Source organism: Plecotus auritus, assembly GCF_963455305.1.
Source record: "Plecotus auritus genome assembly, chromosome: 11".
In the NCBI taxonomy this organism is placed as follows: domain Eukaryota; kingdom Metazoa; phylum Chordata; class Mammalia; order Chiroptera; family Vespertilionidae; genus Plecotus; species Plecotus auritus.
Window position 1 is genome coordinate 31,942,388 of NC_137777.1, and position 288,358 is coordinate 32,230,745.

General features: G+C 41.6%; 1 protein-coding gene across 4 annotated transcripts; it reads left to right on the top strand.

The window, feature by feature from the left end:
• Nucleotides 1–23,462: 23,462 nt before the first annotated feature.
• FAM110B (family with sequence similarity 110 member B) lies at nt 23,463–149,177 on the top strand. Of its 4 annotated transcripts, XM_080646451.1 has the most exons (5): nt 23,463–23,828; nt 44,640–44,738; nt 69,441–69,490; nt 93,372–93,457; nt 145,505–148,417. In XM_080646451.1, exon 5 carries the CDS (start codon nt 145,850–145,852, stop codon nt 146,960–146,962), a length of 1,113 nt encoding a protein of 370 aa, XP_080502577.1. In that variant the 5' UTR covers nt 23,463–23,828; nt 44,640–44,738; nt 69,441–69,490; nt 93,372–93,457; nt 145,505–145,849; the 3' UTR covers nt 146,963–148,417. The 4 variants fall into 4 exon arrangements, with proteins under 4 accessions (XP_080502577.1, XP_080502580.1, XP_080502579.1 ...); XM_080646453.1 differs by lacking the exon at nt 69,441–69,490 and having other exon boundaries at nt 23,530–23,828; XM_080646454.1 differs by lacking the exons at nt 44,640–44,738; nt 69,441–69,490 and having other exon boundaries at nt 23,495–23,828; nt 145,505–149,177.
• The last annotated feature ends 139,181 nt before the right edge of the window (nt 149,178–288,358 follow it).

The window sequence follows — 288,358 nt, forward strand, 5'->3', positions numbered from 1 at the left end:
GGAAGAACATTTCAGGATTTATAACAAATATTCTGACCTCAAATTTTATGGTATTATTCCCTTCTGCATGCGTGTTAGGAATATGGATGGAATTCTCAGAGCCCTGTGGTTGGTGTGGGGTCAGAAGCAAGTTTTCCAGAGCCGGGTTGCCCTGTGCCTTCTGCCCTGTGGAGCTCTGTAAACACACTCTCCCGGCTCTTTTGCCCTTAAGTTCATTTGCTCCTTTTAGGTAAGTACAGATTGTCCCAAAGACATGTATACCACTTCAACAGCTGATAGCTCAATTTTGAAAAAGAAATATATTTTAATAAGCACTGCCTTTATAATTATTCGAAGTGTATGTATACATTTTTGGGGACATCCCCTAGAAGGCATTTACAGAAGTATGGTATAAATCTTAGGCAAGATTCCCCCAACAATTCTAAATTCAAATAAGAATATTCTTTTACAGCAAGGGTCAAATGATAAATCCTGGAACTTCCAGAAAAAAAGTTAAGCCCCTAAATGCAAATTATCCCAAGAGCAAGTGATTTCTTCCATGACTTTTCTCCCAACCCCTTAGCCTTTCTGACCATAACTTACCTTCCCAATTAGCATCTGTCATTGGAGGTCAGCAACTTGGAAAAAGCACCTGAGAAGCCAACATGGGGGAGCCCTCTGAGTCACATTTGGGGGTGCTTTCAGTAGGCTTTTTATTGCTCAGATGTGTTCTCTTTGTTCCAGCACTTCCTCAAATCATATTCTTCGTCTGCACTCTGCTCTATGATCTTTTGGTAACAGGACCAATTTTACACAGTCAGCAGATCTTGTTAGCAGCCCCATTAGGGGATGGTGGGCTGGCTGTCTGTATAGAAATGTCTCTTCTTTATCCCCTTACAATAACTGACATTTTAACATCAAATAAATCTTCACACCTTTGTGTTTCCATAACAGAGAAACACCAGTGGAAGGCTAACTGTCTCCAGACTTACTAGTCTGATGGACACAGGGAATAATTTGTATGTTTAGAAGACTGAGTTCCCAGGCTTCCCATTTTAACAAGGAAGAGGGCAAGCATCATTTGGTTCAACTTTCATAAAATTCCCATTAGTATCCGGAGACAATACACACAAAAAATAGATAAAAACACATTTATATCTGCATGGTAAATGAGAAAGGACAGAAAATGATATGCCAGGAGTCAAGGGCAAATTTTTACTAATTGCTGCAATGAGAGGGCTCAACTGAGAAAAAAAAAAAAAATCATGGCTCACCCCATACTCAAACCAGTACAGTATGGTTAGGAAGAGGAACTAGGAAAAATACTTTGATTTCTGTAACTTATTCATTTGAACTGTCCATCCCTACTACCCAACAGGGACTGAAACATCCAGTCAAAAACATAGCCCACTGCCCTAACCGGTTTGGCTCAGTGGATAGAGCGTCGGCCTGCGGACTGAAAGGTCCCAGGTTCGATTCCGGTCAAGGGCATGTACCTTGGTTGCGGGCACCTCCCTGGTGGGAGGTGTGCAGGAGGCAGCTGATCCATGTTTCTCTCTCATCGATGTTTCTAACTCTCTATCCCTCTCCTTTCCTCTCTGTAAAAAATCAATAAAATATATTTTTTAAATTAAAAAAAAAAACAAAACATAGCCCACATCCTAAAAGGCAAAGAAACTTTAAGAAAAAACAACAACATTCCATTCAAGAGAAGAGAGAAAAGTCCTCAAGGAAATGCATGCTAAGGGATCTTGTCTTTTATGTATCTAACCTGGACCAAAAAGAACTACTTCCTAAGCAATGAGAATGCAGCAGGTCAAAGAGAATAATACAAGTCTCACCTCTCTCCGCAGTCTAAAAGAAAGTACTAAATAAATATTGTACCAGTCAAGACTCTGTCTATTGGAAATGACAGAAACCTAAATCATCTTAAGCCAAAGAGGGAAGTTTAGTGGCTCAGATATCTGCACTGCAGGTAGGGCAGAGGTGAAGCTGGCTGCAGGGGCAATATCTCTTTCCTCTCTCCCTTCCTCCCTTCCTCTCTTCCTTCCTCTTTCCCCCATCTTTCCTTCCTCTCTCCTTCTTTTTCTGCATCTCTCCTTTTCTCCATACCTTCTTCCCTCTGACCCTCCCTTCATCTTACATTTCTTCATGTTAGCTTTATTCTAAGTGCAGTAGGGGAACAAGGCTTCCAGCAGCCCCGTAGTCACATCCAAAGGCTCTAAATGCAGAAAGAAAAGGTGACAGAGAAGACAGCTCCATTTTAATCTTGACTGTGAGAGACTTGTCTTGGGTTACATGCCCGTCTCCGTGGCAGGGGACAGAGTAATATGACCAGCACGGTCTGTATCCTATGTCCCTGTCACCAGGGTTGGAGTAAAAGGAAAGGCGCCTCCCTAAGAAAGGTGGAACTGCTTTAGAAGAAAGGGTGGAAACATAACGTGTTTTCTGCAAATGCCTGCAAAGCATCCAAACTTTTACTAAGTCAGCATTAACTTTCCCTTCAGGTAGAGATTATTTTGTACAACATATACAGTAGTATATATAGTGGGAATCTCTAAGGCTGTTTCCCTGTTTTCGTTGTGTTTAATGTTGGAGCTTGAAGACACGGGCAGGCAATTCTGAACGTAAGGTAGATGTAAAGTGAAGAAGAGCAAAGGCAAGCTGGAATCCATGAGCATAAACTGGGACTTATGAGCATGAGCGGCCCGGAACTCATGAGGACATGCCGGACTCTGTCCTGCCATCACCACGATGAAGTGCATGCCCCGTAGGAGAAGCTGACACCCTGAACTGTGGAAATAAGCACACCCCTGGCTCAGCAGTAGAAGCTGAAGGAGAGGATTCAAGGAGGGGAACCCTTTCCCCTCATGTAGAAGCAAAGACCTTTCTTTGTTTAAAGTTGAGGTTCACTCTTCTTTCAGATGACTCACACTCTCCTGATCTGATAGCGTGTTACTAAATACCAAGATATACCTAAGTTACGATTAACGCATCTTCTGTAAGATAGGAGGATTTGGGGAAAGGGGAAGAAAACACAATATTGGCTAATACAAACATGCATATCAAAAAAAGAAGAAATGCTCTTATAGTACTATTACAGTACTAGGTTCTCTAAATGGTCACATGTCATAGCAGGTATCTTGAACTAAATACTTCCACTGCCCATTCAAAATTCCCTTCGCCTTCAGGAAATGCCTCAGGTGGTGCTGGTTGGGCACTCTTGGGTGACCCAGACCTTCATTCCTAACTGGTGTGGTCATTAGCAGTACTGCCTGAATTGAAGTTTTGTAGTTTTCATTTACTTTAATCTCAGGACATGAAAGTGCTAAGAAGTGACCCAGGGGAACTCCTGCATTCCAGACATACTGCTCCCTACACCCACTGTGGAGAAGCAACTCAATTGTTCCTTAATGGGCATGATCAATCATCCCAGGCAGTATACTAACGACCTTCTTGTCTGCTGGTTCACTGGCGAGGATCCCAAAGTGGCCAGGTGACAGTCTCAACTTCCATCTTAATGGTCATTGTTGTTTCCCCTGGTGAAAAGATTCCTCCCTTTGGAGTTAAGATCTCCAGATAAACAAAGACTAAAGTTGCAGAGACAGAAAGCACAATTTTTTCTCATGGATCAACAGAAGTCAGAGGAAGACCTTTCCCGCTCCCGATTCCTGGGTGTGGGAGAAATTGATTTAGAGTGTATGCTGCACCTGGAGAAAGCAGCCAGCTCCCCAACGTGCTGCCACCTAACTGATGCTATGAGTCTTCAAAAGGTCCCTCTACCAGTTGGCTCAGGATAGTGGGGAACATGGGGAGATCAGTAAATTCCATGAGCCTGGGCCCATTTGTGTGTGTTTGTATGTGTGTGTGTGTGTGTGTGTGTGTGTGTATATATATATACTAGGTATAGCCTAGCAGAGACAAACTTTTATTTCTAATTTATCACTTTGCTTAGATCAACCTATAGACCTACTTAGATCACCCTAAATGTTATTAGGTTTACTAACAGTTTAACAGAAAGGCTGAGGCTTAACTAGTTAAACTTTCTTCCATACCTATGCCATCCTTGACTTTGACAATTGCCAGACCTGTCTTTTCAAGGAAAAGCCTGAGATGATGTGTAGAACCAGGGGATTAATCCAACTCATACCAGCCAGGGCTGCATGAAGTGGCCTGGAGGCCCCTCTACAGACCTCCCCATGAACATTCTCATTATACCCTCAATATAGAACTAAAATCGCCACCCACAGGTAGACTTTTCTACCATTTTTGAACATGCAATGTATGTGTAGGCGTGTTTGGTAACTGTGCAGGCATGGGGATGTCCCCCCCTATACATGTGATGATGAAGCTCACCTGGAAGTTTCTGCATGATCTCCCTTTGTTCGGAGATGCACTGCTCTGAGAGAGATCCCCAGTGTGTTCCTTGCTTGCTGGCTTGCAGTAAAGTTCCTTCTCATAAAATCTCCTTGGAGTTACTGTTAGGCTGGCAACTAGTGAGTAATTGGACCCAGTTCCATCTGGTAACAGTTGCTACCCTGCATTTTCTAGGGAGTGAGTCCCTTGTTCAAAAGCAATGATGTATGGAATACCATGATGGTGAATAAGACATTCTATAGGTCCATGGATCATGGTTTTGACAGAAGCACTGTGTACAGGGAAGACCAATCCATATCCAGAGTAATAAACTGTTGATGTGAAAACAAAACCCTACCCCTTCCATGTTAGAAGTAGTTCAAAGTAGTCACCCTGCCACCAGGTAACTGACTGATCACTTTGGAGAATGGTGCCATAGCCAGTCGTGCGGTTTAGAAACCCTTACCTTTCATATCACTAGTCACGCAGTTTAGACCCTCTTACCTTTCCTTCCTAAAGCTAACATCCAGGCCTTGATAGCATGTCAGCTCCAGGCTCAGAAAAGCATCAAAGCAGGATGAGTGATGCCAGGCCAGCTGCAGGAACTAATGACCTCCTCCCCTCTTGCTGACCAATCAGTGGAGACCACAACCCTGAAAGGCCCCACCTAGAAAGCTGATGAATATTCTATTAAAATCCTCCCCTGGGACCACCAGCTAAGGTCTCCACCCTTAAAAGCCCATAGGACTGAGGACCCCCTAGCCTTTCCCCGCCTCTCCCCCTTCTTTTCCTCCTGGGTGCATTTTCCTTACCTCTCTTTCACCTAATCTCCAAGGGCCCTTCTTTTGCCTCTGTAACCTGTTTCCTGAGCCCATTTCTTCTACCACTCACTTCTTCCACCTCTGTGATTTTCTAAATAAATGTTCTCTTATAGTTTGAGTCTTGGCTCTGAATTTTTTCCTACCAGAACTCAAGTACCGAGGTTGCTGAACCAAAGGTCTGACCCCAAAGGTCTAACACGCGGTGCGGTTCTCCCCGCCATCAGCAAAGCTTAGAAGGAAAGAGGTAGTGATCATTGTTCTCAAACTAGCCTAGCTGGGGCTTGGGAAAGGGGTATTATTGGAGTGGGGCCAAAAGAAAAGTTTTAAAAATGAGATGAGAAAGAGTCTTAGAAAAATGTGTAGAGAATTAAGAGATGAGAAAATGGGGGATGCACATTCTAGACAAGGAGCAACAGGATGATAGGTATCTAGTTTAAGAAATATTAGAGTATGTACGATGGCTGAAACCATCAGCGTGGTGAATAAGGCCCAGGACAAGGTCATCTCAGGAAAGCTCAGCCCCTACAGAAGAAATAGCTTTTTTCATCAAACCCTGGGAGATTCTAGTGCATGCAGCGGGGCTCACGTATGCAAGCAGCCTCTGCTCTTTGAAAGTTTGCTTTTATGAAAGACCTACATTACTTGGTACCTCACCTAACTTTGTACTCCTCCTAACCAGCGGCAAGTGTTTGCTAACCAAAATAAATCTGAAGAGAATATTCACTTAAAAAAAAAAAGCAAAATGGGAAAATAACGTTGTGTTTCTTTTGCAGCAAGCAAAAGAGGCAGCATCCACCTGGACAGCGAGAGGCCCACCAGGCCCCTTCCTGAAAACCCCGCTCAGCATCTCAGCACTGAGCCGCCAGGGCTTGGAACTGTAGCTGTGAGCATCTGTGCTTTATCTTGATTTAGTTTGTGCAGCTGTTAGCAAGATGTGTCCTAAGGTAATCGCTTCTTCTCTTTACATTGCTGCTTAAGAAGGGTTTCGAAGGAAAGCTCTACTTTCAGATAAGGAGAGAAACCTATATTCTGGTACTAACTATTCTATAGTTCCTAGTTGTTGTCCTCAGACAATTAATTCATTTCACTCTCTCAGCCCAAGTTCCTCCTATGAACAGCACTTTCAAGGTTGTTTAGAGGACTATGTAAAATTGAATTCCATGCCCTCTTATATTAATAACTCACAAATGGCAGTTATTATTATAATAATTATTCCATAATAGCAACTGGAAGAATTGTATAGTTATGTAAATTTGTGAATCACTTCCCCAAAACGGGTACTTAATGAATATTACCCGGAATTAGGATTTTGAGTAGATTCTACTTTGAGCTTATTCTTGTTTTGCTTGGTGTTATTCAAAATATTAGCAATAGCTTCCATGAAAAATAGAATATATTTTTATTAGATTTACAAATGACATCAAGCTGAGAGCAAAAGTATATTTGAAGCAAATTAAAATCCAAAAAGAAAGCAAATGGTGGCAGGTTAGGCCATCAGGCACAATTAGCAAATTAGGGGGGGAAAGTCAATGAATAACTTCCATGAACTTTCTTCCTGTTCTTCAAAGATGCCAAGTTAATTCTCGCATTAAGGCCATTGCACTAGTTTCTTCCTTGCCAGGAATGTTCCACTCACTTGGCTGGCTCCACTGTGTCCTGCAGATCTCAACTCAAGAATCACCTTTTTCTGCCGAAACCGGTTTGGCTCAGTGGATAGAGCGTAGGCCTGCGGACTGAAAGGTCCCGGGTTCGATTCCGGTCAAGGGCATGTACCTTGGCTGCGGGCACATCCCCAGTGGGAGGTGTGCAGGAGGCAGCTGATCGATGTTTCTAGCTTTCTATCCCTCTCCCTTCCTCTCTGTAAAAATATCAATAAAATATATTAAAAAAAAAAAAAAAAAAGAATCACCTTTTTCTAAAGGCTTCCTTGCGTACCCCATCTTAGCATCATCCTCCTAACCAGCAGCAAGTGTCATTGCCTTCAGAGTCTAACAAGTTTCCATTTTCCTGATTATGAATAAGGATGAACATATTTTTATATGCTTAATGCTTCCTGTGCATTTTATTATCTTCTTTTGTGAATCCTGTTCAAGTTTTTTCTTTGTTGTCTGTGAATTCTTTACATATTTCACATAGGCGCTTTTTGTCAGTCATATGTGTTGGAAAGTATTCCCCTTTGTGGTTTTTCTTTTAATGAACAGAATTTCCTAATTTCATGTAGTCCATTTTGTCAATCGTTTACTTTGTGTTTTAATTACTGTAGCTTTATAACAAGCCCTGTCATAACACAGTAGTAAAATTCCTCCAACTTTATTCTTATTTTTCAAGGTAGTTGAATAAAATTGTTGAAATGTTATTTGTTTCCTTTATGCATATTTTATCCAATAGTTTATAAGTGACTGTTGACCTTGAATAAATAGCCAGATATTTCTCCAGCAAAATGGGTCTATGCAGGTAGAACAAATAATTCAAATTTGAGACATGCAGTCCAGTGGCAAACCACCTGCCAAGTCCGGAGAAACAAAGGAAAGGTACACCCTTTTATAGATTTAGGATGTAAACAAAGAGGCCATTGGAGGAAACTGGAAGTTCGAAGTGTAGTAACTTTTCATTGGCTGAGTCATGACAGTCTCCCATGGGCTGAGCTATTACTGAGCAAGGAGGAATCTTTTCTTCCTCTGCTTAGGAGGTGACGTAGTGTCACATCCTGTAAGATATGCAATGTTCTATCTCTTCTTTTTGGGGTCAGCAGTGTGTTGAGTGCCAGGTGTATGAGTTCTCTCTTCTAGCCTCCAGACTCCATTTTAAATGAGGTATCTGCTTTTTAATTCTCACAGTACTAAAAGAAAGGATCAACATATTTTTTACTAGGAAAATGATATACAAATTTTGAAAATTTCACTTCTTCCTCTGTTCTCTTCTGTTAACTAAATTGAAATCTTTGCTGACCCCAAAATAGGATCAACAGTATTTCTGTTATACTTTGGCCTATAATCAATTACATCAGGCATTTGAGAGTTTTAATTCACTTAATAGACATATCACACTGTTTTAACATTAGAGAATATTATGGCCCTCTGCTTTTAATAGATGGTCTTAATTACCCAGAACTAATTGTTTTCTAACTTGGTTTTGAAGTATTTTCTTCTTAAATCCATGAACTTCTTCCTGATAGTAAAATAGAATATTTTCTATTTCTAATTGATGATATTTTTATGCCTAGTCCTTTACAGAAATGCAGAACAACCAATCAGCCTGCTGTCTGCTCCACCAAAAAACTCTCATAAACTTTAAGAGTTTTATCTTTTCTCAGTTCTCCCATGACTTATTTCCAACTCCCTTAAAAATCATCTTTGCTTTCTTGAAAATGTCTTCCTTCTAATATTGACTTCCTTTTATAAAAGCAAAGTTACACGGAACTTAGAACTTATGCTTATAGTTGGTTGAGTAAATAACTTCTAATGTTTCAACTTGCATTGTGAATTCTGAGTCTATTTACATACAGTCACACAAATGTTATCTTCGGCATACAGATGTTTTAGATTCTCTGATCCATCACATGGTTTGTAAATGACTGGAAGGCTTTGGCTGTTATTTGGTGAAGCATCAATGATACTCCATACTATTGCTGCCATCCAAGCAACCTTATAAATACCTGGAAATTCTCTTATAGAAAATATTTTTCCTGGATTCTCTTTTGAGAGTTTTGAAACTTTTCTTATCACTGCAGAATAAAGAAATCCAACTAAATTCAAAGGAATAGAAGCTGGAAACTTGCAGGCATATTTGTGGCTGGAGTGATTCCACTACTTGTACATTATGTGGTTGGCCTCAATGATGGAAAAATACAGTAAGTCCTTCATCATACAGGGTGTAGTTATAGTATTGTGTAACTTACATGGTTGATTTTTTTGCAAATATTTTATCATAAATACACAATATGCTGAAATATTTCCTGAATAATTAATGTCTATCTGCTTAAAGAGGTTTTTATTTATAAAAGCTCTCTTAAAGAACTTATACTTCTACCTTCTACTAAAAACGTTCCAACCCAACAAATGTGGAAAATGCCTTTAAGTTTATTGAAGTCATTTATTTATGGGATTATATGGAATAAGTCAGACCTGCCAATCAGGAAAGACAAAGAGGAGGAATTCTGATTTATTAGTGTATCAGATTTGCTTATGACAAAAATATTTACAACTTTTCTACATGGCACAGTTCTTCTACTCTTATTGAGGGTGGGTTAAATTAATATGTGCACTGCATCAGAGTTTATGCCCCACACATTACATTTTTCCAAAATGAAGTACCTTTTTAACAAGTATTTCCCAGAAATCATTAAACTACACTGAGTGGCCAGATTATTATGATCTCTGAAAGCATAATAATCTGGCCACTCAGTATATTTATTTATTTATTTATTTATTTTAGAGGCCCGGTACATGAATTTGTGCATGGTTGGGGTCTGGCCAGCCTGGCCAGGGGGAGGGGACATGGGCGGTTGGCCAGCCTGCCTGCTGGTCAAACCCCTGGTGGAGGGGACAATTTTCATATTAGCCTTTTATTATATAGGGCATACACTGAGTGGCCAGATTATTATGTGTTCAGAGATCATAATAATCTGGCCACTCAGTGTATTTGATTTTGTTTATGTTGCTTTTGTTGGTGGTCTCATCAATTTCATTAAGAAAAAGAAACACTTCTTTTTGTATTTAGTTTTGAGGGTCGTAAGTACCTGCTGCTTTATTTTTCTTTGGAATCTTGAGAATTCATAGGGAGACATTATTTTGCTATATCTGTAATATTCAGAAATTAAGATGATTTCAAAAATATAATCACGTTTATGTACAATTTCAAACATCTGTTTTATCTAAAAATATGTTGAACATTAAGTCATATAATTATGCTTTATATTACTGTATACCTCAATTATCCCCATCCTTATTTGTATATTAAAGTCTTATTTTATTATTTGATTATGCCCATCAACACTATTCAACAATAGTATTCTATATTAGAGTTAGAGATAAATGACCAGTGACTCTCTTAGTACCATCTAGAATTTTTGAAACACTGTTTAGATGCAATCATCCATCAGGCTGGTTTGCTATTGGCCATTCATTGATGTTTCTTACTTTTGTCATTTCTGAACTTCCCTTCCTCTCTAAAATATTTGTCTGCCATTTACTCTTACAAGTAGTTATATTTTTCTGATGTTGGCCTTATTTTATTTACAATTGTAATTTCTCAATCAGAAAAACCCTACCCTCTCCTGTTTAATCTTCCCATTACATAAGGTCCTATTAAAACTTAATTTCCTTAAGGAAACTTTCATAATCATTTTCCATCTGACGTCTCTATATGGCATCTGTTTGCTACTTATTTGAAATTGATTTTGCATTATATTTATTTGACCTTGTTCATCTGTTCAGTTTTTTTCATGGGTGTATTCTGTTTCTAAAATAAATAGAAAATCACTCATAGATAGAAATCACGTTTGTCATTTATTTATGACTTCGCCCAGCCCTTCTGCATCCTATGCAGAATGAATGTTCTACAATTTAGTGAGTGGATCACTAGAAAAATCTCTCATTATGACAGGACACATTTTTGAGCAGGGTGCATTGCCATAAATTATATAATTGCTTTATTTTGTTGTGACAATAAGGGCAGAAGATTGCAACCTACATGTACCAATCTATTATTCATAAACGATTTATCAAAATGTCCTTTTAAAATATAATAAGCTTCAGCATTTAAATAGATTTGCCTTGCTTAAAACATTCTATCTTAAGGATAATAAAGGCTTTCTCAATGAAATTATTAATACGTGTATATATAAAGATAGGCAGATAGATGCTAGTCTATACTTAGAAACTTATAAATAATAGAGTTATTTACTAATCCTATATAATAAAGAGATAATATGCAAATTGACCGTCATGCCCTCACAAGATGGCTGTCTATGACAAGGCTGGTAGGGGAGTTAGTGAGGGCCAACCAAACGACTGAACAGCAGGCTGTGTGGGCAACCAGGCCGGCAGAGGGGGACAGTTGGGGGCTACCAGGCCAGCAGGGGGCAATAAGGGGTGACCAGGCCAGCAGGTGGGGGGAGCAGTTAGGAACGACCAGGCCGGTAGAGAGGGAGCAGTTGGGGGTAACCTGGCTGGCAGCAGGGGGCAGTTAGGGGCAATCAGGCCAGCAGGGGGGTCAGTTAGGGGTGATCAGGCTGGCACGCAGAGGCAGTGAGGGGTGATCAGGCTGACAGGGGGGCCAGTTAGGGGCGACCAGGCAGGCAGGCAGGTGAGCAATTAGGAGCCAGCGGTCCAGGATTGTATGGGCCTAAACCAGCAGTCAGACATCCCCTGAGGGGTCCCGGATTGGAGAGGGTACAGGCTGGGCAGATGGGACCCGCCTCCCCCGTGCACGAATTTCGTGCACTGGGCCTCTAGTGTCACTGTAAGTCAGAAAACATTTAGCAAAATGTTTCACAGTATACTTACAGTTACAGCATTAGGTCTATTGTATGAGACAGGAAATCAGAGTGTGTGGGGTGAAAAGACAGAAAACTTCAAGAAAAAATTGTTTAGCATCAGGGTTGGTGTGTGCACTCCCACAGGGGGCACCATCTGCAGCATGGGCTGTGGAGTCTGGCAGTGGAGGCTGTGTGGTTTTGTATGGCAGCCAAGCAGAAACCAGAGTGCAGAGAAGATTATGATAAAATTTTAAGCTTCAGTTCCACTCCTTTCTTAAGTAGCCTTGAAACTCTTACGTTTTTCGAATCAATCCATTATGACCCATGATGTCCAAATGTACATGGTCCTTACCAATCACTTCATTTAGTAAACAAGGAAGCTAAGATAAAACAGTAAAAAGTAAACTGTCTATTGAAGATACATGTGAATAAAATAGAATTAAAAGGTAAAAACAAAATGTGATATAACTGGCATCTAAAATTAAGTACTTTTCACAGTCTACACTGTCTGCAAGCATTAAAAATGTGTATTGCTTTTAAATAAGTATTATGTTTCAAAATAGGGAAAGATTTTGTGGTGACATTTCTATTTCCAAAAAAAAGCCATCATTTAGGAAAGCAAAAATTGATTACTTTATGCCAAATTAATAATATAAGAGCTTTCATAATAGCATATAACTATATATTCTGGATTATTTCTCAGTCACATTACAGTATCTTTTAGACATTATTAACCACATGAAACAATGAAAATCAAAATTAGTTACCTAACATATCACAAATATACATACAGGGTGGAGCAAAAGTAGGTTTATAGTTGTGAGTATGTGAAACACAGTTTATTCTTGAATTATTATTTATTAATTTTTATATTATTTTCCATATGAACAACTGCATATATAGAAAAAAATATATATATACTTTCTAAAAAAAATTTTTTTAGAAATTGAGGCACAGGAAAACAAACATAATATCTGTTTTATCAACATATTGCTCAGTTAAATGCATGTTAAGGAGTAGGTTGTATGTCTATAAGATGACTTTTCTATTTTTATAAACCCACATGGAAATGCAACATGTCAGTTGGGCTATAGACTGGTGGGGAAAAATGTGTGTATGGGTGCATATGCACTTTAATTAGCCCAATTTAATTAACTAAGAAGATAAAATATATACTGTGTGTATAACCACCTAGATCAGTGGTCAGCAAACTCGTTAGTCAACAGAGCCAAATATCAACAGTACAACGATTGAAATTTCTTTTGAGAGCCAAATTTTTTAAATTTAAACTTCTTCTAACACCACTTCTTTAAAATAGACTCGCCCAGGCCATGGTATTTTGTGGAAGAGCCACACTCAAGGGGCCAAAGAGCCGCATGTGGCTCGCGAGCCGCAGTTTGCCGACCACGGACCTAGATGAAGCTACAGATAGCCTAGGGCACAGGAAAACATCTCTCAGGATTTTAAAAGACAGTACTTCTTCTACCTATGCTCTATTATATTTGGGGCTTACATCTTCATTCTGAAAGAAATAAAATCATGATTTAAGAATATATTGAAGAAACTATTTTTTATCAAGTGACTATTCTTGGATCCCTTGTTGAATATTAGTGGATCATATCAGCATGAGTTTATTTCTGTACTCTCAATTCTGCTCCCTTATCTACATGACTGTTTGGATTACTATAGCTTTTTAATATAATTTAAAATAAGAAAGCATGGTGTCTCTAGCTTTGCTTTTCTTTCTTAGGATTGCTTTGGTTATTCAGAGTATTTTGTGGTTCCAAATGAACTTTAAGATACTGTAGAAAACACTGTCTCTTCAATAAATGGTGCTTGGAATATTACATATTCACACACACACACACACACACACACACACACACAATCCCCACTCACTCAAAATGAACAAAAAACTTAAATGCAAGGCCTAAAACCATAAACTCCTAGAAGAAAACATAAGAAAAAGTTCCTTGACATTGGTCTTGGCAATTATTTTTTTGGATATGTCACCTAAAACACAAGCAATAAGATAAAAATAAACAAGTGAAATCACATCAAACTAAAATCTTCTTTAGAGCAAAAGAAATGATCAACAAAATGAAAAGGCAACCTATGCATAGGAGAAAATATTTTCAAACCACATGACAAATAAGAGGTTAATATCCAGAATGTATAAGAAATTCACACAATTCAATAACAACCACAAAACCCCTACAAATAATCCAATTAAAACATGGGCAAGGTATCTGAAAAGACATTTTTAAGTATGTCAGACAGAGAAAGACAAATACTGTATGATCTCACTTACATGTGGAATCTAAAACAAAAACTCATAGTAACAGAGAACAGATTGATGATTGTGGGGGTTAGGTGAATAGGGTCAAAGGTCAGAATTCTAGTTAGAAGATAAATAAGTTATAGGGTACATTATAATGTACAGCATGGTAACTGTAGTTAACAATGTTGTATATTTAAAAGGTATTAGGAGAGGATCTTAAGAGTTCTCATCACAACAAAAAACTATAAGTATAAAGGTGATAATCATTTACAGTCTATACATATATCAAATTGTGTTGTACCCCTTAGATTTATACAATGTTATATATCAACTAGAGGCCTTGTGCATGAAATTCTGCACAGGGGGAGGGGTCCCTCAGCCGCAGGGATCGGGCCTAAACCGGCAGTTGGACATCCCTCTCACAATCCGGGACCATTGGCTCCTAACCCCTCTGCCTGCCTGCCTGATCACCCCTAACCCCTCTGCCTGCCTGCCTGATTGCCCCTAACCGCTCGCCTGCCTGTCTGATCGTCCCTAACTGCCTCTGCCTCGGCCCCCACCACCATGGCTTCATCCAGAAAGACGTTCAGAATGATGTCCAGAAGGTCGTTTGGCTGTCCAGTCTAATTAGCATATTACACTTTTATTATTATAGATTACATTAAAATAAAGTAGTCCTGGGGGAGAAAGGAGAGTCAGCTGTCAGACTTGCCCAAAGAACATCTTTCCCTCTAGGTTTCCAGTATTCTGCAAGGCCCATTTTCCTGTGGTTCCCCCACCTGCTCCACAGCCCTGCCTGAGTGATTCCCATCTTGTTTGGTAAAAGAATTACCATCACAGCGCTATTTTCTCAAATATAATAATTGCTTTTAGAGAAAAATAACACCTTATTCATAGGAGGTTATATGAGTTTATAAATCTTTTTGAATCCAAGAAAAAGTGAGATCCTCCTGTAATCCCCCTTCTCATTCTCTCCTGGATTCTGCTGTGTATTTGCAGGTGGAAAGGTGATTTGGTGGCTGTTGGTAGCTGTGCTCAGATTCGGGGCTTTTTCAGGATGACAGCACTTCCTGGCACTCAGGACTGGGTCACACAGGAAATGCTGCAGTGTGGAGATATTATGCCAGTTGCTAGGGGTGCGAGGTCAGTGAATATAAAGTGACATCATAATGAAGCCTCTAGCACAACTCGTATTTATCTCAGTGAGCATTTGATGAAATTTTGTCAGCTGCTCTGAGTTCGCTAAGTAATGTGGGAAATTTCAAAAGGGTTAGCTACATCCCTTGTTCCCATAGAGCTTACTGTCTAGGGACATTAAGGAGGAACCACCCAAATATCATTAATGGAGCAGGACAATTTATTAGTGCAGTGAGGTTTGCGTTCTGAGAAATATGAGATCCAATCAAATGTAACATGGAAAGACCTTCTAAGAACAGCATAATTAAGATGTTTGCTAAGTGTTTGGGAACCCAGCCAACCCAGAATTCACAAGAGATTATTATGCTTTATGATTATGAGAAAACTGTGCCAGTGTTTAAATGCTCTACTTACTACTTTGGATAAAACTCTCAACTAACAATTAGGAAGTAGAGGCTGTCGGAGGAAGATGTGCATTTGCAAAAACGCCATAATTACACATTGACATTTTTGTAGCCGTGCCGATGATGTATGCAGCCATACTTCTGTTCCATCAGAAACGCCAAAATGGCAACATATGCTGATCTTTTTTCCCCCCAAAGATTTCAGCTGTGAGTTAGTCTTCCTGTATTTTCTCAGCAGAGTTTGAAGGAAGCTTTTTGGATTGGGTAGAATGGTGAGCTGGGGCGTAGCGACACTCTCTCCCTCGCCCCATTCAGTTTTTTCAACCTCCCTCCCTCAGTTTCTCTCACTCATTTGTCTTCTATGACAAACTGGCTGGGATTCTACAAATGTGGATGTTCTCAAAGGATATCTACTGCAAAGTCTTGGCTGTTGGTGGTTAGACTCACTAGTAGAAAATTAAGGCTACGTGTGATTTATCTATATATACAAAAGGCTAATATGCAAAGTGTCCCCTCAGGAGTTCGACTGGGAGACCAGGAGTTTGATCGCTCACTATGATGTGCACTGACCACCAAGGGGCGGCATGGACCGAAGGAAGGCCCTGGCCAGCAGCCGGAAGGTCCCCATCAGCCCTGATCACCAGCCAGGCCTAGAGACCCTACCCATGCAAGAATTTCGTGCACCGGGCCTCTAGTGAGTAAATAAAACAAGTGATAGTCATTAAACTACTGCCTAAAAGTTGTTGTTGGTTTTTTTTACTCATAGGAGAGGTAATAAAGAATACATTTCACTGGCTGTGTGATCACACAACGAACTGGGAAAGCTTTTGTCCTAAGTGCAGGTAGGATGGGAATGACTAGATGCAGGAGTGAAAACACTGAACATGAGAGATTTGGTGACAGAATGGATGAGGGAGGAATGAGTGGGTGAAGGAGCTAAAATTCACATCTATACCAAAATCACTGTGACATTTTGTTAAAATTTCCAATAATCTGCAGGTGATTTCTACAAATGTTAAAAATAACCATTGCTCATCCTTTAGATTAATAACAAGTGACTGACAAAATAGAATGTCTACATGCAATTCTGAATATATCTTTACCATTTAGAAACTGTAATATACACTTGAAAAAAGGGTTCAGAAAAAAAAAACCCCACCTTGAACCCTAAAAGCTCATAAATCTGTGAACCCACCTTAAATGTGCTTTAAATATAGGAAAATGGTTACTATGGACCAGAACCCTCTGTGGCTCAGAGACCCACTATTCTCTGACTCTTCCTCTTATCCTTGTTCTCTCCTGCTTATTATCTATTTTATTCATTATATCTCTAGTCTGTCATGATAGGAAGGAGGACAAAAGTTCAAATTAGTTCACTTTTCTGGCTACTAATGATCTGGCTTAATAGTTGATTAGGAAGAGGTTTGAATGAAATTCGAGATTTCGGTTATTCATGCAACCTCTGATTGTTGAGTCCAGAAAAAAATGAGAATTAGTGAGCTCTGCACAAAATAGATGGATTATATTTCTCTTAGTAAGTAGCTTAGGTTTACCTTGTCATAAATAGTTTAACAAGGCTCCACATATTTCGTACATTATTTCACTGCCTCTGTGAATTCAGAAGGCATATATAGTCACCTAATATTCCAAATACTATGCAAGCAAATTCTGACAACTTAATCCTGAAAGTTCTGAGCCAAAATAAAAGGGAGAGCTCCTGTGTTTATTTTATAACAGCAGACACAGCATCTCAGTTCTGAAGCAGAGATCAGTTTTATAGCTGGCAAGGCCCTGGACAGTTCTTCCCCCCGCTGCACAATTAACCTGTTATAGGCAGTATTTGGCAATGTAGGGCCTCAGGAAGTTTTTCATTGTGTTCAGTGTCAATAACAGAATAGGAAATCAATTCAGGTCGGCTTAGTTCAATTAAACAAATAGCACCTGTGTACCCTCCATGGTCTCAGCTCTTGGGGAGCAGTCCTTGTTATTCCTTGTTATTAGTCAGTTCCCCTCACTGTTTCCAACTCCTTTATCTGTGCTCTATGGTAGCGTTTCCTGCTCCTGCTAAAGTCTGGGTTGACTCACCTTTCTTTGTCCTTTTAGCTTCTCTAGCACGTTTATACAGTTCCCTGTATTCTGGTCCTGTTCCCTGTTCCCTGCCCGGATCCTGACAGATGTGTGAGGGGGGATAGCAATACCGTCAGTTAACCATGGGGTGGTGGTCATGAGAATTAGGGGCCTACGAGATAGCCAAGTAGAGTCAAGTAGATAAAATATTTTTTTGTGTTTTTAATTTCCAATCCCTTGCAGTCTGTTAGTTACATACATACTATACAGTACAACATAATGTCCCAGCAATGTCAAATTGCTATAAAAATGTCTATACGTAGGTTTTCACTTTCTAGACTCATCTTGTCCCAGAGCAGTAACAAATAATTCACAGACCACTGCTGGTCCACAGAGAGGCCTTCAAATAGCACTAGTCTAGTTGAAGGCTAGAAAAAAAAAAAAAAAAAACTTCTCTGCAATCCGAACACAAGGTGGGAGTTAGAGATCCAACTTCTAGAGGCCCTTGCAAATCTGTGGCAATTGGAGACATGGAATTAGAAAAAAGCTCACAGGGAGAGTGCATGGGCAGAAATGGAAGCAGGCTGAGGGCAGAATGTCAGCAAGCACTGTACTGTGGCTAATAGCGAGCAGACAGTCTGAGAGAAACAGTAAGTGAAGGTGGAAAACAGAGAGGCCAGAGGAGGAGAGAGCAGCATAGTCTCCACACTTGTGTCCATTGAGGTGGGCACCTTGCCCTGCATGCCTTAAAGAGGCACTCAGTACACTCTGCTGATGTAGGTAGGCTGCAACTGACTAAATGTTTGAGTGTCCCAAATGCATGCATTGAAATCCTACCCTCAAAGTGATGTTATTAGTAGGTGAGGACTTTGGAGGTGATTAGGTCATGAGGGTGGAGCCCTCATGCATAGGATTAGTGCCCTCATAAAAGGGACTCTCAGGGAGCTCCCTGCTCCCTTCCCCTTTCTGCCATGTAAACACGCAGTGAAAAGATGGCTGTCTATGATCAACTAAGAAGCAGGCTCTCAGCAGACATGGAATCTGCCGGCACCTTGATCTTGGACTTCCAAGCCATCAAATATCTGTTGCTTGTAAGCCACCTGGTCTGTGGTATTTTTATTATCATAGCTCAAACTAAGACACAGGTACATAAATGTATTACATGTTTTAGAAAGAATTATATCAAAACAGTTAACATAAAGGAGTTGGAGTAATTTATTTGAAAACTTTAGTCACAGGGACACTGCCTTCCTTGATAATACAGACAACATTGTGAGGTATGCATGTTATCTAACAGGACTTTCTGCTGTGATGAAAGTGGTTTCATATTTGTGCCATCTAACAGGGATTAGCCATGTGGCTAGGGACTATCTTATTCGATAGATGATTCCTATGACTCACAGGCAAGTTTGGTTTCGCATAAAAGATATATAGCCTTTGGGGTCATATGGATCAGCCTTTAATCCTCTAATTACTAAGTCTATGACCTTAGATTGTCACTCACCTTCCCTGGGCCTGAGCTTCTTGTTCATAAAATGAGCGTCATAATATTTATGTTTAGGGTCATTGTGATGACTAAAAATTGGGCATATAAATTGCCTAACACAGACCAGTAAATGATAGCTATTACTTAATATTATATGATGTAGGTCAGTATTCATGAACATAATTCAATTGTTTTGATTCCTCTGATCATCACCATGAATATGTAATAAATTATGAAATATGCAAGAAGATATAACCCTTGGGGGGCTGTAGCCTCTGGTGCAGTAGCTTTTGGGTGGCTTCCCCTAGTAACTTACAACGTTTTTCTAGTTAGTGATTCTCTTATCTTGGCCTTGCTGTGAGCTGTCCTTTCTCGGTGTAATTGTTTCTGGCAAATCCTCCCCTTCCCCCTAAGGAGCAATCCGCAATGCTTTTCCTATAACCTCGGAAGAAGAGAAGGCTGTTCAGAGAAATGACACATGGTGCTTATTCAATCACTAACTTTAATTTCACGTGCACTTCTAAGTCCAATGGAGTCTGTTCGGAGGGTTTCTCAAGCCTTTTCCTGTGGAATTAAAAGCACAAACTTTGTTCACCTTAACCCTGGTTGATGATCACAATATCTGGGTGAAACTTTAAAAAAATACAAGTCTATCCCTTCTCCCCTCACCCTGGAGACCTGGCGTTAGGAGCACTCCAGGAAATTCCATTTCATGGCTTGAGAACCACTGGTGAATGCCATGTTCCCAGGGTGAGTTCCAGATAGGTGGAGTTGTCTGAGCCCGAGTCAACCGAAAGACTGCTGCTGTACCACGCTTGGGTAAGGCAATGACACAGATATCATGAGGATCCAGCACATGGATGTTGGGGAACTCTGGATATGTGACTAGCATTTTCCCTGGGGAATCATAGGCAGTCATTGGAACAAGTGGCACTCAGAGCTGAGCTTAGATTCCAGAACTAATTTTTATTTTCTTGTCCCCCTAGGCTACCCTGTCATGTTTCTGGAGATGGTTCACCTCCTTATATTATTCTTTGTGAGGCTCAAAATTTTTATGATATATTATTATTCAGCTCATGGTCTTTTTTTATTTTTTTTTAAATATATTTTATTGATTTTTCACAGAGAGGAAGGGAGAGGGACAGAAACATTGATCAGCTGCCTCCTGCACACCTCCCACTGGGGATGTCCCTGCAACCAAGGTACATGCCCTTGACCAGAGCCGAACCCGGGACTCCTCAGTCCACAGGCCGACGCTCCATCCACTGAGCCAAACCGGTTAGGGCGGTCTTTGTTTTTTTTAAAGATATTTTTATTGAATGTTTCAGAGGATGGGAGAAAAACATCAGTGTGAGAGCAAAACATCAATGAGCTGTCAGCTCATGGCCTTTTAAAAAATATCCTCACGGATGATATGTTTCTACCAATTTTCAGAGAGAGAGGAAGGGAGAAAGAGAAAAATATTGATATGAGAAACATCAATCTGTTGCCTCCTGTACACACCCGGAATGGGCATCAAACTCGCAGTTTAGGCATGTGCCCTGACCAGGAATGGAATCCAAAACCTTTTTGATCCTCCAACCAACTGAGCCAGACAACCAGGCTCATGGGCTTTTTTATACATGAAATTTCACTAGTTGTCAACAGATTGCATACCTATCTCTCTATATAAAAGGCTAATATGCAAAGTGTCTCCTTGGGAGTTTGACCAGGAGACCAGGGATTCGATTGCTCGCTATGATGTGCACTGACCACCAGGGGGTGGTGCGGAATGAAGGAAGGCCCTGGCCGGCAGCCCGAAGGCCCCGATCGGCCCTGATCGCTGTCCAGGCCTAGGGACCCTACCCGTGCACAGATTTCTAGCCTGAAATAAGACTAGTGAAAACTGAACTGGTATCCTACTTCCCGATAAGAAACCACACCTGCAATCCAAGGCTCAGAGCAATGCCTTCATGCTCATCTGTCAGGCCCACTTCTGTGACACCAACACTCCCACCGTTCACAGCTTAAGCAACATACTGAATGCTTGTTAGGTAATTAATCAAATATTGTTACACTAGAGGCCTGGTGCGCAAAATTGGGGCACTCAGCGAGGGGGGTCCCTCAGTCAGGCCTGCGCCTTCTTGCAGTCCGGGAGCCCTTGGGGGATGTCCAACTGATGGCTTAAGCCAGCTTAGGCCCGCTCCCTAAGCTGGCAGTCGGACATCCTTAGTGCTGCCGCGGAGAGGGGAGAGGCTCTTGCCACCGCTGCTGTGCTCGCCAGCCGTGAGCCCGCCTTCTGCCTGAGCGGCGCTCCCCCTGTGGGAGTGCACTGACCACCAGGGGGAAGCTCCTGCATTGAGCATCATTGTGACCAGTTGTTCCGCCATTCAGTCGATTTGCATATTAGCTTTTTATTATATAGGATAACTTTAGAGACAAAAATCTCTATGAAACAAAAGAATTTCAAGCATAGGCCAATGGCCTACTTCTGAACAATACTCAACAAAATAAAATTCCAGCATAACAAACCAATTTCAACAATTCCTGTAAGTCTGGCCATAGAATTTTAGTTCAGAGAAGAGGAAATGTCCTGTATCAGCAAATATTGGGGACTAGAGTAATTGATAAGATACAAAAATTACTGGGATGTCCTGGTTTAGGCATTTTGTTGTTCTCTCTCTGGTTCTCTAACCACATCTTTTATTAATTTGGGTTTTTGGCAAAGGCGATGTGAAAATGTTAACTCTACACTGCGTAATAGTAAAACCCTAAATGAGAACTGTAATCCTATTAAAACTTATGGCTTTCTACTAAGTGACCTCCTTTGCACATACTTTATCATGAAGAAGTAATTTAATGATAAAAAAGCTAGAAGTCATTTCTAATTTTCAGAGCATGGCTCATGTGGGAACTTTTCTGGTTTTACAAGGGAGTATTTTGGAAAGAAACCTAACTCAAAATTGCATAAGCTAGAAAGACAATTCATCGGTACATTTCCTCAGAAGTCCAAGGGTTTGATTGGTTTCGGGGATGGCTGCCTGGAGGGGCTCATTCATGTCGTCAGGGCTCTTTCTGTCTCTATTGCTCGGTTGCCTTTCTTGTCTAGTAGGCTACCTCCAGCTGCTGCAGGCTGACATGGCATGGTCTCAGAAGCTGCCTTATCAGTTCGGAAAAAGCAAATTTTCCCTGATTAGGTCAGGTCTCCCCTCACTACCATTGTGCCCAGGACATGAGAGGCACTGTAATTGGCAGGCCTGACCCACATGCCCCTGCAATGGCCCGGGAGGTTTATCTCACCCAATAGGAAGGAGCAGTTCCCAAAAGGAAGACATTGGGGCAAAGGATTTTGAAAATAAATAGCCTACTTTGGAGTAAGAGAAGGTGCTATGGGAGTAAGACGCTATGGGAATGACAGAAAATAATTTCGTTCTACTGTTACAGGACTTTTTGGGGTTAATGGAGACCACAGTATAATCTGTGATCACATGGAATGCATTAGTATGCCAGAGGAAAGTTCCTTTTAAAACCAGTATCTTGTCACTTTCTTAAAATGATTATCTTGTAAGTAGCCAAAAATTTATTAGGAAAGGCTGATTTTATTTCTTTGATAATTTCTGAACCAGAATGAAACAACAGTCAGACAATTTGAATATAGATGAACTTACTGAGAGAATGGGATGAATGCAATTGTATTTCAAAAGTACTAAAGGTATAAAAGAAATCCTTGTTAAATATGTTAGAGGAGTAATTATGTTGTGAGTTCCTCTCATTCAGTCATTCTGATAAATATGGAGTTCATCTTTTAGATAGCAAAAACTATAATAGAATGTGTTTAGTCTTCCTAAAATAACAAAACCAACCACGTTATTAAGCACATCTAAAGAAAAAGCATTTCCAAGCCATACATTAGGAGATGAATAATGATGCACTCCAAACTTTTATTTAATTTTGAAACATCAGCTGGCCCATACTCTAGGGACAGTACATCCATTGTGCTTGAGATTTGTTCCCATATTCTTTACTAGAGTGTTAAAAATGCCGTCAGAAATTAAGTCTACAAATACTGAGATGGCCCATTTTGAGTATATGAAAAGTTAGCAGAAAACGTTGTCAGGCACCAAAGATCTGAATGGGATGGCTGCCTGGTGTGGTTATCACAGCCACAAAACATGCTCTCAGTCTCAGTGCTACGCGGTTTGATCTGGGGCTTCCTGGCAGCTGAGATCCAGGGGATTCTTCAGAGGGTGGAGTGGGGCTGGGGGTACAGAAGGGCTTTGGAAGTGGGGCGGGGTGCGAGTCGGGGGAGGGGGTTGGAAGTGGAAGTGGAAGGGAGGGATTTGGGTATGGGAGTGAGGGGAGGGGATGTAAATGGGGGAAGGCGCAGGGTCAGAAGCCGGAGGCGTGGGGAGTGGGAAGTGGGAGAGGGCGGGGGCGGGATGAAGGATGGGCGGGGCGCTCCAGGGGGGCGTGCACTCTGCACGGGGACACGCGCTTTGGGCCACAGCAACTCGTTTAAGTTCCCTCCCTCGCTCCCTGGCGAAGCCGGCCTGAGTCCTCCCACTCGGTGCAGACCCAACCATCGCGGCCGCCGCTAGCCGGGGCCCTACACGGCCGCGCGTCCTGGGCCCGCTCGGCCGGCCCTGTCCACTCTCTGCCCGTGGCACCGCGGAGGGGGCTGCGAGGACTTGGCGGCCCTTGCAGCCCGCGACCGACCCTCCAGAAGCGCCGGCGGCCCGGATCCCAGCCCTCGCGGGCCCCGACTCTCCCTCCCCGCCATCCCTGGGAACCTGGCTCCCGGCTCGGGCTGCACTGCCCGGGACCGGGGAGCGCGGCCGAGGTAAGGCTGGGCCGGCTGCCTGGTCGGGGGGCCGCGCCGCGCCCCGATTGCGGACAATGCCGAAGCCGCAAGCTTCTGGAGAGTAGCCGGGTCCACCCCTGCAGCCGACCCACCCGGCTTGGGTCTCTGTCCTAGCCGGACTCGGGGCTGTGCTGGCCCTGACGGACCCTGGCCGGCTTTCTGGGCCGAGAGAGGCGCGGTGCCGCTGCTCTCCCTGCGCGCTTCGCTGCGCGTCCCGGGCTCAGTGGGGAGGAGGCCGGGCAGGGGCCCCGGGAACCGCGCCGGGACCAGCTGGCCGCGCCGAGGATCGGGGCCGGGCTTGCGGGGCGGAGCGGTGGGCTCCGAAAGCGCGCCCGCAGATTGCTGCAGGAGTGGGGTCGGCAAGGAATGGGTCTCTGCAGGGCCACGTCTCCTGGGAAGGTCTCTAACCTCAGGCGCTAAGTACTTTGGGGGGGGGGGGGTGTCAGTATCTCCTAATCTGGCTGGGAGTTCTTGCAAGAATGCAGATTCAGAGGCTCTGAAAGTTTGTGTTTGGTTACCCCCACCATCTCCAGCCTTGGTGTCAATTGTCTTACTTTTCTTTGAAAGCATACGGATTTGAAATAGAATTTAATTATTCTTGGCTCGCGCGTGCCCCCATCACCCTGCGGAGCTCACAACTTGGCAACAAAGCGCGCGCAGGCTGGGGGAAGCCCTGCTGCCTGCTGCCCAGCCTAGTGCCCTCGGATTGTCATTAGAACAGGAGCTGCACAGTGCGACTGGCTGTGACAGTTCTCCCTCGTGGGGAGCGGGAGGCGGGGAGAGAACTTCGCCGTGTGCTTAAATTACTCTGGATTCTGGAAAGTGGAAAGAAAACACCTGGTGCCCGACTCTTTAACCCTTTCAAGTTGCTCCTCAGATTTGCAGCCACCAAAATCAGCAGACTTTCTTTCCTGCCTAAGATAAGGCAAACGCGGGAGTTTTTCCTCCCAGCCCTGTCCTGTGCAAAATCTGGCACACATCTGTGACAACATTGCACGGCTGGCGTTGTAAGCACTACACACTGATCTATTTTTGAGAAGGGGAATATGATAGTAGAATAAGCATTTTTGCAATATAAAGTAGTATGGCTTCCATTTTAATTTTCCCCTCTTGGCTTTGAAGATATTTAGTTAGCACTAGCTCCCCTTCCCCCCCCCCCCCCCCGCCCCAAATTTATACTTAAGAGTCATTCTATGGAAAATACCTGCATTCACTTGTACTTATTTTGTGACCCCACAACCCTTGATCTTAAGCATGGTTATTTTACATAAGGGTGAGTTAATGGTAAGCCAAAATTCCTTGTCGATAGGAAACCTCCCATTGATCACCCCATGGTATTTAATCTATGGTGTTACTGTAGATCATACAGCAGTAAAGTCACAATTTGAGCAGAGAAGTGGCCATGCTTTGTCAACCTGATCATCTGTAAAGGGCTTAGAACAGTCCCCAGAATACAGTGCTAGCTGTCAGCTAATTTTATTTTAAATTTTTATTATCAACCTATGTGTGTTTTTCTGTTTGGAAAATGGATGTTTTGGTGTTGTTGTTTTTTGTTTTGAAATCCCGGATCTTTTAAGTCATAGTTTCTTTTAAGCTTGTGGTTTAATTTTAGATCGGAACCGAGGTTGGATTGTTTTTCTTAGGACTGACAAGCTGTTCTGTGTAATCTTATGCATGGTAAGAGCTGGTTCAGTAAATCTTCCCTAGGGATCTGTAAGGGCCAGAACACAGCCCTGAGCCCCGTCTGCAGACACATTTCAATATAAGGAGACCTAATTTTCCTTAGGAGCCTGATTGGCTAAGGAGAAGCCTAGACTTTAGGAACCAACTCTCTGGTTCTCTGAGTTCTGAATAATACTTGCAGTTCTTAGCTGAAAGAACTGTGTTGGCACAGCAGTGAGGTAACTCCCACTGTGCTGACAGGTAATAAAGGATATCTACATCAACCAGAGCATGTAATTCTTATTCATGCTTTAAAATCTTTAGAGCAGGATTTATACCCTAACAAGCTAAGAAAAATTAGAACTACTCACTTGCCATGAGTTTGCTGCCTAGATATTTTAAAAGATTGTCAGGAGTGTACTTTCATTTTGAGACACTTTCCCGCTACCCCCCCCCCCCCCGCGCCCCCCTAGCATTTTACTGTGAAGTGACATCCTTTTCATCCCTAAATAGTTTAGTTAAGCAAAGGCATGGTGCAGACGCAAAGCTGCTGTAGGCACCGTGTGGCAGTAGATGGTGCTGTGGATAATGCTGGAGGAGGCACATGGCTCCTGTGAGCTCAAGAAGAATTGGAGGGATTCATTTAGCAACCCAAATATACTCTCACCCAAAGACACCATCTAACAATCTTTTTAGGAATAAACTTAAAAGTTTGTCCTTTGTGTTTTTCACTTTCTAAGACTCGGCCACATTTTTCTCTCTGAAACCACAGTATTCTAGGTGTTCAGACAAACACTGCTTGTAAAAATATTATTTAGTCAACTGTACCCTTACTCTTATTTTCCCACAATAGTGTGAGAGTAACCATTCTGAGCCTAGAGGATCCCCAAATAATGTAGACTCCCCCCCCCAATAGTTCTAATAGGGAGAAATAAATGATAAGAAACCTACTTGCATCATGACTGATTTAAAGAAAATAACTTTGTAGGGTGAATTCTCATTCATTCTGATTTATATCACTTTTCTGACTCCCAGTATGATGCAGAGAAGATAGATTTTCAGGATGAAGACGGAACCTCTGCAAAGCTATGACTCATCCAAGACAAGTATATTCCTTCTGTTTAATACAGCATTGAGGGTGGAAAGTGAATACACTCAGAACGTGGGTTCTCTGGATTGTAATCAGTTACCCATGGGGGCCAGCGCTGGGACCCACCTAGTCCTGGGCAGTTGACACAGCATTCTCTTTACTCCTCCAACACAGGATGCTTGCTCTTGTCTCCTTTCTGTAGGTGAGGTGAAGTGACACAGGGTGCTTGCTCTTGTCTCCTTTCTGCAGGTGAGGTGAAGTGACATGGCTGAGTCATGTAGCTAATAAGTAGCAAAGCTGCAATTTTAACCCAGATGTGTGTGTTCCCCTGCAGCCCATGGACCTTTCCACCATGTCACGAGGAATAACCTATGGTCTGTGCCTTCAGGAAGGGTTCACTGGATTCTTTTGGAGTTTGATTCCAACAGATCTCTTCTTCATAACTCAGTGACAAGCTTTGAAATTCCTGGGTAGTATTTGGTCATTGAAGAGTTCAAAACATGAGAACTAGAGCTGTTTTTTTTTTTTTAGTTTTCAGAGGAAACCTAAGATTTCACAATACCATGTTAAAGATTGCTTGTTTTAGGAGGGTTGGGAAGGATGGCAGGTTTAACTTCCTTGAACTATGTAAAGGCCAATACAAATGGCTTAGAAGAAGATTATGAAGAAATCGTAATCCATGTAGCTCAGGTACTCTGGTAAGAGTCCTATGGCTCCTGTACCTCCATGAATTTCTTTCCCTTGGCTTAAAGGAGGTTTGTTCATTTTGATCACTTAAAAGTATCAGAGGGGATTATGTTGGTTAAAGAAACATTGACTCAAATCCCCATTCTGTATATTTATTGTTGTTTTTAAACATTTTATACTTTAGCCAGAACCTGATTTATTTTTTTAATGGTGATTTTTTTTTGGTATTAAATGCATTATAGAAATAAAAAATATATATATTTGAGAATTGTTCAGAAGAGAACACAAATTATGCCCAAAACGTTTATCAAAGAAGCAAAAGGTAGCAGTGGTTTGGAATTTTGACAGAAGTTATGGGATAATTTGCACGGAAGATTTTGGAGAGTAGTATTAAAAAATTTAGTTTTTCAATGTTCTTAGATGTCATCATCCAAACAATTAACAAAGATAATTAAGATATCAGGAAGGCTTCAACACTGTTGCAGAATACATTTTCATCTGTTCTTAAACCTGGGTTTTTTTGGATGATCTTTTGGTATGCAAAATTAATAAACTTAAATCATGCATATTCCTATTTTGACACCTTAGGTGTTTTTTCCCCCTTGTGATAAGGGACTGCATATGATTTTTTTTTTTTTTACATTTTTAACATTTTGCAATTTGAGTCTTATAAAGAGAATCACATAAAACACAGCATTCAAAGACATGAGCCTTGTTTTTTTTGTTTTGTTTTGTTTTCAGGAAACTTGAGTAGATGCAGCAAATTACTTTTCTTCTTTCAGCATGTTTGCTGATAAAAATAGTGAACATGTGGATGATTCAACAATTTTAAACTGCTGTTAAAGCTGGGATTTTTAAGAACGTAAAAATTTAGAGAGACATTCAAAAGCGAATCCTAAGCAAAAGGAAGCAATATGTCATTTGGCAGACAGGTTTCTAGAAGAATTATAAGAATTCTGTGGTGTGTTTTGTTTGTCAGAGTGAGATCAATGGGTTTTGAGATTGTCCAGTTCCAGATAGAGCTTTTAAAAATGTAACTCAGAAGCATATGGGAAATTTTTGAGTGGTTATGTTGTAATGCAAAGCATTTTTTTTCCCTCAGAGCCCCGTTAGACGTTTGCTTTATCTCTTTGTCTTTTGTAGGAGGAATCACAGCTAGACTTCAGAATGATCATTCTTGCCAACAAATTTTTTTTTGTCCCATTGACTGGAACTTAATGAAACGAAAGAAATTATGTGTAAGACTGCTGTTTAGTAACTTCTATGATGATTATATTAAACAGATATTTATAGAGGATTCATTGTGTGCCAGGTGAGGATACACAGCAGCCAGGAAAGACAAGGTCCTTGCCTCGTTGAGGATTTGCTATGTAAAGTGGGGGTGTGATAATAAAATAAATAAATAAATTACAAGCTAATTTTTAAAAAATATATTTTTATTAATTTCAGAGAGAAAGGGAGAGGGGGAGAGAGATAGAAACATAAATGATGAGAGAGAATCATTGATTGGCTGCCTCCTGCACACCTGTACTGGGGATCGAGCCCGCAACCCGGGCATGTGCTCTTGACCGGAATCGAACCCTTCAGTCCACAGGCCGGCACTCTAGCCACTGACTGAGCCAAACTGGCTAGGTCAGTGGTCGGCAAACTCATTAGTCAACAGAGCCAAATATCAATAGTACAACAATTGAAATTTCTTTTGAGAGCCAAATTTTTTAAACTTAAACTTCTTCTAATGCCACTTCTTCAAAATAGACTCGCCCAGGCCGTGGTATTTTGTGGAAGAGCCACACTCAACGGGCCAAAGAGCCGCATGTAGAGGCCCAAGATGGGTGGAACCTTCCCCGATGACCAGGAGACAGCAGCACAGGAACCAGGCCAGAAGGGCCTCGTCGGCCATGGGCAGTGTCTCTTTGTTTTAAATGTAGTGGGAGCTGCTGGGGGCTCTGATATAAGGAGGGCAAGGCTCTAATCTTCAGAGCTGGCAGCTCACTCTCTCTGCTTTGTAGAGAATGGATTCCTGGGAAGAGTGGAAGCAGGGACCTGGTTAGGAGGCTGTTGTGGTGACCGGTGCCATGTGGGCTGGAAGGGAAGCAGAGGAGATGGCGGGAATCCAATGTTTGCAGGATTCTGAATTTCTCCTAACCTCTCACAACATTGATCTTAAGCTGGTCACGACCCACAGGTTGAGAACCGCTAGCAGGGTCGCCTAAGACCATCGGAAAACACAGATATTTACATTACAATTCATAACAGTAGCAAAATTACAGTTATGAAGTAGCAACGAAAATAATTTTATGGTTGGGGGTCACCACAACATGAGGAACTGTATTAAAGGGTTGCGGCATTAGGAAGGTTGAGAACCACTGCCCCAAGGCATGGCTTGCATGAGAATCTCCCATTTAGAAATGGGTGCTGGGCTCTGTTTTTAAATTCGAGCCCTGTTAGTCTCCAGGAGCCCTTCTCGGTAGATATCTTCTTTTCTGGAGTCCACAGAAAACATACTGCCAGGTAAGCTCTGACACACCACCCATTGTGATGTGGGTTCTGATTTCAGGTATTAAAACAGGAAAATAGATGTGTCTTAGAATCAGTGAAATATGGTATATTCTGGAGATCAAGCTGAGAGGGCTTGCCGACTTGTACTGCATTTCTGTTTGTATCTGAAGGGTACAAGTTGAATCCCAGTACAGCAGTCTCTCCTTATCCGAGGGGATACGTTCCAAGACCCTCAGTGGATGCCTAAAATTGTGGGTAGTTCTGTGCTCTGTATATACTTTTTTCCTTATGCAGACATACCTATGATGAAGTTTAATTCACATATTGGTTAATTTCATAGATAGAAGATTCATTCTTACTGGGGAGACACTGCCCAAAGAGGTGATTCACATCCTGAGCGGGATGGAGTGGGACACGACGAGATTTTACCATGTTATTCAGAGAGGCGTCCAGTTTAACACTTAGGAATTGCTTATTTCTAGAATTTTCCATGTCATATTTTCAGACCATGTTTGACTGCAGGTAACTGAAACTGCATAAAACGAAACAGACAAGGGGGAACTGCTATATTTGGAAGGACATGGTGGTCACGAGCAGTGGGATCACCTGCCTCTGGATTGCTCCGATGTTAGCAATCTTTCTGATACTTGAACAAAATGGAGAGGAGGCATTTACAGATTATTTGCCAACAAGTGCCCTACAGACTACTGGTCTCAGAGATCAGAAAAATTGGGACAGCCCAGATTTGTCAGGCTCAAGGGAAGTCAGAGACAATGTGCACACCCAGAATGGGTGGCAGGTTGCTTGGGGTTACAAGCTTTGTTTCCCTCTGTTATACTGGAGCAGGGTGAGGCCTTGGTCACAGCCCTGGGGATTCCAGGCCAAACACTTACTAGTAGGCCAGCAAATAGGTAAGTTGGTTACTGAGAGACTGAGAGAGTTTTCTGGCTGAGTCTGGGTGCAAACATTGGCACTGTGTGAAGTTTAGTTACTGAGGCTATAGAACCTCAGTTTCCTGATCTGTAAAATGGGGATTGCAGTGCCTACTCTATAGGGTTGTTTTAAGAGATAAGTAAGATGCTGCTTGCAATTGTATCTCATGGATTTCCTACATTGCTCCACCTGGCTTGTATATTCTCATCATACTGGTCACAGGGTGAAAGTCCCTTTTTCAGAAGACTCACCCTGACCACTGAAGCTTACCGTAGCCCCTTCTCCAGCCACTCTTTTTTCCATTGTCCTATTTAATTTTGTTCAAAGCCCTCCTTCCTAACTGAGATTGTGTAATTTGTCTACATGTTAGAAGTACATTTCTCCAAGTTGAAAGGGACTCTAGGATGTAAACTGCTGTATCCACAGTGTCAGGACAGTGTCAGGCCTCATCCTGGGGCTTAATACGTATTTACTCAGTGGAATGCAGGGGTGACACTGCTGATTAGGAGGACCTTGAAGGCACAGCAAAAGCAAGCAGGGATCTTCTTCCGACTGTGTGTGTGTGTGTGTGTGTGTGTGTGTGTGTACCTGAGGTCCAGTGGGCAGGTTCTGAGCAGTTTTGGTGTGGGGGGTGGGGAGGTGGGGAGGGAAGAGGGGAATGGAGGAGAGGGAGCGTTTATATTTGAAAACATGGGTTTCTTGGGGTGGTTGGACATGCTTATGTTTTACCCTGGCATTTCAGAGGGGTCACTTGCTTTATCTTCAAGCTAAATGTTACCTGAGGCCTACCCAGTGCCCGAGATGCCAGTTTACAGCCACTTACCTCCTTCTCTAAAAGCCACAAGAGTAAACATGGTGGGGCAACATACCCACTGCAAAATGCTTATCAGACTGCCCTGGCACTGCAGAAGCCAGCACTGAAGTCAGGGCGTGTAGCTGGAAGCCTAATAGACCTGCTCACTCAGCACTCTGCACTGCGGGTTAACCATCTGGTTTCCGAGTTGCATTAGGTTACTTGTAATACCACATCTCGTTATAAGGACTTTTGTTGATGCCTTGATTTTGATGCTATTTATATTTTTCAAAAGGAAATCATACCCATTTTAGAAATAATATTTATAGATTCTTCTCCAGCTTTTTAATCTTTAACATTGCTTGCTCGTTGACTACAGTCTTTAGGTGCAGGTTAGTGACACTATCTCTATCTCTATCTCTATCTCTATCTCTATCTCTATCTCTGTCTCTATCTCTATCTCTATCTCTATCTATCTCTATCTCTATCTCTATCTCTATAAAATGTGAAGACTTATTTTCAAATCCTTGTGCAGATACTCCACAATCATAAGTGTGTACATATTTATTTACACACACACACACACACACACACACACGTGTAATCTATTGGTCATCTTCCTTTCCCTGGCTACCATTTCCACTTGTGGTCAAAAAGAGACACTTGGAAACTGGGAACTCAGCAGTGTTGGGAAATACCAGTGAATCCTGACAGCACATCAGTGTTTTGACTACATGGTTCGAACAAGGTGAACTGGGAGGCTCATCGTACACTGGGCTGTGATTTGGGGATTTTTAAAATCCTTTTAATCTATCCTTGGCCTGTGTTCACGTGAATGACCATTCATTGGAATGTTGCGATTTTTAAGAATAAGACGTTTTTCTTCCCAGCACATTTTGTTCTTGTTTAGTGACCATGAGAGAAGAGGAAAAATCATTGTGTTGGTTTTAAATACGATTAGTCATAGGTGCTCTTCATAGCTTCTGTAGGCTTTGTTCTCACCTGCAACATGAACCAGGTATGTGACTGATGCTTTTTATAATGTTTTGGCCAGAGTGGTCACCATCTTTGAAGGAATAGACTAGCTGTCCAGGAACTTAGTTCTTTAATTTAATGAAGATTATATTTTTTTCTAATTCTTGTTAATGGATTTATATTTATAGTTCTTATAGAGGGAGAGTATTACTGTCATAGAAATGTATATTTTGTGGGAAGTTGAAATCATATTTTAGGTAGTGCCAGGGGAGATTTGTGCACTGCCTATATTGTTTGGAAATTGGTTTTAAGTGTATTTTCCTTAGAAGTGATGGGAGTCCCACACATACCATGTAGTTAGTGTGTGTGTGTGTGTGGGTGTGTGTGTGAGTGTGTATGACTTTGTATGTGTATGTGTTAGTGTGAGTGAGTGTATGAGTGAGTGAGTGGGTAAGTGTATGTGTGTAGGGTACACGTGTGTGTATGTGTGACTTTGTGTGAGTGTGGTGTATATGAGTATGTGTGTGAGTTTGTGTGCTTGAGTGTGTGTGTTGTGTGTGAATGAGTTTGTGTGTGTGTGAGTGTGGTGTGTTTGAGTATATGTGTATGTGTTGAGTATGAGCTTCATAGGGGCCATGTTCCCCAGTCAGAAGTGGCTCTGCCCTCACCCCAGGGCAACCAGTTCCAGCTCCTGTGGCCTGATTCACTTGGTTTCTCCTACAGGTATTTTTCCTTTGAAAATTCGCTAGCACAGGACTATCTGCTTTGGTTGGTAATTCTCCATTGCTATTTGCACATGCCGCTGCCAGAGTAATTTCAGAGGGAACCATTCAGCTGTTGAAAAGCTCTGTCCCGTCTTTGGGCCTTTCCCAAAAGGTGTTTAGGCGCTGTGAGTCAGTGATAAAGAGACCAAGGCCTTTAATTCAGCACCAAGGCATTTTCAAATACCTTTATACATTTTGTGTCTGAAATACTTAAATATCTTCACTTTAATTTGGATTTTTTTATTTTACAAGGTTGTATTTATTACTCATATATAGAGAGAAACAGAACCAATGGGATCTCAATCTTAACCTCTCTCTCTCTTCCTCTCTCTCTCTCTCTCTCTCTCTCTCTCTCCTCTATCTCTATCTCTATCTCTATCTCTATCTCTATCTCTATCTCTATCTCTATCTCTATCTCTCTCTATCTCTATCTCTATGTGTATCTCTAACTGTATCTGTATCTGTATCTGTATCTGTATCTCTATCTCTATCTCTATCTCTATCTCTATCTCTATCTTTAGGAAATGTATTATAAGGTAATGACTAATGCAATTAAGGAGGCTGAGCAGTCCCACAATCTGTTATCTGCAAACTGGGGACTCAGGAGAAGCGATGGTATAAGTGTCAGTCTGAGGGCAGGGGAAGACGCATCAGGCAGAGATTGAATTCTCCCTTATTTCACTATTTTGTTATGTGCAGGCCCTCAACAGACTAGACGAGGCCCATGCACATTAGGTAGGGCCATCTGCTTTACTCAGTCTTCCCATTCAATGTTCTCATCCAGAAACATCCTCACACCCCGAATAATGTTCAACTAAATATCTGAGTACCCCTGTGGCCCAGTCAAGTTTATGCATAACATTAACCACCACGCACTTGTAGGATAATCAAAGTGTTTCAGGGATTAGAGAAGCTGTTCTGAAAACATTCTGTAAGAGTACTCTTTCCCAAGCCGGTTGAAATGATCTGACTCCCAGAACAGTGGACCAGGTACCCATCTCTAAGTCCTGCTCTTGTGCCCCAAAGCTTTTCTCAGAAGTGCTAGCAATGTTACACCTTTACCTTCCTGACCAATACTCCTTTCATTGAGTCAGCTGACTGCTGCATTTTATGATGTGTGCTTGGTTTTGTGACTGTCTCTTTAGTGAGCCGCGTGCTACTCAGGGGTGCTGACAGTGCCTGTGATCCTCCACAGAAGTACTCCCTGTGCAAGGAAAACACTGTTGTCTCCTCCCTACTCTGTGGTCTTCGCATAGGGCACATGGAGGCGGCGTTCTTGGCTGTGGCCATGATGGGCTAAGTCTCCACTTCATGGTGTCTCTCCAACACAGTTTACCTTCAAGTTTAAAGTGATAGTAGTTACTTCGTATAATTATGTCTTATTTACAGTCTGTACTCATGTTTGGTCTTCAGATTTCAACCAGGTAAGGAAATGTTTAGTGTCTTAAAAACATACATTTTGATGGTAGATACCACTTATTGCCTATCGTAGTGAATATAGGAAGGAATTGAGTGCTATATTATATTTGAAGAACACTTAGATTACTCACACGTCTGATTTTTCCTCCATTAGCACATTCAATCAATCCTAATACCAGTGATAATGATACTATGTTCCTGGCACTGTGCTCAGCACATTACTGGTATTCTTTGTGTTTTCGTGATGGTGCCCTCATCTTCTAGCTGAAATAGATGTACTTTTGTTTATATCCAATTTTATCTTTGTTTTATGAGACATTTGGCTTCAAGATAGAAAGAACGAATTAGTTGCATGTAATTAAAATGATTAATGTCTCCAAGAGTTCATTTTATACTTACTTGTTTAGAATGCTCTGGTCTTTCCTAAGTCTCCTCTTTGCTTCTGTTTGGGTCAAGAGTTGGTTTCAGACTAGAATCAACCACAGGCAGTAGTTTGGTACAAGGCCCAGATGACTGTGACCGTGGTGGGTGGCCTCCTGACCAGATAATGTGGCCTTCGCAGATTCCAATAGGCTGACTTGTGGTCTTTATTAAACCCCAGGGGAGAGTTTTATCCAAAAACCTGACTTAAGATGACGCTGGTTGGGGCCAAGGGTCTGGTGAGCTAAAACATGGTGCACCATTAGGACATGGATGCCTTGCCTAATTGAACTGTTTTCCAAAACCAGATTTTGGTCAGATGATACAGTGAATGGTGTTTTCCCTAGTCACTGGCAACATTTCCATTTCTTAGTCAGTAAATACTCTAGTGCGGGCTGTGTGCCAGGGACCATGCTGCTGCCTGGATGGGTGGAAGTCGATTCTTCATTCATGCAGAAACTCTGGGGCTCTAAGACCTACAGGACACCTCCCTTAGAACTTCATCTATATCTTCAGCCCTCTCTTAGTTAGAACTTCACTTCTCTATTCTAACCCCAAGTTACTGCCCTCAGGGGTACCTCTGACCTCATCCATCCTCTCAAGTGTGCTGTTGGCCTTGTTGAAATTGTCAGAGTGCCTTGTGAATGGGGTCATGTGCATGCATGTTGCCTACTTGACCTGGGGGGTGCAGTGTCAATGGAGCAAAGATTCATCTTTTTATTATAGGGTAAAAACAAGGCTTTGTCACTTTTTTTTTTTTACTGTCACTTTTGGGTCCCTCTACCTCCCCTTTGAACAAAAAGTAACACAAAGAAATTATTATATCAGAAGGCATTTTTTCTTGCATTTTTGACATGTAAAGTAACAAAACTATAAGAGACTTGCTTCTACCAAAAAAAGGTAAATCCCTCAAACCTAAAATAGCAAACATAGTAACAAGTTTAGTGTGTGCTCATAGATTTTTAATAGATTAGTTGATGCTTGTAGTCTAATGAAGTAACAGCGTAGGCATCATGAACAGCTTACATTTGGAAAGGGGTGAATTCTTTCCCCTGCATCTGAGCTGAGACTAACACCAGGAATGCAGGAGACAGGCCCATATTCTCCAGCGCTCCTGCCAGCAGATGCTTAGCAGCTCCATATCACCATGATACTGAAATTAGGAACCTAATTCCCTTCCATATCTCCACATCCTGGGCCTTCCTCTCTATCTGACCCTGAAATGTGTCTCCTGCCTGGCCCTTCTCCTGGTGCACCTTCCACCTTAGTTCAGGATTTTGTCATCTTTTCCTTCCTGTCTGATCTCTCTGCCTCAACCTTCTTCCCTTTCCTGTCTGCTGTGCTGCCTCCAGAATTAGCCGATTTCAGTTGGTCACGTCGTTCAGCTGCTCCAAGCCCTAACCATGTGTGCAGAACAAAGTCCACGCTGGTCCAGGTCCTCCCTGACTTGGCCTCCATGCACTTTCAGCCCCTTTCCTAGGCATATTCCTGCCCTTGCACCTGCTGCTTCCTCTGCCAAAAGTGCTTGTTTACCTCCTCTCTGCTTCATGCGATCTTGATTGTCCTAAGAGGCTTCTATCTTGTCTCCTCTCAAATTTTCCTTGACCTTCTATGGTCTGAATAAAAAGAACAGAAGAAACAATTACATCTTCTATGATATTCAAGTAACTTGAATGCAAAGGCGTAAAAGTCTATCTCTGCCTTATCATTTCTGTAAGACTTGATAGAGGGGCGTGAATCATATCCCAGCCAGCAGCTGATGAAATCTGCATGAGTCTGAAACCGCTCCGTTGCTCAGAGTCGTTTGCAGCTCCAGATTGAGCAGATGGGATCAAGGTATCACTAATGATCATATCCTGAAAGATTGTGTCAAAGATAAGAGGTGCCAGAATCAAGATAAAGAAGCTTATTTTCAGAAAGCACCAAGAAATCTCAGGCCTGTGCTGGCCCTGGCCATTGTGGTTACGGAGCCAAGGGCATGTAGCAGACCTGAATTGAGATGTCCTGTGAGTGTGAAATATACACCAGATTTTGATTATTTAGTTTGAAAACAGGATATAAAACAATTCACTAATATTCTTATGTTACATGTGGAAATAATAATATTTTGGAAATTTTGGCCTAAATAAAGTATAGGTATTATAACAATTAATTTCACCAAATTTTTCTTAATTTTTAATACAGTTCCAAGAAAATGTGAAATAACGTATTTGGTTCACATTTTGACTTGCATTATATTTCCATGGGAAGATGTTCCAGACTCTTTACAATTCCTTGGTGTTACTCCCTATCCTTGGCAGCATACTAAACCATAGTGGTAAGCAGATGGCTGTGTACTTGTAGAAAAGGAAGGAGTAGTAACTAGAAGCAAGAATAGTCTCACTAGGAACAGATTATGCCTCGTCTCTTTCTTTATAAAGTTACTGGGCGAGAAGATCAGAACAATTCTACAGACTTATATTTGGATTTCTGTAATATAATTGAAACGTCTCCTCTGATAAGCTTCCGGACAATTTAGAGAACACGGAGTTATGGTGGATAGCATGGCTATGTCTGCAACTGGTTGGACTCAGTTCTCAGGATATCTTGTATTGATTGCTGTGTCAAGAGCAGGCTGGGGGACTCTCTTGGCTTCCCATAGAGCTTGTTCCCTCAGTGACGGGAGGGAACATAAACCAAGTCATTGTGAGGCGGTCAAAATGAGAAAGCCTGCCCATCTTCGCATTTCTGTGGGAATCCCGGGTGTCTCAGGAGGCCACAGTCAAGGTGTCCGAGGGATTGCAGTTACCGGAGGCGGCTGGGGCCTGGGAGAGCTTCATCTAAGGTGGCTCCGCCAGGTGGCTGGTGAGCTGGTGCTGGCTATGGGTTGGGTGCGAGGAGCTCATTTAATCCCACCGGGCTCTTTCCTGGTGCTCTTTGAACTGTTTGGTTATAGGTCAAATTCTTGGCCAGGGGAGTTTCCTGAAGGATGATCCTATCTAATAAAAGAGTAATATGCAAATTGACCATCACTCCAAGACACAAGATGGCTGCCCCCATGTGGACACAAGATGGCCGCCACAAGATGGCCTACAGGGGAGGGCAGTTGTGGGCAGTTGGGGGTGACCAGGCCAGCAGAGGAGGGCAGTTGGGGGTGACCAGGCCAGCAGGGGAGGGCAGTTGGGGGTGACCAGGCCTGCAGGGGAGGACAGTTGGGGGGACCCAGGCCTGCAGGGGAGGACAGTTGGGGGGACCCAGGCCTGCAGGGGAGGGCAGTTGTGGGCAATCAGGCCAGCAGGGAGAGCAGTTAGGGGTGACCGAACCAGCAGAGGAGGGCAGTTGTGGGAGACCAGGCCAGCAGGGGAGGGCAGTTGGGGGAGACCAGGACAGCAGGGGAGGGCTGTTGTGTGGGGGGACCAGGCCAGCAGAGGAGGGCAGTTGGGGGAGACCAGGCCAGCAGGGAAGGGTAGTTGGGGGTAGGGGACCAGGCCTGCAGGGGAGGACAGTTGGGAAGGGGCAGGCCTGCAGGGGAGGGCAGTTAGGGGTGACCAGGCCAGCAAGGGAGGGCAGTTAAGGGTTACCGGGCCAGCAGGGGAGGGCAGTTGGGGGTGACCAGGCCTGCAGGGGAGGACAGTTAGGGGCAACCAGACTGGCAGGGGAGGGCAGTTAGGGGTGACCAGGCCAGCAGGGGAGGGCAGTTAGGGGCAATCAGGCCATCCGGGGAGCAGTTAGGCGTCAATCAGGCTGGCAGGGGAGTGGTTAGGGGGTGATCAGGCTGGCAGGCAGAAGCAGTTAGGGGAAATCAGGCAGAGGCAGGTGAGCAGTTTGGAGCCAGCAGTCCTGGATTGTGAGAGGGATGTCCAACTGCCCGTTTAGGCCCGATCCAGTGGGTTCGGGCCTAAACGGGTGGTTGGACATCCGTCAAGGGGTCCCAGATTGGAGAGGGTGCAGGCATGCACGAATTTCGTGCACCGGGCCTCTAGTCTTTAATAATGTTCCAGATTGGCTTGCAACCCAACTCCACATCTTCTAATACCATCACATTGGGGTTTAGGATTTCCACATATTAATTTGGAAGGAGCACAAACATTCAGTCCTTTGCAATAACATCACTATTACTAATGGTTGATATGTAATTGATTATTTACTCTCTTTTAGTTCTAAGCCAATGGTATTAAATATATTGTCATTTATTACAGAACAACCCTGAGTAGAACTGAGATTCAAATTTGGGATTACATATTTGACTGCAAAGCATACACCTATAACTACTAAGCTATAAATAATACCTTGCTTCACCAAATTTTTAAAAAGATTAATCAATTTATTTTTTATTTTATTATTTATTATTTTTTTAAAAATATATTTTATTGATTTTTTACAGAGAGGAAGGGAGAGGGATAGAAAGTTAGAAACATCGATCAGCTGCCTCCTGCACGCCCCCTACTGGGGATGTGCCCGCAACCAAGGTACATGCCCTTGACTGGAATCGAACCCGGGACCCTTCAGTCCACAGGCCGACGCTCTATCCACTGAGCCAAACCGGTTAGGGCCAATTTATTTTTTATGTGTTAGATCAACTAGCAGTAGTCTATCCAATACCTGCTTTTCCGTGGACATCAATTTGGGATGGACATAAAATAATTCAAAGACTGTATTTGTGAAACATAACTTAGTTGGGGAAGTAAGGTTTACATAAAACAGGCAAACAGCCAAAAATTGGTGTAAAAGATTAAATAATAAGTATTATATTTTAAAGTAAGTTGTGTTTTTTTAATCATGCAAGTTAATATCACCATTAAGATAGCAAAATTGCCTTGCATGTAATGGAACCATTAATTTGATGTTTACTCATAGTGTAAATCATTCCTGGCCAGTCATTTATATTGACATTAATTTCCCCGAAGTCCTAAAGATAGCATACAGCAGACATTAACTCTGAAAAGTTCAGTTCTCAGTGAAACCTTATCCTATCTTATCTTACAGACGTGGGGGGTGGGGAGGCCTGGTGCACAGACTCTACTTGCTTACTTGCTGGGGGCTGGCGTTGAAGGTTTCAGGGGTGCTCCTCAGAAAGGAGGGAGCCCTGAGCAGCGCTCTGTGGTGCTGTTGATGCTGGTCCCTCTGGATCCTGCTTTCATAAACACAGTGATTTACATTCAGTCTGTCTATTCAGCAGGCCTCACTGGGGAGACGCCCCTGGCTCTGCATTTCATCCTCCTGTGACATGAGAAGTAACAAGACACATGCTACACATGGATGAACCCTGAGGACATAATGCTGGGTGAAACGAGCCAGTCACAGAAGGACAAATACTATATAATCCCCTTCAAATGATGCACTTAAAGTAGTCAAATTCACAGAGACAGAAAGTAGAATGTTGGTTGCTAGGGGCTGAAGGGAGAAGGGAATAGGGAGGAGGTATGTTTATGGGTCCAGAATTTCAGTTTTGCAAGGTGAAAAGAGTTCTGGATGTGTCTGGTGATGATGGTTGGACAACAATGTGAAAGTGCTTAATGCCACTGAACTGTGCACTTAAAAAATGGCTAAAATGGTCAATTTTATGCTATATGTATTTTACCACAATAAAAAATGCAATAACATGATGTCTTCATAAAGCCTATGTTTACTTGTTTTTTTAAAAAAAGTGCCCAGTAGATTGTATTACATTTTATTAACTTTATGCTTAGGTTTTGTACGATAGCAGAAAATACCAGTGTTGATGTTGGTACACTGGCTTCTAATGAGTTGAATAGTTTTTTAAAGAGAAAGATGAAGTAGAGATTCCTTGGCCTGAAATCATTGCCACCTGCTCTGGAAAGCACTTGAAGGGAACTCCAATTATACTTCTCACCTTGCAGGACAACCCCAAACCTCAGCATTGCTAAACAGATTCATCTTTTGAAAACCAAAAATATAGTGTTGGGAAGCTATGCCCCATGTGCTTGGTGAGCATAAGGACCATGTGTATCTTCAAACAGCTGAAGTGATACTAAGAGTCCTGTAGTCCCATACTGGATGTATCATGGAGGGTAAATACCTAGGAGTGGAATTGCTGGTCACATGGTAGGTGTTTAATCTGGTAAGGAACTGCCAAATTATTTGTCATAGTGCCTGTAACATGAATTTTCCACCAGCGTTGTATAAGAATCCCAGTTGCTCCATATCCGTGTAAACGCTTGGTATATTTGCCTTTTAAATGTAGCCATTCTAGTGAGTGTATCATGATGTCTCATCAAGGTATTATTTTGCATTTCCCTACTGACTAATTATGTTGAAGATCTCTTCTTGTGCTTACTTGACATTTGTTAATTTTCTTTGTTGAAAGTGTGTTTAAAGCTTGTCTACCCCCCTCCCCCCCCAGAGGGGTTGTTTGGCACTGAACTTTAATACCAGTACTCCGTTTATATGAAGAAATATAAAGAAGGTGTTTTGTTGCTGACATATTTTCAAGAAAGGAATCCCTTTCAATGGATATTTTTGTTCTTTGGGGCAGGCATAGAAGGGTTCTTTTGTCATCTGTTGGCCTATTTTAATCTACCTTACCCTGCTTCCCAACATATACTCTTTATTAAGTCTGCCAGTTCTTATTTTCTGGGAAAACCACATGTGAATCCACTCACTACCATTCTAACACACATTTGAACATGTACATTGATGGCTTGCAAACCTTGATTCATGAAAGCCTCCTTAATTATCTTACGTCATCAATCTACAGTAGGCAGGCTAGTGATCACACATTTATTGGTTCCCTTGCAACTAGCACTGTAAAGCAAATAACTGGGGAATAAAAAAATGACTATTGATAACAAGCTGCTAACCTAGGCAACTTAAGTGCTCTTGAATGATTCCAGAGTTGTAGAGGGTAAGAGTTCTGTCTGATCTAATAGTATATTGAAATTCTTACTAAAAACTGCTTATCTAAGCTTTGACTGTAGAATATCTACATTTTACTTGATAGCTATCTATGAAATCTACTTGAAACTGTATTGTAACAAAGCTATGATTATGATTTGACTATGAATAAGAAAGGGAAATTCTATTTTGAGAACAGATGTGTCTAGGTTAGACAACCTAAAGTATTTCAAATTTCATTTCAAATTTTTCATTCATTGTTTAATCTGTCTTTATCAGTAGAATGAAAGGCAGAGTATGTTCTTGGACATTAGTCGTGTTTTGATTAACATAAAGTTAAATTGACTTGTGTTCATGCTGTGTAGAATAATAGATGTATAGACAAATAGATTAAATTATAAGCTCTTAGCTTATTTATGGAAATAAAAAATTTGTTATGATCTAATGGAGCACTGGATTGGCACCTTGGAAATCTGAGTTCTAGGACCACTTTTGCTGTGTGACTTTGGAGAGGTCACTTGACCACTCTGATCTTTCATTTCCTCTGCTGTGAAATGAGTCGACAGGAGTAGATAACTGTGCAATCCCTTAGCTTCACAATTGTTTTTATTAGGATGGTTTTGATGTCATATGGCAACTTTGACGTTCTTCACAGGTGGTATTTTTCCCCATCCCAGTCATACTTGTGTGAGTCTTCTATCCCTGAAACATTAGAGTAGGAGTTCAGCTGATATTTTCTCTCTTCAAAAATGTGAGAAGGAAAAGGCAAAAATAATGATAAATTTGAAAAGGAATTTTTGATACAATATTAGGACAAAACAAACAATATTGGTTGCTAAGTAGTAAAATATAAAATGTTTTTACTTTGTTATTATGGGTCACAATCAATTTAAATTGGACCCAAAGATATTTTCGGTTAAAATTTCTCTTTCTATTAAATGTATAAAACTTTATTCTTTTGAATTCCTGAGATCCCATACATTTCAGCAGACAAAGAAAATAAAATCTTAAATTGTAGGTAGTAAGCAATCAAAAAGAGCCATAAACTTGGAGTCTATATTCTTTTTTAATCCAGTACTCATTTTTACTTTTTGTTCTTGTTGAACATTGCTAGGTAATGGGACAGAGAAAAATAGATTGCTTTGAAAGTTTTAAATGTGAGAGGGGGAAGTATCCATCTTAGTTGTTATTTCAATAGACATTTCCAGGCTTTTATTCATTTATTTATTTTTGAAGCTAAACAAAATCTGGGTCAAGGTTTGCAGGCTTACCAATAAACATCTGGCAAATCGTTCATGACACATCACTCCAGAAATAACAGGAGGTTGGGAAGCTGACGTCCACCTTGATGAAGTGTTCTTCACCATCATCTGTTGAAGTCCCAAGTGCTTCCTTAAAATATTTTACTATGGGTTACTTCTATAATCATACAAAATAGAGTAAATCTCATTTAAAATATATCTATTATACTCAGAGCATTTTCAATCCGTCTGTGAGCCCCCACTTTTATGTAGACAAAGATGTAGATGTTGGACTGATGGCGTACCAAAAGCAGATGCTAGTGGAGGATACGGTTCCGTTTTCCACCACACTATTTTCATTTGAGTGGCCAGATGTACCGATAACAATCGCTTTCATGATTCATTGAAGTATATCCCAATACAGATGAAAATGAAAGGAAAAAAAAAACATTTAGGTGTCAGAAGACCTTAGGGACATGACTTTCCCCCTTTGTAATAAGGAGTCATGTTATTTCTGGGTCTGAGTACATGCCCAGTCCATGTTACTTGTTCCTTTCCTAACAATGGAATACTCTGTACTCAAAAATGGGGTGCAGCGCTGCCTCCAAGGGCTGTCCCCGTTCCAGGAGAAAGAAGTGTGTGTTTGTGAGCTCACCTGGGGACTGGAACTGTGTCTGGAGGACAAGATAAAATGCTGCTTTGTAATATTTTACTCCCTTGCAAACATGAACAAAGTTTCTGAAATATAAGATATCTGTTTTCCTCCCTAGTTTGCAGTTATTTGTGAGAAGGCTAGATCATTTCCTGCAGGATTTTGTGACAAGTTGTGTTAGGGATGTTGTGTCGGGCATGGTGGGAAGTCCCGTGGGGGGTCTCTGGCTAATGGCACTGCACAGCCTCCTTTGGTTTGTTTTCCATTAAAGGCACAGCCTATCCTATAGTTGATTTTTGTTTTTTTTTCTAGAATCAATTTAGAGTTTGCAAGAGCAGCTGTGTTAGAAAGAAGATTTGAACCCAATCTTTTCCCACAATCTTTTCCCAGGTATATGAGGAAATGTACTCTTTGTTATTCAGTGAAAATGTTTCTTTATTTTCTTTTTAAATTCTCACCAAAGGATATGTTCTTACTGATTTTTTAAATAGAAAGGAAGGGAGAGAGAGAGAGAAACATCTATCGGTTCCCTCTGGTGTGTATCCCGACCGAAATCCAAACCCGCAACCTAGGTATATGCCCTGACTGGGAACTGAACTGCAACCTTTTGGGGCATGGGGACAACTCTCCAACCAACTGAGCCACCTGGCCGGGGCAGATCAGTTTCTTTTTAATGATACTTTAAACATTAATCACTGTTATTCTCCAGGGCAGTGGTTGGCAAATTGCGGCTCGTGAGCCGCGGTTTGCCGCTCTGTTGACTAATGAGTTTGCCGACCACTGCTCCAGGGTAACTTGTGTTCCGTATCCTTTTCTTTTAGAAATCCCCAGTTGGACACCTAGAGCCACCTATCCTGTTCATTTCCCGTCTTGAATTGGAAGTTAGCAACACTCTCTGAGGCCTGAAAGGAAAATAAATGGTAATTACATGTTCAAAATATACTGTTAAATTCATGTATAACTCTGATAATCATAGACACAACCTTCTATTTGTTGAGCAGAATTTAGGTGTTCCCTCTCCCACTTCCCCCACCATTTCTTATTTTCCTTCCCTTCCCTCCCTCCTGCCCCTTCTTCTCCTGTCTCCATTCTCCTCCCTCCTCTCTGTCAGCTTACTCTTCTCTCCTCCGCCCTGGCTCCCCTCTCTTCCTTCCTCCCATGTATTCATTCTCAGCCATTTGTGGAGTCTGTCCCGAGCTGGTCACTGTTCCACTGTCCTCTTGACCCTGAGATCCATGCACTTCTCCTGACCCTCTCTGAGGTTGCCTGGGTGTTTGCTGGCAATGGCTTTTCCTTCGAATTCTGTGGATATTTGACCTCCCCAGTTTGGTCCGTTAGAATCGAGATCACTCATGGGGATGAGTAAAGCAGGAGCAGTCTACTGTCCGCTGGCCTGTGAAATTGTCAATATTCTCATGTGGTGTGAGACCTGGTGTATTTTTTTTTCCGATCACTGATACAATACATATGTTGCAAAACAATGAAATGGTACCGATCTGTACCATAGCATGTGACTATTGACATTAAAGCCACTCCCCTGAGGTAAAACTGATTAAATTGGACTACACATGTTAATTATTTTCCTCTCTATGCATATGCTAATGTTGTCAATAAAGGCGTTCAGTCTGTAGTAAGTGCCTTAACTCAATGGGCAAAAATATCTGCGGTAAAGGTGGCTTTGTAATTCCTGCTAACTATTGCACCTTATTTCTTTCTTGTTCTTCTTGGCCATTGCTAACTGAAATGGCCATTTCTGTGAGTTGGGGACCACTGGCATTCTCATATGCCTGGTTCATGTTGCTGGTGTTTGTAGTCACTTTGTAGTTGAGCTGCTGCTTCCCTGCTGTTCAATGAATAGTGCATTTGTCTTTCCAGTATTCCGTAGAGAGCTGGACTCTGATGTTGCCCAGTCTGCCAGCACCTTTATCCTGGTGCTTTGTGGGAGTGGGGAATGTCTCCCTCAGTGGAACCTCTTGTGTAGTGCATCCGCTTCGGATGGCTCTTGAGACATCAGTTTCATGGTTTTGTAGTGTCTTCGTCTCTCCTTAAGTTGACAGCTGTAAGTTGGTGGATAGCTTGCTCAGTTGTCTTCCTCCTAACGGGACAGCTTCTTACCATGGTTGTGGCCTCCCTACTGCCTTTTCCTGTAGCCTTTGTTAACCTCTTCACACATCCTCAGAGTTGACCCCCCTGCCCCCACTTGGTACTCCCCACTCTATCCCAAAACCGGGGGCCATGATTCCAACAGCCCTTATCCCACCATGTACCCAGGTGTTTGTTTCTTCACACTTTCAGCTGCTGAGGCGGACTCTGGCTTGTTTAGCTCAGAACCGAGAGCCTAGTGTCGTCAGTCACATAGTGGGTCAGCGTAACTAAGCGGCGGATGACCTTTGAATGGACTTGGGTCATCTGTCCAGCCAGAGGCTCTTTCTTCTGAGTTGCCTTGTGCTCTGGTCAGTTAGAGACCCTGGCCTTTGGGTCACGTGCTCCTGGGGCCATTGAGCTGGGCCAGCTCTGAGGCAGGACGTTAGTTCCCGTATTGTGAGGTTCTTCAGAGAAAGTTGGGGGGGAGGGTCCCGCCTATATTTATGAGTTGTCTTGTGGATTGTGGGGTGCAGCTCCGGTCAAACCAGACCTGGCTCCTTTCCTGTCTGTTACTGTAGCTCTTCTCACAGGTGGGACCGAGGGCTGGAGAGACGGACTCCTTGGGGGTGGTGGGTAAGAATGTGGCTTTGGTATTAGGAGGACCTGGGGTCAGCGTCGGGACTCTGTCACATATGACATAAGGGACCTTGGGATAGCTGTATGTCCCAGTCTCTTCACCTACCAAATCAGGATAATAATAGTACCCATGGCATAGGACCCCTGTGAGCATTAAATGAGTGAGTTGCTACGTAGACTGGCACTATGGAAATGTTTAATCCATCTTAGTAGCTTTTGTTGCTATGGTCTACAGATGGAGATAATAACATCTACTTCTCCTGGTTACTGTAAACAGTAAATGGGGTGGCAAATATAAAATACACTGTGCCAGGCACACAGTGTACCCAACAAGTGGTAGCCCTCAGTGATAATGGTAAAATGACAATAGCATTATCAGCAAGTGTGTTCAGACTGTGACCCTGAAGGCTGGCTAATGTCAAACAGGCTTTGCCAAGAATGGCTTTGCCTGAATGCTGGCTAATGTCAAACAGGCTTTGCCAAGAATGGCTGCAAGTTTAGCTTGTCAACCAGATAGTACTATTTATTGACAGCTTATGTTACTTAAAAATCTCATCACTGGTTTATTAAATTTTCTACACTTTGGTCACAAAAATTAAATCATAAAAGTTTTTTTAAAATATGTTTTTATTGATTTTTAGAGAGAGAGGAAGGGAGAAGGATTGAGAGATAGAAACATCAATGGGAAAGGCACATCAGTGATCAGCTGCCTCCTGCACAGCCCCCACTGGGGATCCACAACCCAGGCATGTGCCCTGACTGGGAATTGAACCAAGGACCTCTTCGCTCCTGGGTTGACGCTCAACTGCTGAACCTGGCTGGGCTAATTCATAAAAGCATTGGTGTGATTGACTCTTGGAACGAATAGAAGAGTATGTAGTCCTATATAGTTCTTTCATTCTTTTTGGTGTCCACTTTTTAAATAAAAGGGCACTTTTTTCTTGGCTTTTTATGAAATTTTAAAACTAACTTAAGAATAAGGATAATTAACACTAGAATATATTAGCCCTACATGATCACAATATATATGTGTAATTATTTTGGTCTCTCTCATTAGATAATGCCTTTCTTTCATCATTCTTAAATGTGAAGTATACTGAAGTATTATCACCCATGCTATATGGCTATTCTAAAACTATAAAGCTGAAATTTACTAACACTTGATTCTATTATATCTAAATTAAATAAGGCTTACACAAAAACTTTGACATTCTTTTCCCTCTAGTTTGAACCAAAAGCACATTTGAATTTTTGATGCTTTAGAAAATTTCTTACCATTTGTTTTACGCATTTGTTGTTGTTTTATACATTTGAAACAAATGACATTACTTGCTTGAGAAAATCTTTTAAAGAAAAGAGTATATAATTGAAGTGACTGAGTCACCTTAAAAAGTGAATGTCTTTGAGCCCTTCTGGCAATAGAGCCTGTCTTGTTATCTTTGCACCCGTGTCTGGCATTGGGAACGCTCAGTGAAGATGGAAACTAAATTAAAAATGCAGCAAGAGCATTGGAGAACTGAACACGCCTTTGTTAGAATGCTGAGAATATGATGACTTTGCAAATGTGCCTTTAGTATTACTGCAACACAGTTTAAACTATAAATAAAGACATTTGTGTGGGGGTGATCTTTTGTGTGTGTTTGAATGCAGTTCTTGTTCTTTCTATCCTCAGTTTAGGATGCTGATGGCCTGGAGTCTCCCTCTTCTTGCCTCTGTCCCCACTCCCTGTACCCCCCCCCACACACACACCCTCCTTCCCTGTCTACCTTCCCTCCTCCCTGCCACCTCCTGCCTCCTTTTGAGGTGGACCTTGAGCACGTTGTGGTCTGTCCCTGCTCTCAGAGCCTTCCTGTGCAGGGGCTGGACTACTTCTTGGGAGGTCCTGATGAGAATTCGAGCTAACAGCAGCAACCAGCATTGAGCAATAATGCACTACCCCTGCCCTTTCTGCTGCTGTGCTTGTGTTCTGGTAGACCCCATCCATGCATTACCAGTACACACCCCGGGGAGGGAGCCACCAGCCTTCTGTTGGAATCCCTGGTGGTACATCTCCGATCATGACTTAAATCCACCGCTGAGATGGTTTTATCAATGCTCTTTCTACATTGTTTCTCAGCTAATTTGAGGGAAAAAATTTCTGCCTCTATTAACACCATCACTATATTCTGGCCCAGAACGGTATTATTGTTGCATTTCACAGGAAAGATCCAGTCTCAGGCAGTTTTAATATTCTTCCATCTGCCAATGCTCATTCGTCATGGGAGAAATCTAGCGGACTCCTCAACATGCTTGGTGTTCTTCTCAACGGTAGATATTAGCCTCTTTTTTAAAAAAATATATTTTTATTTATTTCAGAGAGGAAGGGAGAGAAAGAAAGAGAGATAGAAACATCAATGATGAGAGAGAACCATTGATTGGCTGTCTCCTGCACACCCCCATTGGGCATGGAGCCCGCAACCCAGACATGTGCCCTTAACTGGAATTGAACCTGGGACCCCTCAGTCTGCGGGCCGACACTCTATCCACTGAGCCAAACCAGCTAGGGCTTAGCCTCTTTTCATTGATGTGTGTGTGTGTGTGTGTGTGTGTGTGTGTGTGTGTGTGTGTGTGTGAAATTTGCATAACTTTAAAATTTTGACTTGTTATGTGGTTGCAATCAATAGGTTATGATGTGTGTTGAGGTCAAACTAAGTAAAAATAATACAGCTACTTCTCAAAATTGGTAGGAGTGCCAAGTGAAAGTTTCTGAAAACTAGTTTAGTTGCTGCTATGAATGGGATAAATGAGTGGTCTCATCCCCTCATTCTCCCCCACATTCCCCCACCAGACGTGACCTTTGATTTACCAGGGGTCCTCAAACTTTTTAAACAGGGGGCCAGTTCACTGTCCCTCAGACCGTTGGAGGGCTGGACTATAGTTTAAAAAAAAAACTATGAACAAATTCCTATGCGCACTGCGGGCCCGGCACGAGTCGGCTGCTAAGCAGGACAGGCAGCGGCACCCGGCGGGCTGGATAAATGTCCTCGGCGGGCCGCATGTGGCCCGTGGGCTGTAGTTTGAGGACGCCTGATTTAAACTCTCACTGAGTTTGCCTCCTTACTTGCTTTTAGTATTGATCTGACCTGAGTACCATCAAAGAGCAAACCATTTAAGCGGGAGTGTGTTTCAATAGGTAGTAATATATAGTTCTTCAAACCCTTCAATGCCCCCAAATTTGAATGTTTCTTCTCTAAGTCATGAATGTCTGTTTTTTAAAATGTATGTAATGTAAACTTAGATTTTTCTAGACTGACTTTCCCTATCGATGTCCGGTCATACTTCTATTTATTTACTTATTTTTACCTTATTTTAATGTTGAAGAAGAAAAACATCTGATGGTATGTTTTCGTTTTTCAAGGCTTTTTGAGACCATTAAGTTATTGATAGACCTTTTGTGTATAAATGACATTAAGGTACAAGTATATTAAGTGGGGTTTTTTTCCAACTTAGTCTATTATCCTAGGCTCTGATTAATCTTCTATAAAGCCTGTTCTAATTGTTACACGTGATTCTTAAAAAAAAAATAATTAGCCCTATTTCGGGATTTTTGTACACAAATGTGTAATTTGGCTTTCCTCCTCTAAAAGGAAATTTGTGTATTTTATTGAATTACAATGTAAGTCACACACTTCAGTCATGAAGGTGAGTTTGTTTTTTAGCAAAGTTTAGTAGCCTTTCTTTTCAGTGAGTCCCGCGCTTGGCCATGTTTTCTGACTTGTTTTCCTAAGTTAATCAGAATTGGAAAATAGACGTTTCTTTTCTCTCTTTCTCATTGTTGTTCAGGCGGCCAAGCCTCATCCTCTTATTTGTTTTTCCTTCTGTCGCTCCACCCACTGCAGGTAGCATTTCATCTCTGAGGCCTTTCTCTGTCTTTGGTCTCTGGCACCTGAACAGATAGGCATCGTCCAGTGGGACACAAGCAGGGACTGTCTGGATCTGAAGTGCTGGGTGAATGGGACCACGTGAATTCTAGATTGTTCTGACCTAGTAACTCTCCCAATTTGTGTTTCTTAATCTTCAAAAGGAGGATAAATGTACCTATTGGAAAGCGTGTCATCTTTGCCTCTCTGAATGACTGCTAATGGCATACAAATGTACTGTAGCCTCTCTTCACTGAAATTCTACATCTGAGGTGTTAGTCACCCTGGATCAGGTGGCAAAGCTGCCACGACTCCCCCTCAACCCCGGGGAGCATTGTTGTTGACTGTTGTCCTTGCTCAGAACTGTGGCGTCTTTTGTGTATGAGAAACATGGAGTGTCTAAGATAGAGATGTAGCAGATTTAACTTTATCTCCTTGATTTGACAGAGGAGAAAATTGAAACGATTTTACAGTTACCTTCATTTCATATATTTATAAGAATGTAGCAAAGCCAAAACCGGTTTGGCTCAGTGGATAGAGCGTCGGCCTGCGGACTGCGGACTGAAGGGTCCCGGGTTCGATTCCGGTCAAGGGCATGTACCTTGGTTGCGGGCACATCCCCAGTGGGAGGTGTGCAGGAGGCAGCTGATCGATGTTTCTCTCTCATCGATGTTTCTAACTATCTACCCCTCTTCCTTCCTCTCTGTAAAAAATCAATAAAATATATTTAAAAAAAAAAGAATGTAGCAAAGATAACTTTTTCTATTGCTATTCTTAATATAGGCATTCTTTGTGTAATGAAAATATTTAAGGAAAGTAGCTAGCACCTTAAATCACATTAAAAGTGATCAGCCTGCAGTACCCACCCCAGCAAGGGACAGATGTGCTTCATCTGAGACCTGTAGGAGCAGAGCTGGCATTCCTAAGCGGCCATGTGTTTGCATTTGCTCATTTAATAGTTCACTTGCCAGATGTGCCCTGGGCATTCTCAGCACCTTCTGAAAAGGCCAGGCTCCTGCCTCGGAGAGTCACAGTCTGGGTTTAGGAAAGGGTGTTTCACACCCCATGCCCTGTGGAGGTAATTCTGCCCTGTGCCCTCTGGTGCCCGGGATTAAGTGACAGTTAACCTGGCTCTGCTGGCAGTCCCAGGGCCCCGCCCCACTGGCCCTGCTTGGGGACAGGAGACAAACCCTGAGTCAGCCTCACTCTGAGAATATGGGGGGATTGGCTCCCTGTGAGAGCCTCCTGTGTGGGCCATGCTAGAAATGCAGAGCGTTTAGGTCACCATTAATTGGGCTGGAAGAGTGAATGCAATGTGTTCTTTGCTGGTTGACAGAGGGGGACCGGCAACCCTGAAGAAGCACAGGCCACATTCCAGGGAGCAGGGCCTTTGTCACCAGCTCCATTTTCTCTTTGTCCCCTTCCACCTGCTAGCCACCCCTGTAGAGTCTCCTTCGCAGGGGATCACATTGAATCGACATGGTCATAGTAATTTCGTAAGTTGTCGCCGTAAAAGGCTGTGTTAGGAGTCTGTCGGTGTGTGGGACAGTGGGACGTGTAGTAGGAAGTTCAGAGTTCAGTGCCCGCTCTGCTAGTGGACTGAGTCACCGAGAGGGAAGTCAGCCTCCTTGCCTGAAGGTCACCTCTTCTTGGACTCACTGTACCCACCTTAGCTCTCTTTGGGTGATCTCCTTTTCCCCCTGCAAAACATTTACCTTTCAATTAGGGCATGAATTGTTCTTTCCAAAAGCGAATTCTGCTGTGTTCAGTGACAGTGTATTTATTGAGCCGAACAAAGTGAAGCAAAAGCAGTTTGCTCTTCTCTGAGCATTTCATTTGACCACACCTGAAATAATGTGCGCAAAGAGACACCGACATTCACTTACGTAGAGATCTTTGAGCTCCTGGATGGTCTTTTCCTTTGTCAGGACCACTTTGTTTATACTTTGCTTTTTTATCCTCGCCTGAGGATATATGTTCATTGATTTTAGGGAGCGGGGGAGAGAGAGAGAGAGAGAGAGAGAGAGAGAGAGAGAGAGAGAGAGAGAGAGAGAGAGAGAGAGAAACGTTGATGTAAGAGAGAAACATCAGTCAGTTGCCTTCCCTATGTTCCCCTCCTGGGGATTGAATCCACAACCTAGGTGTGTGCCCTGACGGGGAATCAAACCAGCAACCTTTTGATGTACAGGTTGATGCTCCAACCAACTGAGACACCCTGTCCAAGGCTGTCCTCGTTTTAATAAGCCCTGAAATTTTCACTTATAGTTTTTCTTTCTCTACTATCATTTCAGCAACCTTGTTGGCATATGACAGTCATTGGTGAAAAAAAATTTAGTAACAAGGACATGTGTGTGTGTGTGTGTGTGTGTGTGTTATTAAGCAGGGGTTTAGAAATGGGAAAATCTTAATTGCTAGGGTGCATCACTGAAACTTAAACATGTGAATAAACATTAAGTGGGAATGTTCATTCTGGCAAGAACTACGCCCACCCTTTTAATTTAAAGCGTGATGTTGTTTACCACTCGTCTAGTTTACTCTTTTTACCAAAACTTAAACCATCCTATCATGATTATATATTTTCATGTACATAAATTATGTGTACTGTACGTCACTTAACTGTATTTGTGGTGGGTCCCTCTCATAATTGGTTGTGATATTTCAGCCAACACATTAGCAGATATTCTTTCATCTTGATTTGTTATTATTCTATAGCTTCTGCATGTTTGGGGGAAGACACAGCCAGAGGGAATCACAGCAGGTGTATCTTAAGCTGGGGGGTCTTGTTGCCAGGTAGGGAAAGTGAGCGCATTACTTTGGAAGGTGAAATTCACCCACCGTAGTGATCACCAACTGTCACAAACATGTGGCACTGAGGTTTTGTGCTACAGTGATTGTTGAAGGAAGAACTTCGGGTCAACAACACTTCCTGGCGTGAACCATCTGGTAAGTGAGGAGTTCCCTGAGGAGTGTGTGTATCACCACTCTCCCACTTTCAGCTCTAGGGCTCGGTAATCCTGGAGCGAATTTTGGCTTTAAGTCAGGAAGCAGAGGAACAGAACTTGTTTCCTATACCCAGGTCTTTTTTGTGTGAAATAAGCAGGGGTCTAGCTTCCGTACCAAGTCAGATTTGGCTTCAGATAAGCTCTATAAACTCTCCAAGCTGTAGTGTCCTCTTGTTTACCACGAAGAGAAATAGCTTCTGATTTTTCTGTTCCATAAGACATACAGTGTTTGGGTTGACTACTACAATCAAGCCATTAAGTTAAAAACAAGTAACATTGGACCAAAAATAATGCTACTCTTTCTTTTTAGACACCATTTTCTATAGTTGATCCAGGATGTTACACTAATTGCATCTATGATGAAGACATTTAGAAATCACAGATGTTAATTGATTTAAAAATAGAACATATGCATTTTCATTAAGCTGTTGAGGAACAAGGTTTGGGTGCTTTTTCCTGATTTTTCTGGTTAAATTCAATAGTAATGAGGATCGTGGGTAAAATGTTCATGTTATTCAGAGATGACATTGTGTGACCCATTGGGTTTTTGGCTGCTTTTTATACAGATTGTATTGCAAAGTATATTCCTAGTTTATTCAGATTTCTAGTTTACCTGGAATTTTTGCAATACAGATTTTAATTTTGTCCTGTCGGATCTCCCCATCTCACATCTCGAGGCAGGGGAACTCGTTAGGCGATGCTAACACAGCCCCTGAAGAACCTGTAAGGGCTCCTCTGGGCTATTCTGGTTCAGCTGGATAAAGTGTGCCCTGTGTGCCAGGGTTTGCTGGGGCAGGGCTGCGTGCTTTTCTCAGACATAAGACAAAGGTGCCAACAGAGGCCTTGTTTCCTGTGTGTATTTTGTTTGCCACTATCTAAAGGCTAGAATCTTTGTGAAAACCAGTTATCAAATCTCCCCTCCCTGGATCCTTGTATGAGAATTGAAATAGATAAAAAGCATGCTCGTTAACATGCCAGGACTGTTTCTGACTTCTAGCTGTCCCACTTCACATTGCAGAAATAGGCCTTGTTCCTTTCTGCCCCGGAGACTTTGCATGACATGTTCATCTTCATCACACGTACTTCTCCCTCGGGCACCAAGAGCCGGCGCTGTTTGTGCTGAAATGAATGAGATGATTTTCCAAGGTGCAGGTGTAATGCACCAGGGGTTGGCTGATATTTAAAGAACATGAAGAAAAGCAGTAGACATCTCACCAGGGCGAGACCCAAGAGACATTGACATTGATTCCCTTCTAGAATTTTGAAGTCTTATTGATGGCCGGTTATGTCAACTAGAGTTGTTTGTCCACGGGGTGTGTGCCTCCCCCAGGAGGAGAGGCAGCTAGTAAATGTCAGCCCAGGTACTGGCCGCACATGGGCTCAGAGTGCCACGTGCATCAACCCAGGTGGCCCGTTAGGGACGGCCTGTGTCAATAGTCAAAGCACTCAGATGCCAGGGTGTTTGCTTTTTAGGAGTATTACTACAAGTCATGGGTTTTACTTCTGCCAGAAAGTGGCCGTGCATAGCAGTATGGCTTCATGAAGACTTTCTTGTAAGTCAAGAACTTTCATTTTCATTCTGAAATGAATCTCTGGCTAATTCTTAAACCCATGAGGAGTTATTTGATCTCTTTGATTTTCTTACCCCAAACACTAATTCCAAATCTGAACACGCCCATGGTGTTTAATGTTGCAGGCACTGGTCTAACTACATTACCTCATTTCATCCTCATGACAGCTCTGGGTTAGGTTCTGCTGTTATCCCCAGTTTATAGATGAAGAAACTGAGATAGATGAAGAAACTGAGGCATAAAGAAGTGAAATAGCTTGTCCAGAGTCACACTAGGATTTGAATAAGATTTGAATCCAATGAGAACAGCTCTAGAATGCCATTCTCTCCCTCTCTCTCTCTCTCTCTCTCTCTCTCTCTCTCTCTCTCTCTAAGAGAGGAAGGGAGAGAGAAAGAGAGATAGAAACATCAGTGATGGTCTTGAGAGAGAATCATTGATTGGCTGCCTCCTGCACACCCCCTACTGGGGTTTGAGCCAGCAACCCTGGCATGTGCCCTCGACCGGAATTGAACCCGGGACTATTCAGTCCTCAGGCCAATGCTCTACCCACTGAGCCAAACCAGCTAGGGCATAGAATGCCATTCTCTTAACTGCTGTGCTGTCCTGCCTCTCTGAGAGATTCATAGCACGTTTCCTGATTCCTTTGTATTTGGTTTGATGTGTGAATGTGCATGGACCCTGTTATGGAAACTGTTTGCATCAGTGGCTCTGGCTTCTGTCTCTCTGGTACTTGCCTGGTTTGGGGAGCCTGCATGAAACACGTGTCAGTGTTATTTGGGCATTACCCGCTGGAGCAGCGTGGGCTCATACCCACACATCTGAATGCTCAGAGGCACCGTGGCCACTCACATAGACCACTGTGGCGACGATAACATCTCCAAGATTGTGTAGTACGCAGTCTGGACAATTGTGTGCCAGGCCCTTCATAAGCTGACGGGCAGCCTTATGTAGAAAACTTTCATGAACATATGGGCAATTCATATACCGTACCTCTGATAACGGTTCATGCTTTCTTTATGAGCTCACCTAGTGCATTAGAGCGACCTTGCAGGAACTTCATGTGCTAAAACTGTCCATTTGAAAGCAGCAGGTACCAGGCACATAAAGAAACTACTAGGGTTCTAACAGGAATCAAAATAAGTACCTGTACCAATTCCCAATTTAGATGGGCATTAGTTGACTAGACTGTGGCTATTGCACTTACAAAAATAATCAGGTTAGCAATTTTGCAAATTATGGACATCACCCAATAAAATAAAAGACAATGTTAAATATTTCACCTGTCACTTAGCTTCAGGCCAACAAAACTCACCCAGCTGATTTTAGGGATGCCTGGATACAGTTGTAATTAAAATCAGGCAGCGCTTGGAAGTTCTCATGAGACAAGGACAAAATACTGTGTGGATGAATTGAAGCAAAGCCCTCAAACTGCTTTATCAATTAAATATGTTCAATACAAAGTAGATTATATAACATTTGTACTACTTAGTTTTAAGAAATAATGAGTTAATTGGCTAAAATAAAAAGCTATTTTTTAAATCAGCTTTAATTATTTAGAAGTGAAGCTTAATAGTCTGTTAAAGAGTTATTTTAAAAATGAGTGAAGTGAAATTCATTGCAATCTGACAGTAAGTGGGTATGAGGAAGGTCTGTGCCATTGGCATGGCCGCTGCAACGTTTGTGATAGGAGCAGGCGGAGCCCTGGGTCCTCACATTGTGGGCCTCAGAGCCTACCAGCATGGCATTGTCTTTACTGCTGCACAGTGATGACGCTGCACAGTGGCGCCCCCTGTCCCAGACAGCTTAATCACTTTCCCTTGCTGCTGTGTTGCTCTTCAGTTGGAAGGTTGACTAGTAGAGGGATGCCGTGGGCTCTATGAGGGCAGGAAGTTGGGTCTGTCTGTCCAGGGCCCGGAGCAGGGTGAGTCCCAGTGTGTGCTCCATAGCCTCTAATTGAAAGAATTGAACTGTTGACTGCTCTGACTGTGCACACTCTTTACTCAGGAGGCATGGGTCCTGCATGTCTCCATGAACAGCTTTAGTTTACGTGGCACCTTGTAATGCATCGGGCCCATTTTGTACTGTGCCGCTCTGCCACTCAGCCCAGGTTCCTTCCATCTGATGGCCATGTCCATTAGGTGATCACAGTCATTCAAGTTTTATCTAGTGATTGAACTTCAGTGACCACCTATGCAAACCATTGCAGAGTGGGGCACAAGCCAAGGAGTATTTTCATCTTAAGATTGTAATATCAAAAGGCAGACATTCCTTTAAGGTGAATTTTTCCTTCTTTTAGGTAAGAGCACTTTATTAACATAAGAAAAATAAAAAGTGATACTCTTATAGCTAGGTAACCAACTTAACATTATCGGGTTAGCTGTAATTGAATTTTCATATTTTATACAATTAATTGTCAGAACTAATCCTTATTGTATATTAATACACAACTATAGGCTTTCAAATAAAATCCTAATAATTCAGTGTTCTGGGACTTCTAGATTCTCAGAAATTATTTTTACATTTTATGGTCATTCTAAAGAGCGCCCATTTCATAGATGAGGAAACTTAGTCACAAAGAGATTACAGGAGCCCAGACATTAACTGTTAGGTATAAACTGAAGCCTTATAATTCCATGTATGGTGTTCTTTCTGTTATACTATACATACCAAGAATCCTAAAAAGCACACATTAACTAATTCGAGATAACCAGAATGCTGTAGTACAATTTCTTCCTTGCTGATTCATCTTTGAGAATCCCCTTAGAGCAGGTTTTCAGAGAAGGAAATCCGTGTGCACATCTTATCATGGATAAACACACAGGTGTGTGTTCCCAACATCTTACCTTCAGCTTGTATCACCGGCCCATATTCACTTTTCTAAGAAGAGTGATTAATGCCAAGTTAGGCATCCATTAGTTGTGCAGTTTTAAATACTATGTCTGTAGTCTTATTCTATATGGTAGCTATTCTGCCAAATGATGGTGTAGGGGGAGGTTCTGATTTATTGATTGATCAAGGTCCAATTAAATATACAAATGCTAGAGAGAAATTAAAATACACAGGATTATAAGTATGATTGATATTTGTGTATGTGTGTGTGTAACAGATTTATAGAGCTGATGTTGTTGACAGCCATAGTGTTAATATACTTGTAAAGCAGAAGTTGGATGGGAGAGTTATGAAGAGAAAATATCAGTGATGGTAGGGAGCATTTACAAACCATACTGAAATGGTATTCCAGGAGTGAACCTAATTAGGTGGAAAATGGAAGCTCAGTAGATTTCTTTCTTATGAAAACAGTGATGACTATACAAGAAGAACGAGATACTCCAGATGTTTTGGAAGCAGTGACAAGAGCAATCAGCAGGACTTTTAAAGGTGAAATGATTCTTACGCCTTAGTCCAAGAGTCCCAGCCTACCTGTAGGGAAGGCGGCTGGCATCACGGCTGTGTTTGGATAGGAAGCCTGGAGTGAGGTTTGAGGACTAGGAGTGTGTTCATAAATTGTAGCTGTATCTGGGTGTCCCTGGAAGCTGTCATTTTTGTTTCCTCTTTCCATGTCCTCTGTGTCACCCCCAAAGGCCACTGAGCCTGGGCTGTGGTTCTGGGCACTGAGGCCCAGCAGTTGACCAGGGGCAAGGTCAACTCATGAGATTATAATCAATCGTTGGCATCTTCCGCTTTCTCTTTCTCTCTTCTGTTTGAACCGATATTAATCAAGCAGTGGTACTTGTAAGTGTTTGAAGGGGTAATTTCCTATCAAACAGTAACAGAGGGATTCTGTCTTTGTACAGTCTATACTGGTTTTGGTAAATGACTGCTCTCTTGTAAAACTTGAGAGGCTATTTAATGTGTATAATGGTTATGGAGATTTTAGTGTATTTAAAAATAGCTTCTTCATGTAAGAGGTTAGTGTGTTTGGTGACCAACTTGAGAATTTTTTGGGGAAATTGTTTAATGTCAAATTAAGACTTAATTTAAACTTTAGTTTTTTTCTTTTAACTCTCAACTTCTCCAGAATGGTTATTAGCATAAAAGCTTAATGGATTCACATTCTCTAGGAATATATATATATATATATATATATATATATATATATAGTTGAAATTCAGTGTTGATTTTAAATACTTGCTTAATAATCCTTAAACCCAGCCTGGAACTCTAGAAGGCGTAAGCATAGTTCATTATTACAGTCACTCAGCAGAGAAGTGCTTAGCAAACATATTTTGCTGTGGTTTTTCTCTACCTTAGTCCCTTTCCGAAGCACCTGCAAGTTCTTTTTAGGAAAATTATCTGTTCATATTTTGAGGATAAAAATAGAGGCATTTGAATGTTCAGGTTTGGTGGGAGATATTTTGGTGCTGCTGCATATTTTTTATTTTAAAAGGAATATTAATATTGATTCACCAATATTGTTCTTCTTACTCGGCTGAGCCCTGACACTCTCGCTCCCCTAGTGGGTTTTTTCCTTCCTTGCCTCCCACCTCCCATGGATGTGTTCTGCTATCCTGTCCGTGGTCATCCTTGTCCTTCCATTCCCCTCTGCCCTCCCTGGGCTCTCTCTCTTTGCTGTACTTTCTCTGGGATCTTGATCCTGGTTTATATATTAGGGACATTTTCATTCCTTCTTCCCTGACCTCAGCACCTTGTGACTTGCTCTGTTTTCTGTTGTCCTCCTAGGTAAGAGTCTGTCATCTCCCCTCCCTTCCTATGAGGTCCGTCTGAGCAACCACTAGTCTCAGGTTTGGCCATTTGGTCATCCTTCACCAGGGAACATTATCCTCGCACCTAGTGCCAGCTGTGCTTCACCATCGATTATCTCAACATTTATGCCGCTTGCTAGGTCCACTTAACTGATATTCCACTCCAAACTCAAACCCACAGTGTCACAAACAGGTCTCTGAATGTTCCTGCTAAAGCAGCCTCTCTCCTGGCCTTGCTCCTGGAGTACCACTGAGCTTCCATTGCTAAGGAACCATCTTTGGAAAGCCTTGGAGAATCACCTGAAGTCCTGGGCATGCACTCATTAAGTATTTTTGTTCTTTGACTCTCATATTTGCCCTTTCCTGCCCTTCCTACATTCCAAGTGACCTCCCCATCTTCTTTCATCACAGTGTTGTGCAAGCCACCTCTGATTGGTTACTCTGTCCCTCGGGTATTCCCTTTTCAGTCCACCCTGAATGTTGCCTATCAGTGACTCTTGATGAAATATTCTCTTCATGCTCCCTTGACTCTTCAAATCATTTTACCTACTCCCGAGATTGGTGGTGGGGCGTAGGTAAAGGGCCCAGATGTGGAAGGTGCTCATCTTCTTCCACAGTCAAGTTCGAATGACCTTTCCAGCCGTTACTGCTCTCCTTGGAACCCCTCTTCTCAGCTATATTGATGATCTACTTGAGATCTTGGATGCCTTCTGAAAACCCCATTCATTTCCTTTGCTCACACCATTACTTAAAGTTCCTACCCCCTTTTCTTCACTTAGCCAAGTAATGGTAATACCTGCCACTGATGAACTGTGTGCTCTGTGCCTGGCAAAATGCTAATGAGCATAGCATATTCCTATCACTTAATCCTCACTCAACCCTATACTGTTCTGTTGGCCTCGTTCTCTTATCATTCTTCTATAGGTGGTCTCCGGTACCTGCTTCATGAGGGTCTAGTGAGAATTAAATGAGATGGTTCCTAACAAGCCTGTAGACCAGTGCCAGCAAAGGGGCTGCTTCGTCTTTAGACTTTTGTTTGTATGTGGGAATAAATGGTTACTCATTAGTTATTAAGTTAATCTTAATAACTAAAAAAAAAGTTAGTAAAATTTGATATTCATGAACTGAAAAGACCCCGTTACTAATTAAAGGGTGTGCTCCACTTGGGTCTCCTGAGTCCCCTGTGCAATGTCCAGCAGCGCAGCCCTGGAGGACCCTGTTGCCAGGTGGACAAAGCCCTCAGCGGGGCATCACCTAGTGGTTGTGTTCAGCTACTGCCCATCTTGTGTTGCTTCATGCCTTTGCAGAAGGGTTGCCGCCGTGCAGGGTTTGCACATTGTGAAGCTCTCCTGGTCTCTGTTCAGTGTGAAGAAGGTAGGCTGTCCTCCTCTCTCTTACAAGTGGACCGTTGCCCATCCAGCGTGGCTCAGTGGTTGAGCGTCGACCTATGAAGCAAGAGGTCACAGTTTGATTCCAGTTTGGGGCACATGCCTAGGTAGCAGGCTCGATCCCCAGAAGGGGGCATGCAGGAGGCAGCTGGTCAATGATTCTCTCTCATCATTGATGTTTCTATCTGTCTCTCCCTCCCCCTTCCTCTCTCTGAAATCAATAAAAGTATATTGGAAAAAAAAAGAAAATGGACCACAGTCGGGAAAACAGAAGTGTCATCTCATGTCTCTTAAAAGACAAGCTCTAACTCCAATATACAGTGTTGTTTTAAGATCTCACAGTTTTAAATTATGAATGAGGATTATTTTTATTGTTTCATTCTTAACAGTGGTAAAAAAAACACAAACCTGTAATATAAAATTTACTATCTTAATAATTTCTAAGTGTACAATTCTCAGTGGTGTTTTGTTATTGTTTTATATTATTGCTTTTTAATTTTTTGTGTTTATGAGCCATATCTCTACAGCTGATCTGTAAACTACTTAAGGGCTTGGGCCAGGTCTTGTTCATTTCACTGCATTCAATCAATACGTTCATTATGTGCCAAGTACTATGTTTTGCATCCCTGACTTCGTCTAGCACACAGCAAATGTCAAACCTTTGATGACTAAGTTTAGGACATTTTTATTAGGAATAATTTTAGTGGTGGAATTTTTAAATGGCTTGTGTGAGAAGCCACAGTTCTTTTAAAATAAATTCCAAATAAGCTTTATCATGGGGAATTTTCTCAATTAAGAAAAAGCCATTGTAGGGTGATGGGGATTAAGATTTGATTTTCACTCCCTCCCAGCAGGACTGGTATGATAGATACTGTGTGTGTGTGTGTGTATGTGTGCACGCACACGCATGCACACACTTAAACTGTAAGATTCGGTATTTTCTATTTTAACCAAGAATCTCCCCAAGAATATAATTATTGTCATTTTATATTGCTGGGTTAGGAATGAAAGGTTTAGTATTTGATTTCGGTCCCAAACTCTCATATACTCTATTCTTTTTGTGGGAATATAGCTGTCTGGTTTTAATATAGCTTTGTATTTGGGGAATTTTAGAAGTTAGGGGACACTATAATGTATTCCTCGATGATCAAATTTTGGTTGTACTGAGGGTATCAGAGATGTTTAAACTTAATTGTGATGGATTAAGATTATCAACCACCTTTCATATTTAAATAGACTATGGATAGAAGTATATCATAAGAAAACTAGTTTTCTTTAATAAAAGAATATAGTTGATCATAGTCCTTAGGGACCCAATAAATGTAAGAACTGCCCTTAATTTGGTCAGATGTTTCTGTTTAACTTGTAATAATCTTGGATGAATGTATGGATGGATGGACAAACAGATGGATGGAGAGAAACACTTTCTTAATTGATCTTCAGCGCCATCACACCAAACATGTTGTAATTCCTAGGCTACACTGCATCTTATTCATTACACATATCACTAATACTGTACTGGTTGAAATTGCTTATTTCAATTCTTAATTGGCTTGTTCCTCTCAATAGCCTGTGGGCTGGGAATCGGGAATGACTTGTGTTTCTGTTTTTAGTACCTAGCAGAGGTCCTGGCAGGAAGTAGAAATGAAACACATGTCTATAAATTGAAATAGTAGCAGGATTGCTTATAAAAGCAAAGTGAGATGCAGAATATTTGTATTTTAGCAATTAATGTCTGCTCTTAAGAAAAGCAGTAGGCAAATATCCTCTAATATTTACTTTCCTTGTAATAATATGTAGATGGCATGTTTTTCTTAGCATCCCCTGGGATTACACAACAAGCAGACAGAAAGGATACTCAATGCAGTAGATAACCAATTACTATTTTGATGAATAAAAGATGAACACTTTTCCTAATACATGTCATAGAAACCTAAATAAATTATAATATTGATGTTGCTGTTATCGATGTCAACATTAGCACACTATCCTAGAAAGGCTGATTCCTATTTTTAACATTTCTGAGAAATTCTGCTTGCTTACACGTGATGGTCTTTAGAATGGTCCCAGTCGTTAAAGATATTTATGTTCTGCATGTTCGCAGAGCTCACGAGTTTATAGGGAGGATAGAGACTTCCTGGGAGGCATCCTGAGCTTTTCTTCCTTTTTTCACTTGTTGGTTACCCACTCATGCAAACGAGTACAGTAGATAATGCCGTAAGGGCCTTTTGGGATAATGTTATTTTTATGTGAATGGACTGAGGCTTGGTTTAGAAGGAAGCATATTGGTTTTCTATTGCTGCATGACAAACTTCCACAGAATTCCACAGCCGTTTCTTAGCTCACAGTCCTGGAGGTGACAGGTGGCCAGGATGCTCTGCTCCAGGTCTCACACTCAAGATGTTGGCCAGACTATGTATCTCCCTTGAGCTTTGGGGAAAATCTGTTTCTAAACTCATTGAGGTTTTTGGCAAGACTGAAGTCCCCGTTTCCTGGCTATGGACCAAGGGCTGGCATCAGTTTCTAGATGTTTCTGGAAGCCCTTGCCCTGGGCCTTCTCACAGGCTTTCTCACAGTATCACAGCAGGATCCCTCACCAAATTCCCCGCACTTCTCATTTCTTTGGTTTCTCTTCTGTGACCAGCCAGAGAAAAGTCTCTGCTTTTAAAGGATTTGGGAGATTAAACCAGGCCCCTCAGGGTAATCTCCCTATTTTAAGATTAATGTGCCATATAACATACTTAATCACACGACTGAAGTCTGTTATATTTACTGTCCTGGGATTAGGAAGGGTGCACAGCAGGGCCGTGGGAATTCCTGGGGACCCTGTTAGAATTCTGTTTCCACAGAGAGCTCATCAAGGTGATGGGGAAATGCCACATCTACCTCCAGGTGTACAGTACTTTGACTCTGAGAAGCTGAAGACCATGCTTTATGGACTTTGTTCTCTCTTAATCATACTGGTTTCTGAGGGAAAGAGAAGCAGTCTGTTCTTCGTGTAGAGATATGTTTTTACAGTCAGTAGGGCTTAAGGTTTGGAGTTTGTGGTTTTCATCCATTGATCTGTATTCTTTCATCCAATCATCCAGGGGCCTGGCCCGATGAGGACTGGAATCAAGTGTGCAGTCTTGCAATTAACAGAGAAACCAAACTGCCCCGCGTCAAGGGCTTAATCCAGGTTACGAACTTGACAGAGGGAGACCTATGAACTTGACAAACCAGGCCATAGGGATCCTCCCTGAGTTCATGACCGGAGGAGTGACTTGCCAGAATCACTGTTTTGGGCAGATTAACCTAGAAACTGTATATTTGGTTAGAGGAGAAGCCAGAGACAGAAACCAGCCAGGCATTCAGAAGTGAATGGTCATTTATTAGAAATTAATTGTGTTCCTTGAATTATATTGATAGTGACGGAGCTAGCAAAATAAATGAGAGAGGGGAAGCTTCAACTGGGTGAAAGAGCAAAACAGGCTGCCTTTAGTGACCTGTGATCACCTGAGTAGCATTCGGTTCCCGTTAGAGGAAACCGTGTACGAGCGGTTTCAGGTTCCGTGCAGGCAAACCAGCCATGTGTTTATAGAACTTGCATTTGCAGTGGGGTTGATGAATATTGCTTGAGGTGCATGTACTGTACATTTTTTTTTTTTATCACCTAAAAACATTGCTACCAGAGGCACATGGGATAAAATGGATACCCAATGTGTGTTTTACATGGAGTTGTATTTCACATTTATAGCATTTGGCCTTGCCTGTTCCACTGCCTCTTGCAAGAAGCAATATTCCTTTAAATGATGTGGATAATGGATCTGTAACATTTATTACTTTAGTGATAGGATGTTCATTGCTTTGAATACCATACTTCTTTCTTTGCTTAAATCACCGACCCACTCACCTATTCTTCGTTTCCTTGGAGTCAGTCTTCAAGGGAGTTTGACTTTTATTTCTTATTTCCTTCACTGTTTTAATAATTTTTAAGATAAAACCAACAATCCAACAGTAGAAGTCTTCTGTGAGCCTGGGAAGTGGACAGTGACCATATCTGTTCTCACGTAAGGGTAAAATGCTGGTTTTACAAATTCTCCATGTGGAGTTCTCACCACACAGTTGGCTGATAAAACTATAAATAAACGAAAACTCTATAGCTTTGTTACCATGGGAAAGAGAGCCTTTAGCTTCCTCTTTTGTGACTAAACAGTTCTGCTGCAACACAGCGACAGAAGAAAGAGGTCACAGGACTGGGGATGTGGAGAGGCTGACGTGCTTGAAGCAAACCTACTTAGTGAGTCGTGTATTCATCCAATAAATATTTATTGGTAAACGGCTCTGAGCCAGGAACTGCTTTTCTACTGGCTGGGGAGAGAGCTGTAAACAAAACCTGAAAAAGTTCTGCTCTGGGGAGGCTTATGTTTCAGTGAGATGAAGCAGAACTACGCAAGATAAACACGGTTGCTGTTTCAAGTGATAACAAATCCTAGGGAGGAAAAGGCAGCAGAGATGGGGGGCAGATATATGTGTGTCTGGAGTGACGTGGTGGCATATAGAGCCGTGGCAGGCAGAGTTCTCCGATGTCCCTGTCCTGGATAAGGGGACACTCAGAGCATGTGCCGGTGATGACATCACTGCTGTGATTATTAGGTTCCTTTACATGAGACGTTTAGCTTCATCTCAGCAGGTCCTCCTGCTGGCCTTGAGGAAGGAGCCATGAGAGGGCCACAGCAGGACTGCCAGCTGCCTCTAGGAGATGACGGTGGCCCCTCTCACAGCCAGCAGGAACCCTGGGACTCAGCCCTGCAGCCTCAAGGGACCGCATTCTGCTTTCAGAGGAGAGCCCCGGGCTTCCTAAAGGAGGCTGCCCAGACAACACCTTGACTGCAGCCTTGAGAGACCTTGAGCCCAGGACCCAGCTAAGCCAGGCCTGGCCCTTGATGGGACCTGAGAGATAGTGATGGGTGTGACTTGAAGCTGCAGTTTGTGGCAGTTTGTTGCACAGCAACAGAACACTGATACAGATGGGGGTGGGGGGGTGGGGGCGCTGTGCAGGGAAGGTGTTACTAGAAGGGGATGTTTGGGTCAAGAACACGGGGGAGAATGGAAACCAGGCAGAGGGAGCAGCCCTGAGGCAGAGGGGACCTGAAGGGGCGGGGGAGGGGCAGTCATGCCCTTGGAAGTGAGGTCAGAGAGTTTGCGTGGAACCAGAGTGGGAAGGGCACTGGCTGTTATTTGGGTTTTGACTTTGGCCTTAAGGGAATGAGAAGTCAGGGTTTTGGATTGGGGAGTGACTTGGTCTGACCTTCATTTCGCAGGGTCTCTGTGGCCGATGAGCTAAGACTGGACAAGACCAGTTAGACAGGTGCAATAATTCAGAGCACAGGTGATAGCGGCTTGGGCCAGGGTCCAGCTGTACAGGTGGAGAGCGATGGTCAGGTTCAGGAACTATTTTGAAAGTTCAGTGTATAGAATTTCGTGACAGCTAGGGTATATGATGTGATAGAAAGTGAAACATAAAGAATGATGCCAGGGTTTCTGGCCAGAGCACCTGGAAAGAAGACGCTGACATTAACTGGCAGAGAAAGGTGTGGTGGGGACAAGTTTGGGAGGGAGTTCAGCAGTTCAGTTTTGGATACTTAAGTTTGAGCTGCTGATGACATGCAACTCTAGAGGTCAGGGGAGAAGGTGGACAGGAGACATACATGTGGAAGTCAGTAGCACATTATGGGATCCAGGACCATGAGGTCCCTAAAAGGGTCACCACAGATAGTCAAGAAAAGGGGTTAAGACTCAAACTTTGGTGCTCCAGTAAAATATTTTCAATTATTTTATTTCAATGACATTTATGTTTTATTACTAGAGGCCCAGTGCATGAAATTCGTGCACGGGGTGAGGGGTGTCCCTCAGCCCAGCCTGCACCCTCTCCAATATGGGACCCCTTTCACAATCCAGGACTGCTGGCTCCCAACTGCTCGCCTGCCTGCCTTCCTGATTGCCCCTAACCGCTTCTGCCTGCCAGCCTGATCACCCCCTAACCACTCCCCTGCCAGTCTGATTAATGGCTAACTGCTCCTCTGTCAGCCTGTTTGCCCCTAACTGCCCTCCCTTGCAGTCCTGGTCCCTCCCAACTGCCCTCCCCTGCTGGCCATCTTGTGGTGGCCATCTTGTGTCCGTGTGGGGGCAGCCATCTTGTGTGTTGGAGTGATGGTCAATTTGCATATTCTTTTATTAGATAGGATTAGATAGGATAGAGGCCTGGTGCACGGGTGGGGGCCGGCTGGTTTGCCCTGAAGGGTGTCCCGGATCAGGATGGGGGTTCCCTTGGGGTGTGGGGCGGCCTGGGCGAGGGGCCTGTGGTGGTTTGCAGGCCGGCCACGCCCCCTAGCGACCCAAGCGGAGGCCCTGGTATCTGGAGTATATTTATCTTCTACAGTTGAAACTTTGTAGCCTGGAGCGGAGGCCAAGGCAGGCCAGAGTGGGCAGAAAGCTTGGCTTCCTCCATTTCCAGGGAAACCCAAGCCTCCTGCTTGCTCCGTGGCTGTAGCCATCTTGGTTGGGTTAATTTGCATACTCACTCCTGCTTGGCTGGTGGGCGTGGCTTGTGGTTGTAGCGGAGGCACGGTCAATTTGCATATTACTCTTTTCTTAGATAGGATATGCTTTTGATTTGGCCTGACTTAAAAAAAATGATTTTCTTCCTGGCCAGTGTGGCACAGTGGTTGAGACACAGTTCGATTTCCAGTTAGGGCACATGTATGAGTTTCGGGCTTGATTCCCAGTGGGGCATGCAGGAGGCAGCCAATCAATTATTCTCTCTCATCATTGATGTTTCTATCTCTCTCTCCCTCTCCCTTCCTCTCGGAGATAAATAAAAAATATATTTTAAAAAATGTTTTTCTTTTCCTCTCCAAAACTTCAGCTCACTTAAAATTTTTTTCAATATACAGAATTATATATTGGACCCTGGTTGGTGGGGGAGCAAATCTGGATATGAACCCCCCCCCCCACCTCCTGATGGGAAGATTAGGAGCAGTCAACACCCAGAAGGCCTTATGTCTTCATCCTGAAGGCAAATAGATGTAGAGCCAGAAAAGTATTTATTTATATACCTCCTCCTTGTCCTCACCTTCATTACTGCAGAATCTGTAAACCATCAAGGTGGCTTTTTCAAAATGGGTTTTACATCGGGCCCATGGCCAGCTGGGTTCAGTTTACTGTATTCCTTCAGTTAAACACAACTAGATGGATACACAAGGAGAGGAAGGTGCCCTCAGGATTCAGCAGACAGGAGAGGATGGAACTGCAAAGAACAGAGCAGTGGAGAGTTGGTGAAAGTCCCGTGTGGACGCTTCTGAAATCTACATTTACCCCAGACCCTGGGACCGGTATATATTTGTAACTAGAGGCTTGTGAGAGTGGAGGGAATCATGTCCCTCAAAAGCAAAAGACTCTGCTGCTGTGGACCCATGTTTTTATGTAAGTACTTGCTTTATATAGTAAACTTCTTCCCCAGACTAGTTACATATTTATTCATGTCTTCAAAATTCACAATTATTTCGTAGCCCTTTGTTAGTCCTTTGTTTTTTTTTGTGTGTGTGTTTTTTTTTTCTGGGATGGGTTCTCCATTTTCTACACTACATGATGAGATGATTTCTTTAATATTGAATGGCTACATTCTCCAGGTAGTACCCTTTTTAAAAAGAATCACAGGGATGGTGATATAACATCTTTGGGAACTGAGACATTGCAGCTTCTCTTTTTCCAGAAAGAACTTGAGTGACCACCAGTGGGTGTTTGGGTTTTGAGTGGTTTGCCCTCTGTAATGAAGATGCCAGCCCAAGGCAGTCCTGCTGGCTTATCGCCCAGGACAGTGAGCAGCGGGGTCAAAGAGCAACAACGCTTTCCCGCACGCACCCTGACTGACAGTGTTAGAAGTCCAGCATAACTGTGCACCCTACTTGCCCCCGACCTGCCAGGAGCATTTGCTCAGACCCAGGGCCGGGGTGCTCTGCTAAGGATCTTGGATCAGCAGCTGGATTTGAATACAGTCATTCTTCTCTCACCGCACTACAGCACCTGTTTGTCTTTTTGTTCCTTTCATTTGGGATTGTATTTCTTTTTGGCATTTTAAATAGTTACCGTTCCTGATCTGAAGATTACACTTTAATTCATTGTCCTTAAACTTGTGGACACACAATTCTTTTGTGTCATTTGAGCAGGCTACACCGGCTTTTCTCTACTCCCCTCAGTGTCTTGTGTGTTTTCAAAGCATGGCATTTTGAGTGCCCTTTTGAAGTTGAGTGAAGCAATTGTGCTCTTAAGTGACAGAAGTGGCTTTTTTCTTTTTGAGGTGCCGTGGGCCTGTTGAGATCCAATCCTGGTCAGATGAAGCCATGCCATGTAAGTAGGACACTCTCCTTAGCCTTCTGGAGTCACACAGGGGACATGCTCGCTCTGTCTGTTTCCAGCTGTGATCAGCATGAACACCTGTTACCGTGCTGTGTGCAAAGAAGGATAAACAGCTTCAAATCTTGTTTCATGATAAAAATTAGCAACTTCAGGAAAGTTAAGAAACATTTGCCACATCTAGCACTGGATACAAGGAGTTGCTTTTTATAGGTTGGTTTGGGTTTTGTTTTGTTTTGTTTTGTTTTTTTTTTTGCGCTCTGAAGTATCAGTTTCCAGTATATATTAAAGATAAGATTCTACACTGTTTTAGTCTAGTCTGCATCAGAAGTTGGAAAACTGTGGCCCACGGGCCAAAACCAGCCCACTATCTGTTTTTGTAAATAAAGTTTTATTGGAACACGGCCATGCTCATCTGCTTATGTGTTTGTTGACTGCCTTGTTTCACACTGCAGTGGCAGAGTTGGGATTCTGGCCTGCAAAGCTTAAAATATCCACTCTGGCCTTTTACAAACAAAGTCTGTCAACCTCTTGTCGCAAATATATAACTTCTGTTAAACTAAAAAGTTTCAGTCATAAAATAATATTAGAATAATTCATATCTCTAGATTTTAAAAGTGGCCAGGGCACGTCCATCAAGAAAATAGGCAATGGTTATTTTAATAAATAAAATTTAAATGTTGTTTAGCTTTTTAGTACCATTTCAATTTCTACCGGTTATCAAAATCTATTTAATTTAAGAAATATAATGTATGGGAATGTAAAGTTAAAAGCCTCAAGTCACTCTAAACGAGAGGACTGACATTTCTATGTAAACCTAAGTATTAGGTTGCATTTTCATAGGGCTTGATAACATTTAAAACTAAAATCTTCATGGAGGCATAATTCATATGTCTCCTGAGGTCTCCCTAATAAATCCCCCAAGATGACATGTTTATAGCCTAAAGTGAAGGGTGAATTTACTTTGACTAACATCAAATGAGAACTTAGTTTGCGTAGATTCCTGTGTGTGCATGCGTTTGTGATATTTCGATGCTTTTCTGATAGGTTAATTAAATTTCCATACTGTGGTATAGTTTATTTGAACTGCTCTTTCATTTCCGTAGGCCTGTGCTTGTAACGTGTGTCCCAATGTGACAAGGATGAATCCCTTCTGTCCCAGCGATCTCTCCTCCCCATTCCTGGGGTAATTGCAGGGTATGGCCATGCCACCCTGACCCTGAGAGAACCTTCTCTCCTTGGCTATTTTGTGCTTTGGGGGTTAAGGCAGAACACAGGGCTCAAAGTGAAGAAGCCTACCTTTTCAGTGGGAGCGGTCTGCCCTTCTTTCCTGTCCAGAGCTGGTAAATGAGGGCAGCAGAGGGGTTGTGTCAAATGCTGCAAAATCTAATTACTGCTTGGTTTATAGCTGCAGGCACACCATGGCTGAGGACTGAGTTCATGGCCATGAACACACACCAGCTTCATGGTTCAAAGGCTGGTCTTGGGCTGCCTGGAGGGCTCTGCTCCCCTTTGCTAGCCTCTGCGGTTGGTTGCTGCTCTCCTTGGGGAGAGCAGAGCCCTGGGCAGCCTGGTGAGGGGTCCTAGAGTGCAGGATGCTGGCATGGCTGAGGAAATCCTGGGCTTGAGTGTAGAGTTCCTGAGAGGAGCTGGAGACATACACACACACACACACAGGCAGCTAAATACACAGTTTCAGCAAGTCTGCTCTTCCGAATTTCCTATAGATTGGGAAGTTAGATTGTAGTTTACTTTCCTAAGCAATAAAGCTGAAGGCCCTGCCCTTTTAATTGTTCTTATTTTTTCTACTGCATGAATCAAGCTTGAGGACCCAAATTCTCCAACACACAGTGTTTTATATGGAGAGTTCTCCATTTCTGACCCTCCCACTCCCTCCTCAATCACCCTTTAAATGCCCTGGGAAGGCTCTGAAGCTCAGGAACAGTAGTGCGACTTCATGCTTCCAAGGCATGTTGGGGTTGCCTGCAGGTGTGTCCCTGATTCCTCCACTCACTGGCTGGTGCCTCCAGGAGGTTATGACCTCTCAGTCCATTTCCTCCACTGTAAAGTGGTGATAATAGTATCTGCATCATGGAAAGCTGCGAGGATTAAATGATGAATGCGTTTTAGTGTGGGACCAGGCACATGGAAAGTATTCAGTCAAGGAATTGTCATAGGTGGTGTCAATGGCTTCCCATTTTGAAGCTATGAAATAGCTGTTGACACAAGTGCTTCATTCAAGAAACTGAGTCTTAATGAAATTAAGTAATTTAATCTAAATTCATATAACTAATAAGGAATAAAACAGATATTCAACCCCCAGACTATCTTAACGCCTTCTATAATTCAATATGCTCATTAGTATCTGGGGTTTTTAATTTGTTTGGGTTTTAAAAAATTTTTGAAAAAAAATTTCAATTACAATTTTATATTAGTTTTGAGTGTTCAGCATAGTGGTTAGACATTTATGTAATTTATGAAGTGATCCCCCAATAAGTCTCGTACCCATCTGACACTATACATACTTATTACAATACTAGAGGCCTGATGCACAAAATTCATCCAAGAGTAGACCTTCCTTCCCCCAGCTGCAGGCACCGGCTTCCCTCAAGCCCCAGCTTCATCCGGAAGGTCGTCTGGAAGGATGTCGGGTCTAATTAGCATATTACACTTTTATTATTATAGATAGATTATTCATTATATTCCCTATGCTATACTTTCTTCCAGAAAACTGCTTTATTATAAACATGAGACAAATAAAAGAAAAATTGGTTAGGTAAAAGCTAAAGAGACAAAAATAACTGAAGAAAAGGTGCTTTAAGTAGGTGTTACCAGTGGTTAACTGTTTGAAATAAGCTTTCCAAGGGTTTACAAACAGAAAAAATATTCTTAGTTCCTGATAAAAGAATCTGAATAAAAAGGGCACACAATCCAATTTTCAAATAAGTAAATTGTAACTGTTGTAAATTCATATAGAATTAAGTCATCATTTTTTCTTTATATGTATATAACATACTACATATAAGAACTCGAAAGGTTCAGAAGAATTTAAAATAAAAATTTATTAGGCTATCAAATTAGTAATAAAATTTTAAAGACTTATAGTAAGACTATATTTATAATACTATTTTTTATATAATATGGGGTGGTTTTTTTAGGTAAAATTAGCAGATCTTAAGCATACACTTTAATAAGTTCTATCAAATACAGGATGTCCCAAAAAACATGTATACACTCTTTAACAGCTGATAACTCAATTGGTGTTTCTTTTCAGCCAGATTAAGCTTTGAACAAAGGAAATTCATCCTAAAATGCTACTGGAAGTTTGAAAACGCAGTTGAAATACAAACACTGCCTTTATAATTATTCAAAGAGAGTGCATGCATTTTGAGGGCACCCTATATGTGCACTCACATAACCACCTCTTAAAGATATAAAGCATTCCATCACTCCAGCAAATTCTCTTTTGCCACTTTCTAGCCACTTCCCCGTTTTACACCCCAGAAGAAAACATTGTTCTGATTTTATCACCATAAAGTAGTTTTGTCTGTTTTTAACTTTACCTCAGTGGACTGTACAGTAGTGAATATGCTTTGTGCTTTTTCCCTTCATTTAGTATCATGTCGCTGAGATTCATCCTTAGTCTCAGTAGCTCCTTCCTGTTGCTGAGTAGCATCCCATGTGTGCACATACCTCAGTTTGTTTATCTGTTCTTCTGTTAATGGATGTTTGGCTTCTTTCCAGGTGGGCAGTTGGAATAAAGTCGCTATAAACATTGTCGAACAAGTCTTTTGGGGACATATATTTCCCTTTACCTTGGGTGGAATTGCTGGGTCACGGGTAAATGTTTGACTGACTTCAGACTTTCCTGTTCGTGGTGTGTGAGAATTCCAGTTGTTCTACAGCCTTGCCAACATTTGGTATTGTCTTTTTATTTTTAGTGATTTGAGTGACTATAAAATAGTGTCGTCTTGTGGTTTTAATTAGTATTTCCTCATGACTAATGACATGAAGTGCCTTTTCTATTTTTATACGTCTTTCGTATATCTTCTTTTGTGAAATGTCCACGTTTTTACCCTTTTTATAATAGTTTGTTCATCTTTTTTATATTGATTTGTAGTTCTTTATTTTTCTGGCTAAAAAACCTTTTTCCAGATGTATGCATTGGATATAGTTTTGTTTTTTTGTTTTTGTTTAGTCTTAACAGTGTCATTTGCTGAGCAGAAGTTTTAAATACTTTTAGAAGACAGTTTGCCATTTTTTTCCTTTATAGTTAGTCTATTTTTTTGATTCTAGGAAATTTATACCTTCTACAAGATTGCAAAATTCTCCTTTGTGTTTTTCTAGCTTTATAGTTTAAGGTTTTACCGTTTAGATCTATGACCTGCCTGCCTCAGGTTGATATTTTTGGTGTGAAATAGTGGTCACGGTTTATGGTTTTTTCCAATGGATATCCAATTGTCCCATCATTATTTGTTGAAAATACTTTTCATTCTCCATTGAATTGTCTGAGTCCCTTTGTCAAAAATTAGTTGTGTGTTTCTGAACTCTCTCTTCTGCTTCGTTGACCTGTTTATTCTTATTCACACACTGTGTTGGAATTTCATTTGTCTTCATGAAAGAGCCTCCATCCTTGTGTGGATGGAGGACACTCTCTTCCCACTGGGAACACAGAGGAGCCACCATCCAGGTTCCCCGCAGTGGCTCACATTTCCACGGAGCGCGAAACATCACTAATACACATCTCTGACGTGGAATTTTGCAAGTGAAATGTGTCTTGCATTTGGGTGACTTCAGTATGTTCGAATCTAAAAAGTTTGGTGTAATTCATGTCATTTCACTCCAATTTAGGTCTAGGAATAATGCTGAAAAGAAAAATGTCATTTCACTGCAATTTAGGTCCCGGAATAATGCTGAAAAGAATTATGTCATTTCACTGCAATTTAGGGCCTGGCATAATGCTGAAAAAAAGTATGTATGAAGGCATGATTGAGCAAAAACCAAGAGCAGCCCCAAACTAGTAAGTCAAAAAGGATAAGTTAACTGAAATTCCCCTGAAGTTCACACAACAGAGACTAACCAGTGTTTAATAGAAATGCTTTAGTGTTGCTTTTTCTTGGCTGCCAGTGGAGTTTTTGTTTCCCCTGCAAAATACTTTCTCCCAAATGGTACACAACACATAGCATATTTGGGGAAGACAGAAATTAAGTTATTTTGTAAAAAGAGAAAAAAAGTCAGGAAAAAAATCTGTCCATTGCTGAAAACAAGGAAACTTTTAGAGAAGTAGTAATTACAAGTCAAGAAAAATTTTCCTTCGCTGTCCTTCCTCCCTTGTCTGTCCCAGGCTGGGGTTTTGAGACAGGAGGCTTGTGCCCATCTATGCCAGGTCCTGCCTCTCTCACCTGGAGCATCTCAGGGAGTTGGAGGGTTAATTCTCATCAACTTGACCACCCATCACTGCCAGTGGAGAGCAAGGCCTGTATGATTTTCTACTTACTTCACCCAGAGAAGGCAGGATCCACTCCTGTGTGTGAATGAGCTGTGCCCATTGTAGACAAAATATAATTAACTAAGACTTACCCCTCCTACACCACCCCGCCCCACGCTCAGGATAAGGGAACACCAGGTATCATCTTTTTAAAGTCTGACACTGACTCATATCCCATATTCAAATTGTGTTTTTGTTCTTGTTTAAGAACAAAATGTGAAAATTGTGTTTACCCTTGGTAGGAAGGGTAAACTGTAAAAGCTTCTTTAGTCTATAAAATAGGCAAATGCCACCAAGAAATCAGGTGGGCAGTTTCTCTTGCTGCCCTCTGGACTCCTGTAGCCCTTTGCCACTAACCTGTCAGGTACCTTACACTATTTATTCCCATTAGAGGACATTCCTGCGATATTAATTCAAAAGCCTTCTATATAATTTAGTGCGCAAACCGCTTATGTGAGCTTGACTCAGACTATATGATAAAAAGCATTCATCATGTGCTATTCCATGTAAGAGGAATTTCAGTCTCCTCTTCATTAAAGGACCTGCCTGCAGTGGAATTAAAATAGCTTCTCCCTGAATGGGAGCATTGACTTGGCAAAGATAGGAGCAGTCATTCAGGAGGAATGTAATTGAACACTTGAAATTTAAATTCCTTTGTAATCTGACTTTGAAAACAAAGTAAAAGAGAAACCCAAGAAAGTTTCCTTTAAGGTGAACTCATGTCCTTCAGATCACTTCCACTTTCAAGGCTAATAACATACACACGATAAAAGTAGTATGTAATGAACCTGATCTTTGCCATGAGCTTTTTCCCCCTGATACTCTGATACTGCTTAGAAAAGGTGCCCTACATAGAGAGAACCCACCTCTGCAGAAACGTCTTTCAAACATCAGATTTACAAACTGGGCCAGTAACGTTTGGAGGAATAGCTTTTTTCTTTATTGTGTCCATAAAACATAAATTGTTAAGCCAAGAAACTACCTTAAATAAGTGACACAGATTTTCTTCTTTATTTAGAAACGATTCAGATGTTCAGATTTACAAAGGATTCTTTCCTTTCTAATAGCTTCTTTCTCGTTCTTGAAGGACCGCAATCCTTTTTCTGTTAAAGTCGGTGAGTGGTACATGTTTCCAGGAGGATGGCACTTGTTAAACAAAGAAGGTCCCATAATTGTCGTCACTGCCTTAAATGGGGTTACATAATGAAAAATCATTTCTTTGTTGTAAAAGAAAACAGGGAAAAGGATCTCTCTCTCTACGTGAAAATAGAAACAGGGAATCAAGTACAGAGCAGTAGTCACCATTTATGAAAGACAGCAGTCAAAAAAGAAAGGGTGTGTGTATGTGATTATTTTCAGTAGGAAAAAACATCTTGGCTTTACCTCAACTGTATAGGTAGACTTGAGCACAGTTCGCTTCAAGGCAAATTTCTAACAATCATTTGCATATTAATTTCTGTTGTGGAACTTAAAAATTGATCCCTAGATATATCATAAAATTACCTTTAAAATCTACCCATAGAAATGGAAATATCTTTGTGACAAAACCATCAAATCATTATCTGTTAATGATACGAAGCTAGCATTAAAGGTTTTTTAAACGGTGAAAGTAAAAATAGAGCTCATATAGGCAGACACGGTGAAAGGTGATGGCTTTACTTTATTTCAACTCGATTCCCGCTATAGTAGTAACAATCTATAAAGCTTCAGAAACTTGCCAAGGTTCCAGGCAATGTTGAATCATGCTAATGTTTCTAACTTCATATCCAAAGAAATTATTTTCCATTTTCTCCATCACTTAAACTCCCTGGCTTCTTTCCAGGCATTTGAACCTGGCCATATCGTCCACGTGTACAAGAATGCCTTTAGATAAAAGGAGAAAATTATCCAAATAACTATGGGAAAGAATATCTAAGCCGTACTTAGCAGTGCGGACTTGCCCCAGTGCCAACAGAGGCTTGCTCTGATGTTTAATAATAATCAGCAAATTGACTGATAATCCAGGTTCCCACCCTAATGGTTTGATTTATGGCCGGGAACGATTAGCACATCAGCGTCGTGTTTGCTGATGGTGCACATACTAGCAAGTTAACAAAGCTAAGCTGTAACATGTAGACTGACTGTAGGACAGATCCGATGACCAGGGCATGTCAGGCAGCCTGAACCTCCAAGCCGGAGACTTTAGAGGGCCTACTCATGAAAAACTTACCACCCATAGTTTTTCCCATGGGTGGGGAAAATACAGAGTTTTAACAAGCAATTTATGTTCAATGTGAGGAGAAAAATTAAACAATTCAGACAAGTCAACCATGCAGAGACAAGAACTATTCACCTTGTGGCCTTGCCCCTAAATATTTTCTCCACATGTATACACAGAGATGTATGTGTATGTACACAGAGAGATCATTTTAACAGCAATGGCGTCATACATTGATTTATGACTTTCACTTAATAGTCAGCTACATTTCCATTTAATAAATATTCTTTCATGATACATAATATCACTTTTGAAGAACTGCACAACATAACGTTAATTTTTATGTATACAGCATCGTTTATGTAATCATGTTGGCTATTGTTTTGAAAAAGTTTTTCATTTTGTTTTTGCTCTAGAAAGTATGCTGTGATAAGTACCTGGCTTCCATATTTTTTTTTGCGCATATCCTCTACTATTCAGAATTAATATTTGAATGTGATTCCAATTGGTTCCTTAGGATATTCTCCCAAAGCGAATGGCCAGGGTTAAAGGTATACAGACCTGTAAGATTTTCAAGAACGTTTTGCAAATTGCCCCCGCAAGGAAGTTGTGCTTGTTTAAGTCCCAGAATTTCTGGATATTATTAACAAACTCTTTACAGTATAACATGTCCCATCTGGGTTGTGCTCAGGGTACGATGGTTGTGTTTATACTACATCATTTCTTTTTCTGGGTCAGAAGAAGGTCAGAAAAGGGGATCGTTTTTCTAATAGCATGAATATCATTTGGCCGGGATGTTTTAATTTTGTCATCAGCCAAGCAGGAAGAACTTAGATAATGTCTGCAAAATGCTGGGAACTCCCTAAATGCTTTCTTTATATAGTAAATCATTTCTTCATCCTCATGTTACAGATGAGAAAATTCAAGCGAAGAGAAGTTAAGTAATGTACCCAAAGTTAGCAGCTGGAAAGTAGCTAGATTAGGATAAAATATAAAGGGGTAGAAGATGAGAAGTATTGTTCTAGCAACATAATTTCTTCCAAGGACTATCATTCAGGATATAACCTTGGAAGTTTCTGTATGACCTATTTTCAAGACATTGAAAGTGTCAGAAAGGCCCAAGTTGAATTTCATAACAAATTATGTTCTTGTAGTTGCATATTTGTTTAGATAAAAGTCTAATCTTTCAAAGTTTGTAACGTTAAAACACAGTGATGAACGTTCATGCCATGCATACTTGTAGTTCTTCCATGAAGCTTTTGCTTAAAATAGCAGCATGCATTACTCATGGGAGATTATATGCCTTGATGTTGGACAACAGTGTAGAGATGCACTCAAGAACTAGTGCTGATGAGATACAGAACTATTGAAATTATAGGAAAATTTACTTAACTGAAATTTGAAGGCATTCCACTTTGGAAGACAAAGCTGAAATTTAGGACATCCGTCCACTTATTGTAATTTAAAGTTTTGTAGAAATGATCCGATGATCAGCAGAGAGAGGGTCTCATCCTGGGTCCTTTTCATAGTACAGAGATTATTGATGAGGTAAACAGGCTCACATCCTAGAAGATTCCTATCAGTGTCCGAAAAAAACATGGTATGATTTGAGAACAGAAGGGAAGCTAATAAGCTTAGAACTACTTCTGCAACCTAATTCATAGGTCTTATTAATCGTTATATCTAATTATTATTACACCTAATTAATATTAGGTTATTATATCTACACTGAGTGGCCAAATTATTATGATCTCTGAAAGCATAATAATCTGGCCACTCAGTGTGTGTGTGTGTGTGTGTGTGTGTGTGTGTGTGTGTGTGTGAATTCATGCATGGGTGGGGTCTGGCCAGCCTGGCCAGGGGGGGGGGACATGGGCGGTTGGCCGGTCTGCCTGCTGGTCGAACTTCTGGTTGAGGGGACAATTTGCATATTAGCCTTTTATTACATAGGATATACACTGAGTGGCCAGATTATTATGCGTTCAGAGATCATAATAATCTGGCCACTGAGTGTAATTATTACATTATTATAGATAAAATTATTTAATAATAACACAATTAGTATGCTCAAGGGGTAAGTAATATTTTGTTTGTAGATGTTAAAGATGGCTTTTGTTAGCAGCATTAATTTTCTTTTTAATCCTCACCTGAGGATATGTTTTACTGATTTTAGAGAGAGGGGAAGGGAAAGAGAGAGAAACATTGATGTATGAGAGAAACATTGATTGGTTGCCTCGCATTCTCGCCCCCACTGGGAATTGTACCCGCAACCTAGGTATGTGCTTTGACTGGGAATCAAACCTGAGACCACCCCGTATATGGGACAACGCTCCAACCCACTGAGCAAGAGCAGCATTAATTTTTCCAAGGACTATCATTCAGATATAACCTTGCAGAGCAGCAACATTTTTAACTGCCAGAATGCCTGTTCATTTGGACATGTATGTTCTGATACCAACAGGTACTTGTATGAAATGTCCATGTGCATCCTACCTCATCAGCTCATGAATGAACCCATGTTTGACTTATAGATCCATATAAATGTAAATGAAAGGAAGGTGGGAGTTTTTATTTCTAGAGAATGTAAAAGTCATTTTATTATACAATGCTTAAATTTGTGTGCAGTGAGAGATTAAAAAAATTCCCTGTAATTGATTATTTGACTTTGTAATTAAGAAACAGTCACTTAGATAAAAATGAACTGCTCTAGAAGGCAGGTGAATAAAAAAGATGATTTCCTAAGGAGAATGTGTTTGTGAACTAGAACCCTGAAATGCAGACTATAACCATCATACTGAAGACTTTTCTTACTGTGAGTGCTTTTTGCATAAAAATTTTAAAACTTTCTTGTGTTACCCTAACCCTCTAGTTTTCTAAACTTTGTGGGGAAAATGCCTTTTTTGCAGGATTGCCACATTCCAGCTCTTCTCAATCATGTCCACCTGCACAAAAGCCCTCTGTGGGTTCTTCTTAATTGTGGAATGTAGCGGTTACCATTGCTTTAGCAGGTGGGAGAGTGTGTGTGCTTCTTATAAAAAACTAGAGGCCTGGTGTACAAATTCGTGCACAGGTGGAGTCCCTCAGCTTGGCCGGCAATCGGAGCTCGTTGGGGCCAGCCAGCTGCGGGAGGGAACGTGGGAGGTTGGCTGGCCGCAGGAGGTTGGCTGTGGGAGTGCACTGACCACCAGGGGCAACTCCTGCACTGAACGTCTTCCCCCTGGTGGTCAGTGTGCATCATAGCTACTGGCCAGTAGTCTGGTTGTCCGATCGGAACGGTCGCTTAGGCTTTTATATATACAGACTAGCTCAGTATGAGCAGGGGTCATGATTTTGAGGAGGACAGGGGTTGGCTGGGTAGTTTTAGGACGTGAGGAGGTCTGGGGGCTGGGCAGACCCATGTGGCCTGCTACCTTTAAATGCACGTGGTACTTGTGCCCTCTGGGATCAGAATGCTGCATGTTAGGAGGTCTGAAAGGTATGAAACATAGCAGGTGTAAATTTTGTTTGTATAAATCTTTTTTAGGGTCAGTGCCATACCTAAGAAAGTCTTTTTTCTCTTCTATCATGTGACTTCTTCCTTCTAGATCTAAGAAACCAGTTATATCCTTGGCAAGAGAGGCTGAGCTCACATAAGGCCTCATTGGTTTATTATAGAGGATACAGTGGGAAAAATGGCCAAGGAAATGGGGAAAAGGGGTCTCGGGAGACGATCCAGCCAAGTACTGTGGTCAAGAACCAGTGACATGCTGTCCAGCCGTGCAAGGATGGGTGGGTCCTGGGAAGTCCCCCGACCAGGGTGTGTGAGCTGTGCTGGATCGTCAGCCTACACATGGATACAATGTGTGAAGTGGTCAGATAGCCAAGGTGGCCAAAGCTTCTGTTCTTAATTTGGTAGCAACTGTGTGAACCACGTCCCGTGTGGTTCAGGGTTTGGGATCTGGAGAAGGGCCACACACAAATGACAGAGATGAGACAAGAAATAATAATTTGGGAATTGGGGGCCAGGCGGAGAGTCCAACTCTAGGGGAAGGACTTCGCTGGTGCCCAGGCCTTGCCAACCTTTTATTCAATTTTGGATACACAATATTGCCCTTAGGCAGGCAATTCCGGTAACAGACAGACTATCTTAAAGTTCAGTAAATATTAGTAAAGATGTACTCTGAGACTATTTGGTCAGGAAATTGCTTGAGCCACCATTGTCTCAACTAAACAATTGGTGCATAGCTCTGGCCCTTGCCAGGGCTCAAGGTTCACCAGCTTTCCGGGCTCCTTGTTTACACTTCTCTGACAGTGAAGACAATGGGTAGCTTCCAACAAGCATCAGCTAGCCATTGGAAGCAAGCCTCCCCTCGAATTCAAAACCCCTTATTGTCTCATTGTTTCCTACCCTTCCATTGCCCTTCACCAGCACTATAAAATGTAAATCACTAGAAGGGAAAAAAAAGGCTTTGAGGAGACACTACAAGATGCCCAACTGGATTATAAACTGCACCCCAGAGAGGATTCATGCAGCCTACCTATGTATGTAGCCTGGTAAGACACTTGTCCAAACATAAGCATCTTTCTCAGAGGGAGGCTTCACAGGGGGCCTCCAGAGCTGACTGTACAATGTGTCCCACACTGACATACAAAGGAACCTCTGAGGCCCTATTCAGGCAGTGGGGGGGTGGGGAGGGGGGGGGAGGTGGTGTCACTTCATGGTAAACAGGTCGGATGTTAAGAATCTGAAAAGAGGGAGGAGCCAAGGGCCGTGCATGCCCTTTGGAGCCGCTGGAGTAATTTCCAGCAGCCTGATTCAGTTTTTCTCAGCCTAGCCACCTTATAACTGCATTGAGTACCCCAGATGCCACATTCTTTAAAAAAGCCCATGTGTGGGTGTTCTGAACAGAGAAGGAAGGGGCACCAGTTACCCATTTGCTTGCCCCATAGTTGTCCTACAGCTCCTGGTAGCCAGAGGAGGCTTCCACAGCTTGGGCATTCATTCATTTTCCTTGTCGTGGGGGGTGGGTGGTGAGCTAGAGCCCCTCGCGCAGGCTTTGGGGAGCTGCTTGCTAGCGCGTCTGCCCAGTTCCACCAGCAGTGAGTTCGTGTTGGTGGCCTGAAACGCCACCGTGGAAATGCTCCATACAAGTTGTATATTCCATTACTCATTGGCCTGTCATTCTTTATGGGGCCACCCAGGACTGTTGGCCCCTCCCCCCACTCCTGGCAGCGCTGGGGCATAGAGCTGAGCTGGGGGCACCACAGCAAATGGGAGAAATGTCAGCCTTGGTGGCCCAGCTTGTGATCGGACCTCCCCACGCCGGGTCCCTGTTCCTCAGAGCAGAAACCACTGCCCTGGGCCCCTTCCAGCGAGATGGAGTTTTACAGATAACTGAAATTGAGACACTTCTGGTCAGAATATTCTGACCAGTCTAAAGTTGTGTGGGAGCCACGAATCATTTCATTTGCAAGGGGAGAAAGCTGAACGTTCTGTTGGAACTTCTCAATACACAGGCCCTCCTCTCCTCATTCTCCCAGGTTAGAGAATCCAAACAGACCTTGAAGAAACAAACCCCTTCTCTGAGGTCAACCATTTCTCTGGTGACTGCCTGATCCTACTTGCCCAGTGTAGCAAATGTGAAATGTACACACTTTTCTTCTTTGTGCAATGAAGGCTGAGCAAGGGTTTTGACTTGGAAGATAATGGGAACCTATTACTAGAAAGAACTTGGGGGAATGAATCAGCCATCAATTTCCAGATGGCTTTGACCTAACGCTTTTCCTCCTCTTGTGGGAGCTGTTCCCAGCTGTCTGCACTCCGTCCTGTCCTTGGGTCTTGGGCTCTCCAGGACCTTGCCTTTCACACACACTCCAGTCAGAAGCCTCCTTCAGTCACAGATCCCACTCTCTATGCCCACTAACGAGCTTTCAGAGCAGCCTGCATGTCCCAGCAGTTTCCCCACCAGAACCACTCAGGTGTTAATGAGTCACTTAATTTTTATCTTCCTAATGAGAATACGGTCCAGGGGGAATCAGAATACTGTCTCACTGCCTTCAGTATCCCCAATGTCCAGCACCGTCCTTGCACATAGTAGGTGCCTAAAACTATTGAGTCCATGAATGCTTTTTCAGATTTAAGGAAGAGTTGATTGAAGTTCAAAGATAAAAGTGCTATTCCCGAGGTTAAAAAATATATAAGCTCATCTAGTCCAATGGTAGTAAGAAAGTTTACCAATAAGCTAATACTCAGTTCCAGACGAATATTTGTTCTAAATACGCCGAAAGATAAGACCTTAGAAAGGACAGTGACCTTTTCTTAGGATGCATCTGCTTAATGTCTTATACAATACAGGCCTGAGACAAATTAAACAGCTTTTTAAAACAGTGCCCTTTTTTGAGCTCGCAGTCTGTTAAATGAAGAGGAAGGCAGGGCTGTTGGCTGTTTCTTAAATAAATGCCTAGAAGTGTTACTAGTCTGTATCCTGGCAGCCTCCAGGGAGCTGTGCCTTAGGCCAAATCACGGAAGCCAATTCCGCACGGAAGCCAATTCCTCTTGGAGTTGGAGCTCCTGATAATGGTGATTGCGCTTTGATAGTTCACGTGGACGATGCTTCGAGGTGGCACACGCAGCAGTTTCTTTAGGGGCGTGTCTCCATCTTGTTTTGCAAGTTTGTGTTTGTGTCTACATTTGTACACCATTTTTCACTCTTGAATTTATGGACCGTGAGTTTCTTTGCTGTCTTCCCCTTAAAGTTGATGAGCCATGCCATTCCTTTCTCTGGTTTATTTCCCAAACAGCCTATGGTATATAAAGATTGAAAAATGCCTCTGAGGCAGTCTTCCTTTTCCATGGCTACTAATTAATTAATCCCTGGGAATATTTGGTTTCTTAGAGCAGATCATAATGGTTGTTGAGGATGTTAGCATTTTGTAAAGGTTTTCAAGTAAAAATCAAAGCAAAACAAGACTAGAAAAATGAGAAGTTGGCATATTATCACTGGATTGGAGCTTGACTGGCAGAACATACCAATTTCTGGGAATTATGGAAAATAAATTTAAAAAAAAATTTAATCATCACCCACTTTGAATAGTTATAAAAGCAATGTCTATTAAAATACATTTCATTTTCAAAATTGAGCTATACCTGTCAAAGTCTGTATACATTTTTGGGGGGACACCCTGTGTTTTTATTGACTTTTAGAGAGAGAGAGAGAGAGAGAGAGAGAGAGAGAGAGAGAGAGAAACATCAATGTGAGAGAGAAACATCAATTGGCTACCTCCTGTACATGCCTAGACCGGGAATTGAACCCTCAGCCTTTTGGTATACGGGATGACCCTCCAACCTATTGAGCCACCGAGCCAGGGCCAGAAAATAAGTTTAACAATTTAACAGATTTGGTTAACATCACCCCAGGACTATTAAATTTGTAGAACGTAGTTACAAGAAAGGGAGAACCAATAAATATACAGGCTGCAGGGACAGAAGTCGCATTTGTCTGGCTAACTTCTCTCTCCTTTTCACATAAATTTGTCATTTTAAATTTAATCAATCACCTCATTACAAACTTTCTTTGATTTATAGTTCATAGAAAACACTTTTCAAATATACAATAATCATTTAATCTATATTGCAAGTCATTAGTGAAATATAATTGTAAGCCCTTAATTTCCTGAAAATTCCTTTTAAGATTGGTTCATAGAGAATTAAGTGAAATTAGAGAGTGTTACATAGCCAAAAAGAAGTTGGGGAAATAATTTTAGTTACCACAGTGAATCCCCATAACAGCTCTGTATGATTAATCAAGTCTGCCACCAGCTTGTCACTATGAGTTACTTCTAAATGATGTTTCTGACAAAACTGTACAATAGAGAAGTGTTTAGACACTTCTTTTTTTGAGTTGTGTGTTACTGGGAAAGAAGGTAGACAATATGATGTGGTGAAAAGATTGCTGCTATTAATAATAGCTTAATTTAGAGCTCACTCTGTGCCAGGCCCTGTCCGAATCCTAATAGCTCATTATCAATCCTGCAAGAAGTCTCCCATTATTGCCTCTGAGACCCAGAGACATCCAGTCACTAGTCCCAAGTCACACAAGTAGGAAGTAGCTGATCCAGAAGGTACACACAGGTGGTATGGCTGTTAGAATGTATGCTCTTCACCCAGGCTTCAAACTGCCTCTCACAAGATTTGGCTCCTAGAACTAATTTTACCGTTAAATTGTGCAGTGGGCAAACTTTTCTGTTATTGAAAATATATGCTGTAAATATGATATGGAAGGGCTTGTGAAAACTCAAAAGAGGTCAAGGGGCATACAAGCAAGAAGTACACAGATCACCGAAACTGGTTTGGCTCAGTGGATAGAGCGTCGGCCTGCGGGCTGAAGGGTCCCGGGTTCGATTCCGGTCAAGGGCATGTACCTTGGTTGTGGGCACATCCTCAGTGGGAGGTGTGCAGGAGGCAGCTGATCGATGTTTCTCTCTCATCGATGTTTCTAGCTCTCTATATCTCTCTCCCTTCCTCTCTGTGAAATATCAATAAAATATATTTTTTTAAAAAAAAGTACACAGATCAATTCCTTAAGAGATAAATTTTAACATACACGGTGTGGTCGTGTAAGCTTTTCAGTGTGACCCCAATATATTATTAGACTGACTATATCATCAAGTGCTGTTTGATTATTAGAAATCATAGAAGTTAACAGAATTTACTTTGAAAATTGGATATTCATTTTTTTCTTTGTATGAGTTCTACTCAACTTTATTCTCCGAACAGATTCAAAATAAGATATCTTATTTGATAGCTGGTCATCATTTTAGGCTTAATCTAGGCAAAGTATTTAATACTTTATTGAAGATCATCCAAAAACTCCACAATAATTTTAACTCCATAATCATTTTACCTGGATTCAAGAGTAGGCAAATTTCTTTAAAAAAATTTTTTTTACAGTGATTTCTGGTATCCCTTCCATCTCTTGTAGCTCTAAATTATTATTGATTACTGTCCTCGGGAGTATGATTGTTGGCACCTTGATGAGCACTTTTCCACTATGCATGGAAATTACATGGGATTTCAAAGTCCACTGGAGACTAATTAGCACTTTAGGACAAATAAGTGGCAAATTGCTAATCAGGGTAAATAAAGTAAGACTCGGATTTTACAGCACCAGCACTAATACCTTCGCGGTATTGATTTTGTCATTCTTCTCCGTGCCGGAATCTGCAGTGCAAGTCAGCTGGACTGGACGTGAGGGGTAACCACTCTTTGTTTCTCTAGATTGGAGGAAAAACAAAAATACACTTTAAAAATCACTTACAGTTTATAAGGTGGCACATTAATCCTCAGAATGACAGGAAATCAAGATGATTTTGTCTTTGGGGTTTAATTTATTAAAATTTAATTTGCTCATGTGCTTTGCTCCAGTAGCTCTTGTGCTAGCAAACTAGCTATAATTAGATTAGCAGCCTGCTAAACGCTGGTGACAGCCTGCGCCTCAGAGAGCATGTGCTGGATTCTGCCTGAGCCTCTCCTCATTGGCTGCTAGCATCGCTGCTCGCCAGCTTGATAGGTTTCCACTGTACTCCTTATGCATTGGAGACATAGATACAGAGATACTCCACTGTGTTCTGGCAACGGTGGTGGAGGTGCTTAGCTGGTAACGTTACGGGAGGAGGAAGGCACTGAAGAGAAGGCGTTCTTCTTTGTTGTAGAGCATCGGCAGTCAGCGACTGCCAGCTGCCAAAGGAGATCAGTGAGGAAGTTTCAGTTCATGGTAATTACTTTGAGTCTTTATCTCGCAGGAAAAACCCAGGCATGCATGAAATGAAGCGCGTTCATCCTGTCCTCTGTTTAATTTGATCCTGCTTTTTTGTTAATAGCACGCCTAGTCCGGCGTTCCATCCCAAAATATGTTCTCCGGGAGAAAGCTTGGCTGGTGAACAGCTACTCGGTTCATGAAGGAAGATTGTTTTTACCTGGATCCAAGCGTGCATGTGCCGGGGAGTGGTTCTTATTGGTTCTCTTCTGTTTTGGAAAGCCCGAGGTTGCATCGATTGAGGTGTCTTTGGAGGTGCGTTTCAGTAACCGGTTGACTTTGTGTGCACTGAGCCCAGGCTCTCCCGAATAAGGAGCGGTCTGGGAGAGTTCAGGGAAACACACGTGAATTAGGACAGGGCAGCAGTTCTCCTGAGGCCAATGCAGGGTCCTGGGGGAAGTAAGTGCTATTGTTTCTTCAAAGCTGAGTGCAGCCTTCATTTTGGATGGTTTTCTTTGTTTCACCGTTTGTAGTTTGCATTAAGCCTTCAGACCACGAAGGGTGATAGCATATCTCATTCTGCCAAAAATATGTATAGGTGTGTAGTCACCTGTGCCGGAGAGAATTTTGGATTCCGTGCTTTGTTTAACAGGGATGTTGCTTTTGGAGTTGAAATTAATCACAGGAAGGTGGGGTTCTTACCGCTCAGACTAACGTTTGGCAACATTTTAAATCTTCTGTTAATGGTTGCCTGGATTATTTTCCACCTCAAACAATAAGTAATCTTAAAATTCTGCAATAAAGAAGGTACATTCTGAAGGAAACCTGTTTAAATGGCCAAGGCTGAGCTTAAAGAAACCCACACAAGTGCATTGATTTTGCTTCTCTGTGTACCTTCTCCATCGAGTTCTCCTTTATTTCAGACGAGCCCCCTGCTGCCATTTAGTCCTCAAACTTAAACATGGATATGCTCACCGTATCCGATTGTGGAGACCACAGAAACTTGTGTATTGAGTCACCAGTCACACGGCTGGCTGGCTGCCACCATGCGTCTGCTATCCGTGGAGAGCCCAGTGATATCTGAAAGCCGTCAGGAATTATTCCCCTGCTCCTGAAAAGCCAAACGTGGCCATTTAAGTACTTTGTTTAAAAAAAACGGCTTTGATTTAAAACTGTATACAGGTTACAGGGGTTCCGTTCATTGTTTGGTAGAGGAAAACTTCAGATAACTAACTCTACTCCACCACCCCTCCCCACACCCCTCCCTGGTCCATTCTGAAGGTAATAAATCATCCAGTGTAATATTTCATTCCAATGTAAGTCTTAAGGAAAAAACAAGGAATATTATGAAAGTTTGTCATTTATTGTAATACAGTGTCATCTATAATAAGAAAGGTTGACAGTTATCCATTGTGATACAGGCTCTCTATGACTTGAAGCAATCTGCAGTGCTTGGTTTTAAGGTACCGTGTGTGCTGAAATGAACATGAGAAGGGGTGCTCTGCTGAACACTTACTTCTTCTTTGGACTCCCTTGGAACAAACCCCACCTCCTTCTGATTCCAGAAGGTGGCAGAGCAGTGGTGGAAAGCGCAACGATGTTGCCCTTGTTCACGTGTGCAGACCCTGCTCTCCCGGTTCACTCCCTCATTCTCTGTATCCACAATAAGGAAGAATAAATTGATGTCATTCTATAATCGTCTCCCCCTCTTCATCTCCTAAACTGCTTCCTAAATTACCTTGGTCTTCAAGAATCTCTAAGAAGTAGACTGCCTTAAAAATAAACTAGTGTTGCCCTCGCCAATGTGGCTCAGTTTGTTGGGCGCCCTCCTGTGCATGGAAAGGTTGCTGGTTGGATTCCCGGTCAGGGCACATGCCCGGGTGGCAGGCTCGACCCCCAGTTAGGGGCGTGCAGGAGGCAGCTGATGGATGTTTCACTTTCACATCTATCTTTCTCTCTCTCTCTCTAAAAATAATTTTTAAAAATAAATTATTGTCAGGTGTAAACATGGTACCAGTAAACCTCCTTTTATGAGCTTAGCCCTGTGTTAAGCTGTGTGCCACCGAAGCTGTGGAGGGTATTCTAAGTGCTGTTGACTCCCAAGGGCTGGATCTTAAAAGACTCTTGGTGCCTGGAAGGAACTTCATCAAAACGTAACATAAATGATATGTGTATATTGTGTAATGCACTGTCATAGCCCAAAGGGCCTTCCACCATATACTAAAGGGGCATTTTTCTAATAGCACCAAATAAAATGTTATTTACATTTTGGCAAAATCTGCACTTTTAACTTCAGCTGAATCACATCTTACCTTTTTAAAACTACATTAAAAAGAATCTTCATATATTTCTGAGGTAAGAAAGTAAAAAGTAAATTTCCTGGGCACTTTGAAATTTTGTTCTCTCCCCTCCTTGTAATCTCATAGCTCTTTACTGATGAGAGAATGATATTTCTGACCCATAAAATAGTTCTATTAGCATGAACTGGAGTACAAAACATATAATATTTTTAAATTAAAACAGTCTTGGTTATAAGTAAGACTTTTGAAGTTTTTCTCCTAGCAACTTATAATCACAGCCGTAAAAGTGGTCATCAGTTTGAAAATAAAAGGTCACTTCCTGTAGAATATGATGTGCCACAAAGCAGCTGGGATGAACAAGGTCTGAACTGATTGTAACAAGAAAGGAGCACTGGGTAGTACCTGCTATTGGATGGAGGAGTATGGGTGGCTGGCCCCTTGGCCATCTGTGATATGAAAAGAACTGAGGGAGATCTGTCATTAGAAATCAATAAATATTTCAAGGTTGATCCTCCTAAAGTTTCCTGGATTGAAAAAACATTTCAAGAGACATTAGGCCTGTCATCTAAGTGTATTTATTTTTTTTCTTTCATTCAACTAGAGGCCCGGTGCACGAAATTCGCGCATGGGGGCGAAGGGGGGGGGAGAGTCCCTCAGCCCAGCCTGCACCCTGTCCAATCTGGGACCCCTCGAGGGATGTCCAACTGCCTGTTTAGGCCCGATCCCTAAACGGGTAGTCGGATATCCCTCACACAATCCAGGACTGCTGGCTCCCAATCGCTCACCTGCCTACCTGCCTACCTGCCTGATTGTCCCTAACTGCTTCTGCCTGCCAGCCTGATCACCCCTAACCACTTTTCTGCCAGTCTGATCAACGCCCAACTGCTCCCCTGCCGGCCTGATTGCCCCTAACTGCCTTCCCCTGCTGGCCCGGTCACCCCTAACTGTCCTCCCCTGCCAGCCTGATTGCCCCTAACTGCCCTCCCCTGCAGGCCTGGTCACCCCTAACTGTCCTCCCCTGCAGGCCTGGTCGCCCCCAAATGCCCTCCCTTGCAGGCCTGGTCCCTCCAAACTGCCCTCCCCTGCTGGCCTGAGCGCCCACAACTGCTCTCCCCTGCCAGCCATCTTGTGGCAGCCATCTTGTGTCCACATGGGGGCGGCTATCTTGTGTGTTGGAGTGATGGTCAATTTGCATATTACTCTTTTATTAGATAGGATAATTAGAGGCACCTACCCTGTGCTAGGTTCTGTGCTAAGCCTTATCCAGAGAAAGATGGAAGACACAGCCCACCCCACAAGCAACAACCTACTTAGGGGAGACAGCAAACTAATAATAATAGGGAGTGTAAAGAGCAGAACAGGGCACTTAGCTTGGTGAGTGCATGCAGGGTGACCAGTTCTCTAGAAAGGGGACTGGGGGGAGCCAGAGGCTTCAGGAGGAGAGAGCTAGTAGTGCCTGATCCAGAATGAACTGTTTCCCATCCATCTTGTACCACATCCACTACCGTTAATGTTAAGTGGGGGTCGGTGTGGGCCACAGATCTGTTCCTATATATTATATTGACTTTTAGTTTCACCATGTGTCCTATTTGTGACCTGTATTAAATGTAATAAATTGACCCCTGAAAAATGTGGGGGTTAGGAGCACTGAATCCCACACAGTCCAAAATCCACATATAGCTTTTGACTACCCAAAAGCTTAACTACCCTCATTATCTGCAGGGGATTGTCTCCAGGACTCCCCCACAGATACCACTATCCAAGGATGCTCATGTCTCGGATATAAAATGGCCTGGATCAATGCATACAGTTAGCCCTGTGCATCCATGGACTCCCAAGTGAAGATAGAAAACAGTACAGGTATTTATTGAAAAAAAAAATCCATGTGTAAGTGCGGACGGACCTGCACAGTTCAAAACAATGATCAATGGTCAACTGTATAAACTGTAATTTTTTTTCTTCTATCTCTTCTAAGAATACACATTAGATTGTTGCATGGAAGTCTTTTTTTTTTTTTAAATATATTTTATTGATATTTTACAGAGAGGAAGGGAGAGGGATAGAGAGTCAGAAACATCGATGAGAGAGAAACATCGATCAGCTGCCTCCTGCACACCTCCCACTGGGGATGTGCCCGCAACCAAGGTACATGCCCTTGACCAGAATCGAACCCAAGACCCTTCAGTCCACAGGCCGACGCTCTATCCACTGAGCCAAACCGGTTTCGGCACATGGAAGTCTTTTTATTTGTTTTAATAGATTTACATCACATGGGATTTGAAAAAATTTTAAATGTATGTAAAAGTTTAAGAATGCATTTCAAAGGCCTTACAGAATACTTTCATTACTCTTGTACTCTTAAGTAATTTAGTGATAATTTCTGAAACTGTTGGCATTGCCAGGAATTATCATTTGTTGTTGGATGCCTGTTGACTCTTTTATCTATTTAACCAGACTCTTTTATTTATTAAAGTCATTTGTTTTGTACATGCTTATTAAAGACAAGCTTTAAATGTGGGCTTCGGTTATAACACTTGCATTTAATCTTACTATGATTAAGGCCTTTTGCTTTTCTTATACACTTAATTGAATTTATACATATTTTAAATCTTGCCAAATTTGGAAGGCAAGTCCACTATCAGGGTCACAGGCTTACCACCAGTAAAATGTGTACATGAAAACAGATTTTCAGTGCTGCAGGGCATGCAGTCAGAGATCCCTCCTAATTCTGTAGTGTTTTGCCCTGGTCAGGCTTCCACACTTTTCTTTTCACAAGCCGTCCTTCCCCAGCCATTACTCTTTGAGTGGGAAGTGTCCTCAGAGCTGACTGTCAAAGGCAGCAGCTCTCCAGCCCTGATGGCCTTCCTCCTGTGTCCCCCTGTCTCTGACTGCTCCTTCCTAGTCTCCTGTCCTACCCACCTTTTGTGTGTGTGTGTTAATCCTCACCCGAGGATATTTTTCCATTGATTTTCAGAGAGAGTTGAAGGGAAGGGGAGAGACAGAGAGAGAGAGAAACATTGATGTGAGAGAGGCACATCGATTGGTTGCCTCCCACACACGCCCTGACCAGGGCCAGGGATCGAGCCTGCAATCCAGGTACATGCCTTTGACCAGAATCAAACCTGGGACCCTTCAGTCTGCAGGCCGACCCTCTATCCATGAGCCCAGCTGGCTAGGGCTCCTACCCATCTTTTAAGTAGATATTCCCCAAGGTTCTGTCCTTCATTAGCTTCCTGTCACCTGCTTTCCATTGGTTGGTTCATCCATTGCCACAGACTTAGCTGCCATTCTTGTGTCCCCCTTTTGGGCCCTGGCTGCCCTCTTTTGCCAGGAAATTGCTTCCCTCAATAGAATCATGGCTCATGTCCTCACTACCTTCAGGATTTTGCTCAGATGTCTCCACTTTCCAGCCCAGTGGAACATTCTGAGATGGTATCTATTATATTTAGTCTCCTCTTTCTGGAGTATAGACTCAGAGTTCAGAGATTTTGGTCTTAACCCCCAGAGCCTAGAACAGAACTTGGTTCCTGAGTGGGCCTCTGGTTCCTGGTCTGAAGTCGAGGTTGTGTACCACATGAGCTCTAAGGCCCTTTCAAACTCTTAACACCCTATCTATCAACCTCGGGTGGACTGACTCGGTTCCAGAAATGAGATGAAGTCCTGGAAACCTTTATATATGTGATTTCTCACAACTGGATGTTTATATTCTCCTTTCTGTATAATTGCTGTCTAAGGTTGAATGTCTCCTTAAAAAATACAGCTGAGCCCTGGCTGGTGTGCGCAGTGGTTGAGTGTTGTCCTGTGTACTGAAGGGTCTCAGGTTTGATCCCCAGTCGGGGCATGTCCATGATGCAACCAATCAATGTTGCTCTCTCACACTGATGTTTTTTTCTCTCCCTCTCCCTTCCTCTCTCTCTAGAATCGGTGAGAATTTAAAAAAAAAAACACAGTTGAAGGAAGCAAAACACTTGGCTTTAAATGAAGTTTATAAAAACTAACACATTTTGGTTTACCTTCGTGTTTGTTATTTGTATTTTAAAACTTACTGACCGACTTTTAAAAGAATTGTCAATTTCTGTTGCTATATATATTTAATAGACTGCCTATTTCTGTCAAATAAAACAACAATAGCAGTCTTTTCTTTCTCTAATTTCAGATACTTCCTGCTGCAGGGAGTACTTTAAGAAAGGAAGGATTCCCGTGACTTCTGCCTACCATCCGTGAAGTACTCATTCCTTTCAAGTAAGTATATTGCTTTGCTTTGACCCATTCTCAGCAGAAGTTATTGATTTTCTCTGAAAACCTGTGTCATTATTCCATTAAGATGATGAGGCAAGGTTTCAGATAGTTTACTGTCTGGCAAAAAAAAAAAAAAAAGTCCCCTCCTTTGAGGTCCCTGCCAGCACCAAATAGTAGTAATGGTGATTTGCTTTCCCAAGGCTTTCCACGACATCTTCTACATATCTGCCAGCAGTTACAGTTCTCAAAGCTGTGTTATATTTACCAGTAATCAGGTGGGTAGCCATGTATGGATTTGCAGACTCTGTAAAACATGGGTATCTTTACCCTGCAGTGAGCAGTACACTGTCTGTGGCTGCGGAAATGAGGTGGTGTTTTCTGACACGCCAAATAGTGTGGGACCAGCACCAAGTGCCCTGGGAGTTTTGGGAGGGAGATCTTCACAGGATGGCCTCTCAAAGGAGGCCATGTGGAGAGGGTGGGACCTGTGTGCCAGCCGAGGGACAGCCTGAGAGTGGGGCAGGTGCTGGAGGTGTGTGTGCACCATGGAAGACACTGCTGGGTACTTTGCCCCACATCCACGCCACTCCCAGGTGATGGAGAGTCTGGAGGCTTCCTCTGACCAGACTCATGAAAGAGCTGAGGAAGTGGATGAACTTCAAGGTCCCGATGTCCCTCCTCTTCACAGAGGGCCTGAGAGCTCAAAATCACCAAGTGAGGAGGTTGGTGTTTCTGAAATACAGAGACAGCTCTCTGGCTAAGTCATGTCTGCCATGACTTGAAGAGTGGTAAAGAGCAGCCCACACGAGAACACAAAGTCTTATCCTTGATGCCATATTCCCCAGTGACCAAGTGCTCTGACTTGATTAACAGCCTTCCTGGAGTCTCCTCTCCAACCTCTATAGGTCCTGTACCATTGCTTATATAGTGCGCTATGCATTTTATCGTTTGTTATTAGGCAGGACATTGTTAGGTAGATTTTAATACTGTTCAGTAACCTCAGAATCTGACTTAGGCTGACAAGTAAGAATCAGCTTGTACCAGGTGGAATTCTACAATCTCTGGAAAGAGACAATTAAAGAAGAAGCCAACAAGACCTACCCTGAAATCCAAGTCAGATATAGGAAGTTCTGATATGAAAGCCTTGGGTCCTGTTGGCTGGAAGGAACATGGTGCCTCCCACCCCCAGGCCTATATCAAGGGAGTGGGGGGAGGAGTAGAATTGCCCCTGAGCACAGGTGGATTGAATGGGGAATGCTTCTGACTGGTTGTACTCTCCACTCTGCATCAGCCTAGAAGCCCATCCATCTGGCCCCAGGTGAGGGCTTTTCTGGGATGTGGGACTTTCAAGTGCTAAAAGCAGGAAAAGTCCACAGCAAACGGGGGCCTATGAGCCCCTCTCATGGTTCTCAGCACCTCTATTCTCATACCCAGCCATGTGATGTTAATGCTCACCGAGCCAGCTTCTGACAGGTCAGGAAAGGACTGGGGGGGAGAAGGGGTTGAGTAGACATGGCTATAACCTTAGCTTCCTGCTTACCGTGGCTAATGGACTTTTCTACACCTCAGTTTCCCATATGCCAGATAGGAATAACAGCAAGCTGGTAGGGGTTTGGGGAAGGTTACATGGCATAGTTCTGGAAGTGCCCGGCACACATAGACATTGGAGAAGTGGAGGCCCCTCCTTCCTCCCTCCCAGGGGAACTATCTGGAGAAGACAGTCAGCTCCCTTCGCAGGCATAGCCATCTTGAGCTTTGTCAGTATCATTATTTAACTAGGTCCTGCTTCAGGAAGATTAAAAAGGGTTTAACCATGTGATTCATTAACACAATGTCACCTGGGTTGTCTATTGACACTAAATCTAATTCTCAAGTAGATCACTGTGTACAAGTTACTTGAAGTTGGTTTTATATCAGTTTTCCCATAAATAAGATAGGAAAATTTAGTGCTTTAAAAATTATTGTGAAAAGAATGGTTTTTGTCTTATTGGCCAAATGTTTTCAACTATTTCGGGCCATTTTTGCATTTAAAGTTCATTAAAACTGGTTCTTTTCTGGGGTCTTATGAAGACGTGTGTTATATTGTCAACTTTTTTCACTACTCCTCAATTCATGTACTTAAGATTTGTTCTTAGAATACAAAGTGGATCCTTCTTAAAAGTGGTACCGTACCATGTTAAAGAAACTAAAAAGAAAACGAAGGCATAAAATGACCTTGTGATAGTCTTTCAGTCAAACTTTTTGAGTTTTTTCAAATTATAATATAAAACCTTCTGTGTAAGGTATGTATGTGTAAGTCATCTTTAAAGGAATACAGACACCGATTTCTATGCATTATTCATGTGATTGGAATTTCAGGTTATAATGTTCCCTTTGGTTTTAGTTTCTTCTTATCTTCATCAAACTTAAGTAACTGATAGTTCCTCTTGGAAAGTTTCCTTTTTCACAACTTCCCTGGGAGGGCTTTTTGTTCTTTTATAGCATAAGTGGTAGGTACTTGAGAAATTGCTGGGAGCAAAAACAAACCTTTGCAGATTTTTTTTTTTGTGTGTGTGTGTTAAATGGTCCTGACCAAAAATAAGTGCTAGTTTTCCCCAAACACTGTTTTTCTCCATTTCAGTGTTCCCTAAAGTTGGTCCTCTATCAAGAGTGATTTGTTCCCTGTCCATGACTCATCTGTCTTTCACGCCAGCATCTCTCTGACTTTTGCCTTTTCCTAGATCAGCTCTTTGCCAAGTGAATGACTCAGAGCTCAGGTTCCACCAGGACAGTCAGGTGTGGCTCCTCCAAAGCCGGCTCAACTGACCTTGAGCAAGGTGTCCTTGGGAGCCAGGGAGAGCCGGCCACAGTAATGAGACCCATGCAGACAGCCGAACAGAGCCAAGCTCTTGGCTTTGCGTTTGCTGCTTTAAAAAAAAAAAAAAAAAAATGAGGAAGAGGAGGGGACATTCTCTAGAAAAAGTAGCAAGGATTTTAGTTGTTTTATTCTGCTTACTAGTATTTACAAGAATTCAGTAGGCTGCTGAAAGCATAGACATAGGGCTATTCCCCTCTCTAAAGTAAAATACTTTTATATTCACATGGAAAGTATAATTCTGTTTTTGAAGATCTAACATATATTTATTATGAAGTCCAAGAGGCCACTTTTGATTACATTTAAATTGTTAAATTACCAATTTATTTGGCATATTTAAAATGCTAAATTTTTAATCAAGCGAAAGACAAATTCTGTAAATTACTGTGTGCGCCTAATTTTTTAAAAGTTATGAATGACTATTGCAATGTAAATCAGTCCATTGTCAGTGTCGTCATAGCTTTCCTACAAAGATCAGCAGAAACATTATCTGTGGAAAGTCTGTTCTTGGAGAAGGTGCTAGAGGCGCCATGTGCTTCATCACAGTCTTCACTTGCCCGCCAGAGCAGGTATTGGAATCTTCATTGAGTAGATGAGGATACCAGAATTAAAGAGTTAAACCTCATACCAAAAGGGAGCCAATGATAATACATACGCTGGGTATAAAACCCAAGTCTCCCGAGGCTCTTCTATCAAACCCTTACCAGACCTTTCAGACCAGCTTACTTCCGTGTGATGATGGATCACAAATGGAATGGGAAAGTTGGTTGGGGAAGCTGTGCAGTGGAGAAGGTAGAAGGAGAAAATGACAAGGAAACATGGATCTCTGGTGGAATATTCTAGAACCCACAGAAAGTCTTCAACTAATTAAAGAAGGGAAGAGAACAAAAAGTCAAGGAATGAGAGATGGAGACCATAATGGCACACCCGTTAGAGTTACAGAGTGATTGCAGTTATGCCAGGAGAAAAGCTAGACTGTCGAGGCTTCCATACTTTATTCTCCAACCTGTTAAGTGCCTGCTTCTTATTAGGATTGAGAAAGTGTTCCTGTGTTCTGGCTCCTCAGAGAAGTTCAGAGAGATGTGAAGTCCATCAGGTCTGTGTGATTAGTGAGCATTAGAGTATACTCTCTCTCCTCTCCTCACCGGTCTGTCTCTTTATCAGCCTGTGCAATTATAGCACTCTTCCACAGTGCTGTGGGCGGAATATTCGTGTCCCCTGCCAATTCATCTGTTGAAATCCTACTGCTCAATGTGATGGCATTAAGAGGTGGGACCTTTGGGAAGTGGTTAGTGCCTTTATCAGAGAGGCTCAGAGAGGTCCGTAGCCCTGTCTGCCCAATGAGGACACAGAGAGAAGTCAACAACCCAGAAGAAGGCCACCACCAGAACACACCGTGCTGGCACCTTGACCTTGGACTGCCAGCCTCCAGAATTGTGAGAAATAAATGTTCATGTTTATAAGCCGCTCAGTCTGTGGTATTCTGTTATAGCCACCCAAACACATAAAGACACCTAGGTTGAAAGTGGTCTCTATTTTGGGGTAGCGTTTGGACATACCTCCTCTCATAGCTTCACATATCTTTCTTGGTCTATCCTTGTGCTAAAATGTCTGTCTGTCTTGTACTTGAGTATTATGGGTCTAATTCTCAATAGGACACATTTAAAACAGAGCTGCTAAGCATTATCTCTGGTCAAAGAGAGACAGTTTCACCATAATAGTCAGTGAGAAGGCCCTTCCTCTGGAAGGGAGCCCTGTTGAGTAACTCCTGGTGCTGGACCACGTAGGCCCATTCAGGCATCGAGCCTGCTGACTTTTCCTCATGCATCATGCATTTGGATTGCTGTCCCTTAATCAACCACTCATGACTAAGCCTTGTGCTGGTCCACCTGCCTCTAGGATGGCTCAATTGGGTGGAACATTGGCCCATGCACCAAAATGATGTGGTTCAATTCCCGGTCAGGGCTCATACCTGGATTGCAGGTTTGATGCCAGGTTGGGGCCTGTATGAGAGGCAACCGATCAATGTTTCTCTCTCAGATTGATGTTTCTCTCTCTCTATCCTAAACATTAAACTAATCAAAGTAGGGAGTAATCAAGGCATAATTAGCTTTATCAAAGACCCTTTATGTCTGGACTTCTCAACTGCATTTAAAATACGGATTTGTTTACAAAATCCTGCTTAGATACAGTTCTGTTTTTTTTAGCTCAAACTGAGTGTTCCCTAGAGATTCATGCATTCAACATTCAATAACTCAGTTAGTTGTGATTGGCCCAAATTCAGTAATTGCCATATCCTTCAATTTGGGGGAGGTACCATCTCACAGGACCACACATCAGAGCTGATGCAGAATAGGGAGTTAGTGCAGCCATCCGCTGTGCACACTCACAGATGTCATGTTCTACATGTGAACCATTCATTGTTTCCGTAACAAATGTGGATTTGGTGCCTCATGCACCTGGGGTCCAGTGGGGATAAGAAATGTTTCCTGCTCCGGAGTCACATTCTCAGTCATTCCTGTGAAGGGATAACAACTTTAGAGTGACAACTATTTGTCCTGGAATTGGAAGTGAAGAAAATGTGAGGTCCAAGAAAGTGAAGGGTTTTAGGCAGAACTGAAGCCTGATTTTGCAAAAGAGTAGTGTGACTAATTCAGTAATAGTTCATTCTATGACATAGGAAATATTCCACTACTGAACTCTGCAGCCAAAGCTTTGGTCTATTCTAATAGACCATAGGAGGGTCAGTGGATGCCAGGGGTCTGTTCTATGTATTTTGAGAAGTCTGCAGCCTGTTTTTCCTGAGGGTCAAGACTCCTCTGGAGGAGTGCTTGTGACCAAGACCTTGCTGGCTGACCTTCCCGTCTCCTATGGAGGAGAAAAGAAGGTAGTGGAATGTATTGCTGATATGCACCTCACTTAAGAGAGGAAAAAACTGCCCTGGCCGGTTTGGCTCGGTGGATAGAGTGTCGGCCTGCAGACTGAAGGGTCCCAGGTTCAATTCCGGTCAAAGGCACATGCCTGGGTTGTGGGCTCGATCCCCAGTGGGGGACGTGCAGGAGGCAGCCAATCAATGATTCTCTCTCATCATTGATGTTTCTATCTCTCTTCCTCTTCCTCTTCCTCTCTGAAATCAATCAAAATATATATATTTTTAAAAAAGAGATGAAATAACTATTTTGAAGCATCACTGAAATGACAATTAGCCTATAAATAGAGTCAGAGTTTTAAGTGATTTAAGATTCTCATGCTTTCCTTCTATCCAGTTAGAAGGAAAAAATTGAATCTCAATTTTTTTCAATCATGACTTCTTGCTGGTAAGCTTAATGCCCTGAATACCTACCAGTCTCCCTCTCCCAGGTGAAGAGGGGGTAAGGAAGCTCCACTCTTCACCGGTTCGTGTGGATTACTTCCCAAGAGGTTCCTCTCAGGCGCCAGTGGAGTTTTCAGAGCATCATTGCTAGGAGAAATATGGTAAATATTCCCACCCAGTAGCATTAGGTTCTAAGCAGAGCCCATGGAGTAGCGCTCACCTTCTGTTGTCCCAGGACCCCCTCCCAGTGTAAGGACACTGCCTTATAGGGTATGTCAGCATGGTCGTCTTTGGTCATAGGAGGCATGCAGGAGCCGGGCACACGGATACATGACTCTCTTCCCTAGCCCACTGCCATCTCTGCATCTCAGGCCCTGCATCCTTGCTCTAAACCTGGCAGCAGATGGCAAAATGAGGAGAAAAAGCAGGGCTTCGTTTTCTCTGATTCTCCTGGTTTTATTTGTGGCTCAACATTTTATCTTGTACTTGTAAGGAAAAGACAGCCCCCTCTTTCATCTCTTGGTCATGCCCCTCCATTGATTACAAGAAAATGTTGGAAAGCTAATTCCTTTATAGATTTAATTTACACATTTGACCGTTGGCTTGTCGTAAACCAGGATGATGCATACGTTTCTTGAACCCGAGCCTGAAAAAGTTTCACTTTAGGAAACTGGCACCTTTTAGAGAGGATAATGCATTGCCCTGAAGTGTACCTGACACATGAATTTAGAAAGCATTTTCAGACTTTCTCCCCAGAAGTATACACTAGATATATATTTTTTCTCTGCTTTGAACCCGCCAAGGACTTGTCCCTGTTATGTAATTTGCTGCATTCAGCTTTCCTATAGCTGTTACTCCTCACTGCCTGCCTTGAGTGCTGCCTGCCTGCCCATGTGGCATTGCCCGCTGCACTGGTGTCCATCGGCTGTGTGCAGTGATAATTGTCCTAACTGGACCTTCAGCCCTTCTGAGGGGAGGGGTCTCCAGGACCGGGAGGTCTGAGTAAATTACATCATTTGGAGCCTTTGAGAGCATCTCTCTCTCTTACTGTTGGCATCCTTTGCTCACTAAGCAATCGATTAAGAGATTAAGAAAAGTGATATCGTATGTTGTGACTTTAAATTTCCCATTCAGCCCTAACCAGTTTGGCTCAGTGGATAGAGCATCGGCCTGCAGACTGAAGGGTCCCAGGTTCAATTCTGGTCAAGGGCATGTACCTTGGTTGCGGGCACATCTCCGATAGGGAGTGTGCAAGAGGCAGCTGAATCGATGTTTCTAACTCTATCCCTCTCCTTTCCTCTTGTAAAAAATCAATAAAATATATTTTAAAAAAATTTCCCATTCAGAAACAGGAAATTGAGAGATCCCTTTTGAAGACATTTTAAGCCAGATCTGCAGCATTTTAGGTTTTCGCATGGGATTTTGTTAATGGTACTTGACATTGTACATGTTTGCCGTGTACCTCACTAATCTTAAATACAACTGTGTTTCACAGCACCTCATATATTAGACATCTGCACCCAATTGATCTCTTTTAAGACTATTGAGACCTGGTTTTGAAGTGCTCTCTGAAGTGTTCTTATATTTTAAAAGTAATACGCAGTTTTTATTACTTTATTGGCCACTTTGTTGTGTCGCCTCCTTCACAAGTGAGACCGCTGTGTGCTTCTTAAGCTATTTTGTAGGGAGTGCCACGTCTGTTTGACACCTGTGCATTCTTGCTGCAATGTGCAGAATCCTTTACAAACTGCCTTCTTCAGCCTCCAGCCTCCTCACTGGTCAGCAGTGGGTGCTGATGCTCTCGGAGTGCCTTTCAGTCTGGCGTGTTTCCCCGTGGAGACGGGGATGTCAGTGGGCAGGTAGCTCCGGGATGTGATGACTTACATGACAGGTCGCTCGAGCAGAAGACTGGTTGCTGGTGATGTGCTTGGCATTTATTGGGGACCAGTTGTGATGCTGAGTCCTTCATGTGGATCATCTCCCACGGTTCTCAGGACAGGTCATTGTCAGCACGAAGCAGGTAATCCTGGGGCGAGACTCGAGCCCGTGGTTGTCTGGCTGCGGCTCCAGCTCCCTCACACAAGTTGCCAGAGTGTGTCGGGTGTGATGGTTTTGTGTGCCAGGTGTTTCTCAGACTTTGGAGAGAATTGTTTTCTCTTTATTTAGGAACCATAGTCTCTTGGCAGATCAGATGTACAAAAGGTTTCTCAGCATGAAAGAATTTGCTGCAGGCGCCAACCACGGGATCACTTCAGCTGGTTATCATCGTAGCTGCAGAGAGACCAGTGACCAGCGCTGTACATCACCTCGGTCCTCATCGCGGGGCCCTTGGATGGCTCCCCTGGCCATCTGGGACCCAGCTCTCTGTTTTTTTGTGTTTTTTTTTAATATATTTTATTGACTTTTTACAGAGAGGAAGGGAGAGGGAGAGAGAGCTAGAAACATCGATGAGAGAGAAACATCGATCAGCTGCCTCCTGCACACCTCCCACTGGGGATGTGCCCGCAACCAAGGTACATGCCCTTGACCGGAATCGAACCCGGGACCCTTCATTCCGCAGACCGACGCTCTATCCACTGAGCCAAACCGGTTTCGGCCCAGCTCTCTGGTTTGAGGCACTGATACAGCAGCAGCAATTTTCTTTTCTTTCTTTCTTTCTTTCTTTTTTTTTTTTTTTTTTTTAATAGACTAACACATTTTACAAAGAACTTGCACTTCAACAGCCTTGCTGGATAAGAGGAACTATTGTCTGGGTTTTAGAGATGAGGCAACAGAAGCAAAGGAGAAGCATGCCTTCTCACAGTTTCGTGGTTCCCAACTGGAAACGCCAGACCACAAGCCCCTCTGCCTCCTTCCGCATCACAATTCGGAAACGAGACCTCTGCCAGGGACCAGCACCGCACTTGCTCATTAGCAGAAGGAAGGAATTCAGCTTCCGCAGTGGCTTTCAAACTCCCTTCCCTGGGGTACTTGACCAGGGGGTGTCAAGGCTGATGGAGCCTTAATACGTGAGGCCCTGCTCCAGCCAAAACCACTCTGCATCTGTCTATTTTCGGTACTGATGATATTCCACAGTCTTTACTTCGGGGAAGCTTCTGAAGCTAAAAATACTTTGAAGACTACTGAACGTCAAGGTTCTTATTGCATTCTGAGCTCTAGCCTTTAGGGGCCTGTGCCAATTTTAAAAAAAGTCAATGAAATTAATATAAACATGAGTACATCATCAATGAGAAAATACAATTTGGGTTATAAAATTAATTTGCAGCTTCCCAGAAATAGACTTTGGGGAAGGCCAAGAAACTTCCCCAGAAGTAAAAGTCCCTATTCCCTCGCTCAGTACAGATACCTCATTAAGACCCTAGTCCCGCTTTCTCTGGGGTTTGGCCCCTCAGACCTGTTCTGCACACTCCAAAGCCACAAGCAATGGACAGTATCCGGTTGCTCCCTGTTCCCTACCATTTAGTGGCTCCCATCACTTCTGAGGTCAGTTTCAGGCCCCTTCACTTGGATAAAAGATTTCCCACAACAGTCTGTCTACCTCTCCTGTTCCGTCTCCCCCCCCCCCCCCCCACAGGGTTTCCCTCTAGGATGGTGAACGGCCCACAGTCTCTGTGAATACCAGGCCCTCTGTGCCATTGGGCTCGGGCTTGTACTGTTCCTGGGCCTGCCCCGTGGTCACTGCTTCCAGGGTGGCTTCATTGAACCCTTGGGCTCTGTGACATAGCCCCACATGCCGCTCTGTGGTGGTGCCATAGTCCCTCATGTCCCATCACCCCCGCACTGAAACAGGCCCCTTCAATTCAGGTAATATCGCCTGCTCTCTAGTCTGATTCCCAGGGCAGAGCACAGTTCCCAGTCACTGTTGTATCCCTCATGGTGGAATAGCACCAGGCTCATAGTTGGGGCCCAGTAAATGTTGGCTAAAATGAAATTAAATGAAAAAGTACATTTTACTATGCTATCTATTTTAATCAATGCACAAGATATAAACAATGTACTTACTTTATACCTATTATACTGGGATTATAAATAATTTCACAATTTTAAAGGATACATAATCACAACTTTTAGTTTTTTTCATCAAATCTCATTTTGTGACGTGCACACATATATTGAGGGAGTCTGTATAAAACAGTGAATTTTCTCACTTGCCCAGTCTCTCCATAGATGTCATTATTTTACTGACTTGAATTCCCAGTTCCACCAGGGCCCAAATAGTATTTTCAAGTCACGTATCTAGTTTAGAACTCCTACAATAAAATTACATTCCTGACAGAATGGCTCCTCTTTGGTGGTTAAATTCTGAGTTCAGTGAAATACGTCTTTCCATAATACAGTGTCTTTATTCTTGGGAGAGATTTGAGTAAAGGGATTGTATATGCTTCTGTTTATGGGATGTTACGAATATGAACACTCAGTTTAATAAACCAAATAATATTTCTCTCATTGCCCAAACTTTATTTTTTAAATCTTTTTTATTTTTATTTTTTCCCCATCACCAATTATCCCCTCTATGCCCTCATCCACCTCCACCCTCATTTCCCAAACTTCAGAAAGGTCACTTGAATGTGTGCACTAGAATGTGGGTGGAAATTCCAGGAGCACTGAACATCATGTCAGAGTCCCGTCAGAGTCCTTGGTGCAACCCATCCTAGGGGAAGAGGAAGAGGGTGCGGGAGTTATGACAACATTCCCAGGGGAAGCGCTCGTTTGTCCAAAAACCATCAAGGACAGAGGTTTCTGCTTTTTATAACTTTTTGCTCCAGAGGTCTCACAAGGTGAAACCCATGCACATCAACTCGCTGCCTTGTAAATGTCTCCTCTTGTAAATCTGCAGCATTTTTCCTTGTTACAACAGTTTTATGGCCTCATGTACATAAATACTGCCTTGGACAGGATCAGAGCTATGCCATGAATATTCCTTTAATAGTGGTGGAAACTCTGCAATGAAGCTTTCAAGTTTAGGATGAGGATTAAATCGTCCAGCAAAGGACAGGGAGAAGCTAAACTAAAAACCTTCGCAGATGAAAGGTTTTATTTCATATCAACTATGTGACCTTAATACTGCCCATCAGATTCTGCCTTTGTGCATTATTTGCGTCAATGGGTCACCTTCAGTGTACGAGGATCATAAAGTCATCGCTTGAAGGTCATCTGTGGCTAAGCTATGATTTCTACAGTTCTGAGGAAATTAGTGCTGTCAAACGTACCCTTTGCATTCAGGATGTGTTTTGATGTCTAGTGCTTATACTTGACTGTCGCTTTCCTCTGTTGTAGATCTTAAAGCGTCGGGCCTTAGATTCACAGTAGTTTAGTTTTGTGGTTTAATTTACTTCATGTTTTGTTTTATGTTATTGCTTTACACACACAAACATCTAATCTGAGCTTAAAGCCATCACTTCTACTATCCAAAGTACATGTCTTTCCCTGGTAATTGTTTCTGATTGGCGCCCGTGATTTGTTACTTTGAGGTTATTCTACTTGGTGTGATAAATGGATCACGACCAAAATAATTACGACAATTTGAAAAGAAACTCACTGGCAGAAAAAGCATAAACGTCCTAACGTTGTAATGATACGATACAGAAAATTTGAGGGACAGATGTTATATGGAGGCATTGATGAGAAGTTTTACTTCTAAGTTAGAGTTATGCATCGTAGGAGTTCACACAGCCCCTGTTTATTTTCAGGTCACGAGGTCACCTTTTACAAGAAAACATTTCATAGAAATAAAATACTACTGAAACCAATTTTTACCTTAAAAACATTTTTTTGCCATTAATGGCATATTTTAAAAAATGTTATTCATTATACATCTGAAGTATGATTTGTGCCCTCGTCCCCAAACGGGTCCTACATGAGCAAGATTCAGTAGCATATCTCCAGTTCACTAGTTTTATTCAAAATCAAGCTAAAGTATCTGTGCACTCTTGTGAGAGTTTTTTTCAGAATCTCAGTGTTTTTCTCCCATCCTTTATAAAGATTGACTTGAGTTTTATCCCACAAGGCCCACCAGAGGACAGTGCCTAATTTTCAATATTAACAATACTAATAACATGAACCAGAATAATTACAGCAGCTGACATCCATTGGGTGCTTGCGATGCTATGCACTTTTTCCCATTTTGAGCATTTACCTGGCTTTTCTCACTTATTTCTCACTTGCTCTTGGTACAGATGGAGAAACCGAAGCCCCTGAGTCCCAACCCTGTGGGGCTGCTTGCTACTTGGGGTCTGTGTGCACTGCAGGTTTGGCTGGGCCTTCGCCCTCCTATTCAAGGGCCCTCCTGGTAAATCCTGTTCTTTAGTGATCGCTCAGCTCTGGAGTGGCCAAAAGTAAATGCCACTCCAAAAGGTGAACATGCTCATCTCTCCAGCCAGACTTATATTTGAGGCACAGCAGAATGAAAACATTTTCTTAAAAACAAACAAACAAAAAAACCCAGCCCCAAGGATGGCGTCCTAATTCAGGGATTTGCGACTGCCCAGCTTCAGGTTTGGGGCATCGACTGCACTTGTTTCTAGTTGCGGGGTAAGCCTCTCTGCTTCACGCTTTCTGCTTGGCCCTTCTTGTGGTCACTTCGTCAGCTGTCACTACTCGGTTGTCCAGCTGGTGTTCGTGAAGCCCCAGCTGGACAACAGCCACTTGTTGAATTTCATCGACTTGAAGGGTGATGCAGATGTTCAGCCTTTGGCCCAGCCCCTCCTCTCAGGATCCAGAGATTTTATAATTGGGTGTTCTGTGACTCACAGCATGAATTAAAGTGAAAGCTGCGGATGACTTTATCACCGTCATGTGTCCATCAGAGCACATGCCTGATGGTCGTTGACAGCCAAAGAGTAAGGAAAAAATTTAAGGGGGCTGGGTGGAAAAGGTGACAACTACTAGACACAGAGGACCGTATGGTGCTTACCGGAGGGAAGGGGGGTGGGGGAGATAAAAGAGGGGAAAGGGCAGAGAAAGGGTGATGGAAGGAGACTTGATTTGAGGTGGTGAACACACAATGCAACATATAGATGCTATATTATAGAATTGTACCCCTGAAACCTATATAATTTTATTAACCAATATCACCCCAATAAATTCAATATTTTTTTTTAAATTAAGCTTAGGTAACTTCCTAACATTATTGCCATATGCATTCTCATCAAAATAAAAATCCTAGCAAAAATCATAATTGATGGTGACCCTAAAAACCTGAAGTGCAGATCTCTCTTCTCCCCCATGTGGTTGCTGGGTTATAGGATATATATGAAATGATCTCTCCAAGGCAAGGCAGTCTGTTTCCATGGAAACACGCTCACTAGCTTCTAATCCCTCCGGCTAGTTTCAGGAACATTAACTCTGTGCTAGTATTACAAAAATAAATCTGAGATTAATATCTAGTTTTTGAATAGCTAAAATTATTGCAAGGAAATCATTCATTTAAGTTGCAAATAGATTCCTCATCTGAAAAGTGTCACATTTGATATTACTAATAATGATACTTCATATAAGACAAGTAACCACTGCTAGGACACTTAGATTTTCTTGACAAGTTTCACTCCTCAAAATTGTGAAACTTTGTAAGGGGGGGTATGGCAGGAAGTTCATACAGTTGATTCAATTAATGCTATACATAAATTAGGGCGTATATTTCTTTAAGCAAATACCCATATCACTTCCCAGACATCAGCCAACCTTGGTTATAAAGTGTACAGAAACAATGCCCCAGATCCCATCCTTTTCACTACTTGGGCCCCTTCCAGGAAATACAAAGCTACAAAAACGAGTCATAGTAGTTTTATTTGTCCAGCACATCCTGTTTCCTCACCTGGCACCCCATAGGACGTGAATGTGAATCGGGATTCCCATGAACTTCTTGTCCTTCGAAACCCATTTCTAGCATCAGCTCTTCTAGAAAACCCCTCTCTTCACCTCCCACAACCCCACACTGTTCATTTAGTGCCTTTATTCGAAGTGGCCCTAGTGCTCTGATCATGATTCCAACAGATGATATATCACACTTCCCCTATAATTGTCTGGTTGCCTGCGCAGCTGGAGTGCAGTGTGTTAGAAGCTGGAACTGTGCCATTGTTTTGCCTTACTTCTCAGCACCTGCCACTGTGCTTAGGACTCAACCCACTCAGTAATTCATATTTGCAAAATGAATGAATGAAAGACTAAGACAGAGAGGTCTTGACTCTATGTCCAGCTCATGAACCTTTGCTTCTCGGCATACTTGTGTTTCATGCTTTGATGTTTTCCTAAGACTTCAGTTTTAAGCGTTACCTTTCAACCTAAGAAGCACATTGATTAGATAAAATGTTTCTTAAAGTGTAATAGAGAATCACGTGGTCAGAAAGGAACACTTAGTTCCAAGTGTTCTGTTGCCAAGAATTGCAGCCTTCACAGTGTGAAGTGTGTGCAGTGGATTTTAAGTAAGTCTAATAGAAAAGATGACAGACCCCTGAGTTTGAGCTGGGTCCTGGACAAAGTAGAAAATCATCTACTGAAACTGCAAATAAAAAATGAAATGTAAATATGTCTTCTTACATAAGGACGATTTTATTTGTACCCAGGAAGGGGAATGCTAGAGGGTAGAATGAGACTAAATTAAAGAATGACTACAGACATTTTTTATATCGTAGACAATTGACCATACGTGTTAAAATTGAACTGCAATAATTTGCTTGCAGCCTTCTGTGTTGTAAGACAACATTTACCTGCTTTTAAAATAATTACTCCCCACAATTTTTATACTAAAATCCCTTATTTTTATATCATAGTTATGTATTTTCAAAAATTCATCATACTTTATTACTTTTTTAATGCTCTTATAATATTTGAAATTGAGTTTTTATATGCAAATACAACCAATCAAAATAAAATTACATTGTATGAAATAATATTCCAAAAAAGATTCTCAACTGACACGGCTCAGTGATTTTTTTAAAGGGGAAAAAAACACTTTATTAATGGAGAAAACCACAGTCTATCTTCCCCTGGGAATACAGGTTGAGTTTTAACTGAGTAACTTGCATCAGCCACATGATATTATTGGCACATAGTAGGCGGTGGGTTCTATCCCAGCAGTCTCTACAGATGTCTTCCTTTGCCTTTCCTGGGAGATGAGCGGGCCCTCGGGTGGGTAACTATCAAGTGTGCAGAGGAGAGCTGTAACCAGCAGTAGAACCAGGTGCTCTGGGTGGCATTGCCCTTTCTAGAGGGGAGGGACTTGCAAAGATTTTTGCCATTTTCCTAAAATTGCTTTGGGCTCCATGGACCTAAGGTTGGAGGACAAGTTCTGGAGCTCGATACACCTGGGCTTCATCACAGCTCTGCTACTTACTAGTGTGGTGACTCTGGTGAGCTAGTTAACTTCGGAGCCTCAGTTTCCTTGGGGTTGTGTGCATTAACTGAGATGATAGATATAAAGCAGTCAGTATATAATGTTCTTTTGTTGTTGTTTTGATGGTCCAGTTTATATTGCATTAAAAAGGATGGTTAAGCCCTAGCTGTTTTGGCTCAGTGGATAGAGCGTCGGCCCATAGACTGAAGGGTCTCGGGTTCCATTCCTGGTCAAGGGCACATAGTTGGGTTGCAGGCTCCATCCCCCGCCCTGTGAGGGCAGCAACCAATCAATGTGTCTCTCTCACATTTCTCTCTCTCTCTCTCTCTCTCTCTCTCTCTCTCTCTCTCTCTCTCTCTCCCCTCCTCCCTTCCACTCTCTCTAAAAATCAATGGGAAAATATCCTCAGATGAGGATTAACAGCAACGAAAAAAGGATGGCTGAGTTCTTTTTCAGAAGGTCTCATTTTTCCTATATTCAGATGTCTTTTCCAACTCTGAATGTTTGGGTAAAGCTTGGGAATCTGGTTGTTGGCACAGCATGAAAAAAATATGAAATACTCCGTTGCAGCCCACAGAGTTAGAACAAAAGTTTCTGGCAGATTTGAATTCTGCCCAATTATTTCTCTTTGCTTTTACATGGTTCCAGTTGGCATGAATTTTGATTACATGTTGTTAGCTAAATAAAACCAGTTGTCAACACCGCAGTTTAAATTTTAGTTCCCATAGTACATTAACTGTAATTGCATAGAGTGCACACTGCGTCGCTAGCTCTTCCATCCACAGATCACTCCGTAAATAGCAGATGCTTGTCATGATCGACAACCAATCAGGTCACTTCGTTCAGGGTCCATCAGGGATGGGTCACTGCACATCTGTTACTCGGTTCACCCACAGACGGGAAAACATGTAGTCATGTTGCTTCCTTGTTGCAACGTGATAACTTGAGACATTTTATAAAAATGGATACTTCAAAAGGGAATTGGCCAACCAAGGTGGAAGGGCAGCGAAGCAACGAAAGTGATGGTGCAGGAAGTAAAATTCGAATCAAAGGCAGATAGAAGGCTCAGCTCGCTGTGTGAATGCTGGCACTGCCATTACATTGGGAAGACTAGTATGCAGACAGGAGCTGAGGGGAGGGAACTTAGCAGCGTAAAGGAGGAATGTGGTGATGAAAAAAGGAATAAAGTTGTCCCAGAGGAAGTGATGCCATCGAAAGCTCCACAGGAAAGGAATTCTCGGAGATATTTACGACATTGAAAGCACAAAGGATTAAATAGCGGAAGCTAATAAAATAAAATAATAAAATTAAATTAAAAAATAAAATATGGTGGAAACTGATCCAGAGAGGATTGTGACAATTCAGCAAGGCGCCTAGGAAAGGTGCCTGCCTCACTCGTGTGTTACAGGATGAGACGAGGAAGGCAAGCATTGATCACACTGTTCCTGATAAATTTTTACAGAGAAACTCTCAGTGTGTTTATGTTGTCAATTACAGTATTTTAAATGACAGTGTTCATTTCTCTGTACATTTGTAACCGACCATGCAGAGTTTTAACACAGTGTTTTAAAGGTTCCAGAACCTTTGTAATTCTTACCATTGATAATGGAGTACATGGTGCATGGGTTCTGCTTATATGGTTCTTTTCACAGTCAGAACCTTGAAAAGTAAGGGGTTTTCATCTGTAGTGCAAAATAGTCAAACAAATTCTGTTGCTTTTTGGACTTCCTTTTTACTGAAAAAATGTGTTCATACATCTCCTTTAATATTGTGTCTTCAGGTTCTTTCCTAGCTTTTTAAAGGCGATTTATATAGTGACAGATGCCTTGCTGATTATAAAACTTCTCTGACTTTCTAATATTTACTTTTAATTTTCAAAAAGTTCAGACATTAAATATTCAGAGACTCATATTTTTGCAGTGCTTTTCGTGAATTGTTTCTGCAGTATAAACGTTTTCTTTCTGTTTGTTTTCACTGTAAAAGAAGGCAAACAGCCAAGTCCCTGCATTAAACATGGCAAGTTTTAGTGACAGTTCTGTGGCGATTGGAGCATTAGCATTCATATCCGCGGCCTCTTGGGGGTGAGCATGGAGTCAACAAGCTGTGGGTTGCAGTGTGTATTTTGTAGTATGCATGCAGAATGTTTTGATTTTAAAACCTCTGAAATAATTAAAACTGTCTTGTATCATTCAACCTCATAAGAAATACTATAATTTGTTGAATTTGAAACCTCCAAGTTGGTTGGTTTTGAAAGACGTTAGTATGATGACTAATATTAGAGCCTCTGAGTTATTTTTAATGCATTTGGTCCTGTGCTATGGCCTCTGTCAGAGAAAGGAACCTGATGACAGTATTGGAGGATGCCCCCTGTACCCCCAGCATGCCCACAGGGTCCTGCTGTTCCCTGCCCAGCCTCACACTGGCAGCATGCTTGGTTACATACAGTAATGAAAAGCCTTGTGTGGGGAATGTTTGTGCTTTCCAAGGTTGGTTTAATCACGTTCAGGGAATGAAGCTGGTTTAAACATAGCTCGGAGAACCTCCGAGATGGGAAAGATTGGCTTTCCTCCTGCCCTTTCCAACGTTTTACTAAAGTAACCTCTTTAGCCATCATATAGCAAGGAATCCAGTTGATTTTGTTCTTTTTGGGATCTGCCCTCTATTTTATAGTTTTCCATGTGACTTGTTTCATCATACTCATCAGCTTTATAAAGAAAAAAAAATAGCTTTTTGATTCCAAAATATTTTTGCCTGTACCAGAAGTGAAGATTACCATGAGGACCAAGCAGATACCAGAAACAGTAAAGACCGGGGTCAGAAATGGGGACTCTGAACATCCTTCGCTAATTCTCAGATTCTGGTTGTTATTGTTGTTGTTTAACAACATCCATAAACAAGGGCAATTTCAGAAATAAAAATATGGGGGATATAGAACCTGAATCAGCACTGGCTCTGGAAAGACCATCAGAGTCATGTAGGACAGAGGCAGCCCGAGTGTCACTTGGGACAGTCACCTGACATGCATGATCTCAATTCACCCTGCTCAACCCCATTACAGACGCCAACAGATGAGGAAAGAGCTACCTTGCCCAGGATGTCACTAGTACAGAGAGGATCCATAGCATCACCCATCACATGATGGTTGTCTGCCTGCTTCATTTTCATCTTCCCCACTAGACTGCACAGTCCTCTGTCTTACCTGCTTATCACTTCCACCTCTACCCTGAGCATCCAGCCCCACACTTGGCCCACAGCCCCTGTTCCCATAAATAACGTTTATTAGAGGACCAGATGAGCGAGTGAATGGAAGTTTGAATCCATTCCCAAGTAGCTACAGAGTAAAAGACTAAAATCCAATTTTACAAAATTAACATATTTCCTGCTATACACATTTGGCTATGGCGAGAGTCTCTGTAAATAGAATTCTTAAAGACTCCAGGGCGTGATTTACTTGCTGGCCTCAAAGAAAGGCACAGGAGCTGTTTCTGTTAAGAGCTTTGGAAAACGATGATTTCATTTTCTGCAGCACTAATCCTGTGTAGGCATCTCCTTTGGTTACTGGCCGGGCGGGACATGCGGGCAGTTTGGGGAAGAGGGCTTGTTGCTGCCCAGGTGGCTTGTACTCCTCTCCAGCTGTGTGCTCCAGTGCTACAGTTGAAGGACACACAGGGGAACTGGGTCAACAATCCTAGACAGTGGCAAGGTGCCCCACACTGATGGAGGTCCAGAAGGGCCAGCAGGCATTCCCACTGACATCAGAGTGCCCACTTGAGCCAGCGTCATCCCAGCCTGCAGTGGTTGCTAACCCTTAGACCAGCCTTGGGCAAACTACGGCCCGCAGGCCGGATCCGGCTGTTCTATCCGGTGCTCTTGCTCTCCCCTCCGCTCCTTTACTTTGAATTTATATTAGTTCACACAAACACTCCATCCATGCTTTTGTTCCGGCCCTCCGGTCCAGTTTAAGAACCCATTGTGGCCCTCGAGTCCAAAAGTTTGCCCACCCCTGCCTTAGACTAAATACCACGCCGCCACCCTGCAGTCATGGATCTGCCCTTCCATGCACCTAGTTTGTTATGGGTGGGGGGCGGACCTGGAGGAAACAGCCTGTTGTAACTTACTTATTTCCAGATTCAGAGGCTGTAGCGAGAGTCATGGCCAGATTGAACATTCGGAACACTGTGCCTCTATGTTCACTCTGATGAGTCTTCCATTACTATCTGCTAAATAGCATAGGTGCACAGAATTCCCTGAGAAACTGAGATAGGGCCACCAAGGCCTGAAGCTTCCATCCAAAAGAAGTCATCCGTAATTTGGGGCTGGCAAGAATTAAATCTGCTATCTACTTAATATCCACTTTTTTTACATTTAGAGTTATTTATCCAAGAAATTCTTCAAGGCAAATGATTATATTATCAGACTCATTTGTTTGGAGGGGGAAATGTACTTACAAGTCTAATATGCCTCAAACCAGAAAGTGTTACTAAATGCTATGATTAGAAAGAAAGAAATCTGTTTATTTATTTATGAAATTTATGTCATTATTATGCATTTTAATTTGCAGAGGAGAAAAAGGGAAGGCAGTGTTTAGGATGATTAAAATTTAAATTTCTTTAGAGAATGAATAACTCAAAATGGCTCAGAAGGTGAATATAGTTGGAAATGTTACACTGATGCATGTATAATGAAAATTTAATTCAATTTTATGTAAAGGGAACAGTGTTTTAAATACATTTTGCCTGGTAGCATTATTTTTATTTATCATTTCCTTCTTTACCACAAACCAGAACCTCTGACCAAGGATTCTTTTTATTCTGGAAAAATTACTTCAAAAGTTGACTTAGATTGTGTTGTTAGCCAAGTATTACACTTCCTTTTCTCTTTCAAATGCAGACAAACAGGGTAGAAAATGAGATTAAAATAGGGACAGTTCTTTTTAATTTTTTGAGACAATTGCCACAGAAAGTCAATTATATACTAGGTATTCGAATGTGTGGCCCTGGCACACTGCTGTGAAATTGTGCCAAACACTTTAAGGAGTGGCACAGATGCTTATAGGAAAATAGAATCCAAATTATAATAGGCCAAATATAATCTTCTAAATGTCATTTTGGAAGTTCTTTTTTCTGAAGGTAGCATTATTTCTAATTCTATAAAACTGATTTGATTGGATATTACAGCAATTCATAAGTTTTATGTTAGAAAAAATATTGGGTGTTTGAATAATGTGAATTAATCTTTATGAAAATAATTTCATGTTTTATATGTATTTACAATCCTGCATATCTCTTTTTGAAAACATAAGCATTCTAAATATATACATTAATTTTGTACGAGACCCAACCCTCATCTACTTGTTGTTTAAAAAATAATTCTCAGAAAATGGCTCTCTCAATATAATGGCACAAAAATAATGCTCTTCACTCCTAAACTGTTCATTCCATGCCTTTGGGCTTATATTTAACTAGAGGCCTGGTGCACGAAATTCGTGCACGGGGTGGGGGGGGCGGGCGTCCCTCAGCCCAGCCCGCACCCTCTCCAATCTGGAACATCCCTCTCACAATCCAGGACTGCTGGCTCCCAAACACTCGCCTGCCTCTGCCTGATTGCCCCTAACCGCTTCTGCCTGCCAGCCTGATCACCCCCTAACCACTCCCCTGCCAGCCTGATTGATGACTAACTGCTCCCCTGCCAGCCCGATTGCCCCTAACTGCCCTCCCTGCAGGCCTGGTCCCCCCCAACTGCCCTCCCCAGCAGGCCTGGTCCCCCCCAACTGCCCTCCCCTTCAGGCCTGGTCCCCCACAACTGCCCTCCCCTGCAGGCCTGGTCCCCCACAACTGCCCTCCCCTGCAGGCCTGGTCCCCCCCAACTGCCCTCCCCTGCTGGCCATCTTGTGGCGGCCATCTTGTGTCCACATGAGGGCAGCCATCTTTGACCACATGGGGGCAGACATCTTGTGTGTTGGAGTGACGGTCAATTTGCATATTACTCTTTTATTAGATAGGAGTTTTTGGACTTAGTAGATTAGAAGCAAGAATTACAAAGGGATTGGGAGACATTTGGACACAAGAATAACAAGACAATGAGTAACTAACAAAATAGTTCAATGTGGAACACCAGAAATCTAAGAAAAGTAAACATTTGTAGGCAGTGCTTATGTGTTCTGTACTAATGTAATAGCCATGAATTATCCATGAAAGTTGTGCAAGCATGCAAACTACTTTTCAAAGATTCCATCACAAATACTTCTTTAAAAAGCTGTTTTGATTCTTAAGGTTAGTGAGTGAGTGAAGGACATAAGCTTCCATTTCCCATGTCCCCTCCTCTCCCACGTGTGCAAAAGCCCCTTATTCCCTGAAGTAGGAAGTAATTGAGGGATTAATGCCATATTCTTTGAGTGAATATCATTTGTGCCTGGCATTATGGTTGGTACTTTCTGTGTCTTATTTAACTGAGATGAGTAAAATAAATTCACCCATGGTTATTCCTACTTACAGTTTAGGATTAGAATCTTCACATCAGTAGCTTACTTAGTAATTTTCACAAGTAAATTCTAACTTATTTTTGCTTGAAAAATCATGAATATCATCTTGTATGAAGCTAGACTTCCAGTCTGAGTATCTAATCTGTACTATGAGCATTTGTTTGTGGCAGTAGTAATGACTCCCACTCATCCCATAGGTCAATTTCACATGGCTGCGATTTCTCTTTTGCACAGTGCAAGGTGGTGCTGAGAGCCCACTGGGCCCGGTCCCAGGGCTCTCAGCTGGGCGTGTGGCCCTACCTCGTGGGGATAGCCTGGCCTAATCCGGCCTCATTCCAGATGGGCACTGGTTCCCATTAAACCTGGGAGCAGTTTCTAGCAGTGTGTTCCCAAGAACGGATCCGTAGGAAATATCCTCTGGCTTTATGGTTTTAAGGGGTTGTTTAAAGATTCCTGCGAATGAAGGGAACAAATCTCTAGGAGTGATTCATTCATAAAATAGGGCCTCCAGGCACAGATCTTCATGGCATTTCATTGGCATCCATATCTGCAAACTGCTTTGCTTCATGCCTTGGCTACAACTTAGCAAACAAAGAAGATAAATGTCAGAGGAGAGTGTCAGTGACTTCCCCATCATTGTTCAAAAGGTTCATGTCCCTCACAGCGTCCTGTCCCTTTATTTTGATATTTGTGTTTTAAAGTAACTCACACTTGGCCCTGCCGTTAATGTCATCTGCAAACTCAACAAGTTAGCTCTAGCCTGCCCTCTGGGACTTCCATGAGCATGCCCTGTCCCTTCAGAAGGGAAATACTCACTAACAACCCAAGACTGATATTTGCACAGGGAGATTCTACTCCCAGATGATGGCTGTGACAGGAGACAGAATCAGCAGTCCTGACAGAGCCTGTCCATGATGGTCCCCTTTCCAGGAGAAGGGCTTGTGTTGGTCTGAGAGCATTGCTCCTGGAAGCCACAGCTGCAGCTCCTCAGGAGTCCCATAGATTTATAGTGAGTAATTATGTATTCCACCGATGATACAAGAATCCATAGCTCCATGGATTCTCAGGACTCGGAGTGTGTAACACTCAGAAAGCGGTATTGGCATTCTCTCCAAGTGTGCTCATCCCATGGCCGCTGTCCTCACGGCCAGCCTCCCACTGGCCCTGCCAACTCTACATTCTTGATGTGAGACTCCACATTCATCTCTCTCTTCAACCCCAGGCATAGGACGCAAGGCTTTCCCTTCTGAACTCAGACACCAGAAGGAGATTTCCCTCCTCAGTTACCTGGAAAGGTTGGGAGACCTTAGATGAATTTGAGGTGAGAGACCCACACACTGGGTGATGTAACCAGGGCTCAGTAAGGCTTAACTATCAGTATGAGCCCGGCACCATTCTAAATGTTGGGCATGTGTTAATTTACTGCATCCTGACTTCATAATCCTAGGAGATGGATAATAGTTTATCCCTTTTTACAGGTGAGGAGATTGAGACACTGAGAATTTAAGTATCTTGCTGAAGGACAGTTAGCTGGCCAGGGAGGGGCAGTGTCTAAGCCCAGCAGGTTCCTCTCTAGACTTCATGCTGTGTTGATTAAAGGCAGCATGAAAGCCGGTCTCAATGGGCACCAGACCTCTGGAGGAGCCGGGGCTCTGGGGCTACCTGTTGGTAGTGGTTGTTCCAATTAGTAGGTGGATCACTGTAAATGCTGGGAAAATCCACCTTCCTCAGAATCTGTGACTCGTCTGGACTAACACTATTTTCCAAAATATTCCATTGTGCAACACCCCCATCGAGTTTCTTAAAGACCGCTTTCCCAACTCATTTTCCATGTTCTTTAGAACTACAGAAAGGAATTCCCCTTGCGTGCACTTTGTGTGACTGCAGAATGTTACTCATATGGTATCTTTACTAGACAATACATTCTGTACTCACACAGACTGAAGCCAGAGCTGGGCTAGACTTAGGTTTTGTGTAGGAGCTTCTTGGGAATTTCTTGTCTCTGGCCCTTATCTTCCCCATGTCAGCGCTGTTCACAGATCAACAATGATGCAGGGGCTTCATTCAGACGTTGAGAAACACATTACACACTATAACTTAGAGGGCGGGGGGATTTTTATTCTTGATAAATAGTCATGTTAGAAGCAGAATTGCAACGATTATAAACTGGGATTTGAAAGTGAGAAAGGCCTGAATTGGAATCCTGACATAGCCACTGGCTAGGGTTTTGAACTTTGGCAGGTTCATTTACTTATTCAGCAGATATTTGTACACTCGGATGTGCCAGGTACTGCTCTAGGCTCTGGAGCTGCAGAGAAACACACACACACACACACACACACAAACACACGCACACACACACAAACACACACAAAAACAGACCAACGTTGCTCCAGTGGAATTTAATGCTAGTATGGAAGACAGACAGTAAATAAATAAATACATGTTAATTTTGCTGGCTCCACTTTTAATATTTGTCCAGAAAATGCCCCACTACTGTAATCAGTGTACAACCCCCTGGGATCATTGCAATAGCCTGTTAACTGGTTCTTGCTTCCATCCTGGCCCCCTGCTACCTCTTCTCAGCAGAGCATCCAGAGGGGCCCCTTCAACTCATGAGTCCATGCCCTCACTCCTGGGCTCAAAATGCCACTGTGGTGCCCGTTCGCCGTGGAGTTGGTCATGGTCCTTAGAGTGGCCCACAGCATGCACCCGGTATGCTGTTAGCTTGCCTGCCTCCTTCCACCCATGCCAGCCACACGTGTGCCTGCAGCCCTCTGCACTTGTCTTTGTCCATCATCTTTGTGATCACTCCCTCACCTCCTTCAAAACTTGGTTCAGACATTCCAGTGAAGCCCCTTCTGCTTGGCAGACAGAACCATCCTGAATGTAGGAGAGCTCACATATCTATTGAATATACAAAATGCCAACCCTAAAATCCAGACCAGATATGTTCCTTAATATTTTAATAGTTCAGTAACTCAGGAGTGGAGTAAATTAGCCTGTTTTCAAGATTTGGGAGTTCTCTTCCTACCGGACACTGACATTTGGATGTGTCATGATAATAAACCAGATAACATGAATGAATGAACATGTAGCTTCTTAGGAAAAGACAAGCATGTAAATTACCTCACTTGTCACACTTGTCTAGAATTTATTCCACTTCAGGCTTGTAATTCTGGATTCCAGCAACAGGAGGATATAACAGATCGTAGAGTATCAGGAACGGTTTGCTAACCCAAAACCCCTTCAAACTTCTCCTTAACGTGATGCACACAGCATTTGGGGGCCGCCTCCAGGACTCTAATCTGAGCAGCTCCCTCAAGACCTAAAGAAAAGCAGTGAGAAGGCCGGGAAGTACATGACTCAGGACCCCATGGGATGGCTTAGAGCAAAGAGCTTCTTTTGTGGCAGGTTTATTGTATCGCATTTTTATGCAGTTCTGTCCAGAATCCCTTAAGCAGGAAAAAGAAAAATCGATAGTAGGTAAACCAATTAGGGCATCTAAGTGAAGCAGTTTCTCTGAGCCTAATAAAGCAGAAGGCGCGCTGAGCTCCACGGGAAGACTTGACATGATTCTGTGATTCTTTTTCGGTGGCAGCTGGACACGGATATGGGAACAAAGAGTAGTTTGTTCAAGTTTACTCCCCAGTTCAACGATCCATGAACTAACACTCAGGAGAAGAGCCAGAGAAAACTAAGGAAGGGGAAAGGGCAGAGGCCTCAGTGTTTATGTCTGAGCACAGAGCCACAGACCATGCCAAAGCCGGGGTGGCCGTGGGGGCGCCCTTCACCCCTCAACAACTCGGTTTCTTCATTGGCCAAACGGTGGTCAGCAGAGGCCTCTAGCTTGCAGCCGCATTGCCTTGTTTGAATTCTAGCTCCACCTCTTTCTAGCTCTGGTAGAGCCAGCATTTTTGTGGCAAATTATTGACTGTCTTTTTTTTTTTTTTTTTTTAAATATATTTTATTGATTTTTTACAGAGAGGAAGGGAGAGGGATAGAGAGCTAGAAACATTGATGAGAGAGAAACATCGATCAGCTGCCTCCTGCACACCTCCCACTGGAGATGTGCCCGCAACCAAGGTACATGCCCCCGACTGGAATCGAACACGGGACCCTTCAGTCCGCAGGCCGACGCTCTATCCACTGAGCCAAACCGGTTTCGGCTATTGACTGTCTTAACATCTCGGGGTCCTAGTTTCTTCATTTGTAAAATGCAGGAAAGGAGGAATAGCCCCTACTTAAGAGAGTTATTGTAGGAGTTAATATGTTAATATCTGTAAAACACCTTAGAACAGATCTGTCACATAGGAAGCACCATCTAGGACTTCTTGCTATAGTCATTAATATTATGTAGTACATACCTAAAGAGTCTGTACATTAAGAAGCATAGTCTGTCTTTATAACTAAAGGCATTTTTGGAATTCCCTGATTTAATCTACATTAAACTTAATAGAGACTTAGGTTCTCCGTTTTTTAGAAAACAAAGAGATTAAATACAAGACAACATTTTTAAAATTTAAATCAAAATATCTCTTTTTAATAAAAAATTATGTAATGCTATGAAATATCTTGGCCTCCAAAATATGAGTACTATATCAGTATTCTAGAATAAGATTCTTAGCTATGAAAAAGATATATCTAATGTGTACAAATGGCATTCATTATTTTGGTTTTTTAAAAATATATATATATTTTTATTGATTTCAGAGAGGAAGGGAGAGGGAGAATCATTGATCGGCTGCCTCCTGCACACCCCTTACTGGGGATCGAGCCCGAAACTCCCTGGCATATGCCCTGACTGGGAATTGAACCATGACCTCCTGGTTCATAAGTTGACACTAAACCACAGAACCACACTGGCTGGGCAAATGTCATTAAGTTTTTTAAAAGTTTATCCAGTTGTCATCTATCTGTTTATTGATAACAATGCCATTTCCATTATCCCAATGGGCTTAATACAGTGTATTACTTTTCTCTTTCCTCCCCTCCTTGTCCTGTGACATCATTTTTCACACATTTGACGAATGAGAGCGTTCTGTCCTGGAAATGCAGGTCCCTCTAGTAAGGGCTCTGCAGGCAAATACAGCCAAGAAGCATTAGTCGATCCTCAAAAGCCAAAAAACTTTGGAGAGCTACTGACTTTAAGAGGGGAAACTAGCCACATAGTCCAGGGATTTCAGATTTTAAACTCTTCCCATCCTGAAATTGAGTCTTTTTGTGCAGGATTTGAGGGAACCAAAGGGCACGTCAGGGCGTCGTCTTGGCAAAATGGTGGAGGGCAGTTCAGCCAAGTGGCTAGCTTAGTGGGAAGCTTTATCACAGGTCGTTACTTCCAAACAGAGACTCCTCACGAAGCGGGGGTTAGGGGGGCACAGCCATAGCATAAGGAACTGAGATGTTTTTGGAAAGGCTGCACTAAGGCGTATGCTTTTTAGTCAACACATTCGTATTGTCAACAGCAGGCTCTGCAGAAGCTTCCGTGTGGACACCTTCCAGGCCACTTACAGATTAAAAACTCCAAAAGTTCCTTTTTGAACATTGAAAGTATGGGTTGAAAAGCACCTCTCTCTCTTTTTTTTTTTTTTTTTTTTTTCACGGATATAACTTCAGACGTTAGTTTGATGCAGCCTGGGGAAAACTTTCCCTTTGCTGCTCTGAAACAAGAACAACAGTAACAATGACAAATTGTAAAACCTCTCAACCGCATTTGTGCTTCTAGCCGTCCAGTCTCGTTTTTAGATTCTCATTTCAACACTGCCTACAGATAGCATTCCTATATATTACTTTGAACATTCTGAATTAATAGTATTCATGATTTATCTGAACAAGTGGGATCACGGTATGTTTTTAGTAGCCAGAAAACACAGTCTGATACGTGCCCATCCACACGCCCTGTATCTCAGGAAGGCTGCTCTGGAGCCCAAGATGGAGCGAGCAAAAATCAGGCAGCGTTGCTGAAGCAAATCAGTGTGCACGCTCTCCCTTCTCTTAATTTGTTTTCTCTTCATTTGAATTTGGAGAAAATAGGGGTAGAGAAATTTGTCATTGTGAAAGAAGATCTAACACTCCTAATAGCTTGCTTCTCATTGCACGGTTTTGAGAAGTTGGTTGAAATATATTCCTTACTTTTTTCCATGGGTCCTTGCAGTCTTCTTGTAGTTCCCCCCACTGGCCTGAGGGCAGACATTCTTCAGGATCGTCCTGCTTCCCAGGCTGACCTGTACCAAAGGAGAGTAGGTGATGGCTGTGATGGTGCAGCCCTTTGGCGCTCTCTGGGCCTGGCATGATGCCTAGTGCTTTGTTTTAAGTCTGGTTTTAAGTCTGCATCCATCTGGTAAGGTAGGTTATGCATCCTTCCACTGTCAAGAAACCCAAGACTCAGCTGTGGGTAAATAACCTGCTTTGGGACATGCAGCCAGTAAACATTGGAGCCCAAGGTTAAGCCAAGGTCATTCCGCCTTCCAAGTTCATACTTTGAGTCAACTTTTGTACTGTCACTGAACAAGTGAGCAAAACATCCTGCCTCCCAGACTTGTGTCCTTGACTCTGTGACTCCAAAGACAACTTCCACAAGGGCATGTGGTTTCTAACAGAATGTGGACTGAGGAAAGGCACATCCCTTTGGTTATATATAAAGAAAATAACCACACTGCATTTGCACATAAATATTTTATCATTATTTAAGATACCCTGTGCAGCCCTAGCCGTTTTTGCTCAATGGATAGAGCGTCGACCTGCAGACTGGGTCCTGGGTTCGATTTTGGTCAAGGGCACATGCCCACCTTGCAGGCTCAGTCCCCAGTAGGGGGCATGCAGGAAGCAGCCAACCCATGATTCTCTCTCATCATTGATATTTCTATCTCTCCCTCTCCCTTCCTCTCTGATATCAATAAAAATATTTTTTTAAAAAATATACCCTGTGCATAATATGCTGCTTTCTTATTGAGATTGCTTTAGGAAATCTTTATGGCTCACTTTTTCTGGATGCTTCTCTTTTTATTAAGTTATCATTGATATATAACATTATACTAGTTTTCAGGTGTACAACATAATGATTTGATATTTGTATATATTGCAAAATGATGACCACTGTAGTTAAAAAATGTTTTCTTGCGATGAAAGCTTTTAAGATCTCTCAGCAACTTTTTAATATGTAATACAGTATTAACTATGGTCAACATGTACACATTATATCCTCATGACTTATTTATTCCATAACTGGAAGTTTGTACCTTTGGGTGCCTGCCTTTTGATCTTTCTGATCTAGCTTTTCTTGTCTGAATTATCCTGTAAATTGTTGAATAGTGAAAAATGATGGAAAATGTAGAAATAAGAATAACTGCACAGATATACCCATTATCTACCCAAAGAAATTCAGACAGGGCACCTCAAGAACACTGCTGGGATTTCAACAGGTGAACTTCTTTCTCTAAGTAGTTGTTGTGTCAGAATATGCCCTTACATACTGCTGGACTCCATCCCAGAGGTGGCCGCCCCTTCACTGTAGATGAGGATAAGTGCTGAAGAACTCAAAGGGAGGGATACCAGCCCACACTGTTGAGGTTTTGACTTGTCTACCCAAAAGTTGAGTTACAGAGAACCTTGCAATATAGTAAGTACACGACTCTGGGATCCATGAGATATCCAAGGTGAGCAAACAAGACTGGAAGTAACTGGACTCTAAGCATAGGTGATGGTTATTTAAAACCCTGGGGGAGTGACTAGAATCAGAATCAGCTGAGGCGGCTGTTCAGTAGACCCATGCCTTGCCCATCCAGACAACAGCCACATGGGGTGGAGTTTAAAGGATCGTGATGGGGAGTGCCCGCCATGAGAAGTGTAGGGGATGCTCAATGGACACTGCTTTGGAGGCAAATCAGACACCTCTCTCTCCTTTCCACTTACCCATTGTTCACTCAGTCATTTGAATATTAATGGTGCTGGAGATAAAGGGTGAATAACAGACACCACAATGTCTTCATGGAGCTTATATTCTGGTTCAGGAGACAGACAATGAATGAATAAGGTTCAGTTCATGCAGAAAAATAAACTTTGTGATAGGATGGAGCATGATGGGAGTCCAGAGGGGCTATGTGGCTGCTGGTCTGTGGAAGTGACATCTGAGGAGAGGTCAAACGAGGTAAGACAGTCACTGATCTCTGTTGTCCATATGCACACCCCACTGTGTGCAGCTTAAATCCTCTCCCTGACAGGACAGCATAATAAAGCCTTTGGTTAATTCTGATGTGGGTCTGAGAGTTTAGAAGAGTTCATCAAAATTAAGGGAAAGTTATTTGAATTTTAGTCAGTAGGAGGTGCCCAGATTCCAAATAACCACCTGAGAATGCTCTGTATGTAATATTTTGAATTAAAAAGTTTACTTTGTCCTATGTGCAGATAGGATACAGCGATGTGTTAAACCCATGTTGTGTTGTTTTTTCCCCCTGAAATAGCCCAGGGAATGTGCCAAGCAGCAAAAAGTATGTAAAGTTTAGTATCTTTATAACTACTTTATTTTTAAGTTGATTTTATTATGGGTAATATAATACAGCTACACATTCCGCATACTGCAAACACAGCTCCTCTCTTTTAGAAAACTTCCCAGTTGTCATAGAGGTAGTCAAGGCCTATTTCTATCCTTGGCCTTATTGTCTAACATACCCAGAGTCCGTTTCCCCCAAATGTGCCATCATTTCTGCCATGTGCCTCTGGTAATTCCTCACAAATACTCATCCATGCCTGCTTCCCGGAGCTCTTTACCCCCAGGGCCATCTCTGGGCCAGTTGCTCTCTAAGCTGCTCAGCAGCTGCTGGGCTGGGACTTCTGGTCACCAGAACCCTGGAATCGCCCTTGACCGCACCTGGATTTGGGGCGGGGACCTCTTTCCTTGGATTCCTGTATCTTTTCTTTCTAGGTTTATTCTTCCACCTTACGAAACACATCCTCTGTGAGCCACCTACGTGCCTGGGAAGTATATTTTTAAATGCCCCCATGTCTGAAAGGTTTCTTTATTCCATCCTTATGTTTGAGGAAGGATCACCCGGGCATAACACTGTAGGTTAAAAAGCTGTGTTCCCTCAGTTTTGAAGACATTGCACCATAAGTTTTTTGGAATCTAGCGCTGCTTTTAAAAAGAACAATGCCGTCCTGGTTCCTGCCTGTGGCCTGTTTTCCTCCCGAAGCTTTTAAAGATCCTCTTTAACCTGATGTTCTGAAAGTTAACAGGGACATGACTTGGTGTGGAGTTTTTTCATTTGTTTCTTTATTCTTTGGGCTGCTATTTCTGGTTCTGGATGCCTGTATACCTCCACTTGACTGACTTTTTAATATTATTGTTTTAAATAAATTCCCTTCATATTCTGTTCTCTTTGCCTGGAATTTTTATTACTTAAATATTGAAACTTCTGAGGGCGGGGAGCAGGGGGATACCCTCATTTTTTATCATTTCTATTTTTCTAACTTTCGGTTTTTGCTCTATTTTTCAGGCAGTTTTCCTATTTTCCTTCAGACCCTTCAGTGGAATCTTTATTTTTGTTAAGTAGTTAATTTCCAATGCTTATTTTGCCTTTTTCAAAAGGAGCATTTGGTTTTTATTTTAGGGCTACAATGGCTTCATTTATTTCTTTAAATAATTTCATAGGCCTTTTGAAGTTTTCTTCAAATGTCCTTTGAATATTCCGTGGTCCTCCAGGTTCCTTTTTTCCTGTTGGGTGATCTGGGTCTCTGGTTTTTGTGTTAGAGGTATGGCTGCCTATTGACACTTGAAAGACTTCTTGAGGCTCGGCCAGTGTTGCTCAGTGGTTAAGCTATGAACCAGGAGGTCACAGTTCGATTTCTTGTCAGGGCACATGCCCGGATTGCTGGCTCGATCTGCGGTAGGAGACATGTAGGAGGCAGCTGATCAATGATTCTCTCTCATCATTGATGTTTCTGTCTCTCCCTCTCTCTTCCTTTCTCTGAAATCAGTAAAAACGTTTTTCTTTTTTTAAAAATGAAAGAGTTCCTGAGATCAGACAGGGTCTCCATGAGTGAAGGTGGGAGTTGTTGATGGGCGTGCACTTTGTGCTATCATAGCTGAGCCAGCTTTCTGCAAACTGGAGCCCCTAAACTTCACTAGGCCCCCTTCTCCCCCATTTCCCTCCCCTTCCTCCACCCATCACCTACCCAAGGCTGATGACTTTCTTCAGAGGGAGAAAAATTCCTTGTGGGATGTGTCCTACCTCCAGATACTGGTGTAGTGAGAGCTCTGCAGAGGAAGGAGTGGAAGACCCCACTGCTTGGCACCTTCATTATTTGTTATTTTTCTCTTTTTTTAAAAATATATTTTATTGATTTTTTACAGAGAGGGAGGGAGAGGGATAGAGAGTTAGAAACATCGATGAGAGAGAAACATCGATCAGCTGCCTCCTGCACAACCTCCACTGGGGATGTGCCCGCAACCAAAGTAGATGCCCTTGACTGGAATAGAACCTGGGACCCTTCATTCCGCAGGCCGAGGCTCTATCCACTGAGCCAAACCGGTTAGGGCTGTTATTTTTCTTTATTGACTTGAGAGAGAGAGAGAGAGACATTGATTTGTTGTTCCACTTATTTATACATTCATTGGTTGTTTCTTGTGCCATGATTGTACATCGAACCCATAGCCTAGGCATATCTCATGACTCTCTAACACAGTAACTGACCAGGCATGGCACCATCATTTTAACTCAGCCCTGCTTTCGGCCATCCCCGCCGACCCGGGAATCCTGTGGGTGCTGGCTGAGGAGGGGTAATAAGGTGTGGGTCTCAGGCCTACCAGTGCTTTGGAGTGTCACAGGCTCGATATTTTCAGCTTGGTTTCTACCCCCCTTCTCTGGGTCTGTCCTGCTCCTGGGTCCTGCCTCTTTCAGGTGAGGGAAAACCCACTGGCTTTTTCCTGGGATCTTCCAGCAGACTCCCAGAGTCTAACTTCCACAGGCTGTCCCCTTAGGGTAGTCACTGCTCATCTGTCTGCTTTGTGTCTCTCTTGTGCTTTTCTTGCCCCTTTTATGACTTTATTCTTATCTTAACAGGCTTTTTTTTTTTTTTTTTTTTTTTGAGACTGAAAGGAGATAAAAGAAGTCATGCTACCATTCTGAATGAAAAGTAACATTTGGGATTTTTTTTCTTTTTTACTTTCTTTATTTCACTTATTTTCCACTTATAATAGTCAGTACCATTAGCTAGCATTCTCCACATGAAGCTTCCACTTTGGAAACCATTGTGCATAATTTAGAAAATGCTAAATGTGAACATGATATGGTAAAGATTTTATACACTGTTAGTAATTGTAAGTCATTTGATTAACATGACTTGTGTTTTATATGGATTCCTTGAGAAAGAACTTGTCAGTTGCCAGACGTTTTTGTAGCTGTCCTGATTGTTGATTTGGAGATACAGTTTCCTTCTATTCAGACTTCCTTTGGCAGACAGAATAAAAGCAGATTTCTAAGTTAATTAATAGTGTTTGTGACAGGGATTCAATTTTGTTCTATTTATATAGAAAATGTGTTTTGCTGATTCTTTACAAATGAGGAAGATATGATATCCATACAGAAAAAAAGGCCTTTTTAATTTTCTGTTCTCTTTTGCACCTCTGGTAAGTTGGCTCTTCTCTATTTCAAGCTCTTATGCAGGTGGGGGTGTGCCTGGGTACTTAGTAAAAATGTCAACTAGAAAAAGTGATAATGGAAGTAGGGATCATTCATCCTTAAAAGGGAAGATCATCCCGAGTGACATCTTCATGGCCAGTAGGTCTAATAATTAGGATTGGTCTTATTCTGCATACAGATTAGAGACCACATGTCCTGGCAGAACCTTTAGTATTGAACTAATTAGGATACTCAGTCACCCCACAGTAAAATGAATTGGACTGGATGGGTCCTTCTGACTGTAAGATCTGACTGAGATCCTCCACTTCCTGATAGCCAGACACAGTGGACCAATGCTAAGAAAAGCTCTGATGGATTCATCTTGGGATTGCCCTGTCTAGCAGAAAAATTTCATCCTCAAAGCCCAACAGAGATAATAGGCTAGTTAAATAGAGGTTAGGATTTCATATTACACTGCACATGTAACGTTTCTCATTAGACCTTTTTATTATCTTTTCCTTATACTTTTTTTAAGTCCTGGAAAAGCAGTAATAGCCTGCACCCTTGGGACCAGAATAATGTATCCTGAACTGGCCTGGGACTGTTTTAAGAAATGCCCCAGAGGATAGGAAAACCCCCCTTTTTATCACCAATTCTAGAAAAGAGTCCAATAGGAAAATAGGACTTAAATTTGCAAAGTTTATGTTTTTAAAATTTTCCCAATACTTTATGCACATCTCTATTAGTATGGTCACCTAAAATATAGAATTATAAGAAAGACTTAGGAAATTTCAAATATGCTCTTTCTGAATCTTGTTCTAAGTAGATTACAGGGAAACTGGGGAATTTAAAAAGAAAAATCGTTCAATTTTTTAAAGTTGGGAGACCAAGAAGTCAGTTCTGCCCCAAATCCTTTTTCTTGAATGGTGATTTTTAACTTCTCATATCAAAATAAGTTTAAAGCACTTTGTTTTGGAGTAAGAAATCATTGAAGTTTGGAATTGTTCTATATGAATTATATGGAATTTATACATGAAAAATATTTTCGAGAAACAATTTCAAATAACATGATGAATGTCTTAAATTTCTTGTGTTTCTAATCTCATCTCATAGACGCTCAGCTTGGTATCTTCATAGTCGTGAAGGAGGAAGTTCATTTGATAGTGCCATGTTGTCTCCAGCAATATTTAAATAACATTCCAATTCAGGCCATATTCTGAACCATAATAAGGGGAAAAAATTTTTTTTAAAATAAAATTTCATTTTAGAATTTTGGAGCAATTTAGGAAACATAGTTCCATTTCTCATTTTGAGGCTAAAGTTTGAGCCTTAGGTTATTTTCTTAATAATAAGATAAGAGAAATGTTAAAGCCCGTTCCTCCACAAACATGTTCATTGCTATTGTAATGAACTCCTGTGTTATTTTGAAAATCATGAATGTGCATTAATTTGGGTAGCAGATGTCATTCTCCCCAGGCTTTTTTTTTTCTTTTGAAATTAAAAATTCATAGGAATTTAGAAAGATAGCAGAGAGAAACTATGTACCATCACTCAGTATCTCCCCCACCCACAATGGTTATCCTATCTAATAAAGATGGAATATGCAAATTGACTGTCACATCGTCACAAAGATGGCGGCACCCAGTCCACTCAGCCCCACTGGAGTCCCCTAGTCTTTTCAGCCCAGCCAGGGGGGTGGCAGGAGCACAGTGCGGCTGGACCTGCCCTCAGCCCCCCAGCCACCCAGGGCCAGCCCGAGGCACAGGCAAGCCTCGGATGGCGGTTGCCCAGCCACCCAGGGCCGGCCGAGGCTCAGGTAACCAGGGCCAGCCGAGGCTTGCACTGCCGGCAGCAGCAGAGGTGTGATGGGGGCGTCACCTTCCCCTGATTGCCAGGTCACCTCCTGCCCCTGAGGGCTCCTGGACTGTGAGCGGGGGCAGGCCGGGCTGAGGGACCCCCCCTGCTCCCCAGTGCATGAATTTTCATGCACCAGGCCTCTAGCATCTTATATAACACAAGATCAAAGCCAGGAAATTGACACTGGTACAATGTGTGTGTATAGTTTTGTCATTTTATCACACGTAGAGGTTCATGTAACCACCACCACAATCAAGACATTATTCCAAAGTACAACGATCTCCCTTTCCCTGCCCCTTTATATATACACTAGAGGCCCAGTGCACAAATTCGTGCATGGGTGGGGTCCCTCTGGGTGGCCTGCAGGGATCGGGCCAAAACCCTCAGTCTAACGCTGCCTGCAGCTCCTACCTGCTGCTCCCACTTATCCTGGCCCCACTATGCCTGCTGTGGGCTTGCACCCAATCAGTTCTGATCGGGAGAGGCTCGCACTGCCATAGCAACGCTCGCCAGCCATGAGCCCTGCGTCTGGCGCCCGCCCAAGAGGAGTGGCCTGCAGGATCAGGCTGAAACCGGCTCTCCCACATCCCCTGAGGGGTCCCGGGTTGCGAGAGGGTGCAGGCCAGGCTGAGAGACCCCACCGGTGCACGATTGGGCCAGGGAGGGACCATGGGAGGGCTACAGTGCCCATCTCACTCAGTCCTGATTGGCCAGACCCCGGAAGCAGCAAGCTAACCAACCGGTCAGAGCATCTGCCCCCGGTGGTCAGCAAGTTAACCAACCGGTCAAAACATCTGCCCCCGGTGGTCAGTGCACGTCATAGCGACTGGTCGACCGGTCGACTGTCTCCCCTCTGGTGGTCAGTGCATGTCATAGCAAATGGTTGAGCAGCCTTCGCATATCATTAGTATATTACGTTTTGATTGGTTGGTTGGTTGTTCTGCTGTTCAGTCTATTTGCATATTACCCTTTTATTGTATAGGATACACACACCCATCTCTAACCCCTGACAACTATATCTGTTTGCCATCTCTATAATTGTACAATTCAATAATATTATATAACTGGAATCATATAGTATGTATCTTATATATCCAACTTGATGCATGTTTCAGTAGTTTCTTTTTATTGCTGAGTAGCATTCCATGGTATCGATATACCACAGTCTATTTAACCATTCACCTATTGAGGGACATTTTGGCTGTTTCTAGTTGCTTTTACCCATTTACTATCTGGATCATTTGGTCTTTTAAAGTTGTATTTTGAGAGTTATTTTATATATTCTAGACCTTTTTCAGGTATGTGTTTTGCAAATATTTTCTCCCAGTCTATAGCTTGTGTCTTCATCCTTGCAACAGGGGCTTTCACAGAGCAAAAGTGTTTACATTTTGATAAATCAGATTTATCAATGCTTTTCTTTTCTGAATCATGCTTTTGATAGCATATCTAAAAATCTTTCATTAAGCCCCAGCTCCCAAAGATATTTTCTCCCACATTTTCTCATAAAAATTATATAGTACCAGAACGTTTTACAAGTCAGTCTATGACCCTGAGTTAATTTTTGCATAGGTATGAGTTTTGTATTTTTACCTATTGATTTTCAATTGCTCCAGCACTATTTACTGAAAAACTATTCTTCCTCCAATAAATTGCTTTTGTACCTTTGTCAAAATAAATTAACTGTATTGTGTGGGTCTATATTTGGATTCTCTACTCTGTTCCATTGATCTCCACAGTACCACACAGTCTTGATCATTATAGCCATCTAATAAGTCTTGAAATTGAGCAGAGTGATTCCTCACACTTTATTCTTCTTTTTCAAAATTGTTTTAGCTATTATAGTTCCTTTGCCTTTCCACTAAATTTTAAAAATAATCCTGTGTTTGCATATAACTGTTGGGAAGTTTTGCTTGGTGATCAGTCTTCTTTCCTTTCTATTTTTTTTCCCCACTTTGCTCATACCTACTTTTTCTTTGTTGTCTATCTTGTCTGACATGATTGTCTAATTGGAAATATCAAGGGATCTTAAAAAAAAAAAAAGATACAACCCTAGAACTAAAAATGCGATTCAATAAGGTTGTAGGTTACAAGGTCAACGTAAAAAGGTATTGTGTTTCTATATACTACCAATGAGCACATGGAAACCAACATTATAAAAATAATACTATTTACAATGGCTCAAAAAATAAAATAACTATAAGGGTAAAGCTAACAAAACAATATAGCACTTGTATGCTAAAAACTATAAAACTTTGATGAAAAAAATCAGACTTTAAATTAAATGGAGAAATCAATGCTCTGAAAACTCAACCTAGCAAAGATGGCAGCTCTCTCCAAATTTAATGAAATGTCTCTCAAAACCCAAGAAAGAACTTTATAGATCCAGTTCTGTTTTTGATGAATTTATTTTCCACAAGAACATCTAGAATTTCCATGTGCTTTGAAAATGATGAATTGACCAGGGAAATGATTTTCCAACAATACCAAGTACTTTCAGTACTTTTGACTAGAGAAAACCCTTTTTCTGTAAAAATTGAGTGCTGCCTCTGTATGCCAGACCCCATGCTCAGTGCCTTCCATCCAGTGACATGTAAGCTTCACACCTTCCTGTGAGGAAAGTGCTGTTATTATGCTGTTGTTATTCCCATTTCACAGGTGGGAGACTGGAAGCATATTGAGGGAATTTACCTGCCCAACATCACCGAGCTAGAAGATACGGGAGCAGGAAGGAAACATAGACCACCTTGAGCCCTGGGTGCATTCAGTGCCCCCGCCCCTCTAGAGGTCTTGGTATCTTCATTGGTTTCAGTGGAGACTCACACCACGTCCTCCCTCAGATAATGCTGCTTTTTGAAAAATCACTGCAATCCTTATATCACTTCACTACCTAGTTCCCTGCAAGGCTTTGATTTGAGTATTCCCAGACTACCAGAACATTCCAATTCCAGGGAGCGAACTGAATCCATAGGTGATATTAAATTGTCCACTGTGAGGGAACATGTGATAGATACTTTTTCAGAATTTTTTTTGGAATTTTCATTTAAAAGAGCCTTTCCGATCTGTCAGAGAAGGATGATTCTGGAAGTATTCTTTCCTCCCTGCAAGTGGGAAGAATGGGTCTGGAATGACACATCACTTTTCTTAGGTGTCAGGAGAAGTAGGTCACTTTAGAGTGTTTATCATAATGTTTGAAAAAGCTGGCATTGAAAAATGAGAAGTTGAATATTGAGTAGTTCTTTGTTCAAAGGCTAGCAGTGGATTACTGAACTATTTTCTGAGAGGGACAATAGCTTTTTAAATATAGCTTCTTTTTTTCCAATGTCTCCTTAAGATAAATTTTATTTTAATGGTCAATTGTGGCTTGATAAAAGGGGTAATTTAGTCTTCATATATATATTGGCTTCACTTATTGAAATGTTTTTCTAGCTATTCTTGTAAACACAGGAAGGCTCTAACCTCCTTGAGTTTTAGAAACGATTGGAGTGATCCTGGGGTGCTTTAGTAAGTAAAACAGATGAAGGTTTAAAAGCCTCCGTCTATCTTTAAAGCTATTAAACAAAAGAGAAAAATCCAATCTCTTCCCTCTAGAAATCAATAAAGAAAAAAGAATGTCACAGAAGAATTAGAGTCCCTCTAAGCTAATGGAGGAGGAAATTACATGAATCAAAACATTCATTTGGAGATGCAGGCATTGCATCTGAAGTGGCTTCTGGCAACATCTCTCAGTTTGGAGCCAGCAGCCTCCTGTCGTGAGCATATGAGGTCCTGACTGCAGGTTAATAACTATTACTGCACTGCAGTTGTTGGCCAAATGTTTCCTAAAGAATTGGGGCCTTAGCCGGTTTGGCTCAGTGGATAGAGCATCAGCCTGTGGACTGAAGGGTCCTGGGTTTGATTCTGCTCAAGAGCACATTCCCGGGTTGTGGGCTCAATCCCCAGTGGGGGGACGTGCAGGAGGCAGCCAATGAATGATTCTCTCTCATCATTGATGTTTCTGTCTCTCTCTCCCTCTCCCTTCCTCTCTGAAATCAATAAAAATATTTTTTTTAAAAAGAATTGGAGTTGACATGATCTCAAAAAAGGCTGACACATTATATGCAGATATAACACTTAACACATTTACTGTATTAACCATCCAGCTGCCTCTGACCTCTAGGTATCAACCACCCCTTTGTTGCCCCGTAGATCAATGAATGGCTGCTGTGTGATGATTTCCTGAGTCAGCCCTTAAACTCATTGGACAGTTTAAGAGTCTGTGCACTGCTTGAAGAACTCTACAGATTCTATACATAGAAACATGCTGTATAAGAAGCACAAGAATTTCAGGGCAAATAGAATGTAAGGGATCAACCGTGGCACAGACCCAGGACTGCTGGAGCAGTGTGGGAAGGAAGGTGGGCAGCCTACCTGGGTACAGCTGGGTGTCCGTGGTCCTCACTGAGGAGATGTCCTGTTCCCTCTCCTTTCTCTTTCACATCTATCTGGCCCACTTTGCTCATGCTTCCTCTCTGCTGTCTATTTCTTGGGAGACTTGATCCACTTATCAAAAACCTTCTTGCCGCTTTCTTATAATATCCTATGCTTTCTGTACGTAATAGCTTATTACATTTTATCTTCAACTTTCCTGTCTTCACATTCTGTCTTCATGTCTTCCCCGTCCTCGTGTTCCTTTCTTCTTGCTTTGAACCTTGGCAGCGAGAAAAGTTCCAAAGATACACAGAACTTTTTGCAAAGGAACTTGACATTTATCTGCCACACCCTCCCACCCATTAGGAATCCCCGCTAACATTTCTTGGGCAGGTGGTAGGCCTGTGTCTACACAAACCCTTCCTGAGATAAAAAACTCACTCTTGACAAAGGAGTTAATTCCAATAGGGACACTTTCAATTGTTCAAAAATTCTTCCTTAAATCAGTCTGCAATAGTACTTTCTCCAGCTCATTGGAAGGAACAGTGGCTAATATGTATGGTCCCCTGTGCTAAGACAGGTCCCAGTGTCATTCTCATGGCACAGGTAAGGAACCTGAAGGTCAGAGAGACCTTCAAGTAGTAAAAGGTGGAACAAGCCAGGGTGGGGAATCGGACTGTCTGAGCCCACAACCTGGAGGCTGCAGCCACACTAGCCCCATCCTTATGGTCCCTCCTCCAGGGTCTCCAGGACCTAGCTCTCTCCTTTCCATGTTGTTAACTTACCCCACCAGGTCCTCTACAGTCTGTTTCTCTCAGACACCTTGCCCTCTGTCTCTCCATTGAAAAGGTTGTGAGTATGCTCCCACTTCCTACTTGGGTGCTCCTTGCCTTTGTTCCTTAGAATCCAGCCACAGAATCTCACCACCGTCACTCGGAATCTGCTGTCTACTTGATGGAACGTTGTGAATGCCACATTGCGTCTATTTCATTCGCATCCCTTTCTCCAGTGCCCACAACAGGGCCCGGCACATGGGAGGCACTTGACTGCTACTTGTCGAATGATTGAATTCCCTTCCTTAGCTATTATATACTCTACAAATTCCAGGCAGTTTTTCCCTAGGGTCTCTGATTCCCTGTTGGTAAACTTTAAATTCACAGAAGCAATACACTCTTCCTCTGTCTTGTATGAGATAAACTTATAATTCATCAGATGATTTGCTTTTGGCAGAAGGAGAAGGAAATGGAGAGTTGCTGCTTCCTGTCACTGTTAGGTTTTGCCTCAGTGACAGTTTAGAACAGGGGTGGGCAAACATTTTGACTCGAGGGCCACAATGGGTTCTTAAACTGGACTGGAGGGCCGGAACAAAAAGCATGGATGGAGTGTTTGTGTGAACTAATATAAATTCAAAGTAAAGGAGCGGAGGGGAGAGCAAGAGAACCCTCCGCTCTTTCGGCTCCACGGGCCGGATAGAACAGCCGAACGGGCCGGATCCGGCCCGCGGGCTGTAGTTTGCCCACGGCTGGTTTAGAATCTACTAGAAGGTAATTACTGACTCACTGGGTCTAGTACACAATCCCACAACATTCTTTTTCTTTCTTTTATGATTTTTTTAAAATTGATTTTTAGAGAAAGAGAGGAGAGGGAGAGAGAGAGACACTGATGTGTGAGAAGCATTGTCTCTTGCATGACAACCCTCCCCTCCCTCTGGGGATGGAGCTGGCAACCCGGGCATGTGCCCTGACCAGGAATCAAACCAGCAACCTTTTGGTGCACTGGATGCTGCCCAGCCAACTGAGCCACCGTTTTTCTTTCCATCTTTTAGCATCAGCCAGATGCTCTCTGTCCCGTGCCACCCTCAGGCTCCAAGGGGTCCGTACAGGTACTGCCTTGACCCACGGCAGCACTCCCCCTGGACATTCCTGGAGAGCTGGTATCATCTACAAATGTCTCTTCCGATGTCACAAGGCAGTTATGAAAAGTACCATACAATCTTCTGACACCTGAAGCCGTTATTTACCACCCATGTTAAAGCTTTTAGTTCTTGTTTTTATTCCTATTAGTGTGAAGTCTTTCCTGCATCATATGCATTTTTCTCTTTCTAGTGTATTATTCTTAACAACATACACATGTATTGTGATTTCTTCTATCTTAAAAAAAGAAAAGCTCTCTCTCGATCCCGCTCACCCCTCCAGCTATCACCGCATCTTAAAACTCCTGAAATAAGCCGTCAACACTGTCTCCAGTGTCTTCTCCTGTCCTGAACCCTGCCAATCCTTTCACCAAAACTCTTCTTTTTGAAGTCAACAATAAATTCCACCATTCCAAATCCTTGCTCTCCTTTTTCTTTTAGCACCTGTACTTATCATACTAGATATTTTTTTTATTTAACTTATTCATTGCCATATATGTGAGCTCCAAATATAGTTCATTTTGGTCACTGCCTGGTACATAGATGCTCAGTAAACACTAGTGGCGCTTCCTGCATCGAGGTCCTATGTCTGTATAAACATGTTTAAGCGTGTCCCCATAGGGGTCCCTTCCCTTGAGCGTGGGGATTGTAGGAAGTTGTCTGTGTCACATTCAGGGGGTCTTCGTGGTCTGAAGGATTCATACCCTTCTGTAGGCAAGCCCAGAGGTGGGCTCAGGCTTCTTCAAGCCAGTCTGATTTTTATAGAATCGGGTGATGCCTGGGTTGTTACTTTTCTGTAGTCTCAGTTCCTTAGGAAGACATTAGAATAACTGTTTTTCACTAAGGAGGGTGTAGTCAAATGTGGATAGAGCTTTCATTGTCACCAAGTTGGATTTATGGGGCCTTTTATTTTATGTTTCACGAATGCCTGCTTCTCACAGAGTTTTCAGAACATCTTCCTGCCTCTCACTCCCCCTCACCGTTTTATCCTCCGGCACAGCACGTACTGCTAATACAGTTTCTCCAACAGTGGGCACACAGGTTCTGCCCTGGCAGCAGGAAGGAGGTTTTGTTATGAAAGCAGCCTGGGGACCTGGCATCCTATGGGCGAGAGGTGGTGAGGAGGCCATGAGCGGGTGTTCTTTCCTCCCTTCCTTTCTGGCTCATGTCCAAATCGGCCCCCCTTCCCAGCCACAGAGATGTCCATGGCGGTAGCAGCAGTCCAAGGGCACAGCTTTGGGAGGCAGACAGGCCTGAGGTTGACAGCAAGCTCCCTCCACTCACTAGCTGCAGGGAAGTCTCTTAAACCTTTTGAGCCCTAGTTCCCCCCTCTGCTAAGTGGGATAAATGGTACCTGTTGGTGAGGCTGATGGACACACGGTGCCCGTCCCATCTGGCATGAGGTCTGGCAGGGGAAGGCACACGGTAACCGGTGCTGCTGTATTTCTCAGACCTACGAGATTGTGCAAAATATCTACAAGCGAAATTATTCTCTTTTAAGTTTAAAAAAAATGGAAAAAATGCCATTTCTCACTAAACAAACAGAAGAAAAATACTCAAGACTGAGGGGGGTGGGAAACTATTTCTAAAAGCTAAGTCCCTTTTTTCACCTTGGATGAGTCATTTTTCTTTAGTAAACAGGCATGAGAAGCTTAAACATGAATCAAGATGAGCAGATAGTATCATTTTAAAGTGAAAGCACCAGGAATGGAGTAGAAAAGCACATTGTATTAGGATGGATACTTCAGGCAGAGCGTGCAGATCCAATGAAACACTTGTTGTGTCCATCTAGCAATGTCTGTAGTTTTTTTGTTCCAAGCATTTATCAGATTGCTTTTTTACTGTAGATTTTCAGTGGTCATAACCCTTAGAGAGCCTAGGAGGTGACCTACCTTTGTTTGTTTGGGCAGCAAGAGTAGGAAGGGGATGGGGGGGGAGTAAGCACAGCCTTTTGGTATTTTGAACTTTTTATTCTTTTAAGCTGAGGCAAAGATACATCCTGAACTGGACAGATGTCAGACAAGGGTTCCTACAAGAGAGTCTGAACTCTTCTGTCCATCAGCAACCCCTACTGGGCTGGGGTGGGAGAGAGCCAGGAGGGGGCAGGGGTCACCACTGCTCTCATAATAAAGAACATAAGAGAAGTGCCAGGGAGGAAGGCCAGGAAGGAGTGGACATCAACCGAGAAATCAGAAAAAGCATCCAGTGTGTTTGGGGAGTTTCTCCAGCTGTGAAGACTCTGGCCAGGGTCTGGCCCAGGAGGGCAGGGGTTCCAGGACAGGGAGCAGAAGATGGAGGCAGAAAATGGAGAGGACATGTGAATGGAGACCTGGGTGCCTCCCTCGATCACCAGTGTCTCCCTGTCCCTTCTAACCCTCTGCCTGCCACCAGACACAAATGGACACACCACCTGCTGCTTTAAGTTTCAGCGAGCTCACAGGCAACGTGGAGTGCACTTATGAGTCATTCCCAGCTCCTTGTCACTTGGCCCCAAAAATAGTATTTCAGGTGCAAATTGTGGTAAAGCCTTACCTGTACCACTCTCAGCTTGAAAATGATTCATGTCAGATGTGTTAAGTGCTAAAGATTAAAATATGTGCTGCAGACAAAGGTGTCTGTCGACTCCATGTCTTATTTTGAAACTTATTATTTGTCCCACCATTCAGTTTGAGTCCTGAAAAATGAAAATAGACTGTTTGTCTTTTCTGAGCACACTTGAGGCAAAGAACTAATCATTCTAACAATTGATGTGCTAAGAGCTATTCAAGAGATAGAAAATAATTCCAGGTGTTCCTGGCAAATGAGACCAACAGTATTTATTTATATTTTTTTTAGTGAACCTACTGGTTCTGCTTTTAAATTCTATCATGTATTCATTTCTCTTTGCACCAGATTTGTGTTCTAAGTACAATTCAGTGCCGATATGTTCATCAAGTTGAGATTAAGCAGTTGCTGTGCATTCGTTTATACCGTGCTCTCCAATCAACAGGAGAGGCACTTGCAGTGCTATTTCAAATCCAAAGCTTGTTTTCCGGCATCCTTATTAAGCCTTTACAATATAAAATGGTGTGCTAGATCTTCTGAGTGCTTAGCATTTTAGTTAACTCCATGCACATGTTAGTGAGGATCTGTGATGTGCATGGATGGGAGCTTTAGTACATATAGCAATTAAAAAACATGTGAGTCCCTGTTCTCCAAATGCCCTGTGGAGTAAAGACAGATTGAAACCATAGTCTTACGTTGTCTGATTGCTCTTTTTAATAATCATTATTTTCGTCAAAGTTCAGCTAACTTTGGTACATCTGCAGCCAGTAGTATCAAGAAAGAAAACTGAATTAATAGAACCCAATTTGTAAACATCTTCCATGAATGCTTTGCATTTACGCTGTTAGCAAGGAGCATGGTTATTTGCTGTAACAAGCTAAATGAATTCTTTTCCTCCTCTTTCTTATGGGAGAACCTGGTACTAAGCAGTAAATGGCCAAAAGAGTAGATTTTAGGAACTAAAGTATAATTAGTGTGGATTCCTGAGCCATAATACTTAAATATAAAGCCCATTGCATAGGAGCTGAATATCTTAGACAACTTTCTTAGTGTCTTTGGACATCAGTTTCCTCACCTGCAAAGTTTGGATAATAATACCTGCTTTAGAGATATTGGTGGGATTGAATTTAAACATTTCTGACATGCATTAGTATGGTTCTGGGGGCATTATAGATGCTTAATAAGAAATGGTTGTATTAACAGGTAATTTGTAAACAATTTATATAGCAATTTGCCTACTATATTCACAATGAACATGGTTCATTCTCCAAAACAATGCTCTTTACTTTTCCTTCTTGTCAAGTTTAAGTATTTCACAATTCTACTTTAGCATACTATAATATTTATTTTAAGCCTATTTTATTCTTTGCCCCAAGGCTGTCCACTAGAAGTTAAAAATATTTGCAGAACTAAATGTTCTGTCTCTATTGCCATCCTAACCTTTTTTATGGTATGTGCTATGCAGTTGCCGTAGAGTATACATTCACACAGTTAAAGGAGAAAGCAATATGCAAAGTACAGATGCTCAGAATCGGTGTTGATGGGAGAACTGGACGCAGGGTCCCCAGATCTGTACAGCCCCGGGTTCTGGGCAGGGCTGTGCGGGTGCCACTCACAAGTACTTACCCTCTTACTTATATAAGGTGGGTCAGACCACTCCCTAAAGGGGTAATTGTGAGGATGGATGGGCTGGTGTGAGCTCCCAGCACACGTTTCCATAAACTCCATGAATTGCTTCTAGAGTTCATCATCCTTGAGTTCCCTGTGATGTAATTACTGCCACTGGGAAGGTACTCCTGGTCCCTCTAACTGTGGGAACCAGCTAACACTTGGACTCAGGTAACTAGTGAGTCTTCTAAAACCTGTCATTTAGCCCTGATCGGTTTGGCTCAGTGGATAGAACATCGGCCTGCAGACTGAAGGTTCCCAGGTTCGATTCCGGTCAAGGGCATGTACCTTGGTTGCGGGCCACATCCCCATAGTGGGGTATGCAGGAGGCAGCTGATCAATGTTTCCCTCTCATCGATGTTTCTGACTCTCTATCCCTCTCCCTTCCTTCCTTTCTGTAAAAAATCAGTAAAATATATTTTTAAAAAAATAAATAAAACCTGTGATTTAAGTGTATTGGCTTATGACAAAGACAATCGTCTCTTGAACTCCATGTTGATTTAAAGTTTGGCCATGGCCTTATACATTCTCACAACTGAACTTAGCCATGTACAGCTCCCTCTGGGAGGGGCAGAGTGGCCCAAAGTGGGGTCACTTTATGTTTGTTTGGGTAAGGCAGGCAGTCCTATTGGATTTTCATTATGAATTCTAGTGGCCCTGCTCTTTAATTACTTTTAGTTATTTTCATCAAGCAAATCATTCCATTTCCAAATGATTTGGGCACTGGCTATGCACAGCATCCATTTTTGTAATCTCAGGTAAAAGGTAGGACTCCCTCACATTCATTCAAGTCAGCCCTCTCACAGCAACACTTTCTTTACCTTCGGCCAAGGGAAGGTGTTCAACCAGAGCGTGATTTTTTATTTTTATTTTTTGGTCTTATTCTCTACTTCATTTTGAGTGTCTTAAATGGGAGGAAGACATTGTAGGAGAAACCATAACCTTTTTTAAAATAATGGGTTTACTTACAAAGCACGGGAAACGCGTTTTCTTAAATGACTTTAGAGACACCATCGTGGATTGAGATTTGACCTGCTGTTTTTCTCCGAGCAACTTTTAAGTTTGATTTCATTTCCAATAATGGCTTTATTATTTACTGTTACACTCACATAAGTGTTAGCTTTGAAATTTGCAACCGCATATTTTCTTTGTAACTCAAATAAAAATGGGATCACGCGAGTGACCTTTGAGACAGAAACTGCACAGTCAACCCACTTTGACAGAAATAGTGCACACACTGTCACTGGAGAGTAATGGAATCGTTTTAGGACAAAAGATCATTCAGTTACCGTAAAGCTTGAAATCTAATGACGGTGATTATCAGTGCCAACTTGTGGGCACCGGGGACGAAATTTAATAACAGCTTCCCATTCGCTGAGCAAACTCGGTGCCGAGTCCCCACTGAGCACTTGCCACATGGTACCTCGCGGAATTCTCACATCAGCCCCAGGAAATGTAGGGACCATTGCGGCCAACCTTCCATATATGAGGAAACTGGGGTGCAGCGAGCTTGAGTTGCTTGCTCAGGGTCTCAGGGCAGTAAGCGGCCGGGCGCAGAGAAACCCATTTGACCCTGGGACCTGGCTCTGAACTGAGGAGGGGCACTGAGTCAACAGGCAAACAAACAGAAAACCCGAAGGGAATACTACGGGACCCGCTTTATCGTCTGGCCTGGATTCATTAGAGGATAAAGAAGAAGGGAGTATCCTCTTTTTCCAGTGCCCTAGGAATTCACTCTGCTGAGTTCTCCTTTCTACCCTGGGTTGAAATCTCAGACAGAACCCAGAGCCTCTTCAGCTAGTTGTGAATTATTCAAAGTCCTCAGATCAGTTTCAGGCATGCAAAGAGCCCAGTGCAGATCAAAACTCCAACCTCTTCAGTTTAAATGACCTCCTCCCTCTCCCAGCTCAGGCCTGTGTTGGCTTGGAAACCTCTGGAGGAGGGGATAGGGAACTTAATAAAGGTGGTTTTTTCCCTGCTTTCCCTGCTCTCCCTGCTCTAGCTCTTCTCCCACGCATTAGGCATCATTTCTAACCTCTCAGGGCCCCGCGTTGGAGTAGGAACGTGAGGGGCGGGCAGCTTGTTAAGGGAAAGATGGCCTACCTCTCCATACCTCTGACTCCTGTAATCTGGTGTCCCCTGGGCATGGGGGGGTCTTCAGGCAGCTTTCTTTTGGGGAACTTTGGGATTCCCTGGGGGCAACCACGCCTCCCACCGCTAGGGGAAGCTCACTGCCTTTTCCTCGGGGTAGGGCTGTTGGCTTCCACTAGGGGGTGGGAAAATCTTTGGTGTGAGTTCCTTTTAAGATAACCACTGACACCTTCCGCCAGGTACATGAGTGGTCCAGAACACCCTCACCCCGCATTCATGGAAACGTAGCTTCCCCTCGCCTGCATCCTGTGTTTGGAGAGTCCATGGCAGGCTCTGCCTTTGAACCCCTCAGGCCTGAGCTATTAGCCAGTCTCTATGTTCCTCAGCTTTCAGAGGGCCCTGAGTCCAACTTCCGCCTGTTTGAGATGAGGGCAGGCACACTTGGCCACTGCGCTTCATACAGCTCTGAGCGAAGAGCTTAAGACTGCGCTGATACTACTCAGCTGAAGCGAAGTTGTCCCCGGTGCCCATTGCTATCTTTTTTGGCCCACCTGACCTCAGCGAAAACTCGGCGGGGGGGGGGGGGGGGTAAGAACTTGTCCCCCTCCACTCTTCCCTCCAGACTTGTTTAATTCACAGTGCCATCTGGAGGATATTGCCAGTGCTTCATTCCCCTGCAGTGCTCTCCCATTACTCAACATAGAATCCAAGTCCATCTTCCCCTTTCCTCGCCCTCAGTCGGTCTCTCACTGACGTCCCCTAACACTCTATGCCAGCCATTGTCAGTGCCCTTTAACTGTCTTGAATGTACCATGAACTCCATCAAGAGCTGCTCTGATAACAGGTGCCCTGTCTCCCATGCCTTTAACTCCAGTTCTTCCCCTCAGCATTGTTTTTTCATCTAACTACTGAGAAGTTGTTTACAGGAAGTCCTTTGTGACAATCCTGCCACATTTTTCATCAACATTATTTATTTAATAGTCATCAGATGTATTTTGAATCTTCTCCTAAAAATTTTTTTGAGTTCCTTACACATAATTGCTCAGTTAATAAGTACTAGTCAATTAATTGATTGAACACAGTCCATACTTCAGTAAGCAATCTTATATTTTTAGTGCATTTCTATTACATTTATAAAGAATTCAAGTTAACATTGTCCTGGGAAACTGCAGTTTTACTTCAATGGCCAGGCTGTTTCTCTGCTTTTAAAAGGGAGGGGAGGGGGGTGGAACAAGCATGAGAGTGACCCCAGTCAAGCTGGACTCTTAGACTGAAGTCAGTAAGCACAAATACTATTCGCCAAAATCAAAAGGCAGCACGGGACAGTTTTATTCATATTGTAAATGTTTTGTGATTGGACATGTTAGGAAACTGGAAAATCACTTCTTTGAGAAATCTTGAAATTGCTTCTTTGGCTACTTTGCCTCCAAGAATATTTAATCTGAAGACATTTTCAAGTTCACCGATTCAACACATTTCTTTTCACAGCTAAGATCAAGACACTGAGCTGTTAGTTGACTTAGAGCTGAATTAGTCAGACACCCTCTTTCAAACAATATACCACCTTTCCTCTGTCATAACACACATGAGCAATGACCAGTTTTCACTTCTATGAGTGAAGCTGGGGTTGTGTTCAAAATAGGTGTTTCTCAGTCTTGTGAGTTGAGAGTAATGATTGTTATTTAGTGTTCCAAATGGTACCAAAGCCTGCCTTAACATCAGGGCCAGGTGGCAAGTCAGGTCAGGAGTGGTGGACATTTTGGACTTCTGGTCCTAATACGATGGAATTGGAAAACAGGCCATTTTCGCACTTAAATGTCAGTGGATGTTTTATGTTAACTATAGCTCAGCATTCAAAGAACATTTTTCCTAAGAACAGCAAGTGCAGGAACCATACAAAAGTTCAATCCCAGGTGCCATTTTTGAAATTGGAAATAACTCACTTCTTGTTAGCTTCCCAGAACCACATGATTTTAGATGGAGAAGGGATTGGAATCTCATCCAAGCACCTCTTGTCATTCATAGGTGAGGGGACAAGGCTGCAGAAGAAGAGGTCTGAGCTCTGTCTCCTGTTGCCCACTGGGCCTTCTTCCTGCTTGCTGGGGTTTGCTGAGGTCTGTAGGCAAAAAGGTGCTGAGTGCAAATGCCAGTCCTGTCTTTCGCTCTGCCCCTGAGCCTTCTGGTGCTGTCCCTTCCCTGGATGAATTTTGGAAGCTGCAGAGGTAATCAATGAAGATGCAAGAGAAACATGGCCTGTCCTGGGGACAAACCTCTCTCAAGTGCCCTGGGGGTGATCCAGAGGGTTTTGTCTGCGAGCCCAGGCTGTGAACCCCTTAGTGGAGGGGCCCCAGGTCATCTTCCCAGTGAGGCGGGCCCAGGGTGGTGGATGGCAGACCCAGAGGATGTGCAGAGAGATCACGGCTCCTCTTCTGGCATGTCATTCCAAATACGTTCAAAGAAACAATTTCACTTCATCTTCATAAGAGGAGGTGGTTTTTTAAACTAAATTAAAGTATTATAATAGAACCACACAATCAAATAAAATCATTATGTAGGAATTGCCTTGGGGCTTCTCAAATCTTGCACAGGAAAATATTTTTGCTAGAACAAATCCTTTTGCAGATTACAAAACCCGGCTCTAATGAAACATGACAATGGGTGTATTTAGAGATTAATAAGAGTTTCAAAAGATGATAAGGAGAAATATCAGCCACCCTCCCCCTGTTATTAATAGACACTTCATTTTCTTACCATGACAGCAGATGTTTTATATCACTTTGCTTATTTTGTAAATTAGTTTTTTTTGACATATTAGATGAATACATTACTCTCTTTATAGTCCTTATTATAACCAAAGAAGCTAAAAAGGTCTTTAGCCACTTACTTTCAAATGCTGATGCATTCCTAAGTGTTCTCTGCCAGCAGTAGCAGGCAAAGGGAGTTGTTCCCAGAACTGCAGAGGTAAATGCAAGTAGAAAAACTCCCTATAGATACATATTGGTTGGTTTGGGGGGAGGGGGGTGGGAGTGGAGAGCGTGTAGTCAGGTTCAGAAAACCATGAATTAGTTCCAGGAATGCTTAGCTATTATACAAGTTCGCTATACAGTAACATTTTAGGTATGGTTGACATCTTAAGAGCTTGTTCTTCGTTTCCTGGGGGGAGGGGGGATGAGAAAATACATTCCACAAAGAAACTTTTGATTTCTGCTCATTAAGTGTGAAAAAAAATGGAGCATTTAAAATCAAACTACTTCTATAGTTAATCTAGAAGTGTTTCTAGTTTTTATATTATTATTAAAACATGAGCTTGAACTTCATAAGCATTCTTGGTTTCCAGGAGAAAGCATTTTCAAATATATTGATTGGCAAAAATAAGATAACAGAAACATTGATTTCTAAAAGATTTTTCATCTTCACTTCCAATCCCATTTCTGCCCATCGTTTTAGTTTTTGAAGAGTTAAGAAGTGCTTGTTTCAAGTGTTAATTGAAAGATGGGCAGTACGAAGTCAGAAGTTTGGCTTCATTGCTAAGGAGACATTACTCGCCCATGTTGCAGTGTTAACCATATAGGGATTCTTAGGAACCCAGCAGCGTTTAATGAACTGTGAACTGGGCTCTGCTAAACCAGCATTTCTACATTCATCCAGCATTTCCTGGGTTTTGACATAAGTAAAACCAACCCGGCGTGATCAGAGGCGGTTCCCACCAATGGGGAGGCGGCTGGAAGCGTTCACGCGTGGGAAATGTCAGCAGCTTTCTCCCAGACGCAGGCCGCTGCCTGCGGCGCGCGGGGGAGCAGGCTGGCCCCCAGGCTCGCGGTGCGCTCCGCGGACTGGGAATCGCCTCCCCGAACTGGCGGGCGCCAGGGCAGGCGGTGGGCAGGCGGAGGCGGGGCGCCCGCCGCGGGGCTCCTGGTTGCTACAGCCGTGATGTCACTCGCCCATCCTAACCCGCGGTTGGTTGTTTTGTGTTTCAGCTCTGCCTGCAGTTGAACACAAAGACCTGGAGGAAACTCCCACATCCTCGAGGAGAAGAAAGGAGGCGGCGAAGCAGATTAAAGGAACTTGTGGCTCGTGGCCTTTTTGTACCAGGGCTGCCTGGACGGGGGGAAAGTGAGTTGAAAGCCACAGTGGCGGTGAATGGGCTGTGAGATGAGGCGCTGCCGCCGCTGCTGCTGCCGCTGCCGCTGCTGCTGCTGCTGACACTCAGGTTCCAGGGTCCATCCGCTGCCCTTTGTGCTTCGTGTACATGAGTCTGTTCAGCGCACCCGGAGGCGCCCAGAAGAGAATCCAACACGGCCGCCGGGGAGAGACCACCCACCATGCCCACGGAGACCCTACAGACAGGTAGCATGGTGAAGCCGGTCAGCCCCGCGGGCACCTTCACCTCGGCAGTGCCCCTGCGCATCCTCAACAAAGGGCCCGACTACTTCCGCAGGCAGACGGAGCCGAACCCCAAAAGACTTAGCGCCGTGGAGAGGCTGGAGGCCGATAAGGCCAAGTATGTCAAGAGTCAGGAGGTCATCAACGCCAAGCAGGAGCCAGTGAAGCCAGCCGTGCTGGCCAAGCCCCCCGTGTGCCCCGGCGCCAAGCGCGCGCTGGGCAGCCCCACGCTCAAAGTGTTCGGGCCCAACGCCAAGACCGAGAGCGGCGTGCACAGGGAGACCCTGAAGCTCGAGATCCTGAAGAACATCATCAACAGCTCGGAAGGCTCCAGCTCAGGCTCCGGGCACAAGCACAGCTCCCGAAACTGGCCTCCGCACCGGCCCGACGCCACCGACCTGCACCGACACTCCTTTGCCGAGTCCCTGAAGGTCTACCCCACGCAGGGCCGTGGCAGCCCGCAGGAGAGCAGCTCCCACGTGGGCAGGAGGCTGCTGGAGCAGACCGCCGAGTCCTTCCTCCACGTCTCCCACAGCTCCTCGGACATCCGCAAAGTGACCAGTGTGAAGCCCTTGAAAGCGATCCCCTGCAGTAGTTCCGCCCCTCCCCTGCCTCCCAAACCCAAGGTTGCAGCCATCGCCACCATGAAGTCCCCCGAAGCCGACCCTGTGGAACCAGCCTGCGGGGTCAGCCGAAGACCCTCCCTCCAGCGGTCTAAGTCGGACTTGAGTGACAGGTATTTCCGCGTGGACGCGGACGTGGAGAGGTTCTTCAACTACTGCGGACTGGACCCCGAAGAGCTGGAAAACCTTGGAATGGAAAACTTTGCAAGGGCTAATTCTGACATCATATCCCTCAACTTCCGCAGTGCAAGCATGATCAGCTCAGACTGTGAACAGTCTCAGGACAGTAACAGTGACCTTAGAAACGATGACAGTGCCAATGACCGGGTGCCATATGGCATTTCTGCGATCGAAAGAAATGCTAGGATCATCAAGTGGTTATATAGCATCAAACAAGCTAGAGAGTCACAGAAGGTCTCCCACGTGTAAGAGACAGTGCGTGTGCAAAGGAGGGAGGGGTGGGTCTCTTGTCTGTGCATCCGCAGTTGTGAAGGTCGTGAGGTCTCCTTGAAGTGTTGTGAGCTTCTCCACTCTCTTTGTGTTGCTTGTTGTGCAATGTTTTCAAGTTGCATGCCTGTCAACAAGGGGACTGACCTGGCGTCCGGGTCAACCATCGCTGCAGAGCCTGGCTGAACACACGTCACCTGCCAAAAAGTTTCAGGCCAGAATCTGATTTAGGGCTTTGATCTCAAGCAAAACTGTTTACACACGAAAACGGTATACAACTTCTTCAATATTTATGTGGTTCTTGTGTTTTATATCCCGCGCTATTGTGTCTTAATTAAAAGTTTTATCAACTGGCTTTTAAGTTGAGAGGAGCATCTTTTTGAAATAAAAAGCCAATTTGCCTACGTGTGACACCAAAACAAGAGGGAAATAAATGGAACCTGCTAACCAAACTGATAGAGTAACTGACCTAAGATAGAACCAGGCTGGGTTTTCTGAGGAAACAAAGTGGTGAGCCTGATGTTAACTCCTTACATACCGCAATTCTCTTGCCCCTTGCTGAAGTAATGGTTGGGGCAACAATGCTACGTTCTGTGTCCTATTCAGTGTGTAAATAAATATTGGTGGCTCTGTGTAATACTGACCCCAAGAAAAGACAATCAGATACAATGAAGGTGATTATATCTAGGAGGTTGAATGTCCGGGGTTCTGTTGATATTCTTCTGATTTGGGTTGATTCAGAAGTTTCTACTATTAATCTTTTGACAGGAATGGCCACTCTGAAGTTTTACTCAATGTCTTTAAATTTGGGGGGTTTATTTTTGGTCAATAACTAATTCCATGCTGATTCTCTTCCCTCCTTCCTTCCCTTTGTTGTTTTATTTGGGAGAGAGGACTAGGGAGTGGGGCTTGTGCAGGTCTGTGCTGTCTGAAGACGTGAACACACACGGAAATACCAGCCATATTAGTATAGAGCCTCCTATTCAACAGTGAACGCCTTTGGTAGCTGAATCATATCTGAGCAGTGTGATGGTGTTGTCTTGATATGTTATTCCCTCAGGCTCTGGGCCTTTGTTACAGCTCTAGGAAACTAGAAACACGACACTATATAGCTCCCCCCCCCCCACCCCCCCGCCCATGGTCTCTAGTGCTACATATCAACTCGTTCCCTTTCTCTCCCAATAACCTGTCTTCCAGTTAGCTGTCAACCAGCTGACAGTTGTGGTGTGGTAGCAAGAGGTACACATGCAGTGGTCTGCTTCATTGCTCTTATAGTTACGCTCTGAAATTCGGGAGCCCTACCTTAGACGTCGTCAGCTAATAAGAAACTTTTTATGGTGTAAATGCTGTAAGACTTTGTACATACTTCAGTTGTTATGAAAACTTGAAGAAAACGAAGGAAAACTTATGCTAATAAATAGCTCTGGTGCAGGCACTAATGGTGGTGGTTTCTCTTTGTACTTTCCCGGAAGTTTAGCTTTGGCTTGTGAGCCAGAAGCAGATTTTTGATCGTCTTCAAGAAACATTGTTTTATTAAGTTATTTTCCCCATATCACAGTTATTTTGAACATCAGTGTTCTTAATTGTAGCTCCAGCAATGTGCTTTTGCCTAAATAGTTGCATCAAGGCTCCTAAAATATGCGGCCTCTTTGTTACTTAGCTCACACTACAGTTATTTTTATCTTTTCTTAAACAACAAAACCTTTTACATCTTCCACTAGACTCTGGAGTTGTAACTATGTATGAATTCTTACAGTGGAGACACACCTTGGAAATTTATAGCCTTGTTCTTATTTTTATACAGGCCCAACATCATTTAACATGACACGTGTTCATACATTTGTCACTCATTCATTCATTCTTCTTTCAACAGGTCACTTGTCCAGTGAGTCCCTTTTTCAGGCCTCCCAATAGACACATGACTATTGTGGTCAACAACAGAGTCTCTGCCTCAAGGAACTTAGATTTTCACATTTATTTTAAGAGAAATGTTCCTCTTAGTGGAAATGTCTTATTTCCTGTTAGGACATTGAGTATTCAATGAGTATTTATTGAATCAAATTATTTGAAGGTTAGCATTTCTTCAAAATTTCATATAATATGTAAATGTAAAAGAAAGTATTATTTAAAACGTCATTTTCAGAAACAGAAATTATGTGATTTCCAGCTATTACTGTACATAAACATTTTTCCTCTGAAAATCAAATTTGGTTCCTTGACTCTCTCTCTACTGGTTTTGAATTCTTTCTGCTTCTCTGATTAATTTTCAGTTCAACTAGAACTGTACTTCCAAAAGAAACATTTTGGAATTCACCTATGAGTGGTGATTATACAGTGCAATCAAGATAATGGGATGAAAATACACACACACACACACACACACACACACACACACTTCCTTCACCATTGGGGTAGAAATGTGGCCATTTAAAATATTCAAGCCTTATTAGCATTTATATATCCATCTTTTTCTGGGGCTATTGAAATACCAAAAATAGATATTCTTTTTCTAAGAAAACCAGTTTGTTTGGGAGATGAACACCTCTTTGCTAATTTGATATCTATGCCTATGCTGTTTTAGTCATAAATTCTATTGAATCTCTCAACATTTGAAACCACATTAAATTGTATTCCAACGGTGCTATAAATCATTCCACTATAATTCAGTCTAATATTCTGTGGCCTTATTTTTGGTTCCCTTTATGGAAGGCAGGCACTCATTTTCTTTTTGTTCTTGAAATTAGAGTTTCTATAAAGGACTAATTCAAATGCTTAATAGTAAATCCTAAGAGGGAGATGTTTCCTAATGGTGAAGTCTTTTAAGCAAAATGCTCATTCTATTAGTGATGGAAGTAAGTATCGTGTGTGTGTGTGTGTGTGTGTGTGTGTGTGTGTGTGATGATGATGATGATATTGGTATGAATACAGGGTTGTCATACAGTTCAGCACACTTTTCCCCCCTCTACAATGTAGAGCAAAGTGATTGCACTAAATGGCCCTGGAAACTGTGGTTTCTTTCTGAAAAAAAGCAATTTTTAAGACAATTCTCCCATATGCACCTTCTCTGCCATTGTCTTCGTTCTAACTCCCATCTTCTCTTACCTGAACTATTGTCCCTAGAACTTCCTAACTGGAAGCCTCCCTCCCCCTCAGCCAGGCTCTTCACAGCCCATTTTAAGCAGAGATATCAAAATCAACTCCAATTATGTAAAAATGTCCTCTATGTAAAAATATCCTCCAACTTGAGTATTTTGCTGATAAGTATAAATCCTAACTTCTTAACAAAGAATGTTGGGCACTTACCTTTCAGACCTTATCTTCTCTGTCCCCTTCAGCCACCCATCCAAGGTGCCAGGCTCCAAGCAAAGGAAGTTTCCATCGGAAACATGTTACCACTGTGTTAATGACTTATTGCTGTGTAGCAAATTTCCTCAACAACAACATACAACAATAAATGTTTAGTATCTCCGTTTTGGTGGTTCAGGAACCCTGGAGTGGCTTAGCCATATGGTTCTGGTTCATGGTGTCTCATTAGGCTGCAGACAGGACATCAGCCAAGGCTGTATCATCTGAAGGCTCGGCTGGAGCTGGAGAATCTCATTCCAAGATGGTTCACTTGGTGTTGGCAAGAATCCTTACAAGGTGGCATCTGGCTTCCCCCAGAGAGAGTGACCCACAAGGAAGCAAGGAGGAAGTCACGATGCCTGTTGTGATCCAGTATGCTGAAGCACACCCACCCACCACATTCAGTTCATTGAGAAGTGTGTCACCAAATCAGCCTGCACTCGCGGAGGGGAGTTAGACCTCATCTTTTAAAGGAAGAAATATTCAAGAAGGTCTGGACATGTTTTGAAATCGCCACTGCTGCTGAAGTTCAGTAGCTTTTCATTCTGTGAGGAATGCTTTCTCTTCCCTCCTTGACCTTCAGATCCTTGCTCTTTCAAGATCCGACATAACTATCAACCAGTGAGATTATTTTGAGTTTCTGTGTTGCCTCCCTTTAGGCTAGGTAGCCTAAATGGTGCCTTTGTGAGAATTTTTAAATGGTATGCCTTTCTCAAAAAGGTTTATTTTCTTTTTTTATATATATATTTTTTATTGATATTCTACAGAGAGGAAGGGAGAGGGATAGAGAGCTAGAAACATCGATGAGAGAGAAACATCGATCAGCTGCCTCCTGCACACCCCCTACTGGGAATGTGCCCACAACCAAGGTACATGCCCTTGACCGGAATCGAACCCGGGACCCTTCAGTCCGCAGGCCGACGCTCTATCCACTGAGCCAAACCGGTTTCGGCAAGGTTTATTTTCTGCCAAGAAAAAAACACACCTGTTGTCCTAGTAAATTTACAAATATCAGAGAATTATGATGTAAACTATGGCCCCAGGGTTGGGCAGTACATATCATGCAGCCCAGAGTATATGGTCAATACTTAAGTGTTGAGTGATTTTTTTCTAACCTATCACATTCAAGTCCTGGGCTACTTACTCATATGTTATCACAATGATCCTAAGGGGGTAGTTGTTGTCCCATTTTAGAGGTTATGAACTTCAATTTCCAAGGAGATTAAGCCCTTTAACTAAGATTCCAGAGAAAGTAAGTGACAGAAGGGCAATTGAACTAAAGTCTCAGAGTCCACCTCTGCCCTCCTGCAGCCCAGCTCACAAGGAGAGGCAGACTGAGTGTTGTACTTAAGAACAGAAGTGTCCTCAAGTTCATCTTCATCTTCATGCTTTTATCTGCTGCCTGCATATATAAACATGTCTCAGTCAGGCACTAAGAATTTCACTCTTACCAATAAAAGTTAGAAAAAAGACTTCAGCTGTTCTATTAGAAGAAGCATACAGCCCATGGAGTTCAAAGAGACAAGGCTGTTGGAATTGCATTCTTTCAGTTTTGAAAGTGCTATGTTTTGAAGCCACATCCTGCCTATTTTGATCAAGGACTTTTAGAAGGGCAAGTGGTAGAGAAAAATGTCTGGCCACAATTCAATAATCAGGAAACACATTTGGACAATTTGGTGATTCAGCATCACTCCATTCCCCCAACCTTGAGGATTTTCATGGTGTGGTCAGACCAGAAGATGCACCGGGGAAGGAATAAAAAAGGTAAGCGAGCTCCAGAGGAACTGAATAGATTCTTAACCCAGGAAGGACACTACCGTATTGAAAATGTCAAATTTCCCCCTTTGTCCTGTGCAATGACAGAGTTCCATGGGCTTCTGCAGGGCTATCCACGAGCAGAACTGTGAGGACCACAGGCTCAGAGCCTGCACGTTCGGTTCTGAGCGAGAGGGTTTCTCTCATGTGCTTAGCTCATGGCCCCTAGCTTTGGCAGGAACCCAGAAGAAGGAAAAACCAGACAGACAAGGGCCTCCACAGCCTTTTGGAACCCCTTCGTCCAATACCTGAGACCCATCTGCACAAGAGTTTGCCTCCACTCCCTCATGTGTAAAATGGGAGCAAGGCCATTTGCTGCACATGTTCCCTTGGCCTCGGGGCTTTGGGACAGCGCTGAGAGCTGGGTTTTGGAGCATCAGTTTGAGGTGTGAGGATATGAAAATGAGGAGAAGACTGGGTTCACAGTGTCATGGCAGGTGGGATGGCAGGCAAGGCCTGATGGGCCCAAGCAGCTCACTGAATTACGTTTATGTGTCAGCTGCTTGAGAGTGTTAGTTGGGGGAAGAAATGAAGTCTGTCAACGGATTCTTCTCTAAATGGAAGGAATCTCCAAAAACTTTTTTAGGTTGTCAGAAGCAGGCAGAATTGAACGTGTCCAAGTATACACCAATGTACAAAGTTATGCAAATAATAATAATGGTAGAAGCTTTCGCTCATTGAGCATCTCATTCCTTTCACATTCATGAAACAACTACCAGCATGTCTTAGATGTGATGCTAAGTTGTCACATTATCTCATGTTATTCTCATTAGAACCTTAGAAGTAAATTAGAACCCATTTGCCCATGAGGGATCTTAGGATTAAGCAGCTTCTCACAGGCACACATCCAATAAGTGGAAAAGGTAGTAAAGCACCTCTTCGGACTCGTTCCATCATGAAATTTTAGCATCTAGTGTGGTGGGGGCCATGCTTGCTCCTCTGCAGTAAGTTGTATTGCAGACTCTTTCTCAGAAACTTAACACACTAGTGTGTGTACTGTATTGTGATCCTTCTATCCAGTGAGTGACTCTCTATTCATTCTTTTTGATCACATCAGGACTGAAGCTTCCAGGTTCTTCTGAGAAGGGGCATTAGTGATCAACTGTCCCTCTCCATGGAATTGTACAGAGGCGGAAACAGATGCAGGGAAATGAGGTGGTGGGAGCCAGCCAGGGCGGTGGAGCAGGTTGATTGCAGATGGGGCGGGAGCAGAGGAGACGGATGCTCCAAGGCCCTCGCTAAGTACCTGGTCAGGGAACTGTGGAACTGAGTAGCTTAACCTTCTAACACGAGAAGTGGGAGCAACTTGGTCAACATATGCTCTGTTATTCCTATGCAGTGTTCCTTGTCTCATAAACTGTTAGTTATTTAAAGAAACTTCAACTTGGCCCTAGCCGGTTTGGCTCAGTGGATAGAGCGTCGGCCTGGGGACTGAAGGGTCCTGGGTTCAATTCCGGTCAAGGGCATGTACCTTGATTGCACGCACATCCCCAGTAGGAAGTGTGCAGGAGGCAGCTGAATTGATATTTCTCTCTTATCGATGTTTCCATCTCTCTATTCCTCTCCCTTCCTCTCTGTAAAAAATCAATAAAATACATTTTTTTAAAAAAATAAATAAAGAAACTTCAACTTGGAGATTTTCTGTTAATATACATTAATTATTTTTCAATTAACCATAGCAGATAATAAAACACTTAGCAAAGATTAAGAAATTTCTCTAAAGAAGTGTTTGGAAAGTTTGGAAATGATTACCACTATTTTAATAGGATTTTAGTACCTCCACAGTTCAGAGATGCTCAGAACTCCTCAAGAGCTTAGGAACCATGTTTTCTAGGCCTGATTTCTCCCCCTCCTGTGTTCCCTGGAGCAGACGTTGGGGATGGTTCCAGCATCCATTTCCCTCTCCTTCCTGATTCACCAGACGATTGTATTTTCACACCCCATAGCGTTAGGTTGGACAATGAACCATGAATGGAAGTGACTCATGGAACAGCTGGGAGGAGGCACAGCCAATCCCAGATTCTGCATTTCTCCTTCCCTAACACTGCAGCGCTGAGTTTCAGAAGGTAGAGCCACCATTAGGATCCTGACCTAGGACAGCGTGGAACAGAGCCCTCCACCCCCAACCCAGAATGGATAGGTAAACCCCTGGGTGTGAACCCTGTCCTTGTAATCCCCCTAAAATTTGGGGGATGCTTTTTACTGTAGCACCACCTAAGCTATCCTGACATTGCCTCAGTTGAAAAGCAATCTATCCAGGTGTAGAAGCAGGCACATAAAAGAGTGCCATGTTAGTCCAGCAGGAGGCCAGAGGCAGGATCAGCGGCCAGCTTTAACACAGTTTCTCCAACAATGCCCCAAACGCCGTATTTCCATTTCTTGAGGTTCTCCGTACAAAGCAAATTCCTGAACTCCACTGCAGACCACCTGAGACTGAATCTAGGGATGGCCCAGAGGCCTGCCTTTTCAACAAATGCCCTCCAGAAATTCTTAGATATGTTAAAATTTCAGAGTCTCTACTTTCACAGGTAACTTTCAGTGCTACTAACTGGAAAACAGGTAAGAAAAGCTATAGTTGGCCAGATATTTGAACAGACTTTTTATACGTTTCAGAATCAGAATTGCAAGCACTAACTTTTTGGAGTTTTTATTTTCAAAAGTGAAAAATGCATTGGAGACTGCTTGCCAGCTGTGATAAACAGACCAGCCAGTTTGGAATCACAATGAGTGTCTGTCCATGCACCCCACCTCCCGGGCCCTTCATCTGGACCACTCCCATAGATTCGCAGTGGCTGCCCACCGTGTTCTTAATTCCTTCATGTTATTCCCATTTTTTTTACAAAGGTGATCTTTGAAAAATGGATATACTCAGTGTCATTCCACTGCTTAAACTTTTCCAGTGGGTTTCCATTGCAGTTACGACAAACTGAAACATGCTATACCTTGGCCCATAGATGTATCTCCTCCCTACCCTGCCTCCTGACCCTGGGGCTCCCCATTCTCTCTACTCTCACTCAGTGTTGTAGACCATACAAGCTCTTCTCACCCTGCTCCCAGGGTCCAGGATCATGCTGCTCCTTCTTCATAGACCATTTCCCCCTTGTCATTCCACCTTTAAGGGGCTAACTTCTCATCTTAGAGTCTTAAAAGTTCAGTTGTGATTCCTCAGAGGATCCTGCCTGCCACTCTGTAAACTAGGTCCCTTGTGTTAATCTGTCCCCTGCCTATTTCCTTCCTGGCACTTGCCACAGCCCGATGTTCTCTTATTCAGGAAGTTATTGTCTTTCTTGGGCATTCTTCCACCCCCTTTACTAGTTCAGTGCCTGGCACAGGGTTGGTGAATAAAATGTATCTTTGGAAATGAATGAATGAGCGCAAACCAAACTTCGCATCTAATCCCACCTCATGGCAGCGGAAGCTCCCATAAGCTTCTCCTTGTCCCCCTCCTGTCTCCATCAGTGGCTCCATCATTCCATGAATGGACACTGGGGTTGGCAACTAAGAGCTTCTTCCTGGAAACTGAAGAGACAGCCTGTTTAAGGAATGGAGCCCACAGTATGGACCTTTCCTATAACAGGATTTATAAGGAGTATTTTTCACTCACTGTGCATGTGCCTTGGAAGAAAGGGAAGTCTTCTGTTCACCAGGTACTATAGTCCAAGCAGGGAGATGCACAGCTGTGTGTGTGTGTGTGTGTGTGTGTGTGTGTGTGTGTGTGTGTGTGTTTGCACTGGGGGGTGGAGGTAGGGGACAATCCAAGACTGCGGACATGATTTCGATCTTGACTCCCTCATATTTGTCCTAAAAGCCAAGGAGTAACACATGCCTTTTCTTTGCCAAAATGTTTCCCCTTTATGTGAAAATACATACTCAAGGTTACACTACTGGATACTAACCATTGAGACGCCCCCCCTGGCTGACTGTCTCCAAGGGAGATCTGCTTCGGAAACAGCTCCCATCTGAGCCTTTCACTGTGCACACTGACCTCCCAGCCACGGGTTCACCATCCTGTTCTCTGAAAAGTCTGCTAACGAGGGAGGAAAGAGAAAGGCAAGGCGCGTGTGAATGCAATTGCTCCCTCCGCTGAATTAAACTTGGTGGCTCCTAATTGATAACAGATGGAAGCTCGAGTGGGAGGAGGAGACCTGAGGCGGGAGAACTCGCATGGCACCACCTCCCTGAAGGCTGAGGCCGGCATGCTTTGCCTCATGAGTGTAAATAAGTTGGAGCTTTCCAGGATTTCTAGGCGTACGTCATCGCTCCCGGTGGTTGTCCCTTTGTCATAATGAAGGAGGACAGCAGCCAGGTGAGTTATTTTTGTGCATCGCCAGCTCGGCTTCTGCTCAGTCGCATCGCTCTCCTCTGTTGAGCTCTAGACCATGTGAAGGACTTGAGCTACTGAGCTGAGCTTTTTTTTTTTTTTATGGAAAATGGTGAAATATTTCATTTGTAACTTCATGGGCCTGTGGGTATTTCACTAAAGGCTTTTCCTATTTGTCCCAATGAGCTGACAGCTGCACCGGGTTGAGGGAAGTGGGGCCATGTCTGTGGCCACAGGAGAGGACTCCGCTTGGTCTGGACAAAGGCTGGATGTGTTTTGTGCAGGTTTCAAATGTCTCAGAGCATCTCAGTGTTCAGCACCTGACATAAAACGAACCCACCCCCCGGAAGACCCCTTGCTCAGAGTTTGTGTGTTTGCTTCCATCTGCTGAGAATTCTTTGGTTGAAGGAATCCGTGAATTGGGAGCTGCGCCGCATTCCGGGTTCCCAAGGTTTTGTTTTCAGCATTTAATTCACCACCTGATGCCGTTTAAATCCCGTCTAACTGTTGAAATGGCTGTTTGTGCTTTCTGCGCTTCCATGATTATGTGCTCAGATGCATGCACATGTTGGGTTTCTTGAAGAATTTATTCCAGACAAATGTGCTGAGGGTCAAATGACACTCCAGTTATTTTAAAAATTAAGATCCTGGTGATTTTTTTTTTTGGGGGGGGGTCGTTCAGGGGATTTGAATCTATGCTAAGCAGCTGACAATAAGGCTGGTTTGCAGCAGAAAAGGAAACGTAAAAACGTAAAGCATCTTCTTTTCTTTAGCATTTATCTGCTCTGAACCCTCTTCTCCTGGCAATTGAGTGGCTTTTTCGCACATTCATGTTTAGGGGGAAAGAAAACAATGCCGAGCAAACATTTTGCCAAGTGGCAAGGCTGCAGCTGATCCGCGAGGTCCTGCTGCTCCACGCTCCTCTCGCTGCCCCAATACATGTGCCCGCCTGAAGGTACCTCCCTGAAGACAAGACTCTTGCTCCCACCAGTGTCTCGCCGCTGCCCAGTTCACGGCCTAGTGTCCTTGGGTGTCAGTGCTTAATGTTTGTTGAGTGAATGTGGGGCAGAGAGAACCCAAGGTCACTTTAGGGGAGAGACCAGAAAGGCTTAGTGAGAGGCCTCCCATCAGCTGTGTCCTGTCCCTTCCCAGAGCTCCCCATGCACACGGCCTTCTCCATCCATTTCCCTTCCAGGAGTCACCACTCTGTACCGGGCACTGTGCTAGGCCTGGAGATGCAGCAGCGAGTCCACCAGACAGAATGCCCACCCACAAGGAGCTCTGGTCTCCTCTCGAGACAGATAAGAAGTAGCTCACTAAGTCAGATACATAGTATGTTGGGCGAAGACACACGCTGAGGAGTAAGACTAGAAAAGGGGTCAGTGATAAAAGAGGGCTTACTCGGGGTGGCATTTGAGTAAAGACGGAAGTGAGGGTAGATCCTTGCAGATACTGGGAAAAGCAATCTAGGCTGTAGACACAACAAATAAACTGCCATAGGCCAGTAGGGCTGAAGAGGAAAAGGGGGAATCAGGTCGGGCCTGTTAGCTATTTAGTAATAAGTGCCGAAGGGACGAAACAGTTCTATAAATCAAATGCCATCCTGGGGAGACTCCAGGCTAAACAAACGAGCTGGTTCTCTGGTCTTGGTCTGAGCCTTGACTCTCTCAGAGGCAGCGTGAGCACAAACTGATTCCTAAGTGCACTTGAGTCAGGAATCCTTTTTGGGGGAACTCAGTTCTCCAAAGATCGCAGAAGTAAGCTGAGGGGCTGGGAGTGGGGTGAAGGGGAGGATGCTGTGGCCCACCCTCATTGACTGCTGTCCCTAATGCATCCTAACCAAGCCTAGGACAGTCAACTATCTCAGAAGGATATCCAAGCTAAAGTGAACTGCCGTGTTGATGACAAAAGAAACATTATAAAAATATTATGTTTTCCTTACATATATATTTGTTTACCTAGTCCTATTATTAATTACTGCTGTTAGCTATGTACTATACTGTTACAATTGCCACTGTTAGAGAGTCCTAGTTTATTTTGTTTAATTGGCAGTACTTATGAAACAGAAAAGAAAATAATACAGAATAAACACCAATTTTCATATCTTTATAATAAAGTAATAGCACCTGTGTATATTTATATATACATATCTACACTGAGTGGCCAGATTATTATGATCTCTGAATGCATAATAATCTGGCCACTCAGTGTATATCCTATATAATAAAAGGCTAATATGTACATTGTCCCCTCGACCAGGAGTTCGACCAGCAGGCAGGCCGGCCAACCGCTCATGTCCCCTCCCCCTGGCCAGGCTGGCCGGACCCCACCCATGCACAAATTCATGCACCGGGCCTCTAATATATATAGAGGCCTCTAATATATATGAGTGGCCAGATTATTATGCATTCAGAGATCATAATAATCTGGCCACTCAGTGTATATAGTGAGTATACATTTACCTTCTACATATACCATGTATACATATACAATGCACACATACATAAAATAATATATTTAGCATATATTCACATATATAACATACATATATAACTATAGATACACAGATACCATAATACATATCCTATATATATATACATATAAAACATACATAAACCCTATTTTCATATATATGTGGAAAGCTGGCCACCCTACTTGAGCTCAGAGTTCTTTTCCAGTGGTGAGTTGGAGAAAGTGTTCGCTACCAACCCCACTTGGAGAACAGACATCAGACACCAACCAAACAATGAAGACCAGCAAAAGCTTGCAGGGTGGAGTCTGCTAGAGCCAGAAACATCTGGAACCTAGACTGGAGCCAACCACAGAGGCTGAGGCATCTGAGAACTTGAAACTCCAGTCTCTGGCAGTGCAGCCAGTGGCAACATCTGACTCTCCCCTGTTGGCTCCTGCAAAGAGCCAGGCCCCTCCCGTCTCCCCACTCCTGCCAGAAGGCAGCAGAGAGGGTGAAACCCATGTGGGGATCTGAGGTGCCGCTCCCAGTTCCTGCTCTTCCTGCTATGGTCTTCCAGCCACTTATTTTCTGAGCCTCAGTTTCATCATCTGTAAAATGGAGACATTTTGCAGATCTACAGTCCACAGTGGGTACCAGCAATCCTTTTGTGAAGGTTAAATGTGTGTACACAGTAGGCCTTTTGTGAGGGTTACATGTGTGTACATAGTAGCTCACAGTGGGGCCTGGTATCTCCCCTCCTCTTTGCTGTACCCTTCCATGAAAAACAGAAAGTGTTGTCACCAGAATGGGGGCCTGAGCTTTAGGAAATTATTAGCCAATGGAAAACTCCTTTCATTCATTTAAGTAAGAATTACCACTGCTGCAGATTCTGGTGTTGTTGTTTTTTAACACGAAGAGAAGTCAAACAGGTTAGTGGGAGAGAGGACACAAGCCTGGGGCATCCAGCCACCTGCAGCTCCTTGTCCCTGATATCCTCTGGCCCCTTTCCAGCTCTAATCCTCTGAAACCCAAACCAACTACCTCCTTTCCAGTCTTTGTGTTCCTGCCACAAAACCACACCCCAGACCTCACCCCCAGCCTTCCCAGCACAAAACACCTCTCTTTGCATATGTTTATAACACTTATATATTGTAGAAAACATTTGGCGGTAAATCTTGTATGGCCCGGTGTCACGTCTTCCGTTTTTTAAATTGTTCTTTAAACCTGACCTTAGTCTATTAGCTTTTCCCGCTGAGAAGGCCATGGGGAAAGCACCCAGGTAAAGGCTCCCACTGTGGCTTCACTGGGAAAACCCACTTTGGGTGCATGCTGCCGGGCATTAGGGCATTAGGGCATTAACACTAACTCCCATTCACTTCAGAAAACTTGCTGGTTTTTTTCTACCTACAAAACTAACTGTAGTCCTAAAAATCACTTGGGCTCAAATGGCGTGTAGAGACGTGTAGACGTGTGCAGTTAATTAAAACGTAGCTCCACGATCTATACTCTGAATTGAACATTGCGACTCCTTTCATTGTGACCACCTGCAGTCGAATTGCATCACTTGAATCGATTAGGTTTTCCATTGTGCTGCATTCTTACAGTAATAGGCACTTTGTTTTTTAAAATATATTTTTATTGATTTCAGAGAGGAAGGAAGAGGGAGAGAGAGATAGAAACATCCACAATGAGAGAGAATCATGGATTGGCTGCCTTCTGCAAGTCCCCCACTGGGCATCAAGCCCACAACCCAGGCATGTGCCCTTGACTAGAATCGAACCTGGGACCCTTTGGTCCGCAGGCTGACACTCTATCCACTGAGCCAAACCAGCCAGGGCAAAGTAATAGGAACTTAATTTTTTTATTTTTATTTTTTGCCAATTTCTTTTTACTGATTAAGGTATTACATGTGTCCATATCCTTTAGTGACTTGGGGGTGGGGTAAGGAGAGGGAGAGAAGTTTTGCGAAGTACTGTATACTGTTGTGAACTTACTGAAATAAAGCTTTTTGTAGAACTCATCATACGTTACAACTTTCCATCGGTTAGAAATGAGGCTACACCAAATTTATACTGATGCACAGTAACTCAGGTCTCCGTTGTGCAGAACTGTATTGTGGCACCGAACTTGAAACAGAGAGAGGCAGTTTGCTGGAAAACAGACCAAGAGCAGCAACTCAGTGATAACAAGCACATTTGCAGATGTTGCCTGAGATCACGCACGTGTGCATCCCCCGCTGCCAGCCCAGAGAGCCTGAGGAGCTGCAAGACCGCGGAACAGGAGCCAACGGTGCTCAGGTGCTCTTGACAGTGAACACTTTAGAACGCTTTAGAAGTGTAACCACGGGATTTTCTGTGGGGATGCTTTTATACAGATGTGTGTGTGAGCATGTTTATGCGTGTATAATCAGACTTTATTAGAGAAGTGGTGCTCTGTAATTTAGAGCTTTTTGAAAATGTGAATAGAGGGGACAGAACTCTGACATGTGGTTTATGTTTGCTGATTCTTACTCCATCGGAGCCAATATTTTAAGCATGCTGATCTTATTTCCACTGGAGCCCTTGCAGATGAAATCGATGTTCCTGCTGATAATACACAAGTTTGGAATACAGGCCACTTAACAGCCTGGGGCAAATGCAAAGAAGCCCTCACCAGGACTGGTCCCTATACGCCATTCAGTCCCAGACCAACAAAAATGATGTCTCTGTCTTTTCAAACAGCACACAGTGAACAGCACAGCTTCTTAAACTCCAACATGGACTCCTGTGCACTGCAGTGGCATTTCTTGTCAATGACAGTAGTGTGTCATTGGGTAGTAGAGAGTGTATTCCTAAGAATGCACAGCTAATGATGGGACACCAGGGCTCTCCACAGAACAAAGGGGATGGTTCAGGGACATCCACCCAAGAACTTTAGGGGCAGGAATGGGTGCGGGAGGCAAGCCAAGGACACTTCTAGAACTAACAGCCTAACCAGTTCAAGCAGTGACGCTAGCCTAGAGTTTGTTGTTGTTTTGATTTGTAAGTGTTCAGAGTATGTTCTAACCACCATTCTTCTCTTTCAAAATGAATAACTAAATATTTTGTCAAGCAACAATGTCACTGCTTAGACTTGATTGCTACAGTGAGAAAGCACTGAGTGGATTCTCAACAGAACGAGGGCAGCCAGCCTGTAGGGATGACCAGGTTCCCTGGCACCCAGCCCTGGAGCTCTGGCCACATGGCCACTGACAGGGAGGTGTACTCCAGGTCTGCACACTGATGTCCTTCTCTCATGCACTGTTTCTGTTTCATTTACTACTAGAGGCCCGATGCACGAAATTCGTGCAAGAGTAGGCTGTCCTTCCCCCAGCTACCGGCACTGGCTTCCCTCTGGCACCCGGGACCCGGGCTTCCCTCACAACCCCGGCTTCATCTGGAAGGACGTCTGATCTAATTAGCATATTACGCTTTTATTATTATAGATGAGGGAGGTATAAGTGGTCTCTTGTAAACCACATTAGTTTTAGTTACTCCTTTGTGTGCTACCATCCTCAGACATCATGCTGTGGATGTTATTGGTTCTGTCTGTGCAGTCCCACCTTCCCCGAACAACACCCCTAATTTCCTTAAGGTGCCGAGGCTACCCTCCCACCCCCACCACTTCCCTTCACCCCAGCCAGCTCTCTGTCAGCTGAGGGTTTGCCTGCGACCATGCAGGGACAATTCTCAAGTGTCCCATCTCCTGGCCACAAGGCCCACCCAGAGGTCCTCCCTTAGAAATGGAGAGAGGCTCTGCTAGACCAAGCCTGTGGGGAACCTGGAGCTCCTGGTGGCCACACCTAGAGTGAGGACCAACTAAGTCAGCCCATCTGACCTTCAGTTCGTTAGCTGAGAACAGAGCATCCCCCCACCTTTATGCATTAGTTGGAGCTGAACAAATGCCCTATGTATGGTGTCTTTGAGAGTCTGTCAGTTTAAAGACACTGGGTAATCGCATTGGGCTTGAGCCAGTTTCTTAGACTCATGCTGTCCTTGGAAAGTGGTTCACACAAAGAGCACATAGAGTAGAACCAGCAGAAACCATCGGTGGGCTACTGTATTAAGAATGGTCCCTCAGAGCCTGGCTGGCGTGGCTCAGTGATTGAGCATTGACCTTTGAACCTGGTTTGATTCCCAGTCAGGGCACATGCCCAGGTTGCAGGCTTGAGGCAGCCAATCAGTGATTCTCTCTCATCATTGATGTTTCTACCTCTCCCTCCCTCTTCCTCTCTGAAATTAAAAAAAAAAAAAAAAAAAAAGAATGGCCCCTCAGCTTCTACAAATCAGGGCTCCCTCTGAAATTTTGGGCACTTTAAAACATAAACTTGTTTGTTCTCATTATGCAAGCATTCTATATATATATAATAGAGGAATATGCTAATTAACCAGGATGCCCGGACAGGAGGTCGTTGCACGCACAGCATGTGGGGCAGGGTGGCAGAGGCCTCCACGCGCCTGCACTGGGGGAGGGCCTGATCTGCAGCAGCTGCGGCTGCTTCAAGGACTGGAGAGGGAGGCAGAGCTGGACCGGCAACTCAAGGGTGTGCAGTGCCGCGCAATTTCGAATCATGCGCTGGGCTCCTAGTACATAATAATTATAGAAAAACTGGAAAAAAAACTGATCAGATAAAAAGAAAAAATAATCCTTTCTCCATAAGTCTCTCTATTCACACAGATGAAGACGTTGCTAATTCTTGTCTATCCCTCCATTGTACTTTAAGCACACAGACAGCTCCAAGATGCCTGCCTCTTAATAAGCATAATATTAATAAGCATAATAGTCAATGAAAATAGTGAGCAAATGAATGAATGAAATGATGTGCAGCACAATGCAGTTCTTCCAAGCCCCAGTGAGAAATCATATTTGCAAGACACGCAGGGATAAATGAGGCTCTTTGCAGTGAGACAAGAACAAAGGATCCCAAGCCCTGCTGGGCTGCCTGCAGAATAGAATTTGGGGAGCTCAGGTGGGGTTCTGAATAGCCTTTATTTTTGGAGTCAGACCTGCCTGCAGTCTTGGCTCAGAGACTTACTAGGCTTTTGAGTTTCACTCAGTGTTAGATGCAGTGATCGCTGGGTTCTCTTCCCCCAGGATGCCCAACCGAACCATGGTTCTTCTTTCTACGCTAAGGATCAAAGTTCTGCTGCTCAGTGGCTTCCATTAGCCCTCATCCAGGGAAAGGGACTATCCTCCTTGTATGACCTTGGACCACATACCTGAAATAGGATACCTTTCACTTTGCATGGATCAGGCTCACGTTTAGAAATTGGATCCATTTTGGGAGACAACCAAAAGAGAATGATGTGAGTCAGCAAATTTTATTTTTAGTTTAGAATAAGATATAACCATAGAGTAAATGATACATTGATAATTCTTATGCAGTTTTTCAAAATGTATCTTGAGAACCATTCCAAAAACAGCTCCAGAATATTTTAGGAAATGGCACCTCAGTGAGAATGTGTATTTCATCTCCCATAGTAAATACTTTGAAGGGTAAGCCTTATTTAGATGTCTGAGTTCCAGCCAGTTTACTGGAAAGCATATGTCCTTATAGTAATACTAGAGGCCCGGTGCACGAAATTCATGCATGGGTAGGGTCCCTAGGCCTGGCCGGCGATCAGGGCCGATGGGGGGCTTCTGGCTGCTGGCAGGGCCTTCCTTCATTCCATGCCACCCCCTGGTGGTCAGCACATGTCATAGCGAGCGATCTAACTCCTGGTCTCTCAGTCAAACTCCTGAGGGGACAATTTGCATATTAGGCTTTTATATATATAGATCGTACAACTCCAACCTTTTCAGAAATACCCCATCATATTAGCTTGGGAACAGGTAAAGTGTTGTTTGTGTTGGGTCGAGTCCCTCTCACTGTCACACTGACTTATTGTCTGAAAGATCATTGGTGGTACAAAGCCAATAAACATGTGCTTTGTCTTGCCCCTGACCCAAACAGAGCCTAGTGGCCCTGCTCAGCCTCATCTAGTCCCAGGTGTGGAGAAGACTACAAGGAACAATTTTTAAATGTTTGCTTTCAGGAAAATCCTAACTAGAATCATTAGCAATGAGGGGCAAGTTTATTCTTTAATTTTTATATTTGTCACCTGAAATATCATTATCTGAACCTAAATTCAAGCAGCTCTGACTCTTCAAATTTATTTTTGGAAATAAAGCAGAGTTTAAAAACCATGTTAGTTTCCTTTTTAACTGACGTAAAATTATATTAAAAAACTATTTTCATAAGTGCTACATTGAAATAAAATATATTGTGTGATGCCATTAGTGTCACTGTGTATTAACCATCCTATATATATTAATTGTTGGCATGTTATGCCATATTAATAGCAATCACCAACATAGACCCTGTCTCTAAGTGAGGATAATACTAATAATGGCAGGATCCAGTCTTTAGCACATGTGTCTTATTAGTTAGGAGCAGACATTGAGCTAAGGGTTCTCCAGGCATAATCACATTCTAGCCTCACAGCAGCCTTGACAGAGAAGAGTATGATTCACTCCTCTGCATGGCTGAGGACTGAATATTTTGACTTTGTACATTTTCTTTTGGTCCCATTGACCCTATCTGGCACAAAAGATTCTCTTTGGCATTGAATTGATGAAAAAAATAAAACTTATCTATTCCTTACGTCATTGCAACCTGAAAATATTTCTCAAGTACAGGAACAGGCTGGCTCAACACTACTGCGGGAAGCTTTTTACTAACAAATGGCAGTGGCACTTAATGCTGGTTAAGGTAGCTCCTGGGGACCTGTGTCCTTGTATGGATCTTGGGTCCTCAACAAAGAATTTACAGCAATGTATTCTGAGGACCCTCCAGTGAGATCTGGGAGGGCTGTAGTGCCCTCTGAATGTGTAGCTCTGGGGAGGCTACGTGCTGAAACAGGTCAGTGGCTGGCTGATTGGGATGTAATCTGTGCGCTCAAAACTGAGGTGCTGGAGTGAAAGGGAATCTATTGCCACGCCCCACAGATACTGCTCCTATCGTAGAAAAAAAATTCCTCTGGAAGTACATCCTTCCGTTTCTTACAGGAAAGTAAGCTCCATTATAATCTCTCTAGAGGCCTGGTGGATGAAATTTGTGCACGGGGGCGGGGAGGGGTCCCTCAGCCTGGACTGTACCCTCTCCAATCTAGGACCCCTCTGGGGATGTCCGACTGCTGGTTTAGGCCCGATCCCTGGTATCAGGCTAAACCAGTAGTCGGACATCCCTCTTGCAATCCGGGACTGCTGGCTCCTAACCACTCACCTGCCTGCCTGCCTGATCACCCCTAACCACCTCTGCCTGCCTGCCTGATCACCCCTAACCGCCTTTGCCTGCCTGCCTGATGCCCCTAACCATGCACCCCTGCTGGCCTGATCACCCCTAACCACTCTGCCTGCCTGCCTGATCGCCCCTAACCACCTCTGCTCAGCCCCTGCCACCATGGCTTTGTCCGGAAGGACATCTGGAAGATGTCCGATCTATCTGGTCTAATTAGCATATTACCCTTTTATTAGTATAGATAGGACCACCATTGTATATGTGGTCCACCACTGACAGAAACGTTATGTGGCACATGACGGCACTACAGGGTGAAAAATAAATACACCTTCTCACCCACCAGACAAGGTTGGTCACCCCTCCCTTGGATGTTGTCACTACCTTCATAAACACACCTTGTTCTACTCCAAACCTTTCCCATTCCTCCCACCCACTAGTACCCCCTCATCCCCATCACCCACGGTGATGAGGCCCTAGAAATGGGAGGTACAGGATGGGAGGAGGGATAGCAGGGGCACCCACCTGAGCTGTCAAATCTAGACGGGTCAAGGAGCACCCTGCCCCAACTGGTGGAGAATGGGGGTGTTCAGAGAGAGACTAGGGTATTAGAGGGATGAGGAAGGAGAGAGGCTATCCTCCCCCTGGGGCAGAGGACAAGAGGAAGGGGGTGTGACCCTGCCACATACCCTTCCACTAGCTCCTGGAGGTTGTAGGGGGGCCAAACTGCTGTGCCACCCTTCTCCCCCCATATAAGAGCATCTCCAGGCAGCCGGGCCAGGCCTGTGAGAGCCATGGTGATGGACAGCAAGCGAGGTGGAGAAGGGAGGGATGCGGAGACTTGGACACCTGCTGCAGGCTTGGATCCCACCCCAGGCCTACGTTAGTTAGAAAGAGCTGAAGCTAAAGCTGCCTTTGGGAGATCCACTTAGGTTATATGGTGAGCTACTGGAGCATCCAGAAGTAGACAGCAGTGAAACAGCCTATAAATACTTTATGCTCAGGCTGCAGCACTTGTCTGGCTTCTCCGCGAATTTTTATTGACAGTCCGGGAGCTTCTGAGAAAGTGCTAGCATATGCCTGGCACAGGCCACGCTCTTTTCCGGGTGGTGACAGTCCCTCGCTGGAAAGGTGTCAGGGCTTGAAGCATTCTCAGAGGCCCCGGAGCTGCACAATGGAGAATTCGTTGGAGTTGACCCAACACTAGACTCATGTACCTGCATCTGTAGCCGTTTCTGTAGTGATTTTATAAGAAAACCAGGCTGTGCAGAAAAAGCAGGGACAAATGATCTGAGAGAAAACCACTGACAAGGAAAACAATGGCTTTGCCCCGTGGCCCTCAGTGGCTGGAAGGCTCTCAGGAAAGCGCACCTGCTTATCGGCATGCTTTCTTTGGCCAAGATTCTCCATGGGACTCTATACTGAGGAAACTCATAAAAGGTACAGCAGCACTATTCAGAGGGGGGCCTGGGGACTGGTGCTGGTCTTCAGAATGATGGTTACTAGTTCGCAAACAGCTAAGTGTGGAAGTTATGAGGGACGTTTAGAAACATTTATGGCAATTTGACATGGCTGGGACATTCAAGCATATGATCCAGGGATATGTCTCATTGAACAGAGTAAAGACAAAAAAACAACACTGGTCTGCAACAGATTGGAAATGAAAACAACAGCAACACACGAAGATAAGAAAACTGAAGCGATCCCTCACTGCCGGTGGTTCTGACAGCAGCTCTGTGGAGAGCCTACCTTGGTTTACCATCAGCAGGCAGAGTGCCAGCCATGTGCTGGCAGCGGGAGGGAGGAGCGCACAGTGCAGCTGAAAGAGGAGATGGCGGGGGGGGGGGGGGTGCGGGGGGGAGGGTGCGGGGCACGTGCGGGGATGGGATGGGAGATAACTGTAATGCTATCAACAATAAAAATATATTTTTAAAAAAGAGAGAGAAAAGAATGTATCACCACTTCACATGTTTAAAAGTTATTTTAATTACTTTTATTATATTTAAAATTTTTTTAAAAAAGAAGTCATGATTCTAATGACTCTTCCAAAACATTGTGTTAACTGTGAGAGCCCTTTCAAGGAGCTACCCATATGAAGAGATCACATATGAGATTCTAGAAGATCTCACAGCCTCATTTAATTTAAGGCCTAGCTACCGCTAATGGGGGCAGCATTCACATGCACTAGGCCAACTTTGGAGTTCCTCTTAGCTTTCATCAGGCTTACAGAAGGGTATAAAGTCAGAGGACATAGCAAGGGTCTTACGCAAGAACATAATAACGCAGGAGAACAATTTGGATGTAGAAAACAATTCAATTTTAATTTTTTTCTTCCAAAAATATTTTTAGCAATAGAGCTGAAAAGAGTTTGGCTATCATTCAAGCTACAAAATCATTACCTAGCTAATCACACAGTTATATATTTAAGAAGTGTGAGCACTGAGTGGAGGAATTTTTCCTAGGTGTGTATTCTCCAAAGACATTTCTGTAATAAATAAATCTTATCAGTGTACACTCTCTTGAATAGATAGATAAATAGATGATGATGATAGATAAGTAGATATAGGGATAGACACCTTTATATGAAGACATATAACCAATCCCATTTCTATTCCTTTACCCTTTGCCTATTCCCTATGGAATCCAGGAACACAGGGACTGTCAATTTTTTCTTTCTGTGTCCATGGAGTAAATGTTCAATGTTGAGTCCAAGTTGAATCTTTATCCTCTCCAATGTCCAAGTTGAGTCTTTCTCCTCTCCATTGTTAAATTTCAACCCCATACTTGTCACAAACACCTATTCAGGAGAAAGACTACTTTTAGCTGAAGAATTCATAGATGTTCTAATAGGAGCTCAGGCCAACCTTGGGCACCTACTCATTGTTTCCTTATCTAGTAACTCCCCCAGGAGTGTCACTGCTTCACACATTGTTTTGATGAAAGCCTCCTAGAAGCTGCCTATTAAATGCAGCACATATGGAGGCACTTGGCAATACCCCCCACTGAGAGACAGCTGTGTCCGTAAATCAGGCTCCTTCCAATGTAAAGTCCATTTTATGTTGCTTAGGGAAAAATAGCGCTGAAACATTAGTCATCTAGAATACATTTTTCAGCTTGGAAAGCAACAGAATGTATCTCTGAGGAAAATTAATCTGAGTCTGCCTCTGCAAATTAAACCAGAGGTTTCTGAGTCTGGAAATTTGATTTAAGGAATCATTCTTGCATAAATTGATTTATGCTCACTTTTCCAAGTAAATATATGAGCATTTCACCTACTTCATATGTCACCTTCCAGCTAAAAATGGGTTGGCAGGTCGGTTGTTTGAGGATAGGTGAAAATAATTTGAAAATATTTGAAAATAATTTTTCAAATGATACGATAAAAGTTGTAGCCTGGTCTTTTTCTCTCTGATTTCGAAAACGAGGAAGGAAAATTACAAATAGTTTCAGTAATTAACTTGATTTTCATGCAACTGACAGTAGAAGTACGTTTGGCATATTTTTTGATTGATTGAAATATGTTCTTATTTGTTTAACTCTGAGTTACCATTATTTTGATATTAAGTTAATACAGAAAGAAGAGACATACCATCATCTTGTCAAGCTACTCAGAGAACTAGATCTGATTTCCTGCTGGGAAATTATAAACATATCTCTTTCCTGTTGGGATAAAGTCAGAACTGTAGTTCATTTCCTATTGGCCTTATTCTGGCTGCTTCGGTGACACTGTTAATGTAGAAGTATTGAGATTGTTTGTATATCGGAATTATAATCATGAAAAATATCGGTGCTGGAAAAGAATGTAGAGGACAGCCTAATTGTAGGAATATGAGATAATCTAATGCATATGTTGATTCTTAAAACTGTGTTTTGTGACTAAATTCTTGATTGTGAATAATTTGCATGTGCTTTTCTTCAGATGGGTAGGTTTTCTTCTCTGAATATGTCATTTTTTATGTGAGTATTTACAAAAGACTCATTTTATTGGAACTATGGGTTTATGTTTTCTGTTAAATGCAATTACATTTATCAGAAATAGTAGATGAGGAGTATTTTGAATGTCTGCTGTATATCTGTTGAGGTCTGATCTATGGAGGCTTCTTCTGAAGGAAAATCTACCCCCATGAATTAGAAGTTGATAGAAGTTAGTTGTTGCACAGAATCTTACACTGCCTTAATGGATATTTGAGAGGAAAATGCATTCTTGTATAAGTCACAAACTGTTGGCAAGTGTGATGACCACGTAGACCTGGGATAATTAACAAAATTAAATATCTCCTATGGCAGCCAAACATATCCAGAATGGTTCTCTTACTCCTTGATGTTGAGGTCATTTTATTTACTCTTTAACAACTCTTCTTTTCTCGTTCCTAATATAAGTCCTGATCAAATCCTCTGATAATGGGCCTTCATTAGAATATCAAGTCATTCTAAAACTATATTTCAATGTTTTACAGAAAGCAATCATTTCTTCCCCTGTTGATTTTTAGTTTGCAGAAATACATTCTTCCCCTTAGAATGATTTCAAAGACACAGAATCATATATAAACAAGTTTATTTATTTATTTAAAAAAATAGTTACTGTAAGCTTACCACATGTTTGGCACTATTCCTGGCTCCAGGATGCAGTGGTGATTAGACAGTCATTGTCTTGTCTTCATAAAGTTTACACTCTACAGGCAGATCCAGAAAATAAGAAATATGTAATGCCATGGCCCTGGTGATAAATGCTCTAAAAACAAAGTAGGTGGGAGAAGGATGACCTGGCAGAAGATAGATTGGTGGTCAGAGAAGATTTCTCTGAGGAAGCGACACTTGAAAAGAATGTATATGGACAATGATAATAGTAAGCCGCATGAAGAAGTTCCCAGGAGGGGTATCCCAGGCCAAGGGAACAGCAAGTGTAAAAGACTTGAGAGGAAAGAACATTGACATCAAAGGGTTAGTAAAAACACTAACAAGACTAAGATGGAGCAAGCGAGGCCCACTTTAAGATGAAGTCAGAGACACTGACCAAAGTCAGTTCATGAAGGGCTTTCTGTATTATGTGAAGGAGTTTGCATTCTCCTCTCTGCATCGCGGAAAGCCACAAGAAAGTGTGCAGCACAGAAATGATATTCACACATTTATATTTATAATAAAATCCCTCTGCTATGGAAAGAATTGAATGTAGGGGGAGAGGAAGGGAAAAAAGTGGAAGCAAAGAAAGTCAGATAGGAGATGATGGTGGAGACTTAGATAAATTTCAAAGGAAAAGCTGATAAGAATTGCTGATGGACTGGATGATAAGGGAGAGATGAATAGTAGGTCTAGGATATTTGTGGGATTATAACTGGTAGAATAAAGTTATTTATGGAAACAGAGAAGAATGGGGAATAAGCATGGGAGGAGCTTTGCATGGCCTTGTTAAGTCTGAGATGTCTATTAGAGAAGTTGGCATAGAGTTCATAAAAGTGGTCTGGGCTGGAGATAAAAATTTGGTAAGCATCAGAATACAGATGGTATTTGAATCCATGGAATGGGTCAAGACCCTCTAGAAAATGTGTGTAAATAAAGAAGAGGTGTGAGGACTGAGCACGAAACTCTGAGACCTCCCACAATTTAGCAATTGAGGCACAGAGGAGGCAGCAACAATGATGGAGGAGATACAGGGAGAAAGGAAAAACACCAGAAAGTTAGTGCTCTGAAAACCAATGAAAGGAAGTGTTTCAGCCCCGGGGGGTGGGGGGTTGAGGAGGAGAGTAATCCTTATATGTTCCTGAGAGGTTGAGCACAATGAACTTGTGACTTTGTTTTCAGTCTGTGAGGCATGAGCAAAGTTGGAATGGAGTGGATTGAAGGGATATTTCAAGAAGTGTAGACAGAGTCTATAGAGATAATGCTTTCTAGATGGATGGCTACAAGGCAGGGCTGAGGCTGAAGGGAATGGGGATTCTTGGAAGAGCATTTTTTATGGAAATTATTATGTTGTTGATAGTCATGATCTGGTAGAGAAAGAGGAATTGATAAAATGGGAAAGAGAGGATTATTACAGGATGTAAGTCCTTGAGTAGACAAGATTCGACACACATGCCAAGTGGTTACTCTCAGGAGTAGACAGTTTAAGCATTGCGAGAAAGGGGTACACAGAAAAAATGGGCAGAGATGTCAACAGGTTGATAGAATTAGTGGTGGGTAGACAGGGTAGGGCTTTTCTGAATAGTTATTATTTGTTTACTAGTAAGTGAAATGGGAAGTAAAGTCATCTTCTAAGAGAAGAGAAAAAGGGTAGAGTTTTGGAGGGAACAGAAGATGTGAAATAGTAATTTCAGAGAATGGAAGGATTAATTGATGAGAGAACTAAAGTTGAATTTTTGGACAGTGTTGAAGGACTGACTTGAAAATCATGGTCATACATTTAAATGGAGCTTACTCAGCTTAGGTGTGGGTGTTTGTTCAGCTTATTCTGCCGCTCATGAGCAGATTAGGAGTAAATGGAAAATTGGAGTTCTTCCAAGTGAATGTGATGGAGAAAGGGTCTTGGACAGTAAATATTTTAGGCTTGTTTTGTGGGCTGTACAGTTTCTAGCCCAACTTCTTAACTTGGCATTATAGTGCAAAAGTAGTCATATACGATACATAAACTAGTGGGGGTATCTGTATTCCAGTTAAACATTGCTTGTAAAAACAATCAGTGGGTTGATTTTTCCTGAGGGCCTTAGTTTACTGACCCATTGTCTAGGGAACTGAGAGTGTATCCAAGAGACCTATTATAGTGGGAAATGTATGGGTGACTCAAAGCTGGGTAATATATGAAGTAGACACATGAGGATGTGACAGATTGTCAATGGCTTGGAGGTCTTGATGGGGTCCAATAGTGAACTATTGGGATAGAGATACTAATGAAAATGAACTAGAAAGAGAGAAGTTAATACTTAGGGTGTTTGCTGCTTGGCCTCTAGCTGTTAGAGATGATGCCCTCCTTGGATAGGACCCATTGTGAGAACAGGAAGCTGGGAATCCTGCAGCTTTGTGGGATCCTTTAATGTTCTGGGGCTGAGTCTTGGTGAGGGAAGAAAGGTCTTACCAAGGGCAGGTGCTGCTCTTGACTTGAATCTTCTCTTAAATCTGGGGCATCTGGTAATTTGTAAGTCCCTTTTGCAGATTGCCATAAGCATCAAGATGGGCTGACTTTCCAGGACTCAGATCTCTACCAAACCCTGCGAGTGATGGCATGGCCAAATAGAAGTCATTTTTCATGTCACTAAAGTCTCACTTTAATCCATTTATTGATTATTTTGAGGGTATCTAGTACCACATCTCTTCCAGATCATTATCTATAGGCAAAGCAGCAGGGGGGGGGTGTGGGGGAGGAAGTGACAGGGTTATTATTATCCTTTCCAAATCACCTTCCTGGATAATGTTCACAGAGCAACATTCTTGATATACCTTTCTCAAGTAATGCAGTAATTCTATGAGGAAAATGTAATGGTAATTGCAGATGTAAAGAATTATTATTGATAGTCAGTTTCCCAAATTAACTCATCTGTTTCTTTATTCATATGGTTGGCAGATAAAAATATTTAAGGCCTAATCTCTACCCTCAAGATACTTAGACTAGAAGTGGAATGGATTGTGTAAATAAATACTCACAAGACACTGAATTGCTATGACAAAGCAAAGAGAGTAATTTGTTATTCATTACAAGTTTCTTTTTTAGTACTTTTTAGATGTCAAGCAGACAAAAACAAAATATTTTCTTTGCTGTCAAGGTGCTTCGAGGCCAGGAGTGAAGGTGGATATATAAAGGAATAACTGAAAGACACTGCACTTACTGCTATACTACAGAGATACAAACTAGCTACAGTGATAGCACAAAGGAGGTAGAGATCACTTTGCTTGGGAGGTAAGGAAAGGCTTCCCAGAGGAGAAGACTCCTGAGCTGTATCTTACACAGTAATTCGGATATCATCTAGAGCAAACAGACATTCTAAGAGGAGGGAATTGACAAAAATATGTAGAGTCTGAGTATGGCTGAAGAATTGGGACAAGAAAGGTGAGTAACAGGCAATGAGGTTGGAAGGTTAGGAGAGCCAGAGATAGGAAGGAGACCAGGATGGAGGAATTTAGACCTTATCAGTCAAGCTGTAGGAGACTCAGAAGGACTTTGATCTGAAAAACAAACATCAAATTTGCATCTCAGAGAGATGGTGGATAATGGATTGGAGGAAGGTAAGACTGGAAGCAAAAGTTTTCTAGTTTCTTTTTCTTTAATAAAAATGGGGATTGTGATTAATTAAGTTGATATCATGGCTATTACTGGGCTGACTTATGAAACACAAAAAAATCAGAATTGCATGCTTCATCAGGTGCTTTATAATTCTAATCTATGCTGGTTGAGGCCCCATCATCTGCATGCAGTTATCTGAGCTTATATCCAACATTGCACATACCCAATCAGTGCACATACCAGGTTATACAGTAAATATTCATGTATGGGTCTTTCTCTGACACCAGACTGGGAGTTCCTTGAAGATAAGGAGCACAATGTACTTACCTTAGTATACATCTACCTGAGGCCTCATTGTACAATCTCAACAAATATTATTGAACCAAGCAAAAAACTTACTGCTTTATGTTCAGTAGCTATTATAGAATTGGCATTGGGAGTGGAAATAAGTCACATAGAAGTATTCCTGGTAACTTGAAACCATATCTAGCAATGGAAGGAGGCCACATGCTCAAACTTCTAAAACATCGTGTAGCTGATATTGCAAAATTGAATAACCTAAAAGAACAAAGATGGGAGCTCTACTGGATTTACTACAATTTTAACATCTTCAAAGTAAATTTTTAAAAATTTATTTCCCAAGATGCTGCCTCATAACACAATGTATAAACATGACATAAAAGCAATTTCGAGGCAATATTAGAAAACACTGAAGTTAGGGTCTAACTTAAAAGGATTGCCAAAAGCAGAGCTTGAAAATTATGGTGTGCACACATAATCAGCGGTTCGTGTCTCTTGGTCTATGGTGCTTCAGGCATTGTAATCTCTGTAGTTTTATCATAGTCACCTGCTTAAATTGAAGCCATGCTGCTCCATTGTACAAACAGAATAGCTGTTTTGACAGATTTTAATTTTTCATTTCCCCCTATACATTGCTTAACACAACTTGATAGTAGTGGCATTCTTTCAGTAACGGATTAGCCATTGAATAAGTCATAACATAAAAAATGAATTCCACATTGTATTCTTTTTAGTATAATTTAAAATATTGCCATGCCCTTCAGCACTATGGAGTAGATAAAACACTGCTCTGTCTAGAAGTTCTGAGATGAAGGCAGTATCTTGAAAGTTGTGTTTTTTTTTTTAAAGCCCTGACAAATAATTTATTTACATGCCAAAAAAGAAAATGATCCTCAGGTTACCCCCAGGAATGTAACAGGTAATATGCCTAAACATTACTGGTTTAATATCTCTGGTTATGATATTAAGAATGGTTATGTCCTTTCCAAGTTTACAGTACATGACATTTACTCCTACCTTTATGGCCCACATATCTACAAAGGTGAGTTTTTTGAGAGGATTTTTCTTCCTCTGAGCAATGAAGACCCTGACTGTCAGGCTCATAATCTCTTCACAGTGACAATAGTAACACTTAGCACTTGTATAACAGACTCACATACCTTAGAAAGATTTATTGATCATGAATCAGTTAATCACTACCAGGTTTCTATGAATTAGGTCTTATGGCCTTATTTAATTTTTATAGCTCATATAGCACTGATGGTAAACAGGTCGCTCAATTTGCAAGGGAAAGAGGAGAGAGAGTAGAACAAGCAGTCAAACTCAAAGGCTAACACAGGTCAAATAAATGAGGCATGCGGCCCATGGGCCACAAGTTTGACATGCTTGGAGTAGAACAAGGCATTTTTTATTTTATTTTATATTTTAATAAATCTTTATTCAGATTATTACAGTTGTTCCTCTTTTTTCCCCCATAGCTCCCCTCCACCCGGTTCCAACCCCACCCTCTACCCTTACCCCCCCACACACTGTCCTCATCCATAGGTGTATGATTTTTGTCCAGTCTCTTCCCGCACCCCCCACACCCCTTTCCCCCCAAGAATTGTCAGTCCACTCCCTTTCTATGCCCCTGATTCTATTATATTCACCAGTTTATTCTGTTCATCAGATTTTTAATTCATTTGATTTTTAGATTCACTTGTTGATAGATACGTATTTGTTGTTCATAATTTTTATCTTTACCTTTTTCTTCTTCTTCCTCTTCTTAAAGAATACCTTTCAGAATTTCATATAATACTGTTTTGGCGGTGATGAACTCCTTTAGCTTTTTCTTATCTGTGAAGCTCTTTATCTGACCTTCAATTCTGAATTATAGCTTTGCTGGGTAGAGTAATCTTGGTTGTAGGTTCTTGCTATTCATCACTTTGAATATTTCTTGCCACCTCCATCTGGCCTGCATAGTTTCTGTTGAGAAATCAGCTGACAATCGTATGGATGCTCCCTTGTAGGTAACTAACTGTTTTTCTCTTGAGGCTTTTAATATTCTCTCTTTGTTTTTTGCTCTTTGCATTTTAATTATGATGTGTCTTGGTGTGGTCCTCTTTGGATTCCTTTTGTTTGGGGTTCTGTGTGCTTCCTGGAGTTGTAAGTCTATTTCTTTCACCAGGTGGGGGAAGTTTTCTGTTATATTATTTCTTCAAATAGGTTTTCAGTATCTTGCTCTCTCTCTTCTTCTGGCACCCCCATAATTCGGATGTTGGTACGCTTGAGGTTGTCCCAGAGGCTCCTTACACTATCTTCATATTTTTGGATTCTTTATTCTTTTTGCTTTTCTGGTTGGGTGTTTTTTGCTTCTTCGTATTTCAAATCTTTGACTTGATTCTTGCGATCCTCTGTCTGCTGTTGGATCTCTGTATATTATTTTTTATTTCAGTCAGTGTATGCTTAATTTCTAGTTGGTCCTTTTTCATATCCTTGAGGGTCTCACTAAATTTATCGGCCTTTTCTAGAAAATTCTTGAAAAACCTTATAACCGTGGTTTTGGACTCTATATCCAGTCATTTGCTTTCCTCCATTTCTGTCATTTGTGACCTGTTTCTTTGTCTCTGCATTTTGGCTGCTTCCCTGAGTTGATAGAGTGGCTTTGTGTGCTAGGTGTCCTATAGGGCCCAGTGGGTCGGCCTCCCCAGTTACCTGAGGTGGACACTCTTGGTGCACCCCTTTGTGGGCTGTGTGCTCAGTCTTGTAGTTAAGCCTTGATTGTTGTTGGTATCACTGGGAGGAATTGACCTCCAGGCCAATTGGCTGTGAGGATCAGCTGTGTGTACGATGGGAGAACTTCTGTGCTGGAGACACCCTTATGGAGCAAGACTTGCTTCAGTGGGGCTTTGGTGCTCACTGAGTCTGCCCCCTGAGTGTGTCCCTTATGGATCTGAGGAGTTGTAATCTGGATGGTCCCACTCTGACCACTGGGTACACTGGCTCTTGGATCTCCAAGGAGGTGCTAATTTAGCCTTTGCCTGAGGCCACCCAGCAGGAGCTATGGAGAGATCTGCAGATTCCTCTTCTTTGTTTGGGTTTTGGAGGTGCCCAGATGAAGTCCAGCTGTGAAGCAATGCAAGCTGCTGCGGGGCCTTGGACCTTCTTTTGGATGTTCTGGGTCTCACTGACTCAGCAGCAGTCTGTTAGGTAAGTTTAGGTTTCAAAGGACCAGAGCATTCATATGCAAAAGCCTCTGTGCACAGCTTGGATGGGGCGGAGTCTCAGAGCAGAGCAAACAGTAATGGCTGACCCTCAGCCCTGCCCTTAGAGGCCCCTGGGTCTCAGTGTCCCACAGTAATTGCTGCAAGCACCTCTGAGAGAAAGCCGCCCTCAAGTTTTGCCTGCTGCCAGACAGTCCAGTTTCTCCCCATATGAGTCTGGTTTCCCAGAGTCTTGCTCGGAACTGGAGTTCAGAGCAGTCAGGAGCTTTTGTCTCCCTCCCGCTTGAAAAAGACTGCCACATACTCAGTTGCCAGCCCTCTCTGCGTGCGCCTCCATACCTCTGCCTTCCGCAGCTCCTGTGAGTCTCAGTGTGCTTTTCTCTTTCCTTCTAGTTGTAGAATTTCCACTCAGCCAGCCTTCCTGTGGTTCTGGATGATGTTCATTTTGTCTTTTAGTTGTAGTTTTGAAATTGATGTGCGAGGCAGCAGTTTAGGTGTTTACTTATGCCGCCATCTTGGTTTCTCTCAAACAAGGCATTTTTTAGTAAGGAATCTCACCATGTGGTCATGTTAGTTGGAAGTCTGTTTATTATTGAAGTTCATGTAAAAGTTAGTGAATAATCAAGGAATTTCCAGCCCTCCAGAATGTACTGAATCATTCTGAAACTCTCACTTATGCACTGGCCAAAATGTGACTCTGTTTACCTACCAGGAACCTTAGTGGGCCTTTCAACAAGAAGAGTCTATGAAAATTACATAACCACTTTCCTCTGCATAAGGGGCTCCCTTAAGTCTCTTTTTGTTCTTCATGGCAGTACCTTTGCTCTTCCAGACAGTTCTATGCATGTGAAATTTCAAGAAATTTGGGTAAGGAAAAGGAAGAATGATTTGAGGTAAATAAAAAGTGAATTGAAGTGAGTTACTGAGGAAGACTGACAGATCACTTTCACTCTGTGGAACCTGGGCTATTTTGGATTTAATCCTAGAAAGTAGATGTGATGGTTAATTTTCCCCCCACTGGCTGATTTTATATATATATATTTAATTTTAGTTTTCAATTACAGTTTACATTCAATATTTATTTGTATTAGTTTCAGATATTTCAGATATGATGGTTAATTTTAGGTGTAAACTTGGAGGGTGTTTGGGGTGAGGTTAATATTTAAATCAGTGAACTTGGAGAAATCAGATTGCTCTCCATAATATGGATGGGCCTCATCTAATCTGTTGAAGGCCTGAAGAGAACAAAAAGACTAGCCTCCCTGAGTAAGAGGGGTTCTCCAGATGAATGCCTTTGGATTGCATGGGCCCCATGGACTCTCCCAAGTGCCAGGCTGCTGGGCCTACAACTGGAACTTCTCATTAGCTCTCCTGGGTCTGAGCCTACTGGCTCACACTGCGGATTTAGATTTTCCCGTTTCCTTAACTATGTGGTTGAATTCCTTATAAATTGAGAGAGAGAGAGAGAGAGAGAGAGAGAGGGAGGGAGGGAGGGAGGGAGGGAGGGAGGAAGAGAGAGAGAGAGAAAGAGAGAGAGAGAGAGACTGGACTAAGATAGGACATTATTCATCAACAGACCAATTATACCAGTTGTTCATTAAGAGACTTACTGGTCTCTAAGACCACACTAAAGATGACTGTTCTAGAAAATTAGCTCCACAATCGCTTTTTGGCATACTTGCCACCCAGTGAAGGAGCAGGTCTGGATGGCCATGATTATACTCAGTAAGCCAACTCCCAGGGCTACAATTTACTGGAACAGGGGTGGATAATTGACTAGGGATCTGGAGGGTAGCTAATCCATTGACTAGATTGAAACAAATAGGCATTTAAGGATTTGAATCTAAGATCTTACGGATTTGAACTAAGAGACATTGAAATAATCAGAAAATTTGCTGCCATCTTTTAAACCCACAGGAGGCTAACCAAAGAAGGCACGGGAAGGGGAGAGTAAAGCGGTAAGGGAGAGGAGAGCAAAGTGAGAAGGGCTTTAGACTGGGAGAAGGAGAGTCACACATTCACAGGCTAAGAACTAGGAAGGCCGAGAAGCATGCTGTGGACTAAGAACCCTGAGAAAGACCCACGCCTGCCAATAGACTGTTGATTTCACTTCTGGCTCCAGCTACACCGTTATTTGGCCCTGGATAAGTCACTTACCTTCTCTGTGCATTCATATTCTTATCTATAGAATAAAAGGCTTAACTTTACTGTGCAGAGGTCTAGAGAATCCAGCAGTTTTAAGTTGGTCTTTGAAATAAGGATTGTTTAATAGTGGGTTCTCCTTTAATGTTATTAGACTCTGTGGTCTATCAATCTCATCTGTGGCAACAATGGGGTTGTTTTCCTTCGAGAAGTAATTTTCAAATATTTTTTCTTTTGCCAAGGAGCACTTTGTTAAGAAGTGCTACAGGGAGATTTAAGCAAACGAAACAGATAAAAGCTGAGCCAATCTGATCAGCGTGACTGGGGCTTGAAGCTTTGCCCCCATGGCCTTTCCCAGACTCCCCCATCCCCACATCCCAAGTTCAGCAGCCTTCCGTTTGAAAGCCTTTGCCCTTGAGAAAAAAGAAAAAGATGAATCAGACAGAGGGAGAATGAAAATAAAGTTATGAACTGCAGGAGCAGCTGCAGGCCAGCGGGATGTGAGAGGGACACAATCTGGAAGTATTTCCTGCCTTGGCATGGCGAGTTCCCGCAAACAGCTCAGGCAGGGACCTTGAAGGGCAGGGGCTGTGAAGAGACAGCTACAAAAATTGGGTCCAGAGATAAATGGGTATCATGAGAAAAAAAAAAAAAATAACAGGAGGGAGCAAATGTGTATGATGTGATAGTTACTCTGTCCTTGGATTCAATAACATAGGAGAAAATAAAAGAAAGAGTGGGGGAAGGAGAATATTTTCTAAATATGGTTGAGATTTAAAAGGAGTCTTTTTTAAAGGGTACTATAATTTAACTTAAACAAAAGGAAGCAAGGAAGACTTAGGAGAGATTTTTCTTACGCATTTGCTAGGAAAGACCAGATTTAGTGTTGTTTCAATCAGACCAAAGAAGTGGAGGACACCAACAGAAATAGTGGAGTCAAGACGTCTCTCCTCCATAAAAGTAATGAAAACACTGGCAAAGGGGGGGAGGGAGGAAATCAACTTTTTTCTACACCCTGGAAATTAAACAAAGCTTGCAGCAGGCTGAGGAACATTTATTCAAGTAAAAGCTAAATCTTAGAACAGTGAGCTTTGTGGCATTTTCACTTACTCGAACCTCATTCTCTCCTCTTGAGTTCTGTGGGACCCTTAAAAACGAACAGTCAGAAATCGTGGTGAAAGACAGCAACCTGGCAGGGTCTGGAGGCAGAATGAGGCTGGTGAAGTGCCTTCCAGACCTGTTCCCAGAGGGTTGTCATTATTTGAACTGTGTGGCATTTCCTTGTCATATCCTTGTGGTGACGCGCAAGGTTACCTTTATTCGATCTGACCTTGAGTTCACTGGTGCAAACAGCCTTTCCCTAAGGACAACAATGGCTAGTTAAGTAGCATCAACAATCAATCTGTTTGTGCTCTTAGGTTGATTCCTCCTCTTCCAATATGGACATACAGGGACAATTCTAGTTTTTAATTTTTTTTTCAATTAAAGTTTACATTCAATATTATTTTGTACTAGTTTCAGGTGTATAGCACAGTTTTTAAACAATCATATGCGTTACAAAGGGTTCCTCCTGATATCCAGCACCCAATTGGCACATACATAGTTATTATAATATTAATTACTGTACGTCTCATGCTGCACTTTACATTCCCATTGTATTTAAAATTTTTTCGATCATCCCAAATCCTGAAGAATCTAAAGTATTGCTTCTCATAAACAATACTAAAGTATGAAATGCTTAACCACTTACTATTAAAATTTTTCTTAGTATACAGAACATTTTCTATATTACTTTTACAGTTATTGAAAAATTTCTTTCATAACAAGTCATTTTGGGCCATCTTGTTAATAAAATATGATAAATTACCATTTTATATTTAATTATTACAAATGCAGCTCATTATTTTAAACTTTAAGCTCTGTTGAATTTAAGGCAAATATGTATTTGTTTTGGGGATAGTGATTTAATTGACCAGTGATTTTTAACTGATGAAGAAAAGAGAGTATAAAATTTGTAAACAAAAACAGAGACTAGACAATTTCCTCTTTTTATTGAAGCTGGGTATTTTACATGACAGGAAAAATTAAACTGGGATTTAGAGACTCTTATATTGTAGAGTGGAAAGCTTTTACCATTTTACTTTAATTAACTTTAGATTTTTATTTGTTGTCTAAGTCAGTGAAAGTTTTTGACTTCCATTTATTATTATCATATCTCAAGCAAAATTACTTTCTTTGTGTCTGATCAGAGATAGAGCAAGAAAAAAGAATTTTCAGAAATAAAATATTACAATTATATTTTCTAAATGTTCTAGAACATTGATATTCATTAGGTCCCCAATTTAATAATCAACATGTTCAATATTTAAGTGATGAAGAATGCTATATTACAGGGTAACTTATGCTCCCACTTTTTTCATATTTTCCAAATGTCCATCTGCCTCCTCTACTTTGCATACATGCAGATAGGTATTTGGTTAGCACCTTTCAGTAGGAACAAAGGAGCATGTGACACTGCAGATGTATTCGTTTTCCATTTTAACAAATGTGTTGACACGAAGTTTGACGATGTTTCCAACTGTTTTTACTTTACTACCAGGTTTACAAATAGCGACAGCTAATATGTTCTGAGCATGATTCCATCTCCTACATACTGCTCTGAGCTCAGAAAATTTTCATTTTCTTCAGAACATTAACATTTTCTTCACAACAATTTGTATGAATCACATACTGCTATGACCCCTACTTAACAAATGAGGAAAGTGAGCACAGGGAGGTTACAGACCCTGCACCTGAATCTCAGAATGAGGATTTGAACCTCAACAATCAGGACCATTCCCCAGGCTTTAACTACATGCCCTCTAAATGTATTAGTGCTTTACTATTTAGAAGGATGATGAAAGTAATTTTGAGGTTATCATTCATCGTTTTTTAAATTCACCTTTTGGATAGCCTAATACTATCTCTATAGGGAGAGATAATTCAGTCTTTATAAAGTTATTAAGATATATAACTGTGAATTAATGGTGACAGTTCTGAAAGTCTCAAAAATAATTTTTATTTTGCTTTCAAACTTAAAAATATATTTATTAACACTAATATTTCGGAAGGAATTAAAGTGTTACAGCTAGTACACTTGCATGGAATTACTTTAATATGTGCTGCTTTTGAAGTAAGGGCTTATAATTTAATTATTCTAATTTATTTACTGCAATACATTTTATTGCTGCAAAGATTATAAAAGTTCTTTATATCATAATGCTACTAGCATATACCTGGTAAAAACTCCCTTTCTCTAACTCCATTCTTATCACAAGTTGTTTCAGTAGAGGTTGAGAGGAGAGAAGAAAAAGATATGAATAGAGAAATGTCTAGCGTCTTGTCCAAGAGGGCTCACTGATTCCCTAGGTTGTGGGCACAGCTAAAGCCATTCTGGTGAATGTTTAAAATTGGTGCTTTCTCCTGGATCTCCTAGAGCGAGATAAGCAAGAGGAGCAGATCTGCATAGATTAAAGATCTTGGCGCTTACATATGTGAGGCGAGAAACTCTGCAGTCATGTTTCCCAGCTTTCTATGGTTCACGTGAGCAACAGAAACTAAAAGTTGCTCCTGATTCGGGTGTCTTTTCAACTCTATGTATCTCCCAGGCATCTTCAAAAACTGCTGCGAATTTTTCAGACCAGAAGTCCCACTTCACACCTACACTGTAACTATCATTCATTCTAAGACTGTGTTGCCATGTTTCTTGGATGTCAGCATTCTCATAAAATTGTTGTGAATTTATTCATGGGATATGTGCCCTAGTATATTGCAGTGATGAATTTTGCTTCACTGCTTGATTACACACACACACACACACACACACACACACACACACACACACACACCAGGTAAACAGGTAAAAAATGAAGCCATTATAAAGACTCAAATATTCAGAACCAGCTCCAGTAGCGAAAGGCACTTTTTCTTAGGTGGAATTCAAAAGCATCCTACCAAATTCCAAGACAAAAAAGCTCGTCTAGGGGTGTTTTGTGTCCTCAGATTATCTGAGAAGGAAAACGGATAGCAGGACTCCTGGAGCACACATGGAAAGCAGAGTGTGATTATAATGTGCTTCCCAGAGGAAAATATGAGGTCTTTATCATTCCCTAGGAAATAATTAATGAAAGTCATAAAAACATAGAATCAATGCAAACTCCAGGTTGTTTGTGAAAGTCATTTCTGCACCAGTGGCACCATTATCTCACCCTCTCCTGTAATAAAAGGGCAATATATAAGAGAGAGAAATTATCCATTTTGGTATCTTAAAGAATGAATAGCCCGTTTGGCTCAGTGGATAGAGTGTCAGCCTGCAGACTGGTTGGTCCCAGGTTTGATTCCAGTGCAGGTGGCAACCAACCGATGTGTCTCTTTCACATCCATGTTTCTCTCACTCTCTGTCTCCTCCCTTCTTCCACTCTCTCTAAAAACCAATGGAAAAATATCCTCAGGTGAGGATTAACAAACAAAAAAAGGATGACTTATTATATATGGCTTTTCCTATGTAGCAAAGAGAACAGACTTAGAAAGTCACCTAGCAATTTAGTCTTTTGTACTGACCCATGATGGTGGGTCTCTGTTTTTGTTGGTTTGTCATAAGACAGATTTGGTTGCCTCACCACATTACTTCTTGGTAAGGAGCATATAATCTATTTTGTGGAACTTGGAAAATTCATTGCCATTGAGGTCTTGGATTCAGATTCTGTAGCTGAATTTGGAAAAAGATTAAATCATTTGATCAACAACAATAAACAGTACACAAAAAATGCATCATGAGAATAAAGAAACCCGAATTCCTCACACATTAAAAATGATGATTGATCCTTGGCTGGTTTGGCTCAGTGGATAAAGCATTGGCCTGCAGACTAAAGGGTCCCAGGTTTGATTCCAGTCAAGGGCACATGTCTGGGTTGTGGGCTCATCCCCAGCAGGGTGCATGCAGGAGGCAGCTGATCAATGATTCTTTCTTATCATTGATGTTTCTATATCTCTCTCCCTCTCCCTTCCTCTCTGAAATCAATAAAAAAAATATTTTTTAAAAAGTGATGATTGGAAGAGAGGTACATGGCTGGCCTGTATGTGGAGAGCAATGCTTTTTTGGTGTGCCTTATCTGGGGGTGAGGGGGTGTCTTTTTCTCTAAGAATCAGGTTAAAGCTGTCTGAAGACAGAATGTCCAACTCAGAACCTCTGTTGACTGCAATGAAGGGCCATCGGGGAGAGACAGAAAGGGTAGAACACCTGAGGTTGTCATGTGATTTAATATCAGAACCCTGTTTTCAGCCAACACACACAATGATAGTCACCAGAGAAATGCTACTGTGCAATGTATTTAAAAATGTAATATTCTGAATTTCATGCTCCAAAGTTGAGACATGCAGACTTTAAATACTTGCTGTGGTGTCTCCTGTCTTGTTTTGCCTACAATTCAGAAAGGCTTCAGATGACGGTGCATGTTTTTCAAATGAATGAATGGATTACAAAAGACACCTTAAAAGAGAAAAATATTGTAGTAAGGTAACGGACTTTTTCCCATACTCCTGGACTTGGTCTACCAAACAAACAAACAAACAAACAAACAAACTGTGGACACTTGAAGAAAATTAAGGCAAATTAAGAAAGTTACATTAGAAAGTAATTATACTAATGTTTTAAAAGAGGAAAGTTATAAGGAAAAATTATTTTCATCCTTGTCTTATAAATGTATTTATAATTTGTAAATAATATAATTGAATTTGTAAAACTAGACTATCACTCTTCCTTTTATTTTAAATCACAGAATGTTTTCTTTTGTTTGGTTTTGTTTTGTTTTAAAGGTAAGAAAATAATTTCTCGGGTCCAAAATACTGTTTATTTGTAAGAGCGAAGATGCTTCAAAAAGGAATACAGATTAGCACAGCTCTGTCCTTTAGAAAGATGAGAGGCACAGATGGCCTTTAGATTTTTTAAGTAGCCACATTTTAAAAAGAAAAATGTAATATTTAATATTATGTTTTATTTAACCGACTGTATAAAAATATCATTTCGACATCTAATCAATATGCAAAATCATTGGTACATTTTATGTATTTTTATACTCGGTCTTTGAATCCAGTGTGCACAGCACATATGAACTTGAACTAGCCATATTTCTCATTCCAGGTGCTCGGTAGCCATATGTAGCTGTTGGTCATGTAGCTCCCATATCAGACAGCACAGGTCTAGCATAAAGATTAAGAGTTCTGTCTCTCTATCAGATGGAGAGAATAACATCTAACTGCTAGAGTTTTGTGAGAATTAAAATAAATGCTGTATGTAAAACTCTTTTCACTGGGTCTGGCCTGTGGCCGTACATCATACTCTGTAGGTCCTATTCTGAAGTACAGCGGAGTAGATTACTATAGTGCAACTACTATTTTTAAGTCAGTTCACAACAATTATTCTAATGTTGGAGAATCTGCTTTGTTCCAGACATAGCAAAGGTGTGCACAGATCTATGCCAGGCGGTGCCATCCAGCCCTATGGCAAAGTCTGAACATTGAAGCACATCACTTTCTTTGTTTAGGTTTGGAAATGTATATGCATTACTGAGATTGGACTTGTCTGCACTTCATGTTGAGAACTATGAGTGGGAAAACTTTTGACATTGAAGTACACAACCCCCATAATAAGGAGTAGCAAACGATCCTCTCCAGCACTTTAGGACTACTTACATTATTAGTAAGTCACTGAGGACCTAAAGGCAGTGCTTGGCCGTGTGGGGTCAATGAATGCCTAGAGTCTCTGATGTCATACAGTCTATTTCACTGTCACTTAATGTTTTAGAAGGAATTTATTGCCCTTGCTTGGTACCCAAAGAAGGTTAATGGTCTGACGCCTCAGAGGATACTTTGGGTCTCAAGAGTAGGACTTAAGAGCTTGATCATGATGTTGATGATAAAGATGCTTATTGAGCCCCCTGATACACTCCGATTATTACTGACTCTCATTAACCCCAGCCATCTCTGGCCCGAGGAAATTTGCAATCTACATTCCAGAAGTAAATGGTGTGTGTAGTGGGGGTTTTTGTTTATTTATTTACATTGTGAAGTCCTATCTATCAAGATCTCTGCACCCTGATTAATCAGCAATGTTTGCATTATTAAAAAGACAATCAAAGAAAGGCACAACCGTTCGTCTGCAGGTCTAAGCTGGCTATTGACAGACAAGCGTGGTAGTCAGTGACTCCAGGAAAGTTTTGTGAACACTGTCTCTGAAAGCTTATAACATCACAAATGGTGACTGACGTCTCTTCACAAGATATCTCTGTGTGGAGGGAAGCATGGGACAGGACCCCCTGACGGTGAAAGCAGTCATTTTTCTTTTTCTTTTCCCAGCTCTGCAAGGAAAAACTAAAACCTCCACAGTTATCTGAATAGACTTCCAATGACTAAAGGATCCTCTTTGATTTTCACTACTCAGCAGCAAAAGCAACACATTCTGAGCATGTAAAGTAGTTCAGCCGAGTTGAACAGCTGAGTCGATGCTTTCCATAAAAAGCCACTTACAGCCCAAACCTAGGGAATCAATATCTTCAGCCATATTAGCAACACAGCTGAGGATTTTAAGGTTCATTTGAATAAGACTGGGCACAAAAGTGCAAGGCCTCACTTGATGGGCGTGGGGGTGATTGGCATTTACTTGGGACAGGAAATAAGTACTGTTTTGTCATCCTCACACCACAGGGACATGGGTTGTGAAACATCCCAGACTGAACTCTGGTCTGACATAGAGTAGTTAGGCCACAAACTAGAGAGGAGAAATCACTTAGTTCCTTCGGGGTCAGACAGAAGAAATCTTCTTTGCTGTTTGCACATTCTGGGACACTATGCTGAGTACAGAGAGCATAATCCATAAATCCACGATCTTATCTGGAGTAAGAGCTTTCATCACTTCTCCAACTGCATGCAGGGCTAGGTGTTTTCTGCTCTTACAAGACACACTGCCTCCTTATAAATCAGAGTAGCAAAGCTGCCCCACGTACCTAGTTCTTGTTTATCAAGAGACCTGAACCAAAGCATTGTGCAAATTCCAACTGCTGGCGATACACTCAGAACAGCCAGAAACCCCGGGCTCCAGTGAAGATGATATTTAAGCATAAATGTACAATATTGACATTTTCTCTCATCACTGCCTCCCTGATGGATCTGGAGAAGGAGTTTTGAGGTGATCTGTAGGAAAATGCGACACTCTGAGATATCCCTGCATTGTGGAATAAACTTCAAGGAGAAAGCTCAAAGGCACATTTCTATTTTTGGTTCTACATGCCATTTGCACAAGTACAAAATGCATATGATACGTGATTTATCAAATTATTACATATTTGGGGGTTATAAAATAAGCTATAGAAAGTTCTACAAGTTCTAAGAGAATAATACAAAACTATGTTCTTACTATAAAATATAGTGGGTCTCACCCAGCTGGTATGGCTTAGTTGGTTGAGTATTGGCCTATGCACCAGGAGATAGCCAGTTCTATGATTCCTGGTCAGGCCACATGCCGGGTTGTAGGCTTGATCCCCAGTAGGGGGTATGTAGGAGGAAGCCAATCAATGTTTCTCACTCATCAATGTTTTTATATCTCTCTCCCTCTCTCTTCCTCTTTCAGAAATCAATAAAAACATATTTTTAATATCTAATCTAATAAAAGAGTAATATGCAAATTGACCACCACTTCAACACACAAGATCGTCGCCTCCATGTGGTCAAAGATGGCTGCCCCAATGTGGACACAAGATGGCCGGCAGGGAAGGGCAGTTGTGGGTGATCAGGCCAGCAGGGGAGGGCAGTTGGGAGGGACCAGGCCTGCCAGGGAGGGCAGTTTGGGGGGGGGACCAGGCCTGCAGGGGAGGGCAGTTGGGGGCAACCAGGCCTGCAGGGGAGGGGTTTGTGGGGGACCAGGCCTGCAGGGGAGGGCAATTAGGGGTGACCAGGCCTGCAGGGGAGAGCAGTTGGGGGTGACCAGGCCTAACGGGGAGGACAGTTAGGGGCAACCAGGCCTGCAGGGGAGGGCAGTTGGGCACAACCAGGCCTGCAGGGGAGGACAGTTAGGGGGAACCAGGCTGGCAGGGGAGGGCAGTTAGGGGCAATTGGGCCAGCAGGGGAGCAGTTAGGCGTTGATCAGGCTGGCACGGGAGTGGTTAGGGGGTGATCAGGCTGGCAGGCAGAAGCGGTTAGGGGCAATCAGGAAGGCAGGCAGGCGAGTGTTTGGGAGCCAGCAGTCCTGGATTATGAGAGAGATGTCCCAGATTGGAGAGAGTGCAGGCTGGGCTGAGAGACACCACCACCCTCTCCCCCCCCACCCCCCCCCCCCGTGAATGAATTTCGTGCACCGGGCCTCTAGTATATATGTATTAGGTCTCTCAAAAATATATACTTTAATGTTTCATGTAATTTATTATACATCCTAATATTGTCAGACAAAAAAAATTGGGAGGGAGCTTAAAGTATGTGGCTTTAAAAAAATGCAAAAATCATGCCTGGAAAAAAGCTACTGCTCTACAAGACACACAGCTTATAAATGGAAGGTTAAAATATTCCCCTCTACCCAGCCCCTGTCACTGTGAGAGGTATGGAATAAAGGTAGTAGCCAAATTCTCCAGAACCTAGATATTTATTTTGTCTCTAGAATTCGATGAACATCCTGAAAAGAAACTCATGAGCAGGCACAACTTTTCAGAAAGCATTGGGGCCTCTCTTTGACCTTGAAAGGTAGGACTGTGATGTTCTCTGGCTGTGATCCTGCCACAGCTCTGGGCATGCAGGCTCTTTAGTGTCAGAACATTCTGGAAGGATTTGTTCTGCTTTGGATGCTTCATGTGTCAGGGAATCCATTGGGAACATTTGAAGAGAACATGGTTGTGCTATGGACACCAAGAGAAAAAAATGGTCTAGAGTTCAATCATTCTCACCATTTGGGGAAATGGAATTTATTTCTGGGCATGTTCAGAGGTGGGTCAATAATAAGTTTGTGGAAAATTGAAAACTAAATATTCTATGCCATTTGGAATTCATTTGAGCTGTGGCCAAAGGAGGATCTTTCGGTTTTCAGGTGAGATGCGGTTCTTAAGTTATGATTAATGACCCATGAACAATTTTGCAAAAGCAGGTACATTGATATGTTTTGGAGAAAATCCAATTATAGAAATTTTGTCTCCCCCATTTCCCTCTGGAGGTAAATGTGGATATAGTATTTTGGCCATTTCTTTCTCTGGGGAAATCCTGAAGACCTTGGAAACCTTTATTTTGTTAAATTTTCCTAAATTGGCCCATATAAACCATTTCAGGGGGGAAGAGAACTAAATAAATAATTAAATTTTACTATATTTTATTAATTTATATTATGACTAATCTCCATTTCTTTCCATTTACCAACTGGATTCTGGCTGATTTTCTTAATCAAAAGAACTATATATTAATAGCTACATTCCACATTATACCAAGGACAAGTTTAATTAAGGGATTCTTCTTCTTAGAGGTTGTATTAAATAGACAAGCCACCACCTAAATCCCTTCTTATATGGCTTCATGTTATCTTTGAGGACTTAGTAAATGGCTAATCCCTACCTTCATTTTGATTTCATGAGACCTGCAAGGTCACCGTGCAAAATCATTGAACTTGCATCATGGAAAGTGGAGTCTAATAAATCTGGACTTTCTGGTAATTGCAGTATTGCATGTGCCATCTCTCAGAATCTGCTTCTACAGTGTCTGTGAGCAGCAAGTGAATAAAAAAAACATTGCAGTGAAGTCTGGAATTTAAAATTGCCTTTTCCCTACAAATAGTCATAGATAAGACATAAAAAGTGAATTTTACTCTTCACAGGGACAAAGAGGGAGTAAGAGCAGACTATTTAACCCCACCCCCAGCCACAACAGTGGCTAAAACCCTTGGAGAGCTTATGTACCCAAGACGTTTTAAGGTCTTTATATGAATTGCTTATTTATTCTTACAATATCCCTTGAAATTGGAATTATATTTACCACTATATTACAGATGAGGAAACTGAGGCATCAATAGGTTTAGTAACTGGCCCAAGGTCCTGCCATAAGTAAATGACAGAGTCAGGATTGTAATCCAGGAAAATTGGGTAGAAACAATCAAAAGGAAAATAGCATCTAATATATAATTGCTTGATTCAGTATTGGTTTTTTATAAATATCTGGTTAGTGGGAAATTACACTTAAATTTATTAAATTCCCATTGCAAGCATTCTTTAAGCAAGGATCTATGGATACCTGGCAGTCATTGATGAACTTCAATTTCATGTGAATGTGAGTGAGTCTGGGCATTTGTCTATGGCTGAGGTTGAGAACATTTATTACATCTTCAAAGGGAATGGAGACAATATCCCTCACCCCCAGTAACAAACCTCTATTAGGACCCAACCACCCACACCATGTCCTTCCCCTAATTTTTGCAATAGGACTAGCCATCACATTTATCAAGGTAAGGCTGAGAAAGGTACTTGTTTTAGTAATTTACCTGATCTAGTGCACATGAAAAATTGGCTGAAATGTCAGTGAGCTATACAACTGTTCCATGAATGCACTAGTTACATCATTAGCTTGAGCAATTTGCCATTCTTATAACCAAGAAAAATGGTGCTAGGTTTTGAATTATACCAGCCTAATATTTTAATCCAATTTCATTGGCCTCACAGTCAGTAAAATTCCACAACAGGAGTTTGATCATCAATGCTGGGTGTTTTTACTCTTTGTCCCATCTGCACAGTTGTGTGTGTGTGTTTTTTATTGATTTTTAGAAAGGGGGAAGGAAGAGAGGGAGAGAAACATTGATGTGAGAGAGATACATCTATCAGTTGCCTCCCATAAAAACTCACAGCCTAGGTACGTCCCTGACCTGGAATCGAACTGTTGATCTTCTGGTGCACTGGTGATGCTCTAACCAACTGAGCCACATCAACCAGGGCTACACAGTTATTTTAATGGAAGTTTAGAGAGTCCATATTAAGGGCATGATAATCAGGTGCCTTTTAAAATCAAAATCCTCACTAAAGATTTTAAAAACCACTTTCAACATGCTAAATGCCACTGGTGACATCAGCTGTTGCAGGTTAGATTATCCAGAGACAGATGCTGAGATTGAGTTTGGCATGAAGGATACTTACCCAAGATCAATACCTGTGGGCAGGAGGGACGGGAAGCAGAATTGGGCAGATGGAGAAGCCAAGCACGGTGAGGGCACAGCAAAGCCTCAGCTAATCCAGCAAGAAGCTGCACAGAATATACAGACTAGCTGAGTGGTTTGGTTTTAGGAGGAAATGACTGGGCCTTTATCTCCCTGCCTCAGGCAGTCGTTGGATGGGCATGCCTTTGGGAGAGGCGACTCTGCAGCTGAGGCAAACCCTTTAGGAGCTGACATCTGGGGACGGTCTGCGATAACTGGGCACCGTCCTTTCTCCAAGAGTCATCTAGGCAGTGTCCCGGCATGGTCACTGCAGCCCATTCCTTCTGCCACTTAGTCCCACTGCTTCCTGTCAGTCGGGAAGCAGCTCTTTCGGGATTTTAGAGGGCCTTTCTTCTTCGGGGAAGAGGAAGAAGAGGTCAGCTGCATAAACTATAATGCTTGTCACTACTTCTGGTCTCAGGGCTGCAGCTGATTACTCATCTTCCCTCTGTCACTCTCCATTCTAAACTCCCCTTACCTTCAAGTAGCACTTCCGCTGCTCTTGGTGGCTTACTTGATGGCATGACCAAGACTCTCTTCCCCGAGAGGCCAAAGCCCCTGGGAAACCTGCACTTCTCAGGCCATGGCTGCCACACTTGTCCATTTACCATCAAAGTTGAGCAAGGGACCACCTGGACACCATATGTATCCTCTCTCTTCTGTGGTGTGACAGCAGTCCACCTCCTCCTGATGACCAAGGCCCATGACCCCTTCCAGGAAGATGACTCATCTTCTTGGAGCACAAGGAGTCTGAGTGTCCAGGAGGCAGTAGCAGCTTATAATTCAATGGGAAACTTGCTGTATCCTCCAGTGGAAATAGTCTATCTTTCAGAACCGGGCCTTCTAAACAACCATAACGAAGAGTCATGGGAACCGGAAGCACCAGTTCCCTGAGTGGATCACTGGAAGTGATGGACAGCAGGGCCAACTTGAATTCCATCCTTGGTTCCCAGTCTCGTGTAGTCTTTCTGTTGGTGACACAGACCATATTAAGATCTTTAATGCATAGTGCATACTGCACCCATCTCATAAATTGTCACCACTGAGCTGGCACTTCAGCTGTGCCATCCGGCAGTCAGTATGTGAGTACCAGTGATTCCCATGGGCCCTTGTTCTAATGTGACATCACAGGGAAAGCTGTGCTGCCAGACACTCTGCAACTATTGTCCTTATATTCCTACTGGCACAAACAAGTACATCTGATGTATGTTGGGGTATGTACCATCCCAATTCACCTGACAGTCTCTACCTCCTCAAAGCCTTAATTCTTCCAAACCAAAACCCCAGAGAGGAACAAGAACAAACAAAACACTCTATCCTTAATTAGTCCTTCTTTTTCTATTAAATCCTCCAACAAAGTCTAAAAGTCAGTCCTCTGAGCTGTTCTAAAGGAAAATGCTCTATTTAGAAAGAGTGTTACCAAGAAAGACAGTATTGTCGAAGAAGAGTGCTGTTTTTACTCTAATGAAAACTGTAGGCTTTCCCTAACCATTTGGAGGAAAACATTCTTTCTATCCCGGAAGTCCTTCAGATTTCTTTTAATAAGTGCTAGCAGGTTTTGTAGTGCCTCATATTGGACCCCAAACTTCATTCATAATTTTAAATCTGTCATTACAAATACCCATCAGACTACAACTTGAACCCAAGCTGACAGCAAAGAGCAGTGAAGTGATGACTAAGGCCTGTGAATGAGGCAGCTCACAGATGAGAGGGGACAGCCATCAGTCTGCGAGTTCAGGTGAAGGCTCCTCTTATTTCCTGGAGATCCCACATACACTTAATCATCTCTTTCCCAACCGACGCAAGCAGCTGATATTTATTCTTTTAACAAAGGGGTAAACAAAATCTATAATACTGTGTGTTTTTCCTACAACACAATCCTTGCTGATTTGAAAGGATAGTAATTTGAATGTCTCATACTAGGTGATAAATGAACACGGCAATTTAGTAGCTCATTTTTGAGACACTATTAAAATTGAAATGTTTCTTATCTTCGTTTTTATGGTTGTGTGATTGTGATAATTGAAAATAGATAGTAAAATCAGCCCCTAGGCTGGCTCCCTTTACAGGCAAGAAAGAGAATGAATCAAAGGAATATATTACCTGGAAAACAAATCTAGGTAATAACAATAAGACAGTGGTTGTAGTGCTTATCAGAGCCTCATATTTTAATGATACTAATTAGACTCTGAAACCATATCTCTACTAAAGACATGACAATTCCAATTTAAGTTTTTCTTACTCTGCCTAGTTTCAAGAAATATATAATGCTTTTTATGGTACCTCTGATTACATATCTCCACAGAAAATGTTACAGCAGAATGCTGATTAAGTCTGCCACCTCTGAAAGTTTTAGAGAATGAGCTTCACATTATATACACAGGCCAACTCTACAGCCTCTGATAAGTAATATTTGTGTGTTAAGTAAATTCACAAAAAGGGATAATACAGAATTGGACAATTCCATATTTATAGAGTAATTTACTTGTGGTATCTCTAAAGGGAAGAAAATAAGCAATTTTCTTGTGCATCAATACTTAAATAAACCAAAGCAATTCTTTACACAGAATATTAGCTGTAAATTTACCTCTTAAATGTGGTAAAGTATGAGTGTCTTCTTTAGAAAGAATTAACATATTGGCTATTCTGTTTTAACAGTATTCAAAATACCAATTTATTATTATCCAGGTATGCAAATAAAAGCTATTTAGTTGGTTATGCAAAACCCACCAGACTCCTCAAAAAATCATCTAACATTTTTGTAGTTATTGAAAATATTTAACTACTCTTTCAGTTTTCCTATAGAACAATTTTATTTTTTCTAGGAAATATAGGAAATCCCAAGGAATAATAAATATAAAGACCAAAGCTACCATTTTCTTTAGGAACATTATTCCTCTGGAAATGTTATCGGGCTAAATAAACCAGTACTGAAATAGCAAAATAATTTTGTTAGAAAAAGCAAAACAATGGATTCTACATTCCTGTTCCAATAATTTTTGTCTGTTAAACTTTTAAAGAGACAAATTTTAAACAGTTCCAATTTTAATTAGTCAGTCTGGTTTTACAAATAATTCTCAAATTTACATTTAGAGTAATGATTTAAGTAAGATTATTACTTACATCCCTGAAATTTATTAATATAGTATATTACATGAATAAGAGTGGAAGGTTGACTTAGGGTGGTGAACATACAATAGAGTATACAGATGATGTATTATAGAATTGCACACTTGTAACATGTAATTTTTAAAATTTTTATTGATTCTTTAGAGAGGAAGGGGGAGAGAGAGAAACATCAATTGGCTGCCTCTTACATGCAACCCCACCAGGAATCGACCCCAAAACCCGGGTATGTGCCCTGACCAGGAGTTGAACCTACCACCTTTTGGTGTATGGGATGATACTTGAATCAACTGAGCCACACCAGCCAGGGTTGAAACCTATACACTGAGTGGCCAGATTATTATGATCTCTGAATGCATAATAATCTGGCCACTCAATATATATATATAATGCAAATTGTCCCCTCGACCAGGAGTTGGACCAGCAGGCAGGCCGGCCAACTGCCCATGTCCCCTTCCTCTGGCCAGGCTGGCCAGATGCCACCCATGCACGAATTCATGCACCGGGCCTCTAATATATATAGAGAGGCTGTTCTATATATATATTAGAGGCTGTTCTGGTTCCCAGGTAAAGATCACAAAGGCCCGGTGCATGCATTCGTTCATGGGTGGGGTCCGGCCAGCCTTGCCAGGGGAAGGGGACATAGGCCGTTGGCCGGCCTGCCTGCTGGTCCAACTCCTGGTCGAGGGGACAATTTGCATATTAGCTTTTTATTATATAGGATACACACTGAGTGGCCAGATTATTATGTGTTCAGAGATCATAATAATCTGGCCACTCAGTGTATAATTTTATTAACCAATGTCACCCCAATATTCAATAAAAAAAGGAAAAAAGTGCACTGAAATTATCCAAATGGAAAGAAACAGAAATGTGTTGTTCTGGACTCTGCATATTGGCTAAATAAATGATTGCTAAGACTACATGGTTTACAAAGGTTTGAAATGTTTTAAAAAGTAAAAAAGTCAAATGGGAATGAGAGGATGGTATAGAAAAGGAGAAAGAGAGAGAGAGAGAGAGAGAGAGAGAGGTACCTTGGTAAATAGCTATAAATAATGGCACAGGAACAGCTGTTGTAGTATACCCCGCAAATCACACAAGGACGTCTCAAGAAGTCGAATTAAGGAGCCGCATTTATTTCAAAAGCCAGCGGCTATGAGGGGGCAATAGCACTCCAAATCTCACAGCGCCGAATGGCAGTAACATCAGGTTTATAAAGGCAAAAATCACAAAGGTAGCAATTACGTCACTAGTGTTGGAATGAGGAACTGTTTTGCAAAAGCAGTTTTGTACAGAAGCTAAATTAAGCAAGTTAGTTATCTCTAAAGATTAATTATAGTTTTAGTTCTTGGAGCCACTGAGTCAACAGGAAACATTCCTGGAGCCCTTGGAGCCACTGAGTCAACGGAAAACATTCCTGGAGCCATTGAAGCAATTAAAGCAATTTTTTGCTGTTCTGGTTCCCAGGTAAAGATCACAATCAATGGGGTATACAACTGAGTGGGGATCAAAATAACTTCTCTATTTTAGCAAGCAAACAATTACAGAAGCCAGCATAACAGGGTTAAAGTTTAAACAGCAGTTTTTACCCGAGATGAATGCTACTATGCTTCACAGCAACATTTATAGATTTTAAAAATACTGATAAGAGTTTTGTTCCCCCTCACCTGCTCTTCCTCGTTGAAGGTGATAAACTTGCATTGAATACATTTCTCCCCTTTAAGGAGCTTAAAATCTACATCATATAAACCTGCTTTCTTTGTCACATGTCATAACTATCTGCAAACCTCAGATCACTTACATTTAATCAAGGCTAGTTATTCTAATACAGAATAACCAACAGTGTGTTGTAATTTTTTTTTTAAGTTGCTTGCAAACCCACCAAATGTGAGCAAATGGGTCCAAATGCAAAATTGTCCAGTCTACATTGTTGTGTACCTGTAAGCATGGCATGAACCCATTAGTCCCCAAAACCCAAATGTAAGAAACAACAAACAAAGTAAAATGTGTGCCAGACTGGGAAAATGTAGTTGACCTAAAATGATTTGTATTTCACTTTACTCTCATTTAGGATTTTAAAATACAGCCCTCAGAAGAGATGCTAGAGAAAGCAAAGCTGCCTAACAGTCTGAATGAAATCTGAGACTGTTTTTCTGCCTGGAGACTTTGTGGCCCTCATGTGCCCAGTGTTCTCACACTCGGTCTATCCCTCTCTGAATATGAGCACGTAGTGCAATAATCACATGGACGTGTCCCCTAGTTTATCCACACCTTGTTTTAGTCTTATTTGTATCCTATATTCAGGAGAAGCGGGCAGTTTTGTATTTCTCTCAATATATTCATTCAGATACTATTGATTGCACCATATCACTCTGACTTTGGCCCTTGTTAAACTGAAACCGAAGCTAGTTTCTGTCAACAAAGGTATTTCCACTAATGTTACATCCAGTGGAGAGGAGCAGCTTGATTTCTGAGGGTGCATGCAGTGTTGTGATGGGGAAGCCCCCCAGCAGGGGAAAACCGTCTTTAAACAATGAGACAGGAATCCAAGTTTCTGTTCAAGAGGTTATAAAGATTACCTGTGTCCCTGATGAGGCTGTGTTTCAGTTAACGAAGAGCCAGCTGGCCTTGTCTCCACAACGAAAACAAAGGGAACAATCAAGGCCTCGATCTGAGTGATACAGATGGCATTTTAAGAAGCTCTGACAAACAACGGAAATAGAACTAACACCGCTGGCCCACCTCCCAGGGACTCTTGAGATAATAATGTGAAGCCCTTATATCACCTAGTACAGTGGTCGACAAACTGCGGCTCAAGAGCCACATGCGGCTCGCGAGCCGCGGTTTGCTGCTCTGTTGACTAATGAGTTTCCCGACCATTGCTTTAGGTAAAAACACTTAAAAAACATTTTAATAATGTACTAATGTCTTTAACCTGAAATCAAAACTTCTGGGTAAGGGTAATGCCTTGCAGTGGTCTGTAAACTTGTTAGTCCACAGAGCGGCAAACCGCGGCTCGCAAGCTGCATGTGGCTCACGAGTGGCAGTTTGCCGACCACTGACCTAGGACATAGATGGGTGTTTATATGAAGTGCAAGCCCAATTTATTGTGTGTATATATAATCATCCCATTGTTTGCATGATAATTACACCTTAACTCCATTGGACTTGGTAATAACTGTTCTTAATGTCTATTCACAGTGCATTTACTTTGCCCATGTTTTGTGCTATTTCCAATATTCCATACAGCTCGTAGTTCATATACTTTTTTATTTAACAGATATGTGATAAGTACTATTATGCCCCAGGCATTGCACTAGTAAAAGCCAATTCCCTGCCCTCAGGGAGCTTACATTCCAGTGGGGTGTTAGAACAAGAAATAGGGAAACCGTAAGCATATCACATCATGATGAATGCCAAGGAGAAAACTAAAGCAAGGAGAGTGCCTTGGACGTATTGGGAGGGGAGTGAAGATTTCTGACGGTAGAGTCAAGAGGGCCTCATCGGAATGTGATGTTCAAGTGAAGACGTGCAGGAATGGAGAGGAAGCCACGAAGCTGTCTGGGGAGAGGCTTCATGAGGAAGCACCAGAAGCTGAGGGAGGATCATGCCAGGAGGGGCTGCAGTGCTGAGTCCATGTGCAGAGGCAGGCAGAGTGACAGGAGACAAGGTCAGACGAGGTCGTGGAAAGCTGAAGTGAGACAGGAAGTGCTAGAGCCCTTGAGCAGGTAGCTGGCGCACTACACAGGCTGCCAGTAGTGAATAGTGTGAAAAGGGCAGGGGTAGAGCAGGAAGACCGTTGAGGCAGTTACTGCAGTGACCCAGGTGGAAATGGAGGTGCCATGGCCCCGCCTGTTACCAGTAAACTTGGTGGGAAATGATTGGATTCCAAGTGTATTTTGACAGAAGAGCTGACAGGATTGGTTGGTGGGTTGGACATGAAATGTGAAGGGAAGGAGGCAAAGAAGATCCCAAAAGTTTGACAGGAGCAACTGCAAGGTTGGTGGGAGAGGATAGAATTTATATCTACTGGTCCCTGCCCACCGTTTCCTGACACAGAGCTCCTAAGTCCTTGACATGTCCTGGGTCACAGCAGTGTCTTTTGTTCTAATGAGGTGACTCTGGGTGGGGCTCCCAGATGGTCACCAAGACTAAGACATGATTAGACGTTTGGAATTTTCAACCCTGCTTCCCATCCACTTGAAAAGGGTGAAGAGCAAAAAATGTAGTTAATGATCAATCCTTTCTACGAGAGGAAACCTCCATGAAAAATTCCCAAAGTGCGGGATTTGGAGAGCTCCTGGGTGGAAAATGAAGGTGGCAATGGCCCCACGTGTTAGCAATAAAGTTGGTGGGAAACAGATAGGGGTGCTGGGAGCGTGTCAAGCCCAGACTGGGCTGAGGGCTCCACATCCCTTTCCACATACCTTGTCCTATTCATCTCTTCCATCTGGAAGTTCATCTGTATTCTTTTTCATATCCTTTAATAGACTGGTAAGCATATGTGTTTTCCTGGCTTCTGTGACTTACTCCAGCAAATTCAAACTGGAATGGAGATGGGGTTGAGGGGGGGAGTTATGGTAATTTCCAATTTGTAGCCAATCAGGTCAGAAGCACAGATGGACTTGTGATTGGCATCGGAAGGGGAATGGGCACAGCCTTTTGGGACTGAGCCCTTAACCTGTGGGATCTGATGCTGTCTGGAGATAGTGTGAGAATTGAGTTAAACTGAAGGACACCCAGCTGGTGTCACAGATACTGAATTGGTGGGAGAGAAAACATCTGGTGTCATAAGTGTTGTGAGTTGTGAGTAGTGTGAGAGCAAAGGATAAAGACAGGAGGAGGACTGAGGTTTCTCCCTTGTCAGTTGGTAATGGAGTTAAATAAGAAGCAAGCTTGAGGTGAAATTCAGAACAGCTCTGGACATGGTCCTTAGGGATGCCAATGAGCCATTTGAGTGGACAAGTTGAATAAGCAGTTGAATTCCGTAAGTCTGGAATGCAAGGGAGAGATCTGGACCACAGATATAACACTGGGTGTCATTGGAAACAGATGATGTTTAAGCCATTAGACCAGATGAGGTCTCAGAGGGAATAAGTGAAAATAGAGAAAGGCCACGGAGGACTCCGTCCTTAAGAAGAGGAAGTGGAACAAGCACAAAAGACCAAGAAAGAGTAGGTGGAAAATCCAGGCCTGTGCCCTGTCCTGGGGTCAAATGAAGAATATATTTCAGGGAAGGGAGGGATCCACTGAGGCACTGTCGCTTGGGCGGGGGCGGGGGGGGGTGGTCAGGATGATTGACCTTTGCCTTCAGGAATGAAGAAGAAATTGGCAATATTGAGGAGCAATTTCAGTACCATGAGAGATGGAAAATCCTGGTTGGTATAGATTCAAGAGAAAATGAGAAGAGACAAATTAAAGCCTATAAGTACAGATAACTGTCTTGAGGAATGTTACTGTAAAGAAAACGTGGCAGCTGGAGGGGGCCACTTTTTAAGAGAGTTTTTCTGTTTGGTTTGTTTTGTTTGAATGATGGTAGAAATAACAGTAAGTTTAGAAGCTGTGCCCGTCTCCTGTGGCTGCTGTAGCAAAGTCACCACAACCTGGGTGACTTAAAACAAAGAAATGTGTTATGCACTCATTTTATTAACTGGAATCTTGGTCAAGTTGTTCTCTGGCAGCCTCAGTTTCTTTATCTGCACATGGGATAATAAAGGTTTCTCACCCATGGCCTTGTTGGAAGAATTAAGTCAGATAATCTATTTGTGATGATCATCACAGTGCCTGGCAGATAGAAGAGCAAGTAAATATTGACATATGTTTATTATTACTACCCTGACTTAGCCCATGACCAGAATTTGACAGAACCATAAAAACAAGAAAATATGTACAATAGATTATGTATCCAATTGATTTTTTTAGTTGAATCTGTTTAATGGTTATATTACCTTTTGAATATTTCTCACATAAACATGTCAAATAGTAGAACTAAGTTGTAGGTAAGATGGAATGTTCTGAATTTGGCCTGCTTTTGAATTCTGTTTCTCTTAGCTGTATGACAGGAAGCCACACTTTATGTGGCTTAGTTCTCTTACCTGTGAATTGAGAATAATTGTTGTATTTCCCTCCTAGGTTCAGACTAAATGCGATAATCTATGTCCAGCAATTACCCCAGTGCCCAGCGGAAGGTAAGTGTTCAGTATGCAGTAGCCAGAAGCAGTGGAATAGCGCAATAAATAATAGCCAGCCCCTTAGAAATCTCAGCAGGAAAAGTATTACCTTTATTGATATACGGAGGCGTTTTTTTCTATGCGTTTTGTTACTTCTGATTATGAGGCAAGTCAGTATTGATATTCCAATTTGGGGATTAAGGACCAATAAAAAGAATTTAGAGCCCCCATTTTTTTTTTCTAAATGAGAAAAATAGTCAAGTTTCCTAGGAAAGGTAAGAAGGACCTAATTGCAATGCAGAGGTCAGCCTTTCAAACTGAATGAGCTTGGCTTTATGAAAACTCATTTATTTTATTTTTTTTCAAGGACTTGTGTAAACTTTATCTCAAACCAGTGCTGCCTGCAAGCCAGTGATTAGGAAATATGGGACTGTAACAAATTTAATTGTGAGAGGCAAACCACAAGTTAGTAGGCAAACCTTAGGGAGAATTTCATTTCTCCAGCTATGAGCAGGGCGAAGACCCTCCCCATCCCCCTGGTGGGAACACTGGGAGGACGCCCCTGGTAATGACTGTGAGCCTCAGATCAGAGAGTGGGGAGAAAGGAAGGTCCCATGTAAGTCAGGGGCCTGGTTACTTTTACTTAATATCATCATATTTACCTTTGACATTCTTTTTCCCTAGAAAGACTCATCATCTTTGAAGTTTTCTTTATGAATAATCCCAACAGATTATTAGTCATTTTTTATTTACCCTTCTCCCTTTTCATCATCTTTGAAATTTTTAAATCCCTTTAACCTTTTCCTCCAGCCTGATTATATTCTAAAGTCTCCCTGCAGAGAGGAGCATTTAAAAATACGAAGTTCAGGTGCACGCCAGGAACATTCATTGTTTAACGCTTATGGCAGCTTCAGAAAGTTCATGGGAATTGAATGATATGTAATGCTATTTAAAGGAAATCCCTTTTCCTCTTAGGTATATGATTTTTAAAAAATTTCTAATAATAAGCCCTTCAGCGTCAACTTTCTTAGCAATGTGTATAAAAATTAACTTTATTGCCAAAACCGGTTTGGCTCAGTGGGTAGAGCGTCGGCCTGCGGACTGAAAGGTCCCGGGTTCGATTCCGGTCAAGGGCATGTACCTTGGTTGCGGGCACATCCTCAGTGGGAGGTGTGCAGGAGGCAGCTGATTGATGTTTCTCTCTCATCGATGTTTCTAGCTCTCTATCCCTCTCCCTTCCTCTCTGTGAAATATCAATAAAATATATTTAAAAAAAAAATTAACTTTATTACAGCATGTCCCAGTCCACGTTTCTGCCAAGGCTCAGGCAAATTCCACCATAAGCAGTTTTCTTTTGAGCATTTTGTACACGATAACCAGATTCTCTAATGTGGTGTCTGAGAGCTGGGCCAGGCTGAACAGAGAGAGAACGTGGAGAGAGTAGGTATTGTTTATCTGAGATGCGAAATGGGGTGCAGCTTTTAGTGACCCCACATCACATAAAGGAAAGCTGTGTCAGACAGGCTTTTTCCCTGTGCTGTGACATTTCTTTAGACTTTTTATTTTGGAGTGAAAAATTGGGGCTTTTGTGGGAAAGTGGAAACTTCCTCTCACAAAGAAAATGTCATTATGAGAGTGAAGAAAGAGGTTTTGGCTCTCAAAGCAGCACACGCTGTCTTTAACTAGTTCGCTATTCAAGATGTTCCATCCACATGTAAGAGGAAAACGTGTAACAGTGACAGAAGGAGAACTGACAGAGGACCACTGAAAACCACATTCTCTCAACTCCAGGTGGGGTGGGTGATGGGGCCAGCGACAGCAGAGGAGGATTTTTCTTGAAGGGGAATTAGAATCTGAAGGTATAAATGGTGACTTCCTCTCGGTTTGCTTTGGTAATCTATGAACACTAGAAAGAAATCTGGTAAAATGTCAATTTTCTATTTATTTATTTTTAATAGAATTTATTGAGGTGACATTGGTTAATAAAATGACACAAGTTTCAGGTGTACAATTCTATAATACACCAACTGTATTGTACTATGTGTTCACCACCACCTTTCATCACCATTTATCCCCCTCTTTACCCTCTTCTACCTCCACCTACCCCCCTTTTCCTCTGGTAATCACCATACTGTTGTCTCTGCCTATGAGGGTTTTTTTTTTGTTTTTTTGCTTAATCCCTTCACCTTTTTCACAGCCCCCCAACCTCCTCCCCTCTGACAGCTGTCAGTCTGATCTCTGTATTTGAGTTTGTTAGTTTATGTTGTTCAGTAGATTCCACATGTAAGTGAGATCATATGGTGCTTGTCTTTCTCTGACTGGCTTATTTCACTTAGCATAATACTCCCCAGGTCCATCTGTGCCATCAAAAAGGTAAGATTTTCTTCTTTTTTACATTTGAGAAGTATTCCATTGTGTGAAAGTACTACAGCTATTTTATCCATTCATCTACTGATATGCACTTGGGCTGCTTCCAAACGTTAGCTATTGTAAATAATGCTGCAATGAACATAGGGGTGCATATATTCTTTCGAATTAGTGTTTTGGGTTTCTTCTAATATATTACCGGAAGTGGAATCATTGGCAGTTCCATTTTTAATTTTTGAAGTAACTCCATACTGCTTTCCACAGTGGCTGTACCAGTCTGCATTGCCAATAACAGTGCTCCAGTGTTCCCTTCTCTCCACACCCTCCAACACTTGTTGGTTGTTGATTTATTGGTGAAATCCATTCTGACAGGTCTGAGGTGATACCTCATTGTGATTTTAATTAGCATCTCTGGTGATGAGTGATGTTGAACATCTTTTCAAATGCCTATTGGCCAATCTGTATGTCCTCTTTGGAGAAGTGTCTGTCCAGGTCCTTTACCCATTATTTAATTGGATTGTTTGTTTTCTTGGTGTTGACATTTATAAGTTTTTTTAAATAAATTTTGGATATTAACCCCTTATCAGATATATCATTGGCAAATATGTTCTTCCAATCAGTAGTTTGTCTTTTTGTTTTGTTGATGGTTTCCCTTGCTGTGCAAAAGCTTTTTATTTTGATTTAGTCTCATTTGTTTATTTCTGTATGTTTGTTTCCCATGCCTCAGGAGATATAGCAGAAAAAAATATTGCTATGAGAAATGTCCAAGATTTTACTGCCTATGTTTTCTTCTAGGAGTTTTAAGGTTTTGAGGCTAATATTAAAGTCTTTAATCTATTTTGAGTTTATTCTTATGGATGGTGTAAGAAGGTGGTCTAGTTTCTTTTTTTGCACATATCTGTCCAATTTTCCAAACACAATTTATTGAATAGACTACCTTTACCCCATTGTATGTTTTTGCCTCCTTTGTCAAATATTAATTGACCATAAGAATGTGGGTTTACTTCTGGGCTCTTTATTCAATTTCATTGATCTGTATACTGTTTTCATATGAGTGCCATGCTTTATTGATTGCTAGGCCTCGTAGTATAGTTTGATATCAGGTAGCATGATTCCTCCAACTTTGTTCTTCTTTCTTGAGATTGCTGTGGATATTCAGTGTCTTTTGTGGTCATATAAAGTTTTGGAATATTTCTTCTACTTCTGTGAAATATGCCATTGCTATCTTAATAGGAATTGCATTGAATCTATAGATTGTTTTGGGTAGTATGGACATTTTAATGATGTTAAGTCTTCCTATTCATAAACACAAAATATGCTTCCACTTATTGCTTCAATTTCTTTTTTCAGTGCCTTATAATTTTCTGATTACAGGTCTTTTACATCCTTGGTTAAATTTATTCCTAGGTATATTTTTTTGTGCAATTATAAATGGGATTAGTTTCTTTTTCTGATAGTTCATTATTGGTATATAAAATTACAACTGACTTCTAGATATTTGTTTTGTATCCTGCTACTCTACTGAATTCATTTATCAGTTCTTGTAGATTTTGGTGGAATCTTTAGGGCTCTCTATATACAGTAACAAACATTAAGCACAGCCCAACTTGTCCCTAGATTAACATGAAACCTCATGCTAAAGGCCCATTTTACCTCAGCTCTTATTACCTGATAGAGAACATCTGGCTTTCAACGAAAAGTTACAAGACATCCTAGAATGTCTCCCAAAAGCACAGTTTGGCCCTGGCCAGTGAGGCTCGGTTGATTGGAGTATCATCCCATGCAGTCTTATCATCAGAATAAAGAATCATTTCACATTTGAATAGTTTAAAGACACAAATTAAACAATGAATGTTGTAGATTAAAAAACGGAAGGCCAGGGAACAAATATGTGGAAACTATTAAAACTATTTATCTTTTAAGTAACTATAAATCTCTTAAATATTTTTAAAGCAATTTTTATTCTCCTTATTTTAAACAGTATAAAAATCTTATTGTTAATTGTTTCCATTTAACCTGTTTTTGGCATCCTTTTTGAACCCTTTTAGGACTAGGTACAAATCTGAATTTAGTCTTTCACATTTATTAGCTGTTATCTTTTGAAAGAAAGACTTCATCTTTCATAACAACACAGCTCCAGAGTTTCATTGCGTTCAAGAAAAAGTAATGCATAAGTAAAATTTTTATTGAATTTCATAAACATGGATACAGATATGCATTTATCCACTTGTAATTCTCCACTTTCCTTAGAGGGATTTTAAAAATCTCTTTTATGTTTGCTCTTCTATTGCTTTGTCATTCTGTGTCTTTTCTTCTTGCCTGTTTATCTCTCTGACCAAGATGGTTTCAAATCTATACGTTTTCACAACAATGTATTTCAAAATGGTTTATATGCAAAAAGTAAAAGCAACTGCACGGATATGAAAATGTTACATCCCTCAGGATTCTAGACTTAGAATGTGTCTCCAGAATAGCCTTTGCTAATTTGGAAAGAGTCACTGTGTCACTCTATCATGCTTTGACTCTCTTCTCAAATTGCTGTCTACCAACCTGAAATTGTGTGGCTGTGATCAAGCAGACAAGAGTCAACTTTACATTGTTTAAGAAATAGTACTTTAATGACCTAAAGACATAGCACGAGCAATAGTCCCTTGGTGCTCCAAGTCTCTCCATAAGCATTTCTTTTATTTTCTCTAGGGCACATAATAGCACATTCCTCTGTCTCTCTAGGGAATTATTAAAGCAGCCCATGAGACTTTGTGACTGTGAATAGAATTTAACACTCTGCATTGATCAGAGTCCTTAACATACAAGTCTATTTTATATTTTCCTATTTCTTAATTAAAAGATAGTTAAGAGGGAAAATGTTGGAGAGAGAGAGAGAGAAAGATGGAGGGGGTATAGACAAGATAGACAGACGACAGATGATAGATAGATGATAGAGAGATAGATGATAGATAGATAGATAGATAGATAGATAGATAGATAGATAGATAGATACTGAGAGAGGGGAATTTAAAAGAGAAAACCTTGGCTTGCTGATGGTTGAGCTGTACCTTTGCTTTTATGTCTTTGCAAGAGAATTTCAGGGACCTTATTTAGCCCTGCTAATTTACTATTGAAAAATAAATCTCTGTCTATTCAGTTTGCACCAAAATAAAACAAATCCACTCATCTTTCTTAACTTTTTCAGCTTCATAAGAATAGGAATAAGTTATTCAGATTTTTTATTGATATTCATATTTTAGGGTTTTTCCTTTTATTCTTTTCAGTGATTTCCATGGACCATTCTGCAATAGTATGTCTAGAAGTTAAGTACAAAGCAACAGAGACATACTGAACATATTGATTGCCAAGTAAAATGGTTTCCCTGGCAACCATAACCCAATGAAAGCCCTAAGAACTGCCTTCCTTTCACACATGCTTCAAATATGTTGCTGGGAAAATAAAGCTGACTCAGTGAGAGATACTCTGTTCTGTTCTGTGGCTGCCTAATATATTTCTAATTTGTAGTATAATTTTTCAATAATTATGAAATGAATTCATTCCTTTGTGCATTAGAGTATATGAATGCATTAGTTTTCTATTACTGCCATAATAAATCACCACAAATTTAGTGGCTTAAAATAACAAAAATTTATTATCTTACTGTTCTGTAGGTTAGAAGTCTGACAGATCTCACTGGACTAAAATCAAGGTGTCAGCAGGGTGATGTTCCTCTCTGGGGCTGTAAGGGAGAATTTATTTCATTTTCTTTTTCATTTTTTAAAAGACAGCTGCATTCTTTGGCTCATAGCCCCTTCTTTTTCAAAGCTAGCAACATCACATCTCTCTGGTCCTTCCTCCATCATCACCTCACAGCCAGTAAAGATTCTTTCTTTTAAAGGCTATTTTTATTATCTTGGGCTCATCTGGACAATCCAAAATAAACTGTCCATTTTGAGGTCATGTCCTTCATCACATCTGTAAAGTCCTTTTGGCCCTGTAAGGTAACATATTTACCTGTTCCAGGAAATAGGCCATGGACATCTTTAAAGGGCTATTATTCTGCCTACCACAATGAGTCTATTATCTAGCATATTAACAAAATAAGATGATGCTTCTCAAAATATTGATGTCCAATGAAGCATGCAGTTTGAACTGCTTCTTTTATGTACTAATGACTATTTCGCATTGATCTAAAGCAAAGATCAGCAAACTTTTGCTGTAAAGGGCCAGACCCTACATATATTTGGCTTGGCCAACCATACACTTTCTGTTACAAATACTCAATTCTGCCATTGCAGTGTGAAAGCAACCATTGACAATACGTAAATGAAAGGGCTTGGCTGTGTTCCATAAATATTGCTACACAAAAGGAGGCAGTAAGCTAAATTTGGCCTGCAGGCTATAGTTTGCTTACTTGTAAACTAGAGCTATGGAATCTCTAATCCCATTAGTAAAATTTGACATACATTTCAGAACTGAGATCTTTTTGGGGGGATATAAAGATAATAAGACTAAAAGTTTGCACTTGGCATTCTTCATTATCATAAAATCTTAGCTGAGTACCAGTGTCACAGAATCAGATGACAAAGAGCTAGAAGACAGAAAGTCAACCCTCACTGGACTTGTAATATAATGGAATAGGTGAAACATACTCATTAAAAGATAATATAATTTTTATCAATATGTTTAGTTGAATACATTAGATAACCTCCAAAAGTATCATCTTTAAAAATTATATAATGGAAAATCCACTTCTGGTAATGGCAAAGTACTTGTTATTGGGCTGACCTTCCTACAGACAATAATGATAAACTAGAAAAATCTTTTGAAAAGATAAACAAACAACTATATGTAGGTAGTGGATAGTGACCAGAATATGGAGAGAAATCGATCCTTAAAATAAAAGAACTTTGCTGAATAAAAATTTGTATTTCTATGACTTTTTACTTAAGGGAACAGTCTAGAGTAGCCATGGGCAAACTATGGCCTGCGGGCTGGATCAGGCCCGTTAGGCTGTTCTATCTGGCCCGTGGAGCTGAAAGAGCGGAGGGTTCTCTTGTTCTCCGCTCCGCTCCTTTACTTTGAATTTATATTAGTTCACACAAACACTCCATCCATGCTTTTGTTCCGGCCCTCTGGTCCAGTTTAAGAACCCATTGTGGCCCTCGAGTCAAAAAGTTTGCCCACCCCTGGTCTAGAGTGTGTGTCATGAGGCAAAAACACTAAAACAGATAACTTGTCCTACTGGCTGATGGAGTCAGAATATTGAATTGGGAGATGGTAGGAAACATAGGGAATAAATAAGAAATTTCAGAAATTAGGGAACCTCAGAAGGGGAATCTTTAGAACTGCATATAACCTTGGCCCAATTCCTTGGCTATGCACTGGAAAAAATACCAAGATTCCCAGTGAAAAGCAATAGCTGGAAGGTTGGAAGAACTGAACATTTTCAGCTGCTATCCATTCCAGGGAAGATAAAGATTGGGATTTTATTCTAATAAAGTTAGCTTCCTACTAGAACAAAATCTATAGTTATAAGATGAAAGGGTATAAAGCTACTGTCTCTACAAATGAATGTATCATCTAAAATGCCCAATACACAATAAAAAAAATTACTAGACAAGAGAAGGAATGGGAAAATGAGAACAAGAGTTTTAAAAAAGGTAGTATATAATAACAGATTCCATAGCACAAATATTTAAATTGGAAGGCAAGGATTTAGAGTTGGTATAATAAATATATCAATAACATAAAAAAAAAACCATGGTCATTATAAATGCACCGAAAGGAAAAACCTGCAGAGTAATGGAAATTCAATTAAGAGATAACCAAATGGAAACTCTAGAAGATAGGTGTGGGAACCCCTTTTCACATCCCACATGGTTCAGGGTTCCAGTTCAGGGTTCGGGTTCTGGAGAAGGCCGCACACAAATGAAAAAAAGACTAGAAAAGTATTAATTTGGGAATATTGGGGGCCAGGCAAGAGCCCACCTCTAGTGGGAGGACTACCCCCTGCTCTGGCCTTGCAATCCCTTTTATTGAGACTATGGGATACGCCCATAACCTTTAGGCAGGAAATTCCAATAACAGAGATTTACATAGGAGAAACAGAGGTGGAGGCTGCTTCAGCTAACAATGTTTCAACTAAACAGTGAGCGAACTAGCTCTGACCTTTCAGAGCAATGAAGGTTGTTGACAATGATCAGTTTCCAGCAGATAGGAAGTAAGGTGTATAGAATTAAAAATATTGATAGCAGAAGAAAATGTCACTGAATATGAAGAGAAATCAAATGGAAAATAAGGAAGAAGAACAATGGAAAATAATTTGAACGGAGGCTAGTGGTACAATAGCAAATGGATTAACATATGTGTAATTGGAGCCCAGAAAAGGAGGCGGAAAAAAATGAGGCAAAACAAAATTTGAAAAAATAATGATGATTAAATTTTCAGCTATAGTGAAAACAACAAAATGAAGATCCCAAGAAGCTCTGAAAACAGTGAGCATGAAGAAAAAAGGAGGAAGGAAGGGAGGGAGGAAGGAAATATGCAACACATCATGGTTAAACCTCTGAACACTAAAAAATAAATAGAAGATCTAGAAAACAGAGAAAAACGTAATATATAAGGGAGCAATGACATTAATAATGGCCAGTTTCTCTCTCATCCTAAACAATAATGTGGAGAATATTATAACTGGCAAAAATATAAAAAGTTACATTGGAATCAAAGCATTTTCAGAAAAAAAGAAAGAAAATTTTATCAGCAAGCCTGCACTATAAATAAATACTAATAGAAATTCTTTACTTGGAAGGGAAATGCTGCCAGATAGAATTAGTGTTATATAAGTAAATAGACTGTTTGACATACTAATTATTTGGATACAGATAGAAGACTTCCCCCCCCTTTTTGTCGTATGTATGTATGCATGTATAAAGTATGTGTATTTGCTTTTCTTAATATACTAGAGGCCCAGTGCACGAAATGGGTGCATTCGGCGGGGGGAGAGGGGTGTTTCCTCAACCCAGCCTGTGCCCTTTCATAGTCCAGGAGTCCTCAGGGGATGTTTGACTGATGGCTTAGGCCCACTCCCTGCGCTGGACATCCTTAGCACTGCTGCAGAGGCGGGAGAGGCTGCTGCCACTGCTGCTGCACTTGCCAGCCGTGAGCCCAGCTTCTGGCTGAGCAGCAGTCCCCCTGTGGGAGCGCACTGACCACCAGGGAGCAGCTTCTGCGTCGAGCGTCTGCCCCCTGGTGGTCAGTGTGCATCATAGTGACCGGTCGTTCCACTGTTCAGTTGATTTGCATATTAGCCTTTTATTATATAGGATTTTAAAGCCATATGAAGTTTAAAGCAGAATAATAGTGTACCTTATATGTATTGTGAAATTTAAAATGTATTTGATGTAAGATACACAACAACAAAAACACAAAGGATGGGGCAATAAATTCAATGTGTGGTTCTTACATTGACCTAAAGGGGTACAATATTTACACTAAGTACATTATGATATGTAACTATGTTGCGATTCCTAGGGTGTACACACACACACACACACACACACACACACACACACACACTGCAAAGAGGCATAGCTACAAAGCAAATAGAGAAATTACCGTATAATTAAACTCTAAAAGGTATCCAATGAAGCAAAAGAAGGCAGAAAAGGAGGGACACACACACACACACAACTCAACACACGTGTATTTCTTAGCTCTGTCTGCTCGGGTCTATAAACAATCGTAACCCCAAAGCAATAAGCACATCTGACACCTATATCTTGTTTTTTTTTAAATACCATTGTCTACTTAAAGAAGCTAGAAAGGGCTGATTCCAGGATTGACAGAGAAACAAGATGAAATTGGAAGATCATGTGTCAGAAAATATGTATAATGGTCAGTTTCATGTATAAACGTGGCAGGACCCAGTTAATCAAACACTAGTGTTGTGGAGAAGGTATTTTGTGGATGTGATTAACATCTATAATCAATTGACTTTGAGTAAAAGAGATTATCCAGGATACTCTGCATGGGCCTAATCCAATCAGCTAGAAGGCCTTAAGAGGTTGAAATGATATTTCCCAGAAAAGGAAGAAATTTACCAGTAGACTGCAGCTTCAGCTCCTACTTGAGTCTCCAGTCTTCTGGAGTGCCCTCCATGTTTCAGAGTTGCCCTGGCAGCTCCATAATTATATAAGTAAATTATCTGCAATAAACCTCTGTCTGTAATCTATCTATTCATCTGTCTATCCCTCTCGATCTATCATCTATCTCCTACTGGTTCTGTTTCTTTGGTATAACCCTAATTGATATAGTAAGGGAGTCCAGAATGATGATAACCTATGAAATAGATATAGCAGATAGCTTGAAGAGGTTCCAAACGTACCCAATATGGAAATTTGGGGCATCAAAATAAAGAATGAGTGAAAAAAGTAAGAATCTATCTTTCTATACTGACATACATATATATGTAAATAGATAGATGATAGATGATAGATAGATAGAGTGAGAAGATGGGAAAGCTCTTCCTTATAGTAGAATGCCAGTTTATAAATGTAGAAGGAATCGAATAGTTAAAAAGTCATCAATGGAGTCTAAAACTCTATAAAGGTTAGTGAGGACCAGGATATTTACACAGTCCCTAAGTGTTTTCTCACAGATAATTAATTAGAGAGAAAAATAGTAATTTTACAGTGGGGGACCCTGGATCACATCATCTTAATTAAAAGATTAAAGTTAACACCATCAATATTGGGACAAACCAAACTCATAGGCCTCCTGATCTGTGCCACAGCCACATCATCGCTTCTGCGTATGCCTGACAATATACATAACTAGAATCTAATCACTAGGAAATAGCCCAAAGTGAGGAAGATGAGTGCATTTTCTCCTTTAAAATGGCAATGTTCAGGAAGATTTTTTTAAAAGCTGGTATTTGGGGATAAAAGAGACTATATTAGCATGACAACAAAGGATCATTTATAATCCTGGATTAAATTCTGCATGAGAAAATACAATTAGCTGTAAAAACATTATTGGGATAATTTGCATTTTTGTCTATGAATCAGATAATAGTAGTGTATCAGTGTTAAATTCCCCTATTTTGATAATTGTACTGCAATTATATAGAATATCCTTGTTCTTGGGACATACATTCTGATGTTTTCAGGAGCAAAGGGCTCAATGTCTCTACATTACTCTCAAAAGGTTCAGAAAAAATATGCATAATAAAAATATATAGTGAGAAAATGATAATTCAAATGGGACAAAAGTAAACAACTGGTGAATTTGGGTAAAGAGATAGGAAGTTCTTAAGTTTTATTTCCATTGAAAGCAGTTGATAAATAAGACTAGAAATCAAGAGCTGAAACAAAGCTGGTTTTTATATTCTGCCTCGTGGCCTTTGGTTTAGAATGAGACTAGAAGTCTGTTTCCTGACTGAAGAACTTTGTTACTTGCTTTTCAGTTTCTCTTTGCTTTCCAGTTTCTCATGTCTGGAATGCACCAAATCACTGGTTCCAACTGGATTGTTCTCCACAAATTGTTTCAGAGTTAAAGAATTACCTCTTTTTATAAACCTCGACAGCAGGTAATCAAATATTTATCCGGAGCTAAAGAGCAGAACATGGAAAAATGCCTTTTCAGCTGGGTCCCATGTTTTCCTGATATTATAGCCTAAACAATTTTAGAAGGAATTTTCATCTCAAATTAGTAAGTATGTAATAGCAGGCTTATTTCATTTGCAAGGAGACACTATAATTGGACTTTATTGCTATGATGTTGAATTGGAAAGAAAGGGATGGACTTATATGGGTTGAAATTATCCCATGTGTAGAGACCTCTATTGTGGAAATAAATGGGTTGTATGTGGTTTTTGTTCACTTCTCCCCCCAACCCTAGGTTTTCTTATCTCCAATAATTTTCCCCCAAAGCTGCAATTACTGAGATTACAAATAATGTGCAGCATCACAGCTGTCCTGGCAGGTTTCCAGCAAGCAATCACCTGTCGTGTGCACTAATTCCTAATACAATTAAGCCCCTTTATTTGCAGTAGGGTCTGACAGCGCTATTGTTTAAGACAGTGGTCGGCAAACTGCGGCTCACGAGCCACATGCAGCTCTTTGGCCCCTTGAGTGTGGCTCGTCCACAAAATACCACTTGCGGGCGTGCACGTACAGTGCGATTGAAACTTCGTGGCCCATGCGCAGAAGTCGGTTTTCAGCTCTCAAAAGAAATTTCAGTCGTTGTACTGTTGATATTTGGCTCTGTTGACTAATGAGTTTGCCGACCACTGGTTTAAGACATCACCCATTTCTAGAACAGGCATGAGCCTGTCTGTACTCTAACTAGTTTCCTTACATATTTTCTATGTCAGCTCCAGTTAACCTGTTGTATTGTGTATTTGATGAGCGATCACTTTTTCTGGAGCCTGATACTGTCAATAAGAGACTAATAATATGTGAGACCACAGCTTAGTTAGATATAAACATGGATTCAAGAAAAGCCCTATAGAAAACATCACAATAGAATTTAATGGGTTTCAGACTAAAGGAATAGACACAAAATTGTTTAGGTTTTTTTTTTTAAGATGTAATGCCAGGGCTTCGCTATGATAATAATATTTCCCCTTGTTTTGTGAAAATAAGCTTATGACTAAATCTATAAAATGTCACTTAAAATATGTATGTTCAATATATTTTTCAATATATTTCTAATATATTACTAATAATGAATAGTTTCAAGAATTTTTTATTCTTTTTCCAAAACCCAAATCCAAATACTAATTAAATGTGTCAAATCTTATGAAACAGATAGTTGAGATACAGAGCTCACGTCAACTGAAAAAAGAATCCAAATACATTCTATAGGTGATCTTGGATATGGAAAATTACAAGTGCTTATTCTGTTGTTTGAACTGAAAATTTTGTGTGGTCCTAAATAGCTCCATTGAGAAAAATTGGCACAGCCCTAAAGTGACCCAAATGGAGATGCCAGGAAGAATAAGGAAGACTTTGTGTTAATGCTCAAGTTAAATTCTATCTCCCAACTATATTTTCTTCAAAGTCATGCATGCTTTGCTAATATCTTCCACCTGCTACTGCTTGCATGTGTGGTTGCAGCTAGATTTCTCCCATCCCTAATCAAATAGCAGCCTCATTCTGTTTCTGTAACACACAGAGATCATGCAATTACGTCTGCACTCATTTCCATTGTCTAATGTTTGCCTAAAGTTTGGTCACAGACAACAGCAATTTACATGGATTGCACAGAGATCCATCTGAAAATGCCTTTCCCAGGTCCATCAGATCCACCAGCTATGAAGATAGATGGATGGAAAGATAGGTAGGTAGGTAGATTAGATAGATAGATAGATAGATAGATGATAGATAGATAGATAGATAGATAGATAGATAGATAGATAGGATAGATGATAGATAAGATAGATAGACAGAGTCAGAACTCTCAAGTCCAACATTGCCTGCCTCCTACCCACATGTAGGTCCTTCTCATTCTTGCCTCAAGACTTTCACTTGTTTGTTACATTTTATCATCAAGTCCTAACTGTTTTCTTACATACTAGAGGCCTGATGCACAAAATTCGTGCAATAGTAGGCCTTTCTTCCCCCGGCTGCCAGGACCAGCTTCCCTCTGGCACCTGGGATCCGGGCTGGCTTTCCTCTGGCCCTGGCTTTGTCTGGAAGGACATCCGGAAGGATGTCTGGTCTAATTAGCACATTACCCTTTTATTATTATAGACTAGAGGCTCGTGCAAGGGGCTTGGCCCTCGCAGCTGCGGTGGCTGCCTCGGCCCTTGCAGCCCTGACTTTGTCCAGAAGGTCATCTGGAAGGTCATTCGGCTCTCTGGCCTAATTAGCATATTACCCTTTTATTATTATAGATAGTAAAAATTTTTATCCCCAGTGGATCAAAGAACTGAGAGGCCAGTCAAAAGTTACCAACCCAACCAATAAGAAGTAAAAGTTGAACACAAGAAAGTACTGTTCTGGTGTTCTTGAGTCAACCTCTTCCTGACCTATTGGAAGAGATGTTTGAATGGACAGCCTCTGAAAGTCTTACAAAATATATCTGAAATGAATTAATACTTCGAGGGCTAGATTCTTAAGAGTAGAGGATTCTAGCCAAAACCGGTTTGGCTCAGTGGATAGAGCGTCGGCCTGCGGACTGAAGGGTCCCGGGTTTGATTCCAGTCAAGGGCATGTACCTTGGTTGCGGGCACATCCCCAGTGGGTGGTGTGCAGGAGGCAGCTGATCGATGATTCTCTCTCATCGATGTTTCTATCTCTCTATCCCTCTCCCTTCCTCTCTGTAAAATATGAATAAAATATATTTTTTAAAAAAGAGTAGAGGATTCTAAATATGTTTTTAGAATTCTGCCTTTCAATCAATACAATATAAAACTGTTTGACACAATGCGTTTTCATTCCAAAAAGCACATAGACTAAGGGGTGTGGTGAGAACCTGGTTTCAGCCTGTGTAAATTGGCCCCTTTCTCTCCTCCTTCTGCCCTAAATTCTAACCTGCTGCCAAAGGACAGCTCCTGTGAGGACAGGTAAATTTCATCACTTGTAGACATTGGGCAAATAAATATGTAGATAGCAGAACAAATTGGTACTTAGACTCTGCCATGTTTCTAAAAATAACAGTAACAATTACCCCTGATATTGCTTGTTAAAATGTCTAAAACTCTTTAAAAAATAAGTTAGGAATGCTATTGAATTACCCAATTTTTTAAGCCACCAGTTAATTGCCATAAAACCTTCTCTGTTGACACAATTTGTTGCAGAGTTATTCAGTCTGTTACAGGTGAAACAAGTTTTACATAATTTGCGGCGGGGGGAGGGGAAGGCATAGCAATCTAATTTTGTAAATTGCATAACATTTTAAATATGCTTGGAGAACTATCTGGGGGAAAAAAAGACCATACTGAGTCCATATGAAAGCAAGAATATAATATTACAGATAAAACTTGCCTACTTGATCTCAGTATTTTTATCTTACTCTTTTGAATTTCCTTTATATAAAATAGTATAGCCTTACAAAGATGTATGTATATATTGCATTTCATCGTATATAATAAAAGGGTAATATGCAAATTGACCCTAAGGGCTGGGAACGACTGGTCGCTATGACACACACTGACCACTAGAGGCAGACGCTCAATGCAGGAGCTGCCCCCTGATGGTCAGTGCGCTCCCACAGGGGGAGCTCCACTCAGCCACAAGCCGGGCTGAGGGCTGCGAGTGCAGCGGCAGTGGTGGGATCCTCTCCCACCTCCTCGGCAGTGCTAAGGATGTCTGACTGATGGCTTAGGCCTGATCACCTGGGGAGTGGGCCTAAGCCGGCAGGTGGACATCCCCCGAGGGGTCCTGGACTGTGAGAGGGTACAGGCCAGGCTGAAGAACCTCCCCCCACCCCGAGTACACAAATTTTCGTGCACCAAGCCTCTAGTATAATATAAGTCACTTAGAATTCATAAGAAACTACACCAATTTAGATATATTTCAATTTGGGTCATATTTCCCCACACATAGCAATTAAAATGCTGTGTCTGTGGGTTGTAGAAGTGCGATAGAACTTGAAGCAGTATAAAATCTTTAAGAAGATGGGCTCTAGAATCAACTATATTTGATTCCCACCTCATTCAGTAGCCTTGGGAAAGTTGCTTGTGGAATTTAAGACTCCATTAAAAAATTAGGGATATCAATAGTCCCATCCTGAAAGATGTATGGCATATAAAGGCACGTCCCCTAGGGCAAACTGACCAAGACTGGAATGGTACCATATTAGTCAGTTGTTGCTGAGATATGCTGTGTAACAACTTCTAAATCAGAGGTTTATTTGTCACACAGGTTACATATCAGGAACTCTGTGGGTCTGAGGCTCTGCTGTGGGTAGCAGATGGACAATGGGTTGGCTCCACATGTCTGCTTCTGCTGGGAGCCAGGCTAGAGAAGTGGCCTATTAAATACGTTGTTCACATGGTAGGGGTCAGAAACTCAAGGGTAGTGGTGGAAATGCACACCACCTCTTAAATAAGATCATGCTCCAACTGCCACCCTGTTGCTTCTCACACTACATCTGACCCAAGTGGGTCACATGGCCAAGTCCAAAGTCAATGGGACAGGGATCTATACCCCACCCCCCACCACCACCATTAAGAGGAAGGCAGATCACATAGGAAAGGGTATCTATGGGTATATATTTTATTCAAGGGAAGAGTGAAAGGAGCATATTTGTGACAATAGCAAAATTTATTGTAGGTGCCAAATGACAAAAACAGCTTAATGTAGTTTGGCAAAAAAGGGGGAATTTGCTAAAAGAGACCATGTTGGGGTATCCCATATAAACAAATAAAGGGATGAACAAGTAAATCACAGAGTAGACACATAGTTGGGCTTTAAGAATAGTGGGAAACAGTCTTGCACAACTAGAACTCTGTATCTGTTTCACACCTGTAGGTGTTGGCTTCATCTCCCCCCAAAGATGAAATTAATCTCATAGCAGAAAACATACCTGCTTCTGGCTCCTGAGTCTTACATTCTGTGGCTTTCCCCAGCAGGGTGTGACTCCCTCTCTTCCCCACTTCTGGTTATAAAGTCCGAGAGGAGAACCATGATTAGAACAGATTTCTGTGTGAACAACCCAGATCAGATGTCCCATCACTACCAGTCCAAGCCGGAGTCGTTTTTCACGGGAGCACATGATGCAGATGGCTGGTACAGTGTCCACACAAGTGCTTACCATGCCAGGCCATAGTACAAGTACATATTCAAGAGTCAGAAATAATTTCTAGAACTGGTAGTATTTTGCTTTATATATTTAAATGCATTTTTTTACGTCTCACAACAGTTCCACGGGACAATTTTCAGTAATACAAGTTTAAACTTCCATATACAATTTTGAATGGCCCTTGGAGCCTGATGTACCTAGCTGAGAAGCAGCCTGGCTTCCTGGGAAGGATCCCGGATGGACAGTAAGGAAGGAGATTCAGGAGAGAATCTGGCTTGTTGCTAACTTGCTAGGTTACCATGGGTTAGTTACTAAAACTTGCTGGCCTCTCACTTCCTCTAGAATCAAGTCAAAGTTAATTAGCATTCTTGCATCAACTATCTTTGGAGACTCATTCCTCCCCTTGCCTGCAAAGCCCCACCTTCCATCTTGCATCCTGTATTCCAATTCCAACTGTACTTTTTAGCCCTGGACCACAAATATTCCTCTCCCATCAGTCTTTTTTTTTGCTTTGTCTAGACTTTTATACTTGGCCTCATTCCAGAAGGAAGCCTTAGGGGAAGCCGGAATAGGGCCTTGTTTCTGCTGCAGCAAATCTGTTCAGGATTCAGGTCTGTCCTGCTCTTGGCCGTGACCCTTGCCTTGGAAACCCTGTTTTTCCAGGCTCTTGTCTCAGGCTCCAGCACCTTTTTGATGGTCTAGTGCAGGGGTGGGCAAACTTTTTGACTCGAGGGCCACAATGGGTTCTTAAACTGGACCAGAGGGCCGGAACAAAAGCAGGGATGGAGTGTTTGTGTGAACTAATATAAATTCAAAGTAAAGGAGCGGAGGGGAGAGCAAGAGAACCGGATAGAACAGCCGGATCCGGCCCGCGAGCCGTAGTTTGCCCACGGCTGGTCTAGTGCTTCCTATGTTTCTCAGTCTCCTTTCACTCTTATATTCATGTTTGAAAGAAGGTAAGAAAAGAGAGGGAGAAAGTTTCTAAGCTAAAATCCATGTTGAACCTAAGAGTGGTGAAGAGTGAAGGTTTGGAATAAGACAGCCTGGTTTCAAGTTCAGACATAACCAGTTATGATCTATGTGGACTCATCCAAGTTGTTTACATTCTTATCAACCTACATCCTCATCTCTAAAATGGGCATGAAGGTAATACCAGGCCTGTCATATGATTTTGTGAGAATGAAATGAGTTAACACATACAAAGTGCTACAACAGTACTTTGTACATAGCAAATGCTCAGTAAGTATTAACTATTTTGCAATTGGTCTCATGTATAGTTGAAATATGTTTGTATAGCTATACATAAACATACATACATATGTGACATATCCTATCTAATAAAAGAGTAATATGCAAATTGACCTCACTCCAACACACAAGATGGCCACCCCCATGTGGTCAAAGATGGCTGCCCCCATGTGGACACAAGATGGCCACCACAAGATGGCCAGCAGGGGAGGGCAGCTGTGGGCGATCAGGCCAGCAGGGGAGGGCAGTTGGGAGCGACCAGGCTTGCAAGGGAGGGCAGTTGGGGATGATCAGGCCTGCAGGGGAGGGCAGTTGGGGGCAATCAGGCAGGCAGGGGAGAAGTTAGGTGTTGATGGGGCTGGCAGGGGAGTGGTTAGGGGGTGATCAGGCTGGCAGGCAAAAGTGGTTAGGGGCAATCAGGCAGGCAGGCAGGCAGGCAGGCAAGCGGTTGGGAGCCAGCAGTCCTGGATTGTGAGAGGGATGTCCAACTGCCCGTTTAGGCCCAATCAACGGGCAGTCGGACATCCCTCAAGGGGTCCCAGATTGGAGAGGGTGCAGGCTGGGCTGAGGGACACAAACACACACACACACAAACACACACACACCCATGTACGAATTTCGTGCACCAGGCCTCTAGTGTATATATAAAAATACACGCAGATACATACATGCATAGTTCATGCATATTTACATACATGGGGGTAAAGAATTGTCCTCTCACAAAGGAGAAAGTCTATTATGAGATGATTTTGTGCTTGTATTACTACAGTATTTCCCAGGTCACGTTTCATGTTGATGGCTAAGCAGCAGCAAATGGGACCTAAAGGTACATACAGATGGTGGTTGTGCTGTGGGTGCAGATGGCTTCTCTGTATCCTACCTTGGGAGCTTCCGGGTTCACCTTGAAGAGTGTGTAGCAGAGTCCTTCTCTTGGCAGTGCAGCAGCCTGACTGGTCTAGTCTGCAGAGCCACACTCCAGGTTAGCCAGGGGCTTGTTGGTGGGAGACCAGGAGAAGAGTGCAGGATGTAGTGCCTCCCTGCCCTCCACATCCTGGTGCGCCACCCTCAGGTGAATAACTAGATTCCTTCTCATACTTTTCGAACTATTTGACTCCACTGAAATATTTTTGAATTGATTGTTTTTAACTAAGATACACCCACAGAGGGGAAATACAATGAAGTGTCTGAGGTTTTTATAAGAAATGAGTTTTAAATGCCTGACAATTTTTTATTATTTAGAAAGATAAAAATGTCATTTCAGTGGCATTCCCTGGGTGGGGAGGGGATTTTTCAATGTGGAGAACTGCATATGAAAGCAATCCATGAGGCCAGGTATCATCACATTAATGACAATAGTTAGTCTTAGATTGACTATTGATATTTCAAATATGGAAAGAGAAAAATTGTAACAAATAAGACAGAATACACAGGGTAGCTGTATAGCATAGAGGTAAATTGTACAGACTTCAGCAAAATTCAGAAATGAGTATAAATCTTAGATCCATCACTTTTAAAAAATCATCTTTGCTTATTTTTGACACGCAAGTTTTTTCTATTTGATTTTTTTAAAACTTTTGAAAAATGTTAGACATACCTAAAATAGAATGGTACGATGAATGCCTGTGTGCCATATCACAGTAAGCATCTCTTAAACATATGGACATTTTTTCACTCGATCACAATGTCAATACCACCTCTAATAAAAGCAATAATAATTCCTTGCTGTCATTTAATATAGACTCCAGACTTAAGTTTCTCCAGAAATCTCAAAAATGTCTTTTTCCAGTTGGTTTGTTCAAGTCACAATCAAACCAGGGACCACATGTTACATTTGATTGTTACATCTCCTGAATGCCTTTTTTTAAAAAATCATTTAATTTATAGGATTTATAGTAAAATTAACTTTTTGGTGTACAAATTCTATGAGTTTTGATGAATGCATAAATTTGTATAATCACCACCATAAGATACACTAAAAAAAAAAAAATCCCACTTGCCACCCCATTATGGTGACTGTCTCTCTCCAGTAGCTGCTGAGCTATTCTCTGTTTTTGCCTTTCCCAGGATGTCATAGAATTGTGGGTAGTATTCCACTGCCTAGGTATGTCATAATTTGTTTATTGGTGAACCAGCTGAAAGACATTTGGGTTGTTTCCAGTTTGGCGGATTATAAAGAAAGCAGTTATAGCCCTGACTGGTTTGGCTCAGTGGATAACACGTCAGCCCGCGACTGAAGGGTCCTGGGTTCAATTCCAGTCAAGGGCATGTACCTTAGTTGCCGGCTCCATCCCCAGTAAAGGGCGTGCAGGAGGCAGCTGATCAATGTTTCTCTTATCCATGTAACTCTATCCCTCTCTGTAAAAATCAATAGAATATATTTTTAAAAGAAAGAAAAGATTTTCTGATTCTGATCAATTAAAAAACAAACAAAAAAACCACTGTTATGAACTTTTACATGTAGGCTTTTATGTGAATATTTTCATTTCCCTTGGGTAAATACCTAGGAGTAGGTGTGCTGAATCACATGATAATTGCATGTTTGATTGTATAAGAAACAGCCATTCTGTTTTCCCAAGTGGCTGCATCATTCTGCATGTCCAGCAGACGTGTCCGAGCATTCCAGCTCCCCTGTGCACTCGCCAGCATTGTGTGTTGTCACTATTTATTACTGTGGTCATTCTGATGGATGTGAGTGGTGCTCCATCTTTGGGGTTTTAATTTCCATGTTCCCGAGAACTCAAATTATGTTGAGAATATTTTAATGGGCTTATTTACCTACCATATATTTTATGTAGTGAAATGTCTTTTCAAATTGATTGCTCATTTTTTAAATGAACTTGGTGTTTTTTTTCCATATTGGGTGAGTTTTAAAAGTGCTTTATATATTCTAGATACATATACCTTGTCATATTTGTAATTTACATACATTTTTCTCCCAATCCTGGAAGACTTGTCCTTTCATTCTCCTAAGAGCATCTTTCACAGGGTAAAATATTTTCACTTGGATGGTGTCCAGTTTGTCTAGTTTTTCTTCTATGGATCTTGCTTTTGGCATCTTATCTGAGAACACTTTGCCTAACCCAAGGTTACAAAAACTTTCCCCTCTATTGTCTTCTAAAAGTGTTATAGTTTTACATGTTGCATTTAAGTCCATGATCCATTTTAAGTTAATTTTTACGTAAGTGCCAAGGCATAATTGCAGGGTTACTTTTACGAATGTGAATATCCAATTGTCTTGGCACAACTTGTCATTGTGAAATGCCCCTTTAACCGTGTCAGAAATCACATAACCATATTTGTGTGGCTAGATTTCTAGACTCCTTATTTTGTTCTATGTGTCTAGCCTTTCATTGAACCACACTGTTTTGATTCCTGTAGCTTTAGAATAAGTCTTGAAATAAGGTAGAGTGAGCCCTCTGATTTGATTGTTCTTTTTTAAAATTGTTTTGGCTTTTCTAATACTTTTAGCTCTCTGTATAAATTTTAGAATCAACTTGTAATTATGTCCAAGAAATCCTTTTGGGATTTTGACCGGGATTACATTGAACCTATTCTGGAGAGGATTGGCATGCTGACAATAATGTTTCTACCAGGATGTAATCCTGGTAGAAACCCTGTAGGTGTGTCTTGGTTGGTTTTGTTTGCTTGTTTTGTAACCCATTCTGACAATCTCTAACTATCTTTTTTAATGTCACTCTGTTATCATTTAATATAATTATTAATAGTTTGGCTTGGTCTATTTTTTAAACATTCTATTTGTCTCTTCCGATTTTTGTTCTCCTATATCCCCTTTCCTGCTTTTTTGGGATTATTTGAATATTTTAAAAATCATACCTTAATATTTCTGCTGACTCTTTATTGCGCTCTTTGCAATTTTTCAGTATTTGCCCTAAGAATTATAATATACCCCTTTAAATTTTCATTGTCTACTAATAGTAAAAATGTGCTACTTCAGGTAGTAGTTGCTATCTGTGCCACAGCAATATAAATTATAAACTCTACAAGACAAGATTATATATTTTTTTAAGTAGTTCAAGTGTTCACAGAGAAATTTGGAGGAAAGGGGTCAAAGGATATTATTTTGCATCACTCAGATATTCATCATTTTCAATGCTCTTTTTTTTTTTCTTTTTTTGTCCCAAGAATCCAAATTTCCATCTGCCATCATTTTCCTTCAGCCTGAAGAATGCCCTTTAGCATTTATTATAATTCAGATCTTCTGGTGACAAATTATTTTCATTTTCCTTTATCAGAAAATGTCTTTTTTTGTTCTTGTTTTTGAAAAATATTGTGTGTGAGGAATACAGATTAAGTAGACACATTAAATCTTATCTTTCTAAACGTCTTTATGAGGTAGATTGCTTGCCTGAAATTACATTGTATTTTGCATATCCCCCTTTTTTAACAATAAGTCCCTTTTCCTCTACCAACCATTCCTTTGAGTGGAAATTTTATCCTAAATATTTAACATGCCATTCAAATATTATCTCTTCTATGAAGTCTTCCTTTATTACTTTAAGAAGAGCCTGCTGTTCTGCCCACTGTGCTAGCCAGAGAAGTTATATTTTCTTAGTCATTATATTTATAATATACTAGAGGCCTGGTGCACGGATTCATGCACAAGTGGGTCCCTTAGCATAGCCCAGTGGTCGGCAAACTCATTAATCAACAGAGCCAAATATCAACAGTAAAACGATGGACATTTCTTTTGAGAGCCAAATTTTTTAAACTTAAACTTCTTCTAACGCCACTTCTTCAAAATAGACTCGCCCAGGCCGTGGTATTTTGTGGAAGAGCCACACTCAAGGGGCCAAAGAGCCGCATGTGGCTCGCGAGCCGCAGTTTGCCGACCACAGGCATAGCCTGTGGGGATCAGGCCAAAACCAGCAGTCCAATGTCCCCCGAGGGATGTAACAGTGCGTGAAGCATCCTAGGGCGATACCTTCGTGCCCATGACTAAGAAGCTGCCGTAGGCTCATGCCCAGTCAGTCTGGATGCCAGTCCCGATCCTGGTCCCAGTCCTGGTCCTGGTCCAGATGGGGGAGGGGCACACAGGGGGAGTGTCCGCAGGAGAGGCTCGCCCCGCCACAGCTGCGCTCACCAGCTGTGAGCTTGGCATCTAGCGCCCCTCGGTCAGCTGAGTGGTGCTCCCACTGTGGGAGTGCACTGACCACAGGGGGCAGCTCCTGTGTTGAGCGTCTGCCCCCTGGTGGTCAGTGTGTGTCATAACGACCAGTTGTTCTGTCGTTTGGTCCATTTGCATATTACCCTTTTATTATATACGATATTAAATCTTCAATAGGAAAAGAGCAAAACGCAATCACAGATGGTGAGGATGTCTTAAGTGAGAGCATATCTTATCTGAACATATCTTTTTATAATCAATTCCGTTTATTCTCCACATAGAATTTCAGCATTCAACTGGTTATCTTTTGTTTATTGATCCAATTATGTGACCTCCACTAATGAATTTTTCATATGATTTCCCATTGCTGTCACTATAAGGTCTTTGATTGCAGATATGTTGCATTCTTTTACCTTTCTTATATTTATATATATGATTCTACCTCTTTAGTTCTTTTAAATAGTTAGTACTAGATAGTATATTTGCAATGACAATCCCAATGAACAGAATGTCCAATGGAATTGAAAAGTCAGCAAGAGAGTTCCAGAACACGTCCATTAGCCCTGAAACAATGCCTTGCTCTTGTCCTAGGCACAAGGCAAAACAAAGAGGTCTGGGAGAATATACCACTGCTCTGCGCTATTGGCTTCATCCCTAAATGGTACTTCCAATGGACATAGAATTCTGGTTTGATAGTTGTTCTTCTTTCAGTGTTTTCAAAAGGTTATTCCATTAATTTCTGTCTTTCATGGCTTCTGATGAGAAGGTAGCTGTTAATCATCATTGTTTCTCTATATGCACTGTGTCAATTTTCAAGATTTATTCTATACCTTTGGCTTTTAACAATTTACCATAATGAGCCTTAGCCCTGGGTTTTCTTGTTCATTGTAGTTGTTGTTTGTATAGCATCTTATATCTAAACATTTCTTTCATCAAATTTAGAAAACATTCAGCTATTACTTCTTGAAATATTTTTTTTCTGCCCAATTTTCTGTCTTTTCTCCTTCTGATATTCCTACTATAAGTATGTTTGATCATTTTATCCAATCTAACAGGACAGTGTTCATTTTTCAAGTCTATTTTTTTTCTGTTCTTCACCTTTGATCTTTCTAATGCTCTATCTTTAAGTTCGCTTACTCTTTCTTCAGTTATGTCCATTTGATTAGTTTGTTCTAATGTTTTTTTAAAAAAACACAATTCTAATTATCAGTTATGTAACTTCCATTTGCTTCTTATTTTATTGTTTTTATTTCTCTGCCGAGAGTTCCTATTTCTCTGATGAGATTCTCATTCACTGAAAACATGTTCTGTTTGACTTCATTGGCTATTGTTGTAATAACTGCTTTAATGTCTTTATCTGTTAGTTCCAATATCTGGTTCATCTCCAGATCAGACACAATTCATTTTCTTTTCTCTTAAGAATGTGTTCCATATTCTTGGATTTTGGTATGTTGAATAATTTGGGATTGTATCTTAGATGTTATGAATGCTAACAGCTCCTATATACTGTTATTTTCTCTGATTGTGTTGTTCTCTTGGTTTTAGAAGGTAATTTTCTTGGCTGCTTTTGAATTGCAAATTGTTTTTTGGATAGCAGTTCAGTTTCAGTTTAGGTCTTTTGTCTCCAGCTCAGCTGGTTTGAGCCTGTTCCATGCACATATGTACTTAGGGTCAGTCAGAGATATTGTGGACAGAGGTTGGGGATCCCTTTCCTGCCTCTTTCCCTTCCAGGATAATCCCACTCTCTCCAGCATTCAGTTTCCTGGCTTTACTTCGGTTTCTCAGGCCAAAAAAAAGGAGTTTTTTTCATATGTGCTCCTGTCACTGCTATGGGAGTCATGCAGACCACACTTACCCCCAGATGGAAGTGGAAACTTACTTGTAGAGATCCATGTCTCTCCTCCTTCAAGCACGAGGCAGTTTCCATCAGCGTCTGGGCTCTGCAGACATACTCACACATAGGAAATAATACACCAAAAGGACTGTTTTGGAAGAGTGGTTTTCAGTAGCAGGGACAGGCAACACAACACAGTAAACAAAGTGGGGACCCATTACATGATCCCAGGTGCCTCCCCATAATGGAAAACTATGCAGATGGCAATTCTATATACTTGGACTTGGAGCAATCACCTATATGTACAGTTAAAATACATATTGATTTCAGAGAGGAAGAGACAGGGAGAGAGAGATAGAAACATCCACAATGAGAGAGAATCGTTGATTGATTGCCTCCTGCACACACCTTACCAGGGATTGAGCCCACACCCAGGTATGTACCCTGACCAGGACTCAAACTGTGACCTCCTGGTTCATAGGTCGACACTCAACCACTGAGCCACACCACTCAGGCTACAGTACTTTTAGTGAAAGAGGCAAGCTGTAAGAAGTGTGGATAGAACATCACTGTTTGTGTACACATACAGATTACGTGCACGTATGTTTGTATGTGAACAAATATGGCTAGAAGAAACTGGTAAATTGAGACGCCTCTGGGAGAACAGCCTGTGAGGGATGCGAGAAGGGATAAAAGGGACATTTATTTTCACTATATAATCATTTGTTCCTTTTGGATTTTGAGTTATATTCATGTATTAACTATATTTTTTTTAAATTTAAAAGGCAGATCTGGAACTAGTATTTCAGACAGATATACATTGTTTGTCCCACACAGGGTTTTAATTTTTTTTTAATTCACTGTCAATGTTTGAAAATCAATAGCTACACATAAAAATGCTATATTTTTACATTTAAAGAAACAAACACTAGAAAGTCTAGCAGCACCGGGCCAGTGTTCCCATAGAGCACCCTGAGCTGGAGGTGGTGGGCATCCCTGTCCCCTTCAGACAGGGCATGCGGTTCCCATGGCTCACAGGCACCTCCTAAACTAGGGGCTCGTGAGGAAGGAATTTTATGGTGTGTGGGGTTGTTTTTTCCTTTTTGTTAATCCTCACCCAAGAATATTTTTCCCATTGATTTTTAGAGAAAGTGGGAGGGAGTGAGGGAGAGAGAGAAAAAACACACACATACCCATCCATGTGAGAGAGATACATCGATTAGTTGCTTCCCACAAGGGGGTTGAACCTGCAACCCAGGTATGTGCCCTTGACCCTTGACCCTTGACCCTTGACTGGGAATCAAGCCAAAGGCCCCTCAGTGTGTGAGCCAGTGCTCTAACCACTGAGTACATTGGCCAGGGTTATGATGCTTCTTTTTAAATCTCTAGGATAGTATCTAGTAGATAGTAAGTGCTCAATAATTTTTATATTATGAGGTAACCAAGATTCCCATATTAATTATTAACTTGAGCTTACTGGCATGAAAAGGATAAGGGAAATGGGGTAGGAAAGGACTACTGCAATGAAATAATTCTTATTTTATTCTGAAATGACTTCTGTTAACATGCAATGCATATGTATTGTATTTAGAAAGGGTCCCCTTATTCCCATGATTTTATAAGGGCTAACGTTAACCAAAAATATAAAGGTTTTTGAAGAGTAAAAATTAATGTTCCCAAATCATCTGGAAAAAAAAGGATTCTCTTTCAGAAAGACTTTTTAAAAATTTACTATGCATTCCAGAGAAACTAATTTGTAATCTTCTCAGGATGTGCTTATGAGCTAATACATTCATTTTTCTCACCAAAAAAATAAATAAAAATGCCTATCATCGAGTATGCAATGCAGAGAATAGAAACTGGCACAGAAACTAATTACAGCTCACACACAAAAAATCTGCTATTCTGATGAATATGTGTTTTCTTAGTTAGCATTTATATTATTTCTGTTGGTAATTGCAGAAAATAGTTTTAGTGGGGCCAATTGTTATGGTTGTCTATGTATTTCTTTCCTGGGTTATGAATAAGGCAGTGTTCCTGGCAAATATTTGGGGATCCATCTGGAAAGAGGGAATGATGAAAATGCCAGAAGATAAGCTTTTGTTGTTTGAATGCCTCTCCTGTTTTAAACTGTTAAATTAAAAAATATATATGGTAGGGATTATGAGCCTTCCACTTATGCTTCTAGTCTTGAATGAACACAAATTTATAGAGTACTTAAATATTTACTTAGAAGATAGGAGCACAAAAAGGGCAAGAAAATTGTGGACTCCAGGTTTGTGCGATACAGTTTAGGATCAATTCAGAAGGGCTGGTCCACAGCCAGCTGTTTCTCTCTGGAGGACATTAGGGACATTCTTTGGCAGATTGTATTTCGAATTTTTGAAAAATTTGGTTCCAGGGTATCATGTAGTCCCAGGGCCTGCAGTTGCCCTAGCTGTTAGGATAAGGAGCTTGATGGGGTTCAAGGAATGTGAAAATGGAAGAGTTAATATATCAAGGAGCATGCAAGTGCCAGCATTTTATAGATTTATAGGCATGAATTTTCCAATAAATTTCACCCTTTATTCTATAATGAGTTAAAAACCCTGCTTGCTACTGGCATACATTTCAAATTTAAAACATATTTTCCTATTCAAGTAATGTAATAAATGATGTCTGGGACCTCAGGGGAGCCCTAAAACTCTTAACAAATTATAGAGTTGCCAAAATACTGTATATTTTAAACTAAATAAAAAAAGAACAAAACAGAAAAAAAATAAATTTGTATTTAAAATAGATTAATATTTATGTTTAAGGCTTATACTTGAGATAAAAAAATTAATCAGATGTAGTAAAACAGATTAGTAAAGAAATCATAAAGGTCTGTTTAGTCCATTGCAGAGATTTTAAAGTTTTTTTTCTCTTTAATTTTATATAAGATTTCTTATCCCTTGACATAAGCGAATCATTATTAATATCAGCTATAGTTAAGGCAGTGCAAAAGAGATTTTTCCTCAGGTAACTGGACACTAATTGGAAAGGAAGAGGAGAATGAAATGGTATGGAAGAGAAGTAAAATCTTCAGTGAAATAACTTGAATTGAAGACAAAAGAACCAAAAATGGGAGTATGCGTGAGTATGAGTCCCTCATGAGAAGGTCTGGGGAGTGAGGTGCAGTCTGGGGTCTGCCCATTGGCGAAGGGACACAAAGCAAAGATAGGGTATTTGTCGGTGCTTCCTGAACCTAGGACCTAGCTGGTGGTTTTCAGACTGTTTCACCAGGGCTTACCATGGAGCCTGGCATGCATCTGGGGTTCATAAGTATTTGTGGAATAAGTGAGTGAACAAATGAATCCTGACCCCTGGGGGAGTCTTTGTGTCTTCATGTACATGCATGTCTCCATTCCCCAGAGAAGGGCAGAGGTTGGGGAGACAGGGCAGGGCAGGGGGAAAGACCGAGGCGCCCTGGTTTTCCATCAGTCCTTGGGAATATGGCTCAGCCTTGGGCTGCGCACCCTTCCTCAGTCTTGCTTCTCTACCCCTCCAGCCTCTGAGGATACCTTGTACTTGAAGGTGAAATAGAGTCACAGACAGGTCAAGGCAACTTTTCCAAGAGAGTTTGGCAAGAACTGATCTCTGACCCATTTGGGGCTACAAGGGAATGACTGAGTCAATCATGGTTAATATTTTAAAGTATTTTTCTATCATGAAATTTTCCTTTTTAATCTTTAAGTCTCCAAGGTCCCCGGACCCCAAATTTCTGCCAGCCAAGGCGGTTGGCCGGCTGGCCCCACCCTGATCAGGGTGTTGGGGGTGACCGGTGGGATCAGGCTTGTTGGCTGCCGCAGTGTATGTCATAGCCACCAGTCGTTCTGGTCATCCTGGTCGTTCTGGTCATCCTGGTCGTTCTGCTGTAATGGTCACTGGGTTTTTATATTTATAGATTTTAGAATTAACTTTCTATTCAGTTGAAAATAAGGAGGCAGAAGCTTCTCTGTGTTATATTAAATCAATTTCTTAGCTGCCATTTCTGCTTAGCACAATGTTTTTCTGCTATGTTCTTTAAAATGTCATTTATTAGTGTGATTACAGAATGAATTCCCATCCATGTTTAATTCTTTAAAAACCATCTTTTGCTTTTAAAGGGTATAAAAAGCATATGGATGTGCATATTAAGCACGGTTACTATTTCTAAGGCCTGAGTGAAAAGGCGTACTTATGTTAATGGTGGATGTGTCTGAGCATACAAGTCTAGAAATATTTTCAATTGCCAAAATCATCTCTTCTGCTGCAATAAGAATATAACTGAAAGAATAAATTACCCTAGCAGCACACCCCATCCAGGTTACCTTTCAGAGGTTAAATTGTTGCTCTTTGAATTGAGGTTATAGAATATATATTGCCAGTCACAACATTCGGGCCATGATGGAATCAGCCAAAATATTTAGCCTCGTTCTCTGGCTCTGGCTCTGAATTAATTTGGAAAGTCCCAAATGCATCCAGGTGGGCTCCCTGGAGAATAAAACCCTATAAAATTGCTTCTTATTCACTTACAGTAAAAATTCTTGCAATCAGTTTCTTATTGAAAATTGGCACCATGCTATGCATCACATATTTAGGCAACCAAAGCACTGGATACCAAATACTGTTCAGTCACAAATATAAGAAATCATGTCAGAATTAGGCAGGGAAAGCTATTACACAACCTTCAGTGGCTTGGGTCCTTGATGAGCATTTTTTTTTTTTTTTTTTACTCACCAGAGGATATTTTTTCCATTGATTTTTAGAGTGAGTAGAAGTAAAGGAGGGATGGACAGGAGCGGGAGAGAGAGGAGAAGAGAGAAACAGAGAGACATCAATTGTTTGCCTCCTGCATGTGCCCCCAACAGGGCCAGGGATCAAACCTGCAACCCAGGTACCTGCCCTTGACCAACAATCAAACCTGAGACCTTTCTGTATGCAGGCTGAGTATCTAACCACTGAGGACACCAGCCAGGATGCATGATGAGGCTTTTAAAGCCAGAGGTGGGGAAGTCTCGAGAATGATAAACCAATCGGTGTCATGTATCCAACTCACATTAAACAAGATGCGAGTAGCTGTCTCAGATTTCTTGTCTATTTTTCCTTCCTTGAGGTAAGACAAACTCCATGCAAAAAGGACACTCAGCTCAGTATACCATTTGCAGAGATGAAGAATGCTCTGATTATTGCTAACTCTGTATTAAACCATGAAAAAAGTGATTTGTTTTTAGCAAATTTCAAAAATGCTGTGAACAACTAACATTTTTTTCTACTACGTAAAAAAGTAATAGGGCCACTCAGAGCACTTCTTGTTAGTATATGCAGTGTCCATGGTAGAGCAGTTTGAGCCAGACAATGAGGCCAGGGATGGGGGCCAAGCGTGGAGGCCTCATGATGGGGCATCCTGGCATGCATTATGCCCCAATGGGAATGCACCCTGTGGGTCAGAGAGCCAATATGTCTCCTGTACCTCATGAAGGATGCTGCAAATGATGCCCCAATGGAAGGTCTGCCAGTGGGTCAAATGCCTGGGATGATGACGTCTCCTAAGTCTCAGGCTTCCATGCAGCCTGCCTTACCGCCAGGAGTAAGTTATATAGATATAGCAACAGGTACACCACAGGCGCAAGCAACCAAAAGAATAAAATACCTAGGAATAAACTTAACAAAGATGTGGAGGACCAACATACTGAAAACTACAAAGCATTATTAAAAGACATCGAAAAAGACACAATGAAATGGAAAGATATTCCATGTTCATGGATTGGAAGAACCCACATAATTAAAAACGCCATATTACCTAAAGCAATATACAGATTTAATGCAATTCCCATCAAAATTCCAATGCTGTTTTTTTTTTCAAGAAATAGGACAAAATATTGTGAGATTTGTATGGAACTACAAAAGACCCCAAAGAGCCAAAGCAATCCTGAGAAAGAAGAACAACGCCAGAGGTATCACACCGCCTAACTTCAAATTATACCACAGAGCTATGATAATCAAAACAGCCTGGTGCTGGCAGAAGAACAGACACACAGACCAATGGAACAGAATCGAAAGCCCTGAAATAAAACCACAGGTATGTGGGCAAATAATTTTTGACAAAGGAGCCAAAACCACACAATGGGGAAAAGAAAGCCTCTTCAATAAATGATGCTGGGAGAATTGGAAAGCCACATGTAAAAGAATGAAACTAGATTATAGTTTGTCCCCTTGTACAAAAATTAATTCAAAATGGATCGAAGGCCTAGATATAAGGTCTGAAACAATAAAGTACATAGAAGAAAGCATAGGTACTACACCTATGGACCTTGGTCATAGAGAACATTTTGTGAATTTGACCCCAAAGGCAAGGGAAATAAAGGCACCATTATGCTCACTGTGGAGGAGAGGGGCCTGAAGAATGCTGTCCATTACACAGCGTATTTGGAAGGTGAGCTTGGAGCTGAGAGGCAGCGCATTGATAACTGGAACACGCGGCCACTTGTGGAGCCCAGGAGGTTTGTATGTGTGCTGTCCTTTTTGTAGAAAGGAGAAAACTGAGGCTTTGGGAACTTAAATTACTTGCTAAAGACCACAGATATAGCAAGAGGGGGAGCAGGAGTTCCAACCCAAGTCCGTATGATTCCAGAACTCAAGTTCTTAACCACCATGCTGTATGATTATGATTCACCATAAAAGATACTAGAATCCTTCTTAAAGGCGCTGTTCATGACAGGAAACTCTTTTCTAATAAGCTCTGGGGTTTGCTAGCATGCCATCGAAGTAAGCTTTTGTTTGTTTTGTTTTTTGCGGCCTTGAGAAGACATCTTTCTCTTCTCTTCTGCAGGAGTCTGATCTGCCAAGAAGGACAGAGGCAAATGTTTAACCAGATGTGAAGAAAATAAACACGCCTCCTATAAAAGGATCAAAGATGACAAAGGACCAGGGACCAGTGTCCATGAGGAACTGTTCAAGGACCGTGGTCATTCAGACTCAGGGAGAATTGAGAAAGGAGTGATGACTCAATATGGGAAGGTTTTTCTCAACAGAGAGATTCCACAGCTTTTCTCCTTTCCCCTGAGGTCCAAGGATGAGGAAATGAGCTTGCATTGAAACCAGACAGATTTCTGCTGAATGTAAAGAACTGCTTAACCATTATGATGATGAAACACTAGCATAAACTTCCTTGCAAAGCATTAAAGTCTCTACTCCCAGAGACATTAAAAGAAAATCAAAACTACCTATCATAATTGATTTAGACATTCCTCTAAATGAAAATAACAGTTTCTCCAGGTCCCTCTGTGTTCCAGATTTCTACACGCCTTAGTCATCTTTAATCCATCCTTGCCTCAGAAATAAATGCCTTTCAAGGACAATGGGCCAACAAGGGACATTATTAATAAGAGTTCACAGTTCCTGAGTGCTCCCATTCACTAAGTGCATTCATTGTATCTCTCATCTTTGCAATACTACAGGTAAGCAATATTATTTTCAGTTTACAGATTCTGAGGCTCAGAGAAGTCAAGTAATTTATCAGAGGTCACACAGCAAATAGTAGTCAGAAGTCTAGCCCAGGACTGTCTATGTACAGTCTGTATGACCTCATAGATAAACCATGCCTTTTTAGTCTTTCAGCCGGCTGCTCAGCTTACCCTCCCCTTAGCTTACCCTCGACTTCTGAAAGCTCACTGACACTCTTAAAATCTGCCAAGTCTAATGCATACAGCCAATTAAGTACTGCATGCCTGGAAAATTAGCAAATAGGCCACAAATGAAAGATAGCTGATAAAGATGCATAAAGAAAATAGAAGTGAAAAGTTAAAGAACATGCACTAGATCATATCTGTACTACCCAGGCTCTCATGAAATAGCAAAGAATTGACTCGGTTTGCAAAATGAATCTGAAGGGAGAAATAAATGACACAGCCTGAGTCAAGCATGGGAAAGCTGCCCCTGATATTTTTGCAGTGGGAATGTGTGAAAACTGAACAACTGTGGCAATGCATTGTTTTATTCCATGTGCTTTGTAAACCCAGCCCTCTGAAATCCACATCCCATTTGTTTCTCTGAGGAATCGCCTGTGTTTTGATAACTAAAGATTCTTTCTTACTCCCTTGTCGTTAATCATTTGCATTTGAGGTCACAGAAGAAGGGAGTTAATCCTTGTAACTACTTTCCCAAGAAACAGGGCCCAGCAAAACTCCCCCAGCTGCACCACCTGGCCCACTCAGCACCCCTGCTACTCCCTCTGTCCAGATGGCTTCAAGCTGCAAGTTACTTGTGAGAATGCTACATGAAATTTATTCCCCAAAACACTCTTTATTCACCTTGGAAGATTCTTACAAAACACTTCCAAATGCTCAACCAACAAAGCATGTCCCTGCTTTTCACCTCCTTCATTATTAAAATAAACAAATTATGTGCTGTGGACTTTGATACAAAGATGAATAAAAGACTTTCCTTGCTTTCAAGGAGTTCACAGCATAGAATAGAAGATGAAATGACAATAGCCTCAATATGGAAAAAGAATTCCTATTCATTGTATATATGTGTAAATATGTAGATCTGTATATCTACATACATACATAGAGCTATATGATTATAATTTTGTTTTATATATCTTTGGTTTTACCCATCTAGTAAAAATAAATTTAGTTAAATTGAATAATGCCTTTCTATTAATACGTTTTTTGTCCATTTTCCATGCCTTGTCTTTGTTTTATTAATGTTAAAACTATGTTATGTGGCAGATAGGTACTCAAAAATCATCAGATATTTATGATGGACTCCATCTTTTCTCTATTTAAATAACACAAATTTTGTTATTGCGTGCCAGCTTGAGGGACTTTCTATTCTGTTGCCGTGTGTGTGTGTGTGTGTGTGTGTGTGTGTGTGTGTTTTAATCATACTACCACTATTATTATTTCTTAATTACTACAGCTTTATACTAACTCTTTAACTCTGATAGGACAGTCCCCATCCTACCTGACCCTGTCAGTCATTCTTCTTCAAAAGTTTCTTATCTATTTTTCATTCTTTATTCTTCCATATAACTTTCAGGTGCAAATTTTTATGTTTCAAGATAGGCATGTTGGAATTTTTATTAGAATTGCATTGTATCTATGAATAATTTCAGGAGCAAGTGATATCTTTACAATATTAAGTATTGCTGTCTATGGATAAGAATATTTAAACAAGATTCTGGATATAAGTCAATATAGAAAATTAATTGCATTTCTGAATAATGGCAATAAACAGTGAAAAACAAAATATAAAAAGATTCAGCCCTGACCAGTTTGGCTCAGTGGATAGAGCATCAGCCTGCAGACTGAAAGGTCCCAGGTTCAATTCCGGTCAAGGGCATGTACCTTGGTTGCGGGCACATCCCCAGTAGGAGGTATGCAGGAGGTAGCTGATTGATGTTTCTCTCTCATCGATGTTTCTAACTCTCTATCCCTCTTCCTTCCTCTCTGTAAAAAATCAATAAAAAATATTTTTAAAAAACATACAATTTACAGTAACATAAAATATCAAATACGTGGGTGGTAAAACTAACAAAATGGGTGATAAAACTAACAAAATATGTACAAATACTCATGCAGAAATTATATTATTGAGAAAAATGAAAGAATACCTGACTTTTAAAGTATTCCACTAATGTGGAGGACTTAGTATTTAAAGATGTCAATTATTACCAAACTTATCTATGAGTCAAAGCAATTACAATCACAATAACATTATGTGTGTGTATGGCTGTGTGTGTTGCAACTTGATAAGCAGGTTCAAAAATTTTATAAGGAATTTTAAAGGACCAAGAATAGTCTAACCATGGGTAAAGAAGAAGAACAAGGTAGAAAGACATTTTGCTGGAAATCAAGAATTACTACACCACCACAGTAGTTAGAAAGAAGTGTGTAGCATTGGATCAGAGAGAGAACAATAGATCAATGGAACAGAATACAGAGCCTAGAGGTCACTCATACAAAACATGGACATTTGATTCATGGCATGCCTGGAACTGCGTGCACCCTTCATCTCCTGCCTACGAGGAAGGAAGCAGAGTGCCTGATAGGCCTATTGGGGTTACGGACACAGCATATTCCACACCTGGAAAAACTGTTCCAACTCATACTCCGGGGACACAGGGGCTTCCATTTCTGCGTGGGGCCAGAATAAAGGGCTCAGTGTAGGTCCACAATGTGGGACACACAGCTCTGCCACTTGGGCCACATGATCTAGCAGACTTGGCCTATTATAGTAAAGGTTTCAGAGATGGGAAAGGATGCTATGTGGCATTTATGTCAATTCTTTATGAACATCACCGCACAGATACCTTGCCTTCTAGAGCAAGGCCATGCCATATGCAATGAGAATTCTAGACCTTTTGATAAACAGCTTCAGGCATGCTACTGGACCCCTGGTTGAGACAGAGTACTTGACCTTGGACAGCAATTGGCTCTGTTCCCAGCAGCTGACTAAGCAGATAGCCCAGGTCCTATGTCATCAACCATTGCCACACTGAGTGACAGATATAAGCTGAGGGAGAGGAGATAGTGTGACTTTCTTTTTACTTTGTACATTTTCAACATTCATACCATGAACATGTTGATAAGTGTGTTGGTGTAAGAAAAGACCACTTCTCTCAGTGGTAATAACCACAGTTGTTATGGTAACTGCTCTTGGTTCATCTAACTGGAAAAGAACTGAAAAAAAAAAAAAATCACTAAACTGTAGGAGATAAAATTAAACCTTCCATGGGACTAATTTTGTGCAAATCTATACTATTTTTTGCTTTTTAATATAGTTTTTGGATTCTCTCACCAAGTGTACAAAACAAAAATATATTAAGGAAACAAAAATCTGTTATCCAAAATTATGATTTATGTGATGGTGTTAGCACAAATTTAGTTTAATAATAAAAGATTTTTTTAAAGTAACTATTTGATATAAGATAAAATTAAGCACAGGTAATAGATACTAACCTACGGCCTAGGGGCCTTTGTTTACCAATTACACAGAAAATGTAGCCCATTTCTCATAAGAAAGAAAATGAATCATAAAGAAAGTGGAGAATAGTGTGATAGATCACACAACCAAAGACTTTGGACCTTGATATATTCAAGAAAATATTCTCAGGTGTGTTGTACTGATCAGTTTGGAAAGGATAATCTGTATAAAGCTAATGAAACTTAGCATTACAACATACAGGCTTTCACTAAAATTTCATGAACCACCATCTTCAGCTCAGTGTATGAAATTTGCAATGCCCTGTGCTAGGCAAATGCTAATCCCCAAAACATAGAGCCTCAGAATTGAAAATGTTATACCAAAAGAAAAAAAAAATAAACAAACATGGTAATCTTTTTGTTTTGTGAGCAAGAGATAAATCCCCAATAACACTCAGTTATAAAACTCAACCGTGGGCGAGCACTTCTTCCCATTGAGTCCTTCCACAGTGGTGTTCTACTCAGCTCACAGCTAGGCCTTGGTGTCCTTCCTTTGAACATCCAGTTTCACAGAACATCGCTATCAGACAAGGTCACTTCATGACCATGATAAGTAGTCAAGAGATAAGACCACTTCCTAATTTTATCTAAGGACAGACAAAGACAAGGCCACTGTGCAAACCACAAAACTATCAAACACCTCCTCACCCCCCGCCCTGACCGAAATGAGTGACTGATGCTTTATTACTAATTACAGCTTTGCCCTCACTCTAGTCTTCCTGCCCTGTCAATAAGATTTATTAAGATAGCCAGTCATAGCCTTACTCCTGCTTCCAGGCAACTTCCAATGGGAACAAAGATTCTATCCCAACTCCAGCTGGGCTTCTCAGGGCTCATCTCATTCACCAGGCCTCTGCCTCAGCTTCCCAGAAACAGCAACAAATCCTCACCAGGTGAACTTGCAGGGCTTCATGCCTAAAAGCTGCTTTGTACCAAGACTTAATCTAAAAATCTTGAAATAAAACTTGCTAAGCGCAGCTTTTTATTTATTCAACTATGTTAGTTAAAGCACAAGAATTAAAGAATCAAAAAGGTGAGAACTTTGTGAGCTCTTAGATAGCCTTACTGCAAGGTTCTACTGTAAAGGGCCAGATAGAAAATATTTTAGTCTTTTGGGCCACACAGTCTTTGCTTTACTATCTCAGCACTGCCATTTTCTTTCTTATGAGAAATGGGGTGTAGAGAAAAAGCAGCCACAGAATGAGTGTGGTTGTGTTCCAATAAAACTTTATTTACAAAAATATGCACCCGGCTGAATTTGTCCTGTAGGCTATAAATTGCAGGCCCTTGATCTAATCCAACTCAGTCATTTCTACATAAATGTACACCAAGTTATTTGACACAAAGAAGAAACAGGGTGATCCATGTACATATTGACCAGGACAGTCTCAGTATAGGCCTGATGTCTTAGTATAATTATTAATATGTTCCTTTCACTCTCAAAAGCGCCTTGGTTTGGATAATAAATTATACAGCCACCCTTCATAATGCCATGTCCTTCACCTTATTTAAATCCCATATTATTAGTGTATTAACAGTGACCCACAAATAATTTAAAATTGAGTAAATACCAGCACAGATAACATTAATGTCTAAAAATGATTAAAGTTAGTTGAAAAGAACTATAATGTTACTCAAATGTTTAATAGCCCAATAGTAATCCATTTTCTAAAATTCAGTAAGTAATACTAGGTAGTAAAACAAAAGATTCAGCCGAAACCGGTTTGGCTCAGTGGATAGAGCGTCAGCCTGTGGACTGAAAGGGTTCGATTCCGGTCAAGGGCATGTACCTTGGTTGCGGGCACATCCCCAGTAGGGAGTGTGCAGGAGGCAGCTTATCGATGTTTCTCTCTCATCGATGTTTCTAACTCTCTATCCCTCTCCCTTCCTCTCTGTAAAAAATCAATAAAATATATTTTAAAAAAAACACACAAAAGATTCAATATATTATGTTATATAAGTATAATGCAATTATAACTATTGAAGAATAACACTGGATAGTGTTCTTGTATATATAAACAATCTTTCAAAAACACTAATAGCATGGACTATTTAGAAAGGCCCAATATTTGCCAAGTTTTCTTAAATTGTAACTTCAAAGTCTCTCCTTTGACATACTCCAGGAGCTTGCATCATCCTCACTGGACATTTTGCCTTGAGATTCTAACATTATCTCAAAGTCAGGCATCACCATAGACAGAAGTATTTTCTAGTCTTGAATGTTAGAGCAAAGCAGCCAGCTCTGAGCATTAGAGGTAAGTGGGGGCCATGGGGCTGCACTTCTTGTGCCCCTGACCCCTTCTCCAGCCTGAGCCGTGCCTTTATATTGGCTCCAAGTCTCAAAGACACATAGGTAGTGATGTGTACACTCATAACAAGATCGGTCAACCCATTGATATGTACTGAATGTTTGTAGAGCCCAGGATGTATATGTTGGTGCTCTAATAGCCAATGTAATGGGATTTAGAGATGGGATTTGGGGGAGCTAATTAAGTTCAGATGAGGTTGAGAGGGTGGGATGCTCATGATGGAATTAGTGGTCTTATAAAGAGATACCAGAAAACCATCTCTCCCTCTCTTTCTCGTTCTCTCCTCCCCTCTCTCCACCCCCGCCCCATCATGTTCATGTAAGGATTGGCAGCATAAAGGAAGTCATCTGCAAACAAGGCCGAGGGTTCTTGCTGGCACCTTGATCTTGGATTTGCCAGCCTACAAACTGTGAAAAGTAAATGTCTGTCATTCAAGCCCACCAGTCTATGGTATTCTGTTACAACAGCCTGAGCTGACTAAGACATCCAGCATCCCACCAACAGCATCAGTGAATGAGTTGGCCATTACCTGTTCTTTGGCAGAAATTGGGTGAATTTGGTCCTTACTGATGAAGCATAAGGTTTTAGTTGGGACTTTTAGTGATAACATGCCTGTGAGCATTTTTTAATGTTCGAAAGGATTTACAGTTTTAAATAGCTTTGAAAAGTTTTGCCTACTGTTAGATTTATGTTTTGGGGGGAAAAAATTACATTTGGGAAGTAATTTTACACCTAGATAAAATATTTCATTTTCATAACAGAGATATTTGGAATAAGCTTGGGGGACCATTTCAAATGAAATGATAAAAGTTTATTTCACAGTTAAAAATATTGTCAACATTTTTAGCCTATCCTACGAAACTTGAGCCTGAGGCTTACAAATCAGTCAGTTGTCATATCATCTGCCCAAAATAAAATCTTATCTTGTGAGACATCTGTGTAAGTGGCTGAAATGCTGAAGGACATACAATTATTCATCGTTGTTGTTCCCAGTTTGAATAGCAAAGTAGGAGCAAAATAGTTTTATTTAAGATAATCAAGTAGGATCAGATTATAGAATTTATAAAGTATAAAATAGGCTTTTTTTTTTTTTACATTTTCCATAGCTCACTCATTTTAACAAATTTTAATCTGCTTGAGAGAAAGGATTAGGGTTTTGTTTAATAATTTTATTGTAGCCTGGCTGGTGTGCCTCAGTGGATTGAGCATCATCCCATGCATGGGTCACCAGTTTGATTCCAGTCAGGGCACATGCCTGGATTGCAGGCTCGATCCCCAGTAGGGGGCGTGCAGGAGGCAGCTGATGGATGTTTCTATCTCTCCCTCTCCTTTCCTCTCTCTTTAAAATCAGTAAAAACGTATTTTTTTTAAAAAAAGAGTTTTATAGTAATTCCTTGGTTACTCCAAGAATCTTGGCTGGAGTTGACTGCCCAGCACAGCTCTTAAAAAATTCTTAACTACCAAAGGTTTCATCTGAATTATCTATTAGTGCAAATGTTGGAATGCATTAGTAAGTCAATGCACATTTCTCAGGTCTTTCAGGAATTTTAATACCAAACAAATATGTCAACTAAGTGTGAAGGCGCTGGCACAAAGCACTGAACACTCTAGACCACAGGTCTGTGGGTTAAGAAGCAGGAAAACAAGAACGGGCAAGCAGGCCAATCAAATAAAACCTCTCACCTTCTAACTCTGGAAGGTAAAACAGGGCCACGACACAGCAACAGCATCTCCCAGTTTACCTCATCCCCAGCCTCGAGTCAGTGCGGACGCTATCTTAGATCCTGAGGAAGGAAAAGCTTAAAAATACTCTATCATAAATATATCTACTTACATAACTACCTTTCGTTTGACCTTTAGGTTGTTTCCAGGTTGCTTCATTATCATAAATAATGCTGACATAACATCCTGGGACGTGAACTTTTTAATTTCTTCTCCCTACCTCCCCACTCTTGAGCGGGCAGTATTTACTGAAGGGAAATTCAGGAAAGTAAATCAGTGCATTGGGAGGAAGGATGGTATGCAAATTCATGTGATGGAGACAGCTGAGTGCCCACCAAAACCTGTTCTCACTTTGAGCACATGGCTAGACTCTATGGATGAGTCTCCCCCTCAGTCATGTGTGACCATATGACTAAGTTCTCAACAATTCAACCTGAGAAAGTGAGATCTACTATTTCCATAGAGCAGTGGTTCTCAACCTTTCTAATGCCGTGACCCTTTAGTACAGTTCCTCATGTTGTGGTGACCCCCAACCATAAAATTACTTTTGTTGCTACTTCATAACTGTAATTTTGCTACTGTTATGAATCGTAATGTAAATATCTGTGTTTTCCAATGATCTTAGGCTCTACAGCAGCGGTTCTCAATCTGTGGGTCCCGACCCACAGGTTGAGAACCGCTAGCAGGGTCACCTAAGACCATCGGAAAACACAGATATTTACATTACGATTCATAACAGTAGCAAAACTACAGTTATGAAGTAGCAACGAAAATAATTTTATGGTTGGGGGTCACCACAACATGAGGAACTGTATTAAAGGGTCACGGCATTAGAAAGGTTGAGAACCACTGCCATAGAGCCTGAATCTTATGACAGTGCCTTGACTTCCATCACTGTTATTTTCCTTCTTGAAAACTGAAACCTCCGAGAAGGATTCGTGTAAGTAGAAGCGGGAGTCAACCCCCACCTCAGCCCAGAAACTTGAGACCTCTGCTTCTTCATGAGTATTAGAAAGGAAGCATCCACTCTGTGTCTACCGCTCATACGTTCTTTGAATGGAAGGGGGTTGATTTATCTGATCAGGGAAGTTAGGCACAGGAGTCACTCTCCTCACATCTGGCCTGGTCTGGTGGCTCTCATTCTGGGTACCATTCTATCTTCAAGGTGTACATCTTCTTTTTAGTCACTCCTGCACCTAGCTAATAAAAATACCTGGGTCAGAGGTCAGGGCTGGTCTTCCTTGGGCAGATCTGGATTCTGTAAGCGCCCTTACAAAATCCTCTCTTCTCTTCCAGGGGTGGGCAAACTTTTTGACTCGAGGGCCACAATGGGTTCTTAAACTGGACCGGAGGGCCGGAACAAAAGCATGGATGGAGTGTTTGTGTGAACTAATATAAATTCAAAGTAAAGGAGCGGAGGGGAGAGCAAGAGAACCCTCCACTCTTTCGGCTCTGCGGGCCGGATAGAACAGCCGAACGGGCCGGATCCGGCCCGCGGGCCGTAGTTTGCCCACGGCTGCTTTAGACACAACCTTTTATAGCAGCAGGCCTCCAGGCTAGATTGGGAGTGGGGGGATAGTTGAAAGCTCTTTTATCACTTCAGGCCCAACATAGTCTCTATTCAAATCATTGGATTTACTGTATTATGATCTTCACCTGACTTCTGGGTGGATTTCTCAATTTGGTGTGGAACATTCAGAGAAAGAAGGATGTAGTTGTTTGGCACCTTAATAGCTAAATGGGAGGGTAACACCACGAGGAAATATCACAAGACCCAATAAATGTATATTTAATTACATCACCTCTGCTTTGAGAAATACGAATTTGGGCTCATTAGGTATAGTCATTCTGGAGGATTCTTTGACATGGTCCATCAACAATATTCCAGTAGCTGAGACCCTTACCGGTCCTGCACCGGTTCATGCTTCCACTCAAGCAGGGTAGAGTGACTAAGATAGCCGGGGTCATTTCTCCGCTCTCCTGACATCAAAGTGAGGCCATGTGACTCACTCTCACCAGTGGGAGGTGAGCGGCTGGAGGAGCATCATTTCTATGCTATGGAGTTTAAGGGATGTGCTTTCCTCACCCTTTGTTTCCCCTTCCCCCAGCCTGAAGCGAACTGGAATGATGACACCAGAGACCGTATCTTGATTCTTGATGATGGTGGAGCTCAGTATCGCTAGAGAAGCGGTGTTACAGGGCAGTGAAACACTTGCAAAATTCCAGGACAAGAGGAATAGGAAAACTGAGACAGGGAAGTTAAAACAAGGCCAAACAGAGTGGGCAATTTGCAGCTGGCTTGTAAATAACAAGCCATTATCTTCCTCAAACCAAGGACACTTAAGAGCAAGTGGGAAAAAGCCTCCCTGACAAGAGAATACCGGAAAGGAGCGGGGAGGGGAAAGGGAAAAGGGCCGTTTTACTTCCTAAGCAGAGAAGCCAGCAGTCTCAGGCTTGGCAAGATGAAGTTGCCAGGTGCTTCTCATGAATTCTGGGAAGGCAACAACAAAGTAAAAAGGGACCTTGAGAATTAATTTGTACCAAAATATTCAGCAGGGGAATTTTGAAACCTATAGACAGGAGGATATATAATACCTCAAACCCCCCCCCCCCCCCCCCCGCCCACCGAATTCACTCTTCAGATTAGCTGAGAGCCCCTCTGTGCATCATGAGCCAGAGGTATATATTTGCTTGCCTTGCTTCTTTAATACATGTGCATGTTTTACCTTTTAATAAATTACTTTTGTAATAAATTGGCTTTATCACAACACAATCACCTGGTGTTTTCTCATTTAAATTCCTTTATATAAGAAAACAAGAATCCAGATTGATGTTTGTACATCCTTGACAGCACTTGTTATTGTCTGTCTTTTTTTATTATAGCTGTTCTAGCAAATGTGAGCAGCATCTCACTGAGGTTTTGATTTACATTTCCCTAATGGTTAATGATGTTGAACATCTTTTCATGTGCTTTTTGGTTATTGGTATATCTTTTTTGGTGAAAGATCTGTTCTTAGTCCTTTGTCCATTTTTAAATTAGATAATCATTTTATTATAGAGTTGTAAGAATTCTTTATATTGTCTGAATATATTTTCAAATATGACTTGCAAAAAGAGAGAGAGAGAGAGAGACAGAGAGAGAGAGAACCAAGGTTGGGGACAGTCCTCTCCCTCGGAGTCAGGCAGCTGTCCAGAAATCCTCTCTGGTGTCTGAGGTACCTGTAACAGAGGGAATTAGCAACACCCACTCTGAAATCTAAGAAATAAACTTTCTCTGTATCTGAGCCATTATAATTTTTTAGTCTATTTATTACAGCAGTTAGCCCATCCTAATAATAGAAATGTATAGAATTATAACCTTAATTCTATTTACAGGCTTTGGTCCAAGGAAATAATGACAAATTCACAAAAAGGTTTATGTCCCAGGATGTTATGTCAGCATTACTTATGATAGTGAAGCAACCTGAGACAACCTAAAGGTCAAACGAAAGGTAGTTATGTAAGAAACTATATTTATGATAGAATATTTTTAAGTTTTTAAAATACACTTTAATTTTAAATCAAAGGATATAATAATAATTTTACAAGCAGTTAATTAACACTTGTCAACTAGTTACTATTTTCTAGGCATTGTTCTAACCAATTTAATATTCTCAAGAACCCCATTATCTGCATTTTATGGCTAAGAAAACTGAGACACAGATGTTAAATAACTTACCAAAGGTCATACAACCAATAAATGGCAGAGCTAAGAAATGCACATGTAATGATATGTAAATATATATATTAGATATGAATATTAAAAAGAAGAAAGAAATACCCGGCTGGTGTGTCTCAGTGGTTGAGTGTCTACCTATGAACCAGAAGGTCATGGTTTGATTCCCAGTCAGGGCATTGAGTTGTGGGTTCAATCACCAACCAGCAGGGGATGTGCAAGAGGTGGCTGATCAATGATTCTCTCTCATCAGTGATGTTTCTATCTCTCTCTCCCTCTCCATATTGATATATTTTTAAATAAATATACATCCTTATCCCTATTATTTTGTATGAGTGGGTTAGTTCCATTGAGAGTCATTTATGCATTTATTTAATAATTCATCCATCCATTCTAAAATATTTATTGAGTTTTTGCTACACGGCAGGCACTGCTCTTGAAAAGTAAACAAGACTGAACCCATAAGCTTCCTATTTAAGTGAGAGAAACATAAAACACAAGTAAATCTACATATATAAAAGCCTAATATGCTAATTGTCCCTCCAACTGTTTGACCAGTCACTATGATGCACACTGACTACCAGGGGGCAGATGCTCTGACTGGTAGGTTACCTTGCTGCTGGGGCCCAGCCAATGGGGACTGGGAGAGATGGGCAGACATGCCCTGGAGCCCTCCCACGGTCCCTCCCCAGCACTGATCATGCACCAGTGGGACCCCTAGGCCTGGCCTGCACCCTCTCACAATCCGGGACCCCTCAGAGAATGTCAGAGAGTCGGTTTCAGCCCGATCCTATAGGCCAGGCCAAGGGACCCCACTGGTGCACAAATCCATGCACCAGGCCGCTAGTATGTAATAAAATGTTGGCTTGAGAAGTGCTATGAAGTAAAGCCTGGTATGGGGCTAGAAATTGATGGAGGGGAGGGGAGGGCACACACTTCTGAAGGATCATCAGAAAGTCCTTTCTAAATCATCTGGCATATGAACTTATCAGCTCATAGGTTTAACTGATACATATTTTGCCAATTTGAATCTTAAAATATCTCCTCTTGAGAAAGTGGTTTTGAAACTTTTCTGTGCATGGGAATCACCTTGAATGCTTGTTTAAAATGCAGGTCCCAACCCCAAAGACTTGATACAGGTCTGGCAGGGGGTGGCTCAAACACCCAGGATGATTCTGATGGAGGTGGTTGATAAACAATCTTTCCAAAAGGGTATTGGCCATCTAAGGGAGCATTTACCAAAAGCAAAAGGCAATCTTCACTCTAGTCTGGTCAACTGGTTATCCTGGTAACTAGGACAATGATTAGCAATTGTGAATGAATCGGTGGTTGTCCATCACCATAAACAGCCTCTGCCCAATAGAGTTGTATGTCACCCTTCAACATACCCACATGTAAGTTATTCCTCAGTCACAAAGGACTGTAAAGCCAAGTTCATAATGTTAGTGCCAGAAAGTGATTAACTGAAGGAAGTGCCACAGACGAAATCACAGGAAGACAGGTAATCACTTGAACTTATCGCCACACCTGTTACATTGCATAAGAATGCTTTGGTTTCACACCCGAAGTGAAAGAATAACTTAAAATCCCATAAATAATACATTGAAGAGAGAAAAGTTGTTCTAATGCAGTATCTGGAGAGGCCCTGCTAAGATAAAAGGCTCTGTTCAGTGTTTATCTTGCTGGCAGAGAACAAGGCAGGCAGTGAGACACAGCTGTAATTGACCCAAAAGCTCATATAAGACATGAACCAAGGTGGGGGGCGGGGAGGCATCCACTTAAAAGCCTCATAAGAAAAAGAGTGCAGTAAGGTAAAAGCCAAGCAAATCTGCAATTCAAGTGACAGAAAAACATGTTTGATTCAATAAACTGATGCACTGAATTTGTATGAAATTCAACCTTTCGTCCTAGTATATTTGGCAAAGCAGAAAAATAAACTTGAGATGAAAACTTTAACATCCTGTCTCTCTTAGACACACAAAAGGACACAATTAACCAGAACAGCTGGTTACAAAGCTTTATTGAAACCTCTAGGAAACCAGTACATTCCACTACTAAGCCTAGAAGCTGAAATCTACTATAAATATTGAGTTTGTAATCTAAGATTCTTATTAATTCTGGTGAAAGCAAAGTCTGGTCTTCTTAAAGGAGCATACAGTTAGTGTTAGAGCATTCATTTGATGGTTCTCATATGCACAGACATTTAAAACTGCCTTCTGACCAAAACTCTATCATCAAACATAAAAGAGAGAGACTGCCATTTGATCAAAGGCCTGATACAGAAAATTATATTTAGTATTGAAACAATCCATTCTTAATTATCTACAAGAATCAAGAAATAAAACAGAGCAAGATAGTTAATACTTGACTTTGATATTCATAATGTCATAGATTCATCTTGTCAACTGTTTTCTCTTGGAAAATTACCTTTAAGATATTTTTCACTTTTTTTAATAGCACATTTACAATGAATGGGATTGGCCCAGAGAAGGTGTCAGGATAAATCACTGGGATTTAAAGCTCATCCTTGATAATCTAGAATCAGAACATGCAAGTTAAATATAGAACTTCCACTACCATCCTTGATAGGGTACCCAGGAGTCTTGCCCTCCCACCAAAAACAACTATAAAACTAAACAGTATATACGAGGCAATTTGCTTTCAGGCGATGAAAAATAGGCAGCACAGAACTGTGATCCTTGAGAGGAGGAAACTCACAAAGTAAATCCCATAATAACCCCAGTTTTCTGCCTGGGAGCATATTTCTTCAGAGGCCAGGAAGTGGAGTCCAAGGAAAGAGCAGTTTCAATGAACTGAAAAGAACAGAACAGATTTCTAGAATGCTGAGGGAGCAGGAATTTGCAGGGCAGGCTATTCCCTAATAATGAGATTACAGAAGCACAGAGGGTCATCCCACTAATCAGCAAAGGCTTGAGTCCTTAGCCAAGGGTTGTACCAGGCCAACATCTGTAGGACACATCTGCAAGGCAAGACTAGGATGGTGTGAGCAGAGGTTACGGAGAGCTGAGAGACACTGGAGATCCAGTCCAGACAGAGTAGGGTTTGCTCACTAAGCAGCCACACCCTTGAGTAAGAGGCATGCCCCAAGACTAAAATAAAATAGATTCTCCTAATGAAGAATATAAAGAAACTAACAGAACAAAAGGACTCACCTTTAATTTAACTGGCTAACAAAACAAAACTCAATGCCCCTTAAACTCACTGTATGGGTTTAACACAGATGGTAAGCAGCAAAAACAAATGCTTAAATTTAATGACAGATAAATAGAACTTTTACAATATGAGATCAGAGAGAAAGAAAATTGGAAAAAGTAAATGTAGTGTTAATGACCTGTGGGGCAACATCAAACAGTCTAAATATAATTGGAGTTTCAAAAAGAGAGAGAGAGGAAAAATGGGGCAGAAATACACGTGAAGAAATGAGAGTCACATATATTTGGTGAAAAACAAAGACTTACAGACTTAAGAAGCTGGGGAAACCTAAGCTTAGAATAAAGATAAAGAACAACACATCTAGGCTCCTTGTAGTCAAAGTACTGAACAAAATGACAAAGAATAAAAAAATCTAAAAAGTATTCAGAGGAAAAGGGACAGTTTTCTTAGAAAAAAATAAAAATAAGAAGGTACACAGACTTGTCATGAGAAATTATGAAAGTCAGAACTTTGTATCTTTACTAGAGGCCCAGGGCACAAATTTGTGCACCTTGAAAGGAACTGTGGGCCACGAGGTTGTGGTGGGCACAGGGGCAGGTCTCGGCCCATCCTCCGTGCCACCACCTGGCCCCTCCCTCAGCAGCCCCTGTCTCTGTCTGCCAGCAGCCCCGCTCCTGCTGCCGCTCCCATGCGCTGACAGTGCAGGCCCTGCTCACACCTGCTGATGGTGCAGAGCTATTGAGGCCAGCGCCAGCAGCAGGTCCAAGCAGCAGCTGCTGCCCCAATCACCCCTCAGGAGCAGGGGGAGGTGGAGAAGCCCTCAGGAGTGATCGGGGCTGGCAGCCGCAGCTCACACCCACTGATGACACTGAGCAATTAGGGCCTGTGCCGGCAGCAGGTGCAAGCACCCGGCGGGACAGCGGCACGTGGGAGCAAAGAATTTTTAGTAACCACCAGAGGCTCTCCCCTGTGACAGCAACCGGTGCCCCACCTTGGTCTGGCGCCCCTGCTCACCTGCTCCACCATCCCACCGCAGCCGATGCCCGCAATGTTTATGCTTTGCTGCCTGCTGCCGATGCCTCCCATGTTCCACACATGACCCCTGGTGGTCAGCACACGTCATAGCGACCGGTTGTTCAGTTGTTCGGTTATTGGGTTGTTCCGCCATTTGGTCTATTTGCATATTAGTGTTTTATATATTTAGATAGTTCTTAAAGATATGTTTATATCTTTATAGTACTTAAAAAATTGCTATTCTAGAATTCAATGTTCATTAAAAATATCCCTCAAAAATGAAGACAAGATAAAAACATTTTCAGAAAGAAAATAGCTGAAAGAATTAATCAGCAGCAGACCTGCACTGCAAGAATGAAATTGCTACCAAAGGAAATTATGATCTTCACAAGAAAAGAAATGGTAAATATGTGGGTAAATATGAATGAATATTCTTTTCTTTCAACTTCTTTAAAGATAATTAAGTGATTAAAATAATAATAATAATGTGGGACATATAACATGTAGAGTATAATGTGTGATAAAAATAGCAAAAGGGATACAATTGGTAAAATGAAGGTATAATGTACTGTAATATGTTCACTATATTCTGTGATGTGACATATGTGACATCATATACAAAGTTAGATGGTAATGTTGATGCTTATTGTAAGCCTAGAACAATCACTGAAAAAAATAAAATACAACAGAGAGACAGACATAGTTAATATACTAAGAGAATATATAAAATACATTATTACAATTGCACACTTGCTAAATGCTAGTCCCTATGCTAAGTACTTTACATGTGATACTTTATTAGTACTAAAGGAAGAAAAAGCAGCCCATCCCATGTCAGAGCTGAGCCGTGGAGAGGTTTGTTGACTTGACCATGACCATTTGAGCTGGTCCCTGAAATGGAGCCCCAGTAGCACAGAATGCAGAATATCCGCCGTCAGAGCCGGTGCCATCCATAGCTTCATCTCCATGCTTATTTTCCCTCCTACGCCACTTCCCTCTTTGGAAAGGATGTCTATGACTATGGCCTGCCAAAATACATAGCTTGTAAAACTAATCAGTTAGGTTTCAGCAGAAAAGGAGAAGTCTGTCACTTGAAGATGGAAAGCAGGCTAACCATCTGACAATGGAAGCGCCATGTGCTATTCCAACGATGCCTCTTCTGCCCACCTTAGCCACATGTGACCTCCCAAAGCACCTTGGGAAGAAATGAATTGGGGGTGCAGAATATAATCTGCTATACCACAGAATACCCGTTTTGGCAACTCGACCCCTACATGAGCTCTGCGCATCAAAGAAGGGCATTCATTGTAACAGAAGTGTTTTCTGTTGCTTGTGTTCCGGCCAAGAGTCCACCAACCCTGCTTATGGAACAGAATGCGTCTCAGAAGGTCATGAACAAAGTCTCCCTTAATGATTGGGCGCAGATGATTATTACATAAGTACTCATGGCTGGCAGGGGGAATGCTGAAGGCTGGTGTACACTAAATAACCTTAGAGACTGGTCTCAAGTTTATAAATAGAAAATAATACCACATTTGTCCGGTTGAGCAATTGTTTTGTTGCCAACAGAATACAGTTTATCACCAGCAGAATACAGAATATGTTAGGAGAAGACAGGAATTGCATTATCATTTCTTGATGATTCCATCTTAGGGACTCAAACTAATGATAAGGCAACTGTGCTCTGAATTAATACAGGTAGGATATAATCACATTTCCTTCAGCATTACATGAACACTGTGCAGGTAAGTGAAGCATAGATACATGATGTAATTAATTTGTAAACAATTGGGATTCGGGTCTAGAATACTATTCTCAAGAGTTTGAGTTCTCTAAGCAGAAATAATCACTTGCATTACATCATTACACATATCACAAGTCAGAGAGGAAGGACGACATGGTGATTCCTCAGTATTTCAGCAGAGTTGACTGAACTGCTTTTTAAAAATGCGTGGCTGTATAAGAAACGCCAGCTTTGAAACTTCACTTTAGGGAAGAAAAATGCCATTTTGCTATCTATCTGGCTCCATTCTTCCAACTCATTAACCACAGTTACTCAAGATAATTCATTATCTACTTATTCTTGAAGAGATGTAAGGAGAGTCGATGACTAAATAACTTTGGGTTTTTTCCCCTCCCTATTATTTTACAAGCATGGCTTTCCTAAAAGGGTGAACTTTTCCGAAAAGCAGGTGATCTACTTTCTCTATAAGCAGAATTGTCTTCTCTGGAAATTTTATAAAAATGGAATCCACAATATGTAATCATTTAGGTCTAGATTCTTTCACTCAGTAAAATGTTTTTTAGGTCCATCACTGCTGTAGCATGCGTAAGTCATTCTTTCCTTTTTACTGGCAAATAGTATTCCACTGTATAAATATACCACACTTTGTTCTCCTAGTCACCAGTTCATAGACATTAGAATTCTCTACATATAAGATAATGTCGTCTGAAAGTAAAGGAAAAAAAAAAGTTTTACTTCTTCCTTTCAAATCTAGATGCCCTTCCTTCCATCTTCCTTTCCTTCTCCTCCCTTTTTTTCTCCCCTCTTTTCTTTCACTTTTCTCTCTCTTTTTTCCTTCCTTCCTTCCCTCTTTCCTTCATTCTTATTTATTATTACATGTCCTGGAACTCCCAATACCATGCTGAATAATAAGGTGGTAGTAAACATCCACATCTTGTGATGATCTTTAGAGAAAAGCATTCTGTCTTTCATGATGAAATATAATGTTAACTGTAGGTTTTTAATAGGTGCTGTTTACTGGATTAAGGATGTTTACTTCTATTCTTACTGTTTGTTGAACTCTTAGATATATATAATCAAATTTGGAATGTTTTGCTCATTATTTCTTCAAATATTTTTCTGCCTCTTTCTCCTCTCCTTTTGGGACTCCTATAACTCATATATTGATAAACTTGATGTTCTCCTACAGATCTCTGAGTGTCTGTTAATTTTTCTTGTCTTTTCTCTCTGTGTTCTTTAAATTGAATAAATTTAATTGATGAATCTATAAGATCAGTGATTTTTCACTTTGCCATCTTAATTTTGCTGTGGAATCTATTTAGTGTATGTTTTGTTTCAATTAATACCTTTTAGCACTAGAACTTCCACTTGATTCTTTTTTCAAGTTTCTGTTTTTATTGGTATTTACTATTTGAGACACTGCCTAACTTTTTAAATTCCTTAAGCATGGTTTCTTTTAGTTCTGTAACATCTATATAACAGCTGACAACTTGACATCTTGGTCTGCTAAACACAACATCTGAGTCTGCTCAAAGATAATGTATGCGGTTTTCTTCCCTGAGTGTGGGTTACACTTTCCTGTTTCTCTGTGTGACGCTGCATAATATTTTCTTGAATACTGAGCATTTTAGATAATATATTGTAGTAGGTCTGGATTCTGAGTTTTGTCTGTGGGAGTCATTGCTGATTTATTTTTTTCTGGTTTGGTTGGTTTGGTTTGTTTTTACTAATTTTCCCTGGATTAAATCTGCCAGATCTATAAGGCCCATGATGTGCAGCTGCTGATGTCTCTGATTATTGTTTATATTCTTATTTTTACTTTCTAGCCTGACTTTCCAGCATTTGCGTGACTTAGTAGTCAGCCAATAGTTGGTTAAAGGCTGCGCTCAAACATCTTATGCCCATTAGGTTTCCAAGTTGTGCCAATACCTCCAAGTTTGGTTTGGAAACACATTCGAAGTTCAGGCATTTTCATGTCCGCTGGCTTTCACTGTCCACTGGCCCTCTCACATCTTCCCGGAGCACGCAAGCAGCCTTCCAATGAGCTGCATGCATGGGAAGGTTCATAAGGGCAGGTATCATGAGGAGGTTATAGTCAGCCAGGTGGTAAAGAGAGTTTATCTACCACCTTTATGGCTCTTTGAGTTTTAAGATCTCCCTGTTAAATATCTGGAGAATCTCAGTCTGCGGTTCCCCCCAACCAGGACTGCAACCTCAAGTCTGCCCTGCTCATTTCTTACCAAATGTGCTACTTGTACTGGCAATGCCACCGAGTGTGGATTTTTCTCCCTCCGCTCAAAGTCCAATCTGCCCCCACGAGTGGAGCTGCTGGTGTTTGTGGTCAGTCCCATCCCAATAAAACCGCCACACCCACCGAGCTGGAGGAGGGTGGAGAAGGCAGCCTTTTTGGACAAGAATGCTGTAGACTTTCACTGTTCATACATGAAATTCAGAGGTTTTTGTGTGTGTGATATTTAAATCAATAAATGCACCTCAATGTTTTGTTTGCTTCTGGTTTATTTTCTGACAAGAAATGGTTTTGACAATTTAGTCCAATTGTATTATTGATTTTGTGGGAAGGATTTGCCAACCACTTTAGTTGTACCTCTCATGCACAATTTATTTCAATTCACTGTTATCTCCTCATTATACCTGCCCTTATCAGCCCTCCTATTTCTCAGCTTTTGTTTTCTTTCATGTTTTCTAGCCTCTTAGTTTCTATTTTCAGCTTTTTACTGTGTTTCTTTGGAAAAGATGAAATGAAGGGAAGAGCATCATCCATGAATGTTATACTATAATTATAATGAGATAAAATGCATAGTAAGTTAGAGAATGCACAAAAATGTTAATAATAATCATGCTAGGGTATGAGTGTACAGGCAATTTTTCTCCTAATTTTATTTATATTATTATATTGCTATTCTTGATAGATGGGGGCTATCGAGATAGGATCTTCCACTAAGAACTTGAAAATGAGGAGAATCAGGCCACCACTCAGTAATTAACATTACAATCAATTTGTAATGGGTCAAAGCAAAGATATGTAAAGGTAACATAAATGAGAGGTCGGTTCCCAGGCCACCTAATTTGATGGTAACAATGGATGTGTTGACATCTCCAAGGGGCAGCTCATGAGAGGTTGGCACCATGGAGGCATTGAAAAATTACTATCACAGAGGTCATGTCAGCCTTGTCCATCCAAGCACAGTCCAGAAAGAAGGTGTCCTGGGGCAAGGACATATGTCTAGTCTGAGCAGTAAGTAGATTTACCTTCCTTGTGGAGGCCAGTGTATCCAGCTAACTTCTCTTCATACCATTACACAGCCCAATTCTGTAATTAACTCTCCTGTTCTGATGCCATACACACCAATCATCCTTCTGATTATAATTAGATTTCTGTCAGGAAATTTCCCAAGTTGAACTGGAACTGACCTCCAAAGGAGATACCGAAGAAAGAGGCTGACAACTCCAGAAGTAAACAAAGAGTTTATTAAGGAAACTTACGGACAGAAGCAGGGTCTTGGGCAGCAGCTAGCCAGTGGACCTCCTGGATCGCTCACCTGAAAGGGGCTGGGGGATTTTTACACAGGGGTGGGCAAAAGTAGTTTTACAGTTGTAATATAAGTAAATAATACAGTCATTAACAAATAATCATACAATAAACTCACGTCCTCACAACTGTAAACCTACTTTTGCCAACCCCTGTATACAGCCTCTAGGGACACAGCTGGCTTGTAGCCACGTAGCATTCACTTGATAAGAGCTGCATACTCCAAGAAGTAATAAACTTAATGGGCCTACTTATCTAGGTAAGAATATTCCTTTCAGGTGACAGGCCCACCCCTCCCAGGGTGAACGGGAGGTCACTGAGAACAACTTGCTTCTTAAGATGATGTTGGTCACATTAAGCACTAGAAACTATTTTGCTCAACAGCCTGCCATGTACCTTGCCTTTGAGAAGCATATTAGCTGCCTACAACATGCTTGTGTCCCTTGATAGATTGCTTTTTCCTTTTAAATTAGAAAATGGGCATCCTGGGGAAAATGGAGCAGTAGGATAGTGTGGGATAAATCTGAGTCTCCAAAGAGTCCGAAATCAGGGGAATAAGGCAGATAGCTATGGCAGCAGTCATGATGAGAGTAAAAAAGACTTTAACAGTGGCAATGGCAGTAAGATAGAAAGAAAGAGATCTGAGAGATGCTATACAGAGAGAGTTAGCAGGACAGTGTCTGGTTGGATGTAAGATGGAAAAGAGGTAGGAATCAAGGGTGATACTGAGCTTTTAAGCCCAGATGAATGAAGAAATGGTATCATGAATAGAAACCAGAGAGCCAAGAAGGGAAGCCAGTCTGAGGATGCAGTCATTGATGAGTTCATTTCAACAGGCTGAATGTGAGTGATGGTGGAACATACAAACATAGGGGAAATACCCACTAAGCAGGCCAGAAAGGAGAAGTGAAGTCTGGGAAACGAGATGATAACAAAGATTCAGGTTCTGGATACAGAGCAATGATTGGATCATCAAGCAGGGGCCTTAATATCTGGGTGGTCTCCCTGGAGGAGAGCAGGGAAGGAGAGAAGAGCAAGGGCTAGAGAATGTAGCACAGGGAGTGTCCACTTTATGTAAAAGAGACAGATGGGGAAATAGAGTTGTTAAGTCATGTAGCCTGGTGTGAACCAACTTGCCTGACATGATGTGGCTTATTAAAATGATTCCCTGGTTCCATGCCAGATGTATTGTACCAGAAACTCCCAAAGATGGACTCGGGAATTGACATTGTAACAGGTTTCTTCTATTCTGGTGAACAGGCAAGCTTTGTCAAAAAAATATCTAACACTGGATTAGGCAAATTTTTGAAAACCAGTGAAGGAGAAATGAGTGAGCAGATAGAGAGCAGAGGGGGTGGGGTGGGGTGGGGGAGGTAAAAAAATAGGGGAATAGCTAAATGGAGCATCAGGAATAAGCAAGAATATATATATTTTTGAAATATTTTTTAAGGCAGGGAGGGCAGAAGGAGTTAAAAAGGAAGTGGAAATGGAAACAATGGGAGGGTGATGACTGGGAGAATAATCTGCCAAGCAAGGCCAGGAGCTCCATGAGGCTGGGGATCACCCCGCCTTGTGCACATTGGTCCTCTGCTTCCTACCTAATGCCTAGTGTGTCCAAGGCTCTTTATAAATTATTGATAAATATATTTTTTGGAAGATGGCTGCTGATGGGAAGGCAGACTGCAAGATAGTGTGTGAGTGAGAAAACAAAGGGAGAGTGTGTGGTCACACGGGGAGTATTTGTTGGTGAGTTGAGGGACAGCTATACTCCAGGAGACTGTGGGGTCTGCTGGACGGGGCTCCCCTGACCGGGCAGCCCCCACTGCTGCTGGGTTCCCTCCCGGAGCGACCGGCTCAGATGCGGAGACCACGCCATCTTGAAGGGGAAAGTGGATGTTATTGGAAGCATGAAAAGCCTGGGGAATCTACAACTATGGCACCCACCAAACAGCTGCGAACCCGAGAACACCGGTCCCCAAGTGCCGCAAGCACGTGGATTCAGAGGAGCTCTACACTCCCCCATGGAAAGGAGAGAAAACTACATAACCAGACACCCGGAGAAGAGAGATCATGGGGAGACAAAGAAACAGCCTGCATATGAAAGAAAAGCAGGCATCACCAGAAAAGGAAGTAAACAAAATGGAGGCAAGCAACCTGTCAGAGAAAGAATTCAGAGGAATGGTCATAAGGTGGATGAAAAGAATGGAAGACAAATTCGACAATATGTGTAAGAACCAAGAGGAAATGAAGAAGAACCAAGAAGAAATGAAAAATGACATCACTGTTGTAAAGAACTCAATAGAAAGCATCAAGAGTAGGCTAGAGCCGAAACCGGTTTGGCTCAGTGGATAGAGCATCGGCCTGTGGACTGAAGGGTCCTGGGTTCGATTCCGGTCAAGGGCATGTACCTTGGTTGCAGGCACATCCTCAGTGGGAGGTGTGCAGGAGGCAGCTGATCAATGTTTCTCTCTCATCAATATTTCTAACTCTCTATCCCTCTCCCTTCCTTTCTGTAAAATATCAATTTAAAAAAAAAAAGAGTAAAGAGTATACTAGAACAAGCAGAGGACTGCATCAGTGAGCTAGAAGACAAGGTAGAAAAAAATACCCAAATAGAGCAGCTTCTAGAAAAAAAAATTAAAAAGCAGGAGGAGAGCCTAAGGGAACTTTGGGACAACATGAAACAAAACAACATCCGCATAATATGGGTTCCAGAAGGAGAGGAAACTGAGCAAGGAATAGAAAACCTGTTTGAAGAAATAATGACAGAAAACTTCCCTGATATAGGGAAGAAAAAACCCACACAAATCCAAGAAGCTCACATAGTCCCAAGCAAAATGAACCCCAAAAGACGATGCCAAGGCACATTATAATTAAATTGGCAAAACCAATGACAAAGTAAGAATCTTAAAAGCGGCCAGAGAGAGACAGAAAATTACCTACAAAGGATCCCCCATCAGACTAGTGACTGGTTTCTCAACAGAAACACATCAGGCCAGAAGGGAATGGAATGAAATATACAAAGCCATGCAAAGGAAGGGTCTGAATCCAAGAATACTGTACCCAGCAAGGCTATCAATCAAAATTGAAGGTGAAATCAGGAGCTTCACAGACAAAAAAGGACTAAGGGAGTTTATTACCACCAAACCAGCAATGCAAGAAATGCTAAGGGGTTTGCTGTAAAAAAAAAAAAAGAAAAGAAAAAAATAGAAAGCAAAGAAGGAGCACAGGGGTAGAGAATAAAGATGGTGACAAACAAGTACCTATCAATAATAACTTTAAATGTAAATGGATTAAATGCCCCAATCAAAAGACATAGGGTAACGGATTGGATAAGAAAACATGACCCATATATCTGCTGTCTACAAGAAACCTACCTCATAAAAAAAGACACACACAGACTAAGGGTGAAGGGATAGAAAAAGGTTTTTCAGGCAAATGGAAATGAAAAAAAAGCTGGAGTAGCAATACTTATATCTGACAAATTAGATCTCAAAGTGAAGGACATAACAAGAGATAAGGAAGGCCACTTAATAATACTAAAGGGAGCAATCCAACAAGAAGAAATAACTCTGGTAAACATATATGCACCCAATACAGGAGCATCCAAATACATTAAAAAAAAAACTCCTGGAGGATATCAAGGGAGAAATTGACAGCAATACAATCATAGTAGGAGATTTTAATATCCCACTATCACCACTGGACAAATCCTCTAAACAAAAAATCAGCAAAGAAACATCAATCCAGAATGACTCACTAGATCAGATGGAATTAATTGACATCTTTAGAACATTTCATCCCAAAGCCACATAATATACATTCTTCTCAAGTGCAAATGGGTCATTTTCAAAGACAGACCATATATTGGGTCATAGGTAAAGTCTCTTCAAATTCAAGAAGATAGAAATACCAAGCATCTTCTCAGATCACAGTGGCATAAAACTGGAAATCAAGTACAATAAAAACAATCCAAAAAAATCAAACACATGGGGACTAAATAGCATGCTATTAAACAATGCCTGGGTTACCAGAGAGATCAAAGAAGAAATAAAAAACATCGTGGCAACAAACGACAATGAAAACACAACTATCCAAAATCAATGGGACACAGCAAAAGCAGTCTTGAGAGAGAAGTTCATAGCTCTACAAGCCTACTGCAAAAAAAAAAAAAAAACAAGAAACAATGATAATAAATTACCTAACCCTACAACTCAAAGACTTAGAAAGAGAGCAACAAGAAAAGCCCAGTGTAAGCAGAAGGAGGGAAATAATAAATATCAGAGCGGAGATAAACGACATAGAGACCAAAAAAACAATACAAAAGGTCAACAAAACCAAGAGCTGGTTCTCTGAAAGGATAAACAAGATTGATGAACCTCTAGCCAGGCTCACCAAGAAGCAAAGAGAGAGGACCCAAATAAACAAAATCAGAAATGAAAGAGGAGAAATAACAACAGACCCCACCGAAATACAAATGATTGTTAAATATACTACGAACAACTCTATTCCAACAAACTAGACAACCTTGAGGAAATGGACATATTCCTAGAAAAATACAACCTTCCAAAACTCAATCAGGAAGAACCTAAACATCTCAATAGGCCAATAACTATGGAAGAAATTGAAGCAGTCATCAAAAAGCTTCCAGCAAACAAAAGCCCGGGGCCAGACGGCTTCACAGGGGAGTTTTACCAAACATTCAAAGAACTAAAACCTATCCTCCTCAGACTATTCCAAAAAATTCAAGAGGAAGGAACACTTCCAAGCTCATTCTATGAAGCCAGCATCACCCTAATACCAAAATCAGATAGAGACAACACAATGAAAGAGAATTACAGGCCAATATCCCTCATGAACATAGATGCCAAAATCCTCAACAAAATTCTAGCAAATTGGATCCAGCAGTACATCAGAAAGATCATACACCATGACCAAGTAGGATTTATCCCAGGGGTGCAAGGATGGTACAATATCCGCAAATCAATAAACGTGATACATCACATAAACAAATTGAGAGATAAAAATCACATAGTCATATCAATTGATGCAGAAAAAGCATTTGACAAAATCAAACACCCTTTCTTGATAAAAACTCTCAGCAAGGTGGGAATAGAAGGATTATACCTCAACATAATAAAAGCCATATATGAAAAACCCACAGCCAACATCATACTCAATGGGCAAAAACTAAAACCATTTCCCCTAAGAACAGGAACAAGACAGGGATGCCCACTCTCACCACTTCTGTTCGACATAGTACTGGAAGTATTAGCCTTTGCAATTAGACAAGAAGAAAAAATAAAAGGCATCCAAATTGGAAAAGAAGAAGTAAAGCTGTCCTTATTTGCAGATGACATGATATTGTACATAAAAAACCCGAAAGACTCCATCAAAAAACTGTTAGACTTAATAAATGAATTCAGCAAGGTAGCGGAATACAAAATTAATGCCAAGAAATCTATGGCATTTCTATACACCAATAGTGAACTTACAGAAAGGGAGACTAAAAAAGCAATCCCATTTACCATCACACCAAAAAAATTAAGATACCTAGGAATAAACTTAACTAAGAAGGTAAAAGACCTATACACAGAAAACTACAGGACACTGAAAAAAGAGATAGAGGAAGACATAAACAGATGGAAGAACATACCATGTTCATGGATTGGTAGAATCAACATCATTAAAATGTCCATACTACCCAAAGCAATCTATAGATTCAATGCACTCCCAATTAAAATACCAATGGCATATTTCACAGACCTAGAAAGAACTCTCCAAAAATTCATCTGGAATAAAAAAAGACCCCGAATAGCCATAGCAATCCTGAGAAAGAAGAACAAAGTAGGTGGGATCTCAATACCATATTTCAAGTTGTATTACAAGTCCACTGTCCTCAAAACAGCCTGGTACTGGCACAAGAACAGACATATAGACCAATGGAATAGAATAGAGAACCCAGATATCAACCCAAACCACTACGCTCAATTAATATTTGACAAAGGAGGCATGAACATACAACGGAGTCAAGACAGTCTCTTCAATAAATGGTGTTGGGAAAATTGGACAGATACAGGAAAAAAAAATGAAACTAGATCACCAACTTACACCATACACAAAAATAAACTCAAAATGGATAAAGGACTTAAACATAAGACGGGAAACCATAAAAATACTAGAGGAATCCACAGGCAGCAAAATCTCAGACATATGCCAAAGCAATTTCTTCACGGATACTGCTCCTAGGGCAATGGAAACTAAAGAGAAAATTAACAAAAGGGACATCAAAATAAAAAGCTTTGGCACAGCAAAAGAAACCATCAACAAAACAACAAGAAAGCCCACTGTATGGGAGAACATATTTGCAAATGTTATCACTGATAAAGGTTTAATCTCCCACATCTACAGGGAACTTATACAACTTAATAAAAGGAAGATAAATGATCCAATAAAAAAGTGGGCAACGGACCTAAATAGAATCTTTTTGAAAGAAGACAGAAGGAAGGCCAAGAGACATATGAAAAAACATGCTCAAAGTCACTAATTATCCGAGAGATGCAAATCAAAACAACAATTCGGTACCATCTCACACCTGTCAGAATGGCAATCATCAACAAATCAACAGACGACAAGTGCTGGCGAGGATGCGGAGAAAAAGGAACCCTGGTGCACTGCTGGTGGGAGTGCAGACTGGTGCAGCCACTGTGGAGAACAGTATGGAGTTTCCTCAAAAAACTAAAAATGGAACTCCCATTTGACCCAGTAATCCCACTTCTAGGAATATATCCCAATAAACTAGAAACACCAATCAGAAAGGATATATGCACCCCTATGTTCATAGCAGCACAATTCACCATAGCTAAGATTTGGAAACAGCCTAAATGCCCATCAGCAGATGAGTGGATTAGAAAACTATGGTGTATCTACACAATGGAATACTACGCTGCTATAAAAAAGAAGGAACTCTTCCATTTGCAGCAGCATGGATGGACCTGGAGAGCATTATGTTAAGTGAAATAAGCCAGGCAATGAAAGAAAAATACCACATGATCTCACTCATTTATGGAAAATAAAGAACATTATAACCTGGTGATCAAAAAGATAGATACAGAGGCAGTAAAGTATCGAAGAGACTGTCAAATTACAGCGGGAAGGCTGGGGAGTGTTGGGGGCGGGGGAGAAGAGATCAACCAAAGGACTTATATGCATGCATATAAGCACACCAATGGATACAAGACAGAGGGGTGGGATGAGGGCATGTGACAGGGGTTGGGGGAGGCTGGGGGAAGGACAATGGGGGAAAAAAGGGAGATATATGTACTACTATATGTAATACTTTAAACAATAAAAAAAAAATAGATCCAGAGACAGAAAGAAAAAAAGAAAGAAAAAGAATTGTTATTTTAACCAAAAAAAAAGAATTTGATAAATAAATTATTCAGGCATGGGACCCAGGTAGGGGGTTAACCTTAGAAAAGAAGATGGCGATTTCTTACTCTCTTGCTAAGGAAGGGATGAAAGGGTGCATATAAATAGTTTAAGGGACCAGAACAAAACAAAGCTGTTTAATGAAAATGATTTTTTTTTTTCAGTTAACTAAAAAGGAAGGCCAGGCATTATGAGAGACACGGAGGGAAAACATGATAGATGATACAACCATACAGAAATATATACACTTGTATTCCTTTTCAATGTGGCTGCTCTCACTCTCTCATGCACTGTTTATATTTTTAAATGGTCTGAGCATAACTCTTTTGCAAACATAAATGTTGTCCAATCAGGAAAGGATTTCAAAGTCACAAATCAAAGATTGAGACATTCTAAGCCATGACTTCCCTTGAGAGAGGGAAGGAGTAACAGCCCCTTGGCTGAAAGCAAGCATCAGCTGAGTCCTGTGGGAACAGTAAATCCTGGCAGTGATTAGGAGGAAATATTGTGGAGTTGGATCAGGTTCTCCACACTTCCTTTCTCTGACTGAAAAGAACATATCCGGGAGTTCTCCTAGGTCTTGGCCAGTTGTAGGAGGAACTGACGGCAGTATCGACAAGGCTGCTACCCAGTGGTTGGCTGGAGCTGGCACCTCGTTCACCACACAATGCCCACAGGGAGCAGACAGGAGCACCGTGGCATCTCCGGAGGGATCCAGCGAGCCCAGGACAGTCTTGCTGAGCAGCTCGGGCCTCCAGATGCTGAGTGAAAACAGCTGGCGGATACCTACTGTCAGAGCTGGGATGTAGCCGTGGCAGCTGTGGCTCCTCATGTGCACCCGCAGCAGCCAGCGGCTCAGACCCTAGAGTCCCACCCCAGCTGGAACACATCACAAGGGGGGTTTGACCTGGGAGAAGACAGGCGGGAAATCACAACCATTGGGAAATGCATCAGCAACCTGGCCTCGGGGAGACAGGCTGCAGTCGGAGAGGGTGCTCTCTGCACCTGGCTGCATGTTCGTTACCAGTTCAAGTGGGTTATCAATAGGTGATGCATTTTATGTTCACTTACATCGTGATATGTTCCCATGAGATTGTTGTCTCTACTTTTGATTCCACCACAATCCCAATCCTGCAAGGATAAGCAAGTCACCATCGATTCGTCGTCTGAGGAAACAAGGACCCCAGGGTTCCTGAAAACTGAAACAACTCAAAAGAAAACAGGAAGGCATCCTCAGGTGTCACCCCTGAGCACTTTCAGATAATGTCAGAAAACATTACATTTCATTTACATGGTAATTAAGGTTATTATGGTGGAGTAGATACCTCTGAACAATAGTCACCCATCTCACAAGAGTGTAATGTCCAGCACAGGGAATATAGTCAGTAATCCTGAAATAACTTGGTGTAAAGACAGATGTTACTAGACTTACAGTGATGATAACACTGTAAGTATATAAATGTAGAATCACTATGTTGTACACCTGTAGCTAATAACATTGTATGCCAACTACACTTTAATTTAAAAAAAAAATTTAAAGAGTATAATAAATGTAGGCATGTTAGGCAAAAATAAAAATGCATAGATCGATACAAATTTTTCCACTACCACTCTTTAAATCTCAAAGAATATGGCATTTTGATTTCAACTCATCCTTTTACCCAGAAAGACAGTTTATCCCCAAACACACTAAACCACTAGCTATAACCCTCCACTTCATCACAGAATTTTCCATTTTAGATGAGAAAATTCACTTATTCTACCATTTTAAAAAAGCAAACATCCTATTAGTGTAATATAGATGTAATCATGCTATTATGATAAAGCAGATATCATTTATCACTCAACCTAAATAATAATTTTTGAAGGGCATAATAATAGAAACGCAATTTCACACAGTGTATTTCTGAAAACCTTTATATACATTAAATTCTTGTTATTCAAATTATACTTAAAATGATGAGGGAAATTCTATGATGAATTTTTGTAAGTGAAAAAATACTTTTGGATAAGAATAATTATTCCCCAATCTGTCATTTATAAATATGGAAGTCATGTAGATAGTGTATGTAAAGCAGGGAAACATACATTTTACCTGTGTCACCCACTGTTATTCCCTGGGGCCTCATCCTGCAGGGGCACTGCCAGGGGAGGCTGGTTTCCCTTGGCGACCAGAAAGCACTGAAATGTGAAGGTAGGTGTGAGACACAGTTAGATGGGACGGAGGGGCCCCAAGCATCATGTCTAAGGAACAAGTACAGGCTACAACGATGAGAAAAAGCAAAAGATTAGGATGGAAAGAGCTCTGAGATATTTGGGAACAGAAACACAGGCAGGTTAAGCAAACAATTCCACATGTGGAGTGTAACTTACATGAAGGGGTGTGTGTGTGTGTGTACACTTCCTTTATGAAGATAGTATCTATTTATGTACCGACTCTAGACTCCAGGAGCTGAGTGGCTTATAAAGCTCCGGGATGGAACCGAGGTTGAACATTTTGACATATCCCTGGGGGGCTGAGAAGACTTGTTAGAGACAAGGTTGACATGTGTCTCATATGGAGCACCATCAGAACCTGGCGTGCTAAAACATGACAGCCAGAGGTTAGCCCAGTCCTATGGTGTTTGATAAAGCACTGTAATTGTGTCCAGAATATCATTTGTTTGACTTTGTCATCAATAAAAATTGTGGCCATATCCAATTCTTGGAAAACAAGGGAAATAATAGCAAACTTTATTACTAGATAGGACATGTTCAAAATGAAAACGTGGGCTGTGAAATTATAAGGCATTCCTGAGCAGCCATCAGAAAGGGGTCTAAGCAAGAAACAAGCCATGGGATGTAGGCACTGGGGCCCTAAACGTTGAGGAAGAGTGTGGGAGCCTGGCCCGGGAGCTGCTACCGAGCTCCTCCCAAGACCATGTCCTGAAACAGCCTCATCCTCTCCCAGAAAGGCTGATGCTGTGCTAGGGTTCTGTGTCCACCTCAACAACCCCCCCTGCCCCCCCCCACCAGACCAAAAGACAATAGCCTCTTCCTATTTAAGAAAAAGCCATGACAAATATATTTGGATTTTGAGGTCTGTCCTGACCAACCACACTCAAGTTGTCCCCACTCCATTCACTGTCCGTTCCTCCTGATTGTCTTTAGAGCTGTATTACAATCTGAAAAATATGGATTTGTTTTGCAGGTTCTTACACATGTGTCTGAGGTGACATTTATTTAGTTGCAATGTCTTGACTAGTTCCACATTCATCACTTTCATGTAGTCCTCACTGTGGGCTCTGTTTCTGGGGAGCCCCCGCCCACATGGGAAGCCCTGTGAGGGTAGGGACCTAGGACTTGTTCACCACTGGGACCCCCATCCCAGCGTTTACTTGGTGCTCAACAAATGTCTGACAAATGAACAAATTCTATCAACAATCGGGTGGGTTTCTCATAATAGGCTCTGTGTTCTATGCCTTCTTTCAAAAGTTCAAAAGATGTTTTGTTTGTTCTGTGATTTTTTTTTTCAAATAAGAGAAAAAGACCAAGTAGAACAAGAATAAAGCACTCTATTCTAGCAGTGAGGGAATGACATAACAGGAAATGATCAGTAGTCATTTATTTTAATAGGACATACCACACTGTTGACTTTAGATTGAAACAAAGGATCTGGAAGTGGACAGACAAGCCCAGAGCTGGAGGGGATGTTTAAAGTGATATGAAAGAACAAAAGGTTTTCTTGAATCTTGATAGAAAACGGGCTACATTTTGGAATTTTATACCACCAGGAAAAGAGCCAAATATCTTAAATGGTTACTGGAAAGGGACCTGGCCCTGAACAGGTCTGCCTAGGGCTGGCTGGTAGTCTGTGGGTTCTTGACTTTGTGCAGAAAAAATATCGCAACGCAAGTCCAGGTGAATTTCAGAGGACGTTTATTAAAGCTGGGGACAGTGAGACAAGGAAGGGCCTTGGATAACAGGAGAGGGACTAGGTGGGGAAGTGAGCCTAAGCCAGGCTGCTTCAGTTACCTAAGGAGTCAGAGAAAAGGGGACAGTCTTTGGGGACAGGTTCAGGGGGGGTGCCTGGGACCAACCACCACTACCCCTTACTCCCTTGGTTGCAAGCCTAATGGAGCCCTTGGAGCTTAGGAGATGCATGCTTGTGGGGGAGGAAGGGGCAGGGGAAGGCTCCCTGGTACCTTCTTTTTGAGGGGTTTTAAAGGCTGGGTGTTTCGAGGAGGCCTTAGGAGAGGATCCATAGAATATTCATCAGCTTTATGCTGATGTACCAAAATGAGATTTATTCTCTTAACTTCATCTGTTCTTGGGTGTGGTTGGCAAATGGCACTAAATGGATTTCTGCCAACTATCTCCTTGAGTAGGGTGATTTAGCATAGTTACCCTATGGTGGGGGGTGGAGGAGTACAAACCATTGATTCTTCAAGTGCCCTTGGTGTAGGGAAGATAGGATTTACTCGATGGCTGCAAACAGCTGTTAAACTGTCTGTTTCCCTATCCGCTTGTCCTGGCTTACCAGCCTGTCTCAAAACCTGCCCAGGCTCTCTAGAGCAGAAAGGGGAGTGCTGGAAAGACAAGTGGAGGACACACAATGACATCACAGTACAGAACTCAGTGTTCCTGGAACAGGGCTCCTGAAATGTTTAGAATTTCCTAAATGTTGAAAGGGATAAAGGTCTCTTTTGTTGTGTTAACAAGGTGACTTTTGGACTGGCCCTGGGTCACCTAAGTGTGGAGCTGGTCGCCAGAGGAAACCAGTGATTAGAAGGCTGGTCAGTGATTTAATCAATTGTGCTTATTTATATCAGGAAACCTCCATAAAACCCTGAAAGGAGGGGGTTCGGAGATTCCAGGTTGGTGGAGATTCAGGGAGAGTGCTATGATCTGAGAAAACATGGAAGGTTCAAACACTCCCCATGTATCTCTTCACCTGGCTGTTGATTTATATGCTTTAATATCCCTTATTAAAACCCAGTAATCTAGTGAGTCAACAGATTTCCTGAGTTCTGTGAGTCACTCCAGAAAATTAATCAAACCCAAGGAGGGTGTCGTGGGAACCTCTAATCTGCAGCCCGTGGGTCAGAAGCTCAGGATGCTATGTCTGGGTAGAGAGTGTCAGAACTGAGTTGAGTTGTGGAACACCCAGCTGGTAAAAGAAAATTGGTGGTGTGAGGAATACCCCAGCCCACATTGGAATTGAATGAAAAAAAAAAACGTTTTAATTAATATTTTTTTCTTTTTAATACTGAATAATAGTCCATTGTGTGTATATGCCACATTTTTTTTATCTGTTCATCCATGGATGGACATGTGGATTGTTTCCAACAACTTAAATCAGGCCATTTCTTCTACCCCCAAGACGTGCATCTACATCCCAAACCTGTGGCACCTGTAGCTTCTGCTCACCTCAGGTGCGTCCTCAACCCTGAGTCACTGAGCGGCTCCTGGAGGACTTCGAAGGCCCTCAGCACAGTGATGTTCCCTCTCAGCTTTGAACTTTGACCTTGGCCTTGGTTATGGCAAAGTATTTCTCACTTTTAAACACCCCATTCAAATATTAGCTTTTCTCTGAAACTCTCTCCCCAAGGTGTTCACAAAGCCTGTGTGCACTGCCGTAGCCCCAGCCCTGATCAATTGCAATTATTTTAATTATGTGTATTTCCTCCTTTGTGTCAAAGGCTCCCACTAAATATATCTTCAGACCCTCAGGGCTTAATCCAGTAAATGGTACATACTTGGCATTCAGTAAATATTCTTTGAATAAAAGAATAAAATCATAAAGTCTCACTACTTTTGAAACTTGAAAATAGTATCCTATATAATTTTCTGTTCTCTAAAATAGTCTAATATTGGTTTTGGGTTTTTTTGTTTTGTTTTGTTTTTCCCTGCATCTCAATATGAAGCTGTCAATTAACAAGAGAACTAATCTCAACTAAGGATTAGATTTTTTAACAAAAGAAAGAGTTGAAAGAGATGTAAAAAGAAAGCAGTGACAGACTGGCATAGCTACATTGTCCTCTCTGAATGCTGTCTGCTTTCTTCTGTCATTTAAACGGGCACCTGGGTTTGAGGCATCAGCTCAAGGGAACTGTGATTAGAGATTTATGCTCAGCCGCTCACCTGGAGAGTGCGGGTGGGACTTCTTTGCTGACTTCCAGCTCCCAATGGCTTCAACTACAAAGAGTCTCTCCCGGAAAAGGGACGCAAGTGAACGCCGCACTTCCAACTGCATGAAATGCTGCAGTGTACTTTGTGGAGAAGGCCTGGTAGCAACATATAATGAAGATTAAATAAACCTCCCAGCCTGCTGGTTACCGTAGATACTCCTTCAGAGTGTTAATTGCTATTGGCAAATCTTGCTAATGTATACACAATTTGCCATAGCTAGCAAGAATCCAGCACTAGAAAAGAAGTGTTTGAAAACCAAATGAGATGCACTGGAGTAAACGTATGGAGAAAACACATGCAACGCCAGATTCATTGTGTTTAGTTTTTAGTCAAGAATTTTCCTGTTTTATTTTCCTAAGTGACCAAATTTACCTAGGTACTGAAAAACAAACAGACAAAAAGGATTTTTATCCATCAACCCTAACCTGCAAATGTGTTTTTAAGAATATGCATTTGCAACAACATGGATGGACCTCGAAGGCATTATGTTAAGTGAGATAAGTCAGACAGAGAGAGACAAATAGTATGTGGCCTAACTTATACATGTAATCTAACACACACACACACACACACACACACACACACACACACACACCCCAAACTAATAGAAGAAGATCATCAGATTTTTTAGTTATCAGAGGTGAGGGTGGGGATGAGAGGAGGGGAAATTGGAGGAAGGTGGTTAAAAGGTTCAAACTTCCAGTTATAAAATAAGTTCTAGGGGTCATGTACAACGTGATGACCATAGCAAACACTGGTATATGATATATAGGACATTTGTTAAGAGAATAGATCCTAAGAGTTTTCATCACAAGGAAAGTATTTGTATTTTATTTTCATTGCATCTACATGAGATGATGGATGTTAACTGAATAAATTGTGGGAATCCTTTCACAACACAATGTAAATCAAGCCATCATCATACTATACACCTGAAACGTACACAGTAATGTACAGTAAAGTCCTTAACATGATCTGTAGGTTCTGTGACTTTAAGCAAAACAACATATAATGAAACCAATTAGCTAATCAGCATAAACAAGAGTTAAATTCCTGCAGCATTTCATTAACATATTAACAAAACAACGTTGAACAAAAATTAGTCAAGGAACTGCTGTATGTCTCATATTTCTCAGTAAAACTGCGGAGAAAAACAGTATGCATGAATATCTACTACAAAAACAAAAGGATACTCAATTAACGCACGTGCGCGCGCGTGCACACACACACACACACACACACGCACACGCACACGCACACACACACACAAACCCACACACACCTAACCAGACTTTTTACGTGGTTCTGCCCTGGGGTTGTGGGGAAGTGTCTTGGCTGCCACTACTTAGGACAGAAACGGGGATTAAAGCTCTAACTCTCCACACTTCTCCCAATAGAGCAAGTCCGGGTTTCACTGTTTTACACATTTGTCATCCGCATAAGTGATTCAGTGACTCAAAAAGTTTGAAAATAACTATACTTCAAAAAAATAGAAATCCCAGGGCATCGGAATCTTATGGAAAGGACCCAGGGCTCAGACATAGAACAACAGGAATCTAGCCTGGACTCAGCCTTAGACCTGTAACCCTGGAAAAGCCACAGAAACCTCCTGGGCCTCGATTTCCTCATCAGAAAACTGATGCGATGGACAAGAATCTATTGTCCATTTCAGCTTAAAGATTCTGAAATTTAAATGAAACTTTTGAATGACATTAATAATCACTTGTGGTTATGTAAACACAATCTCTGCTTCAGATGTTTTACAAGGAATTTTACATCTTAATGCGATGACATTTATATAATAAATGTAATGTGTGGGAGTCATCTATCTTTAGAACATATTTCTCATAATGGGTACTTATTCTCAATCCTTTCCTTGAAATTCTGTCCCTATTGCTTTTGGTTGCCTGATTGGAAACTCCAAAGTCTGAACCCAACCTCTTATTCAATTTTCTTAACTTATTACTTATTTAAATTATGTGATTCAATTAAACTTAAATGTAGATCCCTAGCACCCCAAGGTGATTAGAGAATATGAGCTCCATAATTAAAAAATTATTGATCCCCAGTGGGGGTGTGCAGGAGGCAGCCGATCGATGGTTCTCTCTTATCATTGATGTTTCTCTCTCTCTCCCTCTACCTTCCTCTCTGAAATCAATAAAAATATATATTTTTTAAAAAAGATGTGATTAGATGAAAGATGCCTGCCCAAGAGCTCAAGGCTGTTCCATATGTCACAGCAAGTGTTGCTCTGCCACCAATAAAATCTTGAATATACTGCTAAGTATGGCTATACATACATTAAATCAGATATGCAAACATTAAAAATGAATATATGGCCCTGGCTAGTGCAGCTCAGTGGGTTAGACTTAGAGCATCGTCCCATGCACCAAAAGGTCGCTAGTTCATTTCCAGGTCAGGGCACATACCCAGGTTGTGGGTTCAATCCCTGATCAGGGTATGTGCAGGAGGCAGCTGATCAATGTTTCTCACATCGATGTTTTTCTCTCTCTCACTCTCTATTCCCCTTGAAATAAATAAATAAATAAATAAATAAATAAATAAATAAATAACGTATATGCAGGATTGCCAGGCTTATTTTCTCATTTGATTTTCTCAACAGCCCACGAACCCTGTGTGTGTGTGTGTGTGTGTGTGTGTGTGTGTGTGTGTAACCAGGAAATTATCAGACATTAATTACACTGACCTAGTAAGGATCAGAGAGCTAGAATTAAACAGTTTTCTATCCAGTACATTGTTTATCTTGACACTAGAATTTTCCATCTAGGGCAGTGGCACTGAGTGCAATGCAAGTCCACCGTGGGAGGAGGAAAGTCCTTCCCCGTGGAGCTCTCATTGTCTCACTGGTGGACAAAGCACAGGAGAGGCACCACATGCACAGGCAGCATGTACTGAAGTGCCCAATGAGCAGAAAGACCCACAGATGCTATAAAGACTCCGGGAAGGGGAAACGAAGGGTTGCATAAGGAAAAGCTTCATGCAGGAGAAGGACCTGACCACAGCTTTGAACGGTGAAGGCTTGAGTACAGAGGAGCAGAAAGAGGCATTCCAGGTGGGGACAAAGAGGACAAACAAAACTTGAGAAGCAGGAATGGAAAAGCAACACAGATAGAGGCAATGGCACTGTCCTGGGGGAGAGGAAGAGAATCACAGTGTCCATTTATTGCTATGCTTCAAAACATACATGTTAGGCATGCAGATGTTACACAACAAAACTGGAGAAGATTTTAGCAAGGCATATATTTGGGGAACAATTAGTAGAACCTTCTGGCGATACGGTGCCTATAGTTTGAGGAAATGGGGAGAAGATTTGGAAGATGAATTTACATCAGGATAAGAACTGACTTGAATACGACAAGGAAACAATTAACAGTTAGGGAAATGGGTGCCATTGGGAAAAATAAAAAATGTGCCTGTAATAAAGTATTTTTATATCTTTGCAAACATGAAAACACTCTTTTGTTCACTGATTGCCACAAATATATTTTATGAATAATGCTGAGTAACCTCACATATTTCTCGGGTTCTTGTCCACACAGCTGTTACTGGTGGTGTCCATTAAATGGTACTAACATTGTGGAAGCTCAACCCAGGTGTTCGGATGTGCCATCCACCTTCTTATCTTCAGATTACCTTGGAGACACATAATCATGGAATACACGAAGTGATTTAAATTGCGTGATGCTCCAGAGGCCAGAGATGCTGTTTGTTCGCTTCACTGCCATCTCTCTGGAGTGCAGGACACGCACGGATATAAGTGTAGGACAGTCACTCGCTTAATATTTATTGAAGACAGAGCAAGGGAGGCAAAGAAGGAGAGGGCACTTACTTTCCATCTTTTATTTCCCCTGGTACATCTTTTCATTTTTCACTTCAGAAGTCATTGAACAAGTATTTCCTGAGTGCCTTTTGTGTGCCAGTCACTACTCTACATGCTGGGGATAAAGCAGTTATTAAAACAGACAAAAAAATTCCCACTCCTGTGGAACACTTTCTAGTAATGCACACTCAGCAAAAGCCCCTTTTCATCCAGGCAGAATGTGGTTTCCTTGTAATGAGCTTCTATTTTAACTAGTGTGTGTGTGTGTGTGTGTGTGTGTGTGTGTGTGTGTTTAAAAGGGATTAATTTTCAATTAACAGGTATTAAAATTTTTTCCCAACTTAATCAGATCTTTCTAAACTTTTGTAAACATTTGCAGTTAAAAGCTGCCATACATAGATAATATTGCTCTGGTATAGGAGTGGTGTGTTTAGGGAAAGGAATAAAGAAATAAAGCCATTTTGTAATAATGCTATTTTCACATGTTACAAGGTGCTAGTACAGAAATGTTAATGTAACTCTTTAAAATAACTGAGTATTGTACTGCTTCGTTTTTAGTTTAAACTAAAAATGTGGCACAACTGATTGAAATAAAACTCTTGGGATAAGTTTAGTGGGGAGATTTGAATATACAAATAGCTAATATTTTATTGCTTTTTAACAATTGAAAGCCCTTGTTTTAGGCCCTAAGAATTCTCATCACATTGTTTGCCAGATTATAAAATACTTAAGAGCCTCCAAATAACTTTTTAAGACATATTTAGCTTTATGGGTGATAATTTCATTCAAATAAGGGTGGGTTTTATATTGTAGACCTTTTCAGTCCTATTTTAATGCTTCTTTTTAAGGCAATATGTATATAGTGTGTTAAATTCCTCAAAATACTCCTTAAAAATCTTTGAAGTTAATACTTTTGTGCAACTGTGTTTTGAATAAAGCCATGACAGTGTTAAAACAAACCAAAAAAAATGCAATACTCCTGATTATTCTTTTATTGTTTCTGACTGTTCCCTGTGTTTTCTGAGACTACTGTAACTTAAAGTTTTTGAAACAGAATTGCTTCAAATAAATTGAAGATTTGTTGAAAAAAAATCTATATATATAAAAGCCTAAGTGACCGGCCGACCGGTAGCTATGACGCACACTGACCACCAGGGGGCAGACAACGCAGGAGCTGCTGAGCTTCAGTGACTTGGCAGCTGCAGTTATTGGGTGATGCACCCAGAACCAGAGAGGAGGGAGCATGATTCTGGGTTGTGTCACCTGAGAACCACCCTCTTGCAATCTGGGACCCTTCAGGGGATGTCGGAGAGCCAGTTTCTGCCTGATCTCCACAGGCCAGGCCAAGGGACCCCCACCGGTGCATGAATCCATGCACCGGGCCTCTAGCAAATAAATAAATAATAAATAAATAAGTAAGTAAAATAATTGGAAATGACCTAAAATGGTTACAACTTCACAAGACTAGCCAGAAACTAAGTTGCATTTGTGTAAACCTCTGGTTTCTTTTCAACATAGGTCAATTGGGAAGCGGATGATTGGAGGTGTACTTAATTATCTGACTCAATCTTTTATGAATCAGTCAAATTTTTTATTGATTAATAGAAAGATGATAGTTGGAGAGAGTAATGCAAAGTTACATGCTAATGTGAGACGAATTTCAGTGAATTACCCATGAATATACCAAACACTATTCAGAACTCTAGTTACAGCTGTGTTTACTTACCTACAATGCCACCATAGCATTTCATTAATCTTACCGCTGTCTCCCCTGTAAGGGATCGTTGTGTTGCAGTAGAAGACAACCCCCGTGCCAGATCAAGTCTACAAAGCAGAGTAAATAACATTAGCATCCCATAATCCTCAGGTGCTCATTATCTCACAACCACACACATGCATACATATACTTCAGCACAGAAGTCCCATGGCTTAACTCGGGCTTCTTAATTAAACAGATTTCTTTGCTAGATTACAAAGAAGAAAGTAATTTGCTACCAGACTTGTCTTAATTCCTAAAATAATGTTATTGGTAAGCTATTTGGTGAGTTGCAGTCCAAACACAAGCACCCAGATAGGACCCCCATATGACTGTAAGGTATTGACTTGTATTCCAAGTTCCCACTGCCTCGTATTAGAGACTTCTTCCTAGGGGCACAGAGGATGAATGTTTAAAAACTCATTAAATGCTAGTTGAAATGTAATTTAATCACACAAAAAGGTCCAAATGATTTTCTAACCAAAAACATCTGTGCTCCCTTGTCCTCTTATTAATCATGCATTACAGTAAAGTTTGTAAGTTGTCTGACCCACTTCTGTGACACTGTTCTATGATGACACAGAATATGTCTCTCCTATCTCCACATCCCAGAACCTCATCAATGTTGAACATATGGTAGATGCTGAGAAACGTTGTGCACAAAGGTTAGCATTTTACTGATTTGTATTGAAAGTATAATTTCTAGTAAAATATATATGAGTATCCTATATAATAAGAGAGTAATATGCTAATTATCCGTTATGCTGTGAGGCATAACGACCGGATCACAGATCTGTAGGAGGGTGGGGCAGTGAACTACAAGCATGGCGGAGAGCTACAGGAGGGGGCAGGGCAGCAAGCTATGAGGGGGAGAGAAGGGGAGGAGGGGAGGGGGTTGGGGAGAGCTACAGCAGGGCAGGGCAGCAGGCGGAGAGCTACCGGAGGGCGGCAGAGGGCTACTAGTGTAAATATAAGTATGGATACAACTTTATGTATATGAATGCAAATGTGTACATATAACAATGGAAGAGAGAATGGGTGTCATTGTTCTGAGAAAAGCAAACAGCAATCTCACATTTTTTGAAACATTTCACTGTTTGATGCAGCTGTGGAAGTTTCTGAAGGCATCCAAAAAGGCCAGTTTATTTTGTTAAAGAGAGGAATTCTGACATAGTAGGGCAGAGAAGGAGCACTGAGCAAACAAAACCAGGGCTTGGTTGGCATAAGGACTTTCTACATCAAAGGAGGAAGAGGAAGAGGGAGAGTCCGGTGGTCCTCTCCTTCCTACCATCTGGCCTCAGAGGAGGAAGGGGGCTTCTCTCGGAGCTTCTTTTCTTTGCCGATTAGGCATGTATGTGTTGTGGATGAGAATGGGGGAGTGGGTCCCTCATGTAACATTGCCAGATTAGCAAATAACAGTACACGATGCCTAGGTAAATTTGAACTTTAGATAAACAACAAAATGTATTTGTCCCAACTGTTATATTTGAGAGTCCTGTATTTCCTCTGTCAATCCTACCCAAGTAGTAGGGAGTGGAATTTCCTAAGAAGGAAATTTCAAATTGATTGCAAGATTCCCAGAGTTCCATTTTTTTCTTTCTATGCTACACCTGTCACATCGAGTCTCTCTCTGTGCTGAATCAATGACAACAGTGGGGATTTTTTTTAAATCTCAAGATATTGTATTTGATTATGTTAGGATGACTTCCGAGCTTTCCCAGAGAGAAATGGTCCACTCAGGGACCTGGATCCTGGGCTCTCCATAGAAGATACAACTTCCCAGATGCTGGCATAACTCAGACTACATCCGAGGGACTTGCTACTCCAAAAGAAGTCTGCATGGCCTCCTGCCTTTGAACATGAAAAGGTAGCAACAGCAGAAGGAGGTGAGTCTTGGGGAAACGTGGACCTCATTTCTGGCTCTGGCAACGACCCTCTGCTTAAACAACGCAAATCATCTCAAGATTGTTGTAGCCCCCAGCATTTCACCAATAGGAGCTGACAACAATCCCATCATCTCCTCTCTGAAAACACTATGACAAGACTAAGATGGAAACTCTTTGAAAAAACTGAAATCTAATGACAAACATTACCTTATTTGTTTTAAAAATGCTTACTTCTCAGAAGGACCCAGGATGGCAGAGAATATGTATAAATATGGACTTCCTTTTTAAATAAATGGATATCTCATTTCCCTGGCAATTTCAGAGAGCTTGCCACAATAAGCCAAGACTGTAGAAGAATATTTCTCCATCTTGCACCTCTGAGCATACTGAAGAAAAATTTGCATTTTCTTGATGAGTCTGAGGCAAGATGAAAAGCCCTGGTTATTGTGCCATCTGTGCTACCCAAAACAAGGAAACAAGAAACAAACGCATGAATAGATTCTCTACTCTGAGGGCTTCCAGAGCCATTGCAACGTGCAGCACGGTTTGCACTTACGCTAAGTGGCCCCGGCTGTGGGCTTTCACAGCGCTCTCGGCTCCGCCGCTGTCATTCCTCATCACTGTCACAGGCCATCATTTCTCCTTGGTGCTGTTTCCCATCCTCTCCCTTACTCTCAATGCCATTTTATTGGGAAAGGCACGTATCCTGTGACAAAGCATGCCGCTCAGAGGCATTTTTACTTACTTCTGCATTGCTGCCTATTTTGCAAGTGGCTGAGATTGGCAGTTTCTAGAAGGCTCTGATGGATAGCTTCATGTCAAGCACGGGTCCTGTGTACATACAATCAGTGATGTTTGTTTCAAATGTTGACTGGTTAATATACCTCCACATACATTAATAATGATTGTGTTGTTTTTAAAATCATATACAGTATCTATTATCAAGACGTAATGAAATGCTATGCATGGCAGCTGCTGAACTCTCTCAGTCAGCTGAAATACCATATTCCTTCGGTTAGAACACACTTGCATAAACATTTTAATGTTTCTGAAGTTGAGATAAGTCTTACAATTGATAGGCGTTTTTAATGTGATAATGTTCCTTGGTTTCCAGAAAAGCTGCTATTAAGAACAATGCATCTTCGACTGACAACTTCATAGATTAAAGAAACAGGAATCTTTTCAGAATTTTTTACATGTACTGTTCAAAGTAGTTTATGCTGTGAGAAAAGAATACTACCGATATTTATATAGCCTTTACTCATCGTCACATCTCCCCCCACATCCTTATTTTATTTTATTTTTTAATATATTTTATTGATATTTTACAGAGAGGAAGGGAGAGGGATAGAGAGTTAGAAACATCAATGAGAGAGAAACATCGATCAGCTGCCTCCTGCACACCTCCTACTGGGGATGTGCCCGCAACCAAGGTACGTGCCCTTGACCGGAATCGAACCTGGGACCTTTCAGTCCGCAGGCTGACGATCTATCCACTGAGCCAAACCGGTTTCGGCTCCCCCCACATCCTTATCTCCTCCCACACTTTAAAGGCAAGTGTAACTCTGATATATAGCCTTCTAGTCCATTGTCCACTTTGATATACAGCCTTCTAGTTCATGTACAGATCTAGAGAATTTAAAATATCTGTTCTAATATTGGATGGTTTTATATTATAGAGTGACATAATAATATTGTCATGTGTTTTGTTTGTATCACTCCACATTAGGTTTTGAGTACTATTGCAATATGGGTAGACACAGTCCTATAGTAATATCTGTAGGAATAGTTCATTGCTTTTAACTGCAGTGTGACCTTATCATAAATCACAATTTATATAGTCCTTTGTCTATTGCTGAATATGTAGTTTGCTTTAAATAGTTTCTGCTACCAATGATCTTTAGTGGACGTGCTTGCTTGTGTCTCATGCTCATGTACCAGAATGTGTGAGACCCAGCTCCAGTGACTCCTGAGGCCAATGGTGACATCTTTCCTCCTCTGCCTTCCATGATGACCATGGTAGGAGCATTTACACCATGGAAAATGGCAAACCTACCAATCAAATTCCCTGTCTCCAACCGGAACTGGATATATATTCCTTGAAGTGAAATCACTAAGTGTTAGGGAATGCTTGTTTTCATTTTTTCTGGATGCAGCCAGTCTACTCCCACCTGACAGCAAATTAAAGTACAGCCTTACAATATCTTTAGAAAGGCTTGATATTGCCAGATATGTTCATTTATGCCATCTTATTACTGGTTTCATTTGCATTTTCCTCCTAATCAGTTGAGCATATTTTCATATGCACAGTAGTCTTTTGGACTTCCTTACCTTTAAATTGTGTGGGGGTTTTTTTTGCCTGTTTTCAAATTGGCCAGTATTTTTCTTAATGAATTATAGGAGTTCTTTACATAGACTGGAAAATGAATCCTTGTTTGTTACACAATCTTCAAATAATTTTTGTCAATCTGTTGCTTATCTTTTAACCTTGCTTATGGTATTTGCCATGTACTAGCTTTGTGACCTTGAGAAAGTTACTTACTATCCACGTATATCATATTTCTCATCTGTAAGACTGGAGTAGTAATAGAACCCACCTCATGGATTAGGTTGATACATGTATGTCAGTGCCTAGCATGATGTTTGTGTTGTTGTTGTTATATTGCTCTGTGAAAGTTCTGGGTTTTGATATAGTTCTTTCTTTATGGTTATTTTTGAAGACATTTTTTCTAAATTCAAGAGGTGGGAAAAAGACTACTCTATTTTCTTATAGTTTTAGAATTTTTTTATGTTTAGGTCACTTATTCATTTGACTCTGCTTTCTTCCCTTTATTCTGAGCACTGAGCCAGAATTCCTGGAGCCAGTAGGTGCTCAATACATGTTTACAGAACGAAGAAAGGGAGAGAGGAAGACAGGAATTCTCATTAATTTTTCTAAGTGATCCTGCTAAGAAACTCAAAGGGGAGAGAGATGAAAGAAGAGTGGGTGGGACAAATTATTATTAACTATACTTACATCCCTTTAAAATAGAAATCCCTTACTCCCTTGTCATGTTTATGTCAAATCTTGTGAAAGCTTTAAAAATTGGTAACTTCTAAGACAAGCAAGGACACTGGGTATTCAGGCTTTGAGATGTTTTATCTTATGCACAATAATGAACTCTCCCTTTATTCCCTTCCCATATAATATCGGGGTAATTCCTAGGCCCTAAACTGTCTATTCATGAATCATGTATTTTCTCTACATACTTGGGGGAAATTCCATTTCAATTTATGGTCAAAATTTCTCTTTCAGGCCACTGCTCTTCTCATTGTGCATAGGCCATATAGAACCAGCACACAGACCCCTCAAATCCAGCATTCCTGTACCAGATAGTGTCTATAGACTGAAGAGGTAAGGGTACCACCACTGGCAACTGAGGAATCCCCACATTCGAAAGTTTGAAAACCATCAAACCAAATGATAGGCAAAAAGAAAGAATGACTTCCAAATGCTTCCCTAGAGCTGAAAATCTTAAATGCATGCCAGGCTGGAAAGCCTCGAAGTTCACTCTCAGGTGATTCCACCTTATTGGCACCTTGTATTTGCACGCCTGCTTTCATGCCCTCATCAGCCAATCAAATTGTTCAAATGTTAAATTTCGGAGATGAGGGATTTTATTCTTTTTAATAATTTTCTCCATTCTCATGAGGTATGCAATGCACATTTCTAATGCCCACCTTACAACATTGGACCACATTACAGGGGACCCTTGACTTCACATTAATTGCCTTTCTTACAACCAAAATTTTTGTGATTAATCATCATTGTGCCTAAAATGCTCTTTTTGCACCAATTTGGGCTTAAATATATCAGCTCCCAAACGCACCATTCTCTTCACAGTGCCATGGAGAGTCTCTCAGACATTTGCTCTTTTGTACAATTACCACTTTCATGAGTCAGTAGTCTGTAATGCAGCTACTAGGATGCTGCTTTGGAGTTTATAACAATTGGTGGAAATGGAGAAAGTAAGAGTAATGGTGTTTAGAAAGGGGTAACTATGACAAGAGTGAAGTTACTATTGTGCTGAAATTAAAATACTTAAAACCTCAATAGCATCCTCATTTGTCTTAAAGTGACCATTTACACATTCAGTTTGGAATGGAAAAACAAATATAAATGTGTAGAAAATGCTAGAAATATATATATGAAAATGTGTCTAAAAGGTGATCTATAATTATGGATTTGAAGAAAGTATGTTATATGCAATTGGAATATGGTGTTTTGACTACATTTGTCCCTGTTTCTTATGAGAGGAGTTTGTTTAATAGATCTTTATATCTCAGCACCTTTTTTGAATTAAATTTATTGGGTAACATTGGTTAATAACATTATATAAATTTCAGGTGTGCAACTTTATAATACGACCTCTGTATAGTCACTCCATTGGGTGCTCACCACCCAAAGTCTAGTCTTCTTCCATCACCATGTATTTGATCTTCTTCACCCTTTCTATCCTCCTCCCACCTTCCTTTTTATTGTTGCATTATTCATAATAGCGAAGGCATGAAAATAACCTAAGTGTCCTTAGAAAGATGATTGGATAAAGAATATGATTAGATAGATATAGATATAGATATAGATATAGATATAGATATAGATATAGATATAGATATATAGATATAGACATAGACATAGACATAGACATAGATATAGATATAGATATAGATATAGATATAGATATAGATATAGATATATAGACATAGATATAGGTATGTATCTCAGGGCTCAGTGCATGAATTTGTGCACCTTGAAAGGAACTGTGGGCCTCGAGGCTGTGGTGGGCACAGGGGTGGGTCTTGGTCCATCCTCTGTGCCCCTGCCTGGCCCCTCCCACCATGGCCCTTGGTCCCCTGTCTGCTGGCAGCCCCATTCCAGTCCCGCCATCACCGCTCCCATGTGCTCACGGTGGCGGCCCTGCTGGCACCCACTACAGCGTGGCACGGAGTGATTAGGACCAGCACCAGCAGCGGGTGTGAGCAGCCGATGCTGCCCCGGTCACCCCTCAGGAGCAGGGGGAGGTGGAGAAGCCCTCAGGGGAGATCGGGACTGGCAGCTGATGCTTGCACCTGCTGACGGCGCCGAGCAATCAGGACCAGCACCGGGTGCTGGCAGCGGGTGAGAGCAGTGGCTCCGGCGCTGGCTGCAGGTGTGAGCAGGGCCGGCACCAGCAGTGGGTGGGAGTGCTGGCAGCACCGCGGCTCATGGGAGTAAAGAATTTTCAGTAACCACCAGAGGCTTGCCCCGATGACAGCGACCAGTGCCCCGCCTTGGTCTGGCACCCCCGTTCACCTGTGCCACAATCCTGCCATGGTCTATCTGCATATTAGGGTTTTATATATGTAGATATACATAAAAGAGATGAAATATTGCCATATGCAACAACGTGGATGATTTTGAAAGGATCATGCTAAGTAAAATAAGTGTGAAAAGGACAAGAACCATATTGATTTCACTCATATGTGGGATATAAAGCAAAAAGCAACAAACAAACTCATAGGTACAGACAACAGAACAACGGCTTGCCCTTACTAGTACTCAAGAGACGTGTGTTGAACCAACTCGTTTAATTGTGTGCGAGCCTCTCTTTCTATTCACTCCGATATCCAATCTCATTCTGGAAAAATTTAAAGTACTTCGTGGTTAGAACTTTCCTTGGTTTCTGCTCCTCCTTAAGAAAGCATTCCCCTCTAAACTCCATGGATAACCCTCACCAAGATTAAGCCTCTCATATGGTCTACTCTAAACAGATGCTGACTCACATGGAAGTGCCAAAATTCAGCTTTACACCATTCCTTCTTCTTATCTCTCCACGATTTCCTTCGCCAGCCATCTTCATGACAAAATGAATGGATGTGATATTTACACATGAGCAAAATGACTCCATTTAAACGAATTTCCATCCTTCTGCCCCTTTGTGGAGCTTTTCCCAGGGGACAGGGAGAGCTTGGCCGGAGAAAGCCTGAAGGGATGGGTCTGTTATTGGAGAACGGAGAGAAAGGGGCATTTTACGAGAATGGGATCATTATGATGCTTCCCATTAAAACATTTTTAGTGTTCACATTTCAAGCTTAACACAGTCTGCCCTGTAAGCTGGCGATATCCCAGACCTCAGCACCAATAAGCTACTCAGGGCTTCCCGCGACTGCGCTAGCAATGAAGCAGGCAGCTCTCTCTTTCCTCGTCACCATGAAAAGAATAAATTACTAAACAATAGACAATCCTGCTTCATTTAAAACATATGAAACACTTCACAATAGTATTGCCGTCTTTTTCGGGCAAATGGAACAGGTGTTTTAAAGGCATAACATTAAACCTTAAAGATTCTGAATCTAACTTAGGATGATTTAATCCATTAAAATACACACTCCCCACTAAGTGCAGGCTGTTGATTTCAATAATGTTATAAAATTGCCTTACAAAATGGTCTTAGAAGAGTCTATTTCTTTGAGACATTGTGATAAGATCTTCCTTTTAGAATGTCAAAGACCTTGCTTAATAATTCGAATTTTTTAAGCCAACAGATGTTTATTTTTAAAATAACAACAAATAGAGAGATTCCCTATCAATATAATCCTGCTCTGAATGCTTAGGAGGCTGTGGTCTAACCCTGTGAGTTTTCCCTGTTGTGAAGTTATAAATTCAATGAGAACTTTCCTACCTGTGAATTTTTGCTGATATCATTGGGTTGAACAATGACTGTCAGTCAGTGCAACATGAGCCAAATTTATCTTCTGTTTCTGAGGTTTCAATTATTCTGCAACCTCATAAAAATGAACAACGATTTTAGCTCTACCCCTGTGACTAAGCTAGTGGTTAGCAATTTCTAGCAAGTTTAAAGGGGTTGGAACCAATGGTTTCAAATTCAGATAAATATATAGTTATTTAAGCCACAAAGGAAATAATCAGGATATTCTTGAAGTCAGCAGAGCCGCCTGCTTCCAGTCAGTAATCCTATGTGCCAAAACGTTTTCGGGGGAGTGCATTTACAGATGCTTTGTTGAACTTCCTGTGTGTCAGCTGTGAGAAGAAACATGTCCCTAAAAGTACAATCCTGCAGAACAGAAAAGGGCGAACGGGCTGTGGCCCCGATGCATGCTGTTCATGACCCTCTGAGATTTCCTTTTCGGTGGCAGTTAGCAATATTGCGTCACATACGATCTGTCAGAATAGGGAGTCATAAAATCTAATGTGTCAGCAAAGATAGCTGGCAAGAAAACAAAAACGGGGTGTGTGTGTGCGTGTGTGCGTGTGTATGTATATATCTGGGAACATTAAAAAAGTATAGTTTATTGGAAAAATTATACACTAGGGAATTCTACGATCAAAAGTTACCGACTAATTGCGATCAATTTTTTGAGCACCTACTTTATGTGAAGAATTGATCTAGACACCATAAGGCAAACAAGAGAAGGAACTTATTAGGGACCCACCTTTAAGGAGCTAGCTTCTCTCTTAATTGGGCCAAAAACGCTAACACGTAGAAAGATGACAACTCTCAGAGGCAGAATACACATGACAAGGAAGTGGCACCGACAGTCAATGCTGTGCCCCAGCAGACTGCTGAGAGCCAGAGAGGGTGGTGGCTATTCCCAGGCACAGGGAGATGATAAGGGACCCAGAGCCTTGTTGTCAAAAGCAAGTCCTTTACATTCTAGTACTCACCCTTGGGCAAGTTCCTTGATCGTATGATTCTTTAAAGATCAATTAATAAGCTACTCTCTTCACTTGACTTCAATGTCTCCCTCCTAATTTGCAAGGACCACGCGAAAACCTCACTGAACAATACACAGAGTGTGGGAGGTCTATTCATACCTCTGAACAGATGCTGAATGAATAATCATAGTGCTTATTCTGAGCTAAACCCAACAACAAATATATTAAAAGCAACAAACTCTGGATGTTTAAAAAAACATGGCTATTTAAAAAAAAAAAAAAAAACTAACCAAAATTACATTAAAATGTTTGCCTCCCTGAAGTTAAAAGATCAAAAAGAGCAAAAGATCAGGAAGTAAGTATAAATGCTCTCCATAGTAGTGGAATAGTGTTAAAGGTATACTAGCACAATAAAGTCACTTCCATCAGATGATGACTGTGTGTGTGTGTGTGTGTGTGTGTGTGTGTGTGTGTGTGTGAGAGAGAGAGAGAGAGAGAGAGAGAGAGAGAGAGAGATTGGGGGGGGGGGGAGATGGGGCAATCCAACCACCAAATAATAGAGATTATAGAGGAAATAGAGCCAGCAATACTAAATACTCAAGGAAATAGAGTTCAACAGAATACAAAGGGAATCCCAGTGTAGACATTGTAGAAGAAGCACCAATTTCTATGAGAATAGTGCAGGTCTTGAGAGAACAGATGACATGAACAATTAACTGCACATAATTCTAAAAACTAACAAATACGGAAAGGCCAATGAGGGAGAAAATTACTGGCAATGAAACATCTAGAGTATTGTATATTGGTAAGAAGAAGAAATAAATTAGATCCAAATGTCACATCATACACCATAATAAATTACAGTGTAAAACACACACTAAGAACTATATGTGTCAGAAAAAAAAAAAGAAAACACATTTGTAAAATGACATGGATAAATGTTTTAAAAAGAAAGCGATGAAATTCCAAACTGACAACATAACTAATGAAAGGCTCAAATTCCGAACATATAAAGAACAGATACAAATAATGTCAGTGCTCACATTTCACTGGAATTAGAAAAGAAATGTAAATCAAAATTCACTTACCACTACACAGCTGTAAAACCAACCACAATAAATACTACTAATAAGAGTCAAATGTTAAAGACAGAAATTCTGCAGGGAAGGAAAGACATTCACAGTAAACCACTTGACCGGATGTGAAACAATATTTACGAAGCCATAATAACATAGAGTGTCCATGGACATAACATGCAGAGTGTGGGAGGCAGGCGTGAGAGTTTCCAAAGCTAAGTGGATGCAGTAGTTAATTTCTAATATTGTAACTAAAGAAATAGCAATTTAAGCATTTAAAAAAAATAAATATGGACCTAATTACATGAAGAAACAGACAAAAGGAATTGAAAGTCATGACTGGAGGCTGGGCTTGTGAAGGAGAAAGGTGGAGTAGAAGATGCTGGTTTTTTATAAATGTTTTCATTCTAGTCAGCTTTGTGATAATGCTTCCTGTGAAAATCAATTTCTTTCTAGTGCAATTAATTGATTTGAGAACAACTTGAGCATACCATAAATTTTGCATTTCCTTATGCGCAATTTTGTCTGCAACAAATACTAGGAATACTGCACCAGCTGAGGTTGGAATACACAAGACACACATAGACACCCTCAAATTCTACCAGCTCCCTCCATGCACCAGGTGTATGAACCACATGCATCCCTTATTATGTAGACATCTTACTTATAAAGATGAGCAGCAATAAATAAGTACAACCGTTCTTCTTTGTTACACCAACATTGACAATTTCAGTTTTTATAAATTTTGCTCTTAACTAAAGTATTTCTAAAATAGTATTCTCTTCCTAATCATTGTGTGTCAAATCATTGTATGTCATTGATAAAGTATTTGAGTATCATGTCCCTAACCCCATTTTTGGCCTGTGGCATTTGCTTGTTTGTTTTTTTAATTAAGACTTTTTTAGAGGAGTTTTAGTTCTACAGAAAATTTTAGCAGGAACCACAGAGCCTTCCCAACACACAGTTTCCACTATCTACCTAATAAAAGAGTAACATGCTAATTGACCTTCACGACACCCACCAGCCAATCAGGAGTGAGTATGCAAATTAACCCAACAAAGATGGCAGGTTAATTTGCATATACAGGCACGGAGTAGCTGGGGCGGGGCAGGACGCAGGCGTTCCGCACCACCCCAGCCAGTGTGGGAAGGCGGATAGGCGGCTCTGGGCTGGAGCAGAAAGGCGGCTCCAGCCAGAACGAAGGCGCTGCCGGCAGCCAGGGGAAGGAAGGCCCATTCTTGCACAAATCTTCATGCATCGGGCCTCTAGTTATTAATATCTTGCAAACATGTGGTACATTTATTACATTTAATGAGCCAGTAATTATTAACCGAAGTCCATAGTTCATTCTTTGTGTTGTGCATTCTGTGGGTTCTGACCAATGTATGACATGTGTGCACCATTACAGTATCATACAGAATAGTTTCTCTGCTCTAATAATCCTCTGGGATCTGCCTGTTCATCCCTCCCCCCAACACCTGGAAGTCACTCATCCTTTTACTGTCTCCATAGTTTTGCCTTTTATAGAATATGACAGAGTTGGAATCATCGCGTATATAGCTTTTTCAAATTAATTTATTTCACTTAGTAATATGCACTTAAGATTCTACAATGTGTTTTTATGACTTGATAACTTGTTTTATTTTATTACTGAGTAATTTTCCATTGTATGGATGCACTAGTTGGTTTATCCATCACCTACTGCTGGACATCCTGGTGACTTCCAAGTCTTTGAAGTTATGGATAAAGCTGCTATAAACAAGCGTGTGTAGATTTTTGTGTGAACATAAGTTTTCAGTTCATTTGGAGTGCAGTTAAGTTTTCAATTCAAGGAGCATGATTGCTGGATCATATGGTAAGAATATTTTTAGTTTTGTAAGAAACCGCCGAAGTATCTTCCGAAGATACTGTACCATTTTGCATCGCCAAGAGCAATGAGTGAGAGCGCCTGATGCTCCACCTCCTTGGCAGCACTGGGTGCAGTCAGTGTTTTGGATGGTAGGCATTCTAATAATTGTGTAGTATTGTAATTGTTTATTGTTTTCACTGCAGTTTCCCAGTGACACTTTTTAATTGGGTTATTTCTTTTTTCTTTTTTTTTAAAATATATTTTATTGATATTTCACAGAGAGGAAGGGAGAGGGTAGAGAGCTAGAAACATCGATGAGAGAGAAACATCGATCAGCTGCCTCCTGCACACCTCCCACTGAGGATGTGCCCGCAACCAAGGCACATGCCCCCGACCGGAATCAAACCCGGGACCTTTCAGTCCTCAGGCTGACGCTCTATCCACTGAGCCAAACCGGTTTTGGCAGTTGGGTTATTTCTTTTCTAATTGTTGCATTTTAAGAAGTATTGTATATTTGATACAGTTCTATATGAAATATATAAAGATTTTCTCAAAATCTGGCTTTCATTTTCTAAACAGTGTCTTTCACAGAGCATAAGTTTTTAGTTTCCAATAAGTACAACTTCCCTTTCTCTTTTCTGTGGGTTATGCATTATTTTGCACAACTCGGTGATCTTTAGGAATTCATAGACTGTGTGTTAGCCACTGACCACATTTATCCTTTTCAACCATTCATTCATTTGATCAGATAATTCCGTTTTGAATCAAGTCCCCAAAATAATAACTAGAGATACTCAGTAGCATAACTTATGGTGAGAAACTAGAAACTTAATGCCAAACATTTGAAAATGGATAAGTAATACAAAAGAATACTAACAATGTGAAATATAAATGGATATTGTGTTAAAAATTGCTAACATGTCAACATTCTTTACATACAAAAATTAGTTCATGGAAATATTAACAAAGAAAATAACATATAAAATATCCTGTATACATTAATTTCAACTAACAAAATATGTAATTTGACAATTAAAAATTCAGTAACGGGTACTAGTTAGAAACAGTAGCACTGAGTTGCTGTAAAACAAGTCCCACTATTTCATAGTAAACGTTTATTTTTCATTCATGCAAAGTTGAATACAAATGTTTCAGGTAAACATCAGCTAAGGGACAAGTTCCTTCCATCTTTGACTCTACCATCCCCTAGGCCAGTGGTCGGCAAACTCATTAGTCAACAAAGCCAAATATCAACAGTACAACGTTTGAAATTTCTTTTGAGAGCCACATTTTTTAAACTTAAACTTCTTCTAATGCCACTTCTTCAAAATAGACTCGCCCAGGCCGTGGTATTTTGTGGAAGAGCCACACTCAAGGGGCCAAAGAGCCTCATGTGGCTCGCGAGCCGCAGTTTGCCGACCACGGCCCTAGGCCATGCAGTGAGTGCTTGGCCAATTTTTCCCTCTGCCTTTGGCTGGGAGGTGAGCAAGAGTGTGAGGAGGAAGCACACAGGAAGTTT

Coding starts and splice junctions, on each gene's coding strand:
- FAM110B (XM_080646451.1), top strand. CDS start 145,850: ATGCCCACGGAGACCCTACAGACAGGTAGCATGGTGAAGCCGGTCAGC.